Source organism: Vigna angularis, chromosome 4, assembly GCF_016808095.1.
Source record: "Vigna angularis cultivar LongXiaoDou No.4 chromosome 4, ASM1680809v1, whole genome shotgun sequence".
Taxonomy (NCBI): domain Eukaryota; kingdom Viridiplantae; phylum Streptophyta; class Magnoliopsida; order Fabales; family Fabaceae; genus Vigna; species Vigna angularis.
The window spans coordinates 22,203,776-22,492,133 of NC_068973.1; the positions used below are offsets into that span (position 1 = coordinate 22,203,776).

General features: G+C 36.8%; 4 protein-coding genes, 2 long non-coding RNA genes and 1 pseudogene across 20 annotated transcripts; 3 read left to right on the forward strand and 4 right to left on the reverse strand.

The window, feature by feature from the left end:
* The first annotated feature begins 9,500 nt into the window (after nucleotides 1-9,500).
* Nucleotides 9,501-204,470, forward strand: LOC128196231 (uncharacterized; annotated as a pseudogene).
* On the forward strand, nucleotides 113,562-137,635 carry LOC108331424 (26S proteasome non-ATPase regulatory subunit 12 homolog A). 3 transcript variants are annotated; one of them, XM_052876598.1, is made up of 12 exons: nucleotides 113,562-113,720; nucleotides 113,949-114,143; nucleotides 114,880-114,987; nucleotides 115,104-115,208; nucleotides 115,325-115,381; nucleotides 115,477-115,673; nucleotides 129,232-129,331; nucleotides 129,418-129,530; nucleotides 129,624-129,774; nucleotides 129,911-129,988; nucleotides 130,733-130,981; nucleotides 131,108-131,437. In XM_052876598.1, exons 1-11 carry the CDS (start codon nucleotides 113,643-113,645, stop codon nucleotides 130,949-130,951), a joined length of 1,401 nt encoding a protein of 466 aa, XP_052732558.1. In that variant the 5' UTR covers nucleotides 113,562-113,642; the 3' UTR covers nucleotides 130,952-130,981; nucleotides 131,108-131,437. The 3 variants fall into 3 exon arrangements, with proteins under 3 accessions (XP_052732558.1, XP_052732557.1, XP_017421578.2); XM_052876597.1 differs by lacking the exons at nucleotides 113,562-113,720; nucleotides 131,108-131,437 and adding exons at nucleotides 113,727-113,866; nucleotides 137,196-137,635; XM_017566089.2 differs by lacking the exon at nucleotides 113,562-113,720 and adding an exon at nucleotides 113,727-113,866.
* Nucleotides 152,823-154,857, reverse strand: LOC108338106 (uncharacterized). Its single transcript, XM_052876596.1, has 5 exons — nucleotides 154,273-154,857; nucleotides 154,065-154,191; nucleotides 153,675-153,953; nucleotides 153,488-153,592; nucleotides 152,823-153,404 (listed from the first exon to the last, which is right to left on the reverse strand). The coding sequence occupies exons 1-5, from the start codon at nucleotides 154,752-154,754 to the stop codon at nucleotides 152,880-152,882; spliced, it is 1,518 nt and encodes a 505-aa protein (XP_052732556.1). The 5' UTR covers nucleotides 154,755-154,857; the 3' UTR covers nucleotides 152,823-152,879.
* LOC108331421 (ethylene-responsive transcription factor ABR1) lies at nucleotides 168,080-169,643 on the reverse strand. Its single transcript, XM_052876599.1, has 3 exons — nucleotides 169,125-169,643; nucleotides 168,298-168,892; nucleotides 168,080-168,188 (listed from the first exon to the last, which is right to left on the reverse strand). The coding sequence occupies exons 1-3, from the start codon at nucleotides 169,411-169,413 to the stop codon at nucleotides 168,119-168,121; spliced, it is 954 nt and encodes a 317-aa protein (XP_052732559.1). The 5' UTR covers nucleotides 169,414-169,643; the 3' UTR covers nucleotides 168,080-168,118.
* On the reverse strand, nucleotides 174,150-179,057 carry LOC108347557 (uncharacterized). Its single transcript, XR_008248429.1, has 2 exons — nucleotides 178,850-179,057; nucleotides 174,150-174,686 (listed from the first exon to the last, which is right to left on the reverse strand). It is a non-coding gene; the product is annotated as an uncharacterized LOC108347557 (long non-coding RNA).
* Nucleotides 176,911-179,704, forward strand: LOC108347558 (uncharacterized). Of its 8 annotated transcripts, none has more exons than XM_052876601.1 (6): nucleotides 176,911-177,218; nucleotides 177,365-177,460; nucleotides 177,556-177,623; nucleotides 178,377-178,465; nucleotides 179,248-179,279; nucleotides 179,449-179,704. In XM_052876601.1, the coding sequence occupies exons 2-6, from the start codon at nucleotides 177,424-177,426 to the stop codon at nucleotides 179,481-179,483; spliced, it is 261 nt and encodes an 86-aa protein (XP_052732561.1). In that variant the 5' UTR covers nucleotides 176,911-177,218; nucleotides 177,365-177,423; the 3' UTR covers nucleotides 179,484-179,704. The 8 variants fall into 8 exon arrangements, 3 of the variants coding, with proteins under 3 accessions (XP_052732561.1, XP_052732562.1, XP_052732560.1); XM_052876602.1 differs by having other exon boundaries at nucleotides 177,376-177,460; XR_008248424.1 differs by having other exon boundaries at nucleotides 176,911-177,460; nucleotides 179,055-179,279.
* A 44,744-nt stretch (nucleotides 204,471-249,214) lies between the features above and the next one.
* Nucleotides 249,215-253,834, reverse strand: LOC128196321 (uncharacterized). Of its 6 annotated transcripts, none has more exons than XR_008248517.1 (7): nucleotides 253,547-253,834; nucleotides 253,241-253,332; nucleotides 252,555-252,668; nucleotides 251,534-251,581; nucleotides 251,383-251,443; nucleotides 250,881-250,989; nucleotides 249,215-249,553 (listed from the first exon to the last, which is right to left on the reverse strand). It is a non-coding gene; the product is annotated as an uncharacterized LOC128196321 (long non-coding RNA). The 6 variants fall into 6 exon arrangements; XR_008248516.1 differs by having other exon boundaries at nucleotides 250,881-251,003; XR_008248514.1 differs by having other exon boundaries at nucleotides 250,881-251,026.
* Between the last annotated feature and the right edge of the window lie 34,524 nt (nucleotides 253,835-288,358).

A 288,358-nucleotide genomic window follows, 5' to 3' on the forward strand; every position in this document is an offset into this window, starting at 1 on the left:
GATAATCACATGATAAAGATATAATCTCCTCCTAAAGTGTAGGCATGTGAAATAATCTAAGATCCTATGCAATGCTCCCCTGCCATTATGCATGTTTTATAATCAAAATCCAAATGCATAATGCAGTTTACATAGAACATTTCATAGCATGTATAAGCATGTGACAGTATTGTATCAGACCAGAAATTATGCAAACACATCATTAAAGCATAGATACAATATCAATCAACAATCTCAATATTATCTCAAGTAATTTCAATCAATTATTTAAGAGAGATATATTGAAAAGTAAAAGGTTAATAGCATATAGAAAAGAGAACAGAATTCCAAATAAGGAACTTTTAACCGCTGTTAAATAGTAATCGATTGATCCACTGTTGCAATCGACTTCATTGCTTTTCATTTGAGTTGTAACTCCAATAGTTCATCCAGAAGCAATGTTCCTGCAAAACCTTTCAAGATCTTTTCTATATCAAGCATTTTAGAATAATTGTAATGCAAGAATTATTACAGGTGAGAAATGAATATGCAAAAGTATTAATGTAAAAGTAAACAACAACATAATCAATTTCATTCAACACATAATCGACTTCAATCAGATAAATACAATTTTAAAGTCAATACTGATCGAGTTAAACTTGAAATTTGATTTCATTGATTTTAAACTTGAATTACAATCAGATAGATCAGAAAAAGTGGCTTATAAAGCCTACTACAATAGAAACACTCAAACTTCAAACAAACTAAAACAAACAAGCAACACACATGACACTAGACTATAAACACAAGACCCTATTCTGTTTTAGATGACTCCACAAAATTTTCTTCACTGGTCTCACCATCTTTATTTATTGATTCTTCTATTGATGTAGAACTTTCCACATAATTCTCTATAATTTTATCCATCTTCTCATTCATTTTCATAAGAGATTTCTTCATCAAGTTAGCTCTTTTGGAAACCTTCTCAAATCTATTTGCCACAAACTTTTCAAATTCTGACATAGGAGATGGTAATATTTGTTTACTGTGGGAGTCATGTAACTCATCTTGATTCTTGGTTGAGTCCTGTTCATTATTGAAATTCCATCCTAGAGCAGTTTTCTTTAAACCAATACATGTTAGAGCCGCCTTTCCAATTTGATTAGCTTTTGTTGCATGTGACTATGGTTTCACCAATGAGATTAATGTCACTAAGAGACAATATTTTGCTTATGAACACACCATAAGGTAAATCACACCAGTCATTGATACTGACATCAATAATATGCCACTTGAAAACAGCTACCCAATTTGTTGGTATTCTAAACATTATAGCATTTAGCAGATATAGATCCTCTGAAGTCAATTTTTCATAATTAGATCTTCCAGGTAACAAAACACGACCAATGATAAAAGGAATGATTTTCTCATCTTTGTCCAGCCATCTATGTAGAAATCATTTTTCGTTCTTGTATCTTCCTGGATACGTCATGCAATCTTTGAACATTTACGTCTTCCTAGTCCATCTATTTTGTAAGCAATTAGGTAGATGTGACATGCTTCCTTCATTTTTGAGATTGGCAACTTGTAACCAGATATCATTGTTGATAACAAGGTCTACTCCTTTTACTCTTCAGTAGAAATCCCTGTTGACAACTTTAAGATTGTTATTAAACACGTTTACCAGAGTTGTGTAGCAGTCACACTTCATTTGAACAAAGGTGCGTAAACCTTGATTATCAAGTTTTTTGGAAATGTGAAGCCTTCGATTCTAAAAAGAGATAGCTCAATTGATTTGTGTGGAACCACTTTTTTGATATTCTTGCAACATATATATCTTTCTCTAGCATCACTATCACTGATCCACCCTGAAGGACTTGCATTTCTTTCAGATGGAGAAATGTTTTTGGTACGCCTAGACGAAGAAGATGATGCCTTTTTCTCAGAATTCACAAAGCACCTTTTCACAAAATCTTCTAGGGTTTTGTGTGTTAAAACTCTAGTCATGGTATGCATATATATAAAGGCGTGAAATAGGATTACTCAAATAAGCCCACAATGAAATTTTCAAATACAGAAAGCCCAAAACAGAGATATCTAATCGATTTCATTATTTGCAAAGTTGACTACTGTATTTCAAAAGGTTTTCACAAAGCAGAAATACACATACAACAACAAGTAATCGATTACACACTTAATCCAATCGATTAAAACTCGTAACAATTGATTTTCACAAAAAGCAATCTCAATCAATTAATCAACAAGCAATACATTCATCAAACAATGATTCAAAAAAAAATCATGCATGATACAATGTGAAAATGATTTTTACCGCTTATAGATACTCAAGTAATTTGATATCATCAAGTTAGCTCATCCTTGAGTTCTACACTGCTACAACAGCTACTTCTCCTTTCCTATACAATAGTTAAAAGGTTTTGACGCTGGTACCTATTTGAATTTGGGTCTTGTCTTGTTAGTTGCAAGAAGTTGTTCCTTGGGAACCCATTTATACTTTCCCTTTGGAACGCCAACATTTCTAAAGTAGCAGTTCGTTACTGTGTGACCAAGTGTATTGCAGTAAAAGCATGCATTAGTAGTAGGTTTACTAAGATCAATAAATTTCTTTTGATTTTATCCTATTACTTTTAGCCTTGTAACCAATACCTTGTTTGTAGATAGCTCTTCCAGATGATCTCAACACAGCATCAAGATTTTCTTTGCCTTGAGTGCATTTTGCCAATGTGCTGGTTAAGTACTCAATTTTCTCAACATGTAGAGGAAAGTTATCACACTCTTTCTTAATAACTTGTACTTCAGTCTTTATTGTCTTTGCAGATTTCAAAGCTTCTTCAAGATCTTTTTCAATTCTGTAGAGGAAAGTTATCAATTTTGTATTCATAATCTCTTCTCTCAGATGAGAATCGATTCACTTTGTACTGAAGTCGCATGGCCTCAACATGAATTTCCTGAAATTCATCCAATAGCATGTGGTACTTGACTTCTATTGGTTCATTTTCAAAGCCATCATCACTGTCATGATCAGATTGTGCCGACCCAAGCATGAAGCATAGATTTGAATCTTCTTCACGATCACAATCTTCATCATTGGAATAATTTGTATCACTGTTTTCCCAAGCAATGTAAGCTTTCCTATGTTTCCTATTCTTATCCTGAGGATACTTGGAGAATTCTTTCTGCTTGTTCTTCAAGTCTGGATAGTCAGGCTTGATATGACCATCCTTTCCACATTTATAACATTGAACAACGTTGCTTCTTGAATTCATCTTGCCTCTTGAGAAACCTGTACTGTTAGTTGTAGAGTTTTTATTTTCATGAATCTGCCAAATTTTCTTACCATCATATTCATCATTTCTTTTTCTGGTATATCTGCATCTGAATCAGTTTCAGATTCATGAATCTTTGTAGCTTTCTTGCTTGTGGCTTTTAGAGCAATCAATTTCTTCTCTTCAATTTCTTCTTCCTCCTTTAGCCTTCCAAGCTCCAATTCATGTTCTCTCAGCTTGCCGAACAAGGTAGCCATATTCATGCTTGTAAGATCTCTTGATTCAAATATAGTAGTGACTTTCGATTGCCAACTTCTATTGAGGTTTTTCAAGATCTTTATGTTGATTTCTTCTTTATCAAACAGTTTCCCGAGAGCCATGAGGTCATTGACTATGTGTGTGAATCATTTCTGTACCTCATAGATCGTCTCACCAGCCTTCATTCTGAATAACTCATATGCTTTTATAAGAGAATTCTTTCTGGCCCTTTTTACTTCATCCGTTCCTTCATGTGTCACCTCAAGAACCTCTCACATTTCCTTGGCAGTCTTGCATTGTGATATCTTGAAAAAATCATCCATGGTTAGTGCAAAAGCAAGAACATTTCTAGCCTTACCATCATATTGAGCTCTGCGGTTCACATCTTAAGTCCACTCAGAAAAGTTTTTCAAAACAGTTTTTCCATTAACAACATGAGTTGGCTCAAATGGACCGTTCAGAGTTGAATCCCAAACTCCTTTATCCACGGATTCAAGAAAGATTTGCATCCTAATTTTCCAGAAAGCATAGTTTTCTCCAACAAATAATGGTGGTCTATTTGTCGATGCACCTTCACCAAAGGTTTGAAAATTGAAAGCCATTTTTCAGGATCAGTCGATTTAAAGAAAAAAAATAATCGACATGTTTTTCAAATATCTTATGAAAACCAACTCTGATACCAATTGTTGAAAACAAAATGGCTTAAATTCTCACACCAAGAGGGGGGTGAATTGGTGAAATGTAAACACAATGTTTTCTTTAAATATTTTTCGCAAAGTGGATGCCTTTAAAAGCTTTCTTGAAACGCAACGAAAAAGACTTATTTATGCAGCGGAAATTAAATCGATTGAATAGAGTAAGAAGTCGACTTAATAAAAGAGTGTAGGGATAAAAAGATCAAACGCTGAGTTTTTATACTCGTTCGGCCAAGCCTACATCTAGTGTCCTTCCAACCACAGGAAGTCAATGCACTATAATGATCAAGGTTTTTACAACACGGCATTTATAGCGACCTCACGTCAAAAATATAAAACACCTCTCTAACCCTCTAACCAAAATATAGGCATATACAAACAGACTAGCAGCAAGAATCCCCTCTCCTGCAGTCCAAACCCCTTGAGCCACCCTCAAAGTCAAGAACGCAACACGCTCTTCTTCCTGTAATAACAACAGGGAACCTCAATCCAATCTTTACAATATTGTAGCCTCTGATCTCTCAGTTACACCCAATGTTCAGATATGATCAGCCTTTCTACGTGTAGTTAACTTGCTCTTCAAGAATCCACAAGTAGATGATCACCATGATCACTTCTTGTTTCTTGGAGCTCTTTCTCTCTTTCTGTAAGAATGCACTTTCTGCAAAAGATATCACAAACTGTTAGATTCATAAAAGTTCTTACAAAAATCAAATTGGCATCAATTTATAGATTTTCATAATTCAGACGCATTTTAATCGACTTAGCTACTAATGCAGTTAAATATAGAAATTATGTTATAGCAGTTAGCATCAATCAATGCAGTTAATTGAATGTACAATTAATGCAGTCGAATCTCATTTAATGCTTGGTCAACATATATAAAATATAGTCGTTGTAACATTTAATTCAAGCATTAACAAAATTTCAAAATAGTAACAAACTTAGTCGAATGCATGTTGCATATAATCGACTATATAACACAATTAAACATAGTTTTGAAAAACTTTCACTTTGAAAATCCTCACAACACACTTTGAAAATGGTTTTTGCAAAGCCACAAGTTTTAATCGACTCACCCCATAATGAAGTCGACTTCAAACTGTTGTTTTGCCACAATTAAAAGTTCAACATAAGTGCTTGTGGTTTTCCTTCTATAAAACATCAGACATGCATTCACCAATAAAATCAATTATATAGCACAGTCAAATATAATCTATCAACACAATCATGTTCTCAATGCTTTAAACAAATTTACACATTGATTAAAACATATAGCATGTAAGCAATAGAACATGTAACAAATAAACAACACATGTGTTATTAGTTATGTTGTCATCATCAAAAACCAGAAGCTCTGAGATGGTAGGTTCAGCTAAACCAGTGCTCCCCTATCAACAATCTCAACATAATTGTTGAGAAAAGCTGAGTTACATTTTGTTTTGCTTGAGGACAAGCAAAGTTCTAAGTTTGGAGTTGTGATAACGGTTGAAAATACTGTTATCTATTATGTGATTTTGATACTAAATGCACCCTTTTATACTTAGAAACTTGCTTGAAATCATGTTTTTCTGTTAAGTTGTGTGAATAAGAGAGTTGAGGTTGAACTTAAGGATTTTATGACTAAATTCCCTTGTTTTGGCAGGAAATGAGATAATATGGAAGTAGAGCTGAAGTGCCAAGGAGATGGAGCTCGGAAAGAGCTGAAAAAGCACCAGAAAGTAGGAAGGCCGAAAGCTTGAGAGCCCCTTTTGGTGCCCTCAGCGCCAAAGCCTACCGCACACCGCTTGGGTGTTGTTTTTGAGGCGTTGAGCGCCACTTTTCCTGAAGAACGACACCTGCTTGCCTTTTAAGTGAAGCTAAGCATCAGTTTTAGTATCGCACACCGCCTGGGCGCTCTTTCTTGGGCGTTGAGCGCAAGTTTTAGTGTCGCAGCACGCTCGGGCACCCTAAGTGGGGCGCTGAGCGCCAACGATATGGGCTTGGGCTTTTTTTCTATTTTGATCCTCCTCTATTTAAAGGATTGATAACAGTTGAAAAACTGTTATTTTTATAGTTAATTTTTACCTTAAAGACAACCTTTATGACTTAGAAACTAGCTTGGAATCATGCTTTTGCTTATGTTTTGGAAATAAGAGAGTTCGATGGGTTTTATGCTTGGTTTTCCTTGTTTTGGTAGGAATTAAGATGAATTAGATAGAAGAAGTTGATGTAGTAAGGAGTTGGACTCAGGAAAGGAAGGTAAAGTGTACCAAAAGAAGAGCCACACTCACCGCTCAGCGCGACTTTTACCGCTGAGCGGCGTTTTGAAGCAACACAGTCACCGCTGAGGGCCAAAACTGTAGCTGAGTGTCAAAACTAAAGAGCCGCACTTACCGCTGAGCGCCAAAATACCGTTGAGCGCCATTTATTTAGGCTTGGGCTTATTTTTCTAATTTTTAGTAAACTATATAAGGGTTTAGTCGACCTAGTTTTGGGATCTTTGGACAAAAAGAGGCGAAATCACACTTTCTTCACCCCTTAGAGGGGGATTTTGGATGCGGAAGCTCCTTTCTTCAAATTCTAGGGTTATATCTTTCATTGTTTCATTGTTTTTCATCTAGTTTCACCATGTCTATGGTGAACTAAACTTCCATTGTTGTTGGGGAACCGATGTAATCCTTTAAAACTCTCATGTATTGAATTGGTTCTATATTTTATATGCTTTCTTCATTAATTGTTAGGGTTTTTCTTATATACTCTATGCATGCTTTGTTTAACTCATTCAATTACATGATCATTGATGTTATTTATATGGACACATGTAGATACATCTAGAACTGAGGAAATTATCCTAAGAGCAATATTACCTAGACATAGGGATAAGAGGATTGGTTGCCTTTAAGCTTCTATGCGAATGTAATGCATGAATAATTGCTAGGGAGACAAGACATTGTAAACTAGTTATTAGGAGTAGGCTTTCTTCACCGAGACATCATGTTTAAGATAAATTAGAAAGTGACATTAACATTAATCAAGAAAGATGAATTCATGACTACATGAGAGTGGATAGGATGAATCGGAAACCCCAACAACATCATCATTCCATATTTTACATCAATCTCTTTTGCTTCTTTTGATCCAATTGATCAACACATGCATTCATATTTACTTTTCAGTATTTTCATCTAAACCTACAAGATTTCGTTTACAAGTCTAATTTAATCAATAAATCACATAATGATAACGGTTTAAAATACCGTTATCTGTGACGTAATTTTGATACTAAATACACCCTTTTTGGCTTAGAAACTGGCTTGGACTCATGCTTTTTCATTAATTTGTGTGAATAAAAGATTTGAGGTTGAATTTGGGCGAAATTGGAGGCTCAAGCCTTCTGGAAATTGACATCCAATTGGGGCGCCTGAGCGGCACACGTTGCTGATCGGGCCCAATTTTTGCTCTATTTCGACTCTCTTAGACCGGGCCCTGTTTCTACTCTTTTCAACTTTATTTAAAGGACCCAAGCACTCTATGTTTGGATTTGTGGCTGGATCAACACAACAACACACTCTTTTACTCGCTGAAGGCGGATCTGGAGGCGGAAGCTTCCTCTTCTACTCTTAGTGTTTTACTATCTCATGCTTTTCTATTCTACATCTAGTTTCTCCATGTCTATAGGGAATTAACTATATTTATTGTTGGGGAATGATGTAACCTTGTGAATTCTCATGTATTTGAATTGATTCTTAATCATATATGCTTTATTCATTAATTGTTAGTGAATTCGTCTATTTTAATGCTTGCTCTATTTAACTCATTTAGTTGCATGATTTATGAATTGCATGAGTGCCTGGAGGTTCCTTACAATTCAAGTTCTTGTTGAATTCTCCCAAGGATAATATTTCTCAGGGATGAGGGTATGAGTACTTGGTCGTCTTAAGCTCTTGATCTTCAGACTTAATTCTCTAGGAACGCTAGGAATTGCACGAACTAGGAATTAAGGCAGGCTTATTGCGCCAAGGGATTGGGTTCTAAGTACTTTAGTGAGTGACGTTAACATTAATACATAAAGAAGAATTCTTGTATACATGAGAGGGAACTTGGTGAAACGTAACCCCAACAACATATTCATCTCATATTAAACAACATCCGTTCATCTTTGTGTTACTCTACTATTGATCAATTTGCATTCATATTTAATTTTCTGTCTTAGCATTTTAAACTAATGATCTCATTTATTTTAAGTCTTAATTAATTAAGTTATCACACGACTGTTTGGTGTCGAGAGTCCTCTGGGATACGATACTTGGTCTTACCATTTTATATTACTTGTGCGATTTGGTACACTTGCCAATCCATCAACAAGTTTTTGGCGCCGTTGCCGGGGACTCACGGTTTAAACTATTCTATTTGTGTGATTCTTAATTAATTTTGACTTTATTTTATTCTACGTTATTTTATTTCATTTGATTTTATTTTATTTTATTTTATTTTATTTTAGTATCTTTTAATTGTATTCTTATTTTTGCTAACAATATTTTTAGAACTTTTAGTTTGCAGGATGCAATTTGGACAAGCTGTCGGTCAACAACAATGGTAGCAACAACCTTCTCTATAAAAAAGATGGGCTAAGATGGATGACACCCTTCAACAGTTACTATAAGTGTCTGATTCTCATCATAAAAGCAATCAAGCAGCATTAAACAGGATAGAGAAGCAGCTCTGTCACATGATTCAGAAGCTGGGTGATCTGGGGAACCTGAAAGCCAACTCCAAAGAAGAATGCAACGCTATTGCTACTAGAAGTGGCAAAGTTTTAGAAGAAAGGCTGAGTGAAAAAGAAGAGAGAGAAAAAAGAAAAAGAAGAGAGAGAAAAAAGAAAAATAAGAGAGAGAAAAAAAAGAAAAAGAGAGAGAAAAAAAAAGAGAGAGGAAGAAGATGAGAGAAAGAAAAAAAAATCTTATGAAAAGCCCCTTCCTTATCCAAAGAATTATTCCAGGAAGGAAAAAGAAAAACAGTTTGAGCGTTTCGTGGAGATCTTCAAGAAATTGGAGATTAATATACCTTTCTCTGAAGCTCTGCAACAAATGCCTTCATATGCTAAATTTTAGAAGGAGCTCCTCACAAAGAAAAAGAAGTACATTGAACAAGAAACTATTGAAGTTCAAGGAAACTGTAGTGCTATCATACAAAAGCTCCTACCACCCAAGTATAAAGATCTAGGAAGTTTCACCATTCCCTGCACTATAGGAATATCTCTTGGAAAAGCACTTATTGATTTGGAGCCAGTATTAATCTCATGCCGCTATCCATGTTTGAAAAGATTGAGGGGTTGGAACTCAAGCCTACTCGGATGACTCTTCAACTTGCAGACAGATCTCTGAAATATCCTTATGGAGTGGCTGAAGATGTGCTTGTGAAAGTAGATAAATTTCTTTTTCCTGTGGACTTTGTCATCATGGAGATGGAGGAGGATGTGAATGTACCTGTTATTCTTAGGAGACCTTTTATGAAGACTGCAAGAGTTTTGATTGATGTGGAAAATGGCAAACTAAAGGTAAGAGTGCAAGATGAAGAAGTAAATTTTGATGTCTTTAAAGCCATGTCTCACCCAAAAGATGAGAAAGAATGTTTTCATCTTGATGCACTTGATGAAATTTGCATGATCCAAGAAAACAACGCAAGTGATACTCTTTCTTTTGAGGAAATATTAGTTGACACTTGTGAAGAGTTGAATGAAAAAGAAGAGGAATTAATTGATGAGTGCTTGACTGATTTTGAAGAATTAAAAAAGGATTCGTTGCAAAATACAGAAGAAAAAGCCAAGGAAAGCAAAAAGGAGTTGAAGATGTTACCACCACACCTGAAATATGTGTTTCTAGAAGAAGGTGGGAACAAACCAGTCATCATTAGCAACTCTCTGTCTCCCAAAGAAGAAGAAAAGTTGGAAGAAATACTCAAAGCCAACAAAGGAGCAATTGGATGGTCAATCTCAGATCTCAAAGGTGTAAGTCCAACATATTGCATGCACAGGATATTCATGGAAGATGATTACAAACCAGTTGCCTAACCACAGAGGAGGCTCAATCCAGTGATGAAGGAGAAGTGAGAAAAGAAGTGCTAAAGTTACTTGAAGCTGGCATTATTTATCCTTCTTTTGATAGTGCATGGGTAAGCCTAGTATAGGTGGTACCAAAAAAAGGTGGGATGACAGTTATTTATAATGAAAAAAATGAGCTCATACCCACAAGGACTGTTACAGGATGGAGGATGTGCATTGACTACAAAAAGTTGAACAATGACACTAGAAAGGATCACTTTCCCCTTCCTTTTATGGATCAGATGCTAGAGAGATTGTCAAGTCAGGCTTTTTATTGCTTTCTGGATGGATATTCAGGTTACAATCAAATTGTGGTGGATCAATGACCAAGAGAAGACAGCTTTCACATGCCCATTTGGAGTGTTTGCTTACAGAAAAATGTCGTTTGGGTTATGTAATGATCCAACAACTTTTCAGAGATGCATGCAAGCTATTTTCGCAGATTTAATAGAAAAGTGCATTGAGGTCTTCATGGATGATTTTTCAGTATTCGACAGTTCCTTTCATGAGTGCTTGTCTAACCTGGATGTTGTACTTAAAAGATGCACCCAATCCAACCTTGTTCTAAATTGGGAAAAATGCCACTTTATGGTCACAAAAAGTATTGTTTTGGGGCATAAAATTTCTTCCAGGGGAATTGAGGTTGACAGAGTGATGGGGAAGTGCATACCTAGAGAGAATATACTAAATGACATTTAAGAGAATGGGAAAGAAATTAAAAATGGAAGAGATTAAGGAAAAGGAAACTTAGGAATTGAAGATGCGCCACTTGAACAAGCTTCCAAGATAAGCATCAAGAGGAGGATCGCCACTTGCTTGAACAAGATAAGGTCTGCCCAAATTTGGGACTTTAGAGACATAATTCTATCTCAAAGAGGATTGCAAAAGTGCAAATCAACTCAAATTCATTGAATCAAGGTAAGGTGTACAAAAAGGAGACCCCTAAGCCTTCTTATATAACCTTTGGAGTGAGCTAAGATGCAAGATCTAGGAGATGTGGGACTTTTGAGGGTGTAGTCCGTCCAGCAGCTGTTGCAGGTCTTCTAGGGACTTTTGAGTCCCACATTGCTCAATTCTCTCCACTCCAAAGGGTTTATAAGGCAACTAGTTCTCCTATAGTTCAAAATATGAAAACTAGCTATGCTACTAACTCCTACACGCCTAGAATGCTCACTTTCTCTTCTCTTCTTTTTAAGATCAAGCCATGGATAGTCCCACATTGCTTGCTCTTAAAGAGAAAGAAGAGTTTATAAGCAATTATTCACAAGAACTAAGAAATAAATCAGAAGGCAAATACACGCCCAAAGGAAACCTATTCTACTGTTTTTTATGCTTGTTGTCACTTTGAAAGCTCTTCATTGTTGCCCCATTTATGATCATATCACAGAGCCATAGTGAAAGTCATTGAAAAACTTCCACCACCAACCAATATGATGGGGATCAGAAGTTTTCTACGCATGTTGGTTTTTACAAAAGATTTATCAAAGATTTTTCAAAAATTTCCAAAACATTGAGCAACCTCCTTGTCAAGGACGCACCCTTTGTGAAGACTAACGAATGTCATAAGGCATTCGATATTTTCAAAAAAAGGTTGATTTTTGCCCTAGTAATTGTAGGTCTTGATTGGAACCAAGATTTTGAGCTGATGTGTGAGGCCAACAATTATGCTATAGGAGTTGTCCTTGGTCAGAGAAGAGAAAAGGTATTTCATACTATTTATTATGCCAACAAAGTTCCGAATGAAACCCAATTGAATTATGCCACCATAGAAAAAGAATTTCTTGTTGTTGTATATGCCTTGGAGAAATTTAGATCATACCTCATTGGGTCTAAAGTGATTATCTACACAGATCATGCAGCTATAAAGTATTTGCTAACCAAGCCGAATTCCAAGTCGCGATTGATTAGATGGGTGCTTTTGTTATAAGAATTTATTGTGGAAATCCGTGACAAGAAAGGAAGTGAAAATTTAATTGCTGATCACTTATCTCGGTTAGTTAACAATGAAGTTATAAGCAAGGAAGTAGAAATCTGGGAATCTGTCTCAGATGAAACACTTATGTATATCTTACAAAGGTTGTGGTTTGCTGATATGGCTATTTTCAAAGCTGCAGGAGTAATCCCAGATAATCTCAATTGGCAACAAAGAAAGAAATTTTTACATGATGCCAAATAGTTTATTTGAGATGATCCTTACTTGTTTAAAATTGGGGCAGATAACCATCTAAGGCGATGGGTGACTAAGGAAGAGGTGGAAGGAATTTTATGGCACTATCATGACTCACCTTATGGGGGTCATTTTAGTGGAGAGAAAACAGCTGCAAAAGTACTCCAGTCAGGATTTTATTGGCCTACTCTGTTTCAAGATGCTCATAATCATGCTAGAAATTGTGATAAGTGTCAAAGGACAGGTATTATCTCCAGACGACATGAGATGCAACTACAAAGCATATTGGAAGTGGAAGTTTTTGATTGTTTGGGCATTGATTTTGTTGGGCCTTTTCCACCCTCTTTCAATAATGAATATATCCTGGTGGTTGTGGATTATGTGAGCAAATGGGTGGAAGCCCTAGCCTGTCCCAAGAATGATTCCAAAATTGTCATCAAATTTTTGAAAAGGCAAATTTTCTCCCGGTTTAAAACACCCAAGGTACATATCAGTGATGGAGGATCTCATTTTTGCAATTTTCAGTTGGCAAAGGTACTCAAGCATTATGGTGTTAGACACAAGGTAGCTACACAGTATCATCCACAGACAAATGGGCAAGCTGAGGTCTCCAACAGGGAGATAAAAAGAATTTTAGAAAAGACAGTGGCTACATCAAGAAAAGATTGGTCTCAAAAGTTGGATGATGCCCTCTGGGCATACAAAACTACAATGAAGACAGCTATTGGATTATCTTCTTTTCAAATGGTCTATGGAAAGGCATGCCACCTTTCGGTGGAGATGGAACATCAGGCTCTGTTGGCTTTAAAATTCTTGAATTATGATCCTGGTGACACTGTAGAAAAGAGGAAAAGGAAAATTATTGAGCTTGGGGAGATGAGGTTGCACGCCTATGATTCTTCAAAGAATTACAAGGAAAAGGTAAAATTTTATCATGACAAGAAGCTGGTAAAGAAAGTCTTTCATCCAGGACAACAAGTGTTAATGTTCAATTCACGACTGAAACTTTTCCCTGGAAAGTCGAAGTCAAGGTGGTCTGGTCCATTTTTTATCAAGAATGTTCTTCCACGTGGAGCAATTGAGTTAATAGATCCAGCATTTGAAGATCCACAAAGAAGTTGGGTTGTCAATGGACAACGTCTCAAGCATTATTTGGGTGGTGAGGTGGAACCATGTTGTGATTGTACAACATGGTTTTATTAATCATGGTTGTGCATCATCAAAAAAGGGGGAGATTGTTGAGATTATTGATAGGGGGAGCACAGGTTTAGCTAAACCCACAATCTCAGTGATAATTGTGTTTTTTATGATGACAACACATAACTAATAATAAGACATGTGTGTACTGTGTTATACATGTCGTATGCTTATGCTGACTTTGTTCTATATATGTAAAAGCATATATATGAACATTATTGTGTTGATTATAGCATACCACTGTGATTGATATGTGATTTTATCTGTGTATGCATAACATATGTTTTCAGAGATGAAAAATCACAAGCACTTTTGTTGAACTTTAAAGTGTGGCAAAACAACAGTTTTTAAGTCGATTACATTATGGGTGAAATCGATTAAAACTCGTGGGTTTGCAAAAATATTTTTGAAGTGTGCTATGATTATTTTTGTGAAGAAAAGTTTTCAAAAATGAGCTAAGTGTTTCTACTTAATCGATTACATGCAACCTGTATTCGACTAAGTTTGTTACTGTTTGAAAACTGTTTAAATGTTTGACATAACTGTCACAACGTTCATATTTTTTAATATGTTGACCAAGCATTTATGACAAATCGATTATAATAATTGCGCATTCAATTAATGCATTTGACTGCTATAATTCTGTTACAACTGCCAAATGTATTCGACTACATTAATAGTCTAATCGATTAAAATGCGTCTGTTTTGTGAAATACTATATATTAACGCATGATTTGATTTTTGAAAAAAAAAAGGAAGAAGAGAATTGATCTTTACACTTTCATATTTTCAGTGTACTTTGTGTGATCTTAGAGAAGTGAGAAAAGCTCCAAGAACAAAGAACGACCGTGGTGATCGAAGTCTTGAAGGTTTCTTGTGTAGCAAGGTTGAACTGCTTTGGAAACATTTGATCTTTCTGCACTCAAAGGTGTTTTGTACGTGATCAGGAAAGCATTGGCAAACGCTTAGAATTGTTGAAGTTCCCTGTGGTGTATACAGGAAGAGGGTGTTCTTGTTGCGTGTCTTGTTGTTGTACTGCATATATTTAGATTAGTAGGTTAGAGAGGTGTTTTACATTTTGACGTGAGGTCGCTGTAAAAACCTTGTTTTAAAAACCTAGATCTTTATAGTGCATTGGCTTCCAAATTAGGTTGATTGGAAGGACACTAGATGTAGGCTTGGCCGAACCAGTATAAAAACCAGTGTTTGATTTCTCTGATCCCTATCTCTGCATATAATCGATTAATCTGTCATTGCATTCGATTAAGCTTATTGTTGCATTACATACAAACTTGCTTGCGTTTCAAGAAAAGTTCAAAGACATCGTTCTTTGCAAAAACGATTTTGAAAGAAAACATTTTTACGCATCACCAATTCACCCCCCCCCCCCCTCTTGGTGTGAGAAACTAAGCACTCCTTTTTTAACAATGCATATTCACCTCAATTGCACAATACATAATCAAGTTAAGTATTAGAGTACCAACAAAACATGGGCAAATCACTCAAGAAAAATAGGTATGGCACATGATGGTCCATCCTTATCATTAGGCCAAAAACTCACATGGTTCAAATTCCTTGCACAAAAGATTTAATCAGGAAATTCTCAACTCAACTAAATCAGCAAATCGTAAAAGCAATCCACTCATATCAACATGACTCATTTTTTTTCTCTTGATTTCATGATCATCCCATTTACTGATTCAATTTCTCAAATCCATTGCAAATATTTTTTTTTAAAAAAAAGTCAAACAAAATAGGGAACAAAGTTAATTGTTTCCCTACACCCCCACACTTAAACTATGCATTATCCTCAATGTATGCCTTATATGTAGAATGCAAAGAAAAAGTATGAGGGTACTTACCTCCTTCATGGTGGAAGGAATGCTAGTAGGACTTCATCGGAAAAGTCATCTTGTATCGGAATGTTATCTTTTCCCTTTTCAATCCTACTAAGATGGTCAACTACTAAATTATGTGCCCTACTTCTGTCCTGAATAGGAGTTAACTTTTTCTTCTCGTTCTTGACCTTTGTGATTCCATATTTCTTGGGAACTGATAACGGTTGAATTTACTGTTATTTGATACTTAATTTTGATACTAAAAACACCCTTTTTGACTTAGAAACTAGCTTGGAATCATAGTTTTGATGAATAAGAGAGTTGAAGGTGAATTTAATGGTTTTGTGCTAGATTTCCTTGTTTTCAAATGGAATTGAGATGATTTAGAAGAAGAGTTGAAGTAGTAAGGAGTTCGAACTCAAGAAGAACTGGAAAAGCATCAGAAAGGAGGATCGCAGCAACGCTGAGCGCCACTTTTGGGGCCCTCAGCACCAGAGTACACTGTCTCATGCTTGGCTGCCTTTTTCTGGAGCCCTTAGCGTAGGACACCCTTGGCTCGCGCTTGGGCGCCCTTTTCAGGGGCGCTGAGCGCAAATTCCTCGAGTCGCACCGCGCCTCCTTGCCTTCTGAGTTAACCCTGACCCCCAGTTCTGACCCACACACCACCTGGGCTCCCTAAGTGGGGCGTTGAGCGCCAGTCTTGTGGGTTTCGACCCATTTTCTTTTATTTTTATGTTCTATTTAAGGACTTGGACGTCCTAGGGTTCACATCTTTGGACGAAATAGGCACAAAAACACACTCTTTGATCCCTCGGAGGCAGATTTAGATGCGAAAGCTCCTATCTTCAATTTCTAGGGTTTTATCTTTCATTCTTTTTCCATTGTTCATCTAGTTTCACCATGTCAATGGTGAACTAAACACTATTTGTTTTTGGGGAATGATGTAACCTTTGTAAACTCTCATGTATTGAATTGATTCTTTATTATATATGCTTCTTTCATTAATTGTTAGGATAATTCTTCTTCGCATAATGCTTGCTTTGTTTAACTCATTCTTTAGCATGATGTATGATTTGCATGAGTACCGGAAGGTATCTTACAATTCATGATCTGGAGAATTATTCCTAGAAGCAGTAATTCTCAGGAATGGGGGTATGAGTTCTGGTTGTCTTACGCTTCTTTTCTTTAGAATTAGTTATTAGGAATGCTAGGAATCATATGAACTAATATTTAAGGATAGGCTTTCTTCGCTGAGGAATCGGGTTTTAAGTGTTTTACATAGTGACATTGACATTAATGAAGAAGTAGAATTCATATATACACGAGTAAACTAGGTGAAATCTAACCCCAACAACATATTCATTCCATAATATCAAATCCGTTCATCTTTGCACTTTTGTCCAATTAATCAAATTGCATGCACATTTACTTTTCAGTATTTGCATTCTAAACCTAAATGAGTTTGTTTTCAAGTCTTATTTAATCAAGAAATCACATAACTGTTTAGGCTGTGAGTCTCTAGGGAAACGATACTTGGTCTTACCATGTTTATTACTTGATACGATTCGATACACTTGCCGGAGTCTTAACAGGAACCACATGTATAAGGCTCACCCAAGTGTTGTCAGAATTGGGGTATATAATACTTATTTGTAGCAAATTGGTGTCCTCTTTCTTTACAACCTCCATCAGTTGAGGATTCAGTCTTCTTTGAGGTTGTCTCACTGGTTTAGCATCCTCTTGCAAAAGTATTCTATGCATGCAAAAAGAAGGGCTAATACTAGGAATATCTGCTAAAGTCCAGCCTATTGCTTTCTTGTGATCTTTGATAACTTGTAATAGTTTTTTTTCTTGCTCATCAATAAGCAGTACAGATATAATAACAGGAGTTTCCCATCCTTCTCAAGATAAGCATATTTCAACTACAAAATGGGTGTTGTACCACAAATAGCAACATTTTACTACCTAAGGTAATCTCAACAATGTCAACATCACATTTGGACGCTACTGAGATATCATCTATTTTCACCGTGTCCTCAATCTCACATGCTTTACAGTTTTCTTTGTCGTCCAAAATTAGGCATGACATTTTTGAAAAAGAAAAATCCAAAGATGGAGAAAAAGTTGAAAAAATGTTTGAGAAACTAAAAGGAAAAGTGTTTACAACATCACTTGATAAGTCAATACAAAACATAGAATGATCTTTAATCGGCTTCTTCCCAGCTTCCAACACGTTGAAGCGCACTTTCTCGTCTCCTATCTCCATTTTCAATAACCCTGCTTACACATCTATCTTGGTTCGTGCTGTCATCATAAAGGGTCTTCCCAAGATAATAGTTGTTGGACTAATTCCTTCATCATCCTTCATATGATATAGAAATCTACAGGAAAAATTAACTTGTCTACTCGGACAAATACGTCCTCAAGCACACCTACAGGGTTAATTGTGCTACGGTTGGCCAGTTGAATGACCACACCAGTAGGCTTAAGAGGTCCAAGAGATAGAGAAGTAAACACTAATAAAGGCATTACATTTATGGAAGCCCCTAAATCTAAGATGGCATTGTCAAGCTTTGAATTTCAAATAACATAAGAAACAAAAAACATAGCTGGATCCTTGCATTTCGCGGTATTTCAATATGCTTCTTAATCAAGCTTGACACATTTCTTCCCAAATTCACAACCTCATTATTCCTAAAACACCTTCTATTTGTGCAAAGTTCTTTTAAAAACTTGGCGTATTTAGGGATTTTCTTAACAACATCTAGCAAGAGAATGTTGATCTCCACCTTTTTGAAAGTATTTAAGATCTCTTGGTCTAATTCCTCCTCTGTTTTGTTTCTCATATTCAACCGATTTGGATATGGAGGAGGTGGAGAATAAGATGAAGAAGAATTTTTAGAAGAATTGTTAGAAGATACTAACTTGGATTTATTAGTGGTAGTCTCAGGTGATGGTTCACTTGGTCCTCCATTGTTAGCAATATGTGTGTCTTCTTTCTCTTCATTTTCTTGGGATCCCTTAGGGCCTTGTACTTGTTTACCCGCTCTTAAAGTTATAAAACTTACATTTCGCGGGTTAATCATAGTTGGAGCAGGCACTTTATTTGATTCCTTAGCCTCTAACTTATCCAACCTTTGAGTCAACTCTACAATTGATTTCTTGATTTCTGAATTTTGCTCAAGTATTGTCTTCATGAAATCTTGTAGTGACATTTCAGGTTGAGATTGCTGCCTTTGTTGAGGTGGAACATAAGGTTGCATGTTCTGTTGATACCTATTGGAGGATGAGTCATGATATTTCTGGTATGGTGTATTTCCTTCAAACATGTTTGCAGCAAAAACTTGAGATGGATTTTCCACAGTAGTTTCCACCAAGCTAGGGCATTCATCAATATAATGTTCTATTGAGATGCAAATTCCACATTTCTTGGTAATTTGTGGAGTTGAAGTTTTAAACAAGCTTGAAATCTCATCGAATTTTCTCTCTAGCTTATTTAATCTTTCATCTATTTTCTTTCCATCAACTGCGCCATTTTCAATTTCATGCACTCCCTTCAAAAAAGTCACTGAATTTTCTCTTGTTCCATACTGTTGGTTGTCTACTGCCATCCGTTCTATTATATCTATACCATCTTCTGGTGACCTGTCTAAGAAAGATCCTCCGATTGCAGCATCTGTCCATGACCTATCAGTTGGACTTAAGCCTTCATAAAAGCTTATAATGAAATCTTCCATTTGGAGTTGGGGGCATGAAGCACATATTTTCTTGAATCTTTCCCAATACTCACTAAGATTCTCTCTATCTCTCTGTCTTATGTCTTGGATTTCTCTATAGATGGCAGATAATCTGGATGCAGGAAAATACTTTTCAAGAAAAAGTCTTTCAATAGTTTCCCAATTTGTAATCCATGTAGAGAGATAATACCACCAATCTTGAGTTGCTCCTTGAAGAGTAAAAGGAAAAGCTCTCATTTTAAGGCTCTCTATTGTGATCCTCGGACATTTAAAATTTTCACACAACATGTGGAATTGTCTCAAGTGCTTGTACGGATTCTCCCTTGATAACCCATTGAACTTTGGTAAGGCGTTTAACAGGTCAGGTCTCAACTCCTACTCCTTATTAAGGTATTCAATGTTACTTTTGATAAATGTGTTGTGGGAGGTGGCTAATTGTCTAATGGTTCTTTGTGCCATATTATTTGGGTTAGGATCACGTAAAGGATTAGATTGGTATATTTATGACTGGCACTAGTACAAAAACAGCGTATAACGTCATGTGTTCAACGTCCAACCACTTAATAACCAACGTTAAAATTGATCGGTGGCAGTTTTGTAAATAAATGCAATTATTAAACGTCGGTTAGAATTGTAATTCGACTTAAGGATATAAAACGTCGAATGCAACCAATTTCGACGTCAAAAGGTTAGTGAATTTAATAAAAATTTGAGCGGGAGATTGAAAATTCATTCACTTTATCTTAGCACGCGAGACGCTCTTCTCTTCTCAAACTTTTCTCGAACGAAGTTTGGTGACCATCACATGTAATCTTTCTTTCATTTGATACAAATGCATGTTAATTAACTACTTCATGTATGATTTTCGTTTGTTTTGACCGATTATTTTCGTGTGTTTGTCCTTCATAGGCGCATTCTGCTTTCTCTCACTGGTGACGACATTTTATTCCGACGAACCCACCTTTTGAAGGTTAGTTTTCGATTTCGTTTTGAAGAACTTATTTTTGGAATTTGTTTGTTGTTTTTTTTTGTTGAACTTGTTTGTTGTTGTTGTTTGGTTGAACTTGTTTGAACTATTTGTTGTTGTTGTTGTTTGATTGAACTTGTTTGTTGTTGGTTATTGTTGTTTGTTGTTGATACTACACTACACGTTCATAGTTCTTGCTTTATAAAATACCAAAAACTGAAATTTGTTGCTTTTTTGCTTTTTAGGTCTCGTAGTGTTGTCAAAAAGGATCACAATTAATTAAAAAAAACAAAAACAAAATTGATCAACATCGTATATTGACAAAATTTAACGTTAAGTTAACGTCATATATTGACAAAATTCGACGTTAATTTAACGTTGAATTTTTTAAATCCGACATCAATTAAACATCTTCTGATCCGACGTCATTCGCGAATTCGCCGTTAAAAGCCCAAAATATTCGATGTTGTATGCGATTTTTGTACTAGTGTGGAGATAGTCAACATCGTATGGTGATAACGGTTGATTTCACCTTTATTTGAAAGTGAATTTTGATATAAAATGAACCCTTTTTGACATAGAAACTTGTTTGTTCTCTTGATTTTGGTTTATTTTAGTAAGTAAGAGAGTTGAGGTTACACTTGAAGATTTTATCACTAAATTCCCTTGATTTTGTAGGAAATTGGGATGAATTGAAAGAGGAGTTAAGTTGTCAAGAAGTTGGATATCAGGAAGGATAGAAAGAGCACCGAAAGAGAAGGTTGTAGAAGGTTGCATCGCGCTTGGGCGCCCTTTTCATGACCCTCAACGTTGGAGCTTTGCAGTCACGCTTGGACGCCCTTTTTGGGGTGCTGAGTACCAGCTTCTCTGTAACATTTCACGCCTGAGCGCCCTCCACAGGACACTGAGCGTCACTCCTTCGGCAGCACGCCTGGGCGCCCTAAGTAGGGGCACTAAGAGCCACCAACGTTGGCCAGAGGCCCAATTCAACCCTATTTAAGGATTTGCTTAACCTAGAGAGAGTATCCTTTGACAGAATTGACAAGGAGGAACTAAACTCTATTTGTTGTTGGGGAAGCTATCTTCTTCAGCTTTTAGGGTTTTTCTATCTCTTTCATTCCATTGTTCATCTAGTTTCTCCATGTTAAGGAAGAACTAAACTGTATTTGTTTTTGGGGGATGATGTAACCTTGTGATGTATTTGAATTGGTTTTAATTATATATGCTTCTTTCATTAATTGTTAGGGTAATTTTTCTTTGCTTAATGCTTGTTATGTTTAACTCATTCATAGCATGATGTATGATTTGCATGAGTACCGGGAGGTATCTTACAATTCAAGTTCTGGAAAATTACTCCCAAGAGCAATATTACTCAGCGATGGGGATAGGAGGATTGGTCGTCCTGAGCTTCTGTGTGTATGTAATGTAGAATTAAATGTTAGGGATGCAAGGGATTGTGACCTAGTAATTAAAGATAGGCTTTCTTCGCCGAGGGATCGGGTTTTAAGTACTTTAGAAAGTGACGTTAACAATTTAATGAAGAAGGCGAATTCTTATATACATGAGAGTAAACTTGGTGAAATCTAAACCCCAACAACATAATCATCTCATAATTTCAAACATCATTCATTTAACTTTGTGTTGTCTTCAATTGATCACAAGTGCATGCATATTTACTTTCTTGTTTTGCATTCAAAAACCTTATATTTTTCTTCAAGGTCTTAATTAGTTAAGTAATCACAGAACTGTTTAGTATCGTGAGTTCTTTGGGAAATGATACTTGGTCTTACCATTTATTATTACTTGATATGATTCGGTACACTTGCCGAGGTTTTAACAAGTTTTTGATCCCCGGCAACAGGTTTCAGATGTAGCAAGTGTTCCCTTAGTAGATGATAACAGTTGAAAAACTGTTATTTTCATGCTTAAAATTGATACTAAAAGCAACCTTTAGACTTAGAAACTAGCTTGAAATCAATGCTTTTATCTATATTTTCAGAAATAAGAGAGCTGGACAGGTTTATGCTTGATTTGAGTGTTTTTGTGCAGGTTTTGAGGTGAATTTAGTGAAAGAAGTAAAGAAGGAGAGAAGTGGAATTATAAAAGGAAGCAAAGAGTGCAAAAAGAGAAGTCGAAGGCACCGCTCAGCGGCATTTTACCGCTGAGCGGCACTCAGGAGGTTGTGGGAGTCACGCTGAGGGGCAAAATGGCCGCTGAGGGGAAGAAACGTGACGCGCACTCACCGCTGAGCGGTATTTACCGCTGAGCGGCACTTTTTGGGCTTGGGCTTTTGTAATCTTTTGTAACTCTAGAATAGTATATAAGGACTTGCACGTCCTAGGGTTAGGTATCTTTGGCAGAAACGAGGCAAACACTCTCTCTTCCACCCCTTTGAAGGAGGATCTTGGATGCTCAGGCTACCTCTTCACCTTTATTGGGTTTATTCTTTCATTCTTTCATTGTTCATCTAGGTTCACCATGAATATGGTGAACTAAACCTTGTATGTTTGTTGGGGAATCAATGTAATCTCTTGAAGCTCTCATATATGGAATTTATGCTTGCATCTTAATCTAAGACTTATGCTTTCTTTCATCATTAGTTAGGGTTTTTCCTCTTTGCTCAATGCTTGCATTGTTTAACTCATTCTATTGCATGATTATTGGTTTTGTCGATACGGACACGTACGGGGAAGTCTAGATCCGGGGAATTTCTCCCAATGTTATATTGGTTGTCGTTAAGCTCCTGCACTTATGAACTAATCATTAGGAATGCTAGGAATTGTATGAACTATTTGATTAGGAAGAAGCCATCTAGAATGGTACTTTAGAGAGTGGCATTAACAATGATGATTTGAATGTTGAATTCCTAAAATGTATGAGAGTGGATGAGATGAAATTGACCCCCAACAACATATTCATTCATATATTTCATTGAAAGTGTTTATCTTTTGTCTTTGCCATTGATCAAACTTCATGCATACATGTTTATTTTCGTCTTTTGCATAATATAATCCAAATATTTCGTTTGTAAGTCCTAGCTAATCAACAAATCACATAACTAAACTAGGCCGTGAGTCCTTTGGGAAGAACGATACTTGGTCTTACCAAGTTTATTACTTGAACGATTCGGTCATACTTGCCGATTGTGAAACAAGTTTGTGACATCATATTTTGGTGCTTACAAATTTGTCCATCAAGTTTTTGGCGCCGTTGCCGGGGACTCGTGGTTTAACTGGTTAATTTGTGTGATTATTGATTATCTTTGACTTTTACTTTTAATTTCTGTTTTTATTTTTTTCTGTTTTTATTTTATTTTATTTTATTTTATTTTATTTTATTTTTCTGTTTTTTTTTTTTATTTTATTTGATTAGGTTAGATTAGATTTTATTTTATTTTATTTTATCTTTTAGATTAGGTTAGATTTTATTTTTTTAGATTAGGTTTTATTCTATCTTATTTGATTCTATCTTCTAAATCTTTTTATCTTCTGAATATATATCTTCTTCTATATCTTTTTGTGCTGACAAATCTTTTCTAGGGTTTTGTTTTCTTGTGTATGCAGGAAGCAATTCGAACTAGGAGTAAGAAAACAACAGAACCACTTCTTGAAGGTCTAGAAGAGAGTAGAAGGAGGAGAAGAATCAGAACGTCCAGAGAACTTTTCCCTTCTCCAGAAACTCTCCTACAAACATCACCACAAGGTTCTGTTCACAGCACAAGAAGTATGGAGAATAACAATGCTAGAAGAACTCTTGAAGATTACACTAATATTGCTGGACCTCAACACTTCAACAGCATAGCTAGACCTAGAGTCAATGCAGTCAACATGGAGGTCAAGCCAGCATTAATTCAACTGGTGAAGAGTAATCAATTTAATGGGTTATCTCACGAAAGCCCATATGAGCACCTTACAACTTTTAATGAGATCTGCAACACGGTCAAGATTAATGGGGTGCCAGACGAAGCTATCAAACTTAGCTTGTTTCCCTTCTCATTGGGGGGCAATGCTAAGCTTTGGTTAAACTCTTTTCCAGAAGAAAGTTTCACAGAGTGGGAAGCAGTGGTCACAAAATTTCTAAACAAGTATTTTCCACAATCTAAGGTGACCAAAGGCAAGCAAGAGATTTCGTCATTCAAGCAGGGCATGGAAGAATCACTGGGGCATGCATGGGACAGGTATAAAAGCTTGTTACGCAAAACTCCCACGCATGGTTTTGAAGATCAAGAAGTAGTCTTAACTTTCCTTGGAGGGCTTGGTTCACAAACCAAGATGATGCTGGATGCTTCAGCAGGAGGCAATATTAAATGGAAGACTTCAGAGGAAGCAACTGAAATTATAGAAAACATGGCTACTAGTGACAATGAGCTACACAGTGAGAGAGGAGCTCCTATACAACAAAAAGGAGTGCTTCAATTACAAACACATGATGCCTTGCTAGCTCAGAACAAAATTCTAACTCAACAGCTGGAGACTCTGACTAAAACTTTGGCTCAATTACCTAAAGAGTTGAAATCTGCTGCACAGGTACAAACCCAGTTGTGCGAATTATGTGGAGGTGATCATGTCAATGGTCAGTGTGCTTTTCCAGTGGAAGCCGTGGAGGATGTTAATTTCATGGCTAATCAATTTCCATACCGTCAAGGGAATTACAATCAAGGGTGGAAACCACATCCAAGCATTGGCCAAGGACAAACTGGGCAAGCTAATCAATATAACAAGCAGCAGCAGCAACCAACCTTGTGGCAACAGTTATCTGCGCTTAATGAAAGGCAAACAAGGTTGGAAGAAACTCTTCAACAATTCATACAGAAAACAGAATCTTCTCAAAAGAGCACTGAAGCTGCTATAAAGAATTGGGAGATTCAAATGGGTCAGATTACCAAGCGATTGGAAGAAAGACCAGATAGAAATTTTGGGGCTAATACTGAGGTTAACCCCAGAGAAGAGTGCAAAGTGGTAAAGAGTGTTAATGAAGAGATAATTGAGTTAGAAGAAGGAGAAACAGAGGAAAGAAGAGAAGTAGAAAGAAAGAATATTTTTCCTTTTCCAACAAATCAAGAGAAACAAATGGACTTCACAGAGTTATTCAGAATGGTGGATAATGACGCACCTTGGGAACAAATTCTACAGAAAATTGCAGTTTACACAAAATCAGATGAAGGAATCTCTACAAAAAAGAGACGTAGAGATGTTGAGGAAGAAAAGTGTATAACTGTTAAGAAAGAGTCATTCCCTCCTAAAGCACCAGATCCAGGTAGTTTTTCTATCCCTTGTACTATAGGGAAGAAAAAGGTGAAGAAAGCTCTCCTTGATTTAGGTTCAAGTGTTAACTTGATACCTTATTCTTTACTGGAGCAAATTGGCAATGTTAAAGTGAAACCTGTAAAGGTTAATCTAGTAATGGCCGATGGATCTTCAAAGGAGCCATGTGGGATTGCTGAGGACATTATAGTTTGTGTTGGCAAACTTCAATTTTTAGCAGACTTTGTGGTGATGAAAATGGAGACCGAGAAGATACCTATCATACTTGGAAGACTGTTTATGAAAACGGCCAGGGCCATCATTGATGTACATGAAGGTATAGTAGTGCTCCAAGACAGAGAGGAGAGAGTGGTGGTGGATGTCTTCAAAGATGAAACACAAGCAAAGGAGGAAGAGGCTAGTTATAAAGCTGCATTTCGAGATGCACCCATGACTAGAAGTCAAGATGAAAATCTTGAGGTTTCAGGTAACCACTGTTTGTTGTTTCAGGTACCCAAGGATGAAGAAGAAACTGGAAAAGGAGAAGAGATTCCTAGGGACTGGAAGAAAAGAAAACCCCAACTTGGCACACCTGTGAGACTCAAGAACAAGTTGTGGGTTGTGAAGGGCTTCAAAGAAAAGGAGATGATAGAGATAGAGTCTCCATATTCTAGAAGAACCAAAACAGTCCAAAGAAAGCAGTTGAGAAGTTGGTGGAAAGATTACATCAACTATACAGAAGATGGAACGTGAACTTTATTGGGTCAAGCTATTGACGTTAAAAGAGCGCTTGCTGGGAGGCAACCCAGTGATTGACAAACTTTTAAATTTTGATTTGGTTTAATTTGTGAATATTATTTTGTAAATATTTTGTTGAATTTAGCATCTACTGAAGGATGCTAGGTGGTTAAGTATCTACTGAAGGATACTAGGTTTGTAACACCTACTGATGGGTGTTGGTAAGAAATTTTGCACCTACTGATGGGTGCTAGTAAGTTTGAAACACCTACTGATGGGTGTTGGTGGATTTTGGGTCAGGCTCGTGACGTTAAACAAGCGCTACCTGGGAGGCAACCCAGTTGATTGATTGTTTTTGTTTGTTTATTTTTAGTTAGGATTTGCATAAGCATTTTCAACATTGAATTGCAGGGAACCTATGAGGGACATGTAGGGAAGGCACGTAGGTCAAGAAAAGAAGGAGGGGAGCACTTCACGAAAGTGCCGCTGAGCGGCAATTACCGCTGAGCGGTACTATCGCAGAGGGGCTTAAGTTCCCCTTAGCGGGACCCGAGCCCATTAGGGTATTTTTATACCCCAAGCTGCGTTTTAGGGTTTATTTTCTGGCTTCTCTTTGCACAAACACTTCCACACACATTCTCTTAGGTTTTCCACATCTTTACACTCTTCCATCTTTAGAAAATCTCTCTTTCACTCACTTTTTCACTAGTGTGCCATCAAAGTTTGGGGTTGGAAGAGAGCATTCTAGTTTGGAAGCATTCTCATATCATCTAGCATCTCCACCCAAGTAAGTAAAATGCATTTGGTTCATTCTAGGTTCTTGAATTTGAATGTGATTGTCAAAGCATGAATATTTAGGGGTTTTGATTTCTATGCATGATTTGATGATATATTTGATGTTTGAACCGATTAAACTGCATGATTATGAACTGGAAATATGAAAATTGCATTTGAGTGGAGTTAGGAAAGCTTCAAAACAAGATTTTCAAAAATCTGCAGAGTCACCGCTGAGCGGCATTTACCGCTGAGCGGCACTCTGCCAGATTTGATCTTTCTGGTTTGTTGCGTGGTGCTGGTGGCGCTGAGGGGAAATTCTGGCCCTCAGCGGTGGTTGTAGCTTCAAAAGGAGTTATGTTCTGTGTTTTACTAATGATTAACATCATGTTCTGTGGTTTTGGTTTGTGTTTTGAATGCAGGAATGGCATCCTCTTCAGGAAAGAGATTGAAAACCATGGCAACTAAGAGGAAAGAAAAGGAACCAGAGCAACCCCACTCTAGTAGGTTCCTCTCTAGGAAACATGAGAAGCACTTTAGGGTGGTTCAGGACAGGAGACTTCTAATGGAGAGAAAGGTTGGAATGATACCCAACTTTGCTCCTCAATTTGGAGAGCAAGTGTTAGGGAATGATTGGGGAAAGCTAGCCACTTATCCTGCACCTGCCAACATAGCTGTGGTCAAGGAATTCTACACCAATGCAAAGAAGATTGGTGATCATCCAGCTGAGAATTATTTGGGCTATGTCAGAGGCCATGCTATCAGGTTTGATCCTGATTCTATCAACAACTTCCTGGATACTGTGTGGGCTGGTGAGCAATGTCAGTTTGCTCTTAGCATGGAGGAAGGTGCTGACTTTGAGGATGTTGAGAGAGTAATGTGTATACCTGGAGGACACTTCCAAAGGAATAGATCTGGCGCAGTGGTTAACATTAGGAGGACAGATTTGACTCCTCTTGCAAAGTATTGGATGGCATTTTCTCATGCCAACATTCAGCCATGTTCACATGTGTCAGATATTACTCTCAGCAGGGCACTATTCATCTACTGTGCTATCAGAAACTTGAATGTTAATATTGGGCAGGTAATAGCTGATGAAATCAGTGTATGTGCTAACACCTCAAACAACAAAGCACCACTAGGACATCCTTCTTTGATCACTCACCTTTGCAAGCTAGCAGGGGTGGACACTTCTGTTCCACCATTTGAGAGGCCAAGAAAAGCTATTGATGAGGCTTATTATAGACAGTACTGTGGAGGTGAGGATGTAGCTCAGCCAGTTCCACCACGCCGTGCTCGTAGAGAGAGAGGGCCAGCACAGAGCCAGACATCTGCTTATACACATGAAGCAGAACCATTCCAGATGAGGGACATGTATATGTCTCTTATAGGTGCTCAGTTGCAGTCCATTCACAGAGGGCAGGTGGCCACTGCTGAGATGATAGTGGGGATGTATGATAATCCTCCAGCCCACAGGTGGACTATGGATGAATTCCATAATGTCGTAGCTTGGCCAGAAGAACCAGTACATGGAGGAGGAGCTGGAGCAGCTGAAGCTTCAGCAAGAGATATGGAAGAAGATGAAGCTGAGGAGGAAGATGCATTTGATGAAGATGAAGATGAGGAGGAAGAGGAAGATACAGAGGACAGCTCAGACTGATGAGGAGTTGAGATAGCATTTACTGATGAATGCTATCAAATGATTATGCTTTTGTGGTTTAAGTTTTCTGAACTCTTTTTTTTGTTTTCGTTTTTAGATTAGGGTTTGATGTACTCTCTTGAAAACCTGGTTTGTGTGATGGTTTGCTATTAACTGTGATTGTTTGATAAGTAATGCTTGATGATGCTTATTGATTGATTGATGTTGAGATGATGTGCACATAAAATGCTTATACAGGTGATTCACAAGCTTTGTGAACAAATGCATGATATCATGATTGTGATTGTGAAATTAAGCAGGGTGTATGTCAAATGTGAATGAGCTTATATGTGAGGTTTTGAGCTCCAGAGTTGTTATTGTTGAATGCTATTACTTTGAAAGCATGAATGATTTTGCCCAGGTTTTCTATGATTGAATCAATTGCTTGTTTTGCATCATATGATCAAGGCCGTGTTGTTGAAACCTTTTTTATTGGCCAAGTTCATAAAGTTAGCCCACTAAAAGAGAACATGTTGTGTTTTATCTTTTGAACCCTTAGCCTTGAACATACACTGAAAACCCTTGATTGAAAAATCTTTACCTTGAGTTAAGTAGAAGATCTTGTGTGGTACTGATAAATGTTCAAGTTTGGGGTTGTTGGGAAAATATGAAAAGCATTGAGCTAAGAGCTAAAAAGTAAGAAAAAGAAAACAAAAGAAAAAGAAGTAAAGCTCAATGCAAAAGCAAAGGCAAAAGAAAGTTGGGAATGAATAAGAAAAATTGTGTTGTGATGATTCTCTTAACTCAAGGATTTTGTGATCCAGAAAAACCAATTTTCTTGTTAGCCCAGCCACATTATAAGCCAGTGAAAAGTCCTTTTGATGATGCATGCTTGTGATTGTTTTGATTGTGGTAAAATGAAAGGCAAAGTTGATTCATGTGACATTGTGATAGTGGAGTGAATGAGTGAAACACTTTAACACTTGTGTGATGAGTGAAACACTTTATCTAGTGAGGAAATATTCCATAAGCACATGAACATCCATGCTTAATTGATTGATCATTCATGAAAAATAGCATTTGTTTGAATCTAAATGACTTTGTGATCACTAAAAGCATGTGCACATCTCGATTGAACTCTTGGTCATAAGTTTGAGTGAAGTTGTTACTTATCTTGAAAAGAGAATTTTTGAATGAGTGAACCATCATATGAATTGGTTGGAGATTGAGTTACATTTTGTTTGCTTGAGGACAAGCAAAATTCTAAGTTTGGGGTTGTGATAACAGTTGAAAAACTGTTATTTTCATGCTTAAAATTGATACTAAAAGCAACCTTTAGACTTAGAAACTAGCTTGAAATCAATGCTTTTATCTATATTTTCAGAAATAAGAGAGCTGGACAGGTTTATGCTTGATTTGAGTGTTTTTTGTGCAGGTTTTGAGGTGAATTTAGTGAAAGAAGTAAAGAAGGAGAGAAGTGGAATTATAAAAGGAAGCAAAGAGTGCAAAAAGAGAAGTCGAAGGCACCGCTCAGCGGCATTTTACCGCTGAGCGGCACTCAGGAGGTTGTGGGAGTCACGCTGAGGGGCAAAATGGCCGCTGAGGGGAAGAAACGTGACGCGCACTCACCGCTGAGCGGTATTTACCGCTGAGCGGCACTTTTTGGGCTTGGGCTTTTGTAATCTTTTGTAACTCTAGAATAGTATATAAGGACTTGCACGTCCTAGGGTTAGGTATCTTTGGCAGAAACGAGGCAAACACTCTCTCTTCCACCCCTTTGAAGGAGGATCTTGGATGCTCAGGCTACCTCTTCACCTTTATTGGGTTTATTCTTTCATTCTTTCATTGTTCATCTAGGTTCACCATGAATATGGTGAACTAAACCTTGTATGTTTGTTGGGGAATCAATGTAATCTCTTGAAGCTCTCATATATGGAATTTATGCTTGCATCTTAATCTAAGACTTATGCTTTCTTTCATCATTAGTTAGGGTTTTTCCTCTTTGCTCAATGCTTGCATTGTTTAACTCATTCTATTGCATGATTATTGGTTTTGTCGATACGGACACGTACGGGGAAGTCTAGATCCGGGGAATTTCTCCCAATGTTATATTGGTTGTCGTTAAGCTCCTGCACTTATGAACTAATCATTAGGAATGCTAGGAATTGTATGAACTATTTGATTAGGAAGAAGCCATCTAGAATGGTACTTTAGAGAGTGGCATTAACAATGATGATTTGAATGTTGAATTCCTAAAATGTATGAGAGTGGATGAGATGAAATTGACCCCCAACAACATATTCATTCATATATTTCATTGAAAGTGTTTATCTTTTGTCTTTGCCATTGATCAAACTTCATGCATACATGTTTATTTTCGTCTTTTGCATAATATAATCCAAATATTTCGTTTGTAAGTCCTAGCTAATCAACAAATCACATAACTAAACTAGGCCGTGAGTCCTTTGGGAAGAACGATACTTGGTCTTACCAAGTTTATTACTTGAACGATTCGGTCATACTTGCCGATTGTGAAACAAGTTTGTGACATCATATTTTGGTGCTTACAAATTTGTCCATCAGTAGAACACCCAAATTTCAAAATTCTCCGTAGCTTATGCAAACTCCTTTCAACTTCCGGGTTGATTTGATAAAATTCTCCCGGGTTAGCTCTGGGCATGCACTACGCAGTCTGCTTGAAGTTGTTTCTCTGTTCTTTGACTGGTTTTTTTCTTTCTTTTGTTCTTGCTTCAGAGAAAGATTTCAAATAAGAGATAAGAGAGACTTTGTTTGGGTCCACTCCTAGGAAAGAGAGGTGCGTCACAATGGACAACTTAAGTACCAAGTCTTTCCTAACGAGAGTATATTCAAACTAGCCCAAGTATTTCTCAACAAAAGTTCTTAATTAAAACAAGAACAAAGATTTTTGCTATAATAAGGATAACTAAAGGCTACAAAATAACTCAAACAAAATAAATGTATATGCGTTAAAAAAAACAAATAAAGATAAAAGTAAAAATAAAAATAAGAATCAAAATATTCAACATACTAACTGTATTCCCCCGCAACCGCGCCAAATTTGATACGCTGTCGTTGAAGTTATCAAATTAATACAACTTTTCAAGGCAACTTCAGTATTTCCAAGTAGTATTGAAGAAAGTAGATAGCGTTAAAGTAACCCTGAGTCGTCTCCCAATGAATACGGAATTGCTTTTCAATATTTGACTCTTATGAATGATATGCAATGCTCAAGAATAAAAGTGATGTTTGGAGAATGTTTGAGGAACAAATAAGAAACGTAGAAACAATTATGATGAAATAGGCTAATTCCACTACTTTCCCAAGATAGATTCATCATCGGTTATCCACAGATCATTGTTCAATTGATTATTGTTAAGGTTTCAAATTAATTAAAGTACATTCTTAATTAATTTGAGCGCGAGGATGCAGTTAACCAAAGTATATTATCAATCAAATGCAAGACCTTTCTAGATTACTGATGACAAATTTATGAACACCGAAAAACGGCGCCAAAAACTTGTTTAACGATCGGCAAGTGTGACCGAATCGTATCAAGTAATAAACTCGGTAAGACCAAGTATCGTTCTCCCAAAGGACTCACAGCCTAGTTAGTTATATGATTTCTTGATTATTTAAGACTTGTGAACAAATGGTTATAGGTTTCAAATGCAAAAGACAAAAAGTAAACATGTATGCATGTGATGATCAATGGGAAAGAAGAACACAAACACTGAACGAATTATATGGATGAGTATGTTGTTGGGGAATCAATTTCATCTTATCCAAACAAGCAATTGATCATATGATGCAAACAAGCAATTGATTCAATCATAGAAAACTTGGGCAAAATCATTCATGCTTTCAAACTAATAGCATTCAATCACAAAAACTCTAGAGCTCAAAACCTTACATATAAGCTCATTCACTAATTAGCACTAATTAGCTGATAATTGCAGAAATGAGATCCCCCATCACTAATTAGCACTCTTGGAGTTCCAAAACGTGAAAATATCTGGTTCTTCAAAAATTTGATTACAATGCTAGCATCATTTTTAGGACAAGCTAATGCTTCCACCCATTTACTCACATAATCCACTGCTACAATAACTGGCTTTTTTTCATCTTCTTCTAGAAAAACATACATTAGATGTGCTGGGAGTCTTTTTAATTCTGGCTTCTTTACTTTGACTTCTTCTTCCTTCTCAATTATTTCAAATTTTGTATCTTCCACTGGAATCTTCTTCAATGTTTCCAATTCCATCACGCACTCTTCAACTAATCTTTCTTCTCCTTCATCTAGATCTTCACAAGCATCAATGAGAGTTCTTTCTAATGGAGAAACAGGCCTCACCATCTTTTCTTGCATCATACAAACTTCATCAAGTTCGTCAAATTGAAAACATGCCTTATCATCATTTGGATATGTCATAGCTTTGAATACGTCAAAAGTGACTTCTTCATCATGAACTCTCAATTTCAGCTTACCATTCTCCACATCAATTAAAACTCTAGCAGTCTTCATAAAAGGTCTCCCAAGAATGAGAGGTACATCACTATTTCTTCAATCTCCATTACAATAAAATCTACTGGGAATACAAACTTAGCAACCTTCACTAACATATCTTCAACCACTCCATATGGATATTTAAGAGATCTATCTGCCAATTGAAGAGCCATTCTAGTAGGTTTGATTTCCAATCCCTCAATTTGTTTACACATAGATAGCGGCATTAAATTAATGCTAGCTCCCAAATCAATAAATGATCTTCCAACTTCCAAGTCTCCTATGGTGCACAGAATATTGAAGCTTCCTGGATCTTTAAGCTTAGGAGGTACTTTTTGTATAATTGCACTACAGTTACCCTGTATTTGGATAGTCTCCTTCTCAATATACTTGTTCTTCTTTGTAAGGAGTTCCTTCAAAAATTTTGCATATGCTGGCATCTGTTGCAATGCTTCAGAGAATGGTATAGTAATCTCCAACTTTTTAAACAACTCCATGAATCTCTCCAACTGTTTTTCTTTCTCTTTCCTTGAAATATTCTTTGGATAAGGAAGTGGTTTTTCAAATTCTCTTTCTTTTTTTCTCTCATCTTTCTCTTCTCTCTCTTTTTCTTCTTTCTTTTTATCTTCTTCTTCTTTTTTCTCTCTCTCAACTCTTTCTTTCCACTCACAATTCTCTTTTTCACTCTCATTTTCTTTTTCCTCTCTTTTTCTCTCTTCTAGCACCTTACCACTTCTAGTCACAATAGTTTTACACTCCTTTCTAAGATTATCAGTTTTCATCTTGTCAGCTATTCGCTCAACATAATTCTTCATATTTTGAAATGCAACGTCCACATTCTTACAATAAGATGCATTCGTTTTCAAGAATTGTTGAAAGGTTTCGTCTAGTTTTGTTGTCTTCCTAAATGAAATGGGTTGCATTTGCCATGTTTGCTGCTGCTGTTGAAGCATTAAAACCTTTTGTATTTCCTGAGGTAACTAAGAGAGTTGCGTAATTACTTCCTCCAACTGCTGAAAAATAATCTTATTTTGTGCTAACAGGGCATCATAGGTTTGCAGCTGTAGAACTTCTTTTTGTTGACTAAAATCTCCTCTTTCACTATCCAGATCATTATCACTAGTGGTCATATTATCAATGATTTCTGTAGCTTCTTCTGGAGTTTTCCATTTGATGTTTCCTCCAACTGTGGCGTCAAGCATCATCTTGGTTTGAGACCCAAAACCTGTAAGAAAAGCCAAGACTACCTCCCCCTCGTCAAAACCATGTGTTGGAGTTTTTCTCAATAAGCTTTTAAATCTATCCCATGCATGACCTAGTGATTCCTCCATACCTTGCCTGAAAGTTGTAATCTCTTGCTTTCCTTTATTTACCTTTGATTGTGGAAAGTACTTGTTTAGGAATTTTGTTACCACCTCTTCCCACTCTGTAAAACTTCCTTCTGGAAAAGAATTTAACCAAATCTTAGCATTGCCTCCTAGTGAGAATGGAAACAAGCTAAGTTTGATTGCATCGTCCGACACCCCATTTATCTTGACTGTGTTGCAAATCTCGTTAAATGTAGTGAGGTGCTCATATGGGCTTTCGTGAGACAACCCATTAAACTGGTTACTCTTAACCAATTGGATTAGTGCTGGTTTCACCTCCATATTTGCTGCATTGACTCTTGGTCTTGCTATGCTGTTGAAGTGTTGAGGTCCAACTACATTTGTATAATCAACAAGAGTTCGTCTATTGTTCTCCATATTTTCAGTGCTATGGTCAGAGTTCTGTGGTGATGGTTGTAACAGAGTTTCCGGAGAAGGAAAGAGTTCTCTAGATGTTCTGATTCTCCTCCTCCGTCTACTTTCTTCCAAACCTTCAAGAAGAGTTTCTGCAGTTTTCTTGCTCCTTGTTCGGATTGCTTCCTGCATACACAAGAAAACAAATCCCTAAAAGAATTGGTTAGCACAAAAAGATATAAAAGAAGATAAAATAAAAACAGAAAAATAAAACCAAAGAACAGAAAATAAAATAAAAACAGAAAAATAAAATAAAATAAAATAAAATAAAATAAAATAAAAAAAAAATATAAACAGAAAATAAAAAGTCAAAGATAATCAATAATCAAACAAATAAACTAGTTAAACCACGAGTCCTCGGCAACGGCGCCAAACACTTGATGACAAATTTATGAACACCAAAAAATGGCGCCACAAACTTGTTTAACAATCGGCAAGTGTGACCGAATTGTTCAAGTAATAAAACTCGGTAAGACCAAGTATCGTTTTCCCAAAGGACTCACGGCCTAGTTTAGCTATTTGATTTGTTGATTATTTAAGACTTGTGAACGATTGATTGTAGTTTTAATGCAAAAGACAGTAATTAAACATGTATGCATGAATGTGATCAATGGCAAAAAGAGTAACACAAACACGGAATGAATTATATGGATGAGTATGTTGTGGGGGTTATCAATTTCATCTTATCCACTCGCATATACTTTAGGAATTCAACAATCTTTTCATCAATGTTAATGCCACTCTCTAAATCCCCTTGCCAAGAAGGCTTATCCTTAATTACGAGTTCATACAATTCCTATCATTCCTAGTAATTAGTTTTGAAGTGCAGGAGCTTAAAGGCAACCAATATACTATTGGGAGAAATTCCCCGGATCTAGACTTCCCCGTACGTTCCCATATCGACAAAATCAATAATCATGACATCGAATGAGTTAAACAATGCATGCTTTGAGCAAAGAGGAAAAACCCTAACTAATGATGAAAGAAAGCATATATCTCAATTAAGATGTTTAAACACAAATTCCATATATGAGAGTTTCACAAGATTACATTGATCCCCCAACAACAATACAAGGTTTAGTTCACCATATTCATGGTGAAACTAGATGAATAACAATGAAAGAATGAAAGATAAAACCCTAGAAAGGTAGAGAGGTAGCCTGAGCATCCAAGATCTTCCTTCAAAGGGGTGGAAAAGAGAGTGTTTGCTTCGTCCCAGCCAAAGATACAAACCCTAGGGAACCCTAAAGCTTATATACTATTCGTAAATTACAGAAAATTAGGCCCAAGCCCATAAAAGTGCCGCTCAGCGGTAAACTACTGCTCAGCGGTAAGTGCGCGAGCTCGATTCTTCCCCTCAGCGGCCATTTCACCCCTCAGCGGAGCTAACGTGGGTTTCCGAGTGCCGCTCAGCGGTAAACTACCGCTGAGCGGTGGTTGCGGCTTCTCGTTTTGCACTTTTTGATGTCTTTTCTGATTCCCTTTCTGTTCTTCTTCACTTCTTTCACCAAATTCACCTTAAAACCTGCAAAAAACACTGAAATCAAGCATAAACCTGTCCAGCTCTCTTATTTCTGAAAATATAACCAAAAACATGATTTCAAGCTAGTTTCTAAGTGTTAAAGGTTGCTTTTAGTATCAAATTTAAGCATGAAAATAACAGTTTTCCAACTGTTATCATCCCCATAAGGTGAATCATGACAATGCCAGAGAATTCCTTCTGCTTCTTCATTTGTCACACATCTCCTCAGAAGATTATTTGCTCCAATTTTGAACAAATAAGGATCATCCTAGACAAACTGCTTGGCATCATGCAAAAATTTCTTTCCTTGTTGCCAATTTAGATCTTCTGGCATTACCCTTGCAGCTTTGAAATTAGCCATTTCAGCAAACCATGGCCTCTGCTGAATATACATGAGTGCTTCATCTGAAAAAGATTCCTAGATCTCTGATTCCTTTCTAGTGACCTCCTTCTTGACTAGCCATGACAAATGATCAGCAATCAAGTTCTCATTCCCTTTCTTATCACGGATCTCCACGTCAAATTCTTGCAAGATTAGTACCCATCTAATCAGATGTGGCTTAGAGTTTGGCTTTGTCAACAAATATTTGATAGCTGCATGATCTGTATAAGTAATCACCTTAGACCCAATAAGATAAGGTCTAAATTTCTCTAAAGCATACACTATAGCTAGGAACTCTTTCTCCATAGTAGCATAATTTAACTGTGCATCATTCAGAACTTTCTGGCGTAATAAATTGGATGAAAGATCTGCTCTTTTCGCTGGCCAAGAACGACTCCTATTGCATAATCACTAGCATGACACATTAGCTCAAAATTTTTATTCCAATCTGGAGCTATAATTACTGGAGCTAACACTAATTTACTCTTCAATGTGTCAAAAGCTTTCAAACATTCTTCATTCATCACAAAAGGAGCATCCTTCATAAGAAGATTACTCAATGGTTTAGCAATTTTTGAAATATCTTTGATGAATCTTCTGCAAAATCCAGCATGACCTAGAAAACTCTTGATTCCCTTTACATTTGTTGGTGGAGGCAGTTTCTCAATGACTTCTACTTTGGCTTTATCCACCTCAATCCCTTTAGCCGAAATTGTATGTCCCAGCACAATTCCTTCTATTATAATGAAATGACATTTCTCCCAATTAAGAACAAGATTTGTCTGAACACATCTTTTAAGAACAATATCCAAATTAGCTAAGCACCTTTGGAAAGAATTTTCAAAGGCTGAAAAATCATCCATGAAGACTTCAATGCACTTTTCTAGGAGATCTGCAAAAATTGCCTGCATACACCTTTGAAATGTTGCTGGAGCATTACATAATCCAAATGGCATCTTTTTGTAGGCAAAGATACCAAAAGGACAAGTAAAGGTCGTCTTCTCTTGGTCTTTTGGATCTACTACAATTTGATTGTATCTAGAATATCCATCTAGAAAACAATAAAAAGCTTGACCTGCTAATCTCTCCAACATCTGGTCCATGAAAGGAAGAGGAAAATGATCCTTTCTAGTGGCTTTATTTAGCTTCCTGTAATCAATGCACATTCGCCATCTAGTAACTGTCCGAGTAGGAATAGGTTCATTCTTCTCATTATGAATTACTGTCATCCCGCCTTTCTTTGGAACCACATGTACTGCACTTACGCATTCACTGTTAAAGATTGGATAGATGATACCAGCTTACAAAAGTTTCAACACTTCTTTTCTAATCACCTCCTTCATTACAGGATTTAACCTTCTCTGTGATCAAGCACTCGGTCTATAATCATCTTCCATAAAGATCTTATGCGTACAATAAGTTGGGTTGATACCTTTAAGATCTGAGATTGACCACCCAATCGCTTCTTTGTTAGCTTTCAGAATTTCAATCAATTGTTCTTCTTCTTTTGGGAACAAAGAGTTACTGATGATAACTGGCTTTGTTCCATCTTCTTCTAGAAAAACATACTTCAGATGTGATGGTAGTATTTTTAATTCTAACTTCTTTGCTTTGACTTCTTCTTCCTTCTCAAACTTTGTATCCTTCATTAGAACCTCCTTCAATGTCTCCAAGTCCATCACACATTCTTCAATTAATTTCTCTTCTCCTTCATCTAAATCTTCACACGCATCAATAAGAGTTTTTTCTAATGGAGAAGCATAACGCACCATCCTTTCTTGCTCCATACAAACTTCATCAAGTTCGTCAAGTTGAAAACATGTTTTATCATCATTTGGATATGTCATGACTTTGAATACGTCAAAGTTTACTTCTTCATCATGAACTCTCACTTTAAGCTTACCATTCTCTACATTAATTAAAACTCTAGCAGTCTTCATAAAAGGTCTCCCAAGAATGAGAGGCACATCACCATTCCCTTCCATCTCCATTACAATAAAATCTATTGGGAATACAAACTTGTCAACCTTCACTAAAACGTCTTCAACCACTCCACAGTAATATTTAAGAGACCTATCTGCCAATTGAAGAGCCATTCTGGTAGGTTTGAGTTCCAAACCCTCAATTGTTTTAAACATGGATAGCGGCATTAAATTAATGCTAGCTCCCAAATCAATAAATGCTCTTCCAAGTCTCCTATGGTGCACAGATAGTGAAGCTTCCTGGATCTTTAAGCTTAGGAGGTAATTTCTGTATGATTGTACTGTAGTTACCCTGTACTTTGATAGTTTCCTTCTCACGATACTTGCTTTTCTTTGTAAGGAGTTCCTTCAAAAATTTTGCATATGATGGCATTTGTTGCAATGCTTCAGAGAATGTTATAGTAATCTCCAGCTTCTTAAACAACTCCATGAATCTTTCCAACTGTTTTTCTTTCTCCTTCCTTGAATAATTCTTTGGATAAAGAAGTGGTTTTTCAAACTCTTTTTCTTTTTGTCTCTCATCTCTCTCTTCTCTCTCTTTCTTTTTCCATTCATCTTCTTCTTCTTTCTTTTTCTCCCTCTCAACTCTTTCTTTCCACTCACATGTTTCTTTTTCACTCTCATTTTCTTTCTCCTCTCCTTCTATTTTTCTCTCCTCTAACACCTTACCATTCTGGTAACAATAGTCTTACACTCCTTTCTGAGATTACCATTTTTCATCTTGTCAACTATTTGCTCAATATGGATCTTCATATTTTTAAATGCAACTTCCACATCCTTACAATAAGATGCATTCGTCTTCAAGAATTGTTGGAAAGTCTCGTCAAGTTTTGTTGTCTTCTCAAATGGAGTAGGTTGTGTTTGCCATCTTTGCTACTGCCATTGAAACATTTTGTATTTCTTGTGGTAATTGAGAAAGTTTCTTAATTACTTCTTTCAACTATTGAGAAATAATCTTATTTTGAATAAGCAAGGCATCATTTGATTGAAATTGTAGCAACTCCTTCTGACTAAGAACTCCTCTTTCACTGTTCAGCTCATTGTCATTAGTAGCCATGTTTTCAATTATTTCAGTTGCTTCCTCTGGAGTCTTCCATTTAATATTGCCTCAAGCTGAGGCGTCTAGCATTAACTTGGTTTTTGAACCAAGACCTCCAAGGAAGAATAGGACTACTTCTCCTTCGTCAAATCCATGCGTGGGAGTCTTTCTTAATAGGCTTTTGTACCTATCCCATGCGTGACCTAGTGATTCCTCCATGCCTTGCCTGAAAGATGAGATCTCTTGCTTTCCTTTGTTGACCTTAGATTGTGGGAAGTATTTGTTCAAAAACTTTGTCACCACAGCTTCCCATTCTGTAAAGCTCCCTTCTAGAAAAGAGTTCAACCAAAGCTTAACATTGCCTCCCAATGAGAAAGGAAACAAGCTAAGTTTGATTGCTTCGTCAGGCACCCCATTTATCTTCACTGTATTGCAGATTTCATTAAAGGTTGTGAGGTGCTCATATGGGCTTTCATGTGACAACCCATTAAATTGATTACTCTTAACCAGTTGGATCAACGCCGGTCTCACCTCCATGTTGGCTGCATTGACCCTCGATCTTGCTATGCTGTTAAAATGTTGAGGGTCAACCGCATTGGTGTAATCTGCCAGAGTCCGTCTAACATTATTATTCTCCATATCCTTAGTGTTATGGTGAGAACCTTGTGGTGAAGGTTGTAAAAGATCTTCCAGAGGAGGGAAAAGTTGTCTAGATGTACGGATTCTTCTCCTCCGCCTACTCTCGTCTAAACCTTCAAGAAGAGGTTCCGAATTTTCTTGCTTCTAGTTCGAATTGCTTCCTGCATACACAAGAAAACAAGTCCCTAGAAAAATTGGTTAGCACAAAAAGATATAAAATAAGAGATAAGAAGATAAAATAAAAATAGAAAAATAAAAACAGAAAACAGAAAAATAATAATAGAAAAATAAAATAAAATAATAACCGAAAAAATAAAAACAGAAAATAAAATAAAATAAAATAATAACCGAAAAATAAAAACAGAAAATAAAAACAGAAAAATAAAAACAGAAATTCGAAATTCGAAATTTAAAATTCAAAATTCAAAAACAAGTCAAAGATAATCAATAATCACACAAATAAACTAGTTAAACCATGAGTCCCCGGCAGCGGCGTCAAAAACTTGATGACAAATTTATAAACACCGAAAAACGGCGTCAAAAACTTGTTTAACCCTCGGCAAGTGTGACCGAATCGTATCAAGTAATAAACTCGGTAAGACCAAGTATCGTTCTCCCAAAGGACTCACAACCTAGTTAGTTATACGATTTCTTGATTATTTAAGACTTGTGAACAAATGGTTATTGGTTTCAAATGCAAAAGACAAAAAGTAAACATGTATTCATGTGATGATCAATGGGAAAGAAGAACACAAACACTGAACGAATTATATGGATGAGTATGTTGTTGGGGTAATCAATTTCATCTTATCCACTCTCATATATTTTAGGAATTCATCATTCTTTTTATCAATGTTAATGCCACTCTCTAAATTACCTTAAACCCGATGTCTCGGCATAGAAAGCCTATCCTTAATTATGAGTTCATACAATTCCTAGCATCCCTAATAATTAATTCTGAAGCACAAAAGCTTAAAGGAAACCAACCCTCACATCCCTATGTCTAGGCAATATTGCTTTTGGGAGAATTTCTCCGGATCTAGATTTTACCGTATGTGTCCATATCAATAAAACCAATAATCATGACATCGAATGAGTTAAACAATGCATGCTTTGACCAAAGAGGAAAAACCCTAACTAATGATTAAAGAAAGCATGTATCATAGATATGATGTTTAAACACAAAATTTCATATATGAGAGCTTCAAAAGATTACATTGATTCCCCAACATCAAGAAGAGTTTAGTTCATCATATTCATGGTGAAATTAGTTGAAATACAATGAAATAGTGAAAGATAGAACCCTAGAAAGATGAGTAGGTAGCCTTAGCATCCAAGATCCTCCTCCATGGGGTGGAAAGGTGTGTATTTGCTTCGTACTCTGCCAAAGATACAAACCCTAGGAAGTCCTAAAGCTTATATACTATTCGAAATATTATAGAAAAGTGGGCCTAAGCCCAAAATAATGGCGCTCAGCGGTAAGTGCGTGTGTTGAATTCTTACCCTCAGCTGCACTTTCACCCCTCAACAGAGCGAAAGGGTGTTCATTAGTGCCGCTCAGCGGTAAACTGGCGCGGAACGGTACTTGCGACTTCTCTTCTTTTGCGCTTTTTGAGTTCTTTTCTGATTCCATCTCTATCCTTCTTCACTTCTTTCCTCAAATTCACCTTAAAACCTGCAGAAAACACTGAAATCAAGCATAAACCTGTCCAACTCTCTTATTTCCAAAAATATAAACAAAAGCATGATTCCAAGCTAGTTTCTAAGTGTTAAAGGTTGCTTTTACTATCAATTTTAAGCATGAAAATAGCAGTTTTTCAACTATTATCAATTATTCACAATGAATTCAACCAAAGTACATTCTCAATCAAATTCTATTGTATTTAATCATGTTTATTCTTAAATCTCCTAACCAAATTAAAAGCTAATTAATCAAAGTAAATTCTCAATTAATTCTAGTTGAAATTATTACCACCAATCAAAGTACATTCTAAATTAGTAGCAAAAACTCATTTAATCATATGAAAGTTCATAAATTTAACCAAAGCAAATTATCAATGAAACCTAGAAACCTTTGTGTTGAGATTGTTGATAGGGGGAGTTGATAACGGTTGAAAAACCATTATTTTTATACTTAATTTTGATATTAAAAACACCCTTTTTGACTTAGAAGCTTGCTTGAACTCATGTTTTTCCTTTACTTTTGTGAATAAGAGAGTTGAGGTTATACTTGATGACTTTATCACTAAATTTCCTTGATTTTGTAGGCTATTGGAATTATTTGAAAGAAGAGTTAAAGTATCAAATAGTTGGAATGCAGAAAAGTCAACCAGTGTAGAAAAGTCAACCAAAATGTAGAAAAGTCAACCATAGTGCAGAAAAGTAGCGTTGAGCGGCAGTTTAGTGCCGTAGTTACCACTGAGCGGCCTTTTTGGACGCTGAGCGCCAGTTTCGTGGGCTTTGACCTATTTTCTGTTATTTTTATGTTTTATTTAAGGACTTGCACGTCCTAGGTGTTGTATCTTTTGATGGCTTGAGCACAGAAACACACTTTTCAAGGGAGGTAGATTTGAGGATGTGACAGTGATAACAGTTGAAAAACTGTTATTTTCATGCTTAAATTTGATACTAAAAGCAACCTTTAACACTTAGAAACTAGCTTGAAATCATGCTTTTGGTTATATTTTTAGAAAAAAGAGAGCTGGACAGGTTTATGCTTGATTTCAGTGTTTTATGCAGGTTTTAAGGTGAATTTGGTGAAAGAAGTGAAGAAGGAGAGAAATGGAATCAGAAAAGACATTAAAAAGTGCAAAAGGAGAAGCCGCAACCACCGCTCAGCGGCAGTTTACCGCTGAGCGGCACTCAGAAACCTACGTTGGCTCCGCTAAGGGGTGCAAAGGCCGCTGAGGGGAGGAAACCAACTCACGCACTTACCGCTGAGCGGTAGTTTACCGCTGAGCGGTAGTTTACCGCTGAGCGGTAGTTTACCGCTGAGCGGCACTATTTTGGGCTTGGGCCTAATTTTCTGTAATTTTACGAATAATATATAAGCTTTAGGTGTTCCTAGGGTTTGTATCTTTGGCTGGGACGAAGCAAACACTCTCTTTTCCACCCCTTTGAAGGAAGATCTTGGATGCTCAGGCTCCCTTTTCACCTTTCTAGGGTTTTATCTTTCATTCTTTCATTATTGTTCATCTAGTTTCACCATGAATATGGTGAACTACACCTTGTATTGTTGTTGGGGAATCAATGTAGTCTTGTGAAACTCTCATATATAGAATTAATGTTTTAACATCTTATTTTAAGATACATGCTTTCTTTCATCATTAGTTAGGGTTTTTCCTCTTTGCTTAATGCTTGCTTTGTTTAACTCATTCATTGCTATGATCATTGATTTTGTCGATATGGGAACGTACGGGGAAGTCTAGATCCGGGGAATTTCTCCCAATAATATATTGGTTGCCTTTAAGCTCCTGCACTTCAGAATTAATTACTAGGAATGCTAGGAATTGTATGAACTCGTAATTAAGGATAGGCCTTCTTGACAAGGTGATTTAGAGAGTGGCATTAACATTGATGAAAAGATTGATGAATTCCTAAAGTATATGAGAGTGGATAAGATGAAATTGATAACCCCAACAACATACTCATCCATATCATTCATTACGTGTTTGTTTTACTCTCTTTGCCATTGATCAAATTCATGCATACATATTTAATTACTGTCTTTTGCATTAAAAACCTACAATCAATTGTTCACAAGTCTTAAATAATCAACAAATCAGATAACTAACTAGGCCGTGAGTCCTTTGGGAAAACGATACTTGGTCTTACCTAGTTTTATTACTTGATACGATTCGGTCACACTTGCCGATTGTTAAACAAGTTTGTGGCGCCATTTTCGGTGTTCATAAATTTGTCATCAGACAGTTCTCCTCTTCTCTTTCTAAGGTTTTTCTATCTCTTTCATTCTTTCATTCCGTTTTTCATCTAGTTTCTCCATGATAATGTGGAACTAAACCTTATTTGTTGTTGGGAAAGATGTAACCTCTTAAACTCTCATGTATTGAATTGATTCTTATTATAAAATGCTTTACTTCATTAATTGTTAGGGTTTTTCCTCTACACTCTATGCATGCTTTCTTTAACTCATTCAATTGCACAATTTTTGGTTTTGTCAATATGGACACATACGAGAAAATCTAGAACTGGGGAAATTCTCCCAAAAGCAATATTACCTTGACATAGGGATAGGAGAGTTGGTTGCCTTTAAGCTTCTGTGCGAATGTAATGCATGATTAATTGCTAGGGAGACAAGACATTGTGAACTAATAATTAGGAGTAGGCTTTCTTCACCGAGACATCGGGTTTAAGGTAAATTAGAAAGTGGCATTAACATTAATGAAGAAGATGAATTCATATATGCATGAGAGTAAATTAGGTGAAATCTAAACCCCAACAACATACCCATCTCGTAATTTCAATATCATTCATTCACCTTCGTGTTTTTCTTCAATTGATCAAAAGTGCATTCATATTTACTTTCTTGTTCTTACATTCAAAACCCTAAATTGTTCTTAAAAGTCTTAATTACTTAAGTAATTACATGACTGTTCAGTGCCATGAGTCTCTTGGGAAACGATACTTGGTCTTACCAATTATTATTACTTGATACGATTCGGTACACTTGTCGAGGTCTTAACACTAAGCTACTAAAGTAATCGAATATAACAATTCTATTATAACAGTTAGCAGCAAACATGGCAATTTTGTTTTGTGATCTAGAAAAACCAATTTTCTTGTTAGCCCAGCCACATTATAAGCCATTGAAAAGTCCTTGTGATGATGCATGCTTGTGAATGTATTTGATTATGGTTAAATGAAAGGCAAAGTCAATTCTTGTGACATTGTGATAGTAGAGTGAATGAGTGATTACCTCTTATACACTTGTGTGTTTGAGTGAAACACTTTATCTACTGAGGAAAGATTCCATGAGCACATGAACATCCATGCTTAGTTGATTGATCATTAATGAAAAATAGCAATTGTAAGATATTGGGTGATTGTGTGAACACTAAAGCATGTGCATGTCTTGATTGAAGTTTTTATCATGAGCTGAATTAAGTGATTACTTATCCTGAAAAAAGGATTTTTGAATGGAGTGAACCAATGTATTGATTTGTAGAAGATTGAGTTACATCTTGTTTGCTTGAGGACAAGCAAAGTTCTAAGTTTGGGGTTGTGATAATGATGGACAAATTTATGAGCACCAAAATATAATGTCACAAACTTGTTTTTCAATCGGCAAGTATGACCGAATCGTTCAAGTAATAAACTTGGTAAGACCAAGTATCGTTCTTCCCAAAGGACTCACGGCCTAGTTTAGTTATGTGATTTCTTGATTAGCTAAGACTTAAAGACGAAATATTTGGAGTTTAATATGCAAGACATAAAATAAACATGTATGCATGAAGTTTTGATCAATGGCAAAAAGAAAAAGATAAATACTTTCAATGAAATATATGAATGAATATGTTGTTGGGGGTCAATTTCATCTTATCCACTCTCATATATTTTAGGAATTCAACATTCAAATCATCATTGTTAATGCCACTCTCTAAAGTACCTTTCTAGAAGGCTTTTCCCTAATCACGAGTTCATACAATTCCTAGCATTCCTAATGATCAGTTCATAAGTGCAGGAGCTTAACGACAACCAATATCATATTGGGAGAAATTCCCCGGATCTAGACTTCCCCGTACGTTCCCGTATCGACAAAACCAATAATCATGCATCGAATAAGTTAAACAATGCAAGCATTAAGCAAAGAGGAAAAACCCTAACTAATGATGAAAGAAAGCATAAATCTTAGATTAAGATGCAAGCATAAATTCCATATATGAGAGCTTCAAGAGATTACATTGATTCCCCAACAAACATACAAGGTTTAGTTCACCATATTCATGGTGAACCTAGATGAATTACAATGAAAGTATGAAAGAATAAACCCAATAAAGGTGAAGAGGTAGCCTGAGCATCCAAGATCCTCCTTCAAAGGGGTGGAAGAGAAAGTGTTTGCCTCGTTTCTGCCAAAGATACAAACCCTAGGACGTCCTAAAGCTTATATACTATTCCAAAAATACAGAAAAATTAGGCCCAAGCCCATAAAAGTGCCGCTCAGCGGTAAAGTACCGCTCAGCGGTGAGTGCGCGTCTCTTTTCTTCCCCTCAGCGGCCATTTTGCCCCTCCGCGGACATCCCGTGACCTTCTGAGTGCCGCTCAGCGGTAAAATGCCGCTCAGCGGTGCCTTCGGCTTCTCCTTTTGCACTCTTTGATTCCTTTTCTGATTCCATCTCTCTCATTCTTCACTTCTTTCACTAAATTCACCTTAAAATCTGCACAAAAACACTGAAATGAAGCATAAACCTGTCCAGCTCTCTTATTTCTGAAAATATGGATAAAAGTATGATTTCAAGCTAGTTTCTAAGTCTAAAGGTTGCTTTTAGTATCAATTTTAAGCATGAAAATAACAGTTTTTCAACTGTTATCACAACCCCAAACTTAGAACTTTGCTTGTTCTCAAGCAAACAAAATGTAACTCAATCTCCAACCAATTCATATGATGGTTCACTCATTCAAAAATCCTCTTTTTCAAGATAAATAACAACTTCACTCAAACTTATGACCAAGATTTCATTCAAGATGTGCACATGCTTTAGTGTTCACAAAGTCATTTAAATTCCAACAAATGCTATTTTTCATGAATGATCAATCAATTAAGCATGGATGTTCATGTGCTTATGGACTATTTCCTCACTAGGTAAAGTGTTTCACTCAACACACAAGTGTATAAGAGGTAAAGTGTTTCACTCCTTCACTCTACTATCACAATGTCACATGAATCAACTTTACCTTTCATTTTACCACAATCAAAAACATTCACAAGCATGCATCATCACAAGGACTTTTCAATGGCTTATAATGTGGCTGGGCTAACAAGAAAATTGGTTTTTTTGGATCACAAAATCCTTGAGTTAAGAGAATCATAACAACACAATCATCTTATTCATTCCCAACTTTCTTTTACCTTTGCATTTGCATTGAGCTTTACTTCTTTTTCTTTTCTCTTTGCATATTCTTACTTTTTAGCTCTTAGCTCAATGCTTTTCTTTTCATGTTTTCCCAACAACCCCAAACTTGAACATTTAACAATACCATACAAGATCTTCTACTTAACTCAAGGTAAAGATTTTCAATCAAAGGTTTTCAGTGTATGTTCAAGGCTAAGGGTTCAAAGGATAGAACACAACGTGTTCTCTTTTAGTAGGCTAACTTTATGAATTTGGCCAATAAAAAGGGTTCCAACAAATGGCCTTGATCACATGATGCAAAACAAGCAATTGATTCAATCATAGAAAACCTGGGCAAAATCATTCATGCTTTCAAAGTAATAGCATTCAATCATACCAAAAACTCTGGAGCTCAAAACCTCACATATAAGCTCATTCACATTTGACATACACATCCTGCTTAATCTCACAATCACAATCATAATATCATGCATTTGTTCACAAAGCTTGTGAATCACCTGTATAAGCATTTTAATGTGCACATCTATCTCAACATCAATCAATCAATAAGCATCATCAAGCAGTACTTATCACACAATCACAGTTAATCGCAAACCATCATAACAAACCAGGTGTTCAATAGAGTACATCAAACCCTAATCTAAAAACAAAAACAAATAAGTTCAGAAAACTTAAACCACAAAAGCATAATCATATGATAGCATTCATCAGTAAATGCTATCTCAGCTCCTCATCAGTCTGAGCTGTCCTCTGTATCTTCCTCTTCCTCCTCATCTTCATCATCATCAAATGCATCCTCCTCCTCAGCTTCATCTTCTTCCATATCTCTAGCTGAAGCTTCAGCTGCTCCAGCTCCTCCTCCATGTACTGGTTCTTCTGGCCAAGCTACTACATTGTGGAATTCATCCATAGTCCACCTGTGGGCTGGAGGTGTATCATACATCCCCACTATCATCTCAGCAGTGGCCACCTACCCTCTGTGAATGGACTGTAACTGAGCACCTATAAGAGACATATACATGTCCCTCATCTGGAATGGTTCTGCTTCATGTGTATCAGCAGATGTCTGGCTCTGTGCTGGCCCTCTCTCTCTACGAGCCCGGCGTGGTGGAACTGGCTGAGCTACATCCTCACCTCCACAGTACTGTCTATAATAAGCCTCATCAATAGCTTTTCTTGGCCTCTCAAATGGTGGAACAGAAGTGTCCACCCCAGCTAGCTTGCAAAGGTGAGTGATCAAAGAAGGATGTCCTAGTGGTGCTTTGTTGTTTGAGGTGTTAGCACATACACTAATTTCATCAGCTATCACCTGCCCAATATTAACATTCAAATTTCTGATAGCACAGTAGATGAATAGTGCCCTGCTGAGAGTAATATCTGACACATGTGAACATGGCTGAATGTTGGCATGAGAAAATGCCATCCAATATTTTGCAAGAGGATTCAAATCTGTCCTCCTAATGTTAACCACTGAGCCAGATCTATTCCTTTGGAAGTGTCCTCCAGGTATACACAACACTCTCTCCACATCCTCAAAATCAGCACCTTCCTCCATGCAAAGAGCAAACTGACATTGCTCACCAGCCCACACAGTATCCAGGAAGTTGTTGATAGAATCAGGATCATACCTGATAGCATGGCCTCTGACATGGCCCAAATAATTCTCAGCTGGATAATCACCAATCTTCTTTGCATTGGTGTAAAATTCCTTCACCACAGCTATGTTGGCAGGTGCAGGATAAGTGGCTAGCTTTCCCCAATCATTCCCTAACACTTGCTCTCCAAATTGAGGAGCAAAGTTAGGTATCATTCCAACCTTTCTCTCCATCAGAAGTCTCCTGTCCTGAACCACCCTAAAGTGCTTCTCATGTTTCCTAGAGAGGAACCTGCCAGAATGGGGTTGCTCTGGTTCCTTTTCCTTTCTCTTGGTTGCCATGGTTTTCAATCTTTTTCCTGATGAAGATGTCATTCCTACATTCAAAACACAAACAAAACCACAAAACATGATGTTAATCATTAGTAAAACACAGAACACAACTCCTTTCGAAGCTAAACCACCGCTGAGGGCCAGAATTTCCCCTCAGCGCCACCAGTGCCACAGTCCAACACACAAAAACTCAGAAAAATCAAATCTGGCAGAGTGCCGCTCAGCGGCAGATTACCCCTCAGCGGTAACTCTGCAGATTTTTGAAAAACCTATTTTAAAGCTGTCCTAACTCCACCCAAATGCAATTTTCAGTTTTCCAGTTCATGATCATGCAGTTTAATCGGTTCAAACATCAAATATATCATCAAATCATGCATAGAAATCAAAACCCCTAAATATTCATGCTTTGACAATCACATTCAAATTCAAGAACCCTAGAATGAACAAAATGCATTTTACTTACTTGGGTGGAGATGCTAGATGCAATGAGAATGCTTCCAAGCTAGAATGTCCTCTTCCAACCCCAAACTTTGATGGCACACTAGTGAAAAAGTGAATGGAAGAGATTTTTTTTTAAGAGGTAAGAGTGAAAAGATGTGGAAAACCTAAGAGAAGATGTGTGGAAGTGTTTGTGCAGAGAAAAGCCAGAAAGTATAAGACTTTGCGCAGCTTAGGGTTTAAAAATACCCTAATGGGCTCGGGTCCCGCTAAGGTGAACTAAAGCCCAATCTGCGAGAGTACCGCTCAGCGGCCCTTTCGTGATGTGCTCCTCTCCTTCTTTTCTTAACCTACGTGTCTTCCCTACATGCCCCTCATGGGTTCCCTGCAATTCAATGTTAAAAATTCTTATGCAAATCCTAACTAAAATAAACAAACAGAAACAATCAATCAACTGGGTTGCCTCCCAGGTAGCGCTTGTTTAACGTCACGAGCCTGACCCAAAATCCACCAACACCCATCAGTAGGTATTACACACTTAGCATCCTTCAGTAGATGCTATATCCAACAAAATATTTACAAAAATAATGTCCACAGTTTAAAAGTTACAAAACCAAAATCAAAATCAAAAGCTTTTAAATCACTGGGTTGCCTCCCAGCAAGCGCTCTTTTAACGTCATTAGCTTGACCCAGTAAAGCTCAAGTTCCATCTTCTTTTTCTTCTTCTTTCTACTGAACTTCTTTAGAAATTTAATCAAACCAGGAACCTGTTGTAGTGTCTCAATCATAGGAACTTTAATCTCCAATTTCTTGAAGATTTCCATAAAGCACTTAAATTTGTTTTCCTTCCTATGATTCTTCTTTAGATGAGGATGGGATTTTTCATATGATTCCTTCTTCTTTCCTCTCATCTTCTTTTTCTTATGCTTTCTCTCCCCAAATTTTCTCTTTTTCTTTTCTTTTATTTTTTTCTTCCCTTCTCTTTTTCTCCTCAACTTCTTTATTTTCACACAAATTTTCTTTCTCTCTTCTCTCTCAACCACTTCTTTTTCTTTTGCTTCATCTTTATCTTTCTCACTCAGCTCTTCTTTCTCTTTTCTCTCTATCTTTTCCTCATCTCCCTCTATTTTTTTTTCATCAAGAATCTTGTCACTTTCAGTGACATTGGTTTGCCCTTCCTCCTTAAGGTTAACTTCAGTATTAACCTCATCATTCAATCTCTGACTAATGTAACGAAGGTGCATCTCCATCCTTTTACATGATTATTCAATGCTTTTCTGAGTAGAGTCAGAATTTTTCAAAAATCGTTGAAGGGTGTCATCCAAATTTACTGATAGAGAGGGTTGTTGCTGCCATTGTTGTGGTGGCGGCCTATCAAATTCTTCGGCAGCTTGACTGCTTTTGTGATGACAATTAGGTATCTGTATGTACTGTTGAACTGCCTCCTCCAAAGTTCTCCTTTTTCCCGATAAAGAGGGTTTTTGCTGCCATTGTTGTGGTGGTCGATTCTTAAATTGTTTGACAGCTTGCCAAAATTGATCATTATCCATGCCTGAGTGAGATCCCACCAGTGGTTGAAATTACCTTAGTAGAATTGAGTGCCTATTAAATTCTTGTTTGAATTGCATCCTGCAAACATTAGGCACAAAACTCTAGAAAATATTTGTTAGCACAAAAAGATAGAGAAGATAGATAAAAACAAATTAAAGGATATAATTGAAAAGATAAGAAGATAGGAAATAAAAACAGAAAAATAAAATAAAATAAAATAAAAACAGAAAAATAAAATAAAAACAGAAAAATAAAATAAAATAAAATAAAAACTGAAAAATATAAACAGAAAATAAAAATTCGAAATTTAAATTAAAAATTCAAAAACAAGTCAAAGATAATCAATAATCACACAAATTAACCAGTTAAACCACGAGTCCCCGGCAACGGCGCCAAAAACTTGATGGACAAATTTATGAGCACCAAAATATGATGTCACAAACTTGTTTTTCAATCGGCAAGTATGACCGAATCGTTCAAGTAATAAACTTGGTAAGACCAAGTATCGTTCTTCCCAAAGGACTCATATAACTAACTAGGCCGTGAGTCCTTTGGGAGAACGATACTTGGTCTTACCGAGTTTATTACTTGATACGATTCGGTCACACTTGCCGAGGGTTAAACATGTTTTTGGTGCCATTTTTCGGTGTTCATAAATTTGTCATCAAATAACTAGATGACCAAAGGAATGAAAGAATGAAAGAGATAGAAAAAACCTAGAAAGAGAAGAGGAGAGCCATCACCATCTCCAAATCTACCCCCAAGGGGTGAAAAATGTGTTTTTATGCTCAAGCCATCAAAAGATACAATCCCTAGAACGTGCAAGTCCTTAAATAGAACATAAAAATAACAGAAAACAGGTCCAAGCCCATATAAAAAACAGAAAACAGGTCCAAGCCCACGTCAAAGGCGCTTAGCGGTAGTTGCGGCACTGGCGCTCAGTGCAACTTTTTCTGCACTCCGGTTGACTTTTCTGCACTCTAGTTGAATGGTTGACTTTTCTGCATCCTGGTTGACTTTTCTGCACTTTGGTTGACTTTTCTGCATTCTGGTTGACTTTTCAGGATTCCAACCATCGATACTTTAACTCTTCTTTCAAATCATTCCAATAGCCTACAAAATCAAGGGAATCTGGCACAAAACCATAAATTTACCTTCAACTCTCTTATTCACAAAGCTAAAGCAAAAACATGAGTTAAAACAAGTTTCTAAGTCAAAAAGGGTATTTTTAATATCAAAATTAAGTATAAAAATATTTTTGAACCGTTATCACAACCCCAAACTTGAAACTTTGCTTGTCCTCAAGCAAAATGTAACTTAGCTTAAACAAAATACTCATACTACAATGGTCTAGCACACCAAAAAGCATTTTTCTCTTAGGACAAGTAAATCACTCATGAATGCTCATCATAGAAAGATTAGTCAAGATGTAATGATGTTTTAGCCAATCAAGCTTCAACTATGGTGCTCACAAAATCAAGACATACACAATAGATGCAAACCTCATGAATAATCAACCAACCAAGCAAGAGTGTTATCATATAGTGAATGGAACAATTCCTCACCAAAGACAATGTTTCACTCAGCACTCAAAAGTGTTTCACTCAAGCACTCAAAAGTGTTTCACTCAAACTCCAAGGTGTATAGTGATGTGTCACTCTTACACTCTACCATCACAATGTCACACGAATCAACTTTGTCTTTTATTTAACCACATATCAAACACACTCACAAGCAAGTTATCATCACAAGGACTTTTCAAGGCTTGTATTGAGGCTGGGCTAAGAAGAAAATTGGTTTTTCTAGACAACAAAATTCCTTGAGTTAAGAGAGTGCACAATTCATTTAACACATTAACAATAATCTCTCTTTCTCCTTGTATGTGAGAAACCAAATCTTTAACTTATTCCCCACTTTCCTTTCATTGAGCTCAACCTTTTCTTTTCTTTCTTTTCTTCTCTTTTCTTTTTCTTTTTGCTTTTGCTTAATGCTCTTTGATAAATTTCACAAAGTTCTTTCCGGTTTCTCACCACCCTAAACTTGAACCATTCTCCATTACCACAAAAAATACTCTACTTAACTCAAGGTAAGGATTTAAAAAAGGGATTTTCCACTTTTCAAATTTAGGCTCAAGGTGCAAAGGTTAGAGAAAATATTGATCTTTATTGGGTTCACCTATAAACATTGGCTTTAAGGGAAAAGAAAAACATGGCCTTAATCATTTGTAACAAGCAAGCAATCATAGAAAATTAGGCAAAATCAATCATGCTTCCAAAGAAATAGCACTCAATCAATCAAAAACTTTGGAGCCTAATCTTTCACAGGTTAACTTAAGTTCCACAATTTGATAAACATCCTGCCCAGTGTATTAATCACAATTGAAATCATGCATTTGTTTTTAACAAAACTATGAGCAACCACCATCTATGCTTAAAAAGCCTCAACAATCATTAACTCAACATGCATCATAGAACAATAGAGCAAACACAAGAATATTACTCATCACAAACAACAGTTTATCACATCATACCAAACCATTGCACACAACTCATTAAACCAAGTACATAAGCAAAAATAAAAATAAAACAAAATTCAAATAAAATAAAGCAAAAACATAAAAATCCTGATCCAACAGCATCCATCAGTAGATGCTCTTAGTAGCATTCATCAGTAGATGTTCTCAGTAGCATCCATCAGTAGATTCTCTCTCATCCAAATCTTCCTGCATCCATTACTAGATGCGAATCCTTCTCATCAGCATCCATCAGTAGATGCCATCAGTAGATGTTGTCATATGAGTCCTCCTAGCATCCCTCAGTAGATGTTGCCCAACATCCATCAATAGATGTTGTAATTCCTACAAAGCAAATTCAAATCCAAAAGAAATAGTCAGAAATTGGGTTGCCTCCCAATAAGCGCTTATTTAATGTCACGAGCCTAACACCGATAAGCACAATCTGCATCTATGATGTTAGTGTTCCTTTTGCTTTCATCACACCAACTTATCTGGAACATCTTTTTGTTCACCATCTTTACCCTCCTTGAATAAGGAGTCTCAATCTCAATAACTTCATTCTGTTTGATATCTTTAATCACTTCATGCATAGAACTTGGTGAACATGACACTTGAAGGATGGCGCTCAACGCCCTTAATGGGGCACCCAGGCGTGCCTTGCGACCTTCTTTCTCCTTCTTCTCTTGATGATGTTGTGTTCCTAGTATAGAACACTACACTAGAGCACCCAATTAGCACAAATAGATAAAAAATTAAAAAGATAAAAAGATGAAGAGATAGAAAGATAAAAAGATAGAAAGAAAAAAACATAAAAAGATAAAAAAATTAAAAAGAAAAAAAAATGAAGAGATAGAAAGATAAAAAGATAAAAAGATAGAAAGATAGAAAGATAAAAAAATAAAAAAGGTAAAAAGATAAAAAGATAAAAACATGAAACGATAAAAATAAGAATAAAAAGATAAAAATAAGAATAAAAAGATAAACAAATGAAAAGAAAAAAAGTAGAAAGATAAAAAAAACTAAAAAAGATAAAAAGATAAAAAAAATAAAAAAATAAAAAAATAAAAAAATAAAAAGATAAAAAGTCTAATCAATTAAGAATCACACAAATAGAATAGGTATACCACACGTCCTTGGCAACAGCGCCAAAAACTTGTTAAACAAATTTTTAATCCCCGAAAACAAAGTCAAAAGCCTACTCCTAATTACTAGTTTACAATGTCTTGTCTCCTTAGCAATTAATCATGCATTACATTCCCATAGAAGCTTAAAGGCAACCGATCCTCCTATTCCTATGTCTAGGTAATATTGCTTCCAGGAGAATTTCCCAGTTCTAGATTTCCCCGTATGTGTCCATATCGACAAAATCAAAGATCATACAATTAAATGAGTTAAACAAAGCATGCATAGAGTGTAGAGGAAAAACCCTAACAATTAATGAAGTAAAGCATATATAATTAAGAATCAATTCAATACATGAAAGTTTAAGAGGTTACATCTTTCCAACAAAAAATAAGGTTTAGTTCTCCATCGTCATGGAAGAACTAGATGAACAATGGAATGAAAGAATGAAGGAGACAGAAAAACCCTAGAAAGAGAAGAAGAGAGCCATCACCATCTCAAAATCTACCCTCAAGGGGTGAAAAGTGTGTTTGTGTGCTCAAGCCATCAAAAGATACAATCCCTAGGACGTACAAGTCCTTAAATAGAACATAAAAATAACATAAAACAGGTCCAAGCCCATAAAAATAACAGAAAACAGGTCCAAGCCCTCGTCGTCAGCGCTCAGCGGTAGCTACGGCACTAGCGATCAACGCAACTTTTTCTGCACTCTAGTTGACTTTTTTGCACTCTGGTTGACTGGTTGACTTTTCTACATTCTGGTTGACTTTTCTACACTCTGGTTAACTTTTCTGAATTCTGGTTGACGTTTCTGCATTCTAACCATTCGGTACTTTAACTCTTCTTTCAAATCATTCGAATAGCCTACAAAATCAAGGGAATATAGCATAAAACCATTAAATTCACCTTCAACTCTGTTATTCACAAAACTAAAGCAAAAACATGAGTTAAAGCAAGTTTCTAAGTCAGAAAGGGTGTTTTTAATATCAAAATTAAATATAAAAATAACGATTTTTCAACCGTTATCAAAGTCCTATAGTGATGATACTTGTTTGTGAGTTGGATCGTTTGTGGTTAAATGAAAGGCAAAGTTTATTTATGTGACATTGTGATAGTAGAGTGAATGAGTCACCTCTATATACACCTGTCTGTTTGAGAGAAACACTTTGTCTTGGTGAGGAGTAGTTCCATGTATGCATGATTACATCTTTGCTTGGTTGATCATTCATGAGTTTAGCATCTATTGAATATTTTGTGATTATGTGAGCACCACAATAAGCTTAATTGAATCAAGGCATTTATTCATCTTGACTTATATTCTTTATGATAAGCTGATATGAGCAATTACTTATCCTCAAAGAAAAGGTTTTGAAATGTGTTGGAACCATTGTATGGATTGGTTGAAAGCTAAGTTACATCTTGTTTGCTTGAGGACAAGCAAAGTTCTAAGTTTGGGGTTGTGATATAGGTTGAATTTACCAATATTTGATACTTAATTTTGATACTAAAAACACACTTTTTGACTTAGAAACTAGCTTAGAATCATAGTTTTGATGAATAAGAGAGTTGAAGGTCAATTTAAGGGCTTTGTGCAAGATTTCAATGTTTTCCACAAGAATTGAGATGATTTGGAAGAAGAGTTGAAGTACTAAGAAGATGAAACTCTGGAAGGGATGGAAAAGCATCAAGAAGGGATGCAACAAAGTAAGTTGCTTGCCCTCTGAGCTAACCCTAAGCGTTAATTCTGACCTGCACACTGCTGAGCGCCATAAGTAGGGCGTTGAACGCCAATCTCGTGTGCTTGGACCTGTTTTCTGTTATCTATATGTTCTATTTAAGGACTTGGACGTCCTAGGGTTCGTATCTTTGATCAGAATAGGCTCGGAAGCACACTCTTTGCTCCCTCGAAGGCGGATTTCGATGCGGAAGCTCTTAGCTTCAATTTCTAGGATTTTATCTTTCATTCTTTTTCCATTGTTCATCTAGTTTCACCATGTCAATGGTGAACTAAACTCTATTTGTTGTTGGGGATGATTATATATGCTTCTTTCATTAATTGTTAGAGTAATTCTTCTTTGCATAATGCTTGCTTCATTTAACTCATTCTTTATCATGATGTATGATTTCAATGAGTACCGGAAGGTATCTTACAATTCATGATCCGGAGAATTATTCCCAGAAGGAGTATAGCTCAAGAATGAGGGTATGAGTTCTGGATGTCTTAAGCTTTTGTTCTTCAGAATTAATTATTAGTGTTGAAAATGGAATGGCTTAGTTTCAATACCAAGAGGGGGGTGAATTGGTGAAACACAAAAATAATGTTTTATTTAAATCTTTTTCGCAAACTAGATGCCTTTAAAAGCTTTCTTGAAACGCAAGGAAAAAGACTTTGTATTGCAGTGGAATATAATCGAATGAACAAAATACAAAGTTGACAGAATGTAACAGAGTAGGGATAGAAAGATCAAAAGCTGAGTTTTTATATTGGTTAGGCCAAGCCTACATCTAGTGTCCTTCCACCACAAGAAGCAAATGCACTACAATGATTAAGGTTTTTACAACAAGGCTTTTATAGCGACATCCACGTCAAAAATATAAAACACCTCCTTAACCCTCTAATCAAAATATAAGCATTTAAAAACAAAGAACAACAGCAAGATCTCCCGTCTCTTGCAGTCTTTAACACTTTGAACAATCCTCAAAGTCCAGAATGCCGCACGTTTTCTTCCTGTAATCACAACAGGGCAAACTCCAATCTTCACAAGATTGATAGAAACTGATCACCAAATAGACACCTCAAGTGTAGATTGATCAGACAATAAGAGCACACAGATTCTTGCTCGTCAAGCAATCACCAAAGATGAACACCACAGTCTTCTTGATGAATTCTTGGAGCTTTCACACTTTCTGTAAGAGATCAATAATCTGAAAGAAATCAATCCAATAGTTAGAATCACAAAAGTTCTTGCAGAAATGAAATTCGCGTCAATTTATAGCAATTCGCAACTCTAACGCATTTTAATCGACTTTTCTACTAATTCAGTCGAATATAACAAAACAGTTATAACAGTTAGCAGCAATGAATGCAGTTAATTGAATGGACAGTTATTGTAGTCGAATCACAATAAATGCTTGGTCAACATATTTAAAAGTAGGTTTAATACCTATTTTGGTCCCTCTTTTTGTAGGGTCTGTTCAAAGTTGTCCTCCTTTTTTTCAAAAGTTCACTAACATCCTACTTCTCGCAAAAATGGTACACGTTAGTCCTTTTTGGTTACGGCGTTAAAAAGATTAACGGCATAACTGCCCAGTTTTGGTTGTGGTGGCACTGTGACTTCATTATATGTGTTAAAATAAAATAATTTAAAATGATTTAAAATAATTTAAAAGATAGGGTTAAAAATAATTTTAGGATTAACTAAAGCGATATTACATTTGGGGTAAAATCAACTCGTGATTTCGGGGCGATTTAGGGTTCAACAATAAACTTTCCAAGAGTCCAGATATTGATTATTGGTGAAATCAAGTTTGTGGTTCGTCGAAGAGCGTGGTTCGTTCGTCAGTGCTGGTGAGGTTAGTGTTCTTAGTTATGTTGTTGTTATAGTTACTGATCACATTAGTTACTGTTATAGTTATGTTGTTGTTGTCTTTAATGGGTGGATTCTGTATTTATTTTGTAATGGGTGGAATAGGTTAAAATATTATTATATTTATCGCGTGCTGGGGGTTTATGGAAAAGGTACTGGCGTTGGGTGTTGAAATTGGTCCCATGGTGTTAATTTAAGTTAATGAGTGGTCCTCCTTTTCCATTTGCAGTGTAGGGATGTCTAACGATAGGTTTGAGGTAGTGGTCCACCACGGTGGGACCTTGATAAAGGAAGTGCCCTTTAATTACATAGGTGGGGAGATATGTTATTGGGACATTGACCCTGATACATTGAGCTATTTTGGAGTAGTAGGTTCACTTAAAGATTTGGGTTACATTGAAGTAGATGAGTTATATTACAATATTGAACATGTTTTATATAAGCTATATGACGATAAAGGAGCTATGAACATGATGAATGTGGGAAAATTGTTGGGGAAAGTCAACTTGTATGTTGTACATAAAGTGAGTGAAGCAATGGTTGTAGAAAATGAGAATGAAATTCTTTACCTTTGTCAAGGGCCTGCAGAGAGTGGTGAAGGTAGTGGGGTTGAGGTTGGTGTAGAAGGTCCTGTTGAAGTGCAACAGGAGGTTGACGAAGGTCCTCTTGATTGTGGTCGTGACTTGAAGAGAGATGATGGAGTGCAGGTTGACATAGAGGGTAGCGTGGAGGTGGAGCAGGATGGTGTACTGGGGGTGGAGCAAGTGGTTAAAGTGGAGGTTAACCAAGAGGGTGTAGTGGAGGTGCAAGGAGTGGCTGCAGTGGAGGTGGAGGAACTAGGTGGAGTGGAGGAAGAAGTAGAACTGCATAGTGAGGAAGAAGTAGAACTGCACAGTGAGGAAGAAGTAGAACTACACAGTGAGGAAGAAGTAGAACTGCACAGTGAGGAAGAAGTGCAAGTGGATACTAAGGATGAAGCACATATTATTGGTGAAGACAACTTGGAGGAGGTAGGTGATTTGGGTATTGGTTTGGACAATAGTGATTCAGAATACAGGATGGAAGACAGTGATAACGAAGCACAAGGACATGGTAGGGGGTTGTCAGATGATGAATGGGAGTCAGATGTGCTGTTAACTCCAAGCTTGGGAGAGAGAGATGTTGAATATCAGAGCAGTGAATGAAGAAGCATATAAATACCTCATAGCCATTCCCCCAAGGTACATTGTTTCCCTTACATGCACAAAGATTTTGCATTACTCATGTTTGGTAACCCATTTTCTTCATTCTTGTGCAATAGGTATTGGTCAAGAAGTAGGTTCAGAACTCAAGCAATGTGTGATACTCTAGATAACAACATCAGTGAAGGTTTCAACAGTGTTATTGTTCATGCGAGAGCAAAACCCATTATCATCATGCTGGAGGATATTAAACTGTATTTGATGAAAAGATGGGCCACGAACAGAACAAAGGTGGCATCTATGGATTTCGATGTCTGTCCAAAGATCAAAAAGAGACTTATGAAGGAATGTAATTTGTCAAGATATTGGATCCCAAGGTCATATTGTTCTTGTGCCTTATTTATGTTCATATCCAATTGTTGATGTGCCTTATTTATGTTCATTTATTCAGCTGGTCTGCAAGAAGGATTTTTAAGGTTAGGCATGTTTCAGTCATTGGGAACAAGTTCACAGTGGACCTGGACAATGAAGAATGTAGCTGTAGGAAGTGGATGATCAGTGGCATCCCATGTTGTCATGCAGTTGCAGCAATGAACTATTCAAATGTAGACCCAGAAACTTTTATACCAATTTGGTTCAGGAAATCCATAGGAAATCCACATATGAAGAGGCATATGCGTCCATCATCTATCCAGTGAATGGCCACCTCCTATGGGAAAAAACAAGTTCTCCTGATGTACTGCCACCACTTAAGAGGAAGATGCCTGGGAGACCAAAGAAAAAAAGAAGAATGGAGCCATGGGAGCTAACTAAGGATGGGACCCAAATGAGTGTTGGTGGGCATAGAAAGAAATGTAGCATCTGCCATGAAGTGGGGCACAACAAAAAAGTGTGCCCTTTACGTCCAGCCATCATAGAACCAAAGAAACCAGCACAGGCACAAAGTTCACAACCCCTTGCACCTTCACAGCCATCAAGTCCCATATCTCCTCATCCACCACAACCAACTCAAGATTCCATCCCAGATTTAACTCCACCAATAGGAAGGAAAAAGTTAAATATTATAAGAAAAGATCCATAGATTTAACTGAAAATTTGGATGTATTTGGATCTATTTTGTACTCTTATTAAGTACTTTAATTGTGTATGTTGTACTCTTATTAAGCACTTTAATTATGTATGTTGTACTGTTATTAAGAACTTTAATTTTGTAGTGCTATTAAGCACTTTAATTAAATATGTTATTATAGTTGTAGTGATATTATGTTGTGATATTTGGAAGTAGTCATATTATGTAATTATATCTGTTTTTTGTCAGGTATCCTTAATATGTATTACAGTCATATACGTTAGGGACCACCTTGAACAATTTTTAAAGGAAAGAGGGACCACCTTGAACAATTTTTAAAGGAAAGGCGGACCACATTTAACATTTTTAAAACGTAGGGGGCACTAAAACGAACTTTATTGCACGAACTCAGATTGCTCACTCATATTACAACACCAACTGATATTACATCAACAAAACATGAAGCTAAACACCTAAGCCATTACATGAACAAAACATACATTGCACATTGCACACCTAAGATGAAGCTAAACACAGCCACAATGTCATAATGTTCAACACAATAACAGCAAACACATCTCCAACTAAGAACTTTATCCTTCTCTGCAACTCTTTCACATTATTTTCCATATCACATATCATGTTGTTTTGTCTCACAATTGTACCATCTCTATCATCAGCGTTGTCTTCAGAACACCACTTGAAAAAATTACATGACATCTTAGTTGAAAATCCACCCTATTATTCACCAAGAACACAAAACTGTATGAACACATAAAATCCAATACACATAAAAGTCACTACGGTATTCAAAACACCTTGTAATGACGACATCCCCAAAATTTCCTCCCAACATTCCTTGAAGTTCTGGCAACTTTCATTACAGCAATATCACCATAGTGGCAAATAGGTGTTATCCCAACTCCCCTCGAAACAGCACCGTGTGAGGATTGCGAAAATCCTTTGGACGTTGCCTTAGAACAGGAAGAACAACTTTGTGACGAAGCCATCCCTAACCCTAACCCTTTACTTTTAAATTTGGGAACAACAGTAGCACAAATCTCAAAGAACCCTAACCTCTGCTTTTAGATTTGAGAACAAATGTAGCACAAATCACCAACAACTCTAACTTTGCTTTTAAGTTTGGGAAAAACAACCATGAATCACTTTGCTTTCAGGATGAATCAGCAATTCAATTTAACACGTCAACCAAAACTGTACAACTCATCAGGTTTTTGCCAGCTGGGTAGCTATGCCATTAGTCTTTTTAACGCTGTAACCAAAAAGGACTAACGTGCACTGTTTTTGCGAGAAGTAGGATGTTAGTGAACTTTTGAAAAAAAGGAGGACAACTTTGAACAGACCCTACAAACTGAGGGACAAAAATAGGTATTAAACCTTTAAAAATATAGTCGTTGTAACATTTAATTCAAGCATTAACAAAATTTCAAAACTGTAACAGACTTAGTCGAATTCATGTTGAATATAATCGACTATATAACATAGTTAAACAAAGTTTTGAAAAACTTTCACTTTGAAAATCCTCACAGCACACTTTGAAAATGGTTTATGCAAAGTCACGAGTTTTAATCGACTCACCCCATGTATCAACACAATCATGTTCTCAATGTTTTAAACAGATTTACACATTGATTAAAACATATTGCATGTAAGCAATAGAACATGTAACACATAAACAACACATGTGTTATTAATTATGTTGTCATCATCAAAAACCAGAAGCTCTGAGATTTTAGGTTCAACTAAACCAGTGTTCCCCTATCAACAATCTCAACAATATCCCCCTTTTTTTATGCTACACAACCATGATTAATAAACAACCATGTTATACAAATCAAATCATATCATGTCAAAATGTATCAGAGAAAACAATCAAAATGTATCAGATCAAACGTTGAAATATCTCATTTTGATTCAGAGCAAAAAATATCAGTTCATATCAGAGCAAACAAACATCAGAGCAATTCTCTAGCATTCTCTAGCAATTCTCTAGCATTCTCCTCCTTTGTGCATTAGCAAAAAAGGTATGCCTGATGATACTGATATGTTGATAAACAGTTAGTCAGAGATGCATCAGTAAATCATATTAATTAAACAATGATGCTCCCCCTGTCACAGATAATCACATGATAAAGATATAATCTCCCCCTAAAGTGTAGGCATGTGAAATTATCTAAGATCTTATGCAATACTCCCCCTCCCATTATGCATGTTTGATAATCAAAATCCAAATGCACAATGCAGTTTTCATAGAACATTTCAGAGCATATATGAGCATATAACAGTATTGTATCAGTTCATAAATGATGCAAACATATTAATGCATCATAGATACAATATCAATCAACAATCTCAATATTATCTCAAGTAATTTCAAGCAATTATAAGAACAGAGATATATTGAAAATGAAACAATCAACAGTATATGATCAATAATTAGAATAACCGAATTTAAAATCATGGAATTTATAACCCTTGTTAAACTGTAATCGATTGATCCACTGTTGCAATCAACTTCATTGCTCTCCATTTGAATTGTATCTCTAGTAGTTAATCCAGAAGCAATGTTCCTGCAAAACCTTTCAAGATCTTTCTAGATCAAGCATTTTAGAATCATTGTAATACAGGAATTATTACAGGTATAATCTGTGTGTGTAAATGTATGAATGCAATAGTGAACAGTAAAGCAGAATATCTTATTTAATTAATTCTCAAAAGATATTACAATCAGATAAACCAAAAGATAATGACATAAAAAGCCATTAACAAAACAAGCCCTAAAAACAAACAAAACATTTATACTTTCATGTTATTCTTTTTTCAAATATGTCTTAAGGAGCATGTCACTATTACTCTCTTCAGCAATATCCTCCTCTCACTTTCATCTACATTCATTATGGTAGATTCATCAGGTGTACTTCCCTCTTCACCTGACTCTTCTTCATTATCATCCTCATCAGGACTGTTCAACTTGAGATGCTCTTTCCAAGAAATCATCTCTTGTAGCTTGGAACATAATTTTGAGGGCTTTTTCAAGATCTTTTTCAAGCTTTTCATTATCCTACACAAGATTATCAATTCTGTATTCATAATCTCTTCTCTCAGATGATAATCGACTCACTTTATACTGAATTCGCATGGCCTCTGCATGAATTTCCTGAAATGCATCCAGTAGCATGTGGTACTTGACTTCTATTGGTTCATTTTCAAAGCCATCATCACTGTCATCATCAGATTGTGCCGAGCCAGCCATGAAGCAGAAATTTGTCTCTTCTTCACGATCACAATCTTCATCACTAGAAGAATCTATATCACTGTTTTCCAAGTAATATAAGCTTTCCTCTGGTTCCTATTCTTATCTTGAGGATACTTGGAGAATTCTTTCTGCTTGTTCCTCAAGTCCGGACAGTCAGGCTTGATATGACCATCCTTTCCACATTCATAACATTGAATAACGTTACTCCTTGAATTCTTCTTTCCTCCTCTTGAGAAACCTGCATTGTTAGTTGTAGAATTATTTTTTTCATGAATCTGCCAATTTTTCTTACCATCATATTCATCATTTCTTTTTCTAGTATATTTGCATCTCAATCAGTTTCAGGATCATGAATCTTTGTAGCTTTCTTGCTTGTGGCTTTTAGAGCAATCAATTTCTTCTCTTCAATTTCTTCTTCCTCCTTTAGCCTTCCAAGCTCCAATTCATGTTCTCTCAGCTTGCCGAACAAGGTTGCCATATTCATGCTTGTAAGATCTCTTGATTCAGATATAGCAGTGACTTTCGGTTGCCAACTTCTATTGAGGCTTTTCAAGGTCATTATGTTGATTTCTTCTTTATCAAACACTTTCTCGAGAGCCATAAGGTGATTGACTATGTGTGTAAATCTTTTTTGCACCTCGTAGATAGTCTCACCAGCCTTTATTCTAAATAATTCATACTTTTGTATCAATGAATTCTGTCTTGCTCGTTTGACTTCATCTGTGCCTTCATGCGTGACCTCCAAAACGTCCCACATTTCCTTTATTGTCTTGCACTGTGAAATCCTGAAAAATTCATCCATAGTTAGTGCAGAAACAATTACATTATGTGCTTTGTCATCACACTGTGCTCTACGGTTTTCTGAGTCCATTTAGAAAAAAATTTCAAAATAGATTTTCCATTGATAACATGAGTTGGCTCAAATGGACTGTTTAGTGTTGCATCCCAAACACCTTTATCAACGAATTCAAGAAAGATTTGCATCCAGGTTTTCCAAAAAGCATAGTTTTCACCAGCAAACAGTAGTGGTCTATTTGTTCACGCACCTTCACCAAAGATTTGAGAACCAAAAGTCATTTTCCAAGATCAGTTGATTTAACAAAAAGCGTAATCGACTAGTTTTCCAAATATCTTATCAAAACCAGCTCTGGTGCTAATTTTTGAAAATAGAATGGCTTAGTTTCAATACCAAGAGGGGGGGGGGGTGAATTGGTGAAACACAAAAACAATGTTTTCTTTAAATCTTTTTCGCAAAGTAGATAGATGCCTTTAAAAGCTTTCTTAAAATGCGAGGAAAAAGACTTTGTAGTTCAGTGGAATATAATCGAATGAACAAAATATAAAGTTGACTGAATGTAACAGAGTAGGGATAGAAAGATCAAACGTTGAGTTTTTATATTGGTTTGTCCAAGCCTACATCTAGTGTCCTTCCACCATAGGAAGCAAATGCACTATAACGATCAAGGTTTTTACAATAAGGCTTTTATAGCGACATCCACGTCAAAAATATAAAACTCCTCTCTAACCCTCTAATCAAAATATAGGCATATACAAACAAAGAACAACAGCAAGATGTCCCCTCTCCTGCAGTCTTTAACACTTTGAATAATCCTCAAAGTCTAGAATGCCACACGTTCTCTTCTTGTAATCACAACAGGGCAAACTCCAATCTTCACAAGATTGATAGAAACTGATCACCAAATAGACACCTCAAGTGCAGATTAATCAGACAATAAGAGCACACAGATTCTTGCTCGTCAAGCAATCACCAAAGATGAACACCACAGTCTTCTTGATGAATTCTTGGAGCTTTCACACTTTCTGCAAGATATCAATAATCTAAAAGAAATCAATCAAATCGTTAGAATCACAAAAGTTCTTGCAAAAATCAAATTCGCGTCAATTTATAGCAATTCGCAACTCTTATGCATTTTAATCGACTTTGCTACTAATTAAGTCGAATATAACAAAACAATTATAACAGTTAGCAGCAATGAATGCAGTTAATTGAATGGAAAATTAACAGATTGATGATGTTAGTAGGATAGTGTTGTAGATGATGGATTTATTATTGACTTGTGCTTGTTTCATATGGACAAATTTTATTGTCATTGGTTGTGCTATGGTAGCTTACCCATATTTGTTTGTGTTGTGGTTGTGTGTGTGTTTTGTGATGATCATATGACATTTGGTTATACGGGAGTAGAGGATGTTACAGATGCTCTAGATGCATGATAGAGACGCGAGAGTGGGAAGTCGACTTGGGTTATTTAAAGCTTTTGTGCTATAAATTTTAGAAATAGTGTAATAGGGTTTGTTTTATTTCTTCTTGATTTTATTAATTTCAGTATTATATAAGTTGATTTCCGCGATGATATTATGATTTTAAAAATTTTAAATTTTTCCTCGTAATCGAGACATCCCAAAAATCGAGATGTTACATTTGGTATCAGAGCACGGTTCTCAAAAATCTTTTGGGGGTTTGGGGAGTGAGCTCGTCTAGTTTTTTATGTGTATCTCTATGGTTGTGTTAGGTATGATTATATTGCGTGTTGTGCTCGATTGTTTATTGTTTGTTATCTAAAATTGTTTCGTTTCTATATAGTATGAAATTAAGTTGTATTGATGAGCGGCTTAAATTTACTTTATGCATGTGATACTATTATGTTTTGGGTGTTGTTCTAATAATGTTATAAGATGTTTAGGGTTTCTGAATAAGGGAGTAATGTCAATTGGGCTATCCTGTTATTGAGTGGAGTGTTAATCATAGTGGGTAGGATGAAACCTATGGTGTTGTCTTGTTTTCTTTAGCATTAATGCTCAATATTTCATGCTGGTTGGTAAATGAACTTGATATACTCTAAAGTTTATAATTGTTCTATGTTAATGTCAATTAGTTTATAATACACTCCTAAGTCTCGACAATTTCGATTAGTTTTATTGTTGCCTTGTGATTGTCTACATTGCAATTGTAGTAATTGTTATGATGTCTCAGTCATTGAATTAAATTCATGAAAAATTGGTGTATAATGGTTTTGATTTCTATCTTGTGGTGTTGTTAATGATTCTTATTTTACTTTATGATGAAGGCTAATTTTATTATTGTTCAATATTTGTTTTGCTATTATCTTTATTTTTTGGGGGTGTTGCTGGGTTAAACTTTAAATTATTTCTTTTGATGATGCCATGCCTATGTTTCCTTTTATTAGTTTCCCTAGAAATTGGTTTAACGTTAGTGCATTAGAATTAAACTTGTTTAGGTCGTTAAATTGTTTTGGGATTAGTGATTTAATGCTTCTAATTAATCTTATGCAAAAGATGAAGAACTATTATATTTTAGAAATTTATCTTAAAATTTTTGGCTGCATTAAATTGGAATTTAGTAACTATCATTTTATAATTTTTTTATTTTCAATGCATATATTTTCTTATTGGTTGTTATAATATATAAATGTTTGGAATTTTTTTACAAAAAGGGTAAAGGAGATGAATATAATTTATCATTTTGAATTTGATACAAAGTAATAGACTGTGAATCGTTAATATTTATAGATACTGATCGTTTTATTATATTATAATAAATATTTTTTTTTTCTTAAAATATTAAAAAAATGAGGTTTTGGTTTCAGTTTATTAAAGTGATGATTTGAGAATTTAGTATTATTATAATATTAAAAGAGTATAAATGATAAAATAATTTTACTTCGATTTGTAATTGGGTGTTTTATTATTTTATTTTTCGGAAGTTCTGTTTTTCTTTATGGAAGTTATTAAATATATGTGAAAATGTTTTCTATAAGTGAAAATTTTAGAATTATACCTTATTTAACTGTGTATCATAAGTGGTTATAACATGTGATATATAAATGAACATTGGTACGAAGTGAATTGTTAATAATTAAATTTTATTTTAGGTTTAATACCTATTTTGATCCCTCTTTTCGTAGTGTCTGTTCAAAGTGATCCTCCTTTTTTTTTCAAAAGTTCATTAACATCCTACTTTTCGCAAAAACGATGCACGTTAGTCCTTTTTGGTTACGGCGTTAAAAAGACTAACGGCACAGCTGCCCAGCTGGCACAAAACTGTTGAGTTGTACAGTTTTGGTTGAGGTGGCACTGTGAATTGCTGATTCATCCTCAACGCAAAGGGATTCATGGTTGGTTGTTCCCAAATTAAAAAGCAAAGTTAGGGTTGTTGGTGATTGGTGCTACATTTGTTCTCAAATCTAAAAGCAAAGGTTAAGGTTGGTGGAGATTCGTGGTACTGTTCTGAAATTTAAAAGTAAAGGGTTAGGGTTAGGGATGACTTCATCACAAAGTTGTTCTTCCTGTTCGAAGGCAACGTCCAGAGGATTTTCGCAATCCTCACACGGTACTGTTTCGAGGGAAGTTGGGATAACCCCTATTTGCCACCGTGGTGATATTGCTATAATGAAAGTTGCCAGAACTTCAAGGAATGCTGGGAGGAAATTTTGGGGATGTCGTCATTACAAGGTGTTTTGAATACCGTAGTGACTTTTATGTGTATTGGATTTTATGTGATTTAACATTTTTGTGTTCTTGATGAATAATAGGGTGGATTTTCAACTGGGATGTCATGTAATTTTTCCAAGTGGTGTTCTGAGGACAACGCTGATGATAAAGATGGTACAATTGTTAGACAAAGCAACAGGATATGTGATCTGGAAAATAATGTGAAAGAGTTGTAGAGAAGGATAAAGTTCTTACTTGGAGTTGTGTTTGTTGTTATTGTGTTTGAACATGATGACATTGTGGCTGTGTTTAGCTTGATCTTAGTTGTGCAATGTGCAATGTATGTTTTGTTCATGTAATGGCTTAGGTGTTTAGCATCATGTTTTGTTGATGTAATATCAGTTGTTGTAATATGAGTGAACAATCTGAGGTGGTGCAATAAAGTTCGTTTTAGTCCTCCCTTCGTTTTAAAAATGTTAAATGTGGTCCCTCTTTCGTTTAAAAATTGTTCAAGGTGGTCCCTCTTTCATTTAAAAATTGTTCAAGGTGGTCCCTTAAGTATATGACTGTAATACATATTAAGGATACCTGGCACTACAAAATTAAAGTGCTTAATAGCACTACAACTATAATAACAATTTTAATTAAAGTGCTTAATAGCAGTACAAAATTCAAGTGCTTAATAAGAATACAACATACATAATTAAAGTGCTTAATAAGAATTCAACATACACAATTAAAGTACTTAATAAGAATTCAACATACACAATTAAAGTACTTAATAAGAGTACAAAATACATCCAAATACATCCAAATTTTCATTTAAATCTATGGATCTTTTCTTCTAATATTTAACTTTTTCCTTCGTATTGGCTGACTTAAATCTTGGATGGAATCTTGACTTGGTTGTGGTGGGTGAGGAGATTGAGGACTTGATGGTTGTGAAGGTGCAAGGGGTTGTGAACTTTGTGCTTGTGCTGGTTCTGTTGGTTGGATGATGGCTGGACGTAAAGGGCACACTTTTTTGTTGTGCCCCAGTTCACGGCAGATGCTACATTTCTTTCGCTGCCCACCAACACTCATTTGGGTCCCATCTTTCGTTAGCTCCCATGGCTCCATTCTTCTTTTTTTCTTTGGTCTCCCAGGCATGTTCCTCTTAAGTGGTGGCAGTACATCAGAAGAACTAGTTTTTTCCCATAGGAGGTGGTCATTCACAAGATAGATGATGGACGCATATGCCTCTTCGTATGTGGATTTCCTGAACCAAATTGGAATAAAAGTTTCTGGATCTACATTTAAATAGTTCATTGATGCAACTGCATGACAACATGGGATGCCACTGATCATCCACTTCCTGCAGCTACATTCTTCATTGTCCAGGTCCACTGTGAACTTGTTCCCAATGACTGAAACATGCCTAACCTCAAAAATCCTTCTTGCAGACCAGCTGAATAAATGAACATAAATAAGGCACATCAACAACTGGATATAAACATAAATAAGGCACAAGAACAAGATTACCTTGGGATCCAATATCTTGACAAATTACATTCCTTCATAAGTCTCTTTTTGATCTTTGGACAGACTTTGAAATCCATAGATGCCACCTTCATTCTGTTCGTGGCCAATCTTTTCATTAAATACAGTCTAATATCTTCCAGCATGGTTATAATGGGTTTTCCTCTGGACTGAACAAGGACACTGTTGAATCCTTCATTGATATTGTTATCTAGAGTATCACACATTGCTTGAGTTCTGAACCTACTTCTTGACCAATACCTATTGCACGAGAATGAAGAAAATTTGTTACCAAACATGAGTAATGCAGAATCTTTATGCATGTAATGGAAATAATGTACCTTGGGGGAATGGCTATGAGGTATTTATATGCTTCTTCATTCACGGCTCTGATATTCAACATCTCTCTCTCCCAAGCTTGGGGGTATGTGCTTGTGGCAGCCCTCCACATCAAATTCTTCAATATCTGACCCGAAAATCTTTTCCTAAAGTTAGCATAAAGGTGCCTGATGCAGAATCTTTGTTCTGTCCTAGGCCAAAGCTCTTAGATAGCTGGCACCAACCCCTGCCAACCAACATCAACTTTTTAATCAAACACACATGATTAATAAAGTATGAATAATGAAATAATTTAAGTATTGCATGTACCTTTTGTTGGTCAGACATCCATGTGTACGCCCCACAAACTTCATTGCCCCCAAGGTCTTAACCAATAATTGCAAAAACCAGGACCAACTATCTTTATTTTCGACTTCAACTACTGCATATGCAAGGGGTAGCATTTGCTCATTTGGATCCCTCCCAACAGCAGTAAGCAGCTCTCCCTTATAAAGACCTTTCAAAAAACACCCATCTAAACAAATGATGGGCCTACAACTAATAAAACTGTCCTTACATGCTTTAAGACAAACATAACATCTCTCGAATATGGACTGACCATTATCACTGTTCACTTTAACCTTAATCGTTGACCCTGGGTTACTTCTCAATACCTCATGTGCGTAGTCATAAATCCTTCGAAATTGTTCTTTAAAATCCCCTTCACGTTCACTTGATGCCATTAACTTCGCCCTTCTTGCTTTCGAAATTGATACATTGGTGTTCCATTTCCTTAATGCTTTGGTACGTATGTCTTGGACCCTTATACTAGGATTCTCATGTAAAGACTTATCTATTTCATGACTCAACCACTTACTATTCATCATTTTAATGTTCAGTTGCCTGCTGCAAGAATGAACATCAACAATCTTCCTTAACTGCCAAATCTTGCGTGTTGGCAAATACCCACAGTAAGCTACCCATGGACACTTTTTTTGCCCACCCATGCATCTCACCCTTACCCTACGGTTATCATTTTTTACAAACTTAAGAGCCCTCCCAGCATGAATAGCATAGCTTCTAATGGCTTCCTTAAACTCATCCTTATCGGTAAATATAGTACCAAGTTCCCATATGTAATCTGACATTGACTTCTTTTTCCCAAATGTAGGAAAGGGACCTCTACTTGTTCTGTCCTCAGTTTCATCCTCCTCACTTCCACTATTATCTGGAGTTAACAGCACATCTGACTCCCATTCATCATCTGACAACCCCTTACCATGTCCTTGTGCTTTGTTATCACTGTCTTCCATGTTGTATTCTGAATCACTATTGTCCAAAGCAATAGTATGTGCTTCATCCTCAGGATCCACTTCAACTTCTTCCTCATTGTCCACTTCCACTTCTTCCTCACTGTCCACTTCCACTTCTTCCTCAGTGTGCAGTTCTACTTCTTCCTCATTGTGCAGTTCTACTTCTTCCTCGCTGTGCACTTCTACTTCTTCCTCACTATGAACTTCTACTTCTTCCTCACTGTGCACTTCTACTTCTTCCTCACTATGAACTTCTACTTCTTCCTCCACTCCACGCAGTTCCTCTGTGTCAACCTGCACTCCATCATCTCTCTCCAAGTCACCACCACAGTGAAGAGGACCTTCCTCAACCTCCTGTTGCACTTCAACAGGACCTCCTACACCAACCTCAACACCACTACCCTCACCACTCTCTGCAGGCCCTTGGCAAAGGTAAAGAATTTCATCCTCATTTTCTACAACCACTGCTTCGCTCACTTTATGTACAACATACAAGTTGACTTTCCCAAACAATTTTCCCACATTCATCATGTTCAAAGCTCCTTTATCGTCATATAGCTTATACAAAACATGTTCAATATCGTAATATAACTCATGTACTTCCATGTAACCCAAATCTTTAAGTGAACCTACTACTCCAAAATAGCTCCATGTATCGGGGTCAATATCCCAATAACATATCTCTCCACCTATATAATTAAAGGGCACTTCCTTTATCAAGGTCCCACCGTGGTGGACCACTAACTCAAACCTATCGTTAGACATCCCTACACTGCAAATGGAAAAGGGGGACCACTCATTAACTTAAATTAACACACCATGGGACCAATTTCAACACCCAACGCCAATACTTTTTCCATAAACCCCCTACCATGCCAAAAATATAATAATATTTTAAACACAACAAATATGGAATCCACCCATTAAAGACAACAACATAAGTAAGAACAATCATGCGATCAGTAACTATAACAAGAACATAAGAACAGTAATGCAATCACTAACCTCACTAGCACTGACGAACGAACCACACTCTTGGATGAACCACGAACTTGATTTCACCAAAAATCAAAATCTGCACTCTTGGAAAGGTGATTGTTGAACCCTAAATCGCCCCGAAATCGCAAGGAGATTTTACCCCAAATGTAATTAATCCTAAATTTATTTTTAAATTATTTTAAATCATTTTAAATCATTTTAAATTATTTTAAATCATTTAAAATTATTTTATTTTAACACATATAATAAGGTCACAGTGCCACCTCAACCAAAACTGTACAACTCAGCAGTTTTGTGCCAGTTGGGCAGCTGTGCCGTTAGTCTTTTTAACGCCGTAACCAAAAAGGACTAACGTGCATCGTTTTTGCGAAAAGTAGGATGTTAATGAACTTTTGAAAAAAAGGAGGACCACTTTGAACAGACCCTACGAAAAGAGGGACCAAAATAGGTATTAAAACTTTATTTTATTGAGATAAACTATTATGTGGTGAATTTTGATGTCAAATTAGTTATGCATAATTATTAAAAGTTGAATTCTGAAGCACAGAAGCTTAAAGGCAACCAATCTAATATCCCTATGTCTAGGCGATATTACTTTTGGGAGAAATTCCCCGGATCTAGATTTTACCGTATGTATCCATATCACTAAAATCAAAAATCATGACATCGAATAAGTTAAACAATGCATGCTTTGAGCAAAGAGGAAAAACCCTAACTAATGATGAAAGAAAGCATGTATCAAAGATATGATGTTTAAACACAAATTCCATATATGAGAGTTTCACAAGATTACATTGATTCCCCAACAACAAGAAGAGTTTAGTTCACCATATTCATGGTGAAACTAGATGAACAATAATGAAAGAATGGAAGAGATAGAAAAACCCTAGAAAGAGAAGAGGAGAGTCGTCACCATTGATGAGTCAATATTTTGTTCACTTTACTTAGTTTATTGTGCTAGAATTAATCGGGGAATTGTGCTTAATTATCTAGTATTTTCCCATTTTTACTAATTGTGCTTAATTTGACCAAAAATTCTAATTTTAATTAATTTGGATTATTTGAGCAAATTATTTGCATTATTAATTGCAGGGAAAATGTTGGAAATACAATTTGGAACATTTGGAGGTTTGTCACATAATTCAAGACTCTCCACAAAAGAAGTGTGCAAGAAGAAGGGCACTACGGTGATATCACTCTTTGGGCTTATGAGAAAGGGGTGCTTCATTATTGGAAAAAGGGTGACATCCAGCATTTTCTAGCACTCACGGTCCCATTTGGAAGTGCATGTCCAGCAAATGAAATAGGGTGCATCAATTAGCAAGAAGTGAAGCAAGCAGGTCCAGCACATGAAGGAGTGCTACTGCCACGTCTTAAAGGTCCAGCAGCAACTTGGAGAGCTTCACACGTCCAGCTAGGATGAAAGCTACTCCACGGCCCATGAGGGGGAAGAACGCCCAGCAACACACACGTCAGATCCAGTAGCAGCCACCTAAGGGCGAGGAAAACTTGAACGTAAAAGGGGCTGGTTTTGTTGGACATTAGGAAGCACACAGCCCACACTTGGCACGTACAACAGCTTGGTCCAGCAGAGGAGCTTCGTCCAGTAGGTTGGAGCAAGCACGTCACGGGCTTGGATGCACGTAATGTGGGCTGAGTCACGCTCCAGCTTCAACAAACATCAAGAGGTGAATGGTAGCAGCGGGGTGCAGAAGAAATACAGAGCTCACAGTCCAGCGTCCACGCTGGAGCAGCAGCAAGCACGAACAGCATGCGGTGGCCCATGAGCATGCAAGTCCACACTTGGCATTTGAAGAGGCCACATTCCAGCAGGGTTGAGGCCTTCATTTTGGTGCGTCCAGCAAAATTGGGGATGTGTCCAGCAACACTGGGGCTTCATGCAGCAGAAAAAGAGGATCCAGCAGGGGATGGAGGACAAGGAGCAAGGGGGAATGCGTTCAGCCGCCACCAAGAAAGAGTTTTTGGTTGAGTTTAGTGAGCACGGTATTCAAAGGGGAATGGAGCTTAGCTCCAATAGATTTTGCTTGTCTTGTCTTAGTCCTTGAATCAAGAATCATTTTATTATTCTATACATTGGAAAGCATTAACGAAGTAGCTTACTCATTTTGTCTCCTTTTATTGTTTAACGTTTCTTTTTAGTGTCATTTCCATCATGAATTGCATTTAAATGCTTATTTTACTTGCTGCATTTTTATTTTACTCCAGCACAATTGTCATTGAGCTTTGTCACTGCTGAACGGTGCTTTCTGCCACTTTATATATATCTTTATTTTGGAAAAAGTTGCATTTGTTTCACGGAATGAAGAAGAGGTGCACACGGTGATTAATATTTTTTTTTTCTTGCTTTGGAGAAAGCATCGTTTATTTTCTAACGCTGGAATAGAATAGGTTTTGTTTTTTTTAAAATGGTGAAGCACGGGATTCAAAAAAGGGCACATGGTGCATTCATGTTCTTAGAAGAGTGCACAGTGATTTTCCTGGGAAGAAGTGAAGCGGTGATTCATGAAGGGAATTTTAGCTTTTATTCCAAGAGCATCCAAGAATGTGGTGGTTCAATTTTGGTGCATCCTATTATAGTTAACACCTTTCTTTTACTTTAGTAAATTTAACGCATATTCAAGGTTTATAATGAGACTTTTCTTTTTTTTAATACAATCAACATTTCATCTTCTAGTTTGATAGTTGATATTTCAATTTTATTTTGAATTCATCTTTGCGTTTCTTTTTTTTTTTCAATGCATTCATATCTGCACTTTAATTTTATTTTGTTCTATTTGAATTTTGTTTGATGAGTTGTTATGTTTTTTTTCATTGCAATTTCCAATTTCTTCACTTGTTTTATAGACCGTTTGGTCCCAATGTAGAACCGTTAGATATGTAGGATCGTTCAGTCTTCGTGCTTTGTTCCTTTATTTCAGTGTTTTCAATTATGTTTGGTTGTATTTAACTTCCAGTTTTAATTTAGTTCATTTCTAAGCACAAAAACACTTTCAAAACCCCCCACTACGTGTTTGACCTTAGACTTGAACCACATTTGGTCCTTGAGAGACGACCTAGGAGTCACTTCCTAGCACTATACTGCATTCTTTTATGCACAATTTTTGTGGGAGGTGCGACCCTCTCATCAACCATCTCCAATTCTACCCCCAAGGGGTGAAAAGTGTGTTTTGCGTCTTCTCCAACCAAAGATACAAACCCTAGAAAGTCCTAAAGCTTATATATTATTCGCAATATTACAGAAAAGTGGGCCTAAGCCCAAAATTCCACCGCTCAGCGGTAAACTGCCGCTCAACAGTACCAGCACATAGTCAATTCTCCCCTCAGCTGCACTTTCACCCCTCAGCGGAGCCAACGGGTGTTCTTGAGTGCCGCTCAACAGTAAACTGGCATTGAGCGGTACTTGCGGCTTCTCTTCTTTTGCACTTTTTGAGTTCTTTTCTGATTCCATCTCTATCCTTCTTCACTTCTTTCATCAAATTCACCTTAAAACTTGCATAAAGCACTGAAATCAAGCATAAACCTGTCCAACTCTCTTATTTCTAAAAATATGAACAAAAGCATAATTCTAAGCTAGTTTCTAAGTGTTAAAGGTTGCTTTTAGTATCAATTTTAAGCATAAAAATAACAGTTTTTCAACTGTTATCAGTTTCAAAGTTTCTTAACAAAAGATTTCTTCTTTTAGACAAGGCATGGAGGAGACACTAGGTCAAGCATGGGATCGGTACAAGAGCTTGTTCAGAAAGATGTCACTCATGGCTTTGACGAAGAACCAATAGTCATTCTTTTCCTTGGAGGTCTTTGTTCACAAACCAAGTTAATGCTAGATGCCTCAGTTGGAGGTAATATTAAATGCAAGACTACAGAGGAAGCCACTGAATTGATTGACAACATGGCTACTAATGTTAATGAGATGCATAATGAGAGAGGAGCTCCAATTCAACAGAAGGGAGTTCTACAATTGCAATCAAATGATGCCTTGCTTGCGCAGTACAAAATCATAACTCAATAGTTGGACAATTTGACAAAAACACTTGCTCAGTTGCCAAAGGAGCAAAAGAACGTTGCACAAGTTCAACAACAACTTTGTGAACTATGTGGTGGTGACCATATCAATGGTCAATGCGCTTTTCCAGTGGAGGCCTTAGAAGATCTCAATTTTATGGCCAATCAATTTCAATACCGCCAAGGGAACTACAACCAAGGGTGGAAACCTCACCCGTCAGAATGGACAAGCTGGACAAGCACGACAATTCAATAGACCATAGCAGCAACCATCAATATGGCAACAAGTATCTGCATTGAATGAGAAATCATCAAAGCTTGAAGAAACTCTTCAGCAATTTATTCAAGTGACTATTTCTAACCATAAAAGCACCGAAGCTGCAATTAGAAATTTGGAGATACAGGTTGGTCAAATGGCTAAGAAGATGGAAGATATGCCTGACAAGAGTTTGGGGCTAATACTGAGGTTAACCCTAAGGAAGAGTGTAAAGCTATTGTAAGTGCAGATGATGAGAGGGTGGACGAGAAAAAAAGAGAGTTGAGTTAGGAACAAAAGAAGAAAAAGAAGAGAGAAAAGAGAGTGTGGAGAGAAAAGAAGAGATAATAGGTGAGGATGAGAGAAAAGAGAAAGACAAGAAGAGGGGAGAGAAAAAATTTGAGAAAAATGAAAAAATTCTTCCTTATCCTAAGGGGAGTGAAAAGATTGAAAAAGAGAGACAATATGGGCGCTTTAAAGATATCTTCAGGCAATTGGAGATTACTATACCTTTGAATGAAGCATTGCAACAAATTCCAGCTTATGCAAAGCACATGAAGCAAGTCTCCACAAAGAAGAGATATCTAGATGAAAAGGAGATTGCAGTGTTATTGAGAAGAAACCACTTCCAAAGGACTCCCGTATCAAGTAATAAACTCGGTAAGACCAAGTATCGTTCTCCCAAAGGACTCACGGCCTAGTTAGTTATATGATTTGTTGATTATTTATGACTTGGGAACAACTTCTTGTGGTTTCAAATGCAAAAGACAATAATTAAATATGTATGCATGAGTTTCATCAATGGAAAAGAGGAAAACAAACACGGAATGAATTATATGGATGAGTATGTTGTTGGGGAAATCAATTTCATCTTATCCACTCTCATATTTTAGGAATTCATCATTCTTTTCATCAATGTTAATGCCACTCTCTAAATTACCTTGCGAAGAAAGCCTATCCTTAATTACGAGTTCATACAATTCCTAGCATCCCTAATAATTAATTCTAAAGCACAGAAGCTTAAAGGCAACCAATCTAATATCCCTATGTTTAGGCGATATTACTTTTGGGAGAAATTCCCCGGATCTAGATTTTACCGTATGTATCCATATCACTAAAATAAAAAATCATGGCATCGAATGAGTTAAACAATGCATGCTTTGGGCAAAGAGGAAAAACCCTAACTAATGATGAAAGAAAGCATTGGGAGAATTAGTTATGAATAATTATTAAAAGTTGAATTTGTTACTGTCACGTCCCATTTATTTTCCTGATGAGTCACCACTCTGCTTCCATTAATGCTCCGTGTCACGTGTCCAGTGCATTAAAAATCCACCACCGAGCCATGCATGCGCGCCACTTGTCAAAGTGGAAGTTTCTGAAGTGAATGGTGGGGTGCAGGTGTCAACCAGAGAGACGTTCGTTCGTCTGGAAGTGGGATTTGATCAAAAGTAAAATTTTTGGAAGAACTCCCACTCTCTACGCGCACCTTCTCCCCTTCCAAACTCAGAATCTCCATTTCTCCTCCTTCTCTCTTGAACCCTTCTCCTTCTCTCTTCTGCAACTTACCACCCTTTTCTCCGTTCACGTTTTGCACCGTAGGAACGTTCCCTGCACCGCGAGCTTCATTTTAAGCCGAACAACTTCCAGTTCTGGTAAGTTTCACTTGGACGCTCGTTTCTGGAGTTCCTGTAAACTGTATTCAGCTGCATGCAACGGTGTAGACTAAGCCCTTCATTTTCTTTTGGTTAGTTTAGTTGGAGAGCTTAAGAGAAACGTTGAGAGAGCTTCTTTTAGACGAATCAAGATCCACTCATTTAGGACGATCACTACTGAATCTGGGTAAGGGAAGCTTATTAGATTTAATTCATATGATTTTCTGTACTGCATGTGCGTTTATGTGATGTTTGAAGTATGATTTATGATATTGGACTTTTGGTATATGAATATGATTCTGAAATGATGTATGAAAGTGATGCAATGTTCTATGGTTTGATTAAATTGAAAATGAGCTGTATGATGAGATGATGTATGAAAAAGTATGGATTTTGTACTATGATATGAGCAATTTAATGTATAAAAGTTTATAATGAAAAATGTATTTACTGTAAGATGAATCTGAATATGAAATTCTATGTTAAAGAACGATCGTTATCGAAATGGTCTTTGACCGTTCGTTATTCTCAGTGTCATCTTTGAAATAGCTGAACCCTTTCATTTGGAAAGAATTCTAATCAAGTACGAATGCCCTCTTATATTAGCCTTGCGTTTGAGCGTTCGGCCAAACGTAAATATCCTGAGTATTGTGTGAGAAATTGAGAAGCCTGAGACTATATTCAAACACTTAGTCATATTGTTCAAAATCTAACTTCAACATTCTAATTTATGAAAAATCCTATTTCAAATATCTTGAATCAGCGATGGGTCTCGACCCAAAGCGTACGTCCTAAGTGGCGCTCGGTCTTAGACCGAACGCTCGTCCTAAAAGTGTAAATGATAAGTAGCGGTCGGTCCTATACCGAACGCTCGTTCTTTCCGTAAATTGCAACGAGCTATAATAGCGTTCGTCCTGACTTGAAATAGCGTTCGTCCATAAATTTCAATAGCGTTCGTCCATAAATTTAAATAGCGTTCGTCCTGAATTGAAATAGCGTTCGTCCATAAATTTCAATAGCGTTCGTCCATAAATTTAAATAGCGTTCGTCCTGAATTGAAATAGCGTTCGTCCATAAATTTCAATAGCATTCGTCCATAAATTTAAATAGCGTTCGTCCAATAGATCTAGTAACGTTCGTCCAAGACTTCAGTGACGTTCGTTCAAAACTTCATTAAATGCCTATTTTCGCGCTCGGTCATTGATTGGCGGTTGGTCTCCTGAATTACCTCGTGTCCAGTTTATTTATCTAAACCAGTTTGTGACGTATCTATCCATTGGATTCGTTCCAGAGTTATTGAACTTAAATTATTCTAAGTATTTTCCAGATTGTACTAGATTCAGTTCATCTAACTGAGTCAAGTTAATATGAAGTCCGTCTAATAACCTGTAGTGGTTTTATTCCACTCGTGAACGAACCTTCTTGGTATTGTATTAACGTTCGTCCTCTATTACAAAGAGGGCTGGACGTTCGTCCTTTTATGAAAGTGGAACTAAGAATGAAAATGTGAATAAGAGGAAAGATTAAGATGTGCGAATGGTGTAAGAGATGAAATTATGATTGTTGAATTTGAACGAGCGTTCCAGGGAGGAACGACTCTTGAATGGAAATTGAGATTTGTAAAGTATGAATGTGGTAAGCTTAGTTGGCGGGTCATCTTGATATTCCGTGAGTGCTCGTTCTCAAGTAGAGAGGAGTATGTCATGTGTGGGAATGGCAGGAGGTCTTAGTCCATAACTGTAACTTGGACAGAACGGACTAACCTCAGGTGGCTGCTGACGAGTATTCCAGCTATCCCACCTGGGTGCACGGACGTCGTAGCTACACAGAATTCATACAGTCCGGACAATCGGTCTAGTATCAGGATTTTGATTGAGTTAATGGATGAATTGAATGTATGTGTTGTGATTCATTTGATGTATCTGATATGTATGAAATGTATGTTTGATTTGAATTAAATTCAATAAGCTTATCCTTGCGTTTCCTTTGTGTTGTCTGTATATGTGTATCCGTCTTGTCCTTGCGATGATCATCCGTGTGGATGTGAGCAGAAGGAGAGGCTTCACTGGAGCAAACGCTTGAAGAGGAAATCATAGCTGAGGAGAATCTTGTAGAAGTAGAAGTGAAGGTCGAACAGTAGCACGTTCGGTTTTTAGTTAGTGTATTCAGGATAGCGGGCCGTTTGTGAGCGAGCGCCCTTTTGCTTGATGTAAATACTTGGACGTTCGGTATTTTATTTTGTAAACCGTTCGTCCTCATCGTTTTGTAAACGCTCGTAACTTATCTATGCATGTAAGGCCGTTCGGCCATTCGCGAATTTAATCCCTCTTATTTTAAGACTGTTTTGCCATATTAACACATGTGATTATTCTAAGTATATAGTTGATGACTGTATAATTTTGGGATGTTACAGTTACCTAGTTTATTTTATAATAAGTGGTAAGGTACGTGGTTTCATAAAATTATATTAGGTGTCGTATTAATTAATATAATTTTTATTTAAAAGTGCAAAATAATTTGGGTTTATTAAGTCATAGTGATGTGATAATCGGATATGATGCATCCAGTTTTGGAAAGTTATAAATGTTTGCATGGTATATATCGTTTCATGAGTGTAATTTTCGGGGACGAAAATTCTTTTGAGGTGGGATGAATGTAAGACCCGAGAAAATGTAGAATTTATAAATAAGATTTGAGTATGTTTTATTAAAATCTGCATGAGTTTAGAAGGTGTTGTGTAGCTTAATTGGTGTGCAAGTGTTAAGTAAAACATAAAGTTCCATGTTATTTATTTATTTTGTTGATATAAGTATAAAATATGTTATTGTATGGCTATTAAATTTATGATGTTCTATATTTTCAATTTGATGTTTTGGCCTACTAGTAGAGATGTGTGTCTTGGATTGAATACATGAGTTCAAATACTAGGAAGAAAGGTTTATGTGAAACCTTTGTTGGATTTTATTTATATTTTTGCTCAAAGGCAAAAATGTCTTTTCCATTTTTGTAATTGAGGTGTGAAAATTATAAATAAGGGTGTAGAAAATAAAGAAAGGTACTTTAAATAATAGAAGTTGAAATTTAGAAAAAAAATAAATTGTTATGTTTTTAAAACCAATTGAGATATTATAGAGATATTTTAGGGAGCACTACCTAGGTGGTTTCTTTTAGTTTTAATATAATTTATTTTTAAAAGATAAAAGTAAGTTTATTAAAGGAGAAATAGAAATAAAAGAAAAGGAAAGGGAGTGTAGAGAGATAGCTACATAACATTTGAGAGAAAAGAAAACTAGAGCATTGTGAGACAGAGAGATTGAAGAGGAGAAAACATTTTTAGAAGATAGCAGAAACGTATGTCTATGGTTGATTGATCTTCAATCTTAAAGCTTTATAATTGACTAAGGTGTGAGAAGCTTACCTGTATTTGATTGTTTTATTGTATGATGAATTTGGGGATATCTTTGATTTTCTTTGGAAGTATGAGAACCTAACCTTATTTTACCGGTTGTTAATTTTAAATGCTTTGAAGGATAGTGTGATGTTTGTGTTTTAATTAGATAATCCATGATTATTGATATTTGCACTTGTTAATTTTAAATTGCTTTGAACGATGATGTGATATTTGTGCTCGGATTCATTATGTTTTCTTGGTCTTTCTAAACCAATTTAGAAAAGAGAAAATTTTAACAGACATATCCTTATCATTTAAGGTTGACATTTAATTAAAGTTATGAGTAGACTAGGGTTAGGGTTCCTTTTCAACTTATAATTAGAAATAATTTAAGAGTTAGATTTTTCTTTCTAATTATAATTAAGAATTGATTAGGATTAGAATTTCTTTTTTTAGCAAATTCTAATTAAATTTCTAAATCAGCTTTTTTATTCTATACCCTAATTAAGTTATTAAATCCGATTTACTGTTTGTAGTAAATCCTTATTTCGATCTTCTTCCCCAAATCAATCTGAGGATTTTTCTTATCCTTCACAGACAGACCCTGAGGGGGTCATTTTGTCACGCCAAAGGGAGAGTTTTGCCTCCTTTCCCCGTTTCAGGGAGGTCGCGGGTTCGAAATAGGAGACACCATTTCTCCTTCTTTTTTTTCGGTTTAGTCTACTTGCAGGGTAATCATTCTTCTTCCCCTTCATTTTGTTTCTTTCATCTCGTGCAAGGAGGTTTGTGTTCTTTTCCTCTTCTCGATCTTTGGTTCAAGCCGTAGAGAACCAATTTCGTCTCTGATAACGGTTGAAAAACCGTTATTTTTATACTTATTTTGATACTAAAAACACCCTTTATGACTTATAAACTAGCTTGAAATCATGATTTTGCTCAAGTTGTGAGAATAAGAGAGTTGGATGGGTTTTATGCTTGTTTTTGTTTGTTTTGACAAGAATTAAGATGAATTGGATGAAGAAGTTGAAGTAGCAAGGAGTTGGAGTCAGGAAACGCTGGAAAAGTGGCACATAGAAGAATCGTAGATAGCACTAGGCATCATTTTGGGGCGCTGAGCGCCAGTCTGGAAGTTCAACCACTGTTCCACGCCTAGGCGCCACCGCTGAGCGCCAATCTGGAAGTGCAACCACTGTTTAATGCCTGGGCGCCACCGCTGAGCGCCAGTTTGGTTTTGAAAGCTCTGTTTCACGCTTGGGCGCCACCATTGAGGGTCATTTGAGTGTCGCAGGTACCGCTAAGTGCCCTTTTGGCGCGCTGAGCACTGACGATGTGGGCTTGGGCCATTTTTCTGTATTTTTAATGAACTATTTAAGGTTTTGGACGTTCTAGGGTTCATATCTTTGGACAGAAAGAGGCGAAAATACACTGCTTTCACCCCTTGGAGGCAGATTTTGGATGCGGAAGCTTAGATCTTCAACTTTTAGGGTTTTATGTTTCATTCTTTTCCATATTTTCATCTAGTTTCACCATGTCTATGGTGAACTAAACCTCCATTATTGTTGGGGAAACGATGTAATCCTTTGAAACTCTTATGTATTGAATTGATTCTTATTATAAAATGCTTTACTTCACTAATTGTTAGGGTTTTTCCTCTACACTCTATGCATGCTTTGTTTAACTCATTGAATTGCATGATTATTGGTTTTGTCACTATGGACACATATGGGAAAATCTAGAACAAGGAAAATTCTCCCAAAAGCAATATTAACTAGACATAGGGATAGGAGGGTTGGTTGCCTTTAAGTTTCTGTGCGAATGTAATGCATGATTAATTGCTAGGGATACAAGACATTGTGAACTAGTAATTAGGAGTAGGCTCTCTTCACCGAGACATCGAGTTTAAGGTAAATTAGAAAGTGACATTAACATTAATGAAGAAGATGAATTCATAAATACATGAGAGTGGATAGGATAAGTCGGAAACCCCAACAACATAATCATTCCATGTTTTATATCAATCACCTTTGCATCTTTCAAGCCAATTGATCAACAGTTACATTCATATTTATTTTCTGCAATATAAACATAATGATTTCATTTACAAGTCCTAATTAATCAAGAAACCACATGAATGTTTAGGCCGTGAGTCTCTAGGGAAACGATATTTGGTCTTAGCAATTATTATTACTTGATACGATTTGCTACACTTGTCGAAGTGTTAACAAGTTTTTGGCGTGGACTCGTGGTTTAACTATTCTATTCGTGTGATAATTGATTAATTTTGACTTGAATTTTTTTATTTTTGTTTTGTTTTGTTTAAAAGTGTTTTTAGGGTTTTGTTTTCTTGTGTATGCAGGGTATAATTCGGAAAGAAAACATCGGAACCTCTTCTTGAAGGATTGGACGAGAGTAGAAGGAGAAGGAGAATTCGAACATCTAGAGAATTATTTCCTTCTCTGGAGACACTTATACAACCCTCACCACAAAGATCTAACCGGAGTACTGAAGAGATGGCTGGAGAAAATAATGGCAGACGCATTCTGGCGGAGTACACCACTATTGTTGGCCCTTATCATTTTAACAGCATTGCTACGCCGAGGGTCAATGCTACAAACATGGAGGTGAAACCGGCATTGATACAATTGGTGAAGAGCAACCAATTTAATGGACTATCTCATGAAATTCCATATGAGCATCTGACTACATTCAACGAGATTTGCAACACTGTAAAGATCAATGTGTGTCGGATGACGCTATAAAGCTTAGTTTGTTTCCTTTCTCATTGGGAGGCAATGCTAAGCTATGGTTGAATTATTTCCCGGAGGATAGCTTTACTGAATGGGAAGCTGTGGTTTCAAAGTTTCTGAACAAGTACTTCCCACAGTCCAAAATCAACAAAGGGAAGCAAGAAATTTCATCTTTCAGGCAAGGTATGGAGGAGACGTTAGGTGAAGCATGGGATAGGTACAAAAGCTTGTTGAGAAAGACGCCCACTCATGGCTTTGATGAAGCAACATTAGTCATTCTTTTCCTTGGAGGTCTTGGTTCACAACCCAAATTGATGCTAGATGCCTCAGTTGGAGGTAATATCAAGTGTAAAACTCCAAAGGAAGCTTTTGAATTGATAGACAACATGGCTACTAATGACAAGGAGATGCATAGTGAAAAAGGAGCTTCACCTCAAGAGAAGAGAGACTTACAATTGCAATCTCAAGATGCCTTGCTTGCACAAAATAAAATTATCACTCAACAGTTGGAAGAAATGACAAAGAAACTTTCTCTATTACCACAAGAGATATATAATGTTTCAATGGTTCAGTGGCAGCAGAAACAATTGCTTGATTTCAGTGTTTTAAGCAGGTTTTAAGGTGAATTTAGTGAAAGAAGTGAAGAAGGATAGAAATGGAATCAGAAAAGATATCAAAAAGTGCAAAAGAAGAAGCCGCAACCACCGCTCAGCGGCAGTTTACCGCTGAGCGGCACTCAGAAACCTATGTTGGCTCCGCTGAGGGGTGCAAAGGCCGCTGAGGGGAGGAAACCAACTCACGCACTTACCGCTGAGCGGTAGTTTACCGCTGAGCGGTACTATTTTGGGCTTGGGCCTAATTTTCTGTATTATAACGAACATTATATAAGCTTTAGGTGTTCCTAGGTTTTGTATCTTTGGCTGGGACGAAGCAAACACTCTCTTTTCCACCCCTTTGAAGGAAGATCTTGGATGCTCAGGCTACCTCTCTACCTTTCTAGGGTTTTATCTTTCATTCTTTCATTATTTTTCATCTAGATTCACCATGAATATGGTGAACTAAACCTTGTATTGTTGTTGGGGGGTCAATGTAATCTTGTGAAACTGTCATATATAGAATTTGTGTTTAAACATCTTATTTGAGATACATGCTTTCTTTCATCAGTATTTAGGGTTTTTCCTCTTTGCTTAAAGCTTGCATTGTTTAACTCATTCATTGTCATGATTATTGATTTTGTCGATATGGGAACGTACGGGGAAGTCTAGATCCGGGGAATTTCTCCCAATAGCATATTGGTTGCCTTTAAACTCCTGCACTTCAGAACTAATTACTAGGAATGCTAGGAATTGTATGAACTCGTAATTAAGGATAGGCCTTCTTGACAAGGTAATTTAGAGAGTGGCATTAACATTGGTGAAAAGATTGATGAATTCCTAAAGTATATGAGAGTGGATAAGATGAAATTGATAACCCCAACAACATATTCATCCATATAATTTATTCTGTGTTTGTTTTACTCTTTTTGCCATTGATCACATTCATGCATACATATTTAATTACTGTCTTTTGCATTTAAAAACCTACAATCAATCGTTCACAAGTCTTAAATAATCAACAAATCAGATAACTAACTAGGCCGTGAGTCCTTTGGGAAAACGATACTTGGCCTTACCTAGTTTTATTACTTGATACGATTCGGTCACACTTGCCGATTGTTAAACAAGTTTGTGGCGCCGTTTTCGGTGTTCATAAATTTGTCATCAAGTTTTTGGCGTTGTTGCCGGGGACTCGTGGTTTAACTAGTTTATTTGTTTGATTATTGATTATCTTTGACTTGAATTTTGAAATTTGAATTTCTGTTTTTATTTTCTGTTTTTATTTTTCGGTTTTTATTTTATTTTATTTTATTTTATTTTATTTTCTGTTTTTTTTTCTTATCTCTGATCTTATATCTTCTTTTATATCTTTTTGTGCTAACAATTGTTTTTAGGGTTTTGTGCCTAATGTCTGCAGAATGCAATTTGGTCAAGAATTTAACTATATGGGCACTCAATTCTACCAAAGTAATCTCAACCACCGGTGGGAACCTGACTCAAGAATGGATCAAAGCCAATTTTGGCAAGCTGCCGGACAATTTGAGAATCAACCACAACAACAATGGCAACAACAAAGCTTTAAAATCAACAAAGGGAAGCAAGAGATCTCTTCATTTATACAAGGCATGGAGGAAACACTTGGTCACGCATGGGACAGGTACAAAAGCCTATTAAGAAAGACTCCCACGCATGGATTTGACGAAGGAGAAGTAGTCCTAATCTTCCTTTGAGGTCTTGGTTCACAAACCATGATGATGCTTGATGCCTCAGCTGGAGGCAATATCAAATGGAAGACTCCAGAGCAAGCCACAGAAATAATTGAAAACATGACTACTAATGACAATAAGTGGAACAGTGAAAGAGAAGCTCCTATTCAACAAAAAGGAGTTCTACAGTTGCAATCCAATTATGCCTTGATAGCTCAGAACAAGTTAATAACTCAACAATTGGAGAATCTCACAAAGATACTTGAACAACTGCCAAAAGAGTTAAAGACTGTTGCACAGGTTCAATCACAGTTGTGTGAATTATGTGGAGGTGATCATATCAATGGTCAATGCGCCTTTCCAGCAGAAGCTTTAGAGGATGTTAACTTCATGGCCAATCAATTTCCATACAGTTAGGAGAATTTCAATCAAGGGTGGAAACCACACCCAAGTATTGGTCAAGGACAAAGTGGGCAAGCTGGACAAACTGGGCAATTTAACAAGCAACAACAACAACCAACCCTATGGCAACAGATTTCTATAATTAATGAAAGATCAATAAGGATGGAAGAAACTCTTCAGCAATTTATACAGAAAACTAAATCTTCTCAAAAGAGCACTGAAGCTACTATTAAGAACTTGAAGATTCAAATGGGGCAGATTACCAAGCAGTTGGAAGAAATGCCTGACACGGATTTTGGGGCTAATACTAAGGTTAACCCCAGGGAAGAGTGTCAAGAGTTAGTGAGTGTAAATGTTGAAAAAGTTGAGTTGGAAAAAGAAGAGAGAAAAGAGAGAGAAGAGAAAGAAGAAGAGAAAATTTGTGTGAAGATTGAAAAGGTGAGTAGAAAAAGAAAAGAAAAAAAGAAAGTGAGAGAAAAGAAAAAGAGGACGAGAGAAAAAAAGAAAGAATCATATGAAAAACCTCTTCCTCATCCAAAGAAGTACCATAGGAAGAAGGAGTTTGAGCGCTTTATGGAAATCTTCAAGAAATTGGAGATTAAAGTTCCTATGATTGAGACATTTGCTTAGGTTCCTGGTTTGATCAAATTTCTGAAGAAGTTCAGTAGAAAGAAGAAAAAGAAGAAAGAACATGAGCATTATTGAGTCAAGCTACTGACGTTAAAAGAGCGCTTACTGGGAGGCAACCCAGTGATTTAAGAACTTTTAATTTTTGTTTTGGTGATGTAATTTTGAACTTTGGGTATGTGTATTTTTGTTATAAGTTTGTTACAGGGTTTACATCTACTGATGGATGTTAGGCGGAAGAGTATCTACTGAAGGATACTATGTTTGTATACACCTACTGATGGGTGTTGGTAAGAAAGATTTGCACCTACTGATGGGTGTTGGTGGATTTTGGATCAGGCTCGTGACGTTAAACAAGCATTACCTGGGAGGCAACCCAGTTGATTGATTTTTCTCTATTTTTTTTTTGTTTTGATCCTGCTTTAGTTGCATAATAGGGTTATGCATGAGTGATTTGAAAATTTTATTGTAGGGAGCTAGTGAGGGGTATGTTTAGGACGCATTTAGGTTAAGCTAAGGAGAAGGAGAGCACTTCCCGTAAGTGCCGCTGAGCGGTAGTGTCGCAGAAGGGGCTTAGGTTGCCCCTCAGCGGAACCCAAGCCCATTAGGGTATTTTTATACCCTAAGCTGCGCCTTGGCCTCTCCTTTTAGATTCTTCTCTGCACACACACTCCTGCATACTTTTCCAAAGTTTTCTACAACTTTTCCCTCACCCTTTTTGAGAAAATTTCTTTTCCACTCACTTTCTTACTTGTTGTTCATCTAAGTTTGGGGTTGGGAGAGAGCATCATTGATGGGGCTGAGTTTTTCAAAGCACTAAAGTAGGATTTGTCTTATTTATTTATTTTTGTTTAGGGTTTGATGTACTTAATTGGAAACTTTATCTGTTATGATGGTTTGCTGATGATTGTGATTGTTTGATAAGTAATGCTTGAATGATGCTTTGATATAGATTGATGTTGAGATGTGCACAATTACATGTTTATACAGGTGGTTCACAAGCCTTGTGAACAAATGCAAGTTATTATGATTGTGATTGAGATATTAAGCAGGATGTGTATGTCAAATGTGAATGAGCTTATATGTGAGGTTTTGAGCTCCAGAGTTTTTGTGATTGAGTGCTATTACTTTGAAAGCATGAATGACTTTGCCCAGGTTTGCTATGATTGAATTACTTGCTTGTTTGCATTATATGATCAAGGCCATTTGTTGGTAACCTTTGTATTAGCCAGTTTCATGAAATTAGCCACTAAAAGAGAACACTTTGTGTTCTATCCTTTGAACCCTTAGCCTTGAACATGATTTGAAAACCCTTACTGAAAAGCTTTACCTTGAGTTAAGTAGAAAATGTTTTGTGGTATTGACAAATGTTCAAGTTTGGGGTTGTTGGAAAATAAAAAGGGAAATTGAAAGCATTGAGCTAAGAGCTAAGAATTAAGTATGTGAAAAGAGAAAGAAAAGAAAAGAAAAGAAAAAGCAAAGCTCAATGCCAAGGAAAGTTGGGAAAAGTAAGAATGATTGTGTTTATATGATTCTCTTAACTAAAGGGTTTTGTGATCTAGAAAAAACAATTTTCTTGTTAGCCCAGCCACATTATAAGCCCTTTAAAAAGTCCTTTTGATGATGCATGCATGTGAATTTATTTGATTGTAGTTAAATGAAAGGCAAAGTCAATTCATGTGACATTGTGATAGTACAGTGAATGAGTGATTACCTCTTATACACTTGTGTTTGAGAGAAACACTTTACCTAGTGAGGAAATATTTCGTGAGCACATGAACATCCATGCTTAGTTGATTGATCATTCATGAAAAATAGCATTTGTTGGATATTAAGTGATTTTGTGAACACCCAAAGCATGTGCATGTCTTGATTGAAATCTTTGACATAAGTTTAATTGAAGTTTTTACTTATCTTGAAAAGAGGATTTTTTAATGAGTGAACCATTGTACAGATTGGTAGAAGATTGAGTTACATTTTGTTTGCTTGAGGACAAGCAAAGTTCTAAGTTTGGGGTTGTGATAACAGTTGAAAAACTATTATTTTCATGCTTAAATTTGATACTAAAAGCAACCTTTAACACTTAGAAACTAGCTTGAAATCATGCTTTTGGTTATATTTTTAGAAATAAGAGAGCTGGACAGGTTTATGCTTGATTTCAGTGTTTTGTGCAGGTTTTAAGGTCAATTTAGTGAAAGAAGTGAAGAAGGATAGAAATGGAATCAGAAAAGATATCAAAAAGTGCAAAAGAAGAAGCCGCAACCACCGCTCAGCGGCAGTTTACTGCTGAGCGGCACTCAGAAACCTACGTTGGCTCCGTTGAGGGGTGCAAAGGCCGCTGAGGGGAGGAAACCAACTCACGCACTTACCGCTAAGCGGTAGTTTACCGCTGAGCGGTACTATTTTGGGCTTGGGCCTAATTTTCTGTATTATTACGAATAGTATATAAGCTTTAGGTGTTCCTAGGGTTTGTATCTTTGGCTGGGACGAAGCAAAGACTCTCTTTTCCACCCCTTTGAAGGAAGATCTTGGATGCTCAGGCTACCTCTCTACCTTTCTAGGGTTTTATCTTTCATTCTTTCATTATTGTTCATCTAGATTCACCATGAATATGGTGAACTAAACCTTGTATTGTTGTTGGGGGATCAATGTAATCTTGTGAAACTCTCATATATGGAATTTGTGTTTAAACATCTTATTTGAGATACATGCTTTCTTTCATCAGTAGTTAGGGTTTTTCCTTTTTGCTTAAAGCTTGCATTGTTTAACTCATTCATTGTCATGATTATTGATTTTGTCGATATGGGAACGTACGGGGAAGTCTACATCCGGGGAATTTCTCCCAATAGCATATTGGTTGCCTTTAAGCTCCTGCACTTCAGAACTAATTACTAGGAATGCTAGGAATTATATGAACTCGTAATTAAGGTTAGGCCTTCTTGACAATGTAATTTAGAGAGTGGCATTAACATTGATGAAAAGATTGATGAATTCCTAAAGTATATGCGAGTGGATAAGATGAAATTGATAACCCCAACAACATACTCATCCATATAATTCATTCCGTGTTTGTTTTACTCTTTTTGCCATTGATCACATTGATGCATACATATTTAATTACTGTCTTTTGCATTTAAAAACCTACAATCAATCGTTCACAAGTCTTAAATAATCAACAAATCAGATAACTAACTAGGCCGTAAGTCCTTTGGGAAAACGATACTTGGTCTTACCTAGTTTTATTACTTGATACGATTCGGTCACACTTGCCGATTGTTAAACAAGTTTGTGGCGCCGTTTTCGGTGTTCATAAATTTGTCATCAACTCTCGGCACTAAACAATTGCGTGATAACTCAATTAATTAAAACTTAAAATAAATGAGATCATTGGTTTAAAATGCAAAGACAGAAAATTAAATATGATTGCAAATTGATCAATAGTAGAGTAACACAAAGATGAACGAATATTGTTTAATATGAGATGAATATGTTGTTGGGGTTAGATTTCACTAAGTTCCTTCTCATGTATATAAGAATTCCTCTTTGTGCATTAATGTTAACGTCACTCACTAAAGTACTTAGAACCTGATCCCTTGGCGCAATAAGCCTGCCTTAATTCCTAGTTCGAGCAATTCCTAGCGTTCCTAGAAAATTAAGTCTGAAGATCAAGAGCTTAAGACGACCAAGTACTCATAACCTCATCCCTGAGAAATATTACCCTTGGGAAAATTCAACAAGAATCTAAATTGTAAGGAACCTCCCGACACTCATGCAATTCATAAATCATGCAACTAAATGAGTTAAATAGAGCAAACATTGAAACAGATGAATTCCCTAACAATTGATGAATAAAGCATATATGATTAAGAATCAATTCAAATACATGAGAGTTCACAAGGTTACATCATTCCCCAAAAACAAATAGAGTTTAGTTCCCTATAGGCATGGAGAAAATAGATGTACAATGGAAAACCATGAGATAGTAAAACCCTAAGAGTAGAAGAGGAAGCTTTCGCCTCTAGATCCGCCTTTAGAGAGTAAAAAAGTGTGCTATTGTGTTGCTCCAGCCATGAAATACCAAACCTAGAGCGTCGGGATCCTTTAAATAGAGTCGGAAAAGAGTAGAAACAGGACCCGTCCAAAACAATCAAAATAGAGCAAAAACTGGGCCTAATGCACGACGCACGTCACCCGAGCGCCCCTTTTATGTCGCCTAGGCGGTGGGCATCGGTTTCTGGCCGCTCAAGCCTCCACTGGCCGCCCAAGCTTCGCGGTTGACTTTTCTAGTTGACTTTTCTACGCTTTAGTTGACTTTTCTACACTCTGGTTGACTTTTCTGCATTCCAACTATTTGGTACTTTAATTCTTCCTTCAAATCATTCCAATAGCCTACAAAATCAAGGGAATTTGGTTATAAAATCATCAAGTATAACCTCAACTCTCTTATTCAGAAAACTAAAGCAAAAGCATGGGTCAAAGCAAGTTTCTAAGTTTAAAATGGTGCATTTAGTATCAAAATTACATCTCAGATAACAATATTTTAAACCGTTATCACAACCCAAAACTTTGCTTGTCCTCAAGCAAAACAAATTGTAACTTAGCTTTTCAGAACAATCACTACAATGACTCAACCTTTTTCAAAAACTTTTTCTTCCAGGACAAGAGATCACTTTTATGAACTCAACATAAAGATGTCAGCCAAGATGTGGAGGTGTATAGTGAGATCTCTTAATCACTCTACTATCACAATGTCACACAAATTAATTTTGCCTTTGATTTAACCAAAATCAATAATACTCACAAGTAGGTTTTTAGCACGAGGGCTTTTCTTGGCTTGTAACTTGGTTGGGCTAAGAAGAAACATGGTTTTTCAGGAAGGCAAAATCCTTGAGTTAAGAGAGATATTTATGAATTTAACAATTACATATAGGTTCTCTTTTCAAGAAGATCTTTTTTCTTATTCCCAACCTTTTCCCTTGTAGTGAGCTTTTCTTTTTATTTTTTTCTTTTCTTTTGATTTCTCTTTTTCTTTTTCTTGGTGCTCACTGCTTATTTTTTTTTAGCAACCCCAAACTTGAACCTTTATCAATACCTCACAAATATTCTCAACTCAACTCAAGGTAAAGAATTTAAAACAGGGTTTTCAAAGCATGCTTAAGGCTAAAGGTTCAAAGGATGGAACAAATTGTTCTCTTTTTATTTGGAAAAATTCATGAGTAGGCTAAACAAATTTTGGGATAACAAAAGATGGCCTTGATCATATGAAACCTGCAAGCAAGTAGTTGAATCACAGAAAATTTGGGCAAAATCATTCATGCTTCCAAAGTAATAACAATTATTCACAACAACTATGAAGCCCAAAACTCACACAGGTAAACTCTCAAGTCCCAGAATTCAGAAAAACATCCTACTCAATATCTCAATTAAATTTTACCTCAAGCACCTGTTTCATACATTTTGAGCCATCACCTGTATATCAACACATCATGCATCATCTCAACATCAATCAATACACTAGAATATCACAAAGCATTACTTATCACAAAACAATCACAATTGAATCAAAGTAGTGAAGTTCATTGAAGCAAAGTACAATAAAAGAAAAAAATAAAACAGAAACAAAATACAATCAATCAAAACAATAAAACAAAAACAGAAAAATAAAATAAAAGTTTGTAAAACACTAGGTTGCCTACCAGCAAGCGCTTCTTTAACGTCACTAGCTTGACCCAATCTTCATCGTCATAGCATCCATCAGTAAATACTATCAGTAACATCCATCAGTAGATGTCTGATCACCGTCTTCTTCCATAGCAACATCCATCAGTAGATGTTGTAGATGCATCCATCAGTAGATGTTGTCATTATTGCCATCAAAAGCAGCATATAACCTAAAAAAAAACTCAAACACACAAAAACAAAATCAAATCCAAACCACACAACTAAATAAAAAATAGAAAAAAATAAAATAAAAAAATAAATAAAACAAAATAAAAGATAAAAAAAATTCAGAGACTGGGTTGCCTCCCAGCAAGCGCTTCTTTAACGTCACTAGCTTGACACCATTAAGCTCAATATGGATCATCCAATTCCAACTTTAATCTTTTGTGTTCTCCTTTCTATCTCTACACCAACTTATCTTCAGCAGCTTCCTCTTTGTAGGCTTCACTTCAAGACCACCAATCTTTTCAAGTACAGATAAGGGCATCAAGTTGATACTGGACCTTAAATCAATTAAGGCTTTCCCTCTTTCATGACTCCCAATAGTGCAGGGAATATTGGAACTTCCCGGATCTTTAGCTTTTGGAGGAAGTGCCTTTTGCAAGATCACACTACATTTGCTCTGAACCTCAATTGTTTCCTCCTCTGGACTTTTTCTCTTTTTATTGAATTTCTTCAGGAAGTTGTTGCCATTGTTTTTGTGGTTCTCTATAAAATTTTCTGGCAACATGCCCAAATTGACTTTGATCCATGCTTAAGTGAGATTCCTAGTAGTTGAAAGTACCTTGGTGGAATTGAGTGCCCATATAATTAATTTCTTGTCTGAATTGCATCCTGCAAGCATTTAGACACAAAACCCTAGAAAATATTGTTCGCACAAAACAAAAATAAAAATAAAAGATATGAATATAAAATAAAATAGAATAAAATCAAATCAAATAAAATAAAATAAAGTAAAATAGAATAAAGCCAAAATTAATTAAGAATCACACAAATATAATAGTTTAAACCGTGAGTCCCCCGACAACGGCACCAAAAACTTGTTGACAATATTTTTGATCTCCAGAAACGAAACCAAAAACTTGTTGATGGATCGGCAAGTGTACCGAATCGCACAAATAATATAAAATGGTAAGACCAAGTATCGTATCCCAGAAGACTCTCGGCAGTAAACAATTGCGTGATAACTCAATTAATTAAAACTTAAAATAAATGAGATCATTGGTTTAAAAAGCAAAGACATAAAATTAAATATGAATGCAAATTGATCAATAGTACAGTAACACAAAGATGAACGGATGTTGTTTAATATGAGACAAAATGTGTTGTTGGGGTTAGATTTCACCAAGTTCCTTCTTATGTATATAAGAATTTCTCTTTATGCATTAATGTTAACGTCACTCACTAAAGTACTTAGAACCCAATCCCTTGGCGCAATAAGTCTGCCTTAATTCCTAATTCGTGCAATTCCTAGCATTCCTAGAAAATTAAGTCTGAAGATCAAGAGCTTAAGACGACTAAGTACTCATACCCTCATCCCTGAGAAATATTGCCCTTGGAAAAATTCAACAAGAACTTGAATTGTAAGGATCCTCCCGACACTCATGCAATTCATAAATCATGCAACTAAATGAGTTAAATAGAGCAAGCATTGAAAAAGATGAATTCCCTAAAATATGATGAATAAAGCATAGATGATTAAGAATCAATTCAAATACATGAGTGTTCACAAGGTTACATCATTCCCCAACAACAAATAGAGTTTAGTTCCCCATAGACATGGAGAAACTAGATGTACAATGGAAAAGCATGAGATAGTAAAACCCTAAGAGTAGAAGAGGATGCTTCTGCCTCTAGATCCGCCTTTATAGCGTAAAAGAGTGTGTTGTTGTGTTGCTCCAGCCAGAGATACCAAACCTAGAGCGCCGGGATCCTTTAAATAGAGTCGGAAAAGAGTAGAAATAGGGCCCGTTCCAAAACAGTCAAAACAGAGCAAAAACTGGGCCTAATCCACAACTCACGTCGCCCGGGCGCCCCTTTTTGGCCGCCCAGGCAGTGGGCGTTGATTTCTGGCCGCCCAAGCCTCCACTAGTCGCCCAAGCATCACGGTTGACTTTTCTGGTTGACTTTTCTGCACTTTGGTTGACTTTTCTACATTCTAGTTGACTTTTTTGCATTCCAACTATTTGGAACTTTAATTCTTGCTTCAAATTATTCCAATAGCCTACAATATCAAGGGAATTTGGTGATAAAATCATCAAGTATAACCTCAACTCTCTTATTCACAAAACTAAAGCAAAAACATGAGTCAAAGCAAGTTTCTAAGTCAAAAACGGTGCATTTAGTATCAAAATTACATCTCAGATAACGGTATTTTAAACCGTTATCAATGTGCTGGTGAAGGTAGACAAATTTGTATTCCTAGTGGATTTTGTCATAATGGAGATGGAGGAGAATGGAGATGTGCCTCTCATCTTAGGGAGACCATTTATGACGGCTGCTAAAGTTTTAATTGATGTGGAGAAGGACAAGCTTAAAGTAAGAGTTCAAGATGAAGAAGTGAATTTTGATGTATTCAAAGCCATGACACACCCTAAAGATGATAAAGCATGTTTCCAATTTGATATGCTTGATGAAGTTTGTATGGTACAAGAGAAGATGGTACGTTATTCTTCTCCGTTAGAAAAAACTCTTATTGATGCCTGTGAAGACTTTAATGAAGAGGAAGAAAAATTAATTGATGAGTGTATGACGGATTTGGAGACATTGAAGAAGATCCCAATGGAGGAGGCTAATTTGAGATGATTGATAAGAAGAAGTCAAAGAAAAGAAGTTGGAGATAAAGATGTTACCATCAAATTTGAAGTATGTTTTCTTAGAAGAAGATGGAACGAAGCCAGTCATCATTAGTAATTCTCTGCTTCGTAAAGAAGAAGAAAAGTTGGTAGAAATATTGAATGCCAACAAAGAAGCTATTGGGTGGTCAATCTCAGATCTCAAAGGTATAAGTCCAACTTACTGCATGCATAAAATATTTATGGAGGATGACTATAAACCAAGTGCTCAACCACAAAGAAGGTTAAATCCTATGATGAAGGAGGTGGTTAGAAAAGAAGTATTGAAGCTTCTGGAAGCTGGCATTATATATCCAACCTTTGATAGTGAATGGGTGAGTTTAGTAGAAGTAGTGCCAAAGAAAGGTGGGATGACAGTAATCTATAATGAGAAGAATGAGCTTATTCCTACTAGGACTGTTACTGGATGACGGATGTACATTGATTACAGGAAGTTAAATAAGGCCACTAGGAAGGATCATTTTCCCCTTCCTTTTATGGATGAGATGCTAGTTGGCAAGACAGGCTTTTTATTGCTTTCTAGATGGATATTCTGGATACAATCAAATTGTGGTAGATCAAAAAGACCAAGAGAACACGACATTCACATGTCCATTTGGTGTATTTTCTTATAAAAAGATGTCATTTGGGTTATGTAATGCTCCAACTACGTTTCAAAGGTGTATGCAAGCAATTTTTGTGGATCTCATAGAAAAGTGTATAGAAGTCTTCATGGATAATTTTTTGGTGTTTGGAGATTCTTTCCAAAGGTGTTTGGCTAATCTTGATATTGTCCTCAAGAGATGTGTTCAAACGAATCTTGTGCTTAATTGGAAGAAATGTCATTTTATGGTAATAGAAGGAATTGTGTTAGGTCACAAGATTTCTGCTAGGGGGATTGAAGTGGATAAAGCCAAAGTAGAGGTCATTGAGAAACTTCCACCACCAACAAACGTGAAGGGAATTATAACTTTTTTAGGCCATGCTGGGTTTTATAGAAGATTTATTAAAGACTTCTCGAAAATTGCTAAACCATTGAGTAATTTGCTTGTTAAAGATGTACCCTTTGTGATGAATGAAGAATGTTTAAAAGATTTTGACATCTTCAAAAGCAAATTGGTTTCGGCCCTAGTGATTGTAGCTCCAAATTGGAATAAAAATTTGGATTAATGTGTGATGCTAGTGATTATGCAATAGGAGTTGTGCTTGGTCAGAGAAAAGAAAAGGTATTTCACACTATCTATTATGCTAACAAAGTTTTGAATGATGTCCAGTTGAATTATGCTACTACTGAGAAGAAATTTATGGCTATAGTTTATGCCTTGGAGAAATTTAGATGGGTGCTTTTATTACAAGAATTTGATGTGGAAATTCGTGACAAGAAGGGGATTGAGAATTTGATTGCTGATCACTTATCTCGATTAGTTAATAATGAGGTTACAAGTAAGGAAAAAGAAATCTGGGAGTCATTTTCATATGAGACACTCTTGTATATTCAATAAAGGCCATGGTTTACTGATTTGGCTAATTTTAAAGATGCAGGAGTAATTTCGGAAGACTAGAATTGGCAACAAAGGAAGAAGTTTTTGCATGAGGTAAAACAATTTATTTGGGATGATCCTTACTTGTTCAAAATTGGAGCAGATAATCTTCTGAGGTGGTGTGTGACAAATGAAGAAGCAGAAGGAATTCTTTGGCACTGTCATGATTCACCTTATGGGGGACATTTTAATGGAGAAAGAACAACAGTAAAAGTTCTCCAGTCAGGATTTTATTGGCCTACCTTGTTTAAAGATGCTCATAATCATGCCAGAAATTGCGATAAATGTCAAAGGACTAGGACTATTTCAAGACGTCATGAGATGCCATTACAAGGCATTTTAGAGGTTGAAGTCTTTGATTGCTGGGGTATTGTTTTTTTGGGACCTTTTCCACCATCTTTCAATAATGAATACATATTGGTGGCAGTGGATTATGTGAGTAAATGGGTGGAAGCCCTAGCTTGTCCCAAAAATGATGCTAGCACTGTGATTAAATATTTGAAGAGGCAAATCTTCTTACGCTTTGGAACTCCAAGAGTACTTATTAGTGATGGAGGATCTCATTTTTGCAATTTTCAACTTGCGAAAGTGCTCAAACATTATGATGTGAGACATAAGGTGGTTGCACCTTATCATCCACAGACTAATGGGCAAATTGAGGTGTCCAACAGGGAGATAAAGAGAATCTTGGAGAAAACAGTTGCTTCATCAAGAAAGGACTGGTCTCAAAAATTTGATGATGCTCTCTGGGCATATAGGACAACAATGAAGACATTTATGGGTTTATCACCTTTTCAATTAGTCTATGGGAAAGCATGTCATCAGCCAGTGGAGATGGAGCCTAAAGCTTTGTGGGCTCTAAAATTTTTTAATTTTGATCCCTATGATACTCAAAATAAACGCAGAAGGCAGATATTAGAGCTTGAAGAAATGTGGTTGCATGCATATGATTCATCCAGGAATTATAAAGAAAAGGTAAAATTCTATCATGACAGGAAGTTGATAAAAAAAGTGTTTAATCCAGGGCAACATGTGTTGTTGTTCAATTCACGTTTGAAGTTGTTTCTTAGGAAGTTGAAGTCAAAATGGTCGGGACCGTTCATAGTTGATGACAAATTTCTGAACACTCAAAACGGCGCCAAAACTTGTAACCTCGGCAAGTGTGAGCGAATCGTATCAAGTAATAAACTTGGTAAGACCAAGTATCGTTCTCCCAAAGGACTCACGGCCTAGTTAGTTATATGACTTCTTGATTATTTAAGACTTGTGAAAATAAACAAATTCTTGAGGTTTCAAATGCAAAAGACAAAAAGTAAACATGTATGCATGAGTTTTGATCAATGGAAAGAAGAACACAAACACTTGGAACGAATTATATGGATGAGTATGTTGTTGGGGTAATCAATTTCATCTTATCCACTCTCATATATTTAGGAATCCATCATTCTTTTCATCAATGTTAATGCCACTCTCTAATTTACCTTAAACCCGATGTCTCAGCGAAGAAAGGCTAATCATAATCACTAGTTTACAATGTCTTGTCTCCCTAGCAATTAATCATGCATTATAGTAAACAGAAGCTTAACGGCAACCAACCATCATATTCCTATGTCTAGGTTTATACAATTGTTGGGAAAGTTTCCCCGGATCTAGATTTTATCGTATGTGTCCATATCAATAAAACCAATAATCATGACATCGAATGAGTTAAAGAATGCATGCTTTGAGCAAAGAAGAAAAACCCTAACTAATGATGAAAGAAAGCATGTATCATAAATATGATGTTTAAACACATAATTCCATATATGAGAGCTTCAAAAGATTACATTGATTCCCCAACAACAATACAAAGTTTAGTTCACCATATTCATGGTGAAACTAGATGAACAATAATAAAAGAATGGAACAGATAGAAAAACCCTAGAAAGAGAAGAGGAGAGCCGTCACCATCTCCAATTCTACCCCCAAGGGGTGAAAAGTGTGTTTTGTGTCTTCTCCAGCCAAAGATACAAACCCTAGGACGTCCTAAAACTTATATACTATTCTAAAAATTACAGAAAAGTAGGCCCAAACCCAAATTAATGGCGCTCAGCGGTAAGTGCGTGTGTTGAATTTTTCCCCTCAGCTGCACTTTCACCCCTCAACGGTGCCAAAGAGTGTTAAGTAGTGCCGTTCAACGGTAAAATGGCGCTGAGCGGTACTTGCGGCTTCACCATTTTCACTTTTTGTGTCCTTTTCTGATTCCAACTCTGTCCTACTTCACTTCTTTCATCAAATTCACCTCAAAATTTGCATAAAACACTTAAATCAAGCATAAACCTGTCCAACTCTCTTATTTCTGAAAATGTAAGCAAAAACATGATTCCAAGCTAGTTTCTAAGTGTTAAAGGTTGCTTGTAGTATCAGTTTTAGACATGAAAATAACAGTTTTTCAACTGTTATCAATAGTAAAGGAGGTGCATCCCCATGGAGCAATTGAATTGGTAGATCCAGCTGCTAGTGATCCATAGAGAAGTTGGATAGTGAATGGTCAACGTCTCAAGCACTATTTGGAAGGAGAAGTGGAACGCCTTTCAATAGTTATGAAGTTGGTGGATCCATGAGTTTATTGGGTCAAGCTAGTGACGTTAAAGAAGCGCTTACTGGGAGGCAACCTAGTTTTCTCAACTTGTCTTTTTATTTTTGTGAATTTTATTTTGCTTCAGTTTTTAGAATAGGTGTTGATGTACTCAGTTTGAAACCTATATCTGATGTGGTGGTTTGATATTGATTTGTGTGTGATGAGTATTGCTTGATGATGCTTTGATATTGATTGATGTTGAGATGTTGCACTGTATTTTTGATATACAGGTGATGATGGTTCACAAACTATGTGAATAGATGCATGATGTTATGGTTGTGGTTATGATGCTAAGCAGGATGTGTATTTGGTGTATGTGGAACATTGAATTAACTTATATGTGAGGTTTTGAACTCTAGAGTATTTGTTGTGAATGATTGCTATTCTTTTGAAACCATGAATGATTTTGTGTAGGTTTCTATGATTGAACTACTTGCTTGCTTGTGTCATATGATCAAGGCCATTCTTTTATTACCCTTTTTCTTAGCCAATGCATGATTTTAGCCAAATGAAAAATAGCACAAACTGTTCTACCCTTTTTGAACCTCAAGCATTAAACAGATCCCTTGTGAAAATCTTTACCTTGAGTTAACTTGAGAATAATTTTGTGGTATTGATAAAGGTTCCACTTTGGGGTTGATTGGGAGAATTGAAAAGGAAATTAATTAAAATCATTGAGCTAAGTGTTGAGCAAGTATGAAAAAAGAGAAAAGAAAATAAAATGCAAAGAAAAAAAAGCTCAATGCAAAAAGGGGAAAGTTGGGAATGAGTGAGATTGGTTTGTCCAAAGAGAGATTGAACTAGAATGATAAATTTATGAATAACTCTCTTAACTCAAGGATTTTATGATCTTGAATAACCAATTTTTCTTCTTAGCCCAGCCACGTTACAAGCCATGGAAAGTCCTTGTGATGATACTTGTCTGTGAGTATGATTGATTGTGGTAAATGAAAGAAAATTTTGTTCTATGTGGCATTGGGATAGTAGAGTGAAGGAGTGACCTCTATATACACCTGTGTGATTGAGTGAAACACTTTGTCTGGTGAGGAAGAGTTCCATGAATACATGATTACATTTATGCTTAGTTAATTGATCATTCATGAGAATAGCATCTATTGGATATTAGGTGATTATGTGAAATCATAATGAGTGATTATTAATCAAAGCATGTGCACATCTTGACTCAATTTTGTTTGATGAGCTGATTTGAGTAATTACTTGTCTTGGAAGAAGAGTTTTTGAAAGTGTTGAACCATTGCATTAATTGGTAGAAGATTGCGTTATATCTTGTTTGCTTGAGGACAAGCAAAGTTCTAAGTTTGGGGTTGTAATAACGGTTGAAAAACCGTTATTTTTATACTTAATTTTGATACTAAAAACACCCTTTATGACTTAGAAACTAGCTTGAAATCATGTTTTTTCTTAAGTTGTGAGAATAAGAGAGTTAGATGGGTTTTATGCTTGTTTTTCTTTGTTTTGACAGGAATTAAGATGAATTGGATGAAGTTGAAGTAGCTAGGAGCTGAAGTCAGGAAAGGCTGGAAAAGTGTCACATAGAAGAATCGTAGATAGCACTGAGCGTCATTTTAAGTCGCTGAGCGCCAGTCTGGAAGTGCAACCATTGTTTCATGCCTGGGCGCCACCGTTGAGCACCAGTCTTTAAGTGAAACCATTGTTTCACGCCTGGTTTAGTTCACCATAATCATGTTGAAACTAGATGAAAAATAATGAAACAATGAAAGATAAAACACTAGAATTTGAAGAGTGGAGCTTGAGCATCCAAAATCCTTCTCCAAGAGGTGAAGAAAGTGTGATTTTTCTTCGTTCTGGCCAAAGATACTAAACCTAATTCGGTTGAAACCTTATATAGCCTTTTAATGATTACAGAAAAGTGGTCCAAGGCCCATTAAAATGGCGCTCAGCGATAATTACCGCTCAGCGGTAAGTGCGGTTCTTCTATTTGACGCTTAGCTACAGTTTTGCGCCTCAGTGGTGACTGCAGGACTTCAGAGTGCCGCTCAGTAGTAAAAGTGCCGCTGAGCGGTACTTGCAGCTCTTCTTTAATGCACTTTTTCTTCCTTTTCTGAATCCAACTTCTGGCTAGTTCACTTTTTCCATTCAATTCATCTTAAAACCTGCAAAAACAAGGAAAACCAAGCATAAAACCCATCCAACTCTCTTATTTCCAAAACATAAACAAAAGCATGATTCTAAGCTAGTTTCTAAGTCATAAAGGTTGTTTTTGATGTCAAAATTAAGTATAAAAATAAATGTTTTTCAACTGTTATCACAACCCCAAACTTAGAACTTTGCTTGTCCTCAAGCAAACAAGATGTAACTCAATCTTCCACCAGTCCATACAATGGTTCACCACATTCAAAACTTCTTCTTTCAAGATAAGTAATTACTCAAATTAGCTCAACATAAAGAATTCAGTCAAGATGCACACATGCTTTAGTGTTCACATAATCACATAATATCCAACAAATGTTATTTTCATGAATGATCAATCAACTAAGCATAGATGTAAACATATGCTCATGGAATCTTTCCTCACTAGATAAAGTGGCACTCAAACACACAAGTGTATAGGAGGTCACTCCTTCACTCTACTATCACAATGTCACATGAATTAACTTTGCCTTTCATTTAACCAGAATCAAACACATTCATAAGCAAGTATCATCATAAGGACTTTTCTATGGCTTATAATGTGGCTAGACTAACAAGAAAATTGGTTTTTCTAGATCACAAAATCCTTGAGTTACGTGAATCATCTAAACACAACCATTCTTCCTTCTTCCCAACTTTCTTTTGCATTAAGCCTTTCTTTTTCTTTCTTCTTTTTTCCTTTTTATTTTACTTTTCACATGCTTAGCTCAATGCTTTTCATATTCCCCTTTTTAAACCACCCAACAACCCCAAACTTGAACATTTATCAATACCACAAGATATCTTCAAATCAACTCAAGGTAAAGCTTTTCAAAAAGGGTTTTCTATCATGTTCAAAGCTAAGGGTTCAAAGGATAGAACACATTGTGCTCTCTTTTATTGGGCTAAAATCATTTGGCTAATAAAGGGTAATAACAGATGGCCTTGATCATATGACACATACAAGTAAGTGATTCAATCATAGAAACGTGGGCAAAGTCATTCATGCTTTCAATGTAATAGCATTCATTCACAACAACTCTGGAGTTCAAAACCTCACATATAGGCTCATTCACATTCCACATACACATCCTGCTTAGTATCATAATCACAATCACAACATCATGCATTTATTCACATAACTCATGAACAACCACCTGTATATCAGCATATAAAGTGCATAATCTCAACATCGATCATTATCCAAGCATCATCAAGCAATACTCATCATGCAAAATTCACAAGCAAACCATCATAGCAGATAAAGTTTCAAACTGAGTACATCACAACCTTATTCTAAAAATAGAAGCAAATAAGTTCAATAGTACAAAAGATAACAAATCCTGCTCTAGAGGTGATAGCATCCATCAGTAGATGCTATCTCAGATCCTCATCAAGCCATGCTGTCATCTGAATCTTCCTCTTCTTCATCATCCTCAGCATCTTCAAAAGCATCGTCATCATCCATAGTTGAAGCTTCAGCTACTCCAGCTCTACTGCCTTGGGCTTGCTCCTCTGGCCATGCCACAACATTATGAAACTCATCCATGGTCTACTTATGTTCTGGGGGTGTATCATACATCCCAATAATCATCTATGCTTTGGCCACATGCCCTCTGTGGATGGACTGCATCCTAGCATCTATAAGAGACATATACATCTCGCTAATCTAAAATGGCTCTGCCTCCGGAGGCTCTGCAGATGCCTGGCTTTGTGGTGGTCCTCTCCCTCTGCGGGGACGGCGTGGTGGTACTGGTTGAGCTGCCTCATCACCTCCACAATATTGTCTGTAATAGGCCTCATCAATAGCTTTCCTAGGCCTCTCAAATGGTGGAGCAGAAATATTCATCCTACCTAGCTCACATAAGTGTGTAATCAAAGAGGGATACCCTAGAGGTGATTTGTTATTCATAGTGTTGGCACACACCTGTATCTCATTAGCTATGACCTGGCCAATGTTAATGTCCATCCCTCTAAGCACACAGTACAAAAGAAGCACCTTACTGACAGTAATGTCTAAGACATGTGAGCATCGCTGGATGTTGGCATGAGAAAATGCCATCCAATACTTTGCTAGAGGAGTCAGATCAGCTCTCCTGATGTTCACAATAGCACCATTCCAGTTTCTCTGAAATTGTCCACCAGGAACACATAGCACACTTTCCACATCACCAAAGTCCGCTCCTTCTTCCATATTGAGAGCAAACTGACACTGCTCACCAGCCCATTCAGTATTTAAAAATCTATTAATGGAATCAGGGTCATACCGAATGGCGTGTCCTCTAACATAGCTCAAATAATCCTCAGCAGGATGATCACCTAACCTTCTTGCGTTGGTGTAAAATTCTTTCACCACTGCTATGTTAGCTGGTGCAAGGTAAGTGGCTAGCCTCCCTCAGTTCATGTTCTCCAATTGCTCCCCAAACTGTGGAGCAAAGTAAAGTATTAGTCCAACCTTCCTTTCCATTAGTAGCCTCCTATCTTTGACAACTTTGAAGTGGCGCTCATGCTTGCGAGATAGGAACTTGTTGGCATAGGAGCGTTCTGGCTCCTTATCCTTCCTCTTCGATCCTATAGTCTTGATTCTCTTGCCCGATGAAGAGGTCATCCCTACATCAAACACAATTCACAAAACCACAAGACATATTGTTAAGCATTAGTAAACCACAAACAACACCCTAAGATCATTCCTATCACCGCTGAGGGCAATCAAAACCCCTCAGCGCAACTTATACAGCAAGCCAGCAGCGAAAAGAAGCACAAAAAATAACTCTGCCAGAATCGTGCTCAGGGGAAATTTCCGCTGAGTGGCGATTCTGCAGATTTTTCAAAATCTTGCTAAAAATGCTCCTAATCTCCACCCACCTACATTCTTCCTAGTTCCAGACCCAAATCAAGCAGTTTAATCGGTCCAAACAACAGTTAATTCATCTAATCGTGCATAAAAATCAAAATCCCTCAAGAATCATACTTAGACAACCATGTTCATACCAATTCATGCTTTCAAAACCCTAGAATGGAAAATGCTTGTACTTACTTGGGTGGAGATGCTAAATGAGTGAAAAATGCTCTAGGAATGTGAAAAAATAAGCCCCCAACAGCAATGCTCTCACCAAACCCCAAACATGAATTAAAACTTGGTGCAAAAGTGAGTGGAAGAGAGATTTTGTGACGGGGAAAAAGGGAAAAGTGAGGAGAACTCTTTGGAGAGTGCTTGAGAGTGTGTGGGATGAGGAAGTTTTGAAAATAGAAGCAAAGCCTCGCCCTAGGGTATAGAAATAACCAAATGGGCCTAATCCCGCTGAGCCCAATTGAACCACACCAGTCCACCCAACTCTATAGTATTCGCGCTCAGCGGTAATTACCGCTGAGCGGCATTTGCGGCACCTACTCTCGTTCTTCCTAGCTTTCCCTATGTGTCTTATACTCATGCCTCTCACTCACCTCATGCATTTATGTTCTCACATCACTCATACATTCCATCCCTATCATGCATCTAAAGCATAATTAAAACAAACAAAAATAAAGTAAATCAACTGGGTTACCTCCCAGGTAGCGCTTGTTTAACGTCACGAGCCTGACCCAAAATCCTCCAGCACCCTTCAGTAAGTGCAAATCTTTCTTACCAACACCCATCAGTAGGTGTAAACAAACCTAGTATCCTTCAATAGATACTCAACCACCTAGCATCCATCAGTAGATGTTATACCATAAAATCTCAAACAACATAAATCAATGTCCCAAAGTTTCTAAAATTACATAACCAAGAAATCAAAGAAATTAATGTTCTCAAATCACTGGGGTGCCTCCCAGTAAGCGCTCTTTTAACGTCATTAGCTTGACCCAATAAACTCAAGTTCCATCTTCAATGTTGGTGTTACTCTTTCTTTCATCACACCAACTCATCAGCTGTTTCCAGTCCACCTTTTTTACTCTCCTTGAATATGGAGCTTCAATCTCTATCACTCCATTCTATTTATAGTCTTTCACAACCCACAACTTGTTCTTGAATCTTACTGGTGTACCAAGTTTGAGTTGTGCCTGGATCAAGTCATCATGAACCTTCCTTCCTTTGCCATCTTTTTCTTCTTCCCTAACCTGTGATAAGAAATAATGTTTACCTTTTGATAACAGTTGAAAAACTGTTATTTTCATGCTTAAATTTGATACTAAAAGCAACCTTTAACACTTAGAAACTAGCTTGAAATCATGCTTTTGGTCATATTTTTAGAAATAAGAGAGCTGGACAGGTTTATGCTTGATTTCAGTGTTTTATGCAGTTTTAAGGTGAATTTGGTGAAAGACGTGAAGAAGGATAGAGATGGAATCAGAAAAGACATCAAAAAGTACAAAAGGAGAAGTCGCAACTATCGCTCAGCGGCAGTTTACCGCTCAGCGGCACTCAGGAACTCACGTTGGATCCGCTGAGGGGTGAAAAGGCCGCTGAGGGGGAAGAACCAACTCATGCACTTACCGCTGAGCGGTAGTTTACTGCTGAGCGGCACTCTTTTGGGCTTAGGCCCACTTTTATGTAATTTTACGAATAGTATATAAGCTTTAGGTGTTTCTAGGGTTTGTATCTTTGGCGAAAACGAAGCAAACACTAACTTTTCCACCCCTTGGAGGAAGATCTTGGATGCTTAGGCTACCTTCTCATCTTTCTAGGGTTTTATCTTTCATTCTTTCATTATTGTTCATCTAGATTCACCATGAATATGGTGAACTAAACCGAGTATTGTTGTTGGGGAATCAATGTAGTCTTGTGAAACTCTCATATATGGAATTTGTGTTTTAACATCTTATTTTAAGATACATGCTTTCTTTCATCTTTAGTTAGGGTTTTTCCTCTTTGCTTAAAGCTTGCTTTGTTTAACTCATTCATTGCTATGATTATTAATTTTGTCGATATGGGAACGTACGGGGAAATCTAGATCCGAGGAATTTCTCCCAATAGCATATTGGTTGCCTTTAAGCTCCTGCACTTCAGAATTAATTACTAGGAATGCTAGGAATTGTATGAACTCGTAATTAAGGATGGGCCTTCTTGCAAGGTGATTTAGAGAGTGGCATTAGCAATTGATGAAAAGAATGATGAATTCCTAAAGTATATGAGAGTGGATAAGATGAAATTGATAACCCCAACAACATACTCATCCATTTAATTCATTAAAGTGTTTGTATTCCTCTTTTCCATTGATCAAATTCATGCATACATGTTTAATTACTGTCTTTTGCATTAAAAACCTAAAATCAATTGTTTACAAGTCTTAAATAATCAACAAATCATATAGCTAACTAGGCCGTGAGTCCTTTGGGAAAACGATACTTGGTCTTACCTAGTTTTATTACTTGATACGATTCGGTCACACTTGCCGAGGGTTAAACAAGTTTGTGGCGCCGTTTTTCGGTGTTCATAGATTTGTCAAGTTTTTGGCGCCGTTGCCGGGGACTCGTGGTTTAACTAGTTCATTTGTGTGATTATTGATTATCTTTGACTTGTTTTTGAATTTTGAATTTAAATTTTGAATTTTTATTTTCTGTTTTTATTTTTCAGTTATTATTGTATTTTATTTTATTTTATTTTATTTTTCTGTTTTTATTTTATTTTATTTTATTTTATTTTCTGCTTTTATTTTTCTGTTTTTATTTCCTATCTTCTTATCTTTTCAATTATATCCTATGATATTTTTTTTATCTATCTTCTCTATCTTTTTGTGCTAACAAATATTTTCTAGAGTGTTATGTGTAATGTTTGCAGGATGCAATTTGGACAAGAATTTAACTATATGGGCACTCAATTTTACTAAGGTAATTTCAACCACTGGTGGAAACTTCACTCAAGCATGGATCAAAGTCATTTTTGGCAAGCTGTCAAACAATTTAAGAATCAACCACCACAACAATGGCAGCGAAAACCCTCTCTATCGGGAAGAAGGACAACATTGGAGGACGCACTTCAACAGTACATACAGATATCTAATTGTCATCACAAAAGCACTCAAGCTGCCGAAGAATTTGATAGTCCCCCACCACAACAATGGCAGCAACAACCCTCTCTATCAGAAAGTTTGGATGACACCCTTCAACGATTTTTGAAAAATTCCACCTCTACTCAGACAAGCATTGAAGAATCATGTAAAAGGATGGGGATGCACCTTCGTTACATTAGTCAGAGATTGAACGTTAAGGTTAATACTGAAGTTAACCTTAAGGAGGAAGGTCAAGCCATTGTCACTGAAAGTGAAAAGATTTTTGCTGAGAAAAAATAGGGAGAGATGAGGAAAAGATAGAGAGAAAAGAAAAAGAAGAGTTGAGTGAGAAAGATAAAGACGAAGAAAAAGAAAAAGAAGTGGTTGAGAGAGAAGAGAGATAGAAAATTTGTGTGAAAATAAAGAAGTTGGGAAGAAAAAGAGAAGGGAAGAAAAAAATAAGAGAAAAGAAAAAGAGAAAATTTAGGGAGAGGAAAAGTAAGAAAAAGAAGATGAGAGGAAAGAAGAAGGAATCATATGAAAAACTCCATCCTCATCTAAAGAAGAATCATAGGAAGCAAAAGAAATTTAAGTGCTTTATGGAAATCTTCAAGAAATTGGAGATTAAAGTTCCTCTGATTGAGACACTACAACAGGTTCCTGGTTTTATCAAATTCTTGAAGAAGTTTAGTAGAAAGAAGAAAAAGAAGAAAGAACTTGAGTTTTATTGGGTCAAGCTAGTGACGTTAAAAGAGCGCTTGCTGGGAGGCAACCCAGTTGATTTAAGAACTTTTAATTTTTGGTTTGGTGATGTAATTTTGAACTTTTGGGTATTTTTGTTTTTGTTATAAGTTTGTTACAGGGTTTACATCTACTGATGGATGTTAGGCGGAAGAGTATCTACTGAAGGATACTATGTTTGTATACACTTACTGATGGGTGTTGGTAAGAAAGATTTGCACCTACTGATGGGTGTTGGTGGATTTTGGGTCAGGCTCGTGACGTTAAACAAGCGCTACCTGGGAGGCAACCCAGTTGATTGATTATATTCTTGTTTGTTGCATAATAGGGTTGTGCATGAGTGATCTGAGAATTATTGCAGGGAGTCAGCAAGGGGTAGGACGCATTTAGGTTAAGCTAAGGAGAAGGAGAGCACTTCCCAAAAGTGCCGCTGCACGGCAAACTACCGCTGAGCGGTAGTGTTGCAGACTGGGCTTAGGTTTCCCCTTAGCGGAACCCGAGCCCATTAGGGTATTTTTATACCCTAAGCTGCGCCTTGGTTTCTCTTTTCAGAATCTTCTCTGCACACACACTCCTACATACTTTTGGAAGGTTCTCTACAACTTTTCCCTCATCCCTCTTGAGAAAATCTCCCTTTCACTCACTTGCTCACTAGTTTTCCATCTAAGTTTGCGGTTGGAAGAGAGCATCATAGCTTGAAAGCATTCTCATTTCATCTAGCATCTCCACCCAAGTAAGTCAAGCATTTTTCATTTTAGGGTTCTTGAGTTTGAATTTGATTGTTAAAGCATGAATTTTTAGGGGTTTTAATTTCTATGCATGATTTGATGATTTAATAGATGTTTGAACCGATTGAACTGAATGATGTTGATCTGGAAAACTGAAAATTGCATGTGGGTGGAGTTAGGACAGGTAAAAAACGAATTTTTCAAAAAATCTGCAGAGTCACCGCTCAGGGGTAAATTGTCGTTGAGCGGCACTCTGACAAACATGTAGTTTTTGTTGAGTTGCGTTCTGGATTGCTGCACTAGTGGCGCTGAGGGGTGATTTTGACCCTCAGCGGTGGTTTAGCTTCGAAATATGGTGTTGTCTGTGTTTTACTAATGATTTACAACATTTTTTGTGGTTTTGTATATGTGTTTGATGTAGGAATTGCATCCTCTTCAAGCAAAAGAATGAAGACCATGGCATCCAAAAGAAAAGAAAAGGAACCAGAACAACCCCATTCTAGTAGGTTCCTATCTCGCAAACATGAGAAGCACTTCAAGGTGGTCTAGGATAGGAGACTACTTATGGAGAGAAAGGTTGGAATGATACCTAACTTTGCTCCTCAATTTGGAGAGCAATTGTTAGGGAATGATTGGGGGAAGCTAGCCACATACCCTATACCTGCCAATATAGTTATGGTGAAAGAATTCTACACTAATGCAAGAAAGATTGGTGATTATCCAGTTGAGAATTACCTAGGCTATGTCAGAGGCCATGTTATTAGGTATGATCCTGATTCCATCAACAACTTCTTGGATACTGTGTTGGTGAACATTATTGGACAGGTAATAGCTGATGAGATAAGGGTGTGTGCTAACACAACAAATAGTAAAGCAATTGACGAGGCCTATTATATACAATATTGTGGAGGTGAGGAAGTAGCTCAGCCAGTTCCACCACGTCGTACTCGCAGAGAAAGAAGGCAAGCACAGAGTCAAGCATCTGCTGAGGCACATGAAGCAGAACCTTTTCAAATGAGGGCATGTACGTGTCTCTTATAGGTGCACAGTTACAGTCTATCCACAGAGGGCAGGTGGCTACTGTAGAGATGATTGTTGGAATGTATGATACACCTCTAGCACACAGGTGGACTATGGAGGAGTTTCATAATGTGGTAGCTTGGCCAGAAGAGCAGGTACGTTTGTGAGAATGAATGTTATTTGTAACGCCCCCCGGCAGCTTATAGGGAATGTCGACCCCCCATAGATCACCACGTGGCTTTCCAGTGTGCTTTGTCCTCACTCGCATACTTTCCGGGAAAACTTCCCAGAAGGTCATCCATCCCTAAATTGCTCCAGGCTAAGCACGCTTAACCATGGAGTTCTTATGGGTCAAGCTACCGAAAAGCAAATGCATTTTGGTGATATGAGTAGCCAAATCAATTCTTTTAAGCTATCCTTCAACTGTATAGTCCTATACCTATACAGTCTCCAGATCCCTCTCATTCCGGTGTATGTCCGATTAGTCCATGTACCCCTTCCACTGGAAGCCTGCCAGGAGCCGCTCATTGTACGTGACGCTTTGCACCGGCGATCACTCCCCGCCCTCGTCAGTGCCCGGGCGTCACATGCCCACCAGCTTCCGCTCTGGTTCGTCCTCGAACCACACCGTACTGGGAGAGGCTAGGCTCTGATACCATTTGTAACGCCCCCCGGCAGCCTACAGGGAATGTCGACCCCCCACAGATCACCACGTGGCATTCCAGTGTGCTTTGTCCTCACTCGCACACTTTCTGGGAAAACTTCCCAGAAGGTCACCCATCCCTAAATTGCTCCACAATCAATTAAAAACCCTAACCAAAAAGGCACATGTCCTACAAATGGGTCTTTTTTACAAAATTGCCCCTAAAAGGGTCCAAAACACCTAATTCTAATTAAGGGCTTCTAGAAAACGAAATTACAACTTTAATTAGAATATAAATGACTAAATGTTGAGCCTTTGAGTGTGTCACGCCATATCCCAATGCTCCAGATGATGTTTCCACAACTTCCCTGCAACCAGAAATGTACTTAATCAGCTCAGAAAACCCAAATTAGCACAATTACAAATTTCCGACCAAATTAAGCAGAATTCAGAAAACGGGGAAATAACAGACAATTAAACACAATTCCCTGGTTTATTTAAGTGTAATAAACTAAATATAGTTCAAGAAATAACGACTCATCAATCGTATCAAGTAATAATAAATGGTAACACCAAGAATCGTTTTCCAAATGACTCACGACCTAAACAATTATGTGATTTGTTGATTAAATTAGACTTGTGAAAACGAATTCTTATAGATTTAAATGCAAAGACTAAAAAGTAAATATGAATGCATGTATTGATCAATTGGACAAAAGAAGCAAAACGTGATTGAAATATATGGAATGATGTTGTTGTTGGGGTTTTCAATTAATCCTATTCACTCTCATGTATTCAAGAATTCATCTTTCTTCATTAATGTTAATGTCACTTTTTAATTTACCTTAAACCCGATGTCTCGGTGAAGAAAGCCTACTCCTAATCACTAGTTTACAATGTCTTGTCTCCCTAGCAATTATTCATGCATTACATTCGCATAAAAGCTTAGAGGCAACCAATCCTAAACCTTAATCCGTGAACCTTATAATCTAAAGAAGAACACACAAAAATAAGTAAAATTAAAAAAAAAACTATAAAAGAAACGAAAGCGAAAGAAATGTAAAAGAAAAAGAATGTGTTCGAATGGTTGCTTGAAGGTTAAATGTGTGTGAGCAAGAGTAAGAACAAAAGTAAGGTGGTGCAGGGAATGGAGATCAAGAGCACAAAAGATGAGGTGACACTGGCTTAGAAGAAAGGAGAAAACGAATGTAAAAGTAAAAGTGGGTGAGTAGGATAATTATAGGAAAAATATTTTTTTTTTTACCTTAATAGAAAGAGTCTATTTAAGTATTTAGAAAAGTTTGAAGATTGAGTAACAAAACTGGGAAGTACACCAAGAGAGCGGAGAGGACAGGCCCACAATTGTTTAAAATAGTTAGGCCCATAAAATAGTTTAATGATATGCAAGGTCGCTAACTTCAATGGTAGAGTACAACAGAAGTTCCTCTCTTCTACCCCTCCTGCACGCAAGGTCGCTAACTTCATTGGTTATGGCTATGGTACCTCCCTGCTCTTATGCGCTAATGTTTTCGAAATGTTCTTCACGCTCCAGATCTCTACTCTTCTTTATACGCTTCCCCTGCTTCTACTCGATGTCACTTTGTGTCTCTACTTTTATTTATACCTCCCTATGAAGCTGCTTGGCGTAGGTTTTAGAAAAAAAGAAATTTGGAATGTTTGAATTTGGATTTTGATTAGCAGAGTTGATGATTCTTCTGGATTTTCAGGTGAACGCAGAGAATTTAGACGCCGAAATAGAGCAATTGCTGAATGCCGAGAAGCATGCGAGGCTCGCCGGCGATGTCGCCGCCACAAGAAACGCCGTCACTGAAATTTTACGGCTATGTTTCGAAGCGCGTGCATGGAACACTCTCAATGACCAGATTGTTCTGTTATCCAAACGACGTGGCCAGCTTAAGCAGGTAAGGGCTCTTTCTTTGTTTTTCATTAGGAGCAAAAGCCTATCTAGTTTTTGTTTTGTTTTCTATGCTGATCATCTGTGTAGTTTAACTTATGTTAGGTTTGTCAGGGCTTTAATTGATGTGGCCTTGATTTTCTTTGTTTGCTTTAAAATTTGTTGTCGTCTACTTCGTAATCTATATTCTATAGTGTTTCGTTACTCGCCAGGGATTGTGTTAACCGTTATCTATGGAAATTTTGTTCCAAATATCAACGGGACATGTGCGCTCGTAGAAAAAGTTTAAGTATTGTGATATTCGTTGATTTCATCAATTTAATCTTAAGTATGTATTTAATTATCATTTTGACTAGAAAAAGAAACGTTATTTGTATTTTTGGCCATAATTATCCATGCTAAGACCTTTTACACTTACTATAGAAAGTTAGAGTAGACATTCTGCAGAACATGCGTCTTTCACCACTTATGCTTCTTGGTTTGGTTTGCCACACAACGTCTCTAATAAAGTTGATCTGGAAGTCGTGTTACCTGCACCCTTAGTTTCTTGCCCTTATAAGCTATGAAATGATCCGTGAAAATTTCTCTGTTGTTTTTGCCCCGATACTAAGTTATTAGGACACTCACAGCTTTGCATTTGACAAGTTATAATCTATTTGTTCAGAGTAGAGATTTTACCTTGTTGTATTGCAATTGGTACAAGAAACATGATCTTCATTCATAAGCCTATCCTTTGTATACAGGCTGTAACAGCGATGGTCCAGCAAGCTATGCAATATATTGATGAGACACCGCATATTGAAATTCGTATAAACCTCATCGAAACCTTGGAAAGTGTATGTGCAGGAAAGGTGAGCATATGATGTTTTCACTCTAGATGATTCCTTTTTATTGTCCTCTGATGTAGTCTAGTAAGATAAGATGCATATTTAATAAACATTGTACTGTAATTTGTATCATCTGTTAGATATATGTTGAGATTGAGAGAGCTCGATTGATCAAGAATCTTGCAAAAATTAAGGAAGAACAAAGACTTATTGATGAAGCTGCTGATTTGATGCAAGAAGTTGCGGTCAGTGTGAATATTAAATGTTGTGATGGATTTTTATTATGCACCGTTGATTTGGGTATTTTACTAGATAATGCAACTAGTTCTCAGGTGACTTACATTATTGGTTTTCTTAACAGGTAGAAACTTTTGGTGCCATGGCAAAAACTGAGAAAATCGCTTTCATTCTCGAACAAGTACTATACATTCTAATATGCCCTTAAGTACTGAAATTCACTTTGGCCACTAATTTTGTTAATTTGTCATTCTCTTGCATTTACTTGTGGTTTAGGTTCGTTTGTGTCTAGACCGCCATGATTATGTTCGTGCTCATATTCTCTCAAGAAAGATTAGTACAAGAGTATTTGATGCTCATGTTTCAAAGCAAAAGAAAAAGGCTAAAGAAGGTGATAATGTTGTTGAAGAAGCTCCTGTAGATATACCATCTTTGCCAGAGTTGAAGAGGATCTATTATGAACTAATGATTCGGTAACTGATTCCCTACTTGCTGTCTTGTTTTGATTGTTGAATTCATCATGGGGAGTGTTAAAATATAGATGTTGTTCTGTTTCAACATAGTTATCAGTAGTGATAAATATTGCTATTATTGCAATAGAAATTCTATAGTTGAATATAGTGAAAACTATATATGAGATTAATCTCCCTTGTGTTGAATATACACATAGGGTCCTTTATTTATAATAGAAGAAATATGGACTAAGCTCAAAATACAAATAAGAAATAATAACAAACTAACTAAATATAAAATAACACTCCCCCTCAAGCTGGAGCATACAAATTGTATGTACCAAACTTGGAACAAATAAACCAATCCGAGACCCCTTAATGACTTGGTCAACACATGTGCGAGTTGATCGTTTGACTCAACAAACTCAGTACATATTTCTTTAGTCAACAAATTTTCAAGAACAAAATGACAATCAATTTCTATATGTTTAGTCCTCTTGTGAAACACTGGATTTGATGCAATGTGGAGAGTAGCTTGACTATCGCAATACATCTTCATAGTATGGATGTGACAGAAGTTAAGGTTTTGAAGGAATTGTTTCACCCATATAAGTTCACATGTGAGTGACGCCATGGCCCTATACTCGACTTTGGCTGATCGAGCTACTACATTCTATGATAGGGGCTGGAAAGTATATGAGAGAGGAAAGAACCGAACGGTTAAGGGTGACGGGGAAGGAGCCGAATGGCTAGTATATGAGAGAGGAAAGAACCAAGCGGTTAAGGGTGATGGGGAAGGAGCCGAACGACTAGTATATGAGGGAGGACAAAACCAAACAGTTAAGGGTGATGGGGAAGGAGCCGAACGGCTACAGGCAGTAGGGGCCGAGCGGCCACATGCAGTGGGAGCATGAGGCGAGTGTCGAACGGTTAAGGGTAGGGGTCGTTCGGTTTAACGGGAGCGTTGAACAATGGAAAGCAGAACTGTAATAACGGTTTGTGGGAGGAACCTATTATAAATAGAATAATTGTCAGTCTTTTAGGTTAGGTTATGTTTTACTCATACAGTCAGGGCATTGGCCTGAGGAGGGGGATTAGGCTCCCGTAGTTACCCATAGTTACGTCCATACTTACATCCATACTTGTACATTGACTTTCGATATTGTTAATGTGCAAATAAATCAATACGTTTCATTCATTCTTCTGCTTTGTGTTCTTGTTGTGATTTGCGAGAGAGGGAATTAGGTTTTCGATTACAGAAACCTAACAATTGGTCTGACCTGCCAGATCCAATTGAGGGAGAAGAAAGCGATGGAGGGAAGAATTGATGGTAGATTGAATGTAGTGGAGAGCCAGCTAGAAGCCATGGAGATAGCGGTTGATGGAATAAAGGCATAAAACGTAGCGTTGCGCCAAGATACGATGGCGATTCGGCAAGAGTTGCAAGAGGTCATGCGAATTCTGGGAGCAATGGTGCGCGAGGAGTCGCGATCAGACGGTAGTCAAGCGTCAGTAAACGGCAATCGAGGGACGAGGTGGGACGACAAGATGGGAGGAAGAGAGGGGGAGTGCGGCGAAGGAAATGGCGGGTGGCAAAAATGGGTAGAGTTGCCCCTTTTTGAGGGATTGTGTTAGGGATTTTGAAAGGAATTCCTAACCAGCTCTCCCTCTAACTCAAACACCACAGTCAAGGATTGGAAAAGAAAGAATAGTATGATTGGTATTCACAACAATGAATCAAGATTACACTGTATCTTAGGAGCTTAACCTCCTCCACCTGGTGCTAAGACCGGTCTACACATACAGACTACTCAACTATCTAACTGAAACACTAAGGGTCCTAATATATAGACCTTTTTCCTGCCCCCTCACTTAACTGATTAGCAGTTAAGTAGTTAAGTGTTTTGTTTCCCCAGTTAAGTGTTCTGTTTCCCCTTCTTCCTCTCATAGACTCTCCACGTCCTAACATCACTTCCCCCTTGGAGATTAACCTTGTCCCCAAGGTTAAAGTCGGGGAACTGCTCCTGCATCACCACCTGATCCTCCCAAATAGCGTTCTCCACTCCTCCATTCTGCCACTCAATTAATACTTTCTCGCGTGGGTTTCCTTCATGTTGCTGAACCTGTCTAGTGATCACCCTACTTGGCCAACATGTGGGTCCATTTACTTGTAAGTCAGCTGGCAATTCTTTCTCCACTTGCTTCGTTCCTATTGCTAGTTTCAGTTGGGACACGTGGAACACGGGATGTATTCTATCATTCTCTGGTAACTGTAGCCAACTTCGGTGTAATCTTACCGGCATAGAAGTTTGTAGTACCGTAGTACCGTGCTGCCAACTTCGGGTGTAATCTTACCGGCATAGAAGTTTGTCGGTGTGGCCTGATTTTTAATGCACCCAATCGTCCACCTTGATGGATACTGGTCTCCTCTTACGATTGGCTTGCTTCACCATCATGTCTTGCGCCCTCGCCAAATGGAAACAGAGTTGCTGCAAGGCTTCATCCCTCGTCTGCATCTCTTGCGCAACTGCCTCCACCATGGTGTCCCCAGGGATGAATCTGGTTAGTGCTGGTGGCGCCCTGCCATAAACTACTTCAAACGGTGTACACTTGGCTGCTCCTTGATAACTGGTGTTATACCAGTACTCGGCCCAGGGAAGGATGGTACACCAGCTCTTTGGCTGTTCCGAATAGAAGCAACGTAAATACCCTTCTAGTACGCGGTTAAGTGCCTCGGTCTGCCCATCGGTCTCGGGGTGGTATGCGGTACTCATTTGGAGACAGGTCCCCTGCATCTTGAACATTTCTTTCCAAAAGATGCTGAGGAATAAAGGGTCGCGATCACTTACTATCGTTTTTGGCACCCCGTGCAACTTAACAACCTCCTTTACAAATGCTTCAGCTACGGTTCGCGCAGTGTATGGGTGTTTGAGTGGAAGGAAATGACCATATTTGCTTAAACGGTCCACTACCACGAGTATGGCGTCATTCCCTCTTGACTTCGATAGTCTCACAATAAAATCCATACTGATGTCTTCCCAAATTGCTTGGGGATCGGTAATGGTTGCAGCAGACCTTGGGGAGAAGCTGCAAGGTACTTGTGCTGCTGGCACACTAGGCATCTAGCCACATACTCCGTTATGCTCCTCTTCATCCCAAGCCAGAATAACGATTGGGCCATCCTCCTATACGTCCGGTACACCCTCGAATGCCCGGCTGTCGGGGTAGTTTGAAATTCAGCGAGCAGTTTTGGGATCCACTTCGACTTAGCTGCTAGGACCAGTCGGCCTTTGTAATGTAACCGCCCATGTTCCATCGTATACGCGGGGTGCGTGTTCGGGTCCTGGGAAATGTCCTCCTTGATCTTCTGCAACTCGGCGTCTTCCTCTACCTCCCGTATCACCTCTTGGAAATCTCGCCAGTACGGTCGCACTACTCCCATTAATTCGGCCTCCCACTTTTCTGCTTTCGGGTCACCCTCTTCAACCAGCTCTTCCCTTTCTCTTTGTGATAACGCATCTGCTACAGCCTCCCCCTCTTCTGCGTTTGGGTCACCGTCTTCAACCAGCTCTCCCCTTTCTCTTCGTGATAACGCATCGGCTACCTTGTTCGTGGCTCCCGTTCGGTATACGATGTCGAAGTCATAGCCAAGCAACTTGGCTATCTAGTGCTGCTGGGCCTGCGTCGTTACCCTCTGTTCCAACAAGAACCGTAAGCTCTTCTGGTCTGTATACACCACGAACTTCCGCCCCAGCAAATAGGGTTGCCAGTGTTGCACTGCCATCGCCACCGCCATGAGCCCTTTTTCGTATATTGATTTCCCCATATTCGCACCCAACAAAGCTTTGTTGTAATACGCTATCGGCCTCCTCCCCTGTGACAGCACCGCCCTAAGTCCTCCGCCAGACGTGTCACACTCCACCGAGAACGGCTGCGTGAAGTCCGGCAATGCCAGCACAGGCGCCGTCGTCACCGCATTCTTCAGCCTCTCCATTGCTTCCCTGGCCACCTCGGTCCACACAAAGTTTCGCTTTTTCAACATCTCTGTGAGGGGTTTCGCTATTTTCCCGTAGTCCCGAACGAACCTTCGATAGTACCCTGTCAACCCCAAAAACCCCCGTAATGCCTTCAGTGTTTTGGGTTCTCCCCATGCGACGACCACCCCGACCTTTTCTTTATCCATCTTGACCCCTTCCTCCGTGATGACGTGCCCCAGATAGCGGATTGACCTCTTCCTAAACTCACTCTTCTTCCGATTGGCCACCCAGTTCTGTCGTTGCAGTCGGTCCATCACTTGCTTCACATGTTCCAGATGGCTGCCCATGTCGTGCTGTAGATAAGAATGTCGTCAAAGAAGACGAGCACGAACCTCCGGAGGTATGGCCTGAATAGGTCATTCATGGCGTTTTGGAAAGTGACGGGGGCATTGGTGAGGCCGAACGACATCACCAAAAATTCGTAGTGCTCCGAGTGCGTTCGAAACGCCGTTTTCTGAACGTCCGCTTCGCCCATCCGAATCTGGTGGTAACCGGCCTTGAGGTCCACCTTCGAGAAATAACGTGCGCCTTGGAGCTCGTCCAACAATTCTTCAATCACTGGGATCGGAAACTTGTTAGGGACGGTGGCCTGTTCAACGCTCGGTAATCTATACAAAACCGCTAGCTACCATCTTTTTTTTTAACAAGGATGACCAGGCTGAAGTAAGGGCTCACGCTCAGCCTTATAACTCCTGCATGCAGCATGTCCAACACTTGTCGTTCAATCTCTGCCTTCATGACGTGTGGATAGCGGTAGGGGCGTACGTTTACAGTGTTGTGCCTTCTTTTAAGATGATCTGATGCTCCTCCTTTCTATTAGGTGGCAAGCCCTGGGGTTCCCGAAATACCCCTGTATAATGCCCCATAATTCCCTCCAACTCCTCCTGCTGTTCCTTTGTGGTCTCTTCTTCCTCTCCCAGCTCACTCTCTACACTCCACACCAAGGCCCATGCGTCTATCTCGCTCAACTTCAACAATTTCTCCGGTTCGACCACCCTCCTCTCCAACGCCGGATCGCCCTTAATGACCACCCTTTCTCCGGCATGCTGGAACGCCATGGTTGAGTCTCGCCAGTTGAGTGTGATTTCACCAAGCTTGGCCAGCCATTCGACCCCTAGGATCATGTCAACCCCTTCTAACTCGAAAAGATAAAATCTCTCTTCGATTTCAATGCCCCCCATGCCTACTTTCACCTTTGGGCAACACCCTCGGGTTCCCTTCTTATGGCCGTCTCCCAAGCTCACCTGGTAGGGTAGGGTGTCCTCCTGTTCGAGCTTCAGCTCTTCCACCAACCACTTGCTTACGAAATTATGACTAGCACCGCTGTCAACCAGTACTGAGATGTTTCTTCCCTTGACTCTGCCCTGCAGTTTTAGCGTCTTCGGTTGCGTCAGCCCTCCGGCAGAAAACGCTGAAAGCTCCATGCATGGGCCCTCCGTTTCAGCCTTGCCCCCTTCCGTATCTTCTTCTTCATCTTCGGCGAGCAGCACCACTCTCAAACTCTTTTCCAAGCACTGATGGCCCGGACTGAAAGGCCCGCCACAGCGGAAGCATCTCCCCTCCTCTCTCCGCTTTAAAAACTCTGGGTAGGGCAGGTTGCGAAAGTTTCGTCCCCGGTTGTCTCCTTCGCCGAACCCGCCCCTTCTCTCCGATAAATTCCTCGATGCTCCGTCCGGTCTCGCCGACCCCACACTCTCTGCCGTAACGGTCCTCCCCGGCATGCTCCTTGGCTTCTCGGCTCTTGCCACCACTGCTCCGCCGCTGGTGGATCGCCCCCATGATGGCGGGTTCTTGGCCCCAGACCACCCCAGCAAACCTAACCCCCGAAGCGCGTCCTCCACGCCGCGTGCGATTCTCACTGCCGTCGTCAGATCTCGTGGGTCATGGGGCCTCAATTGACACCTCAACTCCTCGCGCAATCCTGCCAAAAAGTAACCCAGCAATTGCTTATCGGAAAACTCCTTCGTTTGTCTGGCTAACGCTTCAAACTCCCTCACGTACTCCTCTACCGTGGACGTTTGTTTGATCGCCGCCATTCTTTCAAAAATTCCGCCTTGGTGCCGACTCTCGAAACGGATTAACAACGCCTCCTTGAGGCCCTCCCAAGTTTTGTTACTCGCCTTATCCTTCCAGAACTTGAACCAATATTCGGTGCTTCCCTCCATGCTAATGTGCGCCAGTTCAACCTTCTCCTCCTCTGCTACCTTTTGAATCTCGAAAAATTTCTCTGCTCTACTGATCCAATTCAAGGGGTTGGTACCCTTGAAAATGGGTAATTCCACCCGTCGTCTCCAATTGGGTAAACTCCCCGATCTCTCCCCCTCACCATTTCTGTCCCCCTGATCAACGCGCTGGTTTCCACCATTATGGTTTACGGACCTTTGACTTCCATCGGAGCCTTCCTCGGTTTGCTTGTTGCGCACCCCCATCACCCTTATCAGTTCTTGAATGTCTTTGCGCATGGCCATAGATTCTTGCCGATTCGCCGCTGATTCCGCTTTCATCCCATCCACCGCCATCTCGATGTGCTCCAATCGTCCCTCAACCACGTTCATCCTTCCCTCCATAGCACCCTCTCTCCTCCGCACAGATCCGGCAGGTCGGACCACTTTGTTAGGGATTCTGAAAGGAGTTCCTAACCAGCTCTCTCTCTAACTCAAGCACCACAGTCAAGGATTGGAAAAGAAAGAATAGTATGATTGGTATTCACAACAATGAATCAAGATTATACTGTATCTTAGGAGCTTAACCTCCTCCACCTGGTGCTAAGACCGGTCTACACATACAAACTACTCAACTATCTAACTGAAACACTAAGGGTCCTAATATATAGGCCCTTTTCCCGCCCCCTCACTTAACTGATTAGCTGTTAAGTAGTTAAGTGTTCTGTTTCCCCAATTAAGTGTTCTGTTTCCTCTTCCTCCTCTCATAGACTCTGCACGTCCTAACAGATTGGATCCGCTCAAGTGGATCAATTGCGCAAAAAAATTCTTTGAATTACAAGGCGTTTCGGAGGAAGAGAAGATCCGCTTGGCTTACATTAGTATGGAAGGGAGTGCAGGGTACTGGTTTCGGTTCTGGAGGACGAAGGCGAGAAACCAATTGTGGGAAGGATTGAAGGACGCGCTGGTAATGCGATTCGTGGGAAGAAACAGGGGAACCGTTTTCAAGCGACTGGTAGCGACCAAGCAAACTGGGACTGTGGACGAATTCGTTCAGGAATTTGAGGTATTGGTGGGCCAAACGAGTGGGTTACCAGAGGAGCAGTTGTTAGGGTATTTCCTTGCGGGTTTACAGGGGGAGATTCGCGATCAGGTTCGAATACTAGACCCTCGCGAATTAATGATGGCCATGCACATTACTAGAGATGTGGAAGAAGCTCGCCGGAGTAATAAGGCGGAAGGTGGGAGCAGAAGTAAGAACCCATCATCGTGGGGACGAAGCGTCGGTGGAGGAGGGACTATATTGGGTGAAGATGAGGTCGAAGAGGATGGAGGAATGGAGACTGATGTGGATCAGAGGCAGATGGAGCTTTCGGCTCTCTTGGCAGAAGGATTAAATTAATCCAGGACGATGAAGCTTCAGGAGAAGAATTGATGGTGCAACAGGCCAACAAAAAAAGGAGACCAGCGGATGTAGAAGTTGGAGATTGGGTGTACTTGAAGATCAAACAACACAGGCAGACTTCCATGCTGACCAGACTACATCCTAAGCTAGCCGTTCGGTATTTTAGGCCTTTCCAAGTCACACAGAAGGTCGGAGAGGTGGCTTTTAGGCTCCAATTGCTAGATATCGCACGGATACATCCAGTATTCCATGTATCCCAGTTGAAGAAGGAAGTAGGGGAAAAAAGGGTGGAGAAGGAATTGCCAAGAGACTTGCAAGGGGAGGGGCTGTCTTTTTGGCCTATCTGAATTTTGGATAAGAGACAGGTTCAACAAGGGGAGGACGAGGTGCAACAAGTGTTAGTAGAATGGCAAGAAGGGGGACTAGACGGAGCAACCTGGGAGGATGCAATAACTATCAAAGAGCAATATCCAGATTTCAACTTTGAGGACAAGGTTGATCATCAGGCGGTTGGTAATGTTAGGGGTTGGAAGGTGTATGAGAGAAAAAGGTTTAGGAGATAAGGAGAAGGCCGAACGTTGGAGGAAGGAAGACCAAGCTGGTGGGAAGCGGGGAAAGGTCAGGTTGAATGATGGAAGACGGGGAGGAGTCGAGCCGAACGGCCAAAGGCGGTGAGAGCTCGAGCGGAGCGATGGGGAGCAGCGAAGACCATAAGCCGATTGGTTGAAGAGGACTATCCTAACTGGGACAACAGTTAGGAAAGGCAAGAAAGATTTAGTAGTAATTACAGTAATATATCTTAGGAAAATATTCAGTATAAGTTAATTACAGTAATATATCTTAGGAAAATATGTAGTCTAAGTTAATTACAGTAATATATCCTAGGAAAATATTAAGTATAAGTTAATTACAGTAATTAGAGCTATATCTTATGGAGATATTCAGTATAAGTTAATTATAGTAAATAGAATTATATTCTAGGGAAATATTTAATATAAATAAAGCCTAACGCTATGATGGAAGGCATCCTTTTGATTATTGAGTTTTGTAAAGGAGGTTATGCTCTCAAGTGACTGAAGGAGGTTATGCTCCCAGTTATTGTTTGCTTTTGTTAAGTCAGATTTTATCATCAATAAAAGAATTCCATTCCTTCGTTATTCATTCGGTTTATTGTGAGTGTTGAGAGTTTAGATACGTATTAGATTTCCTGTTGAAACGTTGACATCTCTGCTTTCAATCCATCCATAGTAATCTCTATGGCCTCCATTTGCTCCTCCATAACTTTCATCCTCCCGTCTACTCTACCTTCCAACGCAATTAACTTCCCCTTCATCACACCTCTCTCTCACAAAGATCTGGCAGGTTAGACCAAATTGATAGGTTTCTGGATTAGTAAACCTATCTAATAACTCAACTCACACAATCCAACAAGAAAACAGATGGTAAAAAGAATGAATCTGTATTAATATCTCAATCAACGTACACCCCCTAACACCTCTAAGGGAGCCTACTTCCCCCTCCACAGGATAATGGTTCCTGTCTTTATAAAAAGAATTCAAAAACTCCCTATACAAGATACAGAAGCTCTATTTATAATAGCGCTTATTTCCCTCCTCTCCTAACTGTTAAAATAGTTATATCTCATTAACTTCTCTCTCATTCTTCTCTCTCCTCTCATAAACCCTCCATATCCTATCAGAATGTGACATTGGTAGACATGTAATATTTCTTAGTTTCAGGAAAGGAACATCGATATCCTTTTTGGAGTCGAGAACAGTCTAAGAAGACACAATTAAGAGCGCGAGCGGAGAGTTTGTTTAGACCTGCAGACATGTTATGAATAAAACATACACAGTCAAACACTCAGGGAGATGTATGAAAGAGAGGATCATTTGGAAACATAATGGAGAAAGGAAATTTATTATCAAGTGAGGAGGAAGACATCCGATTAATAAGATAACATGCAGTTAAGATAGAATCTCCCTAGTGATGGACAGGAATATGGGCACCAAGCAAAAGGGTACAGGCAATTTCAACCAAGTATTTATTTTTTCGTTTTGCTATACCTCTTTGCTGCGATGTATGAGGACAAGTAGACTGATGTAATATACCATGGGAACTCAAGATGGCAGAGAAGGAGGATGATAAATACTCTTTTGCATTATCACTTATTAATATTTTGATTACTTGACCAAATTGATTCTTGATTTCATTCAAAAAGAATGTAAAGATAGCTAACAATTCAGAACGATTTTTCATAAGATAAACCCAAGTACATTTTGAATACTCATAATGAAGGTAACAAAATATCTAAAACCAAAGGAGGAGATATGACTAGGTCCCCATATATCAGAATGGATGATGGAAAAACTAGAATTACATATTGCTTGAGACCTTTTAGGAAAGGAAGATCTAATATGTTTTCCTAATTGACATGACTCACATTTTATGGTCTGGAGACCACTAAGTTCAAGATACATCTTTTTTAATTTAGACAAATGAGGATGGCCAAGTCGATCATGTAACACTTTAGGATTACGAGCAACAACACAAGACACCCTTGGACAAATCCAAAATGGTATAATCCGTCAGCTTCATATCCTTCTCTAATCTGTCTCTCCGAACCACACTCCTCAATAACAAAAGATTTGTGATCAAAGGCTATTGAACAATTTAACATTTTGGTCAACTGGCTCAGGAAAATTAAATTAAAAGGAGAATTAGGGATAAAAAGTACAAAGTTGAGATTGAGGGAGGGAGAAAAGGAAACATGACCGAGACTCCTTTAGAGGAAGTTTTAGATCCATTTGCAAGGGTTATAAAATGAGTTTTTTTTAAAGGAAATAGAAGAGAACAAAGAGGTATTACTAGAAATGTCATCAAAAGAACCTGAGTCAATTACCCATAAATTTTGACCTTCCATAGATTGAAAAATCCAGGTTGTTGATGAACTGGGAGATTGAGATGGTTTTGCCAAGTTGTTAGACTTTAACCTTAGATACTCTTTATATTCATCCTCGGTAAACTTAGAAGTGGAAGTTTCAGTCTTTGAAATATTGGCAGTTTTGGAAGGGAAACCATGTAAAGAGTAGCAATTCTCTTGAGTGTGACCCATCCTTTTATAGTATTTGCATTGAGGACGTCACCGACCTCCTCGTCCTCCTTCTCTAGTGCCACGTCCTCCTCTTCCTCATATGACAACCATGACAGATGGCTCCACTAGTTCATGCGCTTCCTGAGTTTGAGGTACTGAGACACGCAGAAGGCGAGTGATTAATGTTTCCATGGAGGGAACCTCACGACTGGTCATAAGTTGATCTCTAAGATGATCAAAATCAGGATGTAGGGCACGAAGGATCAACACCATGTAAAATTTGTCTAGTTTCTTCTTGATATCCTCTAATGGGTCCGCTTCCAAAAACATCCTGAGTTTTGCAACCTGGCGTATATGCACTTACTATACATGATATTAAATAAAACATGAAACAATATGTTTTAGATTGTGGATAGCTTTTTGTGTAATGAATATAATTGTGATGAACCTGAACAGTTTCTCTAACTTTTGTCGGAAGCATAAATTTTAATTTCAATGATGATTCTTGCAAAAGTACATGATTTCAAAAGTAGATCACATTACGGTTGACATCACTTTCTTCAAATTATTAGACAGACGTTATTTGACAGTCGCTTATTTCTTTCCAACTAATCAATTTTCATTTTTTATTGGTCTGGTGTAACCTTTTTGTCAAAAGCCTATATCTTTTTCTTTTACCATATTTAAACCAACTTTGGAGCTCTAGTGTTTATGTCTTGCACAACTGTCAGTCCTAGCATGATACTAACTGTATCATGCATTGACTGACGTTAAAAATATAAGGAATTATTTTCTTAATTCAACACGATACTGGTTCTATTTTTCCTTACCTTACAAACATAAAGATGCCTTTTTGTACCTTTGATTATTGTTTTGAGAATGACTATCATTCTGTAAATACGTTATGTTCTGAACTCTGAAGTTGGAACCCTTTCAAACAACATTATCTAATTTTCATTTAGTGACTATTACCAAATAACTCTTATTTTCTGTTTGTCATTATACAATCCCTATAAACTGAGTTACCTAGTTCTCACAGCTTTTTTTAATTTAAATCTATTTTTCAAAATCAATTTCAATAATGTTAGGTTTCTTTTGTCAAGAAACCAATCTTTCACTCCTCACAAGACCCACTCACACACAAAAGAAAGAATATGAATGTATATTAGTTGAAAATAAGACTGATTTTATTATTCTCAATTATAAAAATATACATTCTAATATCCTCTATTTGTAATAATCTAATTCTCCTGAAAAGGAAAATAGGGAAACTAGGTAAGCAAAATAAAATAGAAGATTATATAACTATTTTCTCTAATTAGGAAGATTCTAAAGATATCTTCTCTAATTACAACAATATTGCTTCTATAATCAAAGAAAGAAGTGTTTACAATCTTTCGGCAAGGGAGCACTCTCCCTTCCTTAGGAACAACCTCCTATCAATACGCTAAATATCAACTAAATATCAAAAAGCTCCCCTATACCAGAACCCCCCTGCCATCTTATAAAGGCAACCCACTTCTAACTACCCAACAACAATTAATTTCTAAACTGTTTCCTCCATATATCCTATCATTACACCCTGCTGCAAAACAACCTTGTCCTCAAGGTTGGTACAGTAATGTTTGTTCCCATGGCTCATCTTCATTATAGGAAGGGAACCCACTGGCTATTGCTCTCTAGTTCAGGTCTAGAGGCTTGGGTGGTGGTCTATATGAAAGAATTGTTGACTCCTTTAAGAGTTGCTTCTTTTCTATAATTCCCATGGACCATATGATTGTTCTATACTGCCTTTTGACCTGGTGACCACTTACATGGGCCTAGGTTTTAACAATTTTTTGAGGAATGATCAAGAATTCTTTTCTCTTCTTCCAACCCCAAAACTTTTCTTGTATTTTTATAGCAACAGCACTGGCTCTCCTTGTCCATATTTTTTCATCCTAGAAGCTAAAAAGGAAAGAGCTTGTTGATTAGATCATCCAATTTCATCATCATCATCATCATCATCATGCTGAGCTAATTGTTTCCTCTGAACATCATATTCCAGCCCTGCAAGGAAATATCCCTGCCATTGGTCTTCTGGTGTTTTACATGTTTGTGACAACCATATCTCTCCTTCCTATTTTTCCTCCATTAACAAAATCTTGATCTCCATTTACAGATGTTGGACTGCCTTCTAATAATCCTTTTTCCTGGTTCCACGCCCTTCCTCCAAGAACTTGCATGAGTTCTTTAAGTTCTTGGCGTATACCCCGTGTCTCTGCTTTTAATTCCTCCAATGTTGTCTCCAGCGAATCCATCCTTCCCTCCAGGGCATTCATTCGCATTCATTCTTCGATCCATCCTTTCCTCAAAGCCTTCATTCTTCCTTCTATCACGCTTCTGTCTCAATGATCCGGCCAGTCGAACCAATTTGTTAGGTTTCTTTTGCCAAGAAACCAATCTTTCACTCCTCACAATACCCATTCACACACAAAAGAAAGAATATGAATGTATATTGCTTCTGTAATCAAAGAAAGAAGTGTTTACAATCTTTCCCCAAGGGAGCACTCTCCCTTCCACAGGAACAACCTCCTGTCAATAAATGAATATCAAAAAGCTCCCCTATGCCAGACCCCCCTGCCCTCTTATAAAGGCAACCCCCTTCCATCTACCCAACAACAATTAATTCCTAAACTGTTTCATATGACGTTCACCTATTACCCATTATAACCTATCATATTATATCCTATCAAATAATCTACAAAGATTCTTTTTAATATGGTTGCTCTGTTTCATTTGCTTTTGGTGTTGCATTGTTTTGATGCCTACTTTCAGATGAGGCTTGCAGGCTGATCATAATTTTTTGGTTTTCTTGTGATGATTTCTGTTTATTTTGAAGGTACTATTCCCATAAAAAGGATTACCTTGAAATTTGCCGATGCTACAAGGCAATATATGAGATACCATCTGTCAAAGAAAATCCTACCGAGTGGATTCCAGTAGGGTTCCCTTCTACTGATTTGATTTATCTGTTATTGTCAGATTGTGTTTCTCCTTTTTTTCTGAACATTTTCCTTATGTGTAGATCCTGAGGAAGATATGCTGGTACTTGGTTCTATCACCACATGATCCAATGCAGTCAAGCCTTCTCAGTTGCACCTTGGAGGATAGGAATCTGTCTGAGATTCCAAACTTTAAGTACGCCACCCTAAGCTTGGGCTTGTGTTGTGTTAGGCATTTTAGTCATGCTTTCCTTCTCATTTGATGCACCTGTTACACATCACGTTGTAGGTTACTGTTGAAACAGTTGGTCACTATGGAGGTTATCCAGTGGACAACTCTTTGGGATTCATACAAGGATGAGTTTGAGAATGAGAATATCCTTGAAGAGAATTTGGGTGAAGAAGCAGAAGAAGATCTAAGGGAAAGAGTAATTGAACATGTAATTCCCTTACATTATTATATTTCGTATGTACCCTCTCTCCCTCCAAATTGCTTGGGAGGTATTTTGTGAATGTCTTATTTTTCAGTTTTCAGCACTTCTTAATGTGAACGTTAATTTTTGTTTACCTTGCCAGAATATTCTTGTTATATCAAAATACTATGCGAGGATTACTTTGAAGAGACTTGCAGAGCTTTTGTGCCTCAATGTCCAGGTTAGAATGCTAGTTATGATTATGTGCCGAAAGATTATATGTGGTAATTGGTTGTTTTTAATGTGTTTGGGTAAGCCTGTAGTGTTTCAGATAAATATCTCAGGTCCTTCACAATAACCAGTGGCAAGGTAGTTTCATGTTATATTCTGCTTTAGTCAGGAATGAACCTACATATAAGCTTTTCAGGACAACTGCCTCCTCAGATATTCTCTTTGCCTTAGTAGGCTAAATTACAATTTATTTCCTGATTTATGATTTTGGTCTCCTTTATTTTTTACAATTTTACTTCACATTTTTGTAAAACACCACAATTTTATCTAACTTTCACTTTTTCATTATTTTTCTTTTGGTCATTTGAACCATAGATCCGACATATTCGCGTTCCATTGGCAAATAGTTCAATTAATTAAATAAAAAAAAATTAAACATGCAAAATTAAGAATTGAACCTAAATTGCTGATTTTCTAAAATAAGGGGACTGAAATCATGATAGAAAATAAGGGGGCCATAGTTGCAAATCAGAACATAAAAAGAAACCAAATTTGATATTTAGACTTCCTAATATTATACAAATGTGTTTTCCTGCACAGATTTTAATAGGTATTGCCCCACAGCTTAAAAGATCTGAATAGTACATTTACCCCTCAAACTGATCGTTATATTGTTTCTTAATGATCTACAATGAATACACATGTTGCAAAACTATTTTGAAGATTCTAACTAATTCTCCTTGCAAACTTTTAGGAAGCTGAGAAGCATCTTTCAGATATGGTTGTGTCCAAGGCGTTGGTGGCGAAAATTGATAGACCCATGGGAATAGTTTGTTTCCAAAGAGCCAAGGATAGCAACGATGTTCTTAACTCATGGGCAGCAAACATGGAGAGGCTGCTTGATCTTGTGGAGAAGAGCTGCCACCAAATACACAAGGAAACCATGGTGCATAAGGCTGCCTTGACGGTTTAAGAAGGTCCATGCTACTATTAAAAGTTACAGGTAATTCTAAAGGTCCTTACGAAAGTAATATATGGAATTAAGTTTTGAAATATATGGAAATATGATGGTTCATTACTTAACTTTTTCCATTACTATCTATCACAATGCTCCATCTGGAAACTGCAGGAGGAGCTCAATATAGATGTTATTTTGGACTGAAGTTGCTTTGACATATGTTCATTTGAATTGTTGCTGATTAGGTTGGTTAGGTATTGGGGGATTAAATGACAATGTTTTCTTTTTTCATTTTATTGTCAATGATGAAATTAAGATAGAGTTGATACATGCTTCTTAGTGTTGTATACTAATGGTTCATATGTTACCACCGACTTATGAGAAGATCCTGAACGATCTTGTTGTAGGTCGGTCAGTGGGAAGATAGTGCTTGTATTCTTTTGTCCGTTCAATTCTCCAGCATTCCTTGGGTTCACTATTCAATTTCTTCTGCTTTTTGGATGCGGGTGTCTTGTTATTTTTTTTTTCCTTTACATTTTGCTAGCTGAATTTTTCTTTTGTTTGAGTGCATAACTTTGGAGTTTGTCAAGGGTGTGTGTAATATCTCGATTTCTAGGATGTCATTATTTTATAAAAGTTGATAAATTTTACAACTTTATCATAGTACAAAAATGTATTTTCAAATATCTTAATCTTTCAACACACATAATTAATTCAAAACATAATAGTTTCAAAAGTATGTCTAGTAGTTACAATATTTCAAAAGTAAATAAAATTATTAAGGAAATAAAATAATTACAATTACTTTGTTTCAAAAATCTATACTAAAAGAACTTTTTAAAAAAAGTCAAATCTTTTAATTCAATTCATGAGTCTATTTTTGTTTTGGAACATTATAATATCATTTGTTCATGTATAACATATTATAGATCAGTGTGATAATTTCATTCACAAATAAAAAACATGTATGAGATAAATTATCGATAAAATAATAATATCAATAAAGTATATACATATTGATTATATCAATCATAATCAAACACACAAGATACATTATATAACCATAATCAAACACAAAAGATCTTCGAATTATATTAATCACAATGAAACATTCCAATAACAATAGGATTCTTAATCTTTTAACATAAACAATTCAAACATTGAATTATTCGATCATCGATCTTTAACTATTAATGTCACCTTCAACATCTTAAACTTGGACCCTGGTCTATCTATTCATCAGCACCTATGCTAATTACCTATTATAACCATTATAGTAACATCGTTATAAACATAGCAATAACTAAAATATCTCAAGTATCTTGATCGTTATCATAGATACATCACCATAATGACTATCAGAGTCATGAACAACACCATGAGCATCACTGTACCATAACACCATTGTGAAAATAGTCCATCTCACTCCTATACTCTACTTCACCAATTGTAACTGCTCCTACAGCCCACCTGTAGCCTCCCCTAAAGATCATCTGTAGCCTTTCCTACATATCTACTAGAATAATCCTGTAATCTAGCTAAGAACATGTAGTTTTGCCACACAAGGACGAGGAACACACCTTTACCCCCATACAAGGAAAACTCAATACCTAAACAACCCTTCCGATGCACACAAGACAAAAGGAAACACCTATCCATAAATAGAACCAGGATTTACGAGGTACAACAAATAAACTTATCCTCCACAATCATGCTCAATAATCACATGCTCAGGTATACCCCAACATTCACTCATGCTCCATTGTTAACACTTCTGCAAGTGTACCGAATCGTATCAAGTAATAATAAATGGTAAGACCAAGTATCGTTTCCTAAGAGACTCAAGGCCTAAATAGTTATGTGATTTCTTGATTAAATAAGACTTGTAAACGAAATCATTGTGTTTATATTACGAAAAAGTAAACATGAATGCAAGTGTTGATCAATTGGATTGAAAGATGCAAAAGTGATTGATGTAAAATATGAAATCATTATGTTGTTGGGGTTTCGGACTTATCCTATCCACTCTGATGTATTTATGAATTGATCTTTCTTCATTAATGTTAATGTCACTTTCTAATTTACCTTAAACCCGATGTCTCGGTGAAGAAAGCCTAATCCTAATTAGTAGTTCACAATGTCTTGTCTCCCTAGCAATTAATCATGCATTACATTTGCACAAAAGCTTAAAGACAATCGATCCTCTTATTCCTATGTCTAGGTAATATTGTTTCTGGGAGAATTTCCCCAATTCTAGATTTTCTCATATGTGTCCATAGTGACAAAATCAATAATCATGCAATTGAATGAGTTAAACAAAGCATGCATAGAGTATAGAGGAAAAACCCTAACAATTAATGAAGTAAAGCATATATAATCAAGAATCAATTCAATACATGAGAGTTTCAAAGGATTACATCATTTCCCTAACAACAATGTTGGTTTAGTTCACCATAGACATGGTGAAACTAGATGAAAATAATGAAAACAATGAAAGATAGAACCCTAAAAGTTGAAGATCTGAGCTTCCGCATCCAAAATCCGCCTCCAAGGGGTGAAAGGAGTGTAATTTCGCCTCTTTCTGTCCAAAGATATCAACCCTAGGTCGACTAAACCCTTATATAGTTTATTGAAAATATAGAAAATTGGCCCAGGCCCAAGTTAACAGCGCTCAGCGGTAGGAATTGCGCTCAACGGTAAGTACGACACTGAGAGTGACGCTGAGCGATGGCATTGAGGTGTGAAATAGTGCACTTAACAGCAGACTCTGGTGCTCAGCGGTAGAAATGCCGCTCAATGGTGACTACGACACTTGGATTAGCCCTCAGCGATGGCGCTTAAGCGTTAGACAGAGAATTCAACAACAAGCTTGGCGCTCAGCGGTGAAATGGCATTGAGCAGTGGCTGCGATTCTTCTTTTGTGGAATTTTCCTTCCTTTCCTGAGTCCAATTCCTTGCTACTTCAACTTCTTTCACCCAATTCCTCTAAAATCCTGCCAAAACAAGGAAAAACAAGCATAAAACCCATCCAACTCTCTTATTTCCACAACTTAAGCAAAAGCATGATTTCAAGCTAGTTTCTAAGTCATAAAAGGTGTTTTTGATGTCAAAATTAAGTATAAAAATAACGGTTTTGCAACCTCAATAATCACATGCTCAGGTATATGCCAACATTCACTCATGCTCCATCCTCAACCATAAGTCAAACTGACCCTTTACATTATCAGTATCCTCAATCTCTGATTATCATCATGTTCCACAACTCCTTAGGCTTGGTTCACGTCCTCTCTTCATCAAATTCACCAACGCATAGATAATCAGTATCCTTAATGAAGTTTACCTAGAAACATCACGTAGGAAGGGATAATCAATTATAATCCTTTATAATCAATTATTCCTGACATCACACTCAAAAACCAACGTACAGATAATCTATTATAACCACTAATGATCGATTATTGCCAAATCGAAACACATCTTGGACATGATTCAAGTAATCAAACATATATACATCAACCCTAGATCATGTGGAAACATACTTAACACATCACACATGCATTCAAGCATGAGATACCCTTGTAAACATACTCAAACATATATAATACATCACTTGAATCTTCCAGATCCAATCATTAACATGTTATACCCCCCAATAAACCCAATTATACTGCATATGATTATTACCACACCCTTACTGATGGTAAAAGTGGCCAAAAATAATAGCAACTTAACAAAGAATAATAATGTAGCATAAATTCAATCCCCCTTCTTGTGAAAATCTACTAGGATCACCAAACAAATAGAACAAAAATAGAATCCAAAGCACAAAGAAACACTAACAATTTTTAATGTGGAAAATCCTTCAATGCAAGAGTAAAAGTCACGAGTCATCCAAACCAAAGAAAAATTCACTGTGATCAATAATAGTGTGCAGAAGAGTCTCCCATAAAACATTAAATGGGGTTTTCAATAAGTCAAACTAACTAAGCGTAATGCTTACAAATGAGAACAAAGAAGATGAAAATTTCTCCAAAATAGAGTTGTTGATGCGAGACTGTTTTATCTCAAACTAGACCTCCGATTGATGATCCGAACGATCAGAATGAAGAACCATATGTCTAAAACCCACTGTCCAAAAATCAGTCTGATCCAACGGTGAACGATTTCACAACAACGATAACACCAGTGCAGGTTTTATGTTATGCGAGAATGATTTCTTCTCTTCCTTTCTCTCTTACTTGACTTTTCCCTCTCTTCAAATGAGTCTGATGTGCCCTACTAATCTAACCCATCTCTATTAAAACGAAGTGAAACATAATGGTCCACATTATTTGGCCTATTCTCCACATAGGAAGAGAGTCCAATAACCCAACACTTACAACATATATTTACATGGAAACCCCCAAGCATCATAATTTTGTTATATCTTAGCATCAAACCAGTTGGGATAACCTAACAAAACAAACATAATACATTCATAGGGAAAACCCATAAAATATATTACCAAAACCTTATTCCCATGCACATACAAACTCTTGCCCAATAATAGCAACAAATAATCATAATCATAATCATATAATCAAACAAGTATTTTCATGCAAGTAAATCAAGAATGCATAGCATACAACAAACAATGGTAAGCTTCCTTATACCTTGGTCAATACTAAGGTTGTATCTCTAAAATCACTAAGATTTCCTCTCTTATTCTCTCTTAACTACTTTTTAAAATATCATAAACCACCAAATCTTTTTAAAATACATGTAATCATTTAAAATATATGACAATATCTAATAATGTTTTTGTCTAATAATAATATCTTTTTTAATCTTTAAAACCACCAAAATTATATCTCCTATTTTCATTTAACTAATTTAAAATAACAACTAAATCTTTTAAAAGATTTACATTATATCATTTTATTAAATATTCAGATTATTTAATTTGCATACTTTTCATCTCTACACTCCGTTAATTAATTTTTACATCAATTAAATAAAAGTAAAAGACATTTTTGTCTTTAGGCAAAAATATTAAAATAAAGAAATAACATAACAATTATGTTTTAACAAAAATATACACTAAAAAACAATAATTTATAAACAAAAATTCAAAATCTCAAAACTACTTTATTTTTAAAATTCGTGTTCTTTCGGAGCTTAGTATGTGTTTGGTAGAAAAAAAAAGTAGTAGTCAGGATGTGTAGGTTATTTTATTGAAAAAGTTTGAGAGAGTGGGATAGAGGAATATAAAACTGCATTAATATTTCATTGATAGTGCTATTGATTTTATAAAGCAAATAACTGAACGTAAATGCACGAAAATATTGGCATCTATAACCACTAACAGACTAGTGCTCCTAGTGCCTAGAAAATGGCAAATAAATCCTACTAGTCAACATGACTTTTATTTTCCTAAAAAATAACATAACATATTATTTTAATTTGTTAATTTCCAATAGTCATCAATCAACACTCCTCCTTGATTTTGGAATCGCAAACTCCAAGCTTTTGCCTCAAGAACTCAAATCTAGATTTTGGAAGTGCCTTGTTTAGGATATCAACCACTTGATTTTCTTTTTTGCAATAAACTAGTTTCACTTGTCCTTCTCTTTGAACTTCTCTTAAAAAGAAAAGTTCTATCTTAAAATACTTTGTTTTGCCATGAAAAACTAGATTATTGACAATTGAAATTGCAGCTTGATTATCCACAAAAATCTTTGAGCTATCTTCTTGTTCTATGTGTAAATCAGTCATATTTTCCTTATCTAGGCAATTTGATTTACAGCAGCAGCAGCTACATACTCTGCTTCTGCTGTTGATTGGACTATAATTTCTTGCTTTTTGGAACACCATAAAAAAACTCCAGAACTAAGAGAGAAACAGTAACCAGAAGTGCTTCTCATATCATCAACACATCCTGCCCAATCACTATCTGAATAACCATCAAAACTTAAGCTTTCAACTTTGTTGAACCATATACCATAATCAATTGTGCCTTTAACATATCTAAGAATTCTTTTTGCTGCTTGAAAATGAATTTCACTAGCACAATGCATGTACCTTGATAACAAATTCACTGAATGCAAGATATATTGTTGGGTGGCTGATAACAGTTGAAAAACTGTTATTTTCATGCTTAAAATTGATACTAAAAGCAACCTTTATACTTAGAAACTAGCTTGAAATCATGCTTTTATTCATATTTTCAGAAATAAGAGAGCTGGACAGGTTTATGCTTGATTTCAGTGTTTTTGTGCAGGTTTTAAGGTGAATTTGGTGAAAGAAGTGAAGAAGGAGAGAAAGGGAATCAGAAAAGACATCAAAAAGTGCAACAGGAGAAGCCGCAACTGCCGCTCAGCGGCAGTTTACCGCTGAGCGGCACTCAGGAGTTCACGGGGATCCGCTGAGGGGCAAAATGGCCGCTAAGGGGAAGAATCGAGCTCGCGCACTTACCGCTGAGCGGTACTTTACCACTGAGCGATACTTTTATGGGCTTGGGCCTAATTTTTCTGTAATTTACGAATAATATATAAGCTTTAGGGTTTCCTAGGGTTTGTATCTTTGGCTGTGACGAAGCAAATACTCTCTCTTCCATCCCTTTGAAGGAGGATCTTGGATGCTCAGGCTACCTCTTCACCTTTCTAGGGTTTTATCTTTCATTATTGTTCATCTAGTTTCACCATGAATATGGTGAACTAAACCTTGTATTGTTGTTGGGGAATCAATGTAGTCTTATGAAACTCTCATATATGGAATTTGTTTTTACATCTTACATTTAAGACCTATGTTTTCTTTCATCATTAGTTAGGGTTTTTCTTCTTTGCTCAATGTTTGCTTTGTTTAACTCATTCACTGCATGATTATTGATTTTGTCGATACGGAAACGTACGGGGAAGTCTAGATCTGGGGAATTTCTCCCAATAGTATATTGGTTGCCGTTAAGCTCCTACGCTGAATAAACTAATTATTAGGAATGCTAGGAATCGTATGAACTCGTAATTAGGGAGAAGCCTTCTTGAAAGGTAATTTAGAGAGTGGCATTAACAATGATGAAAAGAATGTTGAATTCCTAAAATATATGAGAGTGAATAAGATGAAATTGATAACCCCAACAACATACTCATCCATATATTCCATTGAAGTATTTGTATTTTGTTTTAGCCATTGATCAACCTCATGCATACATGTTTATTTTCGTCTTTCGCATAGTAAAATCCAATTATTTCGTTCTTAAGTCTTAGCTAATCAACGAATCACATAACTAAACTAGGCCGTGAGTCCTTTGGGAGAACGATACTTGGTCTTACCAAGTTTATTACTTGAAACGATTCGGTCATACTTGCCGATTGTAAAACAAGTTTGTGGCGCCGTATTTCGGTGTTCATAAATTTGTCCATCAATGGCAGTTAAATACATTAAGCATCCTATTAAGGATCGAAACAACTTTTCATCAACCTTTTCAGCTCCATATATTCTGCAAAACTTTTCTTTTTGGTTCATTGGAGTTGTAGCTGACTTACACTCTTCCATGTTGAACTTCATAAGTACTTCCTTTGCATACTTTTCTTGGCACACAAATATTTCATTTTTCTTTTGTTGCACTTGCATACCAAGAAAAAAATGTCATCTTTCCAAGGTTTGTCATTTCAAAGACATTTTCCATTTCCTCTTTAAACTTGTCAATCATCTCCTTACAATTTCCTGTAACAAATAAGTCATCAACATACAGAGATATTATAAGTATATCTTCATTCACCTTTTTAATATATAAGGTTTACTCACTTAGACTTTTCACAAAGCCTAAGCTCATTAAATGTGCGTCAATTCTACTATACCAACACCTTGGTGCTTGTTTTAAACCATATAATGTCTTTTTCAGTAGATAAACCTTGCCTTCTTGTCCTTGAAGAGCAAAACCTTTTGGCTATTCCACGAAAATTTCTTCCTCCAAATATCCATTTAGAAAGGCTGATTTTACATCCAATTGATGTATAAGCCAACCTTTTTGTGCAACTAGTGCTAGCAATAACCTTATTGTGTCAAGCCTAGCAACTAGGGCAAATGTTTCAAAGAAATCTACCCCAAACATCTGAGCATATCCCTTGACAACAAGTCTTGCCTTGTACTTGTTCACAGAACCATCAGGATTGAACTTGGTTCTATAAACCCACTTTACTCCTATGGCTCTTTTATGACTGATAACAGTTGAAAACTGTTATTTTCATGCTTAAAATTGACACAAAAAACAACCTTTACACTTAGAAACTAGCTTGAAATCATGCTTTTATCAATATTTTCATAAATAAGAGAGCTGGACAGGTTTATGCTTGATTTCAGTGTTTTTGTGCAGGTTTTAAGGTGAATTTAGTGAAAGAAGTGAAGAAGGAGAGAGATGGAATCAGAAAAATCAACTAGTCAACCAGAAAAGTCAACCAGTCAACCAAAAAGTCAACTAGTCAACCAGAATACGAAAAAAGTCAACCAGACGAGTTTTGGGCCAGTTATATGCGATTTTATGATCTGTTTGGGCCTGGAACCGTTTTCTATTATTTTTATGTCCTATTTAAAGACCTAGATGTCTTAGGGTTGGTATCTTTGGCAGAAACAAAGCAAACACTCTCTCTTCCACCCCTTTGAAGGAGGATCTTGGATGCTCAGGCTACCTCTTCACCTTTCTAGGGTTTTATCTTTCATTCTTTCATTATTGTTCATCTAGGTTCACCATGAATATGGTGAACTAAACCTTGTATGTTTGTTGGGGAATCAATGTAATATTTTGAAGCTCTCATATATGGAATTTGTGCTTGCATCTTAATCTAAGATTTATGCTTTCCTTCATCATTAGTTAGGGTTTTTCCTCTTTGCCTAATGCTTTTTTTGTTTAACTCATTCAATGCATGATTATTGATTTTGTCGATACGGGAACGTATGGGGAAGTCTAGATCCGGGGAATTTCTCCCAATATTATATTGGTTGTCGTTAAGCTCCTGCACTTGATGAACTAATTATTAGGAATGCTAGGAATTGTATGAACTCGTAATTAGGGAGAAGCCTTCTTTGAAAGGTACTTTAGAGAGTGGCATTAACAATGATGATTTGAATGTTGAACTCCTAAAATATATGAGAGTGGATAAGATGAAATTGAACCCCAACAACATATTCATATATATATTTCATTGAAAGTGCTTGTCTTTTCCTTTTGCCATTGATCAACCTCATGCATACATGTTTATTTTCGTCTTTTGCATTGTAAAATCCAATTATTTTGTTCTTAAGTCTTAGCTAATCAACGAATCACATAACTAAACTAGGCCGTGTGATGGACGAACGCCCGAGGAGAGACCGAAGACGTGACGCTGACTCCTCGAAGCTTCCTCCAGAGAGATGAAGACGCAGCGGAATGGAAACGAAACTCAAGATTGAAGTGGAAACTGAGAACGAACACATGAAAACCTAGGATCTAAGGTCTAATCGGTGGAAGTTGAAGGTATGGAAAATGAAGATGGTTTGTTCGGTGAGAAACCCTAGGAGGACGAAGAACTACTGATTTAATCGGTGAAACAATGAAATGAACGGAGGGAAAGAGGTATAATCGGTGGAAAGTGACTTACAATCGGTGAAAAATGGAGTAGAAAGGCATATCTGAGGTTGTAGACCATGGAAATCTCGAGAGCGAGAGTGAGACGCGAAGAAGAAAGAGAATGTGGAATGTGCGTGTCTGATGTGCGTGAAGAAAGAAGTGAGAGGCGCGGTCTGAACGTGGCTGACGCGTTGGATTGGAGACGTATTGGCAGCTGACGCGTGCCAGATGTGGCAGTGGAGGAGAGGAAGCGTGAAGGATGAGAAGCACCGTGAAAATGGAAAATGAAAGTGAGAGAGGTGCTTGGAAGGTGGCTAGAGGAAGTCCTTGGACTCTCTAGCCTGACTTTCAAGAGAGAATAGTTTCTATTTCAGAAAGTCTAATTCTCATTAATCTCAAAAGTCCTAATACAAGAGAGGAGTTGGGTATTTATAGTAACCCATGCTCCTTAAGAGCTAAGCTAGGAAAAGTAAAAATATACAAGGAGGACTACGTCAAGGAGGATTCCATCATGCCCTCCCCCTTAAGAAAAGATTTGTCCTCAAATCTCGCAATCGCCTTATGAAGAAGCTCCACACAATCTTTGGGAGCATGGCCATCTTGGAGTGGCCTTATTCTTTTAGATCTAGTTTTCTTCCTCCTGGATCAAACACAAATCTGCAATACACATCAAATATATCTTCGGTTAATATCAATCCAAGAAAGAATTTTTCGTTAAAAACAAGAGAATAAGAACTTCTAATACTTTGATTAGTAATCTTTGAAAATTTTAGAAGTCCAAATTCAATTTTATCTTGAGTTAATTGTTTTCTTAAAGATAACAATAACTCAAGATTTGAATTGTCATATTTTGAAAATGTTTTCATGACAATTGGTTTGGTTTTCATGACAATTGGTTTGAAAGAGAAGTCAAAAATTGAAAAGTAATCAATTATTGGAAAAGAAGTTAAGATTTGGAAACCTTCCCTTTTAGGTTCCACAGTCTTTGAAAGAGTAGGATTTGTCATCAGTAACAATTTCTCCTTTTCTTTCTTCTCTCTTTCTTGCATTTCTCTCTTTTCTTCTTTTCTCTCTTCTTCTCTTCTTAATTCCTCTCTTCTTCTCTCTTCTCTTTTCTCTATTTGTTCTCTCTCTCTCTTCTCTTCTTCTTTCCTTTCTTCCTATTCTTTTCTCTCAATCTCTCTTTCTCTTTTCATATCCTTGATCTCCTTAAGTCTTGCCCCAAATTCTAATTCTCTACGAAGAAACCCATGATCATTTAAACTCTCAAGAAATAATATTCCATCATCAATGCAATCCCTAATTAGTTCTAGGTTTCTTTTAATGCTTGAAGGCAAAAACTTTCTTCTCATGCAAGCTTTTAAATCATGCCAATCACGTATGGAGGACTTTCTACCTTTCCTAACATGATATTGTCTTTCATCCCACCACTCACTTGCATGCTCTTCTAACTTAGAGAGATATATACTAAGAACATAATATTCACTCTCTTCACAATACCAAGGATTTATTTTATCAATTTCTTTTTCCCAAGCTAGGTATGTTAATGCACCTATGTCTTTACCAAAGGATGGAAGATTCCTAGCTTGTTTAAACATTTCATCAACTTTATCTAACCTAGAAGACCTATATGAACCATAAGAAGACATCTTTGTTTTTAAAAGTTTTCTTAATCTAAAGGGTTCAAAACTTTCACTTAGACAAGTCCCAGGTAAGAGAGGTGAGCTAAAGAGTTGCTTAAGTACCAAGTCTCGCCTTGCCAGAAATGTCTTAGGCTACTAACTAATTACCCCTTAAACTAAAATCACCTTTAGAAACAAAGTACACAACTCAAACATTCTCAAACAATTAAGCACAAAAAAACTAGACTCTCGGACTCTAATGTGATAAGGCTTAGAGTTTAATCCCTTTTAGCCTAAATCACCCCTAAACGTGAAACACATATCAAATCAAGCAAAACACTTAAGAAACCAGCGGACTCTAATGACCCCTACGAGATACACAAATCAAGTCAATATTAAAGTCTACTCCTATGGTGAAGCTTGTAGCTTTGGCTTACAAGACACATTCACCTGTCTAGCTATGCTAAAATTAAAGCAAGTAAAGTTGCCAAGAGTTTGAAAGAGCACCAAGGACTCTTCCAAAGCACTTGGACTTTATAAAAGGCCCTTTTACAAAACAAAAGCTAAGGCTAACAGTAGGCTAACACAAGCCTATTACAAACAAATTGAAGAAAACAATTACAAAGAAAGCAAACTATGCTACGGTCCTGGTCCTGGTCCTTGTAAGCTACAATCCACTTTTGATGCCAAGTCCTTGTGCCAAAAAGATGTACACTCCTTGATGGACAAATTTGTAAGCACCAAAATATGATGTCACAAACTTGTTTCACAATCGGCAAGTATGACCGAATCGTTCAAGTAATAAACTTGGTAAGACCAAGTATCGTTCTTCCCAAAGGACTCACGGCCTAGTTTAGTTGTGTGGTTTGTTGATTAGCTAAGACTTACAAACGAAATAATTGGATTATATTATGCAAGACGAAAACTAAACATGTATGCATGAATTGATCAATGGCAAAGACTAAAGATAAACACTTTCAATGGATTATATGAATGAATATGTTGTTGGGGGTCAATTTCATCTCATCCACTCTCATACATTTTAGGAATTCAACATTCAAATCATCATTGTTAATGCCACTCTCTAAAGTACCATTCTAGATGGCTTCTCCCTAATCAAATAGTTCATACAATTCCTAGCATTCCTAATGATTAGTTCATAAGTGCAGGAGCTTAACGACAACCAATATAATATTGTTAGTATAATATTGGGAGAAATTCCCCGGATCTAGACTTCCCCGTACGTGTCCGTATCGACAAAACCAATAATCATGCAATAGAATGAGTTAAACAATGCACGCATTGAGCAAAGAGGAAAAACCCTAACTCATGATGAAAGAAAGCATAAGTCTTAGATTAAGATGCAAGCATAAATTCCATATATGAGAGCTTCAAGAGATTACATTGATTCCCCAACAAACATACAAGGTTTAGTTCACCATATTCATGGTGAACCTAGATGAACAATAATGAAAGAATGAAAGAATAAACCCAATAAAGGTGAAGAGGTAGCCTGAGCATCCAAGATCCTCCTTCAAAGGGGTGGAAGAGAGAGTGTTGCCTACGTTCTGCCAAAGATGTCTAACCCTAGGACGTGCAAGTCCTTATATACTATTCTAGAGTTACAAAAGATTACAAAAGCCCAAGCCCAAAAAGTGCCGCTCAGCGGTGAGTGCGCGTCACGTTTCTTCCCCTCAGCGGCCATTTTGCCCCTCAGCGTGACTCCCGCAACCTCCTGAGTGCCGCTCAGCGGTAAAATGCCGCTGAGCGGTGCTCGCGACTTCTCTTTTTGCACTCTTTGCTTCCTTTTATAATTCCACTTCTCTCCTTCTTTACTTCTTTCACTAAATTCACCTCAAAACCTGCACAAAAACACTCAAATCAAGCATAAACCTGTCCAGCTCTCTTATTTCTGAAAATATAGATAAAAGCATTGATTTCAAGCTAGTTTCTAAGTCTAAAGGTTGATTTTAATATCAATTTTAAGCATGAAAATAACAGTTTTTCAACTGTTATCACTCCTGTTGCTGGTTCGGCCACCTTTGGCCTTTTTTCTAGCTTCTGGTTCATCCTATAATCACAAATGCACAAAACTGCGGTGAGTATTCACTTAGTTAAAACAGATTGCAAAAGAAGATATAGGGCAGTAAGAACTTCCCTTTCTCTTGGCTGCACAAGCTTTCCAAGCTTTCCACTAAGAATCTGCTGCTGCTCAATTAATGGTCTCAACTTATACTGCACAAACAATTCTAACTAAATCAACAGATCACACAATTCTAATCCTAATGATTGCAGGCCATACTAAAGAATTTAAGCATATCAAACAATTTGATATAAAAGAAACTCCCTTTAGTTCAGATGGCTGCTACTGTCTTCACTGAAACAGCTCACAATTTACAATATGCTACAGTACCATCAATATTGCTTTTCCCAAACTACACAGAAAATTCACACTAAATCAGCAGTTCATGCAGTCCACAATGAACAATTTAAATCCAAAAGAGTTTAAACAGTCAGAAGCAATTAAACTAGATAACTCCCTTTAGTTCAAAGCTTCCAAATTAAATGCTTAGGTTGCTGTTTTCTCAGTAATTTCCTGCTCAAGCTAAACTCTCAACAAATCAGTTCTGCACACACCAAAATCAAACCAGATTCTATTAGACACATGCAAATGGTCATTATACCAGATTCAAAGAAATGTAAAATCTAAGCTGAAACCAAACTGATTAAACAACCACCCAGTCTAATCAAAATCAGATTAATCCAATGCAATGCAGAACAATTCCAATTCAGAATTCAGATTGGCTAATCCTAGTGTACAAAAACTGTCATACCAGATTCAACATTATAGCAAGAATAGTTCAACCAAAACAAAAGCAATTTAAGGTGAAAGAAACTCCCTTCAGTTTAACACTCCCACGTGAATTGCTTCTGCTTCTGGTTGCTCATTCTAAACTAATATCAACTTCTATTGGACACCCTGCACTGGTTCATTTCTGCATACAAAATCAAACCCAAATCCAGCAAATACAAATAGGAATGGACATTAACAAGATGCAATAGATGTAATTCAATCAATCTGAACAAAACTGAAATCTGCATGTGATTAATACCAGAAAAATATTTTCTATATGCATTTGGAAAAATGATCTCAACAAAGAAAGAATGATGGTGCTAATAAGGACTCAACAGATTTCAACAATTGTAAGCAAACCATGAAATCAGTAATCACATTCAGACATATAATATCTCACTGAATTCAGTAAATAGTTTATAATCGAAAATGAATGCAAGAGCAAATTAAAACAATCACAATTGCTCTAGTTTGCTCACTCAACTCCTTTTCCCTGCACAATGAACAATTATAAACAGTTAGATTAACAATGAATTCTCTATTTCAAAGTACCAAGGAATTAGGCCAAGTTAGCCTTACAAAACTCACTACACTCAGGCTTCTCTTTTGAAATTTAAAACACATAAATGAAAAGGTTTGGAAAGGAGATTCTCCCTTGGCAGTTCAAAGCTTGAGAGTCTTTCAGACCACCACCACCTAAGATGCTACCAAGCACACAAACCCTCTTTCAAATTCCAGAAACCAAAGTGTAACAACTTCTCAAACAGGCAAAGGATAGGCAAGGCAAAGTGATATGCAAAACAGAGCAGGACAGCCACAAAACAATGACAGCATAGCAGATCTATGGCTTAAGACAACTCTAGATCAGATGAATAAAGCAATCAAAGCTCAAATTATGAATAGCAGAATAGATTGCAAATGTGATAGACAAAACCAGAGTTATCAACCAAGACAAGCAAGAAACAAAGCTTTGAATAATGTGAGCACTCAAATAGAACCTAAGGAATAGAACTAGAACAGATTAATAAAGCAAGAAAAGGGACTTAAGTTGAACCAATACTGAACAAATTTGATTTATAAATTGGCATACCAAACTGTTTGACATTGTGCCTCAGAGAAACTTGTTTTATTTTTCATATTTGATGTTCTGAATTAGAGGCAGCTATTGTGAATTGCACTAAGTCCTTCAACTCTTTTTTTTTTAACAGTAACAGTAGGATTAATCCTTAATTGCTTCAAATGTTATTGACTTACAACTCTTGCTACAATCCACAATAGACTAAGATCAATGCAGTTTACAAATCAGCACTTTACTTGTATCAGATTAATGGTTCAACTTAATAAAAAGAAAACACATAATTGGTTTCATTGATAACTTTTGAATAACAAAACAGCAAACACAAATGACTCTTGAATATGATTGAACTAGAAGCTTAGCAATGAACTAATACCAAGCAGAACAAACACACACTCAAAACATTAACACAGACTTCAAAGAAAAACCAGTTCGGTGTAGCTGGCCAAAAGAGAGGCTGATGCTGCTATAAGCATCTTGCACCCAAGCTCAATGCAACATTTCATAGCTTAATTGGTGTGCATTTGCTATCCACAAGCAGGTTCAACTTTCAGCTCACAGAATTTCAAAAGTGCAATACAATTACATATAATGATCAGCATCAAAAACTCAAGACAGCTTCAGATAAATGAAATGACATTAAAACTGCTATTGAAGTCTGTCATCAAGCTCATTCAATTGAATGTCACTGCTTATGATGATGGACAAATCTTACTCAAAGCAAAAACTCAACTGAATCAGTTAAACTCAGATTTATTTGACAATTAAAACAAAGCAACATGACATAGACAAAACAGAAGTAGATTTTAAAACTTAAAAGACTCAAATAAGAAGATTCACCGAATTAAAATGAAATAAGACTCAAGGCACAGGAAACGCAACTTGAAGACCGAAACAAGATTTGCAACAATTCAAATCAGAAAAACAAATCAAGACATTAAAGGAAAATGATGAACAACTCAGAAATTAACAAAACACAACAAAGAGGCGAAACAGAAACGCAAACAGAAACTCAGAATCAAGACAAAATCAAAACACAAAACTAGAACAAAGACAGAGACGCGAATCAAACTGAAACAAAGTTCGAAACAGAGATACTTACCTTTGAAGCGTGCTGGAACTTGAGCTCTGAATACCACTTGATGGACGAACGCCCGAGGAGAGACCGAAGACGTGACGCTGACTCCTCGAAGCTTCCTCTAGAGAGATGAAGACGCAGCGGAATGGAAACGAAACTCAAGATTGAAGTGGAAACTGAGAACGAACACATGAAAACCTAGGATCTAAGGTCTAATCGGTGGAAGTTGAAGGTATGGAAAATGAAGATGGTTTGTTCGGTGAGAAACCCTAGGAGGACGAAGAACTACTGATTTAATCGGTGGAACAATGAAATGAACGGAGGGAAAGAGGTATAATCGGTGGAAAGTGACTTACAATCGGTGAAAAATGGAGTAGAAAGGCAGATTTGAGGTTGTAGACCATGGAACTCTCGAGAGCGAGAGTGAGACGCGAAGAAGAAAGAGAATGTGGAATGTGCGTGTCTGATGTGCGTGAAGAAAGAAGTGAGAGGCGCGGTCTGAACGTGGCTAACGCGTTGGATTGGAGACGTATTGGCAGCTGACGCGTGCCAGATGTGGCAGTGGAGGAGAGGAAGCGTGAAGGATGAGAAGCACCGTGAAAATGGAAAATGAAAGTGAGAGAGGTGCTTGGAAGGTGGCTAGAGGAAGTCCTTGGACTCTCTAGCCTGACTTTCAAGAGAGAATAGTTTCTATTTCAGAAAGTCTAATTCTCATTAATCTCAAAAGTCCTAATACAAGAGAGGAGTTGGGTATTTATAGTAACCCATGCTCCTTAAGAGCTAAGCTAGGAAAAGTAAAAATATACAAGGAGGACTACGTCAAGGAGGATTCCATCACCGTGAGTCCTTTGGGAGAACGATACTTGGTCTTACCGAGTTTATTACTTGAAACGATTCGGTCATACTTGCCGATTGTAAAACAAGTTTGTGACATCATATTTTGGTGATCATAAATTTGTCCATCAAGTTTTTGGCGCCGTTGCCGGGGACTCGTGGTTTAACTGGTTAATTTGTGTAATTATTGATTATCTTTGACTTTAATTTTGAATTTCTGTTTTTATTTTCTGTTTTTATTTTTTTGGTTTTTATTTGATTTGGTTTTATTTTATTTGATTTTATTTGATTTGATTTGATTTGATTTGATTTTATTTGATTTGATTTTATTTTATTTTATTTTATTTTATTTTATCTTATTTGATTTGATTTGATTTGATTTGATTTTATTTGATTAGATTAGATTAGATTTGATTTGATTAGATTAGATTTTATTTGATTTGATTTGATTTGATTAGATTAGATTAGATTTTATTTTATTTTATATTATTTTATCTTATCCTCTGAATCTTTTATCTTCTGAATCTATATCTTCTCCTATATCTTTTTGTGCTAACAAATCTTTTCTAGGGTTTTGTTTTCTTGTGCATGCAGGAAGCAATTAGAACAAGGAGCAAGAAAACAACAGAACCTTTGCTTGAAGGTCTAGACGAGAGTAGATGGAGGAGAAGAATCCGAACATCTAGAGAACTTTTCCCTTCTCCAGAAACTCTCTTACAATCATCACCATAAGGTTCTGTTCATAGCACAGAAAATATGGAGAACAACAACGTTAGAAGAACTCTTGCTGACTACACCAATATAGCTGGACCTCAGCACTTTAACAGTATAGCTAGACCTAGAGTCAATGCAGCTAATATGGAGGTCAAACCAATACTGATTCAACTGGTGAAAAGCAACCAATTTAATGGGTTATCTCATGAAAGCCCATATGAGCACCTCACTACCTTCAATGAGATTTGCAACACAATCAAGATTAATGGGGTGCCAGACGAAGCTATCAAACTTAGCTTGTTTCCTTTCTCGTTGGGAGGCAATGCTAAGCTTTGGTTGAATTCTTTCCCAGAAGAAAGTTTCACAGAGTGGGAAGCAGTGGTCGAAAATTTTTTAAACAAGTACTTCCCACAATCTAAGGTGACAAAAGGCAAGCAAGAGATTTCTTCATTTAAGCAGGGTATGGAAGAATCACTAGGGCATGCATGGGACAGATACAAAAGCTTGCTAAGAAAAACACTCACGCATGGCTTTGAAGATCAGGAAGTAGTCTTAACTTTCCTTGGAGGGCTTGGTTCACAAACCAAGATGATGCTGGACGCCTCAGTAGGAGGCAATATTAAATGGAAAACTCTAGAGGAAGCAACAGAGATTATAGAAAACATGGCTACTAGTGATAATGAGCTACACAGTGAGAGAGGAGCTCCTATGAAAAAAGGAGTCCTCCAATTACAAACACATGATGCCCTGCTAGCTCAAAACAAAATTCTAACTCAACAGCTGGAGACTCTGACTAAAACTCTTGCACAATTACCCAAAGAGTTGAAAACTGCTGCACAGGTACAAACCTAGTTGTGCGAATTGTGTGGAGGCGACCATATCAATGGTCAATGTGCCTTTCCAGTTGAAGCCGTGGAGGATGTAAACTACATGACCAATCAGTACCGTCAAGGAAGCTACAATCAGGGGTGGAAACCACACCCAAGTATTGGTCAAGGGCAAACTGGGCAAGCTGGTCAATATAATAAGCAGCAGCAGCAACCCACCTTATGGCAACAGTTATCTATGCTTAATGAAAGGTCCATGAGGATGGAGGAAACTCTCAACAATTTCATATAGAAAACTGAGTCTACCCAAAAGAGCACTAAAGCTGCTATCAAAAATTTGGAGATTCAGATGAGGCAGATCACCAAACAGGTGGAAGAAAGGCCAAATAGAAATTTTGGGGCTAATACTGAGGTTAACCCCAGAGAAGAGTGCAAGGTGGTACAGAGTGTTGATGATGAGAAAGTTGAGTTAGATACAGAAGAGAGAAGAGAAATAGAGAGCAAAAGCACATTTCCTTTTCCAATCCATCAAGGGAAACAACTAGACTTCACAGAATTATTCAAAATGGTGGATAATGATGCACCTTGGGAACAGATTCTACAACAGATTACGGTTTACACTAAATCTAATGAAGAAATCTCTACAAAGAAAAGACGTAGAGATGATGAGGCAAAGAAGTGTATATCTATTAAAAAAGAGTCATTCCCTCCTAAAGCAACAGATCCAGGCAGTTTTTCTATCCCTTGTACCATAGGGAAGAAAAAGGTGAAGAAAGCTCTCCTTGATTTAGGTTCAAGTGTTAACTTGATACCTTATTCTTTACTGGAGCAAATCGGCAATGTTAAAGTGAAACCTGTAAAGGTTAATCTAATAATGGCCGATGGATCTTCAAAGGAGCCATGTGGGATTGCAGAGGACATTATAGTTTGTGTTGGCAAACTTCAGTTCTTGGCAGACTTTGTGGTGATGAAGATGGAGACAGAGAAGATACCTATCATACTTGGAAGACCGTTTATGAAAACGGCCAGAGCTATCATTGATGTAAATGAAGGTATAGTAGTGCTCCAGGACAGGGAGGAGAGAGTGGTTATAGACGTCTTTAAAGATGAGACGCAAACACAGGAGGAAGAAGCTAGTTATAAAGCTGCATTTCAAGATGCACCCATGACTAGCCGTAAAGATGAAAATCTCAAGGTTGCAGGTAACCATTGTTTGTTGTTTCAGGTACACAAAGAAGAAAAGATTGGAAGAGGAGGAGAAATTCCTGGTGACTGGGAGAAAAGAAGACTCCAACTTGGCACACCTGTAAGAATCAAGAACAAGTTGTGGGTTGTGAAGGGCTTTAAAGAGAAGGAGATGATAGAGATAGAGTCTCCACATTCTAGAAGGACCAAAACAGTTCACAGGAAACAGCTGAGGAGTTGGTGGGATGACAACATCAACTATAAAGAAGGAACTTGAGCTTTACTGGGTCAAGCTAATGACGTTAAAAGAGCGCTTGCTGGGAGGCAACCTAGTGATTTTAGAACTTTTAAATTTTACTTTGGTTTGTAATTTTTTAATCTGTTGAACATGATTTTGTGAATATTTTGCTGAACATAGCATCTACTGATGGATGCTATGTGGTTAAGTATCTACTGAAGGATACTAAGTGTGTAACACCTATTGATGGGTGTTGATGAGAAAATTTTGCACCTACTGATGGGTGTTGGTAAGTTTTAAACACCTACTGATGGGTGTTGGTGGACTTTGGGTCAGGCTCGTGACGTTAAACAAGCGCTACCTGGGAGGCAACCCAGCTGATTGATTGTTTTTGTTTGTTTCATTTTAGTTGCATAATAGGGTTTGCATAAGTATTCTAAACATTGAATTGCAGGGAACCAGTGAGGGGCATGTTTAGGAGGCGCTTAGGTTAAGAAAAGAAGGAGAAGAGCACTTCACGAAAGTGCCGCTGAGCGGTAAAACAACCGCTGAGCGGTACTATCGCAGATTGGCTTTGGTTGCCCCTTAGCGGGACCCGAGCCCATTAGGGTATTTTTATACCCTAAGCTGCGTTTTGGTTTCTCTTTTCAGACTCTTCTCTGCACACACACTCCTACATACCTTTTCAATGGTTCTCTACAACTTTTCCCTCATCCCTTTTTAGAAAATCTCCCTTCCACTCACTTGCTCACTAGTTTTCCATCTAAGTTTGGGGTTGGGAGAGAGCATCATTGAAGGGGCTGATTTCTTCATTGTGGTTTACTAATACTTAACAATGTATCTTTTGGTTTTGTGAATTATGTTTGATGCAGGGATGGCCTCCTCATCGGGCAAAAAGAATCAAGACTATAAGATCCAAGAAGAGGAAGATACAGAGGATAGCTCAGATTGATGAGGAGCTGAGATAGCATTTACGGATAGAACATCTTGTGTGGTATTGTTAAATATTCAAGTTTGGGGTTGTTGGGAAAACATGAAAAAGGAAAAGCATTGAGCTAAGAGCTAAAAAAGTAAGAATATGCAAAGAAAAAGAAAAAGAAAAGAAAAAAAAAAGAAGCAAAGCTCAATGCAAATGCAAAGGCAAGTTGGGAAGAATAAGAATAACTGTGTTGTTCACTACAAGAAAAAAGTGTATTACATACAACAAAAATCCGTATATAAGACCCAAAATCCGTATATAATACGTCTTTATATACGGATTACATACGGGCAAAAATCCGTATATAATACCGTCGTAGCTAAATTTATATACGGATAAATTCGTATATAACTTATATACGGAAATTATATACGGATATATCCGTATATACGTTATATACGGATAAATCCGTATATAACTTATATACGGAAATTATATACGGATATATCCGTATATAAGTTATATACGGATAAATTCGTATATAATTTATATACGGAAATTATATACGGATATATCCGTATATAAGTTATATACGGAAATATCCGTATATAACTTATATACGGATATATCCGTATATAATTTCCGTATATAAGTTATATATGGATTTATCCGTATATAACGTATATACGGATATATCTGTATATAATGTTTTAACAAGAGCTAAATAAATACTCTGTATATAGCAGTTCCCCATGCACAACAATATACAAGCAGACCTGGACATTATAGTGAACATTCAGCATTGTTATAAACAAACCTGGACATTATACATTACACATTGACATATAAATTTAATAAGGTTTTCAGATACACTTAATCCACAAAGGAAACATTGTATATGAATACATAAATATTGTTTACATCAATATAACTGAAACATTTGGTAAGTTCATAAACAGATTGTAGTTGTTGTTCTAAATAAGTTCAACAGTAATGGAAATAAGTTCTATAAAATGCCTAATAATGCATGTAATCATTTCCATCTTGTGGTTGTTCATCTGGTGGTTGCTGGTGTGGTGGTTGTTGTTCTGGAGGTTGCTGTTCTAGAGGTTGCTGTTCTGGTTGGACTATATTGGGTACGTCATTTTGAACTTGAGGATTTGGAAGGTTTAAAAATTGTTGTGCAGCCGCGGCGGCTGAAGGCGGAAGGAATGGCAGGAGGACGCCAATAAAGCCTACAAGATTTTGAAGCTGCTGACCATATTGTTGTAACTGCGATTTCAGGTTAAGAATTTCTTCTGAATTTTGAGGTTGAGCAGTAGAAGATGCCTGTGTTTGTTGGATGTAACTATCAACACAGTCATCTTGGGAAGTGACATTTCCAATGCCGTATACGCGTCCCTTGTATTTTCCACCAGCAGCCTCTAACCAACATCGGTTTCTCAATCTTTCCTCCTCCGCAGGGTCTAGAGGAGAAGATGTTGAGACACCAACAGATGCAGTCTCAGATCTAATTTGAGAAAATTTTGCAACAAATTGTTCCTGTTAAATGAATAAATATTATCATTACACATGAGGTTTAAAAACTGAAAATTTATAATGTGATAGAGTTAGTACAAACTTACATGGGTCCGCCTAGACCTTTCGTCCACAAATTCTCCTTTTGATTGACGAATATGTGTCTGCTGAAATATTTCATCAACATGCACAGACCGACCAAGCTCTTGTGACTGCAAACAAAAGGAGTTGTTAATAAATATTTGTAAAGTTTATGATTACAAATATAACAAAAAAAATGTACAAGTTATATACCAAACGAATAGCATGCTCATGCACGCTTATAGATCCTCCAGTGTGCAAACAACCACCCTTTTCAGATGTCTGATTCTTCTTTGCCGTTTCACACTTTTGTCTATAAAGTGGCATGTTCCACTTTTCCAAAAGACCATTCCAAGTATCGTCCCCCAGCCAATCAGGTCTTTTTCCTAGTGTTATAGCTTTTTTATACATCTTTGAGAGTCTATGAGATGCCTTGGTGTGATAATTTTTTTTGACCTTTTCCTCATCTTCAGGCTTCCATGAAACCCTTCTCTGTTATATTAGAAATAATAGGTTTGAATAAGTAAACAAGTTCAAAGTATAAATTAAATGCAGGACACCAACTATTGACTTGTAACAGGATTAGGAATGAAAAGTGTTTACCTTAAAACGTTCGAAGAAGACATCTCTGGTTGACTTAGGGATTGCACCCCATGTTAGCCATGGCTCATCAAACTGTTCCTTGATGGTGGCTGTGATTGCCTTGGATGCAGTTTTTGTAGGATAAAACCTAAAACAAAATTAAACTCAAACATTACAATAATACAACAATGAATTATGTATATATTAATTGAGTTATTTTTTTCCTTACCCTCCTCCAACGGGTGTAATCATTGGACGACTATTGGAACATTCTTCCATGTTATTGGCGGCTGAACTAGAATGTGGATCTGCATCCTCTATACCAGGTGATGCTGCAATATTTCTGGGAATTGATGGGTTAGAACCAACATTGGGAGAGAGTGAAGCCTGAAGATAAGGAGGCACTTGGTATGGAGTGGGTGTCAAGCCAGGCACTTGTATTGGAGTTGGAAGAGATGTACCAATAGAGGTAGGTGAAGATGTAGGAACTTGATGTGGAGTGGGAGTGAAGGCAGGAACAACTAATGGAGGTGGAACAGATCTACCAGTAGAGGTAGAGGTAGGTGTAGTTGGTTGACTGGTTGAACCAATTTCATTATTGAAACGTGTCATCAACTTCACTACGTAAGTTTTCTTCCCCTTGCCCTTATCAAAATTTCCTGAAGGTGGAATAGGAGGGCCAGAAGGACCTGATGCCATATTCTTGAACATAATATATATTTGGTTTAATTGCTTGCATTGTCCCTAGTTTGGCTGCAACGTGTCAAAGTAGTCCATCTTTTTAAAAAAAATTCAATTACGTACAAACTTGGTTTAAAAGTGTCAATTTCGTCCAAACGTATGTAAAATTTGCTTCAATCAAGTCCCTTCCGTTAAATTCACCAAAACGGACGTTAATTGTTCTCTCTCCTCTGCTCCTCTGCTTCTCTGCTCTGCTCCTCTGGACATTATAAAATAATATAATGATAATATAAAATATAAAATAATACATTAAGCAATTATTAGAAAATTTGAAAATATTATGCATATATATTAAATGAAAAAAACAGTATACGTGGACTAAGTTATACAGAACTTCTGCACAGAGTAATGATTGTGAATGAAACTCTCATTTCTCATATATTTATACTTGGTTTTAGTTTATCTTACAAAAACATGAAAACTAAATCTAAACAAAAAGTATTCTTTTCACACCCATTTTCTGCTTCATTCGATAATTGCTTTTCGTAGTAAAATATTATATTAAAATAATAACAATAAATATAATTAAAATATTATAATTCGTAGTAAAATATTATCTAAAAATCAAATAATTCATTTTTCTGTTCTTTAACTAAAAAGGTATTTACAAAATTATTTATTTTGGTATAATATTGGTTGAACTGTTTCTACATATTTTCATTTTCTTTAAAAAAGAATTATACGTTTTGTGTTAATTATATATATATATATAATTTATCGTCATTAAAAGTATATTAAAAATATATATAAGATAATAGGATAAATCATATATATTTAAAATAATTTATTAATTAATTTATTTACTAAAATAGTTTTAAGATAATAAAATATAAGATAGATATTTATATTTGAGATTAATAAAATTATTTTACTTTAAAATACACACATATTTTAATTAATAGATACTGTATAACTTTAATTTTTTCTTTCAATTAACAGGCACAATTCTCTATTAATAAATCATATGTAGCATATTGGTAAAAAAAAAGTGGAATAATAATTTAGATAAAATCATTTAGTTACATCATGATCATGATTTAATTTATGTAAATATTAAATATAAGTGAAAAACATTTTACTAAAGGAGCAGCAGAGCATAGCAGCAGAGCAGAGAAGCAGAGGAGAGAGAAAAAAAAATTAACGTCCGTTTATGTGGATTTAACGGAAGGGACTTGATTGAAGCAAATTTTACATACGTTTGGACAAAATTGACACTTTTAAACTAAGTTTGGACGTAATTGAAACTTTTTTAAAAAGATGGACTAACTTGACACGTTGCAGCCAAACTGTGGACAATGCAAGCAATTAAACCTATATATTTTTATACAATAGAAGAAAAGAAAATTTAGAAATAGTACAATCAGAGATAAATGCAATAAAACTCTATTCTGTAACCAACTTGTGAGATAATATAATATTGTGATTGTGATAAAGGTATTTGCCAAGAATTTTTCAGCAAGATAATATAATATTGTGATTGTGATGTGTGGAACTTGGTAGAACATATGGAATCACGTGAATAGTTTTTCACAGTAGTTTTCGCAGGTAAAGTATTTGCCAAGAATTTTTCAGCAAGATTTGGAATTAGTTATGTGAGATTTATTTATGAACGATTAATATTCTCAACCACCAAAAAGAGACATATCCGAATAACCAGCCAAATTCAAATTCAACATAGAATCTCTAAGTTCAGATTGACAAGTAACTAATAGACATCTTTGGCAATTGACAGGAAACTAATACTTTGGATTAACTCAAATGCTAAACACTGAAACTCAAGTCTTGGGTTTTTATTACATTTGAGGTTACCCAATTGATTATTTTTGCTGCCATGATAGTTAAATTTATTTCTCAAAGAAAATGGAGAAGTATATAACTTAATCCAAGTGGTAAGATAACAAGATTGTTTTTCTTAAATGAACTTTTGGGGGTGACTAAGTGTTGTAAAGAGAGTAAGTGCTAGTATAGCTTGTGAGTCCACTAGCTTTAATTTGGATTAGTTGGAAACTGACTTGACTTCTCCACGTGAAGGATCTAAGACAAATAAAAAAGAATTCTAACTACTAACATGATATTAGAAAGTTGTTATTAATAGAAAAGTGATCAAGAATGGTAATTAGAAAATGGAACTGTTAAATTGGTCATTTAGTGCTACTTCTGTTTACGATGCCATCTATTGTTGTTCGAGAACCTCCAATAATTCAGTAACCAACATCAGAGCTTCTAACTACTAACATGGTATGCCATAAGTGTTCAGAACAAAGTCATCCCGTGAAACACCAATTGGAGAGCTAAATCCAAGAACAAAGTCATCCCGTGAAACACTAATTGGAGAGCTAAATCCAAGCACAGGGGATTGATTGAAGAAAAATGAAAAAGGCTAGCTACTAGGTGGTAGATCAACCGCTACTCTATGGGCACAAAGAGACAACACACATGCTGATTTTAAGGTCTCTTAAAAACTCCTTCCTCTCGGCAATTTGGAGATCTATCTTTTCTTCTTTTCCCGTGGAGATAGCAAGAGTATTACGGAGATGATGGCTTGATGAAGGAGAAAGGGGGTGCTGGTGTGAGATGATAAGTCCATAGAGGGAGAGAAGAACGAGCGGCTTTTGCGGCTGAAGTGAAGTATACGTTTCTTACTTTTCTTAAAATACAAGAACTGAATTGGAGATGAAGAGAAGAAGCTGCTGTAATGATTAGAAGAGACGCATATGTGATGAGCTTTTGAGAGAGTGAGCATTGTGATTTGCTTGGAGAAAACTCTTGAAGAAGTAGATGAATATGGAGGTGTGATTCTCGGTCAAAATAGCTAGAATTGTGTGATTCCTACTTGCAATTTGGAGAAGTACAACCATGGTCCACCAACACATGAATTCTCGGCAAAAGTGGTCATATAGTAATAGCTTATCTATGCTTTCACTTCATGTAGCTTGTTTGGACGGTAATATGGTTCTGAATTCAGCAAGTATGCTTTCCTTTTTCCTTTAAGAAAGTGGACGGTCCTACTAGAAGTAATATATGTTTTCATTTTGCTTTTATTGCCTTTCTTTTAGACAATGATCATGAGTCCAGCAACATCTTTCTTCAACATAATTCTACTTTGCTTAATTTATTAAAACTTGTAGAGAACCGTGAATGGGAAGTCTGCACCGATTATGATTTCTTAGAATAGGATTGTTTATATTATTCTTATGGGAAGAAGTTAAGTGTTAGTTTTATACAAAAAGACAAAAGCTTTCAAAGAGCATTTTGGAGAATGAATTTACGTGAATGAAGGATATCAAGCTTTTGAGAATTCTTAAACCACACCAAGTGATTTCTTTCACGTCTGCAGAAGAAGTGGCAAGTGGCCCACGGTCCTTAAATTGCATCTTTTGTTTATTCATTTGAAAATGGCCAAGTAGTTGTTGTTTGGTTATGTGAATTCAGCAATTACAATTTTAAGAAAGTGGTAGGGTCCTACTTGTTTTTCATTTTCTAAATGCTTTGGTATCCTTGTTTTGTTGTAGACAATGCCGTGTGGTTGTGTGTCCAGTAGCAGCCCCTCCCTTTTAATATCTTGCACTTTGTTTGGTTTTTAAATTGAAGGATTTACGTGAATGTATAGGAGCAAAGTTTTCAGAATTCTAAACCCCTTTTCACGTGAAGAGTTGGCCTATGGCCCTTTCTTGCAATTTTTTTATTACTTTGAGACTTATGACTAAGATGGAGTAGTAGATAGCTTCTATGTTTATTTGTTTTCAATTCCCTTTGCAATTGAGTGGACCTTGTGTGTAGAAGATAAAATTCACGTCTGGAAGGAAGAGACAACCAAATTGCTTGACATTTTCTTCTTTGCTTGCCAAATAGCTCACGGCCAAGAGGATTTAAGTGAAGCATTTCTTTTGTTTAATAATAAAAAAAAGGAATTAAGTAAAGTCACGGTCAAGGAGTGGTTTTAAGGAAATTGTAAATTTGAATTTCTTTTGGTAGATGATTTGGTCACAGTTAATAGTAGGGAAGTTTTACAGTTTTTCATTTTCTTTGCTTTAAAATCTTGTATATTGTATGTTGACTTGATTTTCAGTATTTGAGTTGTTGCGAATTGTTTTTGATATTTGAAATGGTTGTGATTTCATTTTAATGTACCAATTTTATTTTTACTGTCTAAATTTTGTTTTACTATTGTGAATTCTATTTAAACGCAATTTTAATTTTATCGCAACCAAAAACACTACAAAAACCCCCCATTACGTGTTGACAAAAGACTGAACCACATTTGATCCCTGAGAGACGACCTAGGAGTCACATCCTAGCACTGTACTACATTCTTTAATGGAGATAATTAGAAGGGAGCCTTTATTTCATGGTAAAGATTATGTTCAGCAGTTGGCCCTTATAACTGAGGTATTTGCAATAAAACTCTATTAGTAAATGTTTAATGTTAAGACTTACATTCATAAGAACTTAAGATTGTGGACAACATTATAAATGCAACAACAATAAGGAGGAACACACCCTAACTCTATTCAGTGCTAGAACTATGAAATTCATCTTCATTGTCATCTTCACTCTGTTCCTCTGCATTGTATTCTTCTAATTCCGTTGTATCTTCATCTATCTGCCCTTGAAATGATGAAATATTGTTAGGGTTCACTTCTTCAAGACCAGCGTCTACATCTTGTAATCGGACTACTTCTTCAACGTCAATGACGTCATTAACATGTGACATTTCCTCCACTTGGTATGGCACATCGACTTCTACATCATTCGAATCAATGCGACCTCTAGGCTTCGTTTTTATCGCAACACACCAACCTCGTTTGTCCGTGCGTGATGTAGGATATGGTACATAATACACTTGTTGTACATTATGTGCAATTATAAAAGGATCAAACAACACATATCTTTTATCCATTCGAATATCCACAATGCCATACTTTGAATCCACCCTTGTACCTACTCTCGATGGATCAAACCAATCACAATAAAATAATACAATTTTCTTTTCTGTGGTTGTTGAATTGTATTCCAACTCATAAATGTGTTTAATGACACCATAGAAATCATCTTGACCTCCTTCTGTTAGCCCTTTAACATGAACCCCACTATTTATTGTCTTCTTGCCCTGACTCCATGCATGGGTATGAAATTTGTATCCATTAGCAAAGAATGTGTGCCATTCCTTTACACACCTTAAAGGACCAAGTGATAAATCTCTAAGATGTTGGTTCCTCACACTTAAAGGATCGTTATGAACCAACAACCATTCAGGATATCAACCTATTCAACAATGTAATGATTAAAGAATTAAGGAAGAAATGAATGTGTTAGAATGATAGGAAGTCGTACTTTTTGCCTGAACCACAATGAGAAATTAGCATGTATGTATGTCGAGCTGTTTGACTCAGATAGTTGATAGGTATGTAGGAATGACCTGTTGACATGTATGACGAGATTAGATCAAACACAATGCATGTAATCAAATGAAAAAACCTCCGATGGGTAATATAATTGATTTTGGAGGCTTACTGAAGGTAAGGTTCAACTTCATTGTAATTGATCAATACATGAACATGAGCTGATCTCAATTCTTCATCACTTAGCCAATGTGTTGATTCCCTCCCAGAATGACGGCTAGGTTGGTCAAACACTAATAATGTTGTCGTTAGGCTTTCTATTTCAATGTCTACTTCATTTCTACTGCTTTGTGGTGTTAACATGAAGTGTTTGAAATAGTGGGAACAAAAATGAGTTATTTCTCTGTGCAAGTATGATGCGCAAATAGATCCTTCAACCCTAGCTTTATTCTTTACTGAACGTTTAGCATATCCCATGAACCTACAAATTTGAAACTGATATGTTAGGATTTTTGAATTATGCCTAGTAAATTGAACGATAAGATGTCATATTGTCACCTTTCAAATGGGTACATCCACCTATAGTGGACTGGTCCACCAAGTCGTGCCTCATATGGAAGATGGATAGGGAGATGTTCCATAGAATCAAAGAATGAAGGAGGAAATATTCTCTCCATCTTGCACAGAATGAGAGGAATGTTTTCTTCCATCTTCACTAGGTCATCCTTGTTCAATGTAGTAGAACACAAATCTCTAAAGAAATGACTTATCTTTGTAATGGGATTGAGAACATGAGACGGTAAAGAACTAAACGCTATAGGAAGTAAGCATTGAGAGTGTGTGACAGGAGTGAGATCTGAAAGTGCCTACCAAAACGCGTCCTAGGGTATGAAAAAGACCTAATGGGCGAAATCCCGCTGAGCCCAATTAAAACAAAACAGTCCACCCAATCTACAGCAGTCGCGCTCAGCGGTAATTATCGCTGAGCGGCATTTGCGGCACCAACTCTTCTCTCTCAACCACTTCTTTTTCTTTTTCTTCATCTTTATCTTTCTCACTCAGCTCTTCTTTCTCTTTTCTCTCTATCTTTTCCTCATCTCCCTCTATTTTTTTCTCATCAAGAATCTTGTCACTTTCAGTGACATTGGTTTGCCCTTCCTCCTTAAGGTTAACTTCAGTATTAACCTCATCATTCAATCTCTGACTAATGTAACGAAGGTGCATCTCCATCCTTTTACATGATTCTTCAATGCTTTTCTGAGTAGAGTCAGAATTTTTCAAAAATCGTTGAAGGGTGTCATCCAAATTTACTGATAGAGAGGGTTGTTGCTGCCATTGTTGTGGTGGCGGCCTATCAAATTCTTCGGCAGCTTGAGTGCTTTTGTGATGACAATTAGGTATCTGTATGTACTGTTGAACTGCCTCCTCCAAAGTTCTCCTTTTTCCCGATAACGAGGGTTTTTGCTGCCATTAGTTGTGGTGGTCGATTCTTAAATTGTTTGACAGCTTGCCAAAATTGATCATTATCCATGCCTGAGTGAGATCCCACCAGTGGTTGAAATTACCTTAGTAGAATTGAGTGCCTATTAAATTCTTGTTTGAATTGCATCCTGCAAACATTAGGCACAAAACTCTAGAAAATATTTGTTAGCACAAAAAGATAGAGAAGATAGATAAAAACAAATCAAAGGATATAATTGAAAAGATAAGAAGATAGGAAATAAAAACAGAAAAATAAAATAAAATAAAATAAAAACAGAAAAATAAAATAAAATAAAATAAAATAAAAACTGAAAAATATAAACAGAAAATAAAAATTCGAAATTTAAATTAAAAATTCAAAAACAAGTCAAAGATAATCAATAATCACACAAATTAACCAGTTAAACCACGAGTCCCCGGCAACGGCGCCAAAAACTTGATGGACAAATTTATGAGCACCAAAATATGATGTCACAAACTTGTTTTTCAATCGGCAAGTATGACCGAATCGTTCAAGTAATAAACTTGGTAAGACCAAGTATCGTTCTTCCCAAAGGACTCACGGCCTAGTTTAGTTATGTGATTTCTTGATTAGCTAAGACTTAAAGACGAAATATTTGGAGTTTAATATGCAAGACAGAAAATAAACATGTATACATGAAGTTTTGATCAATGGCTAAAACAAAAGACACACACTTTCAATGGAATATATTAATGAATATGTTGTTGGGGGTCAATTTCATCTTATCCACTCTCATATATTTTAGGAATTCAACATTCAAATCATCATTGTTAATGCCACTCTCTAAAGTACCTTTCTAGAAGGCTTCTCCCCAATCACGAGTTCATACAATTCCTAGCATTCCTAATGATCAGTTCATAAGTGCAGGAGCTTAACGACAACCAATATCATATTGGGAGAAATTCCCCGGATCTAGACTTCCCCGTACGTTCCCGTATCGACAAAACCAATAATCATGCATCGAATGAGTTAAACAATGCAAGCATTAAGCAAAGAGGAAAAACCCTAACTAATGATGAAAGAAAGCATAAATCTTAGATTAAGATGCAAGCATAAATTCCATATATGAGAGCTTCAAGAGATTACATTGATTCCCCAACAAACATACAGAGTTTAGTTCACCATATTCATGGTGAACCTAGATGAATTACAATGAAAGTATGAAAGAATAAACCCAATAAAGGTGAAGAGGTAGCCTGAGCATCCAAGATCCTCCTTCAAAGGGGTGGAAGAGAAAGTGTTTGCCTCGTTTCTGCCAAAGATACAAACCCTAGGACGTCCTAAAGCTTATATACTATTCTAAAATTACAAAAAATCTAAGCCCAAGCCCATAAGTGTGCCGCTCAGCGGTAAAGTACCGCTCAGCGGTGAGTGCGCGTCTCTTTTCTTCCCCTCAGCGGACCTCCCGTGACCTTCTGAGTGCCGCTCAACGGTAAAATGCCGCTGAGCGGTGCCTTCGGCTTCTCCTTTTGCACTCTTTGATTCCTTTTCTGATTCCATCTCTCTCATTCTTCACTTCTTTCACTAAATTCACCTTAAAATCTTCACAAAAACACTGAAATCAAGCATAAACCTGTCCAACTCTCTTATTTCTGAACATATGGATAAAAGTATGATTTCAAGCTAGTTTCTAAGTCTAAAGGTTGCTTTTAGTATCAATTTTAAGCATGAAAATAACAGTTTTTCAACTGTTATCAAGTGGATAAGATGAAATTGAACCCCAACAACATATTCATATATATATTTCATTGAAAGTGCTTGTCTTTTGCTTTTGCCATTGATCAACCTCATGCATACATGTTTATTTTCGTCTTTTGCATAGTAAAATCCAATTATTTTGTTCTTAAGTCTTAGCTAATCAACGAATCACATAACTAAACTAGGCCGTGAGTCCTTTGGGAGAACGATACTTGGTCTTACCGAGTTTATTACTTGAAACGATTCGGTCATACTTGCCGATTGTAAAACAAGTTTGTGACATCATATTTTGGTGATCATAAATTTGTCTATCAATGACCAGGTATGTTGACCAACTGCCACATATGATTTTTTTTCAATCATTTTGAGCTCCTCTTCCATAGCATTTATCCACATATTTTCAGTTGCAACCTCTTCATATCCACTAGGTTCCATGACCGCAACATTACACCTTTGAAAGATGTCAAAAAGCAATCTTGTTCCTTTGACAGGTTCGTCATCCACATCTTCATTCTCCTCCTGCAATCCAAGCTCATTGTTTCCTTTCCAGCTCAAACAATCAAAATTTTCAAGGTCTTTTTTGTCTTTCCAGCTCCAACAATCAAACTCCAAGAATTTCACATTCCTGCTAACAATTACTTTGTTATTGTGTGGGAGATAGATCTTGTAGGCCTTTGAAATCAAGCTATAGCCTACAAAAATTCCAGGGTTTGTTTTCTTGTCCAATTTGTCTCTCTTAATATGAGGAATATAAGAGAAACACAAGCAACCAAATATTTTTAAATTAAAGAGCTCAGGTTTGTAACCGTACCATGCTTCAAAAGGCGTTCTTTGTTGCAAAGCTTTTGTTGGCAGTCTATTAAATAAAAATATTGTTGTATTTACAGCCTCTGCCCAGAATTTTTTAGGCAACTCTTTGTCATGAAGTAAGCACTTAGCCATCTTCATAATCGTTCAATTTTTTCTTTATGTAGTGCCATTTTGCTGAGGTGAATAAGGGGCTGTAAGCTGGTGTTCTACACCTGTATCTTCACAAAACTTGTTAAATTTTTTGGAAGTATATTCAGTTCCATTGTTGGATCTAATCATCTGCATCTTGCACTTGCTTTTTTTTCCCACCAAAGTTTTAAACTTCCAAAAAATGTCAGCAACTTCATATTTAAACTTCATAAAATATATCCAACACATTCTTGTCATGTCATCAATGAAAATAATATAATACCTACTGTCATTCAATAATGGTGTGCTCATAGGACCTCCAACATCTGTATGTATCAATTGTAGATTTTGTATAGCCCTTCAAGTCTTGTTTTATGGAAATGGGGGTCTTGTTTGCTTTCCATATTGACAAACACTACATGTAGGAAATGCTTCTTCTATATCAGGTAAGCCTTTGACCATGTTATTCTTCTTCATGAGAGCATTGTGGTGAAAATGGCCCAATCTTTTATGCCAAAGTATTGTATTGCTGTTGACCTCTTTGTGCACTCCAGCTTGTTCTTCACTCATGAAGTCCAAAACAAAGCTTTTTCCTTTCATTCTAACTTTAAATACTTCCTTGCCTGCTGAATCTTTTAGCATGCAGCTTTTGTCTTCAAATGTTTTCAAGCAATTGAGGAACAGTCAACAGGTTTTGGTTAATTTCTGGAACATATAAAACATCTGAAATCAGTTTCAAACTTGTTTGACCTTCAATTGCAACTATTCCTTTGCCTTTTACTACAATATATGCTCCATTACCTACTATGACTTTAGAAAGTGCAGTTTTGTCAAGTTCTTTAAAGAGTTCTCGATCATAACTCATGTGGTTTTTGTGCAACCATTGTCTATTAGCCAACTTTATGTGGAGCTATTGGTAGCTATTGAATTTGACTTGAAAAGCACCCTCCATAAATCCTTCTTGCCTCATAAGTCTTCTTTGCTCTTGGGCATGCAACACCTCTGCCAAAGTGATCTTAGTTAGATCCTTAGTGTTCTCCAAGGTAGCTATAGAAGCTTCATATCTTTCTGGTACTAATACAAGAATTTTCTCAACAATTCTTGAATAAAAAAAAGCAGTGCCTAACAATCTTACTTTGTTGGCAATGCCAAATAATGCATTTAAGTACTCTTTGATGGTGTCAGATTCTTTCATTCGTTGCAGCTCAAATTCTCTCATAAAATTCAATACTTGCATGCTTCTAATTCTCTCATATCTTGCATATTCTTCCTTCAAGTAATCCTAAATTTCTTTTGCTGTGTTGTGAGACATAATCCTGGTGAAAATTAGTTTTGAAACACCAGAAAATAAACATGCCTTTGCCTTCCTGGTTTTTTTCTCCTTGTAGTTTTTCATCTGGGCTATACTAGGGTTGTCGGGCAGCAGAGCAATATCGTAATCCTCCTCCACTGCTTCTTAAAGATCCAAAGCCTCTAGGAAGTTCTGTATTTTTTGGCCCAGAGATCACAGTTATCTCCATCAAAGATAGAGGAGCAACTTGAGAGAAACTTGTTTCTACATCTATTTTTCAGGTCTATGTAGTTGTAGGTTATTTTATTGAAAAAGTTTGAGAGAATGGAACAGAGGAATATAAAACTGCATTAATATTTTATTAAGGAATGCTATTGCTTTTATAAAGCAAATAACTGAATGTAAATGCACAAAAATATTGACATCTATAATCACTAAGAGATTAGTGCTCCTAATGCCTAGAAAATAGCAAATAAATCCTACTCGTCAACATGATTTTTATTTTTCTAGAAAAATAGCGTAACATATTATTTTAATTTGTTAATTTCCAGTGTTCTATGGAAAAAAATAGGAAGGAAAAGAGAAATAGGGTAAACGAAAGGTGTTTAGTTTAGAAAAATATACGATAACCGATTGCCATATTTTTTACATTGAAATCTGGTTTTAAAATAACGTTTGTAACATGTATGTATACTGAATGAATAAAAAATCTGTGTACTTTCGAAAATCGTTTATCGAATCTTCTCCAGGTACTTCTTATGGGTCATTTCTTCTAGTTTACAGTAATAAAAAAACAATCCGGTATCACCAACGGGAGAGCGATTTTAACCTGTTTGGCATAGAAAATTTTCAACCAACCTTTTGTCTCACTATTTCGTCCCAACAAAATCCACGCATCATAATTTACTTCTAAACAAAGTGCCAAATGCTTTCCAAATGGCGGAACATTAGTTTTTTCCTTAGTTTGACCTGGGACATGGTTCCTCGCCATGCAAAAATCTGTTTGGTCATCATTTTGCATGACCTTGATGGTGATTCCTGGGATCCGTGCTGCTCGAGTAAACGGTCAAAATATGACTATGCAATTACTCAACATAAACGCTAGTGTCATTTTTTCAAATAATAATTAAACTGCATAATAAACGATTGAGTCAATGTTGTGTAAAAGTTATACTTGCTTGAACCATTATGTTACTTGTACAACATTATCATTGTTTTCGGTGTTTTACACGCCACTGAGCTCTTACGTGTGGCTTAAGTGTGCATAGTACTTTCTCTCCCTGGGTTGAGAGGGACGTGTACAGAGATAAAAAAGGAAGCTTTAAAATGAAACTTATTTTCGAGTTACTTTGCTCAGACGCAAGGAAGCGTTATAATAGTAAGGCTCTGCCAACCTTGGTTCACACTAAATTCTTTTCCTGTTTTTAATGATCTTCACGTGTGTATGTACGTATGTTCTGCCCCTTAACTTTTACTTTGTGAACTTTTTGCGAACAAATTGATGCTTACGTAGTCGAGCAACGTTGAATATATCGTATGGTAGTCAAACCTCAGGATGGTTGCAGTCAAATTGAGGGTTTGCTCCTTCTAAACTTTGGTCTGTGGTTCATCTTACCTTAACTTGCGTATTTGTATACACTGAGTGTTTAAAGGAGGCGTTTGGACCATTTCACCAGGAGGTTGTTTGAACGAAAATTATATGTTCAACAAGGTGAATATAATAAGCCGCCGAATGAATGTTTCAATCTCATTGTGATAACGACATTTGTATAATAATTAAAAGGAAGAAAAGAATTTGCTAGATCAGGAAGATGCTGCCATTCTTTTAAGAAATTCAAGGCTAAACCATTAAACTGCTGGATGGAACAAAATGTCAAAGCACTTTTCTCCCGCAACGTTATTAACAATGTCAGAAGACTAGTTAGTTTTTAACTTCATATAGATTCCACCTTATATTATGCCTGAAATATTATTCTTTATTCCTTTTGCATTAACTTTAAAGCCTTAGTTTTGGTGGAACAGAAAATTAAATAAACGACTCTTTGCAAAATCACGAATTAAAATAGAAAACTTGATAAAATAAAGAATTAAAATGACAGGTATAATTTCGACATTGGTCCGGGAATTTAATAAAATGACATGTATGATAAAGAAATCTTAAAATTCAGTACAGCTAAAAAATTGTGTTAAGTTCCATGGATTTGGTAGAAGAATGTGTTAAGTTGAACTGAAATAATAAATTTGGTAGAGAGTGATTCAATAGACTTGAAAGAATTTAAACGTAAATTTTTCTATTATTTATTTGAGTAAATTTAAAAGTAGATAAAAATAAATTTTGAACTAAATATTTTTAATATGTTACATTAATTAAATCCTTCAGAAATTCTCACAAACTTTATTTTCTAAATTGATATTCAAATCCACTTAAATATTCAATAAAAAATATTTATCTCTAAATTTTCTCAAATACATTAAATCACCTTTCTTAGAATTCAAATATCCAGATTGAAGATCTGAAGTCTTTTCAAACATGGCGATTTATTTTCCTCCATAAACATCGTCAGCAAAAATAATGAATCAGAACGGGATCGACAATGCAATTACAGACAAAAGAGATGGAGCTATAATGGCTGAAAAAAAAAATCATGAAGAAGTATGATCAAAGATAAATTCAGACAGACTTAAAAGATAAACAAAAGGAATCATCCAGAGGAAGAAGAGCTAGGAGCAGATGCTGACCAAGGTGGTATCTGGGTAGAATAAAAGGAAGAAAGTGAAGTGTCCTGCGAAGAAGTTACAAAGGCAGAAGAAGAAGAAGAGGAGGAGGAAGAAGAGTGAAGATGAGAAGCCATGGAAGACGTGACTAGCGTTCTATCATCATAGAGGTTGGTGGGGAAGCCCGAGAGCTGAAAATACTCGTAAACGTTGGTGGCACCTTGAGAAGGGAGAAAAGATGGAGTATGCACAGCTGGATCCGTCGACGTTGAAATGGACACGAGAGAAGTGGAAGAATTCGAAACACTAAACTGAGGTTGCCGGAGAGTGACATTCTCAGGGAAGTTCAGTTTCGCTTTGTTTCCTCTAAATCGAAGAGCAGCTTCATCGTATGCTCTGGCAGCTGCCTCCGCGGTGTCAAACGTCCCCAACCACACCCTCGCCGCCTTGAACGGATCTCTTATCTCCGCCGCCCATTTCCCCCACGGCCTCTGCCTCACTCCTCTGTATTTTCTCCTCTCCTCATCCCCTCTAACGTTCTCCGTCGTCTTGTATTCGTACACAGCATTTCCCATTTCCCTTGTTATTCTGCTTCTCGAATTGTTTGAAAATTCTCCACCTGTATTCCCATGTATCTCGTTAGGTGGTAACCAAAAACAAAATAACACACATTACACTGCAATCTTGAAGGTTCACTACTGTTCTATTCCATGTTACAATATACAATTAAAGAAGATATTTTTAACTAGTACACCCTAATTCCTTAAAATATTCCAAACACGAGCCCAGCAACGATTGAAGAAAATTGAAGAAAGTAGCATAGATGATAAAGATTTGAACATGTTGCTTACTTCTAGGCATAGAAGAGGTTTGCGAGAAGCACGGTGCGTCTTGTTCCCTTGCTCTCTTGTGAGAAGAGGTTCCAAGAACATAGTTAGATGAAGAAGATAAAGAGGGTGTTATAGAAGCAGAAGAAGGCACGTGTGGTGTAACAGCATGATTATCATGGAGAAACGCAGAATCAGTGGATGTTGGAACCTCTCCGGTGACAACGTGGGTTAAAGCTGAGACCATAGCAGACATCTCTCTCTCCCTATTCAAACCCGGAAACAGCCTTGACAATGCATGCGTGTTCATCATCCCTCCCTCGTTCTTGTCAACCTCGTTTTTCTCTCTTGGATTCGCCACCTTAAATAAACAAAATCAGAGACACTTGGATTAGCTTTTGTGCATGCAGAAACACCCTTTCGATCCCACAACCCCGTGAGTTGTTTCTTATATATAAGAAACGATGGAAAGGTCCAAAGTGTTCGCAGGCGCCGCCATACGAGAGTCAGTCGGTGGTGATTTATTGAACACCTCACACCTATACAACTTCTCTCCTTATTTACCAACTAAATCTAATAAGATAAGAATTCTTATTTATTACATTAAATATAAAGCGGTTTGAATAATTCCTTCTATTTTTCTCTATCTGCTAATCTTTTTTTGCCCCACAGTTAAGGTGCAAAAATTAATTAATTAAAAAATTAAGAACAGATTATATTTTATATTTTAATAACTACCATAAAAAAATGTAAAATGTGAAAGCATAAAGTTGCCGGCTCAAGTTTTGTGTGTGGAGAGGAACCTCCACCGGCAGTTCCTGGTAGTCGGCAAAAAGTGAAGAAAAAGTAACAGTTGTATCAGCCGACATTACAAATAAATATAGTAAGTGTAAGACAAATTTTGTACTATTTGAATTTTTTTTTTTCACCTAAACTCTTTCATTTTAATCCAAAATATCAAGTCAGCGAAAAAAATTACAAAATTACTTGATATTTTTAAACATATAAAGAGCTTATATTTTGTTTTGTGTGAGATTTTAATAAACGTACCTTTTTTTTTTCATGTTATACACCAAAAGGGATATATATCAAATAACTAAATTTAGTAATCGGCATGACCCATCAAGGTACCATGTTTGGTAATGCACTAAAGTTTTATCGATTTGTCTCCAAAATCCTCTTTTTATGTCCATCCATTCCTAAAAGGATATCTTCTGGACTAGGATGAATCCAAAGGTGCCAAATTAACGTAAAGACCCACCAAGTGGGGTATTTTTAGCTTTTTTATTTTTTATTTTTTTTTTCTCTAAAACGACGTCACTCAAAAGCTAAGCAATATTTTGGAAGAACCCCATGCAAGTAGATCAATAAATGCATGTATGCAACACTTGTTACGTTCACAATCCTGTTGAAAATGTTCACATCACTTAAATATGAACAAACCCTTATCAGAATTTAGTGGGGAGACAGGAGATGGGTGAAAGTGTGTCTCGACGTGTAAAGTTGAGGTTTCAAAATGAAAATATTCACTTTAATCATTCTATAAAAATATTTTCTCTATCGCTTTTTTTTGTGTGTTTAACCTCTTGTCTATGAGAATGAATTATGCGGCATTTTTACTTTTTATACAAAGTATACAAATGTGTATTGGTATAAACATTGAGTACTCTTTCATACGCACAAACGTTGATAAATGCTACAAAGTATAACGTGTTCAAGACATTTTACCATTTGTCATTTTATTAATAAATACATTGTTTGGTAAGATAAATATGTATTCATCAAATGATATAAACGTAAAATGTTTTTTCAAAGTTAAAGCGTTGATGGTCACTTATCAGACAATATTTTTTATAAAAGATTTTGCTTGATATAACACTATTTTGAATGATAACATTTTTTTTAATATTAGTGTCATATAAGAGATATACTTTTATTTTCATAAGAAGCTAGCTTTGCTTAGAGTTTGTTGAGAAATTTCGAGACACTTGTTTTTATAGACGTTGTTTATGATTTTCTAATCCATTTAAACAATTTGATCTAAAAAACTTTACTTCAACTCTTTGGGTTCAAAGGTTATAATATACTTCTTTACTAGACGCTACTTGTTTCAAACAGTTTTTCCTACACAATAACATTTTATTTAATACTAATTGTTAAACTTCAAAATTAGGGTTACTTAGACAATATACTCTCTAAATAGTTTTTGTCTTAAAAACTTTATTAAAAAACTTTCAATTAAACTAAGTAATCCTTTATATATGTTATATTTGAAAATTTTATATTAATTAACAATCCATATATATATATATATATATATATATATATATATATATATATATATATATATATATATATATATATATATATATATGTTTCGGTTATGGGCTGAGTCACCAAACTCCTTCACAATTTGCCTTGCCGTTCGGTCTCGCTCTAAGCTCCGTTGTCTCACTCTTTCGTCCGGGAGGGAACCTATCAAAGATCCTCCGATGCCAAAGTCAGTACACGAACCGTTCGGCAATTCAATAGAACAACAATAAATGTGAAGTAAATGCAACCTATCTACCACTTACCTTTGACCTGTATTTATAGTTTTCGCCATGGGCTTGAGATTACTGAAAAGTTAATCACGGTCCAATTCTAGCCCAATGGCTCAACTCACTATTTACCTTAATCATAGTCTTAACGACCCAATTCACCTGTCGACCGATCTTGTACGACCGTCCGGTTAGGTCGATTCAACGCTGCTCTTTCTGGACCGCCCGGTCCGTATAGTACATGGTTATTACTCACCCGAGTGAAAGGATGAATGATCGAGTAAAACTCGTTGGGCAGCACTCTCAAAGACTTGTGAACGATCGACGACCTAGTTTAGCTATTTGATTCGTTGATTATTTAAGACTTGTGAACGATCGAGTAGAACAACACACAGTGAGTGTTCATGCAAGTTGTCTAGCAATGCTATGGGAGGACCGAAATCGACGGGAAAAAGGAATTTGAGTGTAGTGAGCGAGAGACAAAGAGCGCAGTAAAAAAAATTGAAGAAATGTCGACGGTTAAGTTGATGCTGGCGGTACTCTCTGGACCGCTCGGTCCATATGGTACATAAGCCCCCCAAGCCCTAGTGCACGTAGTGAACGTTGGGTTTAAGGCTGGCTGATATCTTGGTTATGGGTGTGTGGGCTTCTGTTGTCGACCGTCCGTCCTCGACATTGGTTGGGCTGGAGGGCGTGCAACTCGGCTACTAGCCCGACTCTGTTGGGCTTCTACTTACCGATTTTTGAAAATGGGTTTAGGCGGGAATATACATGTCGTGCGCATAGAGGCAGAAGTTGAAGCGTCCCTGCATCTGGACTGTTAATCGTGATGATTTTTTACGATGAGGATGCATCAACGGTTACAAAATTTTTCCTATAAATAGGAGGGTGAAAACGCTGTTATTTTCACTCTTTCTTCTTCTTATTCCGTCTTGAGAGCATTATTTTTCCCTCAGGTAATAAATGGCAGTCGTCCATGTTAAGTCTTCTTTGGAGTCGTCGGGCAGAAGTGGCGGGGGGTCGACGGGCAGTGAAGACGAGCGTGGTTCTTCTCCAAGCTCGGTGTCGTCCTCCTTTTTGGAAGAGTCCGACCAGTCACCGGGGTTGCGCTCTCTTGTAAATAGTGAGGATCAGTCGCTGAAGCCTAACTCCCACATGGATGCGGATAAGAGGATTATCTTCAGGATACCCATTCATCTTCTCAAGGGTGGTATTCCGGTAGATGATGCGCCATTGGAACCGGACGGTGATGGGACCGTTATTCCGGGATATGACTGGGCACCACACGATGCTAGTTTGTTCGCATCGGAGTATGGTACTAAAAAGGCGTTAATGTGGAGAATCCGCCGGCTCTACATTGTCAGAGACGTGGAGGATTCCCGATTGATACGAACGGGAGTCAGCCTAAGGAACGAGCGGGTTTATCACGGGAAGGGGTCGAGTCCAAATGATTTCTTCTTTATGTACGCCAGTTTTTTCGATCAACTCTGTATTCGGGTGCCTTTTACTGAGTTTCAAATGGTCGTTCTCCGGGAGTTGAACGTTGCCCCTGCACAGCTACATCTGAATGTTTGGGCGGCCGTCCAGGCATTTTTGGGGGTGTATCATACATCCTGATGATCATTTCTGTTGTGGCCACCTGCCCTCTGTTAATGGACTGCATCCTAACATCTATAAGAGACATATACATATCTCTCATCTGAAATGGCTCGGAATCATGAGGTTGTGCAGGTGCCTACGGTGGTCCTCTTCCTCGGCAAGCACGACGTGGTGGTACTGGCTGAGCTGCCTCATCTCCACCACAATATTGTCTGTAGTAGGCCTCATCAATTGCCTTCCTAGGCCTCTAATGAACAAATCTTCAATCCCCGAAAATGGAGTCAAAAACTTGTTAACCCTCGACAAGTGTAACCGAATTGTATCAAGTAATAAACCTGGAAAGACCAAGTATCGTTCTCCCAAAGGACTCACGGCTTAGACAGTTGTGTGATTTTGTTGATTAATTAAGACTTGTGAACAAATTGTTGTAAGTTTCAAATGCAAAAGACTTAAAAGTAAATATATATGCATGTATTGATCAATGGGCAAGAAGAAACAAAACACGTGATTTGAATTATATGAATGAATATGTTGTTGGGGTTTATCAATTTCATCCTATCCACTCTCTTGTATATAGGAATTCATCATTCTTTTCATTCATATTAATGCCACTTTCTAAATTACCTTAAACCCGATGTCTCGGTGAAGAAAGCCTATCCTTAATTATGAGTTCATACAATTCCCAACATCCCTAATAATTAATTCTGAAGCACAAAAGCTTAAAGACAACCAACCATCATACTCATATGTCAAGGTTTGTAATATACTGCTGGGAGAGATTCTCCAAATCTAGATTTCCCCGTATGTGTCCATATCGACAAAACCAATAATCATGACATCGAATGAATTAAACAATGCATGCTTTGAGCAAAGAGGAAAAACCCTAACTATTAATGAAAGAAAACATGCATCATAAAAATGATCTTGAAGAACAAATTCCATACAAGAGAGTTTCTAAGGATTTACATTGATTCCCCAACAACAAAATAAGTTTAGTTTACCATATTCATGGAAGAACTAGATGAACAATGGAATGAAAGAATGGAAGAGATAGAAAAACCCGAGAAAGAGAAGAGGAGAGCCGTCACCATCTCCAATTCTACCCCCAAGGAGTGAAAAGTGTGTTTCTGCTTCATTCCAGCCAAAGATACAAACCCTAGGATGTCCTAAAGGTTATATATTATTCTAAAAAATACAGAAAAGTAGGCCCAAGCCCAGAAAAGTGCCGCTTAGCGGTAAATACCGCTCAACGGTAGTAGCGTGTGATCATTTCTTCCCCTCAGCGGCATTTTTCCCCTCAGCGGTGCCAACGAGTCTTTGAGAGTGCTGCTCAGCGGTAATTGGCGTTGAGCGGTACTTGCGGTTTCTCTTCTTTTGCACTTTTCGTGTCCTTTTCTGATTCCATCTCTATCCCACTTCACTTCTTTCATCAATTTCATCTCAAAACCTAAAAAAAACAAGGAAATCAATCATAAAACCTGTCCAACTCTCTTATTTCCAACAATTCAACAAAATCATGAGTTCAAGCTAATTTCTAAGTCATAAAGGTTGTAATTGAAGTCAATTTTAAGTATAAAAATAACAGTTTTTCAACTGTTTACACAACCCCAAACTGAGAACTTTGCTTGTCCTCAAGCAAATAAGATGTAACTCAATCTTCCACCAATCCATACAATGGTTCATCACATTTAAAAATCCTTCTTTCAAGACAAGTAAATACTCAATTTAGCTCATCACCAAGACTTCAATCAAGATGTGAACATGCTTTTATTGTTCACTTAATCACATAAGTCTCAAAGGTAAAACTACAATCAATCGTTCACAAGTCTTAAATAATCAACGAATCAAATAGCTAAACTAGGCCGTGAGTCCTTTGGGAAAACGATACTTGGTCTTACCGAGTTTTATTACTTGAATGATTCGGTCACACTTGCCGATTGTTAAACAAGTTTGTGGCGCCGTTTTCGGTGTTCATAAATTTGTCATCACTAACCCTATAAAAAAAATTTATAACTAAAACAAAAATAACAAAAGTCCATAATTACATCACCAAACAAAAAACAAAAGTTCTTAAATCACTGGGTTGCCTCCCAGCAAGCGCTCTTTTAATGTCATTAGCTTGACCCAATAATGCTCAAGTTCCATCTTCTTTTTCTTCTTCTTTCTACTGAACTTCTTCAGAAATTTGATCAAACCAGGAACCTGTTGCAATGTCTCAATCATAGGAACTTTAATCTCCAATTTCTTGAAGATTTCTATGAAGCACTTAAATTTGTTTTCCTTCCTATGATTCTTCTTTGGATGACGAAAGGGTTTTTCATATGATTCTCTCTCTCTTCCTCTCGTCCTTTTTTTCTTTTCTCTCACTTTCTTTTTCCTCTTTTTCTTTTCTCTTATTTTTTTCTTCCCTTCTCTTTTTCTACTCAACTTCTTTATTTTCACACACATTCTCTTTTTTTCTTGTCTCTCAACCACTTCTTTTTCTTTCTCTTCTTTTTCTTTTCTCTCCACTCTCTTTTCTTTTTCCTACACTTTATTTTCTTTTTCTTCTTTTCTCTCTAACTCAACTCTTTCAACATCTACACTCACTAAAACTCTACACTCTTCTTTAGGGTTAACCACAGTATTAGCCCCAAAACTCTTATCAAGCCTTTCTTCCAACTTCTTAGTTATTTGTCCGATTTACATCTCCATATTTCTAATGGATGCTTGAGTGTTGTTATGATTGGAGATGGTTACCTGCATAAACTGATTAAGAGTTTCTTCCAACTTTGTATGTTTTTCAGTGAGTGTAGATATCTGTTGCCATAATGATGGTTGTTGCAGTGGCCTATTAAATTGTCCCTGACCTTGACCCATGCTTGGGTGAGGTTTCCACCCTTGGTTGAAATTACCTTGGAGGTATGGAAATTGATTGTTCATTAAATTTACATCTTCTAGGGCCTCCACTGGAAAAGCACACTAACCATTGATATGGTCACCACCACATAGTTCACACATCTGTTGTTGAACTTGAGCAACAATTTTTAATTCCTTCGGTAATTGAGCAAGTGTCTTTGTTAGAATCTCCAACTGTTGAGTTATAATCTTATTTTGAGCAAGCAAGACATCAGTCGACTGCAATTGTAGAACCCCTTTTGATTCAACAGAGGCTCCTCTTTCACTATGCATTTCATTGTCATTAGTAGCCATGTTCTATATCAATTTTGTTGCTTCCTCTGGAGTTTTACATTTAATATTACCTCCAGCTGAGGCATCTAACATCAATTTGGTTTGTGAACCAAGACCTCCAAGGAAAAGTAGAACTATTGCTGCTTCATCAAAACCGTCACTAGTGGAAAAATAGTTTATTATGACTAACCTATTATAACTGGTAAAAATAATCTATCATAATAGGTTGATCGGTGACAAACTTGTAATAAAAATTAAACATATTATAACGTAGTTTTGTAAATCAGTTATAATATGAAATGCGGTGGCAAACTTGTAAATAAGTTTAAAACATATTATAACGTAGTTATGAAAATCAGTTATAATATAAAACGCGGTGGCAAATTTGTAAATAAGTTCAAAACTTATTATTACGAAGTTATGGACACCTTAAAATTTTTTTAATGTATTATAACTTGTTTTTAGAAACCAGTCGTAATATCCAATCTGATTTTCACTTTTTACCCCGTAATTTCTCTTCCCTCTCTTCCTCACTTTCGTTCCCCGTAATACACCACTACTATTGAACCACTCTTCCTCTCTTCTTCACTCTCCATCATCCGTTGTTCACTCAATCATTCACTCTCCATCAGTCGTTCATTCGCTGCCTTGCGAGAGCGTTTCTCTCGTCTCCATTATCGTCCATCAGTCGTTCATTCGCTGCCTTGCGAGAGCGTTTCTCTCGTCTCCATTATCGAAGGCTCTCGTTGCCTCTCCATCATCGAAGGCTCTTGCTGCCTCTCCATCATCTCATTGAACCACAGTTCAAGTAATAAGCACTCTCCTTTACCTCTCAGCCTTTCACCTACATCTTTCACCCTCAACTGCTAGGGTTTCTTCGAATCTTCATCTTCTCACCTTTTTACCGATTGTTTTGACTTTTCCTACATTTTTCATTGAAATCGGTTCCCTCAGTGTTTGTCTAGGTAGGCTTTGAGATGATTAATGCAATTGTTGAGTCGTAGGGGATTCCTATGAACACTGCCCATTCCAAAGCCATTTTCGAAAAAGGTTTGCTCGTTCCCTTGCTTAGATATTTCTATTTTCTGTTTCTCTCTCTATGTTTATTGTATTCATGAATTTTTGCGCAAGTTGGTTTGTTGCAGGTTTTGTTGGTGAAGTTCATGTCTTCCTTGCAAATCCTCATACTTACATGAATCTGAGTGGTGAATCAGTAAGGAAACAGGATGTGCTGATTTTTTTCTCTCTCTTAACCATTTGGATATTTAACTTTAGATTGTGCAAGTTGTGCTATCTATATAGCTTGTCACTTGCCACTCTCAAAAATTTATTGACCACGAGTTCCTTTAATCGCTTAAGCTTATAGTCTACTTTGAAGGGTAGCTTTTCTAATATGCACATTGAAATTTACTCTTATTGGTTGGAATTTTTGTGAAGTTATATGTACTATTGAAAGTATTGACAATGACTGCTAAAGGAATACCAGTATTTTCGGCAGTTTAAGCTCTGACAGAGTGGATGGTGTTTAGCTCCCTTAGTTTCTTCTCATTTGAATATTGGGTGTTTAGAAGAGCTTATACTGAGCTAATTTTAAAGTGACTTATGAATTTCTTATGAGTCCCTTTAGCTTATTTCAATTAGTTTCAAGGTGAATATAAACATAATCTCTTCTTATTTTAGTACGCTTATTATATAGGCTCTTATGTTATATTAATCTTGAAAAAGAACTTATTCTGCTTATCCAAATGCACTTATAATATTTCTAGACTGTTAGAGCCTAGTATATTGAAAACTAGAAAGTTGTAGCAAGTTGGCAGTCATGCCGACAATCATGGAATCAAAGTTCCTCTTATTAAATTCAATAGTTTGACTAATTTAGGTCTATCATATTGTTTAATATTATTAAATATTGTTTGCTATGATGAATACACTTGTGAGCTTCTACTAACCTAGCTTACTTTTGTAGGGTTTAAAATCTGAGTTAGAAAAGGCTTCACCTACTTTTGGCCGTGGTGCTACATACTTGAAGGAATTACGCATTAAGGCCTTACCAAGGTTGGTATTATCCTTTTCAAATGATATATTTTGGATACTGTTTTCTTTGATGCCATGTGATTTCAGTTGGATTACACTTTAAGATATACATGTACAAGCTATCTTTGATAGTATAACCTGCATAAAGGGTCTAGATAAGATTACTTGTTAGGCTTGGTTTCTGCATTAACTGTGCCAAGACATCCTTCTTCAGTCTATTGAAAAGGAGTCAGCTTAATTTTGGTTGTACATTCTAATTCCCAAGGGCGTTTATAAGACTACTTGATTGAGGGTGGAATTTTTCCTAATTGCAACTATGAAATTCCAATAACAGTTCAAACAGAATGCAACTCAAACAAGTAAACTTTTGGCCAAAGGATAAATAATATGTATATATCGGCTTACACTAGTGGAAGATCAACATCTGAGGTAGATTCACTAAGCATGTGCTCCATCTCTTGTATATTCTGTTTTAGTTGACGAGACAATTTATCTTTTGCTGGGAGTTTTGCAATGCTGGGAGTATTGCTTACCAGCCACTCTATACACTTTTTAAGTCGTCAATAACTTTGATGAAAAGATGAAGCTAACATCGTTATATATATTTCAGACATATCTTTCAAGCGAAACACCGACTCCATTGGTGAAATATAGAGAAGAAGAGTTAGTTAATTTGGGAGGAGATGGAACGGGATAACGTAGAGAGTGGGAGAGGGTCTATGACTATGATGTCTACAAGATAAGGATGAAAATCATGTGCGTCCTATTCTTGGAGGGTCTGACACCTTGCCTTATCCTTGTAGGGGGAGGACTGGTAGAAGACCAACAAGGAAAGGTTGGCTTTTATTTCTACACTTGACCATGCTAGAATGATCCTTATCGTGAATATTTGAGCTAGCCATATCGGATGAATGTTGTTTATTGTTTAGAAATTAGAAGTACTTATTTTAAGTTTGAATATTTATATTTTGCCGCTGATAAATTCTGGTGTTTTGATGAAACAGATCCAAACAGTGAGATGAAGCTTTTGGACATTTGAAGTTAGTGGCCCCATATTCCCTATTTTTTCTCCTTTTCTTACAAATTATTAGGAAGTTTATATAACTTTGTCATTTTGTTTTTATTTTCTATTTATTTATTTTGTGTATCTTGTATCAGTGCTATGCTGCACTATAGTTATTAAACGTTCAAGAATACATTAAAAACATTTTGTTTTATCTCTCTACTGAAAGAGTGAGATAGTACATTTAAAAAGGTTTATTGGTTATTTATAGATATAGATATTGTTCTCTCATTTAAGAAATGAAATATTATAGGTGTCAGCACTTATTGGAAGTCTATGATCTTCTTATTCCAAATATTTTTTTGATGGCTTTATGAACTGTGATAAGTTAAAAATAATTATTGGTTATCCTATAGATTATTTCAAATAGGATATAAGTTTTCTTTGCTTTTTTTTTCTAATTATTGATTAATTGTAATCTTTGTGTGTCCAACTTCTTAATCCTATCATATCCAATTGAATTACTATATACTTATGAGTTATCCTTTACTGTAACAACCACAAGCTTCTGTTTATGAATCAAATCTCTTTTTAGTGATATAGCAATCATATCATATTGATAGATGATAACAAAACAACTTTGTCCTTGTAGCTGTTCAAAATTTAGTGAGAATTTTCAAATAAGAAAATTATCAATGTCACTTACACTTGTAAATTATGTGATTATTAATCTTTTACCTTTTTATAAACTACCATATCTTACTTTTTTTACTCAAATGAATAATTTATTTGAGACTGAATAGTCTATGTTGATTTCAGTTCTATCTTACTATTTTGAAATTTTTTATCAAATTTTTTTCTAAAAATTTGTTTATTCAAAGCTATATTAATTATAAATTGATTGGATGAGAAGAATATTATTGTGTATTCATTATTATTTTTTAAAAAAAACACATATATTATAACGTACTAAAGGATGTACGTTATGATATGTTGATCACATATTATAACGTACAAAAATATATACGTAATAATAGATCACATATTATAACGTAAAAACAAATTTACGTTATAATATCTCTCGTCTTATTATAACGGACAAATGAAAATTTGTCATAATAAACCACGCATATTATAACGGACTTTAGAAACTACGTTATAATATGTTAAAGTTATTATAACGTAAATTTCTGTTACGTTATAAAATGCGCAGACTTATTATATCGTCCAGAACTATGTCCCCAATAACTATGTTATAATATATCATTTTTGTACGTTATAAAATGTCATTTTTCCACTAGTGCGTGCATGGGAGTCTTTCTCAAAAAGCTTTTGTGCCTGTCCCGTGCTTGACTTAATGTCTCCTCCATGCCTTGTCTGAAAGAAGAGATCTCTTGCTTCCCTTTTGTTGACTTTAGATTGTGGGAAGTAATTGTTCAAAAACTTTGCAACCACAGCTTCCCATTTTGTAAAACTATCTTCTGGATAAGAATTTAACCACAACTTAGCATTGCCTCCCAATGAGAAAGGAAACAAGCTAAGCTTGATTGCTTCATCTGGCACTCAATTTATCTTCACGGTGTTACAGATTTCATTGAATGTGGTGAGATGTTCATACGGGATTTCATGTGATAGCCCATTAAACTGATTGCTTTTCACCAACTGTATCAATGTCGGTTTCACCTCCATGTTTCCAGCATTGACTCTCGGCCTTGCTATACTGTTAAAATGTTGAGGGCCAACCAAAGTGGTGTAATTTGCAAGAGTCCATCTACCATTATTCTCCTCTGCCATATTTTCAGTGCTATGGTAAGACCTTGGTGGTGAAGGTTGTAAGAGTGTCTCAAAAGAAGGGAATAGTTGTCTCGAAGTTCGAATTCTCCTCCTCCTTCTACTTTCGTCCAGGCCTTCAAGTTTCGTCCAAGCCTTCAAGAAGAGGTTCAGAAATCTTTTTGCTTCTAGTCCGAATATTACCCTGCATACACAAGGAAACAAAACCTTAGAAAAATTTTGTTAGCACAAAAAGATAGAAAAGAGAAGAAATAATCAAAAGATATAATTGAAAAGATAAGAAGATAGAAAATAAAAACAGAAAATAAAATAAAATAAAATAATAACAACAAAAATAACAAATAAAAACACAAAACAGAAAAATAAAAACAGAAAAACAAAATTCACAACAAGTCAAAAATAATCAAAAATCACACAAATAGACTAGTTAAACCACGAGTCCCCGGCAACGACGTCAAAAACTTGATGAAAAAATCTTCAATCCCCAAAAACGGAGTCAAAAACTTGTTAACCCTCGGCAAGTGTAACCGAATCGTATCAAGTAATAAACCTGGTAAGACCAAGTCTCGTTCTCCCAAAGGACTCACGGCCTAGACAATTGTGTGATTTTGTTGATTAATTAAGACTTGTGAACAAATTGTTGTAAGTTTCAAATCCAAAAGACTAAAAAGTAAATATGTATGCATGTATTGATCAATGGGCAAGAAGTAACAAAACACGTGATTTGAATTATAGGAATGAATATGTTGTTGGGGTTTATCAATTTCATCCTATCCACTCTCTTGTATTTAGGAATTCATCATTCTTTTCATTAATATTAATGTCACTTTCTAAATTACCTTAAACCCGATATCCCGGTGAAGAAAGCCTATCCTTAATTATGAGTTCATACAATTCCTAGCATCCCTAATAATTAATTCTGAAGCACAGAAGCTTAAAGGCAACCAATCATCATACTCATATGTCTAGGTTTATAATATACTGTTGGGAGAGATTCCCCAGATCTAGATTTCCCCGTATGTGTCCATATCGACAAAACCAATAATCATGACATCGAATGAGTTAAACAATGCATGCTTTGAGCAAAGAGGAAAAACCCTAACTATTAATGAAACATAGCATGGATCATAAAAATGATATTGAAGAACAAATTCCACACAAGAGAGTTTATAAGGATTTACATTGATTCCCCAAGAACAAAATAAGTTTAGTTCACCATATTCATGGAAAAACTAGATGAACAATGGAATGAAAGAATGGAAGAGATAGAAAAACCCGAGAAAGAGAAGAGGAGAGCCGCCACCATCTCCAAATCTACCCCCAAGGGGTGAAAAGTTTGTTTCTGCTTCGTTCCAGCCAAAGATACAAACCCTAGGACGTCCTAAAGCTTATATACTATTCTAAAAAATATAGAAAAGTAGGCCTAAGCCCAAAAAAGTGTCGCTCAGCAGTAGTAGCGTGTGAACATTTGTTCCCCTCAGCGGCATTTCTCCCCTCAGCGGTGCCAATGGGTCTTTGAGAGTGTCGCTCAGCGGTAATTGGCGTTGAGCAGTACTTGTAGTTTCTCTTCTTTTGCACTTTTCGTGTCCTTTTTTGATTCCGTCTTTATCCCACTTCACTTCTTTTCTTCAATTTCATCTCAAAACCTGCAAAAACAAGGAAATCAAGCATAAAACCTGTCCAACTCTCTTATTTCCAACAATTCAACAAAGTCATGAGTTCAAGCTAATTTCTAAGTTATAAAGGTTGTAATTGAAGTCAATTTTAAGTATAAAAATAATAGTTTTTCACTTGTTATCAGCCTCTCAAATGGCGGTGTGGAGATATTCACTCCAGCTAGCTCACATAGGTGTGTAATCAAAGAGGGATGTCCCAAAGGTGCCTCGTTGTTCATGGTATTTGCACACACATGTATCTCATTGGCTATGACCAGGCCAATGTTAATGCTCATCCCTCTGAGCACACAGTACAAAAGAAGCGCCCTACTGACAGTAATATCTGAGACATGTGAACACGACTGCATGTTAGCATGAGAAAATACTTTGCTAGAGGAGTCTGATCAGCTCTCCTGATGTTCACAACTTCACCATTCCTGTTTCTCTAAAAGTGCCCTCTAGGCACACATAGTACACTCTCCACATCACCAAAGTCTGCTCCTTCTTCCATATTTAGAGCAAACTAACACTGCTCACCAGCCCATTCAGTATCTAAAAATCTGTTGATAGAATTAGGGGCATACCGAATCGTGTGTCCTCTAACATTAATAGCCTCCTATCTTGGACAACATTGAAGTGGCACTCATGCTTGCGGGAAAGGAACTTGTTGGAATAGGAGCGGTCTGGTTCCTTATCCTTCCGCTTTGATCCCAAAGTCTTGATCCTCTTGCCCGATGAGGAGGCCATCCCTACATCAAACACAATTTACAAAACCAAGAGAAACATCTTCAAGCAATAGTAAACCACAAACAACTCTCTAAAACCATTCCTATCACCACTGAGGGCAATCGAAACCCCTCAGCGCAACTTGTGCATCAAAACCAACAAGCAAAATAAGCACAAAAACCATTCTGCTAGAATCGCGGTCAGGGGAAATTTCCACTAAGCGGCGATTCTGCAGATTTTTCAAAATCTTGCAAAAATGCTCCTAATCTCCACCCACATGCATTCTTCCTAGTTCTTGACCCAAATCAAGCAGTTTAATCGGTCCAAACAGCAATTAATTCATCTAATCATGCATAAAAATCAAAAACCCTCAAGAATCATGCTTAGACAACCATGTTCATACCAATTCATGCTTTGAAAAACACTAGAATGTAAAATGCTTATACTTACTTGGGTGAAGATGCTAGATGAGTGAAGAATGCTCTAGGAATGTGGAAAAATCAGCCCCTAACAGCAATGCTCTCATCAAACCCCAAACTTGGATGGAAACTTTATGCAAAAGTGGGTGGAAGAGAGGTCTTGTAAAGGGGAAAGAAGGGAAAAGTTAAGAGAACACTTGGGTGAGTGCTTGAGAGTGTGTGACAGGAGTGAGATCTGAAAGTGCCTACCAAAACGCGTCCTAGGGTATGAAAAAGACCTAATGGGCGAAATCCCGCTGAGCCCAATTAAAACAAAACAGTCCACCCAATCTGCAGCAGTCGCGCTCAGCGGTAATTATCGCTGAGCGGCATTTGCGGCACCAACTCTTCTTCTTCCTAGCTCGCCCTAGGTGTCTTTTACCTATTCATCTTACTACCCCAATGCATTTAGTTTCTCACATCACTCAAACATCCAATCCCTATAATGCAACTAAAGTAGAATCAAAACAAACAAACAAAGATAAACTCAATCAATTAGGTTGCCTCCCAAGTAGCGCTTGTTTAACGTCACTATCCTAATTGATAACAGTTGAAAAACTGTTATTTTCATGCTAAAAATTGACACAAAAAGCAACCTTTACACTTAGAAACTAGCTTGAAATCATGCTTTTATCCATATTTTCAGAAATAAGAGAGCTGGACAGGTTTATTCTTGATTTTAGTGTTTTTGTGCAGGTTTTAAGGTGAATTTAGTGAAAGAAGTGAAGAAGGAGAGAGATGGAATCAGAAAAGTCAACCAGAAACCAGAAAAGTCAATCAGTCAACCAGAAAAGTCAATCAGTCAACCAAAAAGTCAACCAGTCAACCAGAATACGAAAAAAGTCAACCAGACGAGTTTTGGGCCAGTTGTATGCGATTTTATGATCTGTTTGGGCTTGGACCCGTTTTCTATTATTTTTATGTCCTATTTAAAGACCTAGATGTCTTAGGGTTGGTATCTTTGGCAGAAACAAAGCAAACACTCTCTCTTCCACCCCTTTGAAGGAGGATCTTGGATGCTCAGGCTACCTCTTCACCTTTCTAGGGTTTTATCTTTCATTCTTTCATTATTGTTCATCTAGGTTCACCATGAATATGGTGAACTAAACCTTGTATGTTTGTTGGGGAATCAATGTAATCTTTTGAAGCTCTCATATATGGAATTTGTGCTTGCATCTTAATCTAAGATTTATGCTTTCCTTCATCATTAGTTAGGGTTTTTCCTCTTTGCCTAATGCTTGCTCTGTTTAACTCATTCAATGCATGATTATTGATTTTGTCGATACGGGAACGTACGGGGAAGTCTAGATCCGGGGAATTTCTCCCAATATTATATTGGTTGTCGTTAAGCTCCTGCACTTGATGAACTAATTATTAGGAATGCTAGGAATTGTATGAACTCGTAATTAGGGAGAAGCCTTCTTTGAAAGGTACTTTAGAGAGTGGCATTAACAATGATGATTTGAATGTTGAATTCCTAAAATATATGAGAGTGGATAAGATGAAATTGAACCCCAACAACATATTCATATATATATTTCATTGAAAGTGCTTGTTTTTTGCTTTTGCCATTGATCAACCTCATGCATACATGTTTATTTTCGTCTTTTGCATAGTAAAATCCAATTATTTTGTTCTTAAGTCTTAGCTAATCAACGAATCACATAACTAAACTAGGCCGTGAGTCCTTTGGGAGAACGATACTTGGTCTTACCGAGTTTATTACTTGAAACGATTCGGTCATACTTGCCGATTGTAAAACAAGTTTGTGACATCATATTTTGGTGATCATAAATTTGTCCATCAAGTTTTCGGCGCCGTTGCCGGGGACTCTGGTTTAACTGGTTAATTTGTGTGATTATTGATTATCTTTGACTTTAATTTTGAATTTCTGTTTTTATTTTCTGTTTTTATTTTTTCAGTTTTTATTTGATTTGGTTTTATTTTATTTGATTTTATTTGATTTGATTTGATTTTATCTTATTTGATTTGATTTGATTTGATTTGATTAGATTTTATTTGATTTGATTTGATTAGATTTTATTTTATTTTATTTGATTTGATTAGATTAGATTTTATTTTATTTTCTTTTATTTTATATTATTTTATCTTATCCTCTGAATCTTTTATCTTCTGAATCTATATCTTCTCCTATATCTTTTTGTGCTAACAAATCTTTTCTAGGGTTTTGTTTTCTTGTGCATGCAGGAAGCAATTAGAACTAGGAGCAAGAAAACAACATAACCTCTGCTTGAAGGTCTAGACGAGAGTAGACGGAGGAGAAGAATCCTAACATCTAGAGAACTTTTCCCTTCTCCAGAAACTCTCTTATAATCATCACCACAAGGTTCTGTTCATAGCACAAAAAATATGGAGAACAACAATGTTATAAGAACTCTTGCTGACTGCACCAATATAGCTGGACCTCAGCACTTTAACAGTATAGCTAGACCTAGAGTCAATGCAGCTAATATGGAGGTCAAACCAGCACTAATTCAACTGGTGAAAAACAACCAATTTAATGGGTTATCTCATGAAAGCCCATATGAGCACCTCACTACCTTCAATGAGATTTGCAACACAGTCAAGATTAATGGGGTGCCAGACGAAGCTATCAAACTTAGCTTGTTTCCTTTCTCATTGGGAGGCAATGCTAAGCTTTGGTTGAATTCTTTCCCAGAAGAAAGTTTCATAGAGTTGGAAGCAGTGGTCACAAAATTTTTAAACAAGTACTTCCCACAATCTAAGGTGACAAAAGGCAAGCAAGAGATTTCTTCATTTAAGCAGGGCATGGAAGAATCACTGGGGCATGCATGGGACAGATATAAAAGCCTGTTACGAAAAACTCCCATGCATGGTTTCAAAGAAGAAGAAGTAGTCCTAACTTTCCTTGGAGGTCTTGGTTCACAAACTAAGATGATGCTTCATGCCTCAGCAGGAGGAAACATTAACTGGAAAACTCCAGAGGAAGCAACTGAAATTATTGAAAATATGGCTACTAGTGACAACGAACTCAACATTGAAAGAGGATATCTTAGTCAGAAGGAGTTGTTACAATCAAATGATGCTTTGTTTATTCAAAATAGAATTATCTCTCAACAGCTTGAAGAGGTAATTATGAAGCTTTCTCAAATACCACAGGAAATACAACAGGTCTCAATGGTTCAAGTGCAACAGCAAAAATGGAAAATGCAATATACTCCAGTTGAGAAAACAACAAAACTTGAAGAGACTTTCCAAAGATTCTTGAAGACGAATGCGTCTTATTGTGAGAATGTGGATGCTGCATTTAAAAATATGGAGGTTTATGTTGAGAGAATAGTTGACAAGATGAAACATGATAATCTCAGAAAGGAGTGTAAAACTGTTGTGACCAGAAGTGGTAGAGTGTTAGAGGAGAGAAAAAAAGAAAGAGAGGAGAAAGAAAATGAGAGTGAGAGTGAAAAAGAAACATGTGAGTGGAAAGAAAGAGTTGAGAGAGAGAAAAAGAAAAAAGAAGAAGAGGAGAGGAGAGAAAAAAAAGAGAGAGAGGAGAGACAAAAAGAAAAAGAGTATGAAAAGCCACTTCCTTATCCAAAGAGTTATTCAAGGAAGGAGAAAGAAAAGCAGTTGGAAAGATTCATGGAGTTGTTTAAGAAGCTGGAGATCACTATACCATTCTTTGAAGCATTGCAACAGATGCCAGCATATGCAAAGTTTTTGAAGGAACTCCTCACAAGGAAACACAAGTACATTGAAAAGGAAACTATCAATGTACAAGGTAACTGCAGTGCAATCATACAGAAACTACCTCCTAAACTTAAAGATCCAAGAAGCTTCACTATTCCATGCACCATAGGAGATGTGAAAGTTGGAAGAGCATTGATTGATTTGGGAGCTAGCATTAATCTAATGCCGCTATCCATGTGCAGAACAATTCAGGGGTTGGAAATTAAACCAACCAGAATGGCTCTTCAATTGGCGGACAAGTCTCTTAAATATCCATATGGAGTGGTTGAAGATGTTCTAGTGAAGGTTGACAAATTTGTATTCCCATTGGATTTTATTGTGATGGAGATGGAAGGGAATAGTGATGTTCCTCTTATTCTTGGGAGACCTTTTATGAAGACTGCTAGAGTTTTGATTGATGTAGAGAATGGTAAGCTTAAAATGAGAGTTGATGATGAAGAAGTCACTTTTGACGTATCCCAGGCCATGACATATCCAAATGATGACAAAGCATGTTTTCAATTTGATGAACTTGATGAAGTTTGTATGGTGCAAGAAAGGATGGTGCAAAATATTTCTCCATTGGAAAAAACTCTCATTGATGCATGTGAAGATTTAGATGAAGAAGAAGAGAAATTGATTGATGAATGTCTGATGGACTTGGAAACATTGAAAAAGAGTCCGGAGGAAGATCCAATATTCGAAATAATTGATAAGGAAGAAGCAGTCAAAGCACAAACACCAGAATTAAAAAGATTGCCATCACATCTGAAATATGTTTTTCTAGAAGAAGATGGAACAAAGCCAGTCATCATCAATAACTCTTTATCTCTACAAGAAGAAGAGCAGTTGATAGAAATTCTGAAAGCCAACAAAGAAGCAATTGGGTGGTCAATATCAGATCTCAAAGGTATTAGCCCAACTTATTGCATGCACAAGATTTTTATGGAAGAAGATTATAAACCAAGTGCTCAACCACAGAGAAGGTTAAATCCTGTTATGAAGGAGGTGGTTAGAAAAGAAGTGTTGAAACTGCTAGAAGCGGGTATCATCTATCCAATCTCTGACAGTGAATGGGTGAGTCCAGTACAGGTGGTTCCAAAGAAAGGTGGGATGACAGTAATTTATAATGATAAGAATGAAGTTATTCCTACTCGGACAGTTACTGGCTGGTGTATGTGCATTGATTACAGGAAGCTGAATAAAGCTACTAGGAAAGATCATTTTCCTCTTCCTTTCTTGGATCAGATGTTAGAAAGGTTATTAGGGCAGGCTTTCTATTGTTTTCTAGATGGATATTCTGGATACAATCAAATTATGGTAGATCCAAAAGACCAGGAGAAGACGGCTTTTACTTGTCCTTTTGGTATCTTTGCATATAGAAAGATGCCTTTTGGATTATGTAATGCTCCAGCTATGTTTCAGAGGTGTATGCAGGCAATTTTTGCAGATCTCTTAGAAAAATGCATTGAAGTATTCATGGATGATTTCTCAGTTTTTGGAAATTCTTTCCAAAGATGTTTGGCTAATTTGAACACTGTCCTCAAAAGATGTGTTCAGACAAATCTTGTTTTTAATTGGGAGAAATGTCATTTCATGGTAACTGAAGGAATTGTATTGGGGCATAAAATCTCTGCTAAAGGAATTGAGGTAGACAAAGCTAAAGTAGAAGTCATTGAGAAACTACCTCCACCAACAAATGTAAAGGGGATTAGAAGTTTTCTTGGTCATGTTGGGTTTTATAGAAGATTCATCAAAGATTTCTCAAAAATTGCTAAACCATTGAGTAATCTTTTGATGAAGGATGCTCCTTTTGTGATGAATGAAGACTGTCTGAAAGCTTTCGACACATTGAAGAAGAAGTTAGTGTCAGCTCCAGTAATTGTAGCGCCAGATTGGAATCAAAATTTTGAATTAATGTGTGATGCAAGTGATTATGCAATAGGAGTTGTCCTTGGCCAGCGGAAAGAACAAAAGTTTCATCCAATTTATTATGCTAGCAAGGTTCTGAACGATGCTCAATTGAATTATGCTACCACAAAGAAAGAATTTCTTGCCATTGTGTATGCTCTAGAGAAATTTAGACCTTATCTTATTGGGTCTAAGGTGACTGTCTATACAGATCATGCAACTATCAAATATTTGTTGACAAAACCAGATTCTAAGCCACGTCTGATTAGATGGGTACTACTATTGCAAGAATTTGATGTAGAAATCCGTGATAAGAAAGGAAGTGAGAACTTAATTGGTGATCATTTGTCACGGTTAGTCAACAATGAGGTCACTAGCAAGGAGTCTGAAATCTGGGAATCTTTTTCAGATGAATCACTCATGTATATTCAGCAGAGGCCCTGGTTTGCTGATATGGCTAATTTCAAAGCTGCAAGGGTCATGCCGGAAGACTTAACTTGGCAACAAAGAAAGAAATTTCTGCATGATGCCAAGCAATTTGTTTGGGATGATCCTTATTTGTTCAAAATTGGAGCAGATAATCTTCTGAGGAGATGTGTTACAAATGAAGAAGCAGAAGGAATTCTCTGGCATTGTCATGATTCACCTTATGGAGGACATTTTGATGCATCAAGGAGGATGCATAGGAGCAGATCCATGAGACTGGAGGAAGCAACCAGCTCTGCTGCAACTAAAGAATCAATGGAACAATCAAGAAAAGCTTGGTGCAGTGCTGGATCAGTTGTAGCCGAGAAGGCTCTCTGTTTTGGCTGGACTGAGTGGAATGTATGCAGCGGATTGAAGTGATTATGGTGAGGTGAAATGGAAGTTTGCTTGAGGGAATGGTAGACTATCTCAGACGGCTTCCACAATGGAAGAAGATAGCAATGGAAAAGCAAGCAAGTAGAGATGACTTTCGGATGAGAGAAAATTGCAAAGTGCAGAATTCATCTTCTATATATTTCCAAAAGTGAAATACATGCTTAGCCCAGGAGATTATATAGCTAAATCTCAAGTCCATGCAATGCTTATGCATGTGAGGTAAGTAGATCCATAAAATACAGATCAAATGCCACCTCACCCACATGTGCAAAGTGTGATGGATTTCTAGAAGCCATATTATTCACGTGGCTTATTACATAGGCGCATAAGGGAAATTAAAATAAGCTAATACTACCCCTTAGGCTACTATGCACACCCCCCCATGTGCCAAAGTCCACTTTTACCCTTCTCCATGTTTTGGCATCTTAAAAGCATCTTCTAGATCTCCAATCTTCCATCCAAAGATAGCAAAGAGGGTTTGGCCTTTAGGAGAGTACTCATCTTGTAGCTTCTTAATCATCCCTCTTGTGATAGGCCCAATGGTGCTAGGCCTTCTTGTATCATCCCCTCCCTCTTGAGAGGGATTTTCCCTCAAATCCATAGGGTCTTCATCTTCACTTGCATAACCTGCAAAAGGTTTAAGGTCAGATATATTGAAGGTAGCATGAACACCATATTCAGGGGGAAGATCAATTTGATATGCATTGTTATTTATCCTCCTGATCACTCTAAAAGGTCCATCTCCTCTAGGATTGAGTTTGGATTTTCTTAGTTGAGGAAATCTTTCCTTTCTAAGATGAACCCAAACTAGATCACCTTCATTGAAGATTAACTCTTTCTTGCCCTTGTTGTGTTGCTTGGCATATTTCTCATTTTGTTGTTGAATTTGGGTTTTAACCTTGTGATGTAATTCTTTGATAAACTTAGATTTAGATACCCCCTCTTGATGAACAAAATCAATAGAATTTGGAAGGGGTATTAAATCCATGGGTGTCAAAGGATTAAAACCATAAACAACTTCAAAAGGAGACAATTTAGTAGTTCCATGAACTACTCTATTGTAGGCAAACTCGACATGAGGAAGAGACTCATCCCAAGATTTGTGATTGCCTTTTAGAACTACCCTTAGTAAAGTGGAAAGAGATCTATTTACTACCTCAGTTTGACCATCTGTTTGAGGATGGCAAGTAGTAGAAAAAGATAACTTAGTCCCTAATCTAGACCATAAGGTCCTCCAAAAGTGACTAAGAAATTTTGTATCTCTATCCGAAACTATTACCTTAGGTAGACCATGAAGTTTAACCACATCTCTAAAGAATAACTTTGCAATGTTGCTTGCATCATCTACTTTGTGGCAAGGTATAAAATGAGCCATTTTGCTAAATCTATCTACCACCACAAAGATAGAATCAAAACCCCAAGAAGTTTTGGGAAGACCTAACACAAAATCCATACTTATTTCTTCCCAAGGGGTGGAAGCAACATTCAAAGGAGTATAAAGTCCATGAGGCATTGATTTAGATTTAGCTTCTAAACAAGTTATACACTTAAAGCAATGCCTTTGAACATCCCTTCTCATGTGAGGCCAAAATAATTTTTCTTTCAACATGCCAAGGGTCTTTTCTACCCCAAAATGCCCCATTAATCCTCCCTCATGTGTCTCTTTAACAAGGAGTTTTCTATGTGAACCTTGAGGAATACAAATTTTTCCTTCTTTAAAAAGATACCCTTCTTTCACATAGAATCCTCCTTGAGGTTTATTGAGACATTCCTCATAGATATGAGCAAAATCAAGATCTTGTGAATATAGTTCAAGAATGTTATTAAATCCAAGAATTTGAGCTCCCAATGTAGCTAATAGATTAATTTTTCTTGACAAAGCATCAGCCACCACATTGGATTTTCCTTTCTTGTATTTAATAACATAAGTGAATTGTTCAATGAATTCCAACCACTTAGCATGCCTCTTTTGTAACTTGTGTTGGCTCTTCAAATACTTAAGTGATTCATGATCACTATGAATGATAAACTCCTTGGCAACAAGGTAATGTTCCCAAGTTTGAAGAGCCCTCACAAGTGCATATAGTTCTTTGTCATAGGTGGGGTAATTACAAGAGGCACCATGAAGTTTTTCACTAAAGTATGCAATTGGGTGTCCTTCTTGTAATAATACTGCACCTATGCCAAATCCTGAAGCATCACATTCTAGCTCAAAAGTTTTGGAAAAATTTGGCAAAGCTAGAATGGGTGCTTGTGTGAGCTTCTCTTTGAGTAGCTCAAAAGCTTTTTGTTGTTTATCCCCCCAATGGAATGTAACATCTTTTTTCACCAACTCATTGAGGGGTGAAGCAAGACTAGAGAAGTTAGGAACAAATCTTCTGTAAAAGCTTGCCAACCCATGGAAGCTCCTTACTTCTCCTACATTCTTTGGAGGAGGCCAATCTTGGATAGCCTTTATTTTTTCTGGGTCCACATGAACCCCATTTTTGGTGACCACAAATCCAAGAAATATGACACTATCAACACAAAAGGTACACTTGTCAAAGTTTGCAAACAATTTGTGTGTTCTAAGAATTGTTAAAACAACTCTCAAATGATTTTCATGAGTTTGCAAATTTTGACTATATACCAAGATGTCATCAAAGTAAACAACTACAAACTTCCCAATGCAATCCCTAAGGACATGATTCATAAGTCTCATGAATGTGCTTGGAGCATTTGTAAGACCAAAAGGCATAACTAGCCATTCATATAATCCAAACTTGGTCTTAAAGGCAGTTTTCCATTCATCACCTTCTTTAATTCTTATTTGGTGATAGCCACTTTTTAAATCTACCTTTGAAAATATTTGTGCTCCATTCAATTCATCCAACATATCATCAAGCCTAGGAATGGGATGTCTATACTTGATTGTGATGTTGTTGATAGCTCTACAATCACAACACATGCGCCACTTCCCATCTTTTTTTGGGACAAGCAACACTGGTACAGCACATGGACTTAGACTCTTTTGAACTAAGCCTTTATCTAGCAACTCTTGGACTTGTGTCTCAATCTCCTTAGTTTCTTGGGGGTTTGTCCTATAGGCTGGCCTATTAGGAAGAACTGCCCCTGGAATGAAATCAATTTGATGTTCAATTCCTCTTATGGGTGGAAGCCCTTTTGGAATTTCTTGTGGGAATAGATCATCAAATTCTTTCAAAAGTTTTTGAATGGAAGGAGAAGGAGTTGAAGTCTTTGAATCACTAGATGTGCATGTAAGTGTCCCTTGACAAAGAAGAAGATATGAAGGTTGCTCAACTTGAAGTGTATTGATTAAAGTCTTTTTGTTTAAAAGGACTTCATGTTGAGTGACCTTAGGTGGCACATTTGTTGCTATACCTTCCTTTCTTTTTGACTTTTTCTTTTGATCATGTTCTTGCTTTCTTAAAGACTTCATTTGTGCTTGATCCTTAGCCACTTGGGTAGGAGTCAAAGGATGAAGCACAAACTTCTTGTCCTTTTGATGGATAGTGATGGTATTGGTTAGACCATGATGGATAGTTTGATGATCAAATTGCCATGGTCTCCCCAATAACACATGACATGCTTCCATGGGAACTATATCACACAAAACTTCATCTTTGAAGTTCCCAATGGAAAATGCCAACTTCACTTGATTCTTGACTATTATATCCCCATCTTCATTTAGCCAATGAAGTTTATAAGGTTTTGGATGGGGTATAATATCAAGCTTCAACTTCTCAACCAACCTTGTGCTACAACAATTGCAACAAGATCCACTATCAACAATGAGAGAACAATGATTTTCTTGAATTTTACATCTTGTGTGAAAGATGTTCTCTCTTTGTGATATGTGTTCAAGACTTGGTTGGTTGCTAAGTATCCTTCTTACCATGAGCAGTTGCCCATCATCAGCATATATTTCCTCTTCCTTCTCTTCTTCCTCACTCTCACTTGTGCTAGTTGGGGTGTCACTTTCACTACTATAAATGTCTTTGCCTTTCAAAATAATGTTTCTTTTTGTAGGACATTGAGTAGCTACATGACCCCTTCCTAGACATTTGAAGCATTTGATTTCACTGGTTCTGGTGTGTGAGGGTGTTTCTTTCTTGGGTCTCTCTTCTATTTTGGCTAGAGGTTTAAATGGCTCTTTTTCTTTAAAAAATTTCTTTTCAAAAGTAGGTTGAACTTGAATTCTTTTAGAAGAAGATTTTCTCAAGTTTTGTTGTTCTACCTTTATACATATTTGAACAAGATCATTCAAATCTCTATAAGGTAGAAGTTCAACCCTATCTCTTATGTCAAAATTGAGCCCACTTAAAAATCTAGCTAAAGTAATTTCTGGACCCTCCACTATACCTGCCCTCATCATATACAACTCCATCTTTTGTCTATATTCCTCAACTGTCATAGACCTTTGTTGTAACCTTTGGAGTTTATCCATGAGTTCTCTATTGTAGTAGGAGGGAATGTGTCTCCTCCTAAGGGCAGACTTGAGATAATTCCAATAGTGGATGGGAGGGGCTTGATGTCTAAGCCTCTCTTTGACCAAAGCAGTCCACCAGTACATTGCATACCCTTGAAAACTTAGGGTAGCTAGAGAGACCTTCCTCTCTTCACTCACTTGGTGGCATTCAAATAATTGTTCCACCTTCATCTCCCAATCAAGATAAGCCTCTACATTGTCCTTCCCATGGAAGTGAGGCAACACAACATTGACTTCTTTAGGGGGTGGGGGTGCATGAGAATTTCTCTTATGCCTTCTAGAAGTAGAAGGCTGATGAGGGTAATAATCACCCAAACTCATGGTCATCCCTCCCTCTTGAGAGTTGTCACTCTGACTTCCCCTAGACTTACTTTTCCTTATCATTCTCAACTCATCTTGAATAACAGCATTTTGAAGCTCTCTATTGACTTTCTCTTCATTCATTTCTCTTCTTATTTCCTTGAATTCATTAACTAAAGTTTGAAGAGAAAAATGTTCTTTTTCACTATCACTAATCCTAGGAGAATGCCTTCTAGACATTATGATGGACTTAAATGTTATTCTTCAAGTAAAGACTAGAGATTTTCACTTGAAGCAATATTCCAGGTAAGGGAGGTGATTCACTAGGAATGCTTAAGTACCAAGCCTTATCCTTGCCAAATATGCTTCTTGCTACTTACTAGAGTCCTTAGATCAAAATCACTCTTAAATCCACTTAAGTCTTAAAGACAACAAAGAAAACATAAAGCAAAGAAAGAACACAACCTAACTCTAAATTCGGACCCCTAAGAAAGCTTCCTATTCGCACAAGATATATGTTATCTAGTCGAAGATTGGAAAAACCATTAAAGTGAGGTCTCCTAGGTGAGGCTTAGACTTTGGATCTAAGACACACTCACCGTCTACTCAATTTTAGGTTGTGAGACTTCTTTGAGTCTAGTTACAAATGAGGGAAGAGCACTTGTGAACTCTAGCACCTCACTTGCTTGGATTTGGAACTTACAACCAAAGAAAACAATGGAAATTACAAAGAAAATTTGGTAACTTGGAAAAGGAAAGTTAGAATAGGCTAAGGAACAAAGTGTGCAGCTTTGGTTACTCTCAAAGAACTTGAATCTACTGGATTCTAAACAATTCTCTCAGCTGCAAAGTGATCACTCAAGAACACAACTCTGCAGCAACAATTCTGCTGGCTGCTGTTTCAGCACTTGCTGCAGCACATTTTGGAAGTGCAGAATTGTCACGGTTTTTCCATCCCAAGTACCATCTTCTTGTCTTTGCTCCTCTTCATTGAACCTTCTTTGATGCTTCCAATTGTGATACACCTCCTGAGGTATAAACCACCTACCCAACAAGCCAATTAATCACTGAAAATATCACCTCAAGTGCTGTAATTTTTCACAACCAAAAGACAGCAACACCAGGAAATTTTTCAAATAGTTGGTGTGCAGAATGTAGAAAAATTCGAAAATCAAGCAATGAAAGTGTTTTCAAACACGGTGGCACCTCAAATAGATCCTAAGAAGGGTTCTAGATCAGATTTAAACACAAGAAAAGACTTTAAATCAGAATCACGCACGAATTGGCTATGCATTGAAAATTGACAAAACTGTTTGATGAAATGCCTGAATGAGTTGCACCAGATTTCTGCACCAGTTTTTTTTTTTTACACCAACACTACTATACACTTCAAACTTTCGAAACTGATGATGCAATGGTCCTAAGTGCCTTTTAACATATGTAATATCTCTTTTGAATTGTTATCTTGATATTCTAAATGGACCATGGCTTTTACTGCATCTAAATGTGATGAATCAAGCAAAGTAATATAGTGCAGAAATTGACAAAAACCAGCAGCAGAGTCAATTTTTCAATGCAGTAAAATATACCAAATGAACAGTACTGCACCTAGTTTTTTTCCAGTGATTCAAACATGTTTTGATGATGAATTATGACTTGTTGGAACTAATTGGATGCATCAAAACTATATAAAACAGAGAATCACTACTGCAGTACCAGATTTCAGCTAAATTTAACAACTAGCATGGTCAAATTCTGATTCAAAAGCAATTCTGATTTGAAAACAGCAAAGAGGAGTTAGAAATGGTATTTGAAAGTTGCACAAATGCAGAAATTCAGTGTTGAGGATGGTTAGCAATGATCTAATACTAACCACACACAATTAGGCAGAATTCACTCAAGAAAAACACATGCATCTCGGCTAAATGCTTGGACACTCTTGCCATATGACAAACTATTTGGAATCAACTCATTTCATCTTCCAAATGGTTCAGACAATGGATCACTCAACTGTTGTTCAATAGAACAGTAAATGACCATAAGACCAGTGGCAATGCAGCACAAAAGAAAACAGAAACTGAAATGCTGTCAGATTTGAACAACCTGCACAGATTTGAGTTTGAATGGTAGATCTAAACACCTGAGCTCATTTCTGAAGTATTCATTGCTCTTAATTGGTGTAGTCACATTCAAACAACTCAGATTTTTGGTAAAACTTGGTTGAAAACCAGATTTGATAACAAAAACAGCAAAGTAACTAACAAGACTTAAGACAAAACCAGAAATGATGTTTAAATAGTAAAATAGACTCAAACAACCAATAACAGCCGAATAAAATGAAGGAACACTCAAGCAAAGACAGCTAGTATCCAATGAAAGTAAGAGTAGATCCTAGACACAGCAATGATTGATGAAAACAGTGCAGAATTTTCAGAAAACATCAAGAACAACCAGGAAATTTTTGACAGCAAAGAAATGAAAGAAATCTGGACTTATCTCACGGTTCTAACTTGAACCTAGGCTCATGATACCACTTGATGCATCAAGGAGAATGCATAGGAGCAGATCCGTGAGACTGGAGGAAGCAACCAGCTCTGCTGCAACTGAAGAATCAATGGAACAATCAAGAAAAGCTTGGTACAGTGCTGGATCAGTTGTAGCCGAGAAGGCTCTCTGTTTTGGCTGGACTGAGTGGAATGTATGCAGCGGATTGAAGTGATTATGGTGAGGTGAAATGGAAGTTTGCTTGAGGGAATGGTAGACTATCTCAGGCGGCTTCCACAATGGAAGAAGATAGCAATGGAAAAGCAAGCAAGTAGAGATGACTTTCGGATGAGAGAAAATTGCAAAGTGCAGAATTCATCTTCTATATATTTCCAAAAGTGAAATACATGCTTAGCCCAGGAGATTATATAGCTAAATCTCAAGTCCATGCAATGCTTATGCATGTGAGGTAAGTAGATCCATAAAATACGGATCAAATGCCACCTCACCCACATGTGCAAAGTGTGATGGATTTCTAGAAGCCATATTATTCACGTGGCTTATTACATAGGCGCATAAGGGAAATTAAAATAAGCTAATACTACCCCTTAGGGTATTATGCACACCCCCCCATGTGCCAAAGTCCACTTTTACCCTTCTCCATGTTTTGGCATCTTAAAAGCATCTTCTAGATCTCCAATCTTCCATCCAAAGATAGCAAAGAGGGTTTGGCCTTTGGGAGAGTACTCATCTTGTAGCTTCTTAATCATCCCTCTTGTGATAGGCCCAATGGTGCTAGGCCTTATTGTATCACATTTTAATGGAGAAAGAACAGCAGCAAAAGTCCTTCAATCAGGGTTTTATTGGCCAACTTTATTTAAAGATGCCCATAATCATGCTAGAAATTGTGATAAATGTCAAAGAGCAGGGACAATTGATAACAGTTGAAAAACTGTTATTTTCATGCTTAAAATTGATATTAAAAGCAACCTTTAGACTTAGAAACTAGCTTGAAATCAATGCTTTTATCTATATTTTCAGAAATAAGAGAGCTGGACAGGTTTATGCTTGATTTGAGTGTTTTTGTGCAGGTTTTGAGGTGAATTTGGTGAAAGAAGTGAAGAAGGAGAGAGATGACATTAGAAAAGACAAGAAAGAGTGCAAAAAGAGAAGACGAAGGCACCGCTCAGCGGAAATTACCGCTGAGCGGCACTCAAGGAGTCACGTTGGAACCGCTGAGGGGAAGAAAGAAGAAGCGCAACCACCGCTGAGCGGTAAATAGCGCTGAGCGGCACCTTTTGGGCTTGGGCTTTTGTAATCTTTTGTAACTCTAAATTAGTATATAAGGGCTTGCACGTCCTAGGGTTTAGTATCTTTGGCAGAAACGAGGCAAACACTCTCTCTTCCACCCCTTTGAAGGAGGATCTTGGATGCTCAGGCTACCTCTTCACCTTTATTGGGTTTATTCTTTCATTCTTTCATTATTGTTCATCTAGGTTCACCATGAATATGGTGAACTAAACCTTGTATGTTTGTTGGGGAATCAATGTAATCTCTTGAAGCTCTCATATATGGAATTTATGCTTGCATCTTAATCTAAGACTTATGCTTTCTTTCATCATTAGTTAGGGTTTTTCCTCTTTGCTCAATGCGTGCATTGTTTAACTCATTCTATTGCATGATTATTGGTTTTGTCGATACGGACACGTACGGGGAAGTCTAGATCCGGGGAATTTCTCCCAATATTATACTGACAATATTATATTGGTTGTCGTTAAGCTCCTGCGCTCATGAACTAATCATTAGGAATGCTAGGAATTGTATGAACTATTTGATTAGGGAGAAGCCATCTAGAATGGTACTTTAGAGAGTGGCATTAACAATGATGATTTGAATGTTGAAATCCTAAAATGTATGAGAGTGGATGAGATGAAATTGACCCCCAACAACATATTCATTCATATAATCCATTGAAAGTGTTTATCTTTAGTCTTTGCCATTGATCAATTCATGCATACATGTTTAGTTTTCGTCTTGCATAATATAATCCAATTATTTCGTTTGTAAGTCTTAGCTAATCAACAAACCACACAACTAAACTAGGCCGTGAGTCCTTTGGGAAGAACGATACTTGGTCTTACCAAGTTTATTACTTGAACGATTCGGTCATACTTGCCGATTGTGAAACAAGTTTGTGACATCATATTCTGGTGCTTACAAATTTGTCCATCAAGTTTTTGGCGCCGTTGCCGGGGACTCGTGGTTTAACTGGTTAATTTGTGTGATTATTGATTATCTTTGACTTTTTGAATTTCTGTTTTTATTTTTTCTGTTTTTATTTTATCTTATTTGATTAGATTAGATTTTATTTTATTTGTTTTTATTTTATTTGTTTTTCGGTTTTTATTTTTATTTGTTTTTATCTTTTTAGGTTAGGTTAGATTTTATTTTATTTTTTCTATCTTTTAGATTAGATTAGATTTTATTTTTTTTTTTTTAGATTAGGTTTTATTTTATTCTATCTTATTTGATTCTATCTTCTAAATCTTTCTATCTTCTGAATTTATATCTTCTTCTATATCTTTTTGTGCTAACAAATCTTTTCTAGGGTTTTGTTTTCTTGTGTATGCAGGAAGCAATTCGAACTAGGAGCAAGAAAACAACAGAACCACTTCTTGAAGGCCTAGACGAGAGTAGAAGGAGGAGAAGAATCAGAACATCCAGAGAACTTTTACCTTCTCCAGAAACTTTCCTCTAAACATCACCACAAGGTTCTGTTCACAGCACAAGAAGTATGGAGAATAACAATGTTAGAAGAACTCTTGCAGATTACACCAATATTGCTGGACCTCAACACTTTAACAGCATAGCAAGACCCAGAGTCAATGCAGCCAACATGGAGGTCAAGCCAGCATTAATTCAACTGGTGAAGAGTAATCAATTTAATGGGTTGTCTCACGAAAGCCCATATGAGCACCTTACAACTTTCAATGAGATCTGCAACACGGTCAAGATAAATGGGGTGCCAGACGAAGCTATCAAACTTAGCTTGTTTCCCTTCTCATTGGGGGGCAATGCTAAGCTTTGGTTAAACTCTTTTCCAGAAGAAAGTTTCACAGAGTGGGAAGCAGTGGTCACAAAATTCCTGAACAAGTACTTTCCACAATCAAAGGTGACCAAAGGAAAGCAAGAGATTTCATCATTCAAGCAGGGCATGGAGGAGTCACTTGGACATGCATGGGACAGGTATAAGAGTTTGTTACGCAAAACCCCTATGCATGGGTTCAAAGAAGCAGAAGTAGTCCTAACTTTCCTTGGAGGGCTTGGTTCACAAACCAAGATGATACTGAACGCATCAGCAGGAGGCAATATTAACTGGAAAACTCCAGAGGAAGCAACTGAACTTATTGAAAATATGGCTACTAGTGACAACGAACTCAATATTGAAAAAGGAGATCCTAGTCAGAAGGAGTTGTCACAATTAAATGAGGCCTTGCTTATCCAAAATAGAATTATCTCTCAACAGCTTGAAGAAGTGACCATGAAACTTTCTCAAACACCACAGGAAGTACAACAGGTTTCAGTGGTTCAAGAGCACCAAAAATGGCAGATGCAATCTACTCCAGTTGAGAAACCAACAACGCTTGAAGAGACTTTCCAGAGATTCTTAAAGACAAATGCGTCTTATTGTCATAATGTGGATGCTGCATTTAAAAAATTGGAGGTCTATGTTGAGAGAATAGTTGACGAAATGAAACATGATAATCTGGGAAAGGAATGTAAAACTGTTGTGACTAGAAGTGGTAGAGTGTTAGAAGAAAGAAAAAAAGAGAGAAAGGAGAAAGAGAATGAGAGTGAGAGTGAAAAAGAAACATGTGAGTGGAAAGAAAGAGTTGAGAGAGAGAAAAAGAAAAAAGAAGAAGAGGAGAGGAGAGAAAAAAATGAGATAGAAGAGAGACAAAAAGAAAAAGAGTATGAAAAGCCACTTCCTTATCCAAAGGGTTATTCAAGGAAGGAGAAAGAAAAGCAGTTGGAAAGATTCATGGAACTGTTTAAGAAGTTGGAGATCACTATACCATTCTCTGAAGCATTGCAACAGATGCCAGCATATGCAAAATTCTTGAAGGAACTTCTCACAAAGAAACACAAGTACATTGAGAAGGAAACTATCAATATACAGGGCAATTGCAGTGCAATTATACAGAAACTACCTCCTAAACTTAAAGATCCAGGAAGCTTCACTATTCCATGCACCATAGGAGATGTGAAAGTTGGAAGAGCATTGATTGATCTGGGAGCTAGCATTAATCTAATGCCGCTTTCCATGTGCAGAACAATTCAGGGGTTGGAAATTAAACCAACCAGAATGGCTCTTCAATTGGCGGACAGGTCTCTTAAATATCCATATGGAGTGGTTGAAGATGTTCTAGTGAAGGTCGACAAATTTGTATTTCCAGTAGATTTCATTGTGATGGAGATGGAAGGAACTAGTGACGTTCCTCTTATTCTGGGGAGACCTTTTATGAAGACTGCTAGAGTTTTGATTGATGTAGAGAATGGTAAGCTTAAACTGAGAGTTGATGAAGAAGAAGTCACTTTTGATGTATCCAAAGCCATGACGTATCCAAATGATGACAAATCATGTTTTCAATTTGATGAACTTGATGAAGTTTGTATGGTTCAAGAGAGAATGGTGCGTAACATTTCTCCATTGGAAAAAACGCTCATTGATGCATGTGAAGATTTGGATGAAGAAGAAGAGAAATTGATTGATGAATGTCTGATGGACTTGGAAACATTGAAAAAGGGTCCAGAGGAAGATTCAATATTTGAAATAATGGCTAAGGAAGAAACAATCAAAGCACAGTCTTCAGAACTAAAAAGATTGCCATCACATTTGAAATATGTGTTTTTAGAGGATGGAACAAAGCCAGTCATTATCAGTAACTCTTTATCTTTACAAGAAGAAGAGCAGTTGATAGAAATTTTGAAAGCCAACAAAGAAGCAATTGGGTGGTCAATATCAGATCTCAAAGGTATTAGCCCAACTTATTGCATGCACAAGATTTTTATGGAAGAAGACTATAAACCAAGTGCTCAACCACAGAGAAGGTTAAATCCTGCTATGAAGGAGGTTGTCAGAAAAGAAGTGTTGAAACTGCTAGAAGCTGGTATCATCTATCCAATCTCTGACAGTGAATGGGTGAGTCCAGTACAGGTGGTGCCAAAGAAAGGTGGGATGACGGTAATTTATAATGATAAGAATGAACTTATTCCCACTCGGACAGTTACTGGCTGGCGTATGTGCATTGATTACAGGAAGCTGAATAAAGCTACTAGGAAAGATCATTTTCCTCTTCCTTTCATGGATCAGATGCTAGAAAGGTTATCAGGGCAAGCTTTCTATTGTTTTCTAGATGGATATTCTGGATATAATCAAATTGTGGTAGATCCAAAAGACCAGGAGAAGACGGCTTTTACTTGTCCTTTTGGTATCTTTGCATATAGAAAGATGCCTTTTGGATTATGTAATGCTCCAGCTACGTTTCAGAGGTGTATGCAGGCAATCTTTGCTGATCTTTTAGAAAAATGCATTGAAGTATTCATGGATGATTTCTCAGTCTTTGGAAACTCTTTCCAAAGATGTTTAGCTAATTTGAACACTGTCCTCAAAAGATGTGTTCAGACAAATCTGGTTTTGAATTGGGAGAAATGTCATTTCATGGTAACTGAAGGAATTGTATTGGGGCACAAAATATCTGCTAAAGGAATTGAGGTAGACAAAGCTAAAGTAGAAGTTATTGAGAAACTACCTCCACCAACAAATGTAAAGGGGATTAGAAGCTTTCTTGGTCATGCTGGGTTTTATAGAAGATTTATCAAAGATTTCTCAAAAATTGCTAAACCATTGAGTAATCTCTTGATGAAGGATGCTCCTTTTGTCATGAATGAAGATTGCCTGAAAGCTTTTGATATATTAAAGCAGAAACTAGTGTCAGCTCCAGTAATTGCAGCACCAGATTGGAATCAAAATTTTGAATTAATGTGTGATGCAAGTGATTATGCCATAGGAGTTGTCCTCGGCCAAAGGAAGGAACAAAAGTTTCATCCAATTTATTATGCTAGCAAGGTGCTGAATGATGCTCAATTGAATTATGCTACTACAGAGAAAGAGTTTCTTGCCATTGTATATGCTCTAGAGAAATTTAGACCTTATCTGATTGGGTCTAAGGTGATTGTCTATACAGATCATGCAGCTATTAAATATTTGTTGACAAAACCAGATTCTAAGCCACGTCTGATCAGATGGGTACTACTGTTGCAAGAATTTGATGTAGAAATCCGTGATAAGAAAGGAAGTGAGAACTTAATTGCTGATCATTTGTCACGGTTAGTCAACAATGAGGTCACTAGCAAGGAGCCTGAAATCTGGGAATCTTTTTCAGATGAATCACTCATGTATATTCAGCAGAGGCCCTGGTTTGCTGATATGGCAAATTTCAAAGCTGCAAGAGTCATGCCGGAAGATTTAACTTGGCAACAGAGAAAGAAATTTCTGCATGATGCCAAGCAGTTTGTGTGGGACGATCCATATTTGTTCAAAATTGGAGCAGATAATCTTCTGAGGAGATGTGTTACAAATGAAGAAGCAGAAGGAATTCTCTGGCATTGTCATGATTCACCTTATGGAGGACATTTTAATGGAGAAAGAACAGCAGCAAAAGTCCTTCAGTCAGGATTCTATTGGCCAACTCTATTCAAAGACGCTCATAATCATGCTAGGAATTGTGATAAATGTCAAAGAGCAGGGACAATCACTAAACGTCATGAGATGCCTTTACAAGGTATTTTAGAGGTTGAGGTTTTTGATTGTTGGGGTATTGACTTTGTTGGACCCTTTCCTCCATCTTTCAACAATGAATATATTCTGGTAGCAGTGGATTATGTGAGTAAATGGGTGGAAGCATTGGCTTGTCCTAAAAATGATGCTAGTACAGTAATTAAATTCCTGAAGAGGCAGATATTCTCACGTTTTGGCACTCCAAGAGTGTTGATCAGTGATGGAGGATCTCATTTTTGCAATTATCAGCTAGAGAAGGTACTCAAACACTATGGAGTGAAGCATAAGGTAGCTGCACCTTATCATCCACAAACCAATGGACAAGCTGAGGTATCTAACAGGGAGATAAAAAGAATCCTAGAAAAAACCGTGACTTCATCAAGGAAGGATTGGTCTCTCAAATTGGATGATGCTCTTTGGGCTTATAGAACAGCAATGAAGACGTCTATGGGATTATCACCATTTCAATTAGTCTATGGGAAAGCATGCCATTTGCCAGTTGAATTGGAGCATAGAGCATTATGGGCTTTGAAATTCTTGAATTTTGATCCTTATGAAACTCAATGCACACGCAGAAGGCAGATTTTAGAGCTTGAAGAAATGCGGTTACATGCATATGATTCATCCAAGGCTTATAAAGACAAAATTAAATTTTATCATGACAGGAAGCTGGTAAATAGAGTTTTTAACCCAGGACAACAGGTACTATTGTTCAACTCAAGATTGAAGATATTTCCTGGGAAGCTGAAGTCAAAATGGACAGGACCATTTGTGATAAAAGAAGTGCATCCACATGGAGCAATTGAAATATTTGATCCATCTACTGATGATCCACAGAAAAGCTGGGTGGTAAATGGTCAACGTCTCAAGTCCTATCTAGGGGGAGAGGTGCAACGCTTTTCCACAATGATGTTGTTGGTTGATCCTTGAAAGTTGGGTCAGGCTCGGGACGTTAAACAAGCGCTTACTGGGAGGCAACCCAGTATCTTGTAAGTATTTTTGTTTTCGCTTTTAGATTAGGGTTTGATGTACTCTCTTGAAAACCGGGATTGTGTGATGGTTTGCTATTAATTAACTGTGTTTGATAAGTAATGCTTGATGATGCTTGTTGATTAATTGATGTTGAGATGATGTGCACATTAAAATTCTTATACAGGTGATTCACAAGCTTTGTGAACAAATGCATGATATCATGATTGTGATTGTGAAATTAAGCAGGGTGTATGTCAAATGTGAATGAGCTTATATGTGAGGTTTTGAGCTCCAGAGTTATTATTGTTGAATGCTATTACTTTGAAAGCATGAATGATTTTGCCCAGGTTTTCTATGATTGAATCAATTGCTTGTTTTGCATCATATGATCAAGGCCGTTTTGTTGGAACCTTTTTTTATTGGCCAAATTCATAAAGTTAGCCTACCAAAAGAGAACACGTTGTGTTCTATCCTTTGAACCTTTAGCCTTGAACATACACTGAAAACCCTTGATTGAAAAATCTTTACCTTGAGTTAAGTAGAAGATCTTGTATGGTATTGATAAATGTTCAAGTTTGGGGTTGTTGGGAAAATATGAAAAGCATTGAGCTAAGAGCTAAAAAGTAAGAAAACAAAAGAAAAAGAAGTAAAGCTCAATGCAAAAGCAAAGGCAAAAGAAAGTTGGGAATGAATAAGAAAAATTGTGTTGTGATGATTCTCTTAACTCAAGGATTTTGTGATCCAGAAAAACCAATTTTCTTGTTAGCCCAGCCACATTATAAGCCATTGAAAAGTCCTTTTGATGATACATGCTTGTGATTGTTTTGATTGTGGTAAAATGAAAGGCAAAGTTGATTCATGTGACATTGTGATAGTGGAGTGAATGAGCGAAACACTGTACCTCTTATACACTTGTGTGTTGAGTGAAACACTTTATCTAGTGAGGAAATATTCCATAAGCACATGAACATCCATACTTAATTGATTGATCATTCATGAAAAATAGTATTTGTTGGAACTTAAATGACTTTGTGAACACTAAAGCATGTGCACATCTTGATTGAACTCTTGGTCATAAGTTTGAGTAAAGTTGTTACTTATCTTGAAAAGAGAATTTTTGAATGAGTGAACCATAACATGAATTGGTTGGAGATGGAGTTACATTTTGTTTGCTTGAGGACAAGCAAAGTTCTAAGTTTGGGGTTGTGATAACAGTTGAAAAACTGTTATTTTCATGCTTAAAATTGATATTAAAAGCAACCTTTAGACTTAGAAACTAGCTTGAAATCAATGCTTTTATCTATATTTTCAGAAATAAGAGAGCTGGACAGGTTTATGCTTGATTTGAGTGTTTTTGTGCAGGTTTTGAGGTGAATTTGGTGAAAGAAGTGAAGAAGGAGAGAGATGACATTAGAAAAGACAAGAAAGAGTGCAAAAAGAGAAGACGAAGGCACCGCTCAGCGGAAATTACCGCTGAGCGGCACTCAAGGAGTCACGTTGGAACCGCTGAGGGGCAAAATGGCCGCTGAGGGGAAGAAAGAAGAAGCGCAACCACCGCTGAGCGGTAAATAGCGCTGAGCGGCACCTTTTGGGCTTGGGCTTTTGTAATCTTTTGTAACTCTAAATTAGTATATAAGGGCTTGCACGTCCTAGGGTTTAGTATCTTTGGCAGAAACGAGGCAAACACTCTCTCTTCCACCCCTTTGAAGGAGGATCTTGGATGCTCAGGCTACCTCTTCACCTTTATTGGGTTTATTCTTTCATTCTTTCATTATTGTTCATCTAGGTTCACCATGAATATGGTGAACTAAACCTTGTATGTTTGTTGGGGAATCAATGTAATCTCTTGAAGCTCTCATATATGGAATTTATGCTTGCATCTTAATCTAAGACTTATGCTTTCTTTCATCATTAGTTAGGGTTTTTCCTCTTTGCTCAATGCGTGCATTGTTTAACTCATTCTATTGCATGATTATTGGTTTTGTCGATACGGACACGTACGGGGAAGTCTAGATCCGGGGAATTTCTCCCAATATTATACTGACAATATTATATTGGTTGTCGTTAAGCTCCTGCGCTCATGAACTAATCATTAGGAATGCTAGGAATTGTATGAACTATTTGATTAGGGAGAAGCCATCTAGAATGGTACTTTAGAGAGTGGCATTAACAATGATGATTTGAATGTTGAAATCCTAAAATGTATGAGAGTGGATGAGATGAAATTGACCCCCAACAACATATTCATTCATATAATCCATTGAAAGTGTTTATCTTTAGTCTTTGCCATTGATCAATTCATGCATACATGTTTAGTTTTCGTCTTGCATAATATAATCCAATTATTTCGTTTGTAAGTCTTAGCTAATCAACAAACCACACAACTAAACTAGGCCGTGAGTCCTTTGGGAAGAACGATACTTGGTCTTACCAAGTTTATTACTTGAACGATTCGGTCATACTTGCCGATTGTGAAACAAGTTTGTGACATCATATTTTGGTGCTTACAAATTTGTCCATCAACAATCACTAAACGTCATGAGATGCCTTTACAAGGTATTTTAGAGGTTGAGGTTTTTGATTGTTGGGGTATTGACTTTGTTGGACCCTTCCCTCCATCTTTCAACAATGAATATATTCTGGTAGCAGTGGATTATGTGAGTAAATGGGTGGAAGCATTAGCTTGTCCTAAAAATGATGCTAGCACGGTAATTAAATTCATGGAGAGGTAGATATTCTCACGTTTTGGCACTCCACGAGTGTTGATTAGTGATGGAGGATCTCATTTTTGCAATTATCAGCTAGAGAAAGTACTCAAACACTATGGAGTAAAACATAAGGTAGCTACACCTTATCATCCACAAACCAATGGACAAGCTGAGGTGTCTAACAGGGAGATAAAAAGGATCCTGGAAAAAACAGTGACTTCATCAAGAAAGGATTGGTCTCTCAAATTGGATGATGCTCTTTGGGCTTATAGGACAGCAATGAAGACGTCTATGGGATTATCACCGTTTCAATTAGTCTATGGGAAAGCATGCCATTTGCCAGTAGAATTGGAGCATAGAGCATTATGGGCTTTGAAATTCTTGAATTTTGATCCTTATGAAACTCAATGCACACGCAGAAGGCAGATTTTGGAGCTTGAAGAAATGCGATTACATGCATATGATTCATCCAAGGCTTACAAAGACAAGATTAAATTTTATCATGACAGGAAGTTGGTGAATAGAGTTTTCAATCCAGGACAATAGGTACTATTGTTCAATTCAAGATTGAAGATATTTCCTGGGAAGCTGAAGTCAAAATAGTCAGGACCATTTGTGATAAAAGAAGTGCATCCACATGGAGCAATTGAAATATTTAATCCAGCTGCTGATGATCCACAGAGAAGTTGGGTGGTGAATGGTCAACGTCTCAAACCCTATATAGGGGGAGAGGTGCAACAATTTTCCACAATGATGTTGTTGGTTGATCCTTGAAAGTTTGGGTCAGGCTCGTGACGTTAAACAAGCGCTTACTGGCAGGCAACCCAGTATTCTGTAAGTATTTTATGTTTTTAGATTAGAGTTTGATGTACTTTATTGGAAACCTGGTTTGTGTGATGGTTTGCTATTAACTGTGATTGTTTGATAAGTAATGCTTGATGATGCTTATTGATTGATTGATGTTGAGAAGATGTGCACATTAAAATGCTTATACAGGTGATTCACAAGCTTTGTGAACAAATGCAGGATATTATGATTGTGATTGTGAAATTAAGCAGGATGTGTATGTCAAAAGTGAATGAGCTTATATGTGAGGTTTTGAGCTCCAGATTTGTTATTGATTGAATGCTATTACTTTGGAAACATGAATGATTTTGCCCAGGTTTTCTATGATTGAATCAATTGCTTGTTTTGCATCATATGATCAAGGCCGGTTGTTGGAACCCTTTTTATTGACCAAATTCATAAAGTTAGCCCACTAAAAGAGAACACTTTGTGTTCTATCCTTTGAACCCTTAGCCTTGAACATACATTGAAACCCTTGATTGAAAATCTTTACCTTGAGTTAAGTAGAAGATCTTGTGTGGTATTGTTAAATGTTCAAGTTTGGGGTTGTTGGGAAAACATGAAAAAGGAAAAGCATTGAGCTAAGAGCTAAAAAGTAAGAATATGCAAAGAAAAAAAAGAAAAAGAAAAGAAAAGAAAAAGAAGCAAAGCTCAATGAAAATGCAAAGGCAAGTTGGGAAGAATAAGAAAAATTGTGTTGTTATGATTCTCTTAACTCAAGGATTTTGTGATCCAGAAAAACCAATTTTCTTGTTAGCCTAGCCACATTATAAGCCATTGAAAAGTCCTTGTGATGATGCATGCTTGTGAATGTTTTTGATTGTGGTAAAATGAAAGGCAAAGTTGATTCATGTAACATTGTGTTAGTGGAGTGAATGAGTGAAACACTTTACCTCTTATACACTTGTGTGTTGAGTTAAACACTTTACCTAGTGAGGAAATATTCCATAAGCACATGAACATCCATGCTTAATTGATTGATCATTCATGAAAAATAGCATTTGTTGGAATTTAAATGACTTTGTGAACACTAAAGCATGTGCACATCTTGATTGAACTCTTGGTCATAAGTTTGAGTGAAGTTGTTACTTATCTTGAAAAAGAGGATTTTTGAATGAGTGAACCATCATATGAATTGGTTGAAGATTGAGTTACAACTTGTTTGCTTGAGGACAAGCAAAGTTCTAAGTTTGGGGTTGTGATAACAGTTGAAAAACTGTTATTTTCATGCTTAAAATTGACACAAAAAGCAACCTTTACACTTAGAAACTAGCTTGAAATCATGCTTTTATCCATATTTTCAGAAATAAGAGAGTTGGACAGGTTTATGCTTGATTTCAGTGTTTTTGTGCATGTTTTAAGGTGAATTTAGTGAAAGAAGTGAAGAAGGAGAGAGATGGAATCAGAAAAGTCAACCAGAAACCAGAAAGTCAACCAGTCAACCAGAAAAGTCAACCAGTCAACCAAAAAGTCAACCAGTCAACCAGAATACGAAAAAAGTCAACCAGACGAGTTTTGGGCCAGTTGTATGCGATTTTATGATCTGTTTGGGCCTGGATCCGTTGTCTATTATTTTTATGTCCTATTTAAAGACCTAGATGTCTTAGGGTTGGTATCTTTGGCAGAAACAAAGCAAACACTCTCTCTTCCACCCCTTTGAAGGAGGATCTTGGATGCTTAGGCTACCTCTTCACCTTTCTAGGGTTTTATCTTTCATTCTTTCATTATTGTTCATCTAGGTTCACCATGAATATGGTGAACTAAACCTTGTATGTTTGTTGGGGAATCAATGTAATCTTTTGAAGCTCTCATATATGGAATTTGTGCTTGCATCTTAATCTAAGATTTATGCTTTCCTTCATCATTAGTTAGGGTTTTTCCTCTTTGCCTAATGCTTGCTTTGTTTAACTCATTCAATGCATGATTATTGATTTTGTCGATACGGGAACGTACGGGGAAGTCTAGATCCGGGGAATTTCTCCCAATATTATATTGGTTGTCGTTAAGCTCCTGCACTTGATGAACTAATTATTAGGAATGCTAGGAATTGTATGAACTCGTAATTAGGGAGAAGCCTTCTTTGAAAGGTACTTTAGAGAGTGGCATTAACAATGATGATTTGAATGTTGAATTCCTAAAATATATGAGAGTGGATAAGATGAAATTGAACCCCAACAACATATTCATATATATATTTCATTGAAAGTGCTTATCTTTTGCTTTTTCCATTGATCAACCTCATGCATACATGTTTATTTTCTTCTTTTGCATAGTAAAATCCAATTATTTTGTTCTTAAGCCTTAGCTAATCAACGAATCACATAACTAAACTAGGCCGTGAGTCCTTTGGGAGAACGATACTTGGTCTTACCGAGTTTATTACTTGAAACGATTCGGTCATACTTGCCGATTGTAAAACAAGTTTGTGACATCATATTTTGGTGATCATAAATTTGTCCATCACTAACCCAAAATCCTCCAACACCCTTCTGTAGGTCCAACACTTTCTTACCAACACCCATCAGTAGGTGTATACAAAAATAGTATCCTTCAGTAGATACTCTTCCACCTAACATTCATGATTAAATGTAAACCCTGTAACAAACTTATAACCGAAACAAAAATAACAAAAGTTCAAAATTACATCACTTAACCAAAAATTAAAAGTTCTTAAATCACTGGGTTGCCTCCCAGCAAGCGCTCTTTTAATGTTACTAGCTTGACCCAATAAAGTTGAAGTTCCATATTCAATATTGGTGTTCATCTTTCTTTCATCACAGCAACTCATCAACTGCTTCCGATCCACCTTTTTGACCCTTCTTGAATATGGAGCCTCAATCTTAATCACTCCATTCTCTTTGAAATCTTTGACAACCCACAACTTGTTCTTGAATCTTACAGGTGCGCCAAGTTTGGATTGTGCCTCCATCAAGTCATCATGAACCTTTCTTCCTTTGCCATCTTTTTCTTCTTCCCTAACCTATGACAAGAAACAATTTTTACCTTTGATGACTGGCTTTGCAGCTTTAGAACTAGTCAAGGGTGCATCCTTACATGCAGCTTTATGACTAGCCTCCTTCTCTTGAATCTGCTGCTGCACTTTGAAGACATTAAAGATCACCTTTTCTCCTCGGTCTTGAAGTACTATCATTCCATCATCCACATTGATGATTACCTTTGCTGTTTTCATAAACGGTCTTCCAAGAATAATTGGGACCTTCTCATCCTCCTTCATCTTCATCACCATGTTGACAATATTTTTGATCTCCAGAAACGAAACCAAAAACTTGTTGATGGATCGGGAAGTGTACCGAATCGCACAAGTAATATAAAATGGTAAGACCAAGTATGGTATCCCTGAATACTCTCGAAACTTTACAGTTGTGAGATAAATCAATTAATTAAGACTTAAATAAAATGAGTTTGTTGGTTTCAAATGCAAAGACATAAAATTAAATATGAATGCAAATTGATCAATAGTAGGTAACACAGAGATGAACGGAGGTTGTTTAAAAAATGAGATGATTATATTGTTAAGGTTTGATTTCACCAAGTTTACTCTCATGTATATAAGAATTCTTTTTTTTATATTAATATTAACGTCACTCACTAAATTACTTAGAACCCAATCCCTCGACGCAATAAGCCTGCCTTAATTCGTAGCTCATGCAATTCCTAGCGTTCCTAGAAAATTAAATTTGAAGATCAAGAGCTTAAGACGACCAAGTACTCATACCCTCATCCTTGAGAAATATCACCCTTGGGAGAATTCAACAAGAACCTGAATTGTAAGGAACCTCCCGACACTCATGCAATTCATAAATCATGCAACTAAATGAGTTAAATAGAGCAAGCATTAAAACAGATGAATTACCTAACAATTAATGAATAAAGCATATATGATTAAGAATCAATTCAAATACATGAGAGTTCACAAGGTTACATCATTCCCCAACAATAAATAGAGTTTAGTTCCCACAGACATGGAGAAACTATATGAGTAATGGAAAAGCATGAGATAGTGAAACCCTAAGAGTAGAAGAGGAAGCTCCCGCCTTCAGATCCACCTTTAGAGAGTAGAAGAGTGTGCTGTTATGTTGCTCCAGCTAGAGGTACAAAACCCAGAGCGCCTGGGTCCTTTAAAAAAAGTTGGAAAAGAGTAGAAACAGGGCCCGGTCCAAAAGAGTCGAAACAAAAAAAAAGTTGGGCCGGATAAGCAACACGCGACGCTCAGGCGGTTAATTTGGCTGCCCGGGTGGTGGACGTCGATTTTCGGAAGGTTTGAGCCTCCAATTTCGCCCAAGCTTCGGGGCTCCGATGCTCGGGCGGGCTAGGCCGCTCGGGCGGCAAGCGTCGATTTTTCCACGCTCAAGCCTCCTGTCGGTCGCCCAAGCTTCGTGCGATACCCTCTTTTGTTGCTTTTCTAGGCCTTTCTAAGCTCTATATCCTTAGCACTTCATCCCCGCTTCCTGTATTAACTCATTTTCTAACAAAACAAAGGGAATTAGTCATAAAATCATCAAATTCAACCTCAACTCTCTTATTCACACAACTTAATGAAAAAGCATGAGTCCAAGCAAGTTTCTAAGCCAAAAAGGGTGTATTTAGTATCAAAATTACATCACAAATAATGGTATTTTAAACCGTTATCACACCACAAAGTCTACTAGGAATTTTAGTTTGTCTATGCAAACCACCACATCTTCCACCACACCATAAGGTTTCTTGGAAGATCCATCCGCCATTAGCAAAGTCACCTTTGTTGGTTTGACTTCAAGATCACCAATGCTTTTGAGCAGAGATAAAGGCATCAAATTAATGCTTGACCCTAAATTAATTAGGGCTTTCCTTATATTCTCCTTCCCAATGACGCAAGGAATAGTAAAACTTCCTAGATCTTTCAGTTTTGGAGGAAGTGGTTTCTTCTCAATAACACTGCAATCTCCTTTTCATCTAGATATCTCTTCTTTGTGGAGACTTGATTCATGTGCTTTGCATAAGCTGGAATTTGTTGCAATGCTTCATTCAAAGGTATAGTAATCTCCAATTGCCTGAAGATATCTTTAAAGCGCCCATATAGTCTCTCTTTTTCAATATTTTCACTCCCCTTAGGATAAGGAATAATTTTTTCATTTTTCTCAAATTTTTTCTCTCCCCTCTTATTGTCTTTCTCTTTTCTCTCATCCTCACCTATTATCTCTTCTTTTCTCTCCACGCTCTCTTTTCTCTCTTCTTTTTCTTCTTTTGTTCCTAACTCAACTCTCTTTTTTTCTCGTCCACCCTCTCATCATCTACACTTACAATAGCTTTACACTCTTCCTTAGGGTTAACCTTAGTATTAGCCCAAACTCTTGTCAGGCATATCTTCCAGCTTCTTAGCCATTTGACCAACCTGTATCTCCAAATTTCTAATTGCAGCTTCGGTGCTTTTATGTTTAGAAATAGTCACCTGAATAAATTGCTGAAGAGTTTCTTCAAGCTTTGATGATTTCTCATTCAATGCAAATACTTGTTGCCATATTGATTGTTGCTGCTATGGTCTATTGAATTGTCGTACTTGTCTAGCTTGTCCATTCTGACGGGTGATGTTTCCACCCTTGGTTGTAGTTCCCTTGGCGGTATTGAAATTGATTGGCCACAAAATTGACATCTTCTAAGGCCTCCACTAGAAAAGCGCATTGACCATTGATATGGTCACCACCACATAGTTCACAAAGTTGTTGTTGAACTTGTGCAACGTTCTTTTGCTCCTTTAGCAACTAAGCAAGTGTTTTTGTCAAATTGTCCAACTGTTGAGTTACGATTTTGTACTGCGCAAGCAAGGCATCATTTGATTGCAATTGTAGAACTCCCTTCTGTTGAATTGGAGCTCCTCTCTCATTATGCATCTCATTATCATTAGTAGCCATGTTGTCAATCAATTCAGTGGCTTCCTCTGAAGTCTTGCATTTAATATTACCTCCAACTGAGGCATCTAGCATTAACTTGGTTTGTGAACCAAGACCTCCAAGGAAAAGAATGACTATTGTTGCTTCGGCAAACCCATGAGTGACATCTTTCTGAACAAGCTCTTGTACCTATCCCATGATTGACCTAGTGTCTCCTCCATGCCTTGTCTAAAAGAAGAAATCTCTTGCTTCCCTTTGTTGATTTTGGATTATGGGAAGTACTTGTTAAGAAACTTTGAAACTGATAACAGTTGAAAAACTATTATTTTTATGCTTAAAATTGATACTAAAAGCAACCTTTAACACTTAGAAACTAGCTTAGAATCATGCTTTTGTTCATATTTTTAGAAATAAGAGAGTTGGATAGGTTTATGCTTCATTTCAGTGTTTTATGCAAGTTTTAAGGTGAATTTGATGAAAGAGGTGAAGAAGGATAGAGATGGAATCAGAAAGGAACTCAAAAAGTGTAAAAGAAGAGAAGCCACAAGTACCGCTCAGCGCCAGTTTACTGCTGAGCGGCACTCAAGAACACCCGTTGGCTCCGCTGAGGGGTGAAAGTGCAACTGAGGGGAGAATTGACTATGTGCTAGTACTGCTGAGCGGCACTTTACCGTTGAGCGGCACTTTACCATTGAGCGGTGGTATTTTGGGCTTAGGCCCACTTTTCTGTAATATTGCGAATAGTATATAAGCTTTAGGACTTTCTAGGGTTTGTATCTTTGGTTGGAGAAGACGCAAAACACACTTTTCAGCCCTTGGGGGTAGAATTGGAGATGGTGACGGCTCTCCTCTTCTCTTTCTAGGGTTTTTCTATCTCTTCCATTCTTTCATTATTGTTCATCTAGTTTCACCATGAATATGGTGAACTAAACTCTTCTTGTTGTTGGGGAATCAATGTAATCTTGTGAAACTCTCATATATGGAATTTTTGTTTAAACATCATATCTTTGATACATGCTTTCTTTCATCATTAGTTAGGGTTTTTCCTCTTTGCTCAAAGCATGCATTGTTTAACTCATTCGATGTCATGACTTTTTATTTTAGTTATATGGATACATACGGTAAAATCTAGATCTAGGGAATTTCTCCCAAAAGTAATATCGCCTAGACAAAGGGATATTAGATTGGTTGCCTTTAAGCTTCTGTGCTTCAGAATTAATTATTAGGGATGCTAGGAATTGTATGAACTCGTAATTAAGGATAGGCTTTCTTCACAAGGTAATTTAGAGAGTGGCATTAACATTGATGAAAAGAATGATGAATTCCTAAAATATATGAGAGTGGATAAGATGAAATTGATTTCCCCAACAACATACTCATCCATATAATTCATTCCGTGTTTGTTTTCCTCTTTTCCATTGATCAAACTCAAGCATACATATTTAATTATTGTCTTTTGCATTTGAAACCACAAGAATTTGTTCACAAGTCTTAAATAATCAACAAATCATATAACTAACTAGGCCGTGAGTCCTTTGGGAGAACGATACTTGGTCTTACCGAGTTTATTACTTGATACGATTCGGTCACACTTGCCGAGGGTTAAACAAGTTTTTGGCGCCGTTTTTCGGTGTTCATAAATTTGTCATCAGAAACCACGGCTTCCCATTCAATAAAGCTACCCTCCGGAAAAGAATTCAACCATAACTTAGCATTGCCTCCCAATGAGAAAGGAAACAAACTAAGTTTTACAGCTTCATCCGGCACACCATTGATCTTCACAGTGTTACAAATCTCATTGAATGTGGTTAGATGCTCATATGGACTTTCATGTGACAATCCATTAAATTTGTTGCTCTTCACCAATTGTATCAACGCCGATTTCACTTCCATATTTGCAGTATTGACCCTCAGCCTAGCAATGCTATTAAAGTGATGAGGGCCAACAACTGTGGTATAATCCACCAAAGTACGTCTAACATTGTTCTCTTCGGCCATATCTTCAATGCTCTGGTTGACCTTTGTGGTGAGGGTTGTAGAAGTGTTTCCGGAAGAGGGAATAATTCTCTAGATGTTCGAACTCTCCTCCTCCTTCTACTTTCGTCCAATCCTTCAAGAAGAGGTTCCGAAATTTTCTTGCTCCTAGTTCGAATTGTATCCTGCATACACAAGAAAACAAGACCCTAGAAACAATTGTTAGCACAAAAAGATAGAAAAGATAAACTAAAAAGATAACAAGATAAAAAAATAAAAACAAAAAGATATAAAGATAAAACAAAAAGATAGAAAAACAAAAAGATAATAAGATACACAAAAAAAAAAGATAAAAAAATCAAGTCAAAGCTAATCCATAATCACATAAATAGAATAGTTAAACCACGAGTCTCCAGCAACGACGTCAAAAAGATGTTAACACTCGGCTATTGTACTGAATCGTACCAATTATCGTTTCCTAAAGGACTCACGGCCTAAACAATTATGTGATTTGTTGATTAAATTGGACGTGTAAACGAAATCTTGTAGGTTTAGATGCAAATACTAAAAATTAAATATGAATGCATGTGTTGATCAATTGGATTGAAAGAAGAAAAAGTGATTGATGTAAAATATGGAATGATGATGTTATTGGGGTTTCCGATTCATCCTATCCACTCTCATGTATTCTAGAATTCATCTTTCTTCATTAATGTTAATGCCACTTTCTAATTTACCTTAAACCCGATGTCTCGGTGAAGAAAGCCTACTCCTAATCAATAGTTTACAATGTCTTGTCTCCCTAGCAATTATTCATGCATTACATTCGCACAGAAGCTTAAAGGCAACCAATCCTCCTATCCCTATGTCTAGGCAATATTGCTCTTGGGAGAATTTCTTCAGTTCTAGATTTACTTATATGTGTCCATACAAATAACATTAATGATCATGCAATTGAATGAGTTAAACAAAGCATGCATAGAGTATAGAAGAAAAACCCTAACATGTAATGAAAGAAAGCATATAGAATATAGAACCAATTCAATACATGAGAGTTTCAAAGGATTACATCGGTTCCCCAACAACAATGAAGGTTTAGTTCACCATTAACATGGTGAAACTAGATCAAAAACAATGAAAGAATGAAAGATAGAACCCTAGAAGTTGAAGAATAGAGCTTGAGCATCTAAAATCCTCCTCCAAGGGGTGAAGAAAGTGTGATTTCGGCCTCTTTCTGTCCAAAGATACTAACCCTAATTAGGCTAAAACCTTATATAATTTCCTAAAAATTACAGAAAATAGGCCCAAGCCACGTCCATATCATCGACATACACGTCCATACACTGATCGATCTGCTCTGTGAAGATCCTATCCATCAAACACTGATAGGTGGCCCCAGCGTTTTTCAAGCCGAAAGGCATAACCTCGTAAAAGAAGTTTGCCTTCTTAGTGATAAACGTTGTCTTCTCCCGATCAGGCTCATACATGGGTATCTAGTTATACCCAGAGTAAGCATCCAGGAAGCTTAACATCCAGTAGCCGGAAGCATCGTCCACCAACGCATCTATGCTCGGCAAGCGATGAGAATCCTTGGGGTAGGCCTTGATCAGGTCGGTGTAGTCAGTGCACATACGCCACTTCCCGCTGGCTTTCTTCACCATGACCACATTGGCAAGCCAAGTGGTGTACGTCACCTCCCTGACAAATCCGGCCTCCTTCAACTTCCTCACCTCCTCTTCCACAACTCTCCTCTTCTCCTCTCCCATCCGTTGCTTCTTCTGCGCTACCGGTCGCGCCTCTTTGAACAGTGCCAATTTATGTGACATGACCGAGGGATGGATCCCCAACATATATGCGGTCGTCCAGGTAAATAAGTCTCGATTCTTCCACAAAACGGACCAAATTTCTTTTTCCAATTCGGGCTCTAATGCACGAGCCATAGTGGTGGTCTAGGAAGCGCTTTTTCCTATCAAGACCGGCTGCGTCTCCCAAGGGCTCCAATCGGTCTTCGATGTTTGTTCGCGAGTCCAGATCCACCATAGCCACTTTAGATCTTCTCGGCCTCCTCTTGACCGTACAGGTATGAAGCTTTAGACCTATTGCATAACATTTCATAGCCATCTTCTTATCTGCTCTGACAGTGCAGATTGTTCCTTTGCCCGATGGATATTTCATTGTGAGGTGGGGGTTGACATGATTGCCCCAAAAGCATTCAGGCACGACCGACCCAAGAGTACGTTGTAGGAAGTGTTGGCCTCCACCAACAAATATTTAACCTTCTTCTCCTCGTTATTCCGACCGGTCCCTAACCGTGTGCGCAAATCTACACACCGTCTAGTGTCCACCCTTTCACCTACGAAACCCACAATCTTCACATTGTACGGGACAATGAGGTCATCCGATATGTCCATCTGCTGCAAGGTTTTCCAGTAGAGAATGTTAATTGAGCTTCCCTTGTCCATGATAATAGTTGAAAAACTAATATTTTTATGCTTTAAATTGATACTAAAATCAACCTTTAACACTTACAAACTAGCTTAGAATCATGTTGTTGTTCATATTTTTAGAAATAAGAGAGTTGAACAGGTTCATGCTTGATTTCAGTGTTTTATGCAGGTTTTAAGGTGAATTTGATAAAAGAAGTGAAGAAGGATAGAGATGGAATCAGAAAAGAACTCAAAAAGTGCAAAAGAAGAGAAGCCGCAAGTACCGCTCAGCGCCAGTTTACCGTTGAGCGGTACTCAAGAACACTCGTTGGCTCCGCTGAGGGGTGAAAGTGCAGCTGAGGGGAGAATTGACTATGCGCTGGTACCGCTGAGCGGCAATTTACTGCTGAGCGGTGGTATTTTGGGCTTAGGCCAACGTTTTTGTAATATTGCGAATAGTATATAAGCTTTAGCACTTCCTAGGGTTTGTATCTTTGGCTGGAGACGAAGCAAACACACACCTTTCCACCCCTTGGAGGAAGATCTTGGATGCTAAGGCTACCTACTCATCTTTCTAGGGTTCTATCTTTCACTATCTCATTGTATTTCATCTAGTTTCACCATGAATATGGTGAAATAAACTCTTCTTGTTGTTGGGGAATCAATGTAATCTTGTGAAACTCTCATATATGAAATTTGTGTTTAAACATTTTATTTGAGATACATGCTTTCTTTCATCATTAGTTAGGGTTTTTCCTCTTTGCTCAAAGCATGCATTGTTTAACTCATTCGATGTCATGATTATTGATTTTAGTGATATGGACACATACGGTAAAATCTAGATCTTGGGAATTTCTCCCAAAAGTAATATCACCTAGACATAGGGATATGAGGTTGGTTGCCTTTAAGCTTCTGTGCTTCAGAATTAATTATTAGGGATGCTAGGAATTGTATGAACTCGTAATTAAGGATAGACTTTCTTCGCAAGATAATTTAGAGAGTGGCATTAACATTGATGAAAAGAATGATGAATTCCTAAAATATATGAGAGGGGATAAGATGAAATTGATTTCCCCAACAACATACTCATCCATATAATTCATTCCGTGTTCTTTTTCCTCTTTTCCATTGATCAAACTCATGCATACATATTTAATTATTGTCTTTTGCATTTGAAACCACAAGAATTTGTTCACAAGTCTTAAATAATCAACGAATCATATAACTAACTAGGCCTTGAGTCCTTTGGGAAAACGATACTTGGTCTTATTGAGTTTATTACTTGATACGATTCGGTCACACTTGTCGAGGGTTAAACAAGTTTTTGGCGCCATTTTTCAATGTTCATAAATTTGTCATCAGTCCACCAGCACTTTCCTCACACTATAGCGGGCAATCTCCGCTGTTATCACCATTGGATCGTCTTGATCGGGGTCGGGCGCGTGAAAGTCGTCATCTAAAGACGTAATGGGCGGCATCGTCCTCCGGGATTTGTCAACTACGTGAACGGATTGTAGGGCCCGTACGTGACGCTTCCGTGTGGATGAAGAGGATCCTCCTCCGGTGAAACCACCAGATATCGTGTTGATATGTCCCCGCAGGTGACGGTCGTGGCTCCTTCTGCAACTCCGACTTCGCCGCCTCTCAGATCGTTGGCGGTCCGTTCGGTCCCGTCGTGACCTTTCTTGTCTTTCCGGTCTTCTAGACTGGTCTTCCGTGGACTTGGTCGATCCGTACATACTTCTTTAGTTGCCCCGTGCGGATTAATTGTTCTATCTTATCCTTCAGGGTCATGCACTCCTCCGTGGTGTGGCCCATGTTTTTATGATACACACAGTGCTTATTATCGTCCGCCCTTGGCAGTGTCGGTCGTCGCTTTGGTTCTGGGATCAACTTCGCACTTAGGGCTTCTTGGAAAATTTTTGCCCGAGGGGCGTTCAAGGCTGTGTATGTTGGAATTGCGGTCCCAGGGGTGGTTCTCTCTGCTTGAACCCCGCAGGCTTCATAGCCTGACCGCCCGACTCCCCCTATCGGTTTTCTCTCCTTTGATATCCTGATTCTCCTTCTTGTATGATAACCTCATCTCCTCCATCCTTATCTCATCAGTCAGCCTTTCTCGTAGTTCTTCCATGGTCTTGGGCGCTCGTCGGCAGACGCTATCTTTGTGTGGTCCGGGCTTGAGAGCAGGTAGGATCTACTACAAGGCGAGTTCTGGGCTCAAGCCTTTCACCCACCGGATGGTCTTCTGATAGCGATCCATGAATGCTCTCAAAGTTTCTTCCTTCCCCTTATTCAAGGTGACCAACTCGAAAATGGTCAAGTCCTGAGTGCTATTGCTGGCAAACTGAGATTGAACATGCGTTGGAGTCCAACGAAATTCTCGATGGAGTTGGGAGGAAGTGAGTTAAACCACTCAAGCGCCTCCCCCTCCAACGATAAGGAAAATGCTCGGCACCAGATGGCGTCGTTGCCCGTTCGAAACGCCATTTTGTTCGAAAAGGTCTTGATGTGGTCCTCCGGGTTCGTCGTCCCGTCGTATATCTTAAACTGGGGCGGGACGAACTGCTCTGATATCTAGACGTCCATGATTGTCGTGCCAAAGGGGAGTAATGTTGACAAGGTATCGGTTTTTACCACCAACTACTTGTCCCTTACGGCACTCTCCGCGTGTAATGATTTGACTTTGCTTCCCTCGACCTCCGGTTCCGTAGGTTTCCACATTTTGTCTGACCCACTGTTGTGTTCGGATGGGTCTTCTAGCGCGGCCTTGCTGCGTTCCTTAGCCTGCTCTCCTTCCCCCTTCTTGCCTGCCCCTTCTCTGGTAATCTGCGCCGAACATTCGGCCTTGACGACTATGAGTTCCGCCTCATAGCGTTGTTGCATCTCCTTCATCTTCGTTTGTAGCATTCGGATCATCTCCACTAGGTCGTCCACACTCATATTTCTCGTGGTCACCATTGGGTTTTGTGAATAACTAGGCCCCACGGTGGGCGCCAAAATGTTTCGGTTATGGGGCTGAGTCACCAAACTCCTTCACAATTTGCCTTCTTGTCGTCCCTCAAGGGCGCTTGAGCACCAGAAGGTGTCGTTCGACGCCCGGGCGCCCACTTAGGGCGCTTAAGCGCTCGCGACATGGGTCGGACTTCGTTTCTATTCTGTTTTCGCTCTATTTAAAGGACCCAAACGTCCTAGGTTTTGTATATCTGGCTGGAGCATCACAACAACACATTCTTCCACTCTCTGAAGGCAGATTTGGATGCGGGAGCTTCCATCCTCTACTTTTAGGGTTTTGCTATCTCATGCTTTTCCATTATTCATCTAGTTTCATCATGTCTATGGTGAACTAAACTCTATTTATTGTTGGGGGATGATGTAACCTTCTAAACTCTCGTGTATTTGAATTGATTCTTAATAACATATGCTTTTTCATTAATTGTTAGAGTAATTCATATGTGCTTATTACATGCTTTGTTTAACTCATTCATAGCATGATGTATGAATTGCATGACTGTCGGGAGGTTCCTTACAATTCAGGTTCTTGTTGAATTCTCCCAAGAGTAATATTGCTCAAGGATGAGGGTATGAGTCTTGGTCGTCTTACAGCTCTTGATCTTCACAATTAATTACTAGGAATTCTAGGAATTGCACGAACTGGTGGTTAAGGATAGGGTTCTTTGCAAAAGAAAAAGCATTGAGCTAAGCAGTGAGTACTTGAAAAGCAAAAGCAAAAGAAAAAGAAAAATGAAAAGAAAAGAAAAGCTCAATGCAAGGGAAAGCTGGGAAAAAGAAAGAGAGTTTGTACTTGAATGATGAAATCATAAATGTCTCTCTTAACTCAAGGATTTTGCTGACCAGAAAAACCAATTTCCTTCTTAGCCTAGCCATGTTACAAGCCATAAAAAGCCCTTGTGATGAGAACTTGCTTGTGAATTTGTTTGATTCTGGTTAAATGAAAGGCAAAGTTAATTTGTGTGCCATTGTGATAGCAAATTTGAAAAGACACCAACACCTCACTATACACCTTTGAGTTGAGTGATACACTTTTAAGTGCTTGAATGATACACTTTTGAATGCTTGAGTGAAACACTTTCCTTGGTGAGGAGTATTTCTTTGAATTTCTGATTACATCTTTGCTTGGTTGATTGATCATTCTTAAGGATAGCATCTGTTGAATTATATGAGTATCACATTGATTTTGATTGGATTAAGGCATCCGCACATTTTGACTGACATCCTTATGCTAAGTTAATAAAAGTGATTTCTTGTCCTAGAAGAAAAAGGTTTTGAAAACAAAGCTGAATCATTGTAGTAATTGTTCTGAAAAGCTGAGTTACAATCTGTTTTTCTTGAGGACAAGCAAAGTTCTAAATGCACCCCTTTCTGCTTAGAAACTTGCTTGAAATCATGATTTTTTGTTAAGTTGTGTGAATAAAAGAGTTGAGGTTGAACTTAATGATTTTATGACTAAATTCCCATGTTTTAGTAGGTTAATAAAGTGATTTGGAAGAGGAGTCAAAGTATGAAGGAGTCGGAATGCAGAAAAGTCAAGCAGAGTACAGAAAAGTCAAGCAGAGTGCAGAAAATTCAACCAGAGTGTAGAAAACTCAACTAGAGTGCCAATTTTTGTCCCCCACCGCGCCCAGGCGCCCCTTTGGGGCGCTTGAGCGCCAAAAGTGCACCGCACCGTGCTCGGGCGCCCCTTAGAGGCGCTTCAGCGTTAGAAGTCGTGCCCGGGCGCCCCTTAGGGGCGCTTGAGCGTCAGAAGGTGTCGTTCGATGCCCGGGCGCCCCACTTAGGGCGCTTGAGCACCCGCAACATGAGTCGGACTTCGTTTCTATTCTTTTTTCGCTCTATTTAAAGGACCCAAATGTCCTAGGTTTTGTATATCTGGTTGGAGCAGCACAACAACACACTCTTCCACTCTCTAAAGGCGGATTTGGATGCGAGAGCTTCCATCCTCTACTTTTAGGGTTTTGCTATCTTATGCTTTTCCACTATTCATCTAGTTTCATCATGTCTATGGTGAACTAAACTCTATTTGTTGTTGGGGGATGATGTAACCTTGTGAACTGTCATGTATTTGAATTGATTCTCAATAACATATGTTTTTTCATTAATTGTTAGAGTAATTCATTTGTGTTTATTACATGCTTTGTTTACCTCATTCATAGGATGATGTATGAATTGCATGAGTGTCGGGAGGTTCCTTACAAATTCAGGTTCTTGTTGAATTCTCCCAAGAGTAATATTGCTCAGGGATGAGGGTATGAGTCTTGGTCGTCTTAAAGCACTTGATCTTCACATTTAATTACGAGGAATGCCATGAACTGGTGATTAAGGACAAACTTCTTCGCCGAGTGATCGGGTTTAAGTGATTTGGTGAGTGACGTTGACATTAATGCATAAAGAAGAATTCTTACATACATGAGAGGAAAATTGGTGAAATCTAACCCCAATAACATACTCATCTCATATTAAACAACATACGTTTATCACTATGCTCTTCTATTATTGATCAAACTGCATTCATATTTAATTTTTTGTCTTTGCATCTGAAACCAATGATGTCATTTTCTTTAAGTCTTAATTAATCGAGTTATCACACGACTGTTTAGTGCCAAGAGTCCTCTCGGATACGATACTTGGTCTTACCATTTTATATTACATGTGCGATTCAGTACACTTGCTGATTCATCAACAGTGAACACTTCCACACCGTCGATGGAGCAACCAAGGAAGGAGATTGATTCTTCCTACTATAACCAGTATTGCATGCTGGATGAGGCGGCCCAGCCAGTGCCACCGCCACATCCTCCTAGAGTTCATAGGAGGGGACCACCAGCAGCACATGCGCAACCTCAGGATGTAGAGCGTTTTCAAATGAGGGACATGTATATGTCCTTGATGGAGTCTAGGATACATGCATTGCATAGAGGGAAGGTGGCCACTGTAGAGATGATTATAGGATGTATGATACACCTCCTAGACGGCAGTGGACGATGGACGAGTTTAACAATGTGGTGGGATGGTCAGAAGATCAGACACAGGCTAGTGGAGCTGGAGCAGTTGAAGCTTCGGCCATGGAGGATGATGATGAAGATGATGATTATGAAGATGATGATGAAGAAGAGGAAGATGACGATGAGGAGAAGGACTCAGATGATAGTAGAGGATGATGATAGCATTTACTAATGAATGTTATTTGCAGTAGAACATGATTTTTCTTATCTTTGTCTTGTGAACTTTATTTTTCTTCTATTTTTAGGATATGTGTTGATGTACTCAATTTGAGACTTATATCTGATGCGATGGTTTGATATTGATTTGCATGTGATGAGTATTGCTTGATGATGCTTTGATATTGATTGATGTTGAGATGTTGCACAAGATGCTGATATACAGGTGGTTGTTCACAAACTGTGTGAACAGATGCATGATGTTATGATTGTGATTATGATGCTAAGCAGGATATGTATTTGGTGTATGTGGAACATTGAATTAGCTTATATGTGAGGTTTTGAACTCTAGAGTATTTGTTGTGAATGATTGTTATTCTTTTGAAAGCATGAATGATTTTGCCCAGGTTTCTATGATTGAACTACTTGCTTGCTTGTGTCATATGATCAAGGCCATTTTTTATTACCCCTTTTCTTTGCAATGTAAGATTTTAGCCCAAATGAAAGAGAGCACGAAGTGTTCTACCGTTTTTGAACCTTAAGCCTTAAACAGATTATAAAAATCCTTTCTAAAAATCTTTACCTTGAGTTAAGTTGAGAATCATGGTGTGGTATTGATAAAGGTTCAAGTTTGGGGTTGATTGGGAGAACTGAAATAGAAAGTAATGAAATGCATTGAGCTAAATATTGAACAAGTATGAAAAAGAGAAAAGATAATAGAATGCAAAGAAAGAAAAGCTCAATGCACACTAGTAAAAAATTGATTTATTACCGCACACATTATGCATCGGTTCACTAGAACCCGAAGCATAATATTGCGCGGTGGCATTTTTGAAATTTTATTGACAGTATAGGCCTCGGTTCCTATAGAACCGCGACCGTATATGCCTTTCGGTCTCGGTTCTGAAAGGAACCGCGACCTATTCTCCCTGCAAAATTCTGACATTCCCACCAAGTTAGTCCTGAAATAAATTTGCAGGGGAATATGCCTCGGTTCTGAGGGGAATCGTGGCCTATTGTGCCTGCAAAATTCTGACATTCCCACCAAGGCAGTCCTGAAATAAACTTGGAGTCAGAACATCAGGGAATAGGCCTCGGTTCTGGGGGAACCGCGGCATATGGTCCCTGCAAAATTCTGACATTCCCGCCAAATCAGTCGTGAAATAAATTTGGAGTCAGACCATCAGGAAATAGGCCTCGGCTTTGGGGGGAACCGCGACCTATTGTCCCTGCAAAATTCTAATATTCCCCCGAAGGCAGTCCTAAAATAAATATGGAGTCAGACCGTCAAGGAATAGGCCTCGGTTTTCAGGGGAACCGCGGCCTATTCCCTGATCTGAAAAAATTTTAAATATTTAAGCGAATAGGCCTCAGTTAGGCGGGGAACCACGGCATAAAGGTTGACGAAAATTTCAAAATTGCCATTTCATCAGATCAATTTGAATTCTTTTAGGAGAATAGGCCTCCGTTATGTTGGGAACTGAGGCCGTATCCCCTCTATTACCGCGGTTTTCTGATGAACCACGGTAGTAACATTTGATTAGGTTAAAAAAATATTACAGAGAGTGAATAGTTTCGTCTTCCTCGAACACGAACAATTTTCACCAGCGATTTTCTCTACAACTTATTCTTGCCGCCGCGATCTTTCTCCCTTCTTTCTTAGCCACCGTTGCGCCGTCGTTGTCACTGTAGAAGGACTTCCTTCCTCATTTTTCATCACCTACGTTTGTATCCGATCAAATTTGGCTTTGGTCGCCGGAGGTTTTTCGTTTTTTTTAGTTTTTGGGTTGGTTTGATATTTTTTTTATTGATTCGGATTATGAAACTTACGTTTTGTTGTAATTTTTTATAGGTATTGCGTTTTTTCTTTTAAATTTGTTCTGTTTCAGATCGCGGGTTGTTCCATCTTCTCCATTATTGTGTGGTTTTTCACGCTCCCAGGTTCGTATTATTCTGTTTATTAATTTTCATTTTGTTAATATTTAATTTTTTGTAGATTGAATATGAATAATTATGTATGATTGAATGTTTGAATTGATAATTTGAATGCTTATTAATTGTTTGATTGTATGATTGTATTATTCTGTTTATTAAGTTTTATTTTGTTAATTTTTAATTTTGTGTGTGTTGAATATGAATAATTATGTATGATTGAATGTTTGAATTGATAATTTGAATGTTTATTAATTGTTTGATTGTATGATTGAATTGATTGTATGTTAAATATATTGTATAATTGTATGATTGTAATTTTGTAGAATATTTACGTATGGATCGAAATTGGATTAATTTACGACGCATTAGTGTTGAGTACGAAAGAGGGGTAGAGGAATTTATCCAATTTGTGCAACGTAATGAGGGTAGAAGTGATGATGAAGTAAAGTTTAGATGTCCTTGTGTGAACTGTTTGAATGCGAGAAAGTTGAACACAACCCAAATTAAAGAACATCTTATAAGTGATGGTTTCCTAAGATGCTATACAACATGGATATGGCACGACGAAGAAATGCAATTTCCGACTGACTCTCAAACTGAAAATGTTATTTATTCCACCATGAATGAAGATCAACCGAATGAAGACAAATTAGAGGACATGATCCGCGATGTTGGCGCAGAAAAGTTTGCCAAAGCTCATGTGTATGAGACGATGTCGACTAATGTGGAAACACCTTTGTATGTCAGTTCAACTAAGTTCACACGTTTGTCAGCAGTGTTAAGGCTCATGAATTTGAAGGCAACTAATGGATGGACTAATAAGAGTTTCACATAATTGTTGATGTTGTTGAATGAAATGCTGCCAGATGGAAATACACTACCCACTCGTAATTATGATGCAAAGAAAATTCTTTGTCCGATGGGTATGGAGTATAAAAGGATACATGCTTGTCCCAATGATTGCATTTTATATAGGAATGAGTTTGAATTTTTGACAAAGTGTCCAAAATGTTGGCTATCACGATTGTGAAGATAATGGTCAGATAGAAAAAAATGGATTTGCTTTGAAAGTTGTTTGGTACCTTCCAATTGTGCCCAGACTTAAGTGTTTGTTTGCGAATCCAAAAGATGTTAAAAGGCTTAGATGCCATGCAGATGAGAGAAAAATTGACGGGCTGCTTCGTCATCCAGCTATTCAAAGCAATGGAAAAATATTGATCAACAATTCCCCCAATTTGGTAAAGAGTGTAGAAATCTTAACTTGGTTTAGTCACTGATGGAATGAACCTATTTGGTAATCTAAGTACCAATCACAGTTGTTGGCCAGTTATATTGATAATTTACAACTTATCTCCTGCATTGTGCATGAATAGGAAGTACATGATGTTGTTTATGATGATATATGGTCCAAAGCAGCCTGGAAATGACATAGATGTTTATCTAAGCCCACTAGTTGAAGACTTGAAGTTGTTGTGAGTGGATGGGGTTGAAATATTTGATGCATTCGCTTCTGAAACTTTTGTGATGCGTGCAATGTTATTTTGCACCATTAATGACTTTCTAGCTTATGGTAATTTTTCAGGACACAGTGTCAAGGGTCATAAAGCATGTCCTATATGTGAAGAAAACACTACAACTCATCAATTGAAACACGGAAGAAAGACGGTGTATCTGCGTCATCGGAGATTTCTAAACTGTAATCATCCATATCGAAGGTTAAAAAAAGCATTCAATGGATATCAAGAGAGGGACAAAGCACCAAATCCACTTACTGGCCTTCAAATTCTTGAAAAAGTTAATAAAATACATCATGTATTCGGGAAAACATCCAAGAAGTCATTTGTAACGACCCCTTGGAAGAAGAAATCAATATTCTTTGATCTTCCATACTAGTCAAAGTTAGATGTTAGACATTGCATAGATGTGATGCATGTAGAGAAGAATGTGTGTGATAGCTTGATTGGTACACTACTCAACATTCAGGGAAACACAAAAGATGGAGTGAAAGCTCGTTTGGATTTGGTTGACATGAATATCCGAGAAGAGTTGCACCCAGAGAGATTGGTAAACATACTTATTTGCCCCTTGCATGTTACACAATGTCTAGACAAGAGAAGATAAATTTTTGCCTTTGTTTAAAGAGTATCAAAGTACCACAAGGATACTCTTCAAATATGAAGAGTTTAGTGTCGATGCAAGACTTAAAGCTTGTTGGCATGAAGTCTCACGATTGCCACGTCTTAATGCAACAATTGTTATCGGTGGCTATTCGTGGAATTTAGCCCAAAAATGTTAGGCAGACCATAAACAGGTTGTGTTCATTTTTCTCATCAATTTGTAGTAAAGTCATCGATCCTACAAAGTTAGATGAACTTCAAGGCGAGATTGTTATCATCTTGTGTCAACTAGAGATGTTTTTCCCTCCATCTGTTTTTGACATCATGGTCCATTTACTTGTTCATTTGGTTAGAGAAATCAAGTTGTGCGGACCGGTATACTTAAGATGGATGTATCCTATTGAGCGTTATATGAAGATTTTGAAAGGGTAGGTTAAAAATCCATATCGTCCCGAAGGTTCAATGATTGAAAGGTATATTGTTGAAGAAAGTATCAATTTTTGTTCAGATTACATGACATCAACAAATCCAATAGGAGTTCCACGCACATCATGGTTGAATAAATGTTCTACAAGTAAAAGCATATGAGGTGCGAATGTGGTTACAAAAGATCGTGAAGAATTTTTGCAAGCACATCTTTATATATTGAACAACACAGATGAGGTGATCCCTTTCTTGCAAGCACACAAAGCCATTGTGAAGAATAAAAATCCAAGACAATCAGAGAAATGGCAGTTGATGGAGCATAACAAAACATTTATGTCTTGGCTCAAATCTGAAATTGACAAAGAGCCACATTCTTATCTGACTTTTTTGTGGCTTGCAAATGGTTTAAAGTTTGACGTCGTATGTTGTACAGGTTATGAAGTCAATAATTGCACATTCTATACGAAGACTTTGAATGATAAAAGCACAATACAAAATAGTGGAGTCAATTTACAAGCTGAGTCGTTTTAATTTTCCACATCAAAAGATCAATCTCCTGTACTTGGATCAATGAGATATTATGGTATAATAGAAGAAATATGGGAGGTTGATTACACCAAGTTTTTTGTTCCATTGTTCAAATGTCAGTGGTTTGACCATAAGAGTGGTGTGAAAATAGATGAATCAGGTATGACACTAGTTGATTTTCGAAAGGTGGGTTATCGAGACGAACCGTTTATCATGGTACATCAAGCATCTCAGGTTTTTTATGTCAAAGATCCTGTGTCTGACCGTTGGTATGTCACTCTTCAAGGCAAAAAACAAATTGAAGTTAATGAAGACAATGTGATTAATATTCATATTACTGACAATCATTTATTTCAAACTACGAAAAATTTGGATGACCAACCTCTAGTTGACGATGTACATGCAATTCGGTCAGATCATAATGAGGGAATATACATATGATGAATCCATATCTTTATGTATGAATTTCAAATTTATGTATAACTTTTTTATTAATATTACATAAGTTTTTTATTAATATTTCCTATGACTATTATTACATGTTTTGTTAAATGATATGATATTACATAAGTGTTTTATTAATATTACATGTTATCTATTTTGACAGATATATGGTTGACCATCCACATTCATCAGGGGATGAGGCTCCCCGATCCAGACCTACTAGAGGACCCACCAGAATGAAACAACTTTTGGTCAGAAAAAATAGTGGTGAAAGAACACCCGTGAATGTTAATGTGATCACGGGTGTGGAATCTGGCCCAAATGCAGATGACTTCCGATAATACCTTGGAGTAGTGGCGCATGACAAGATTAATATTCTTATTCCATCTTTTGACCATGTGTCCGAGGTTGATCGAAACATTATATGGAACGATATATTGGTAAGTTATTAATTAATATCATTTGAATTACAGTTTGTTTATATTGATAATTTTGTACTGATACAACTTTATTATGTTTATTTCAGATGACATTTGACATTCCAAATGTCACAACACTTAAAAATAAGTGTTTATCAACTGTTGCTAAAAACTTCCGGGGTTTTAAGAGTAAGTTGACCTCGAGATATATCTTTGGAAGCAAAAAAAATAAGTCCCCATGTCAAACATATAAGGCCATTAATGAGGAGACTTGGCGCCTCTTTGTACAGAGTCGAACATCAGAGGAATGGAAAGTTAGTATAGTTGATATTATTCAATTCCTCATTAACAAATATATATCATATGAATTAATTAATTAAACATATGTGACAGGGAAAAAGAAGCAAAGCACAAGGAATAAGTGCTCAAAATAAAAACCCCCACCTATTATCTCGTGGTGGGTATAGGAAGCTTGAGGAGAACATCCTCCAGCGAAAGGCAGAAGCTAGACCATCATCTGAGGGTGGTAGCCCCCAGCTTCCTTCTCCACCTTTCCAGCATGAGAAATGGAAGTTGGCTCATTTAAGATCATCGGGCGCTGATGACAAATTTATGAACACCGAAAAACGGCGCCACAAACTCTAGAAAATATTTGTTAGCACAAAAAGATGGAGAAGATAGATAAATCAAAGGATATAATTGAAAAGATAGGAAGATAGGAAATAAAAACAGAAAAATAAAAACAGAAAATAAAATAAAATAAAATAAAAATAAAAACAGAAAATAAAATAAAATAAAAACCGAAAAATAAAATAAAATAAAATAAAAACAATAAAATATAAACAGAAAATAAAAACAGAAAAAATAAAAACAGAAATTTAAATTTAAAAATTCAAGTCAAAGATAATCAATAATCAAACAAATAAACTAGTTAAACCACGAGTCCCCGGCAACGGCGCCAAAAACTTGATGACAAATTTATGAACACCGAAAACGGCGCCACAAACTTGCTTGACCCTTGGCAAGTGTGACCGAATCGTATCAAGTAATAAACTCGGTAAGACCAAGTATCGTTCTTCCAAAGGACTCACGGCCTAGTTAGTTATATGATTTGTTGATTATTTAAGACTTGTGAACAAATTCTTGTGGTTTCAAATGAAAAAGACAGTAAGTAAATATGTATGCATGAGTTTGATCAATGGCAAAAAGGAACACAAACACTGAATGAATTATATGGATGAGTATGTTGTTGGGGTTATCAATTTCATCTTATCCACTCTCATATACTTTAGGAATTCATCAATCTTTTCATCAATGTTAATGCCACTCTCTAAATCACCTTGTCAAGAAGGCCTATCCTTAATTACGAGTTCATACAATTCCTAGCATTCCTAGTAATTAGTTCTGAAGTGCAGGAGCTTAAAGGCAACCAATATGCTATTGGGAGAAATTCTCCAGATCTAGACTTCCCCGTACGTTCCCATATCGACAAAATCAATAATCATAGCAATGAATGAGTTAAACAAAGCAAGCATTAAGCAAAGAGGAAAAACCCTAACTAATGATGAAAGAAAGCATGTATCTTAAAATAAGATGTTAAAACATTAATTCCATATATGAGATTTTCACAAGACTACATTGATTCCCCAACAACAATACAAGGTTTAGTTCACCATATTCATGGTGAAACTAGATGAATAATAATGAAAGAATGAAAGATAAAACCCTAAAAAGGTTAAAAGGGAGCCTGAGCATCCAAGATCTTCCTTCAAAGAGGTGGAAAAGAGAGTGTTTGCTTCGTCCCAACCAAAGATACAAACCCTAGGACGTCCTAAAGCTTATATACTATTCTAACAATACAGAAAATTAGGCCCAAGCCCATAAAAGTAACAAAAAACCGGTCCAAGCCCACTTAGAATGGCGCTCAGCGGTATTTTACCGCTGAGCGATAATAGCGCATGATCCATTTTGCCCCCAGCTGCTGTTTTTGCCCCTCAGCGGTGATTTTGGCACCTGAAAAGTGCCGCTCAGCGGTATTTTACCGCTCACCGCCACTCGGTCACACTTTTTCTGCGTTCTGGTTGATTTTTCAGCATTCTGGTTGACATGTTGACTTTTCTGGTTGACTAGTTGACTTTTCTGGTTGACTGGTTGACTTTTCTGGTTTCTGGTTGACTTTTCAGCACTCCAATCATTCGGTACTTCCATTCTTCTTTCAAATCATTCAATTACCCTACAAAATCAAGGGAATCTTGCACAAAACCATTAAATTCACTTTCAACTCTCTTATTCACAAAAATATGACCAAAAGCATGATTTCAAGCTAGTTTCTAAGTGTTAAAGGTTGCTTTTAGTATCAAATTTAATCATGAAAATAACAGTTTTTGAACTGTTATCACAACCCCAAACTTAGAACTTTGCTTGTTCTCAAGCAAACAAGATGTATTTCAATCTTCTTCCAATCAATACAATGGTTCACTGCATTCAAAATCCTCTTTTCAAGATAAGTAAGTACTCAATTAAGCTTATGACAAAAACTTCAGTCAAGACATGCACATGCTTTAATGTTCACACAATCACCTAATATCCAACAAATGCTATTTTTCATGAATGATCAATCAACTAAGCATGGATATTTATGTGCTCATGGAATCTTTCCTCACTAGGTAAAGTGTTTCACTCAAACACAAGTGTATAAGAGGTAATCACTCATTCACTCTACTATCACAATGTCACATGAATTGACTTTGCCTTTCATTTAACCATAATCAAATACATTCACAAGTATGCATCATCACAAGGGCTTTTCAATGGCTTATAATGTGGCTAGGCTAACAAGAAAATTGGTTTTTTCTAGATCACAAAACCCTTGAGTTAAGAGAATCATATCGACACAATCATTCTTATTTATTCCCAACTTTCTTTTGCATTGAGCTTTGCTTTTTCTTTTCTTTTCTTTTCTTTCTCTTTTACTTTTTCTTTTCACATTCTTATTTCTTAGCTTTTAGCTCAATGCTTTCAATTTCCCTTTCTATTTTCCAACAACCCCAAACTTGAACATTTATCAATACCACAAAATATTTTCTACTTAACTCAAGGTAAAGCTTTCAACAAGGGTTTTAAATTTATGTTCAAGGCTAAGGGTTCAAATGATAGAACACATAGTGTTCTCTTTTGTGGCTTATTTCATGCAATTTGGCTAATATAAGGGTTACCAACAAACGGCCTTGATCATATAATGCAAACAAGCAAGTAATTCAATCATAGCAAACCTGGGCAAAGTCGTTCATGCTTTCAAAGTAATAACACTCAATCACAAAAACTCTGGAGCTCAAAACCTCACATATAAGCTCATTCACATTTGACATACACATCCTGCTCAATATCACAATCACAATAACTTGCATTTGTTCACGAAGCTTGTGAACCACCTGTATAAGAATGTAATGTGCACATCTCACCATCAATCTATATCAAAGCATCATTCAAACATTACTTATCAAACAATCACAATCATCAGCAAACCATCATAACAGATAAAGTTTCCAATTGAGTACATCAAACCCTAAACAAAAACAAATAAGTGAATAATAAAACAAATCCTGCTTTAGTGCTTTGAAAAGCTCAGCCCTATAAATGATGCTCTCTCCCAACCCCAAACTTAGATGGAAAACTAGTGAGCAAGTGAGTGAAAGGAAGATTTTCTCAAAAGGGGTGAGGAAAAAGTTGTAGAGATCCTTTGAAAAAGTATGTAGGAGTGTGTGTGCAGAGAAGAGTATGAAAAGAAAAACTAAGGCGCAGCTTAGGGTATAAAAATACCCTAATGGGCTCGGGTTCCGCTGAGGGGCAACCTAAGCCCCTTCTGCGACACTACCGCTCAGCGGTAGTTTGCCGCTCAGCAGCACTTACGGGAAGTGCTCTCCTTCTCCTTAGCTTAACCTAAATGCGTCCTAAACATACCCCTAACTGGCTTCCTACAATTAAGGTCTCAGATTACTCAAACATTCAATCCCTATCATGCAACTAAAGCAGAATAAAAACAAACAATACAGATAAAATCAATCAATTGGGTTGCCTCCCAGGTAGCGCTTGTCTAACGTCACGAGCCTGACCCAAAATCCTCCAGCACCCTTCAGTAGATGCAAATCTTTCTTACCAACACCCATCAGTAGGTGTATACAAACATAGTATCCCTCAGTAGATACTCTTCCGCCTAACATCCATCAGTAGATGTAAACCCTGTAACAAACTTATAACAAAAACAAAAATACCCAAAAGTTCAAAATTACATCACCAAATCAAAAATTAAAAGTTCTTAAATCACTAGGTTGCCTCCCAGCAAGCGCTCTTTTAACGTCACTAGCTTGACCCAATAAAGCTCATGTTCCATCTTCTTTTTCTTCTTTCTACTGAACTTCTTCAGAAATTTGATCAAACCAGGAACCTGTTGCAATGTCTCAATCATAGGAACTTTAATCTCCAATTTCTTCAAGATTTCCATAAAGCACTCAAATTCCTTCTTCCTATGATACTTCTTTGGATGAGGAAGAGGTTTTTCATATGATTCTTTCTTTTTTTCTCTCGTCCTCTTTTTCTTCACACAAATTTTCTCTTCGTCTTTCTCTTCTCTCTCTTTTCTCTCTTCTTTTTCCAACTCAACTTTTTCAACATTTACACTCACTAGCACTTTACACACTTCCCTGGGGTTAACCTCAGTATTAGCCCCAAAATTCTTGTCAGGCCTTTCTTCCAACAACTTATTAATTTGACCCATTTGAATCTCCAAGTTCGTAATAGCTGCTTCAGTTCTCTTTTGAGTGGATTCAGTTGCCTGTATGAATTGCTGAAGAGTTTCTTCCATCCTTATTGATCTTTCATTAAGTATAGAAATTTGTTGCCATAAGGTTGGTTGTTGCTGTTTCTTGTTAAATTGCCTAGTTTGTCCAGCTTGCCCACTTTGTCCTTGACCAATACTTGGGTGTGGTTTCCACCCTTCATTGAAGTTTCCCTGACAGTATGGAAATTGATTGGCCCTAAAGTTAACATCCTCCAAAGCTTCTGCTGGAAAGACGCATTGACCATTGACATGGTCACCTCCACATAATTCACACAACTGTAATTGAACCTGTGCAACAGCCTTTAACTCTTTTGGCAGTTGTGCAAGTGTTTTTGTGAGATTCTCCAATTGTTGAGTTAGTATCTTGTTCTGAGCTAACAAGGCATCATTGGCTTTGATCCATGGTTGAGTGAGGTTCCCACTGAGATTACTTTGGTAGAATTGAGTGCCCATATAGTTAAATTCTTGTATGAATTGCATCCTGTAAACATTAGGCACAAAACTCTAGAAAATATTTGTTAGCACAAAAAGATGGAGAAGATAGATAAATCAAAGGATATAATTGAAAAGATAGGAAGATAAGAAATAAAAACAGAAAAATAAAAACAGAAAAATAAAAACAGAAAATAAAATAAAATAAAATATAAATAAAAACAAAAAATAAAATAAAAACAGAAAATAAAATAAAATAAAAACCGAAAAATAAAATAAAATAAAATAAAAACAATAAAATATAAACAGAAAATAAAAACAATAAAATATAAACAGAAAATAAAAACAGAAAAAATAAAAACAGAAATTTAAATTTCAAAATTCAAGTCAAAGATAATCAATAATCAAACAAATAAACTAGTTAAACCACGAGTCCCCGGCAACGGCACCAAAAACTTGATGACAAATTTATGAACACCGAAAACGGCGCCACAAACTTGCTTGACCCTTGGCAAGTGTGACCGAATCGTATCAAGTAATAAACTCGGAAAGACCAAGTATCATTCTCCCAAAGGACTCACGACCTAGTTAGTTATATGATTTGTTGATTATTTAAGACTTGTGAACAAATTCTTGTGGTTTCAAATGCAAAAGACAATAAGTAAATATGTATGCATGAGTTTGATCAATGGCAAAAAGGAACACAAACACTGAATGAATTATATGGATGAGTATGTTGTTGGGGTTATCAATTTCATCTTATTCACTCTCATATACTTTAGGAATTCATCAATCTTTTCATCAATGTTAATGCCACTCTCTAAATCACCTTGTCAAGAAGGCCTATCCTTAATTACGAGTTCATACAATTCCTAGCATTCCTAGTAATTAGTTCTGAAGTGCAGGAGCTTAAAGGCAACCAATATGCTATTGGGAGAAATTCCCCGGATCTAGACTTCCCCGTACGTTCCCATATCGACAAAATCAATAATCATAGCAATGAATGAGTTAAACAAAGCAAGCATTAAGCAAAGAGGAAAAATCCTAACTAATGATGAAAGAAAGCATGTATCTTAAAATAAGATGTTAAAACATTAATTCCATATATGAGAGTTTCACAAGACTACATTGATTCCCCAACAACAATACAAGGTTTAGTTCACCATATTCATGGTGAAACTAGATGAATAATAATGAAAGAATGGAAGATAAAACCCTAAAAAGGTGAAAAGGGAGCCTGAGCATCCAAGATCTTCCTTCAAAGGGGTGGAAAAGAGAGTGTTTGCTTCGTCCCAACCAAAGATACAAACCCTAGGACGTCCTAAAGCTTATATACTATTCTAAAAGTACAGAAAATTAGGCCCAAGCCCATAAAAGTAACAAAAAGCCGGTCCAAGCCCACTTAGAATGGCGCTCAGCGGTATTTTACCGTTGAGCGGTAATAGCGCACGATCCATTTTGCCCCCAGCTACTGTTTTTGCCCCTCAGCGGTGATTTTGGCACCTGAAAAGTGCCGCTCAGCGGTATTTTACCGCTCACCGCCACTCGGTCACACTTTTTCTGCGTTCTGGTTGATTTTTCAGCATTCTGGTTGACTCGTTGACTTTTCTTGTTGACTAGTTGACTTTTCTGGTTGACTGGTTGACTTTTCTGGTTTCTGGTTGACTTTTCAGCACTCCAATCATTCGGTACTTCCATTCTTCTTTCAAATCATTCAATTACCCTACAAAATCAAGGGAATCTTGCACAAAACCATTAAATTCACTTTCAACTCTCTTATTCACAAAAATATGACCAAAAGCATGATTTCAAGTTAGTTTCTAAGTGTTAAAGGTTGCTTTAAGTATCAAATTTAATCATGAAAATAACAGTTTTTCAACTGTTATCAGGCGCCTACTCTTCTAACATTGCACGGAAAATATTTGAAAGAATTGTAAGTTATCATTATTCCTAAAATAATAATAAATTCATTATACATACTACCTTGAACTTTTTTAAGAACAATAGTGTTTTTTGTTATGTTATAGGACTCCTTGGTTGAGCACAACTCGGTCAATTCACTCCAAAGGCTCGCCAGGATATTCTTACCACTGTAGTTGGACAACCTGAGCACCCTGGACGTATGCGTGCTGCTGCAACTGGAGTAGGAATTCGAGATTATTTCGGGTGTTCTTCTCGTCAGACTTCATATGCATACAACAAAGCACAAGAACAAAGGATGACACAAGAGATCCCAAAAAATCTTCGAGCAGACCTTAGGGAGGACCTTAGGACGAAGCTTAGGACAGAGCTTAGGGAGGAATTGTATAATGAGGTCACTAAGAAGTGACTGACAGATGCGCCAGTTCCAATAGTAGTTTAAGAGCTATGGCATGCGCCCAATGCCATCTCCTGTACAGGAACAGGAACATGTTGTGCTTCCCACAAGTAAAATTAATAAACATTTATGTTCAATAATTTCTATGTTTAGTATAATCTAACATTTACTCTAACAGGGAGAAGCAGGAAAGGAAGTTGTTCAGCACCAGCCGTCCTAGGGGATGACATGGACGATGTTAGTCCATGTCTGCTATACATTTTAGATGGTACCAGGATGATGCTGATAGCTCGTGGAATAGTGTCTCAAGCATCGACTGCTTTTCATGGTATAGAGCTATCAGAGGATGAGGTGAAGGTCTCCGTAGATGACATTATCATACCAGATGCCTCAGTTCCTCTGCCCACATATGAGATTTTCATTGTGGCACAAACATTTTAGTCTTTTATCGCTTGGCCTAAACAATTGGTTGGTTCGGTTTCTGACCCCCCAATATGGAATTCTACTTTACACTTCTCGATTTTAAGTTTACATATTATTGATGTCAAAAATTATCTTATTTTTTCATGTAACAACAGATGCATGCACAGGAGAATATTCGTTTATGTGAGGACTATCCTCTTGGTGCATTACAACAACTTGCTGACATCATTGGAAATAAGCTTTTGGAGGTTGAATATGATGCTAATGTATTTGGGAGAGGCTCTGAGGTCCCAATATACCTGCATAGCCAAGATGTAAGAGAGCTTGCGTCGGGAAGAGAAGACTTGAATATTACATTAATTCGGCTATGGATGATGTAAATCTATGAGCAATTATTTATATAAAATTGATGTACATATCAAGTATACTTATATCAAAGGTAATTTTTGATTTCAGGTATATGTTTGGTGTCAGTAACAACTTGGGGTACAATGATGTCTATGGGTTCATTGATCCCCAAGTCATTCACGAAGCAAATGATTTTGATGACATCATAACATATCTCACCAACAGAATTGGAAGTGGGAAGGAAATATATTTTATTCCTTATATATCTTGGTAAGTGAAGTTTGTTAACTTCATAAAGATCCATATTTGATTTTAATATATAACAATTAAGTTATTATCAATTTCAGGCACCATTGGCAGTTACTTGTTATTTCCTTACTAGAGAGCTATGCTTTGTGGTTCTGCTCATTGCACAAGTCTCCTCCCAAACATCTCAGACAAGTAGTTGATTGGAAAGGATCTCAATGTTTGGAATTTTTTTGTTATATAAATGAATGCTAAAACTTTTTTTTTTATATAGTTCTATTGTAGTACGTATGATGTTGGTTGGGAGATCAACTACTAACGGTAGAAAGCTTGCATGGATTTTTCTCAAGGTTTGACATATGCTAAAGTCATACCTTCTTATAGTTTTTTTGTTTTAATGATTTTCACTAACTATTTACAACTATGATGATATATTGTAGTGTAACAGACAAGGTGGGTCATATGAGTGTTCACACTCCGACAAGTGTACGGAATCGTATCAAGTAATAAACATGGTAAAACCAAGTATCGTTTCCCTAGAGACTCACGACCTAAACAGTTATGTGATTTCTTGATTAAATAAGACTTGAAAACAAGATCTTTTGGTTTAAAATGCAAATACTGAAAAGTAAATATGCATGCAACTTGATCAACTGGACAAAAGTGTAGAGATGAATGGATTTGATATTATGGGATGAATATGTTGTTGGGGTTAGATTTCACCTAGTTTTCTCTCATGTATATACGAATTCTGCTTCTTCATTAATGTCAATGTCACTATCTAAAATACTTAAAACCCGATTCCTCGGCGAAGAAAGCCTATCCTTAATTATAGATCATAACATCTTTTGTCATCCCTAATAATTAATTCTTACGAACAGAAGCTTAAGACAACCAGAACTCATACCCTCATTCTTGAGCAATACTGCTTCTGGGAATAATTCTCCAGAACCTGAATTGTAAGATACCTTCTAGTACTCATGCAAATCATACATCATGCTAATGAATGAGTTAAACAGAGCAAACATTGAGCGAAGAAGAATTACCCTAACAATTAATGAAAGAAGCATAAATAATCAAGAATCAATTCAATACATGAGAGTTTACAAAGGTTTACATCATTCCCGAACAACAAATAGACTTTAGTTCACCATTGACATGATGAAACTAGATGAATAATGGAAAAAGAATGAAAGATAAAACCCTAGAAGTTGAAGATAGGAGCTTCCGCATCCAAATCTGCCTTTGAGGGATCAAAGAGTATGTTTATGTGCCTATTTCGTCCAAAGATACAGTCCCTAGGACGTCAAAGTCCTTAAATAGAACATAAAAATAACAGAAAATAGGTCCAAGCCCACGAAACTGGCGCTCAGCACCCCACTTAGGGCGCTCAGGCGGCATACGGGATCATATGACGCTTAGGGTCAGCTCCAAAGGGAACTAGGCGTGGTGTGACTCGAGGAAGTGGTGCTCAACGCCCCAAAAAGGTCGCATAGGCGCGAGACAGGGACTTCCTACGCTGGGGCCTCCAGAAAAAGGGCAGCCAAGCATGAGACAGTGTAATCCGGTGCTGAGGGCCCCTAAAATGGCGCTCAGCGTTGCTGCGACCCTCCTTTATGATGCTTTTCCAACTCTTCTTGAGTTCCAACTACTTTCTACTCCAACTCTTCTTCCAAATCATCTCAATTCTTGTTGAAAACAAGGAAATCTAGCATAGAATCATTAAATTCACCTTCAACTCTCTTATTCACACAAAACTATGATTTCAAGCTAGTTTCAAAGTTAAGAAGGGTGTCTTTAGTATCAAAATTAAGTATCAAATAATGATAAATTCAACCGTTATCAATGAGTGCGGATATTAATGAGTAATTAACAAGTTATATTGCCTAAAAGTATATTGTATTAATGGATAGTTGTGGGCTTGATGATTATGAAACCTATAAATACGAAGTTAATGTCCAGCTAGAGACACATTTTGCCAAAATCACATAAAGACTCGTTCAAGAAACATAACTGACTTGAGTGTCAGAGTGTTTTCTGCTGGTTAACCTCAAACCGAGAAAGAAACTTAGAAGAATTAGACAATCGAAGGAGTGTAAGGAAGAATTGGGTGATCGGAGGAGCGTGAAAAAGGAAGGACGAACAACCTCATGCCCTTTTCACTACAACACAAATCATAAGTCATTTTATATATTAGAAAACTAAGTTTACCTCTTACCCAAAACTTTAAATAAATGAATATATGATTTTTTTTATTATATATTATTAAAGATTACTTTCATTAAAACTATAAATTCCATGTTTAAATTCCTCTTAATCTTCTTCTCTTTTATTTTCAGGTACATAACTCTTTATAATATTATAAAAAGTCGAGGAAGGATTCGTCAGTGAAATTGTTCTACTATACTGAAACTGAATTCCATTCTTCTTTTAAATGTGTTGAAGTGAAAAGATGAGAGAATAAAATTAATGCAAATTATTTAGTAAGAGAAAAAAAAAAGTGATTTATAAAAAAAGAAAAGATTCCTTATATTATTTTATACTAAAAATTGTTACCTCTTTCGACTGTTTTTTTTCTTAATCAAAGACTTATTATTTTCAGTTTTTATACATATTTGTAGTCTCTCTCTCTCTTTTACTTTTCTCTCGTTCAGATCAGACAGTATTATGAGTGGATGAAAAGAGTACGATGTTGCACTGAGAATCAGTAGATGGGTGTCGTGCGTGGATACTTATCAATCAAAAGTACAAGTTATCACTTCCCAGTACGGTGACCCTTCGGTCAAAAGGTTTACCACATCTCTTTCACTTTTATCTTTTAGTTGTTTTCCTTTAAAATTAGATTCAAATTTTGTTTCGGAAAATCAAATTCTAGCCAGTTTTCCAACAAAAAACATAACCAATAACAGGTTCGCGTCATATTTTGCACAATTTAAATAAATAAAAGTGGGTCAAGTTTAGTTTAGAATTTAAAAAAAAAAATTAATACGATAAAAATTCGCCACATTATGTTACAAAAACTGTTTAACTAGTTTTAAAGAAAAAGCTCTTTTTAAAATAAACATGTTCAAATAGGTGTGGAAACATTATTGAAATGTTAGTTTAAGTTTATCTAGTAAATTGCCGCGCCTGATATGCATATTTTAAGGGTTTTAACATATATTCTTTAATATATCACTGATATTCTTTTGAAATAAGTCATAAATATATATGACTCGTAATATTAAGGTAATTTATTTAACTAGAGTTATATTTGTTATATAATTCATTGTGAATTGGATTAATATTTCAAAATATGTTTAAATGCGTTCTTAATACCAATGCTTACAATTTCATTTCATTTTAATTATTTACGATTTCTCTTTAATTATAATTCATAAAATTTAATTTCGTTTAAAATAGTTTCTATCAATGTATAGTTTTGATCACATTTTTACCAAAAAAAAATCTAATTATTATAGCTAGATATATGTTATATAAGTACTACAAATGGAACTTTGTTTTTAAAATGATCAAGATTAAAATTAAGAAATAAAGTGTTGTATGAGTGTTTAAAATAGATCAAAATTAGTATAAAATAAAGAAACATATTTCCAAATTATAGGATGAATACTTTTTATTAGATTGTGTTTTTTCAAAACTCAAATTAAAAGTTTATTTCACTTTAATTATATATTAATATAAATAATTTGATGTTTTATTTATATAGAATAAGATCAACGTAATATATATAGGTTTAGGGTTTGTGTAAGATGCCAAAAATCAATTTCACTCTCCTCTTATAAAGGTGTTGAGTTGAATATAGTGCTCCCAAGAAATTAAAAGAAAAAAATTTAGAATAAGTGATAACTATATTTTCATTGAATTATATTAAAATGCAAATTTTCTCTAAATTTTAATCAACATATGTAACTCCATATTTTAGTAAAATAATAATGACTCTTATTTAAAAAAAAAAACTCTTCATCATATTTTTTTCAGTGCATAAAATTTAAAATTCAAATATATAAACTGAATTCCTCTCATATAATATCAGTAACTTTTTCAAAAGAATGGAATATGCCACCAAACAAATATATGACATTTTCTTCGCAACAAAACGTGGTTGAATTTTGTACAGCAATTCAGATACCTCTTGCTCAACTTGCACTTCCACATGGTTTTCGGCTTCTTTGAAACAGCTCCAAGTCAACACCTAAAGTAGGTTCAGTAATGAAATGGACAATTAAAACCAATAAATAAACAAGAACAATTCAAGGGTCAATGCACGATTGCAAAGGTGAGAGTTTGAATATTGATTTGTACTTATTATTTTGGATTTGTCAACCATTTATGCCCTTTGATTGCTCCCTCAGTTTTGAAAAAGTATGTGACTGCAAATCATTTAATTCAATATACGTCAACCTAAGTTTTGTTTTCTATATTTACGCTTCGGGTCATTTAATTAACCCAAGTGGACCTCACTTTTCCTTTGAAAATCTTGAAAGCAACAATGGTATTGCTATGTATCTAAGACTTTGAATTTCAATCACAAGTGTGTTTCAGATCACGCCATTAGACGTCTTAACAGACTTTTTTGTAAAACAAAATCAATTTTAACATTTATAAACAAATTCAACTTCAAATGCATATCTGTGGTATAGATTGTTTGAATTATAATACATATCTTTTTCAAGAACCAATCATAATTCCAAGTTGAAAGTAAAAGCAATAAGTGGCTTCCATTTGTTCAATTTCACCGTGATTTTGGAGGTCAAAATCAATTTTTATAGCTATTCAAACACAAACACATTACCATACTGATTTAAAATAAATTATCGTAATTAATTATTGCAATAATAAGAATTTTACTGTAATTTTTTTGAAAGAATTTTTTTAATTAATTTACAATATAAGGTACTCCAATAAAAATCAAATCTCAGGATGAAAACAAAATGTATGAGTGTAACTTTCTAGAAGAAATTGTTAGCTTTCAGATCAATTTGATGACAAGATCAACATATGACTCTTTGTGTTTCTTAATTAGTAGTTCAAGAATAAATTATCCGCGATGGAACTTTAAATATAAAATAAATCATAATGAAAAAAATAGATTATTGTGTCGAAAAAGGTGTAGGGAGGGTCAACACACACATAGATCTCCACACGGATAAGATATTGTCCGCTTTGGGTCAAAGCCTCACGGATTTGCTTTTGATACCCCTTCAAAAGGCCTCTTACCAATGGAGGTATCTTATGTGTATATAAACTCATGTACATCTCTTATTTTATCAAATGTGAGACTTTGTTTGTACCCAACACAAGGTTTAGAAGATATTAAGTTTATACAAAAGAATAAGAAGTTGATTTTATGTAGAGCAACTTTGTTATCATTGGAAGAAATAACAAATTAAATATTTTAAAACTAAAGAACCATGTTGGTACAACAAACAATAGAGATAATGTTTTAAGGATCAATACGTGGTATTAATGCTAAGAATTATAAAAATTATAAGTTAAACACTAAACGTGAGATTAATGGTAATATTATAAAATTAAGTTAAACACGTTAGCATTGAAGTGAGCTTGTGTATAAAGAAAAAGTTCGAAGTACGTGAATAATGATTTAAGTTTGGTAATCGTTCACAACTTTTTTTTGGAAAGTGAGATGAAGGATAAATATATATATATATATATATATATATATATATATATATATATATATATATATATATATATATATATATATATATATATCAATAACGTTGTATGACAAATTGGAAATGGAAGGTTAAGAACAATCATCAATATAGTTTGACCATAGGTTATTTAAGAATTTTACATCGATTAAAAATAAAGTGAAATCATAATATATAAATATAAAAGTTAGAATAAATTTTATTTTATAGGTCAATTTTTATAAAATTGAATTATATTTAAAGTTTACCTTTTCACATAGTATCAAAGTATATCATAATAAGGTTTATTAGTCTATCATGTCATTTATTATTGAGTCATTGTTGGATCTCCCATAAATATCTAGCTCCAGGCTCTAGTTTGATCAATGCAAGAATTTTGTATGAATTTAAAACACTAACTATAAAGGAGAAATTAAGTCTAATAATAATGAGATAAATAAATTTTTCAAACAACCTCTTATATCTTTCAGAGTCAGAGAAAAAGATATCATTTTTCTTTAAGTTATTATTTGGATCCATGACACAATTAACTGATTTACAATCAATCATGTTTGTCTCTTTGATAATGTCAAAGCAAAGATTTCAACTCTTTCCTTTAATTGAGCTACTTTTACATGCTTAAAGTATTTGAGATTTTCAAAATCCTTAGTTTGAAAATGATTGCATTAGTGTTTCTTTAACTAAGAGATTTTAGCAACATCATTATTTGTAATGAGTATATTATCAACATAACTATTAATTAATACATTTTCAAGGAAGGTATGAAAATAGAAAACAAAGTGGTCTACCTCGATGCATTCCAACCCAAAGGTTTGAAAATATGGTTGAACTTTTCGAACAAAAACACGTGAAGATTGCTTAAGATCATAGAGAAATGTTGTAACTTATAAACCAAACTAGACTCCCCCTGAGCAAAAAAATCCAGAACGTTGCTCCATGTAGATTTCATTTTCTAGATCACCAAGTAGGAAAACATTTTCAATGTGTAGTTGATGAAGTGGCCGACCAATGACGAGTGGATGTCATGGAAAGAAAGAGTCTAATAGTAGTCATTTTGGCCACCAAAGTGTTGAGATTGTTGATAGGGGAGCACAGGATTAGCTTAACCCACAATCTCAGTGATATTTTTGTTTTTGATGATGACAACACATAATGAATATTAACACATGTTATACTGTGTTATACTGTGTTACACATGTTATGTTGTGTTATACTGTGTTATACATGCTATATGCTTATTGTGTTATATTTGTACAAGCATATTGTGTTGTGTTGATCATTGCATACCACTGTATTTGATATGTGATTTTATCTGTGTATGCAAAATATGAAGTTTTGGATATGAAAAAACACAAGCACCTAGCTTCGGCTATTTGAGTTTTAAAGTATTGCAAAACAACAAGTTTTAAGTCGATTACATTATTGGTTAAATCGATTAAAACTTGTGTGTTTGTACAATTATTTTTCAAGAGTGTTGTGATGTATTTCAAGAAGAAAATTTTTCAAAAATATTCTAAGTGCTTCTACTTAATCGAATGTATGCGACTTGTATTCGATTAAGTTGGTTATTGTTTTGAAAACTGGTTAAATGCTTGACATAACTGTCACAACGATCATATTTTTAAATATGTTGACCAAACATTTATTAAAAGTTGATTACGTTAATTGTACATTCGATTAATTGTTTGATTGTTATTAATCTGTTATAACTACTAAATGTATTCGATTAGATTAATAGTGTAATCGATTAAAACGTGTCTGATTCGAGTTATATTATATATAGACACATGATTCAAATTCAAGAAGAGAATAACAATTTTACACTTTCATATTTGCTTTTAGTGATTGATTGAACGTCTTATAGAAGAGAGAAAAGCTCCAAGAATCAAGAACTATCGCCGTGATAAAGTCTTGAAGATTTCTTGAGGAGCAAGGTTGATATACAAAGTCTGATCGTTTTGCACAGGAAGGTGCATTCTATTTAATCAGGAAAAGCTTTGGCAAATGCTGAGTGTTGTTGGTTTCCCTGTGGTGTTACACGAAGAAGAACATGGTTCTTGACTTTGAGGGTGTCTCAAAGGGATTGATAGAAGAGGATTGTTCTTACTGCTTGTTTGTTTGTTGTATTGCCTATAGTTAGATTAGTGAGTTAGAGAGGTGATTTACATTTAGATTAGTAAAGCCCTTGGTGTAAAAACTCAGATCTATATAGTGCATTGGCTTCCAATTCAGGTTGATTGGAAGGACACTAGATGTAGGCTTGGCCAAACCAGTATAAAAATTCAATGTTTGAATTTTCTTATCCCTTCTCTCTGCATTAAATTGATTATACTGTTATTACATTCGATTAAGTGAACTGCTGCATTACACATATTCTTACATACGATTCAAGAAAAGTTTAAAGACTTTCTGTTTTGCGAAAAAGATTTAAAAAAGCTATCATTTTTATACAACACCAATTCACTCCCCTCTTGGTGTGAGAAATGAAGCACTTCTTTTTTAACACAAAGAAAAAAGTATCGCTATAGTCAAACCCAGAGATCTGAGTATATCATTTAGCCATTAAGTCCAACCTTAATGGCGTAGACCCATCAATAACCTATTGTCTTTTTTTTCTAGAAGGAAGCAAAACTAACTCTTATGTTTTGTTATGATCAAAAGCCTACATTTTAGTAATCATGGCTTATGACCATCTAGGATGATCATGTTCTTTTGTCACATATTTAAAAATAGTAATAGAACAGACAAAAGAAATAAAATAAAATTATAAAGGAGACACCATGTGATAGCTAACAAAATTATAAATAGGGTGAGGATTTTGGGTAGATCAAGTACCTTTTCGAATGGTAATGGACCAACTCAACTCATCACGATTAGGAGTCATGGTATTAGGTGATGATTGAGAAGGCTGAATACGACTCACCTTGGGGTATTAGGCTAGCTATTTGGTTACTTTGTTGAAAGGAATAAAAGATGGTAGCGATTATTTAGTACGATTTTGTATGATATTTTTACACTACAAGAAAAGTCCCAGTTACATACAGTCAAAATCCGTATATAACCTCCAAAATCTGTATATAAAATGATATTACATACGGATTATATACGGACAAAAATCCGTATATAAAAAGGGTATAGATAAATTATATACGGATATATCCGTATATAATTTACATACAGAAAAATCCGTATATAATTTACATACGGAAAATCCGTATATAAAATCCGTATATAATTATATACGGAAAAATCCGTATGTAATTTATGATTTTATAAAAAAAAAAATTGGTGATTTTTTACAGAAAAAAAAAATATTCAGCACTTACACATACATTAATCACAAACTTGTAATATACATATAACTAGTAATCACAATAACTTTTTTTCAACACCATATCAAACATTTCACATTTAAAAGAGATATATATTACATAAAAATCATTATCAAACAACATAGAATGACAAACAATTCATAAGATGTCAAACAACATAGAATGACAAGTGTAAAGTTTCCTAATATGCAATCAATAAATTTTACAATTCATAAGATGTCAAACAACATAGAATGACAGGTCTAGAGTTTCCTAATAATCAATCACTAAGGATTTTCTTCATCTGGGCGTTGATCTTGTTGCACTCCATCACCATGATAACAACTTCACCACATATTGCTTTTTCCCTTCTCCTTATTAGATTGTGCTGAGAGTGGAGGAGGTGGGTCAGAACCACTAGATGCCATGTCCTGACAAAAATAAATGCAATTGGATGGTCATACATAAAGTTGACAAACTCTATTAAACAATTAAGATGGTAAAAACATTGAAGAACATTAAGATGAATTTAAAAAAACTCATAGCATTATAAAAGGTTTTTTACATTGTGTTAGGTTAAGAAGAATGAAACCAAGATTAATGCACAGTAACCTAATCTACTAGAATGTGATTTAAATGTTGTTGGAGGCCCTTCTATACAACAGTATGTAAATAAATACAATTGCAATCTGCACAAAGGTATTTTGATTACTTGGTGGTATGAGTCCTTTATTTAGGTATCAGTTTGCATGTTAAGAGGGAGTGGGACATGATAGGAAATGTAGGAGGGAAATAGAAAGGTATTATCAAATATAAAAGGTTAAATATAAACCATGTAAAAAATTTCTAATTAAAACATCTCTCAACCAGACTCTTAATCTTTAAATCTTATATATCTTTTACATTGAAATAAAAGTTGTAAAATAATTTTAAAGATTAAGGGAATAGATAGAACTTGTAAAATTAAAATTAAAATTTGATATAGTGAATGTGAATTAGAAATGAACTTAACACATGGTTTGAATTGAGCATGATAAAAGAAAAAAAAATAAGATTAATGTATCAAAAGTTTACTGAGTGTGACTTTTCATTTTCTAAATTTTAAAGAGCCAAGTGAGTATAACTTTTCATTTTTCTAAATTTTAATGAGTTTTGGAAGTTTAATTACCTGTCGCAAGATCCAAATAGGGTTAACATTGACGAGATACTCCTAATATTTTGAGAAAATAGGTTAGAAAACTTTCTATTTCCCTCCTATATGTTTCCTATCATAATGGGTAAGGCAATTTTTATCAGTATGTAAGGCAATTTTTGACTTAGTACAACATATCAATTTAATGCTATTATTGGAGAATGCAATTAGACTTTATGATCATTATATATATATATATATATATATATATATATATATATATATATATATATATATATATATATATATATATAAACCAAGAATATAGATTGAGCTCTCGAATTCCCAATTTGAAGTATGCAAGCTCCAACTTATTACAAACAGACTATACTAAACCTGATTTAGAAGACAAAAAATGTAGTAGGATTATAAATTGTGTGGTCAAATCATGGATTTGGTAGCAAGATTAGAAGTTGCATGTGAGTAAGATGTTCTAAACTAAACAATAAATGACATAAACATAAATGATTCATGCACTTGCAATATTTAAAAGCAACCAGAAAAGGCATAAATTAAATTTAAAGTAATCTTCAAAAGCTTTATTCTTGAAATTTTTCACAACTTACAAGAGAATATGGTCTTAGAAATCAGGATGAGGTATATGGTATCTAACACATAATTTTGTTGAAACTTTCCTATCTGGCCTTCCCAGCTCTACTGCATAAGATGGTCCTCCTGCTTGAAACCAACTGAATGTTCATTTTCTGTTCAGCTAATTGTACAAGGAATAAAATGTCAAACATTATTTTCCACATAACCAAAAAAGAACTATTAAGACAAATCAAAGAAAATATCATACTCTATGGATTATGCAGGGATCCTAATCTTCCTAAAATACCTGTCTAATTCAATCCCAAAAGTAACAATAATTGTCCTCTTAAATCTCCCGTTCTTCCTTTATACAATGTAATAAACTCTTCTTGCTATGTCTCTGGTGACCTTTATATAGTATTGTTACTTATTGTATAGACAAATGCTATACTAGGATTGAACTTACTTTACAACCGATACAATTTATGAATTTTGATTAGAAGTTGTATTGCAAAAGATATAGCTTATTATAATTACCAGAGTTATGGCATCCCTAGTTGTATTGCAACATATGATTGGTACAGGTTGTAGTGCTAACCTACAGTATAGCAATCCAATAGCATTCTTTCAATTTTATTAAAGAAAAAGGCTTCAAAATTACATTTAAAGCTTCATTATCAAAACTTACATGAAACTTTGATCTGTTTGTAGAAGTTCAAGTATTCCCCTGAAACACCTAATGGATAGTAGTAGATAGGCAGTTAGATACACTTATACTTGAAATGGACTAAAGAAAATAAGGCACACATATCAAGTAAGGCTGAAAAAGGTAAACAACCTATAGATATTATGATAAAAATATAAGACTCAACTTATTGTAAACAATAAGTCATATTATTAACCAAAGAAAAAAATATTGTTAGTCAAAACACAATGATAACAATGACAGTAGATTATTATGAACTAACATCTATTTTTATGAACTAACATCTATTTTTATGAACTAACATCTATTAAAAAAAAGTTGTTCTTCATGAGATTATTATGAACTAACATCTATTTTTATGTATTAACCAGGACTTTGTCACCTATGGTATATTTTATTAAGATATTATGTTTAACTTAAAATTTGAATTATGTTGTGAATTACATGAGATGTGTTATTTGATGGAGAATTAATTTGCGCATTTAAACTCTTTCAAAATGCCAAAAACCAATGCATTCTACCTCATAATACATTGGATTGGATTGAAATGAACTTTACAATTAAAGTGTAAAATCAACAGAAGATCAAATCACAAAAAACTAATAAATTGGTGAAAGAAATTCGGAATGAGATTGTGGAAGTTACTATAATCGATGGCTGGGCAAATAATCCTACCATAATTCCTTGAAACAAATAGCTCTTAATAAGTAAATAAATTAAGTTCAAATAAATCAAATAGAGAATTGAATTCTTCATGTTAACAAAACTGTTGAAGAAAGTGAATTATTTAATGCTATACAATACTACCTCAATCTCATGGAGAACAAATTAATATCCTTATCAAGTGTATCAAGAAGTATAAAAATAAATGTTACTTGGAGTAAGCCATCTAACACAGAGTACACGACTAACAGAGAAAATAATATGCAAGGAGTAAGCCTTATACCAACTAAGGAAACAAAACGTGAGGCTGGAGTTCTTAGTTCAAAATTAAGAGCCTTACTGTGTAGGGAATTTGGATGCACAGAGGCTGGTAGCCTACATCCAGGAGCTCATTTTCCCACATGGAGGCCTTTGAGTGTGCTTCCAAGTACTTCTCAAGCAAATTAAATGAAACCTACAGCAGAAAAATAAGTTGAAAGGATTAATAAGTTATTCTTGTGTTTACTGCTATATGTAATGATATCAAAAAGGTCCCTTGCTTACCCAGGATTTCAGTTACAGAACACTATGATAGAAATTGGTTCACCTAAAACTATTCTTAACCATCTATGTAATGATATCAAACAGCTAAGATTAATTTTCTCTTGATACCCCGTAAATGTCCATAATAGGAACATTCTCTTGCCATACCATGGCATGGTTTACTATCCATAAAGCCAAGGGCAAATCTCCAGCAACTTATGTTAACATAGTAAAGCTTAACTAACATAATTACTTTTACCATATAAATAAAATCTAAGCACCATTCCATACCTCCACTGCAGTTTAACTCCTGTTACCGTTCTTTTTCTTATTAGTCAGTTTCAATCACTACAAGTGTTATTTAAATAATTATTAATAAGTTTCTTTTTAATTTCTCAACCAGTAACAGCAGCATCATTCAAAGCCGGAATTATCCAAACAAAAAACAAAAACAAATTAAAAAGCCGAGAGACGACTATGAAGAAGATGAACATGCGAACTAACCTTTTGCAGTTTGGCTCTACTCTCGTGATCAATCTTCAATCTAGGAGCTTTGGAGGCCATTGCGGAAATCAAAACGCAATCACGAAAAGTATCTGTTTTTTAGTGCAACAAAAGCTTTAAATCTTGGGCGATTAACAAGAGGAAATAAATGTAGAAAAAAGAAATTCGTGCAAAATAGCTTTGCGGGGAAGAAATAGAACCTTATCGTGCGAGGAATTGCATAAATCGAAAATGGATGAGAGAAAAAGAGGATTAGGGTTTTTGCAATTCAAAAATTTAGCTCAATCAAAATTAAACATTACTTACCAATTAACCACGGTACCAAGGCTGCACAATGATGGTTCGAATGAGGGAAAATTAGGGTTTCAATGCGCGACCTACGAAAGCTCAACGAAAGAGAACCGAGGCTCCACTGAAGGGGAAGGAGGGCTCGACGAGAGAGAACCACGACCAGAACACTGATTTAGGAAGGGTTGAAGTGAAAGAGAAAGAAGAATAGGTTTGGTGGTGGGATTGAGAAGGAGGTTGAGTGGCTCGACCCTTTTTCCAAACAAGAAATGGTTGCAGCACGAGTGAGAAAAAAAAAGAAAGGGTTGACGACTTTTTCTATATACATTCTAAAATAACTTAATTTTATTTATTTATTAATTAATTATAAATCCGTATATAAAATCCGTATATAACAAATCCGTATATAATATCTGTATATAACAAATCCGTATATAATATCCGTATGTAACATTTTTATTATATACGGATTCAAATCCGTATATAATAATCAGTATATAAAATGCGATTTTCTTGTAGTGTTAGGGATAGGAGTAGCAGACTTAATTAGAGGGATAGGAAGAACATTTTGGAAATAAATATAATCTTAAGTAGAAAGAGATAAGAAAGGAGTTTGTTCAAAAAAGTGACATTGGTAGACATGTAGTACTTCTTTGTCTCAAGAAAGTAATGCCAATATCTTTTTTGAAGTCAAAAATAGCCCAAAAAACCACATATGACGGCTCTAGCTGAGATTTTATCTAAACTTGGAGACATATCATGGACAATACATAAATAACCAAAAACAAGTGAAGTAATATTAAAAGGGGGTTCTTTAGGAAATATAACAGAGTAAAGAATTTTATTTTCAAAAGAAGAAGAAGGCAATTTGTTAATAAGATAATGTTGATGGATTGACAAGTGTACCAAATCGCACAAGTAATATAAAATGGTAAGACCAACTAACGTATTCCAGAGGACTCTCGGCACTAAACAGTCATGTGATAAATTAATTAATTAAGACTTAAAATAAACGAGATCATTGGTTTGCAATGCAAAAACATAAAATAAAATATGAATGCAAATTGATCAATAGTAGAGTAACACAGAGATGAACGGATGTTGATTAATATGAGATGAATATGTTGTTGGGGTTAGATTTCAACAGGTTCCCTCTCATGTATATAAGAATTCCTCTTTATGCATTAATGTTAACGTCACTCACTAAAGTACTTAGAACACAATCCCTTGGCGCAATAAGCCTGCCTTAATTCATAGCGTTCCTAGAAAATTAAGTCTGAAGATCAAGAGCTTAAGACGACCAAGTACTCACACCCTCATCCCTAAGAAATATTACCCTTGGGAGAATTCAACAAGAACCTGAATTGTAAGCAACCTCCCGACACTCATGCAATTCATAAATCATGCAACTAAATGAGTTAAATAGAGCAAGCATTAAAACAGATGAATTCCCTAACAATTAATGAATAAAGCATATGTGATTAAGAATCAATTCAAATACATGAGAGTTCACAAGATTACATCATTCCCCAACAACAAATAGAGTTTAGTTCCCCATACACATGGAGAAACTAGATGTACAATGGAAAAGCATGAGATAGTAAAACCCTAAGAGTAGAAGAGGAAGCTTCCGCCTCCAGATCCGCCTTCAGAGAGTAAAATAGTGTGTTGTTGTGTTGGTCCAACCAGAGATACAAAACCTAGAGCGCCTGAGTCCTTTAAATAAAGTTGGAAAAGAGTATAAATAGGGCCCATTCCAAAAGAGTCAAAACAAAGCAAAAATTGGGCCGGATCAGCAACGCACGCCGCTCGGGCGCCCCATTTGGCCGCTCGGGCGGTGGACGTCGATTTCTGTAAGGCTTGAGCCTTCAATTTCGCCCGGGCTTCGAAGGTCCGACGCCTAGGCGGCCTAGCCCCCCGGGCAGTGGGCGTCGATTTGTCCACGCCCAAGCCTCCTACAGGTCGCCCAAGCTTCGTGCGGTTCCCTCTTTTGGTGCTTTACTAGGCCTTTCTGAGCTCTATATCCTTAGCACTTCATCTCTGCTTCCTGTATTAACTCATTTTCTATCAAAGCAAAGGGAATTAGTCATAAAATCATCAAATTCAACCTCAACTCTCTTATTCACACAACTTAATGAAAAAGCATGAGTCCAAGCAAGTTTCTAAGTCAAAAAGGGTGTATTTAGTATCAAAATTACATCACAGATAACAGTATTTTAAACCGTTATCACAACCCCAAAGTTAGAACTTTGCTTGTCCTCAAGCAAAACAAAATGTAACTTAGCCCTCAACAAATATCATAGTGGTTAAGCAGTTTTCCAAAATCTTTTTCTAAGACAAGTAATCGCTTAAATCAGCTCATCATAGGAATAGCAGTCAAGATGGACAAATGCTTTTTCTCAAATAACTTAAAGTGATACTCAAACAGTTCAACAGATGCTATCCTTAAGAGCAATCAATCAACCAAACAGAGATGTAATCAGAAATTCAAAGAACTATTCCTCACCAAGGGAAGTGTTTCACTCAAGTACTCAAAAGTGTATCACTCAAGCATTCAAAAGTATCTCACTCCCTTATAGGTGTATAGTGTTGGTGCCTTTTTCACTCTGCTATCACACTGTCACACAAATTAATTTTGCTTTTCATTTAACCACAATCAAACAGATTCACAAGCAAGTTGTCATCACAAGGGCTTTTCATGGCTTATAGCTTGGCTGGGCTAAGAAGGAAATTGGTTTTTCTGGTCAGCAAAATTCCTTGAGTTAAGAGAGACATTTATGAATTTATCAATTACTCACAGGTTCTCTTTTCAAGAAGATCTTTCCCAACCTTTTTCCCTTGCAGTGAGCTCTATTTTCTTTTCTTTTTTCATTTTTCCTTTTTCCTTTCATTTTCTTTCCTTTTGATTTTTTTTTCTTTTTCTATTGCTTTTCAATTGCTCACTGCTTAGAAAAGCAAACTTGAACCTTTTTCAATACCTCACAAATATTCTCAACTCAACTCAAAGTAAAGAATTTAAAACAGGGTTTTCAAAACATGCTTAAGGCTCAAGGTTCAAAAGGTAGAGCAATTGGTTTTCTTTTCAGTGGAAAAATTTATAAAGGCTAAAAGAAGAAGGGAAAATAAAAGATGGCCTTGATCATATGAAACCTGCAAGTAAGTAGTTCAATCACAGAAAATTTAGGCAAAATCATTTATGCTTCCAGAGTAATAACAATTATTCAAAACAACTCTAAAGCCCAGAACTCACATAGGTAAACTCTCAAGTTCCAAAATTCAGAAAACATCCTGCTCAGTATCGCAATCAAGTTTTACCTCAAGCACATGTTTCACATGTTAGAAGCAACCACCTGTGTGTTATCACATCATGCATCATCTCAACCTCAATTCAAACAATAAGGATCAAAAAATAACTCTCATCTAAACATAACATCAGAAGAACTAAACCACTGTAATAAGATAGAGCAGAGTACATCACTATAGAAAAAACAATAAAAACGGGAATATTAAAAGAGTTCAACAATAAACAAAATAAAAAAATAAAATAAAATAAAAGCAAGGATAAGTTTAGAAAGCTGGGTTGCCTCCCAGGAAGCGCTTCTTTAACGTCCCTAGCTTGACCCAATCTTCATCATCATAGCATCCATCAGTAGATACTATCAGTAACATCCATTAGTAGATGTCTAGTCACCGTCCTCTTCCATAGCAACATCCATCAGTAGATGCTATTATTCATCATGCTCATCATAGCAACATCCATCAGTAGATGTTGTAGAAGCATCCATCAGTAGATGCTGTCATTACTGCCATCAGAAGCAGCATATAACCTAAAAAAAACACAAACACACAAAAACAAAATCAAATCCAAACCACACAACTAAATAAAAAAAAGAAAATAGAAAATAAAAAATAAAATAAAACAAAATAAAAGATAAAAAAATTCAGAGACTGGGTTGCATCCCAATAAGCGCTTCTTTAACGTCACTAGCTTGACACCAATAAGCTCAATCTGGATCACCCAATTCCAACATTAATCTTGGTGTTCTTCTTTCTGTCTCCACACCAACTTATCTTCAACAACTTCCTCTTTGTAGGCTTGACTTCAAGACCACCAATTTTTTTAAGTACAGATATGGGCATCAAGTTGATACTGGACCCTAAATCAATTAAGGCTTTCCCTCTTTCATGAATCCCAATAGTGCAGGGGATATTGAAACTTCCTGGATCTTTAGCTTTTGGAGGAAGTGCCTTCTGCAAGATCACACTACAATTGCTCTGTACCTCAATTGTTTCCTCCTCTGGACTTTTTCTCTTTTTATTAAATTTCTTCAGGAAGTTAACATAACTGAGGACCTATTACAATGTCCTAGTCACAAGAATTGTAATCTCCACTTCCTCGAATATTTCCATGGATTTCTTAAACTGTCTTTCCTTCTCCTCCCTAGAATAATTCTTTGGGTAGGGAAGAGGTTTTTCATATAATTCTTTCTTTTCTTCCTTATGTTCTTCCTTTCCTTTGTTCTTTTCTTCTCTCTTACTCTCTTCTTTTTCTTTCTCTATATCTGTCTCTTTTTCACTCAAACTTTCTTTTTCTCTTCTCTCTATTTTTCTCTCATCTTCTTCCTCTCTTTTTCTCTTTTCTTTTACCTCACTCTCTTCTTTTTCTTTCTTTTCCTCTACATCTTTCTCTTTTTCCCTCACACTTTCTTCTTCTTTTCTCTCATCTAAAAACTTGCCACTCTTAGCGATAACGGCGTTGCACCCCTCTTTAGGTTTAACTTCCATATTGCCCCCCAAGATCGTCCAACTTCTGAATTATGTGATCAAGCTGGCTCCCTATCCTTGTGAATGCTGCTTGATTTCTTTTATGATGAGAATCAGACATCTGCATTATTTGTTGAAATGTGTCATCCATCTTAGCCCATCTTTCTGATACAGAGGGTTGTTGCTGCCATTGTTGTTGTGGTTCTCTATAAAATTGTCCGGCAACATACCCAAATTGACTTTGATCCATGCTTGAGTGAGGTTTCCCGCCAGTTGTTGAAATTGCCTTGTTGGACTTGAGTGCCCATATAATTAATTTCTTGTCTGAATTGCATCCTACAGACATTAGACACAAAATCTTAGAAAATACTATTAGCACAAAAATAAAAATAAAACTAAAAGATATGAAAATAAAACAAAACAAAATCAAATAAAATAAAGTAAAATAGAATAAAGCCAAAATTAATTAAGAATCACACAAATAGAATATAAAATGGTAAGACCAAGTATCGTATCCCAAAGGACTCTCGGAACTAAAAAGTCGTGTGATAAATTAATTAATTAAGACATAAAATAAACGAGATCATTGGTTTGCGATGAAAAAACATAAAATAAAATATGAATGCAAATTGATCAATAGTAGAGTAACATAGAGATGAACGAATGTTGTTTAATATGAGATAAATATGTTGTTGGGGTTAGATTGCACCAGGTTCCCTCTCATGTATATAAGAATTCCTATTTATGCATTAATGTTAATGTCACTCACTAAAGTACTTAGAACCCAATCCCTTGGCGCAATAAGCCTGCCTTAACTCCTAGCGTTCCTAGAAAATTAAATCTGAAGATCAAGAGCTTAAGATGATGACCAAGTACTCATACCCTCATCCCTTAGAAATATTACCCTTGGTAGAATTCAACAAGAACCTGAATTGTAAGGAACCTTCCAGCACACATGCAATTCATAAATCATGCAACTAAATGAGTTAAATAGAGCAAGCATTAAAACAAATGAATTCCCTAACAATTAATGAATAAAGCATATATGATTAAGAATCAATTCAAATACATGAGAGTTCACAAGGTTACATCATTCCCCAACAACAAATAGAGTTTAGTTCCCCATACACATGGAGAACCTAGATGTACAATGGAAAAGCATGAGATAGTAAAACCTTAACAGTAGAAGAGGAAGCTTCCGCCTCCAGATTCGCCTTCAAAGAGTAAAAGAGTGTGTTGTTGTGTTGCTCCACCCAGAGATACAAAACCTAGAGCGCGTGGGTCCTTTAAATAGAGTTGGAAAAGAGTAGAAACAGGGCCCGGTCCAAAAGAGTCGAAATAGGGCAAAAACTGGGTTTGATCAGCAATGCACGCCGCTCAAGCGCCCCATTTGGCCGCCCGTGTGGTGGACGTCGATTTGTCCGCGTCGGGGCAGCGACGCCCGGGCGGCCTAGCCCACCCGGCCGTCGGGCGTCGATTTTTCCATGCTCAAGCCTTCTGCAGGTTGCCTAAGCTTCATGCGGTTCCCTCTTCTGGTGCTTTTCTACGCCTTTCTGAGCTCTATATCGTTAGCACTTCATCTCTGCTTTGTGTATTAACTTATTTTCTATCAAAATATAGGGAATTAGTCATAAAATCATCAAATTCAACCTCAACTCTCTTATTCACCCAACTTAATGAAAAAGCATGAGTCCAAGCAAGTTTCTAAGTCAAAAAGGGTGTATTTAGTATCAAAATTACATCACAGATAACGGTATTTTAAACTGTTATCAGATAACATGCAATTAGGAAATCATCACTCCAATAATGAATAAGCATATTTCCACCAAGCAATAAGGTATGACTAGTTTCAACTGACATGATTCACATTTTAACTTTTGGAGATTAAAGCTTAGGAACCATTTTCTTTAGTTTTGATAAATGAGGAAGTGCTAAGTGTTGATGTAGCAACTTTGAAGACGACGTAACACAAGATACAGATGAGCTAGTGCCAAGGTAGTATAGACCTCTATACCTACTTCTTTCACGATGCATCCAACCCATATCACATTCTTACATAACAAAAGATTTGGCATCAAATGTTACAGAGCAATTTAATGATTCAATTATTTGACTTAAATAAATGAGACTAAAGGACAACTAGGAACAAAAAGAACAAATTTTAAGTTAAAAGAAGGAGAAAGAGAAACTTGAATAATTCTTTTGGAGGTGATACGCTGTCGTTGAAGCTATCTAATTAATACTACTTTTCAAGGTAACTTCAGTATTTCCAAGTCAATAGTCAAGAAAGTAGATAGGGTTAAAGTAACCCTGAGTTGTCTCCCAACGAATACACAATTGCTTTTCAATATTTGACTCTCATGAATGCTATGCAAGGGTCAAGAATAAAAGTGATGTTTGGAGAATGTTTGAAGAACAAATAAGAAACTTAAAAACAATTATGATGAAATAGGCTAATTCCATTGCTTTTCCAAGATAGATTCATCATCGGTTATCCATAAATCATTGTTCAATTGATTATTGTTCAAGTTTCATATTAATTAAAGTACATTCTTAATTAATTTGAGGGCAATCATGCAGTTAACCAAAGTAGATTCTCAATCAAATGCAAAACCTTTCTAGATTATTCACAATGAATTCAACCATAGTACATTCTCAATCAAATTCTATTGTGTTTAATCATGTCTATTCTTAAATCTCCTAACCAAATTAAAAGCTAATTAATCAAAGTAAATTCTCAATTAATTATAGTTGAAATTATTACTACCAACCAAAGTACATTCTTAATTGATAGCGAAAACAAGTTTAATCATATGAAAGTTCCTAAATTTAATCAAAGTAGATTTTCAATCAAACCTATAAATCCTTGAATTCATATGATTAATATGCATGTACATTCAAACACCTTATGATGAAAAAATCATTGCTTTTAATATGATTGGGAGATGAAAGACATAGAAAGAGAGCAACTCAAATCAATAATCAAAAGAAACAATTGCATTAATTCAACTTAACCTCAGAATCCATAATAAAATTGCAGTGGAATAGCCCTAGAAGCTTAGCCCTCCATGAATGGAGTGAAATACATGATGAAATAAAAGTGAGAGGTGTGGTGGATGCTTGCTTCCAGTGGAGGAGTCTGAGAGAATGAATGAGTTATTTTTCCCTCCCTTGGGTCTCTTTATATGGGCTTGATTGGGCTTTGACTCTGAATCTTTTGTTGATAAGATCTTTTATCTTATATCTAATATCTTCCAAATATTCAACAGATTTAATCGGTTTTTGAGAATATTTGATAATTTCTTTTCTAGATTCAAAAAGATTTGGCAAATATTATCTTTTGATATTTATTGATATAGTTAAATAAGGTAATTATTTAACAATATAAAATAAAATATCATAAGATATATTTTCTCCAAGTTATCTTTTAAAATATCTAACAGATTTGAACTTGCCCAAAATTACAATTCAACCCTTTTTATTTTATTCAAAATTGCACAAAAGTCCAAAAATTTCCTTTAATTGCACTTTAGTCTTTTCTTTCTTTTCAAAATTGCAATTCAAACTTTAATTCTAGCTGCATCAACAAACATTAGACCGTCCAAAATAATTTATGCAACTAAAATCACATTTTAAGCCTCTTTAATTCTGATAACGGTTGATTTCAGTGTTATTTGTAATTCAATTTTGATACTAAATGAGCTCTTTTTGACTTAGAAACTTGCTTGAACTCTTGTTTTTAGTTAAGTTGTGAATAAAGAGAGTTGAGGTTAGAACTTATGATTTTTATCACTAAATTCCTTTGATTTTGTAGGAAATTGGAATGATTTGGAAGAGGAGTTAAAGTACCAAGGAATTGTAATCTAGAAAGGACAGAAAAAGCACCAGAAAAGAAGAATATAGAAGGTCGCGGGACGCCTGGTTGCCCCTTTCTAGGGCCCTCAGCGCAAGATGTCTCGTATGGGCGCCTGACTGCCCTTTTTTGGGGCCCGCAGTGTAGGATGTCTCGCATGAACGCTTGGGTGCCTTTTCTGGGGTGTTGAACGCCATCCTCTTTGTGTCGCACACCGCCTAGGCGCCCTCAACGCCACTCCTCTCGTACCAGTGCCTGGCTGCCCTAAGTAGGGGCGTTGAGTGCCATTGTGTTAGGCTTGGACTCTATTTTCTGCTCTATTTAAGGATTTATTCGTCCTAGGGTTGGTATCTTTGGGCAGTAGAGACGCAGAAAAACACTTTTTCACTCTTTGGAGGCAGAATTGGATGCGAGAGCTCTCCTCTTCAGTTTCTAGGGTTTTTCTATCACTTTCATTCCATTGTACACCTAGTTTCTCCATGATTATGGGGAACTAAACTCAATTTGTTGTTGGGGAAGATGTAACCTCTAAACTCTCATGTATTTGAATTTGTTTTGAATTATTATATGCTTCTTTCATTAATTGTTAGGGAATTTCTCCTTTGCTCTATGCTTGTTATGTTTTGATCATTCATAGCATGATTTTATGGTCTTCTTTGTTATTGGGAAATACCTAGAAACCACGATCTGGAGAATTTCTCCCAAAAGCAATATTGCCCAGGGATGGGGATATGAGGTTTGGTTGTCTTAATTTTTTTTATTGTTTTTAATTTTTGTTTTTATCTATTGGTGTTAATTGGGTACTCTAGTGTTTTGTTCTCTAGTGTATGTAGGGTACAATTCGGACTAGAAGCATGAAAGTTTTTGAACCTCTTCTTGTAGGTCTGGACAATAGTAGAAGAAAAAGGAGGAACAGAATGTCCAAAGAACTTTTCCCTTCTCCTGAGACTCTTCAATAGCCTTCAGCTCAAAGATCTTACCAGGAAACAGAAAATATGGCCGAAGAGCAGAATGGTAGACGTACCCTAGCAGATTATGCAACAGTTATTGACCCTCATCATTTTAATAGTATTCCAAGGCCAAGGGTTAATGCTACAAATATGGAGATGAAGCCTGCTTTGATTCAATTGGTGAAGAGCAACCAATTCAATGAATTATCACATGAAAATCCATATGAGCATCTGACCACATTCAATGAGATATGAAATACGTTGAAGATCAATGGCGTGTGATAACAGTTGAAAAAACTGTTATTTTTATGCTTGAAATTGATACTAAAAGCAACCTTTAACCCTTAGAAACTAGATTGAAATCATGCTTTTGTTCATATTTTCAGAAATAAGAGAGTTGGACAGGTTTATGCTTGATTTCAGTGTTTTTGTGCAGGTTTTAAGGTGAATTTGGTGAAAGAAGTGAAGAAGGAGAGAGATGGAATCAGAAAAGACATCAAAAAGAGCAAAAGGAGAAGCCGCAACTACCGCTGAGCGGTAGTTTACCGCTGAGCGGAACTCAGGAGCTCACGGGGGATCCGCAGAGGGGCAAAATGGCCGCTGAGGGGAAGAACCGAGCTCGCGCACTTACCGCTGAGCGGTAGTTTACCGCTGAGCGGCACACTTATGGGCTTGGGCCTAAATTTTATGTAATTTTAGAATAGTATATAAGCTTTAGGACGTCCTAGGGTTTGTATCTTTGGTTGGGACGAAGCAAACACTCTCTCTTCCACCCCTTTGAAGGAGGATCTTGGATGCTCAGGCTACCTCTTCACCTTTCTAGGGTTTTATCTTTCATTCTTTCATTATTATTCATCTAGTTTCACCATGAAGATGGTGAACTAAACCTTGTATTGTTATTGGGGAATCAATGTAGTCTTGTGAAACTCTCATATATGGAATTTGTTTTTACATCTTATATTTAAGACCTATGCTTTCTTTCATCATTAGTTAGAATTTTTCCTCTTTGCTCAATGCTTGCTTTATTTAACTCATTCAATGCATGATTATTGATTTTGTCGATACGGGAACGTACGGGGAAGTCTAGATCCGGGGAATTTCTCCCAATAGTATATTGGTTGCCGTTAAGCTCCTGCACGAAAAGAACTAATTATTAGGAATGCTAGGAATCGTATGAACTCGTAATTAGGGATAGGCCTTCTTGCAAGGTAATTTAGAGAGTGGCATTAACAATGATGAAAAGAATGTTGAATTCCTAAAGTATATGAGAGTGGATAAGATGAAATTGATAACCCCAACAACATACTTATCCATATATTCCATTGAAGTGTTTGTAATTTGTTTTAGCCATTGATCAAATTCATGCATACATGTTTATTTTCTATTTTGCATATTAAACTCCACTTATTTCGTTCTTTAGTCTTAAATAATCAACGAATCACATAACTAAACTAGGCCGTGAGTCCTTTGGGAGAACGATACTTGGTCTTACCGAGTTTATTACTTGAAACGATTCGGTCACACTTGCCGATTGTTAAACAAGTTTGTGGCGCCGTTTTCGGTGTTCATAAATTTGTCATCAAGTTTTTGGCGCCGCTGCCGTGGACTCTGGTTTAACTGGTTAATTTGTGTGATTATTGATTATCTTTGACTTTAATTTTGAATTTCTGTTTTTATTTTTCTGTTTTTATTTTATTTTATTTTCTTTTTTTATTTTCTTTTATTTTATTTTTCTGTTTTTATTTTTCTATTTTTATTTCCTATCTTCTTATCTTTTCAATTATATCCTTTGATTTGTTTTTATCTATCTTCTCTATCTTTTTGTGCTAACAAATATTTTCTAGAGTTTTGTGCCTAATGTTTGCTGGATGCAATTCGGACAAGAATTTAACTATATGGGCAGTCAAATTCTACTAAGGTAATTTCAACCACTGGTGGGAACCTCACTCAAGCATGAATAACAGTCAGTTTTGGCAAGCTGTCAAACAATTTAAGAATCTACCACCACAACAATGGCAGCAAAAACCCTCTCTACCAGGAAGAAGGATAACGTTGGAGGAGGCAGTTCAACAGTACATACAGATACCAAATTGTCATCACAAAAACACTCAAGCTGCCGAAGAATTTGATAGGCCGCCACCACAACAATGGCAGCAACAACCCTCTCTATCAGAAAGTTTGGATGACATCCTTCAACGATTTTTGAAAAATTCCGACTCTACTCAGAAAAGCATTGAAGAATCATGTAAAAGGATGGAGATGCACCTTCGTTACATTAGTCAGAGATTGAACGTTAAGGTTAATACTGAAGTTAACCTTAAGGAGGAAGGTCAAGCTATTGTCATTGAAAGTGACAAGATTTTTGTTGAGGAAAAAATAGGAAGAGATGAGGAAAAGATAGAGAGAAAAGAAAAAGAAGAGTTGAGTGATAAAAATAAAGATGAAGAAAAAGAAAAAGAAGTGGTTGAGAGAGAAGAGAGAAAGAAAATTTGTGTGAAAATAAAGAAGTTGAAAAGAAAAAGAAAAGGAAAGAAAAAAATAAAAGAAAAGAAAAAGAGAAAATTTAGGGAGAGAAAAAGGAAGAAAAAGAAGATGAGAGGAAAGAAGAAGAAATCATATGAAAAATCTCATCCTCATCTAAAGAAGAATCATGGGAAGGAAAAGAAATTCAAGTGCTTTATGGAAATCTTCAAGAAATTGGAGATTAAAGATCCTATGATTGAGACATTGCAACAGGCTCCTGGTTTTATCAAATTCCTGAAGAAGTTCAGTAGAAAGAAGAAAAAGAAGAAAGAACATGAGCTTTATTGGGTCAAGCTAATGACGTTAAAAGAGCGCTTACTGGGAGGCAACCCAGTGATTTAAAAACTTTTGATTTTGTTTTGTAAATTTTAATTTGTGGACATTATTTTTGTAAATACTTTGTTAGATATAGCATCTACTGAAGGATGCTAGGTGGTTAAGTATCTACTGAAGGATACTAAGTTTGTAACACCTACTGATGGGTGTTGGTGAGAAAATTTTGCACCTACTGATGGGTGTTGGTAAGTTTGTAACACCTACTGATGGGTGTTGGTGGATTTTGGGTCAGGCTCGTGACGTTAAACAAGCACTACCTGGGAGGCAACCCAGTTGATTGATTGTTTTTGTTTGTTTCATTGTAGTAGTATAATAGGGTTGTGCATAAGTAACCTGAGAATTGAATTGCAGGGAACCCGTGAGGGGCATGTTTAGGAGGCACGTAGGTTAAGAAAAGAAGGAGAAGAGCACTTCACGAAAGTGCCGTTGAGCGGCAAGTTACCGTTGAGCGGTACATCGCATAGTGGGCTTTAGTTTCCCCATAGCGGAACTCGAGCCCATTAGGGTATTTTTATACCCTAAGCTGCGCAAATGCTCTTACTTTTAGGCTCTTCTCTGCACAAACACTCCCACATACCTTTTCCAAGGTTCTCCACATCTTTTACCTCTTCTCTTTTGAAAAATTTTCTCTTCCACTCACTTTCTAACTAGTGTTTCATCTAAGTTTGGGGTTAGAAGAGAGCATCTTAGCTTGGAAGCATTCCTATTGCATCTAATATCTCCACCCAAGTAAGTAAAAGCATTTTGTTCATTCTAGGGTTCTTGATTTTGAATGTGATTGTCAAAGCATGAATATTTAGGGGTTTTGATTTCTATGCATGATTTGATGATATAATTGATGTTTGAACCGATTAAACTGCATGATTTTGATCTGGAAAACTGAAAATTGCATTTGGGTGGAGTTAGGACAGTTTAAAAAGAAGTTTTTCAAAATTCTGCAGAGTTACCGCTCAGGGGTAAATTGCCGCTGAGCGGCACTCTGCCAGACTTGATTTTTTTTATTTGTTGCGTTCTGGAACATGGCACTGGTGGCGATGAGGGGTAATTCTGACCCTCAGCGGTGGTTTAGCTTCGAAAGGAGTTGTATTCTGAGTTTTACTAATGATTAACATCATGTTCTGTGGTTTTGTATATGTGTTTGATTGCAAGAATGGCATCCTCTTCAGGAAAAAGATTTAAAACCATGGCAACCAAGAGAAAGGAGAAGGAACCAGAACAGCCCCATTCTAGTAGGTTCCTCTCTTAGAAACATGAGAAGCACTTCAAGGTGGTGCAAGATAGGAGACTCCTTATGGAGAGAAAAGTTGGAATGATAACTAACTTTGCTCCTCAATTTGGAGAGCAATTGTTAGGGAATGACTGGGGAAAGCTCGCCACATATCCTGCACCTACCAATATAGCTGTGGTAAAAGAATTCTACACCAATGCAAAGAAGATTGGTGATTATCCAGCTGAAAATTATCTGGGTTATGTTAGAGGCCATGCTATCAGGTATGATCCTGATTCTATCAATATCTTCCTGGATACTGTGTGGGCTGGTGAGCAGTGCTAGTTTGCTCTTTGCATGGAGGAAGGGGCTGATTTTGAGGATGTAGAGAGAGTACTATGTATACCTGGAGGACACTTCCAAAGGAATAGATCTGGCTCAGTGGTAAACATTAGGAGGACTGATCTGACTCCTCTTGCAAAGTATTGGATGACATTTTCTCATGCCAACATTCAGCCATGTTCACATGTGTCAGATATTACTCTCAGCAGGGCACTCTTCATCTACTGTGCTATCAGGAGCTTAAATGTTAATATTGGGCAGGTGATAGCTGATGAGATTAGTGTGTGTGCCAATACCTCAAATAACAAAGCACCCCTAGGACATCCCTCCTTAATCACTCACCTTTGCAAGATAGCTGGGGTGGACACTTCTGCTCCACCATTTGAAAGGCCAAGAAAAGCCATTGATGAGGCCTATTATAGACAGTACTGGGGAGGTGAGGAGGCAGCTCAGCCAGTTCCACCACGCCAAGCTCGCAGAGAGAGAGGGCAAGCACAGAACCAGACATCTGCTAAGACACATGAAGCAGAACCATTCTAGATGAGGGACATGTACATGTCTCTTATAGGTGCTTAGTTACAGTCCATTCATAGAGAGCAGGTGGCTACTGCTGAGATGATTGTGGGGATGTATGATACACCTCCAGCTCATAGGTGGACTATGGAGGAATTCCATAATGTGGTAGCTTGGCCCGAAGAGCAGGTACAAGGAGGAGGAGCTGAAGCAGCTGAAGCTTCAGTTAGGGAGATGGAAGAAGATGAAGCTGATGATGATGATGCATTTGAAGATGATGAAGATGAGGAAGAAGAGGAAGATACAGAGGACAACTCAGATTGATGAGGAGCTGAGATAGCATTTACTGATGAATGCTATCATGAACTTATGCTTTTGTTGGTTTAAGTGTTCTGAACTTATTTACTTTTGTTTGAGATTAAGGTTGATGTACTCTATTAGAAACCTGGTTTGTTATGATGGTTTGCTATTGACTGTGATTGTGAGATAAGTAATGCTTGATGATGATTATTGATTGATTGATGCTGAGATAGATGTGCACATAAAATGCTTATACAGGTGATTCACAAGCTTTGTGAACAAATGCAGGATATTATGATTGTGATTGTGAGATGAAGCAGGATGTGTATGTCAAATGTGAATGAGCTTATATGTGAGGTTTTAAGATCCAGAGTTTTTATTGATTAAATGCTATTACTTTGGAAACATGAATGATTTTGCCCAGGTTTTCTATGATTGAATCAATTGCTTGTTTTGCATCATATGATCAAGGCCGTTTATTGGAACCCTTTTTATTGGCCAAATTCATAAAGTTAGCCCATTAAAAGAGAACACTTTGTGTTCTATCCTTTGAACCCTTAGCCTTGAACATAAATTGAAAACCCTTGTTGAAAAGCCTTACCTTGAGTTGAGTAGAAAATCTTGTGTGGTATTGTTAAATGTTCAAGTTTGGGGTTGTTAGGAAAGCATGAAAAAGAAAAAGGGAAAAGCATTGAGCTAAGAGCTAAGAATTAAGAATATGAAAAAAAGAAAAGAAAAAGCAAAGCTCAATGCAAAAGAGAGTTGGGAAAAATAAGAATAATTGTGTTGTTATGATTCTCTTAACTCAAGGATTTTGTGATCCAGAAAAACCAATTTTCTTGTTAGCCCAGCCACGTTATAAGCCATTGAAAAGTCCTTGTGATGATGCATGCTTGTTAATGTTTTTGATTATGGTTAAATGAAAGGCAAAGTTGATTCATGTGACATTGTGATAGTGGAGTGAATGAGTGATTACCTCTTATACACTTGAGTGTGAGTGAAACACTTTACCTGGTGAGGAAGTATTCCATGAGCACATGAACATCCATGCTTAATTGAGTGATCATTCATGAAAAATAGCATTTGTTGGATACTAAATAACTTTGTGAACACTAAAGCATGTGCACATCTTGATTGAAATCTTGGTCATAAGTTTGATTGAAGTTTTTACTTATCTTGAAAAGAAGATTTTTGAATGAGTGAACCATCATATGAATTGGTAGAAGATTGAGTTACATCTTGTTTGCTTGAGGACAAGCAAAGTTCTAAGTTTGGGGTTGTGATAACAGTTGAAAAACTGTTATTTTTATGCTTGAAATTGATACTAAAAGCAACCTTTAACCCTTAGAAACTAGCTTGAAATCATGCTTTTGTTCATATTTTTAGAAATAAGAGAGTTGGACAGGTTTATGCTTGATTTCAGTGTTTTTGTGCAGGTTTTAAGGTGAATTTGGTGAAAGAAGTGAAGAAGGAGAGAGATGGAATCAGAAAAGACATCAAAAAGTGCAAAAGGAGAAGTTGCAACTGCCGTTCAGCGGCAGTTTACTACTGAGCGACACTCAGGAGCTCACGGGGGATCCGCTGAGGGGCAAAATGGCCGCTGAGGGGAAGAACCAAGCTCGCGCACTTACCGCTGAGCGGTAGTTTACCGCTGAGCGGCACACTTATGGGCTTGGGCCTAAATTTTATGTAATTTTAGAATAGTATATAAGCTTTAGGACGTCCTAGGGTTTGTATCTTTGGTTGGGACGAAGCAAACACTCTCTCTTCCACCCCTTTGAAGGAGGATCTTGGATGCTCAGGCTACCTCTTCACCTTTCTAGGGTTTTATCTTTCATTCTTTCATTATTATTCATCTAGTTTCTCCATGAAGATGGTGAACTAAACCTTGTATTGTTATTGGGGAATCAATGTAGTCTTGTGAAACTCTCATATATGGAATTTGTTTTTACATCTTATATTTAAGACCTATGCTTTCTTTCATCATTAGTTAGAATTTTTCCTCTTTGCTCAATGCTTGCTTTATTTAACTCATTCAATGCATGATTATTGATTTTGTCGATACGGGAACGTACGGGGAAGTCTAGATCCGGGGAATTTCTCCCAATAGTATATTGGTTGCCGTTAAGCTCCTGCACGAAAAGAACTAATTATTAGGAATGCTAGGAATCGTATGAACTCGTAATTAGGGATAGGCCTTCTTGCAAGGTAATTTAGAGAGTGGCATTAACAATGATGAAAAGAATGTTGAATTCCTAAAGTATATGAGAGTGGATAAGATGAAATTGATAACCCCAACAACATACTCATCCATATATTCCATTGAAGTGTTTGTAATTTGTTTTAGCCATTGATCAAATTCATGCATACATGTTTATTTTCTGTTTTGCATATTAAACTCCACTTATTTCGTTCTTAAGTCTTAAATAATCATCGAATCATATAACTAAACTAGGCCGTGAGTCCTTTGGGAGAACGATACTTGGTCTTACCGAGTTTATTACTTGAAACGATTCGGTCACACTTGCCGATTGTTAAACAAGTTTGTGGCGCCATTTTCGGTGTTCATAAATTTGTCATCAGCGTGCCAGATGAAGCTATTAGAGTTAGCTTGTGCCCTTTCTCTTTGGGAGGCACAACTAAGATATGGTTGAACTCTTTTCCAGAGAACAAATTTACTGAGTGGGAAGTGGTGGTTGCAAAATGTTTGAACAAATATTTCCCACAATCAAAGGTTAACAAAGGTAAACAAGAAATTTCTTCTTTCAGGCAGGGCATGGATGAAACATTACGTCAAGCGTGGGACCGATTCAAAGGTTTATTGCGGAAGACACTCACACATGGCTTTGATGATCCTAGAGTAGTCATTTTATTCCTTGGAGGTCTAAGCTCGCAGACTAAATTGGTGCGGGATGCCTCAACTGGAGGTAATATAAAGTGCAAGACTTCAGAGGAAGCCTAGGAGTTGATTAAAAATATGGCTACCAATGATAATGACATGCACAGTGAAAGAACCCAATTTCAACAGAAAGGAGTTCAACAACTGGAAACTCTAATGAAGAAATTCAATTGTCAAAGGAGTTGCAAAATGTTTCACAAGTTCAACAACAACTTTGTGAGTTATGTGGTGGAGATCATATTAATGGTCAATGTGCTATGCCAGAAGATACCCAAGAGGAAGTGAAGTATTCTAGAAAAGAAAGAGAGAAACAATTAGGGTGTTTCAAGGAAATTTTCAAGAAATTGGAGATTACTATTCCATTGAATGAGGCAGTACAACAAATTCCTGTGTATGGAAAATTTTTGAAGAAGTTCCTAAAAAGGAAGAAATATTTATATTAGGAAACAATTAAAGTACAGGGCAATTGTGGTGTTATTCTGTAGAAGACACTTCCTCCTAAAGTCAAAGATTCGAGAAGTTTTACTATTCCTTGCACTATTGGGAATTATGGTATAGGGAAAGCTCTAATTAATTTGGGGTCTAGCTAACATCAATCTGATGCCCTTATCTGTTTTGAAGAAGATTGGTGGTCTAGAGGTTAAACCTACTAAGACAGTGTTGCAAATTGACAAACATAAATTCCTGGTGGATTTTGTAGTGATGGAGATCGATGTTGGGTTGAATCGGCAAGTGTACCGAATCGCACAAGTAATATAAAATGGTAAGACCAAGTATCGTATCCTAGAGGACTATCAGCACTAAACAGTCACGTGATAACTCGATTAATTAAGACTTAAAGAAAACGAGATCATTGGTTTCAAATGCAAGGACAAAAAATTAAATATGAATGCAGTTTGATCAATAACAGAAGAGCATAGTAAACGGATGTTGTTTAATATGAGATGAATATGTTGTTGGGGTTAGATTTCACCAAGTTCCCTCTCATGTATGTAAGAATTCTTCTTTATGCATTAATGTTAACGAACTCACTAAATTTCTTAAACCCGATCCCTCGGTGAAGAAGCCTGTCCTTAATTACTAATTCATGCAATTCCTAGCATTCCTAGCAATTAAATCTGAAGATCAAGAGCTTTAAGACGACCAAGACTCATACCCTCATCCCTGAGCAATATTACTCTTGGGAGAATTCATCAAGAACCTGAATTGTAAGAAACCTCCTGGCACTCATGCAATTCATACATCATGCTATGAATGAGTTAAACAGAGCATGTAATAAGCACAAATGAATTACTCTAACAATTAATGAAAAAGCATATGTTATTGAGAATCCATTCTAATACATGAGAGTTCACAAGGTTACATCATTTCCTAACAACAAATAGAGTTTAGTTCACCATAGACATGATGAAACTACATGAATAATGGAAAAGCATAAGATAGCAAAACCATAAAAGTAGAGGATGGACGCTTCCGCATCCAAATCCGCCTTCAAAGAGCGCAAGAGTGTCCTGTTGAGCTGCTCCAGCTAGAGATACAGAACATAGGACGCTTGGGTCCTTTAAATAGAGCGAAGACATAACAGAAACAAAGCTTAGGCCCGTGTCGCTGGCGCTCAAGCGCCCCACTTACGGTGCCCGGGCGGTGAGCGGTGGTCTTCCACGCTCAAGCCTCAGAGAGGACGCCCAAGCTTCATGCTTCCGACGCTCAAGCGCCCAAAAAGGGGCGCCCGGGCGGTGAGCGGTTGTCTCCACGCTTAAGCCTTCCAGATGGCGCCAAAGCTTCGTGCCTCCGACGCTCAAGCGCCCCAAAAAGGGCGCCCAAGCTTCGAGCATCCCTCCCTTCTAGTGCTTTTCCAAGCCTTCCTGAGCTCCGTCTCCTTAGCACTTCATCCCTGCTTTCCATATTATCTCATTTTCTTATTAAAACAAGGAGAATTAGTCATAAAATCATTGAATTCAACCTCAACTCTGTTATTCACACAACTTAACAGAAAAACATGATTCCAAGCAAGTTTCTAAGCAGAAAAGGGTGCAATTAGTATCAAAATTATATCACAAATAACGGTATTTTCAACCGTTATCACAACCCCAAACTTAGAACTTTGCTTGTCCTCAAGCAAAATAGATTGTAACTCTGCTTTTCAGAACAATCACTACAATGACTCAACATTTTTCAAAACTTTTTTCTTCCAGGACAAGAGATCACTTTTATCAGCTCAACATACAAATGTCAGTTAAGATGTACAGATGCCTTAAATCAATCAAAATCAATGTGATGCTCATATACTTCACAGATGCTATGCTTAAGAATGATCAATCAACCAAGCAAAGATGTAATCAGAAATTCAAAGAACTACTCCTCACCAAAGAAAGTGTTCCACTCAAGCACTCAAAACTGTATCACTCAAGCACTCAAAAGTGTATCACTTAGCTCACAAGTGTATAGTGAGGTGTTGGTGTCTTTTTCACTCTGCTATCACAATGTCACATAAATTAGCTTTGCCTTTCATTTACCCACAATCAAACATACTCATAAGCAAGTTGTCATCACAAGGGCATTTCATGGCTTGTAACTTGGATGGGCTAAGAAGGAAATTGGTTTTTCTAGTCAGCAAAATCCTTGAGTTAAGAGAGATCATCATTCAAGCACAAACTCTCTTTCTTTTTCCCAGCTTTCCCTTGCATTGAGCTTTTCTTTTCTTTTCTTTTCATCTTTTCCTTTCTTTTTCTTTTGCTTTTCTTGTATTCACTACTTAGCTCAATGCTTCTTCTTTTCCTTTTTCAATCTTTTCAGCAACCCCAAACTTGAAACTTTATCAACAGTTAATGCAAATGTCTGATTCTCATCGTAAAAGAAATCAGGCGACATTTTGAAGGACAGGGAGCCAGCTTGATACACACTTCAGAAGCTGGACGATCTTGGGAGTAACGTGAAGGCTAACCCTAGAGAGGAATGTCAAGGTGTTATCACTAGAAGTGACAAAGTTTTAGATGAGAGAAAAATAGAAAGAAAAGAAGAAGAAAGTTTGAGCGAAAAAGAGAAAGATATAGAGAAAGAAAAAGAAGAGAGTGAGAGAAAAGAAAAGGAAAAAGAGAGGGAAGAAAAAAAAAGAGGAAGAGGATAAGGAAAAAAAGAATGAATTATATGAAAAACCTCTTCCTTACCCAAAGAATTATTTTAGGGACGAGAAGGAAAGACAGTTTGAGCAATCCATGGAAATCTTCGAGGAATTGGAGATTAAAGTTCCTGTGACTAAGACATTGCAACAAGTTCCCGGTTATTTTAAGTTCCTAAAGAAATTCAACAAAAAGAGAAAAAGTCCAAAGGAGGAAACAATTGAGGTACAGGGCAATTGTAGTGTGATCTTGCAGAAGGAACTTCCTCCAAAAGCTAAAGATCTGGGACTATTCCCTGCATTATTGGGAGTTATGAAATAGGGAAAGCCCTAATTGATTTAGGGTTCAGTATCAACTTGATGCCCTTATCTTTACTTGAAAAGATTGGTGGTCTTGAAGTCAAGCCTACAAAGAGGAAGCTGCTGAAGATAAGTTGGTGTGGAGACAGAAAGGAGAACACCAAGATTAAAGTTGGAAATGTTGATCAAAACATGAGCCTATTGGGTCAAGCTAGTGACGTTAAAGAAGTGCTTATTGGGAGGCAACCTAGTGTCTTGAAAACTTTTAATTTGTTTTGGATTATTTGGTTTGAGTTTATTTTTTTTATTTTTTATTTTTGGGTTTTGTTTTTAATTCGGTTATTGTGTGAATTTTTTTATAATGTGTGTTTAATTTTTTAAAAAAAAGACCTGAATGTTTGAGGGGTGGAGAGAGTTGAATTGTTTGATTTGAGTGTTGTTGTGAGAGCTAGGGAAAAGAAAATTGAAAATTTTAGGTGAATTTGAGAACTTAGGGTCGGGAAAACCGAAAACAGTTCAAAAATTAAGGGTTATACAGCACCGCCCGTCGCCCAGGCGCCCGGGCGGCAGCTCTGCAGATGGGTTTTTAAAGCACGAAGCTTGAGCAGGCTTGGCCCATTTTCACTCTTTTTAACCCCAAGGGTCTCGCCCAAGCTTTCATTCTCTGATTTCCCTCAACCTAGCCTCTCTAATCACTTTTCCCAAGTGCTCTCTTTACTTTCCCCTTTCCCATTTCACTAAAACCCTAAGGTTGGACCATTTTTGCACCATTCAAGGATCCAAGTTTGGTGTTTTGAAGGGGTAGCACCTAGGAGCACATTTTTCCTCCAATTTTTTGAGCATTTTCCCTGAGGCCACCCGGGCGATTTTTCGGTTTTCTGGTTGTGTGGTCCTATGTAGATGGCACTGATGGTTCCCTATTTGTCTTGGGAACAATGGTACTGAGTTAGTAGAGTTTTGGAACTAATGTTTGATGTTTTCTGGCTTTGTTTTTGAATCTCTGTGTGTAGGAATGACATCCTCATCTGGCAGGAGAGTGAAGACTACAGGAAACAAGAGAAAGGAAAAGGAGCAGTACTACTCCCACCAGTTTAGGATAGCTACCCAAGAGAGATAGTTCCCCTTAGTGAATGCCAAGAAGCTGCTCATGGAACGTAGGGTGGGACTGATCCCTACTTTGGCTCCCCAGCTTGGAAGGGAGGTCAACAACAGAGGCTGGGGGAATCTGGCTACTTACCCTGCTCCTGCCAGCATCGTTATTGTGAAGGAGTTCGATACTAACGCTAAGGCGTTAGGTGGAGAGCAGGAGATGTACGTCAGCTACGTGTGGGGCAGGAAGATCTCTTTTGATGCTGACACCATCAAAACCTTTTTGGGCACTGATTGGGAAGGAGATCAGTGCCAATATGAGCTGGCTATGGCTGAAGGGGTCGATTATGAGGATGTGGAGAGGACCCTATGCGTGCCTGGAGGGCACTTTGAGAGGAGCATATCTGATGTACCCATCCACATCAAGAGGGCATCCTTGATACCACTGGCAAAATATTGGATGACCTTCTCTCAAGCCAACATCCAGCCTTGCTCCCATATGTCTGATATCACCACCCAGAGGGTTGTTCTCTTGTATTGTATTTTGAGTAAAAGGGAGGTCAACTTAGGGGCAGTTATTGCTGAGGAGATCAAGAGTTGTGCACATGCTGTGAGCAGTAGGACCCCCCTTGGACACCCCTCTCTGATCATACATCTGTGTGAGATTATGGGTGTTGATGTGTTAGCGCTGCTGCTAGAGCGTCAAAGGAAGGAGCTGGACGAGGCTTATTTCAATTACTACTGCGTTGCAGAGGAGCAGGGTCTAGCTATTCCACCACAACAGGCTCCCAGGGTGAACAGGAGGGCACCACCACCAGCACAGGAGCCTGCCCATGAGACCACCCCGTTTCAGATGCGGGATATGTACATGTCCCTGATGTATGTAGGGATGGAGGCGCTCTACAGAGGCCAGATGGCGGCAACCGAGATGATTAGCGGATTATATGATCCACCTAAGATTTGGCACCGCATGTCTATGGACGAGTTCAGAGCTCGTACGACATGGCCAGAGGACCCGACACACGCCGAGGGTGAAGAAGTAGGTGGAGCAGCTGATGAGGATGAGGACCTTGATGACTAGAGATTGATTGTATTCAGTGTCTACTGATGGATGCTTCTTTGTTTTAGACAAGATTTCTCTTACTTTCCCTTGCTTTTATTTTATTCTATTTTTTTTATTGTTGAACTCTTTTTATATTCCTGCTTTTATTGTTTTTCTCTAGTATAGGAATGATGTACTTTGCTCTAGTGATTCAACTGTTTGATTCAACTGTGATGTGTCTTGTGATGAGTATTGCTTTGTGATATTCTAGTGTATTGATTGATGTTGAGATGATGCATGATGTGTTGATATACAGGTGATAGCTCAAAGAGTATGAAACAGGTGCTTGAGGTAAAATTTGATTGAGATACTGAGCAAGATGTTTTTCTGAATTCATGGACTTGAGAGTTTACCTGTGTGAGTTTTGTGTTTCAGAGTTGTTGTGAATAATTGCTATTATTTTGGAAGCATGAATGATTTTGCCCAAATTTTCTGTGATTGAACTACTTGCTTGCAGGTTTCATATGATCAAGGTCATCTTTTGTTATCCCTTATTTTTTTAGCCTACTAATGAGTTAATATTTTCTTGATTTCACTTAGCTTATTGTGCTAGATTTAATCAGGGAATTGTGCTTAAATGTCAAGTATTTCCCCATTTTTGCTAATTGTGCTTAATTTGACCAGGAATTCTTATTTTAATTAATTTAAATTATCTGAGACTAATAATTTGCATTATTAATTGTAGGGAAATTGTTGAATAATATTTTGGGACTTAAAAAGAAATGCCACATCAATTATATTTTAAGCTAAGATGAGTGAGGAGGTGCGCATTTCAATTATGGGAGTGCACACGGATGTGGGCTTGATTGGAGAAGTTTCTTTTCTTTTCTTTTAAGGTGAAGAAGTGCACGCAGCTGGACTTCCATGCGGATTACACGCTGCAGCATTGTCCCATGAGGAGAGTAACACGCTGGCAGCAAGCTATTCCATTTTTAAAGGCAAGAGGCCTACGAAAAAAAGGGAGGTCCACAGCTGGAATAAGAAAACGCTGATGATAGGCTTTAGGCGTGAGTAATTAATCTTGGAGAGGAGGGGTGTCACGACCCAAAGGAGAAGTGGTGCATGCGGACTCAAATGGAAGGGGTGTGACGGGGAAGAAAAAAAACACACGGACGGCCCATGGCAATTAATTTTTGAGCATCAGCAACGCACTAGGGAAGTGGTCAGCCGCCACCCACATGTGTGGGACACTTTTCATTTAAAGAGGGGGCTCTCGGTTTTTTTCTTTCTTTAGATGCATGAACGGGTGCGTGGAAAGGTGGAGCAAGGGGCTGATTCATTTGCTTCAGAATGAAGTGGTGTCACGGTAGAAGATTGGCACAGTGATTAGGAGCTGGAGATGCACACACAGAGCTTCTGTTGCCACGTCCAGCATAGGATTTCATTCTTCATTTTTGGTCATGTCCAGCAAAGAAGGAAGCTGCTATCACTCGCGTACATTAATTTTTTTTTCTTAGGAAAATGCTGACTCGTGATAGAAGAGAGCGGTGCATTCAACTTTTCAAGTGCTGCCCCATTTCTCTGTTTGCATTTAAATGTTTAGCTTGCATCTTAAATTGGTTCACACACTTTCTTGAAGTTACATTCCAGCTGCACGGGTTTCTAAGTCACAATGTGCTTTTGAATTATTAGCTTCAATGTTACAATTTTTTATTCCTGCTGCAATGATACTTTGTCTGAATAGCAATGACATTCTAATGATTCACGCAACTTGCATTGAATTTTATTTTGCGGCATTGTGCTTTAAATTGGTGACGCGTTACATTTAAAAGTAATATATGCATTTTCGTTAAATTTTAGTTTCGTTGCTTGGGCTTCCAAGGCTGTTGCTTGTGCTTCCAAGGTTGACGCAAGCAACAACTTATGGATTTGATAAAATAGGACTGTTCAGTTTACTGTTTTTGTTCACTATGATGTATACTAAGTTCGGTTTAATGTTTCTGTTCACTATGCTGCTGTCTATTTTGTTCAGCTTCTTTATCTTCTTGTATTTCCAATTTCCTCACTTGCTTTAGAGACCGTTCGGTCATCTGTAGGACCGTTCCATCTTCATGCTTTGTTCATTTATTTCAATGTTTTCAATTATGTTTGGTTGTATTTAATTTCCAGTTTTAATTTAATTCATTTCTAATCACAAAAACACTTTCAAAAACCCCCCACTACGTGTTTGACCTAAGACTCGAACCACATTTGGTCCTTGAGAGACGACCTAGGAGTCACTTCCTAACACTATATTGTATTTTTAATGGACATCAAATTTGATGGGCTGCGACAGTCACATCAAATTTGATGGGCTGCGACAGTCGCATCAAATTTTGGCATCGTTGCTGGAGACCAACGGTTCGGTCTTAGGTCTTTTGTTGTGTTAGTGTGTGTTGTGTTTTGTCTTGTGTTGTGAGTGTGATTTTTTGTTTTGCATGTGCGTTATTGTGAGTGTGTGTGTCGGATGTTTAATTGTGTTGTGTTTTGTTTTTTTCGTAATTTTTAGGATTTCCTTTCTACCTTCCCTTTTTCTTTTTCCATGTCTACCTATTTTGATTTTGTGGATACTATTTCTTTTGCCTGTGCCTATGACTATGATTCTCCTTCTGCATATTACTCTGATTATGGTTCTCATGCTGAATCCTATGTTGAGAGCAATATGACACATGCTCCTATTCTTGAGAGTGCTCTTTGGGAGCCAGTTTCACTTAATGAGGATGATGTTCATTGCGTTCTCACCTTTGGACTGATACATTTGTTGCCTAAGTTTCATGGTTTTGCAGGTGAATGCCCACATAGACATTTGGAGGAATTCCACATCATTTGGTCTTCAATGAAGCCTCCACATGTCTCGGTTGATCACATGTTCTTAAGGGCATTCCCACATTCATTACAAGAAGCAGTAAGGGATTGGCTGTATTGTCTTCCTCCAAGATCCATCACTTCTTGGGAAGATCTTAAGCATATGTTCTTGGATGATTTCTTCCATACTCAGTATGGTTACAACAACGATCCTGGATGGAATGACCCTAGCTTGGGATGGTATGATGCTCTACAGCAATATCAGGAAGCACCATCTCAGAATGCTTGTATGCATCCACCTGTCAAACAATACCAGACTCAGCAATATGATGCTCCTGCCCAAATAGCTCCTCAGCCTTCTACTTCTGAGCCTACATTGCAGGAGTTGTTGGAGCAGATGATCATGCAGAACCTTCAGTTTCAACAAGAGAACAGAGCACACCTTCATTGTTTGAGCAATCAGATAGGGTAGATGGCCACTCAGCTCAATCAGGAACAGTCTCACGTTTCAAAGGAATCACCATTTCAGACTGTTCAGATTCCTGATGATGTTAGTGCCACCCACACAGGAGATGGGGAGCAGAGTCATGTGCTTACTACTGTGCCACCTACTTTCCCACCTTCCTATGACTCTACTCTTGCACTTGAGGAGATAGATCCTGATAAAGATTTTAAGGACCAGGTAGGTGTGAGCAACACCTTTGAGCCAGGTATACCATCTTCATCTACCACCCCTCTATCAATCTTCAAGGAAGTGGAGGTAAACATACCTCAATTTGATTATGTTGTGGATGATTATGCTTTTAAGGATTATGTTGTTGAGGGGTATGTTGATGATTATGATGTTGATGAACATGCTTTTTATTTCCACTCTTTGCATGATGAGAAACAACTTTTTCCATCCAATCTGAATACTTCTTATCCATGCACTAAACATGAATTTGAGCCTGTTGTTGATATTGTTTCTAAATTTGAAAGTGATTCATGTTCTGAGAGTATATTTGAGGTTGAGTTTGATAAATTGGGATTGAGTGTTATACCTCTACATGTCATTTCTTTGGAGCCACATTGCACTAACCATGTTGTAAGAGGTACACATGAATTTGATCAACAAACACCCACGGTGGAAGACAAAGTTGCTCGCATACACAAAAGCTTGAATATCAATAGGCACCGGCTGAACCCGCTCATCAACAATCCTTCCTTCTTAGATCCAGTTGTGGAAGACATTTCCCTACTAGATCAAATCTGGAGGATGAAGCAGTTCTTCCTCAAAACTTCCTTGCTAGATCCAGTGGTGGAAAACGTCTCCCTGATAGTCCAAAATTGGCAACTACCACCATGACCAGGGGAGTTTTCTTTTCCCTTCTTCCCCTTTCCCTACTTTTATTGCACTTGTCCATCATCTGTTCACTGTTCTGATTTCTGATCTTATCCTTATGACACATTGAGGACACTGTGTAGTTTAAGTGTGGTATATTGGGGAAGACTCTGATTTTTCTTTGTTAGTTTTTGTTTTTCGTGTTAAATTTTTTCTTTTCTAGGTAGTTTTTGTGTTGTCTTGTGTATAGTCTTACATGTTTCTCTTGATTTTTGGGCTTTATTTAGGTTGTAGATGTGTCTTTCACTTCATTAATACTCTGATTGGTTGGAAATCCTTACTTTTCTCTGCTTGGAAGATGATTATGATGTTTAAGAGGTTGATTTGATTGTGACAAATACCCTGTGTGAGAATTGAGCCACTTTATGTTCTTTCTTGTGTGATATGACTCTTGATTGCTTGCACATATGCCTTGGCGTGACTCTTCTTGGGGACTCTTGATTGATATGCATGTTTGGAAGTGATAAAGGCAATTTTGTTCTTGAGCCTCTCTAGCCAAATAAGCTTACCTTGTTTTGATCCTTTTATAACACCTTTGAGCCTACGCTTTCCCCTTTCCTTGTTTTGAAGCTCATACACTAGCCCTAAGTGAAAAACCATGATTACTTGAACCTTAGGGAATTTTGGAGCTTTAAAAGTGTTTTGGGAACAAGTGTCGTCTCCCTAGGGATTCTTATGAAGTGGCTAGTTGGTTCCTCTTCTTTTTTTGTGTTTCTAAATATGTTGTGTATCTTGTCTCTTACAGTTGTGTCCGAAAGAGTGAGAAAAGAAAAAAGAGACAAGATGAGAATGAAAAGAAAATAGAGAAAAATAAAATAAAATTTGTGAATAATGTAGTCAAGAAGAGGATTGAATTAGAGGTTTTGGGTGTGATTTAATTGTATTTTCACTTTTTCCCCATTGCTCCTCTATTCTTTTTGGTTTGTAGCTTCTCATCCATATTTATCCTTTCTTGTCCTTGGCCCCATTTCACCCATAAAAGACCTTTTGATTTGAACATGCATATGTGTTTGAGTGTTGATATTAGAGACTTGCCAAGTCTGTTTGAGTTTGCTTTCTTGAGTGCATTGAGTTGACATTGTTTACCCTAGACACTTGAGAGAAACATTTATAGAGCATCTGTGAGGTTTTGTTACTTTTGATTCACCTCTTGAGCTGATTGATCATTTTGTGATGCTTGGAATTTCTTGGATGATTTCATGAGTATCTACTTTCTTTGATTTTGTGTTGGATGTTGTCTACTCCTTTCTTTGTCCAGATTCCTTGAGAACTGTGTAATTCTGTTTGTTTCCTTGTGAGTCTTTGTTTTCTGTGCGCTAAGTTTGTGTCATACCCCTGATGTCCTTTGAGCTATTCCTTGATCCGCGTCTTGATTTTGCCCAGGAGTGCAAAAGACTAAGTGTGGTCTGTTTTGATGAGTTAATATTTTCTTGATTTCACTTAGCTTATTGTGCTAGATTTAATCATGGAATTGTGCTTAAATGTCCAGTATTTCCCTATTTTTGCTAATTGTGCTTAATTTGACAAGAAATTCTTATTTTAATAGCAATGACATTCTAATGATTCACGCAACTTGCATTGAATTTTATTTTGTGGCATTGTGCTTTAAATTGGTGACGCGTTACATTCAAAAGTAATATATGCATTTTCGTTAAATTTTAGTTTCGTTGCTTGTGCTTCCAAGGCTGTTGCTTGTGCTTCCAAGGCTGACGCAAGCAGCAACTTATGGATTTGATAAAATAGGACTGTTCAGTGTACTGTTTTCGTTCACTATGATGTGTACTAAGTTCGATTTATTGTTTCTGTTCACTATGCTGCTGTCTATTTTGTTCAGCTTCTTTATCTTCCTGTATTTCCAATTTCCTCACTTGCTTTAGAGACCGTTCGGTCTCAATGTAGAACCGTTTGGCATCTGTAGGACCGTTCGGTATTCATGCTTTGTTAATTTATTTCAATGTTTTCAATTATGTTTGGTTGTATTTAATTTCCAGTTTTAATTTAATTCATTTCTAATCACAAAAACACTTTCAAAACCCCCCACTACGTGTTTGACCTAAGACTCGAACCACATTTGGTCCTTGAGAGATGACCTAGGAGTCACTTCCTAGCACTATACTGCATTTTTAATGCACATCAAATTTGATGGGCCACGACAGCCGCATCACTTACTCATGAATTTTTCCAAATAAAAAGAGAAAACTTTGTTCCATCCTTTTAACCTTTAGCCTTAAGAATGTTTTGAAAACCCTGTTTTAAATTCTTTACTTTGAGTTGAGTTGAGAATATTTGTGAGGTATTGAAAAAGGTTCAAGTTTGGGGTCGTAGGAAAATAAGCAGTGAGCAAAAAGAAAAAGAAAAATCAAAAGAAAAGAAAAATGGAAAGAAAAATAAAAAAGAAAGAAAAGAAAGCTCACTGCAAGAGAAAAAGGATGGGAAAGATCTTCTTGAAAAGAGAACCTGTGTGTAATTGTTAATTTCATAAATATCTCTCTTAACTCAAGGATTTTGGATTCCTGAAAAACCATGTTTCTTCTAGCCCAGCCAAGTTACAAGTCAAGAAAAGCCCTTGTGATGAAAACCTGCTTGTGAGTATGTTTGATTTTGGTAAAATGAAAGGAAAAATTAATTTGTGTTGCATTGTGATAGGAGAGTGATTGAGAGATCCCACTATACACTTATGAGTTTGAGTGATATACTTTTGAGTGCTTGAGTGATACACTTTTGAGTGCTTGAGTGAAACACTCACTTTAGTGAGGAGTAGTTCTTTGAATTTCTGATTACTCTTTGCTTGGTTGATTGATCATTCATGCTGATAGCGTCTGTTGAACTGTTTAAGCATCACATTTAGTTTAATTGAATTAAAGGCATATGTGCATCTTCACTAATTTTCTTATGATGAGCTGGTTGAAGTGATTACTTGTCTTGGAAAAAGATTTTGAAAAACTGCTGAACCATTGTGATATTTGTTGAGAGATAAGTTACATTTTGTTTTGCTTGAGGACAAGCAAAGTTCTAAGTTTGGGGTTTTGATAATGGTTTAAAATACCGTTATTTGTGATATGATTTTGATACTAAAAGTACCCCTTTCCACTTAGAAACGTGCTTGAAATCATGCTTTTTCATTAAGTTGTGTGAATAAGAGAGTTGAGGTTGAATTTGATGATTTTATGACTAATTTCCCTTGTTTTGATAGGTAATGAGAGAATACAGAAAGCAAAGATGAAGTGCTAGGGAGATGGAGCTTAGAAGGGCTTGGAAAAGCACTTGAAGGAAGGACTGCACGAAGCTTGGGCGCCCTATTTGGAAGCTTGAGCCCCAAAAAAATGACGTCCACTGCCCGGGCGCCCTCCTAGGCTGCCTGAGCAGCGGACCCCGAAGCCTAGGCGTCCAATTGAAGGCTCAAGCCCTACATGAGGACCGTCCACCGCCTGAGCGTCGGGATTCGCGGGTCAGACCCAGTTTTTGCTCTGTTTCGACTCTTTGTGACCGGGTCCTTTTTCTACTCTTTTCCAACTTTATTTAAAGGACGTAGACGCTCTAAGTTTGGTATCTCTAGCTTGAGCTACACAACAACACACTCTTCTACTCTCTGAAGGAGAATCTGGAGGCGAGAGCTTCCTCCTTGTTAACACTTCGGCAAGTGTACCGCATCGTATCAAGTAATAATAAAATGGTAAGACCAAGTATCGTTTCCCAAAGGACTCACGGCCTAAACAGTTATGTGAATTGTTGATTAAATTAGACTTGTAAACGAAAACATTGTTGTTGAATTACGAAAAATAAACATGAATGCAAGGTTTTGATCAATGGAATTGAAAGATGCAAAAATGATTGATGTAGAATATGAATGATTATGTTGTTGGGGTTTTCGATTCATCCTATCCACTCTCTTGTATTCAAGAATTCATCTTTCTTCATTAATGTTAATGCCACTTTCTAATTTACCTTAAACCCGATGTCTCGATGAAGAAAGCCTACTCCTAATCACTAATTTACAATGTCTTGTCTTCCTAACAATTATTCATGCATGACATTCGCACAGAAGCTTAAAGGCAACCAATCCTCCTATCCCTATGTCTAGGTAATATTGCTCTTGGGAGAATTTCCTCAGTTTTAGATGCACTTATATGTGTCCATAAAAATAACATCAATGATCATGCAATTGAATGAGTTAAACAAAGCATGCATAGAGTATAGAAGAAAACCCTAACAATTAATGAAAAAAGCATATAAATTAAAGAATTAATTCAATACATGAGAGTTTCAAAGGATTACATCGGTTCCCCAACAACAATGAAAGTTTAGCTCACCATAGACATGGTGAAACTAGATGAAAAACAATGAAAGAATGAAAGATAGAACCCTAGAAGTTGAAGAATAGAGCTTGACCATGCAAAATCCTCCTCCAAGGGGTGAAGAAAGTGTGATTTCGCCTCTTTATGTCCAAAGATACTAACCCTAATTCGACTAAAACCTTATATAGTGCCAAATAAATGGCGGTCAGCAACACTTTTGCCGCTCAGCGGTAAGTGTGGGTCTTCAGAATTGACGCTCAGCTGCAGATTTGGCACTCAGCGGTGACTACGGGACTTCAGAATGCCGCTCAGCGGTAAAATTGGCGCTCAGTGGTGGTTGCGGCTCTTCTTTTGTGCACTTTCACTTCCTTTCTTGAGTCTAGGTCCTTACGACTTCAACTTCTTTCATCTAATTCATCTTAATTCCTGTGAAAACAAGGAAAACCAAGCATAAAACCCATCCAACACTCTTATTTCCAAAACTTAAGCAGAAGCATGATTCCAAGCTAATTTCTAAGTCATAAAGCTTGTTTTTTATGTCCAAATTAAGTATAAAAATAACAGTTTTTCAACTGTTATCACAACCCCAAACTTAGAAAATTGCTTGTCCTCAAACAAACAAGATGTAACTCAGTCTTCCACCAATCCATACAATGGTTCACCACATTCAAAACTCTTTCTTTCAAGACAAGTAATTACTCAAATCAGCTCATCATAGAGAATTTAGTCAAGATGTACACATGATTTGGTGTTCACATAATCACATAGTATCCAACAAATGCTATTCTCATGAATGATCAATTAACTAAGCATAGATGTAATCATGTGCTCATGGAATCTTTCCTCACCACATAAAGTGTTTCACTCAAACACACAAGTGTATAAGAGGTCACTCATTCATTCTACTATCACAATGTCACATGACTCAACTTTGCCTTTCATTTAACCACAATCAAACACATTCACAAGAAAGTATCATCACAAGGGCTTTTCTATGGCTTATAATGTGGCTGGGCTAACAAGAAAATTGATTTTTCTGGATTACAAAATCCTTGAGTTAAGTGAATCATCTAAACACAACCATTCTTCCTTCTTCCCAACTTTCTTTTGCATTAAGCCTTTCTTTTTCTTTCTTTTCTTTCCTTTTTATTTTTGCTTTTCACATGCTTAGCTAAATGCTTTTCATATTCCCTTTTTAGACCTCCCAACAACACCAAACTTGAACATTTATCCATACCACAAGATATTGTTCAACTCAACTCAAGGTAAATCTTTTCAAAAAGGGTTTTCTATCATGTTCAAGGCTAAAGAGTTCAACGGATAGAACACATTATGCTCTCTTTTATTGGGATAAAATCATGCATTTGGCTAATAAAGGGTTACCAACAAATGGCCTTGATCATATGAGACATACAAGCAAGTGATTCAATCATAGAAATCTGGGCAAAGTCATTCATGCTTTCAATGTAATAACATTCAATCACACAAACTCTAGAGTTGAAAACCTCACATATAAGCTCATCCAATCATTCCACATACACATCCTGCTTAGCATCATAATCACAATCACAACATCATGCATCTGTTCACATAGCTTGTAAACAACCACCTGTATATCAGCATATAGTGCACAATCTCAACATCAATCTATATCTAAGCATCATCAAGCAATACTCATCATGCATAAATCACAAGCAAACCATCATAGCAGATAAAGTTTCACACTAAGTACATCACACCCTATTCTAAAAACAAAAGCAAATGAGTTCAATAGTACAAAATAAAAGATAGAAAAAATCCTGCTCTAGAGGTGATAGCATCCATCAGTAGATGTTGTTTCAGCTCCTCATCAACCCATGTTGTCATCTGAATCTTCCTCCTCTCCGTCATCTTCAGCATCTTCAAACTCATCATCATCATCATCATCCATAGCTGGAGCTTCAGCTGCTCCAGCTCCACTAGCCTGAGCTTGCTCCTGGCCATGCCACCACATTGTTGAACTCCTCCATGGTCCATCGATGTCCTGCGGGTGTATCATACATCCCAATGATCATCTCTATTATGTCCACCTGCCCTCTATGGATGGACTGCATCCTAGCATCTATAAGAGACATATACATATATCTCATCTGAAATGACTCTACATCATGAGGCTGTGCAGGTGCCTGTGGTGGTCCTCTTCCTCTACGAGGATGACGTGGTGGTAATGGTTGAGCTGCCTCATCTCCGCCACAATACTGTCTGTAGTAGGCCTCATCAATTGCCTTCCTAGGCCTCTCAAATGGCAATGTAGACATATTCACTCCAGCTAGCTCACATAGGTGTGCAATCAAAGAGAGATGCCCCAAAGGTGCCTTGTTGTTCATGGTATTTGCACACACCTGTATCTCATTGTCTATGACCTGGCCAATGTTAATGCTCATCCCTTTGAGCACACAGTACAAAAGAAGCACCCTGCTGACAGTAATATCTGACACATGTGAGAACGGTTGGATATTAGCATGAGAAAATGCCATTCAATAATTTGCTAGAGGAGTCAGATCAGCTCTCCTTATGTTCACAACTACACCATTCCTGTTTCTTTGAAAGTGCCCTCCAAGCACACATAGCACACTCTCCACATCACCAAAGTCTACTCCTTCTTCCATATTTAGAGCAAACTAACACTGCTCACCAGCCCATTCACTATCTAAAAATCTGTTGATAGAATCAGGGTCATATCGAATGACGTGTCCTCTAACTTCGCTCAAATAATCCTCAACAAGATGATCACCCAGCCGCCTTGCATTGGTGTAAAACTCTTTCACCATTGCTATGTTAGCTGGTGCAGGATAAGTAGCTGATAGCGGTTGAAAAACCGTTATTTTTATGCTTAAAATTGATACCAAAAGCAACCTTTAAGACTTAAAAACTAGCTTGAACTCATATTTTTGCTTTAGTTTTGTGAATAAGAGAGTTGAAAGTGAATTTAATGGTTTTGTGCAAGATTCCCTTGATTTTGTAGGCTAATTGAATGATTTGAAAGAAGAATTGAAGTACCCAATGATTGGAATGCTGAAAAGTCAACCAGAAAC

Bases quoted from the DNA above. Each gene is read 5' to 3' on its own strand.
- LOC108338106 (XM_052876596.1), bottom strand. From the start codon at position 154,754: ATGTTCAAGAATATGGCATCAGGTCCTTCTGGCCCTCCTATTCCACCT. The intron at 153,954-154,064 runs GTAAACACTTTT...CTAATATAACAG, and splicing joins TCTTCTTCGAACGTTTTAAG to AGAAGGGTTTCATGGAAGCC. The intron at 153,405-153,487 runs GTAAGTTTGTAC...TTCATTTAACAG, and splicing joins AAAGGTCTAGGCGGACCCAT to GAACAATTTGTTGCAAAATT.
- LOC108331421 (XM_052876599.1), bottom strand. From the start codon at position 169,413: ATGATGAACACGCATGCATTGTCAAGGCTGTTTCCGGGTTTGAATAGG. The intron at 168,893-169,124 runs GTAAGCAACATG...ATGGGAATACAG, and splicing joins AACCTCTTCTATGCCTAGAA to GTGGAGAATTTTCAAACAAT. The intron at 168,189-168,297 runs GTCAGCATCTGC...TTTTTTTTTCAG, and splicing joins TCTACCCAGATACCACCTTG to CCATTATAGCTCCATCTCTT.
- LOC108347558 (XM_052876600.1), top strand. From the start codon at position 177,510: ATGTTTATTGTATTCATGAATTTTTGCGCAAGTTGGTTTGTTGCAGGT. The intron at 177,624-178,376 runs GTAAGGAAACAG...TTACTTTTGTAG, and splicing joins TGAATCTGAGTGGTGAATCA to GGTTTAAAATCTGAGTTAGA. The intron at 178,466-179,247 runs GTTGGTATTATC...TTATCCTTGTAG, and splicing joins CGCATTAAGGCCTTACCAAG to GGGGAGGACTGGTAGAAGAC.
- LOC108331424 (XM_052876597.1), top strand. From the start codon at position 113,756: ATGTTCTTCACGCTCCAGATCTCTACTCTTCTTTATACGCTTCCCCTG. The intron at 114,988-115,103 runs GTGAGCATATGA...ATCATCTGTTAG, and splicing joins AAAGTGTATGTGCAGGAAAG to ATATATGTTGAGATTGAGAG. The intron at 115,674-129,231 runs GTAACTGATTCC...TTTATTTTGAAG, and splicing joins TATTATGAACTAATGATTCG to GTACTATTCCCATAAAAAGG.